Source organism: Microcaecilia unicolor, chromosome 1 (genome assembly GCF_901765095.1).
Source record: "Microcaecilia unicolor chromosome 1, aMicUni1.1, whole genome shotgun sequence".
Taxonomy (NCBI): domain Eukaryota; kingdom Metazoa; phylum Chordata; class Amphibia; order Gymnophiona; family Siphonopidae; genus Microcaecilia; species Microcaecilia unicolor.
The window spans coordinates 307661617-307886231 of NC_044031.1; the positions used below are offsets into that span (position 1 = coordinate 307661617).

Here is a 224615-nt window from a genome sequence, read left to right on the forward strand (position 1 = left end):
CGCTCATTAAACAGAAGGCATATTTACTTCTTGTCAGCTTTATCTTAACATCTACCCCATTGATCAGAAGCTTTTCTTGTAAAAACAAATCGCTGCATAAATGACCCAATAATTCTATCTTCTAGCTAGTAGCTGTAAGATAAGGCCTTTCATTGAAACCGGCATTATGATCACCAGGATCTGTCAACTCGTGGCTCCTGACTGAGTCTTTATAAAACAGATCACTCGCAAACTGCCTGTTTTCAGGGGTCTTCACCATAAAAGGTGTGAACAAAAATCCAAATAAATAAATAATTGAGAAGCAGTTCTATGAGGGATCTATAAGGGTAGCAATTGTTGCTCTGACTGATGAATGTCTCCAATCATGATGTCCAGCTGGCTGAAGAGAGAGGGAGGCTATTAGATCATTTATTAACACCATTTTGGCCGCTCCTGCGATGTCTGTTCCATTACAGGTCAGGTACGACAACGTATTCTTCAAGACCAAATAAACTTCCCCGTGACCAGCTATGAAAAAGTCAAGCAATGCAGTTTCCGATAAAGCTGATAAAGGTGGTATTTCCACATATATGGTTTTTCGTTACTGGTTTGTGTGGGTGACAATTGAAAGAGGTCCAAATCTGATTTAATGCATTCTTCCGCGCCATCTTGCACAAAAGTCATGTGTCAACTCTCTTCTTAGCCTAGCACTTCGGCTTCTGAGACACTACACCGTTGGTTTTCTTTCTTTTAAGGGGTTCGGAGGTTCTTAACCCATCTGCCTGCCTCTCTTTCAAGGGCTTTTTGCTAGTACCAATCTGGTCTGCTCTGCTCTGCCTTGCTATTCATGTTATTCCAAACAGCCGTGGTAATGTGACTCATCACATCTTTGGTTATGTTTTTGGCCACACATTTCACATGTGCTTTAATAGTCTCAATGCCCCTTCTCAGCAACAGTAGTGCTTTTCCAAAGAGATTACAAAACACACCGCTGACCCCCACTCCGTACATAACGGGTGATCTGTAAAAGCCCGGGACCGGCCTGGGCCACATAATAATCTCTGTATGCCGCTGGGCCACTGTTTTAATCATTACCATGTTAAAATACAATCACTTTCCAGGGTCGCAAGTGGAGCTTAAGGATACGTTCCCATAGCAAAATGAGATGTGTCTGTTCTGGTCCATCTTTATTTCAAAGGACATAGTATCAATTTGGTTCTTTTTCACAGGGATATAATGGGGTTTATTATGTGTAAAGGTGACAAACTCATTACTTTTCTCTTTAACTGGTATGCAGTGCAGCAGTGGTACATAATGATCTGCTACTAACTGATACTCCACAATGTCTATGTAGAGATACAAGGTGTTAAAACCACCTGTGAAGTCAGCGGGCAAGATCGCACTACTAGTAAAACTGTTGGATTCTAACCCCAAAATGATTGCTAATTCATTGTCTGCTCAGATGAGTGCTGGTAAGTCCATATTTTTCATTATAGTTCTATGTCTGATGGGGTCATGAGATTAGCAGGGGCTGTTTATCTTAATGATCGGCACTATCTTCATTCATACTCTCCATTAAAGCTTCCACGCTCAAAAAATAACCTCTCCATACTACAAATGTTTCATCTGGTAAGCCATAGACCATCAAGAGGTAAAATTAGTCTTTTGTAATGTTGTGCCACGTGCGTGGGTATTGTATTTCCACCAAATCCACTTCTCAAGGGCCTTGTAGATTCAGTGGTCTTGCTAAACATACTGTAAAATTAGAACTGGTGTTTTGCAGAAATATTTCCGCAGAGGCGTTGCTAGGTACTGTGATGTAGAACCCCTCATTGTTCATGCTGGTTCTAGTGTGCAGCCTTAGATGTCTTATACCTCGCTGGCCAGCACCCAACTGTTAAATTTCTCAGGTCAACCTCTCCATTTCACTAGACACTTTTTGCTCAAACCCCCTTCTTTTACTTCTTAAACTTTTTTGAATACGGTATACGCTGTCAGTGTAAGGATTGATTTTTAATAGTTCTTCAGGGTAAAAAGAACCTTCCATAGGCTTCTGTTTAACACATCTGTTATTATAAATATCTCATCAGTCTGTGTATGTTTATGCCCCTTTTGAAAAGCGTCTTTTCTTTTTGACAGTCTTACATGGTTGCCTTTTGCAAAATGTTTCACGGCCATTTCTAGTTTCACATTCCCTCTATAGATTGTTTTCCAGACCTGCAGAGAATTCAGAAGCGTCACGTTGATAGGTCTGCCCCATATGGCTCTGTGAAAACTCAGATTATAGCTATGTAGCATGGCCTGCAATACATCCAAATAGCAAAAAGTGTTGTGTGATGTGAAGAACCACCACACTTTAGATCTCTACCACAGCCACTTTGACATCATTGTTGGTCACAAATTGGCAGATTCCTTTTCTTTTCAGTAATGTCTGTACAGGTTTATTTAAAAACCCTTTACCCTTGTCTGTCTGTATTTTTTTAGGTGTTCAGCCTAAACTAAATACCTTTTTCAAAGGCTTCGGCCACTTCACAATAGGTTTTGGTTTTTAGACACACTGGCCCAAGCATATTTCAATAAGATCTTGATAATCGTCAGTATTTACAGCCATAGTTAAAAGAAAACAGAGCTGACAGATCCACCAAGTCTGCTTGCCACTGAGCATCCACCTCTGAAATGTTGGTTTTGTTTCTGTGAAAACAAATGCGAGCAAGTCAGTGTAAGGTGTAAGTGTCTTGCTCCCTGAGCCATTCTTCTACTTGTTTTCATTTGAGAGGCTTATATTTTCTAGGGGCATTAAACCAAGGCGTGATGCCTTCTAAACTCCAGACTGCCTCTGGACTAAAGCAAATTTTGCTTAGGTTTTTTTTGCATATGACTTCATAGGGTGGTACATGTTTCAACACTAGTGCAGTGTCATAAAAAGAGGGTATTTTATTTTAAAAAGCCCTCTGCACTGGAGATGGGTTGGGACTGTGGAAGGAAAGTGGGAAGGAGGCGCTTGGGATTTGCCAGCTTTTTTTTTTTTTTGAGTTGTCAGCATTTTTATTTTTGTTACATTTGTACCCCGCGCTTTCCCACTCACGGCAGGCTCAATGCAGCTTACATATTGTATACAGGTACTTATTTGTACCTGGGGCAATGGAGGGTTAAGTGACTTGCTCAGAGTCACAAGGAGCTGCCTGTGCCTGAAGTGGGAATTGAACTCAGTCCTCAGTTCCCCAGGACCAAAGTCCACCACCCTAACTACTAGTCCAGAAATGTCTGAGATGGGGTCATATCCTATGGCTACTGATTATGTCCACACACCTTGTGTACTGATAAATTTTGGCTTGTATTTTACATAATGCTTGTAGGTTAACACTGTTAGAGCAAAGCAATCCCTGTAAAAAGCATTGTTCTGTAACTGTTTTTGTTTTAAAAAAAAAAAGATTGGTTATCTGTAGTAGTTTACAAGTAGCCTGTTTTATAAAGACTCAGCCAGGAGACATGAGTTGACAGGCCCTGGCAGTCACAACACCAGTTTCAAAGAAAGGGCTCATTTTTCAGCACTAGCCAGAAGGTAGCATTATTGGGTCATTTACACAGTAATCTGTTTTTCCAAGAAAAGCTTAGGATCAACAGGGTAGATGTTAAGATAAAGCTGAGAAGAAGTAAAGCTGCCTTTTGTTTCATGAACGGTGAACACTACAAAGTACAGATCCTGTCCGCATCATTGTTCATAAAAGGGACCTTTTACAAAGGTGTGGTAGGCTCTACCCGCCAAAACAAGACTACCACTAGGTTAGCGCTGTAAACAGGCTGCTGAGGTACTTATATATCAGAGAACATTACCAGATAGCAATCCTCTGGACTCGTGTCTAGGGGGCGTACCTCTATAGCCCGTATGACAAGTTAGCTGTGCTGGAAAATGAACCATACCACAGATGGAATATATTATTATTTATTAGGTAAAGAAAAATATATATAAATAGTTCTGAAGCAAAGTGCCAAGCAAAATAAAAAAAAAAAATAACTTGCTATACAATTAGATTATCACCAAAACAGATTATCATCTGATTATCCTAATGTACTATCTAAAGAAGTGATTCTACCAATCACAACAATCCTGAAATCCTAATAATTCTTATAAGAACTTATTACACGTCTTATGCAAAATACAGTGATCAGCTGAATACACAGACCAGAAGTCCTGACGTAAACCTATCTGTCTCAGACAACTACGGACTAACTATCCCCATGACTATAGGTAATAAATCCTGCTATCTCACCTTGCCGTCTGGCACAGACTCCCAATGGTAGAGAAGCGAATTTCACTCAGAGTCTCTAGCTGACAACCTCAGCGAGCCTCCCAGTCCAGGAATAGGTCCAAGAGTTGAAATCTGGATGATAATGGTACAGTCTTAGATAAAGCAGCTGAGCAGGCCTTGTCAGTTGGTTACAAGGCACGCAGTTCACTGGTGTTAGGAAAACAGTCTCTGGATCTTCCGAGCATTCTGTTCACCTGCAAATCCTCCGGTGTTTCTCTCTGGTGTTCTCTTCTTCTTGTTCTCCTTCCAACTAACTTTCTTCAGTCCAAACCTTTGGTATCCAATCGTCAGATGATACCTGTGGACCAATCACATACGATGACATAATGTCCAGCCAGCTTCACGGTCAAGAAGCGATCCTTTGTTATAGATGGCATGCAAACCTCCCCGTCTGCTCAGATACTCTTGGAGCCCCGTGTTTCACTCCTACAATCTTCCCAGGAGATAGCAGCCAATTTGCAACACAGAATATGTCCTTGGATGAAGTAAACTTGCAATGCTCAGCAGTAATTCCTTTCTGTAACCAAGCTGGTTTCTGATAGTTACAGAAGTATTCATGTCACAGGTTGTAGAATCCATATTGTTATAAGAATGGTTCAGGCTTGTATAGGCCAAGACCAGCAAAGGTGAGATCTCAGGTAAATACCCCTGCAGTGCGCCTCCTGGCAGTAATTTCAGATTTGGCACATGCCATACTGCCGGGACAAATTATTTTTTTTATTTCCTACTGTGTGTGGTATTTCCGGCGTTAATCAGTACTTGGTGCACACTAACTGGTCACCACACATGTAGCATATGAGCCCTTACCACTAGATGCGGTAAAAACTGGTTTGGTGTGCACCAAAATCACGTACCCACACTACCAAGAGCCACTTTTTGCCACAGCTTAGTAAAAGGACCCCAAAGAGAGTAAAAGTGCCCAGATCCAAGCAGGCCATTTTCCTAGCTGCCTCCAGTCCAAGAGCTGTCATACGCAGCCAGAACTGTGTCACAGCAGGTCACACTTGCCGTGATCTGCCCTTACCCTGCCCCAGGACCAAACCCGGTCCCAAAATGAGTACTGAGACTGGTCATCAATGCACCTCTTGGGCCACAAACAGCCCAAGGAATCCTGCATCAAATAATTGTAAAATTATAGACTCTTGGGTTGCATGTGTATTTCGTTTACTGTCCAGTTTTCTTTAATTTTATATATGATTATTTCTTAAATATTTTGCTATGCACTATGCCCACACCCTTTAGATCGTGGACTTGGGTGAATGATTTTAAATTTAAATTACTTCTAATTTTTTTCCTTGTATTATGTTTCAATTATTTCACTTTCTGTACAAACAGTGTTGCTTGATGATTTCATTTGTAATTAATTTCAAAATTTTAAAAAAATAACACATTCAACTGACAACTGAATAATAAAGAATAATAAATAAGATAGAAAATTGAATTGGCCTTCAAATCCCCAAAGCAACAAAGATATAAGCTGTGCCAAAGCTGGTTTCCAGTATAACCTTGGGGTCATCTTTGACTCTCCTTCTCTGCTCATATTCAATTGCCAAAACCTGTCGTTTCTTTCTCTATAACATTAGCAAAATCCATCCATTCATCTCTGAGCTCTCTACCAGAACCCTTATCCTCACTCTTATCACCTCTTGTCTTGATTATTGTAACCTGCTTCTCACTGGCCTCCCTCTTAGCCATCTCTCTCCTCTTCAATCAGTCCAAAACTCTGCTGCGCGACTCATTTTCCACCAAAGTCGCTATGCTCTCCTTAATTCATTTCACTGGCTCCCTATCCGTTTCTGTATTCAGTTCAAGCTTCTCTTATTGACCTATAAGTGTATTCACTCTGCCGCTCCCTAGTACCTCTCCACTCTTGTCTCTCCCTATGCCCCCCCTCGGGTACTCCGTTCTGTAGATAAATCTCTCTTATCCGTCCCCTTCTCCTCTACTGCTAATTCTAGACTTCATTCTTCTTGTCTTGCTGCACCTCACGCCTGGAATAGACTTCCCGAGCCTCTGCATCTAGCCCCGTCTTTGGCCATTTTCAAGTCCAAACTTAAAGCCCACCTCTTTACCACTGCTTTTGACTCCTAACCACTACTCACTTGCCCTGTCCTTTATCCTCACCTATTTATTCACTTACCCTTAATTGTTCTGTCTGTTTGCCTGTCTTATCTAGATTGTAAGCTCTTTCAGCAGGGACTGTCTTTTTGTGTATGGTGTACAGTGCTGCGTATGCCTTGTAGCGCTATAGAAATGATAAATAGTAGTAGTAGTATTAATATATTTTTTTCCCCGAAAAAGAGCTTCATGCAATGGACTATCAAAATCATACAGAAAAATGCAAATCAGTAATCAAATTGGACGAAACTACTAAGCACAGAAGGAAAAAGTAAAGAATGTACCTTAAAAAAAATCAGTTTTGTTCAAAGTACTTGGTCAAGATACTTAAGTAAAAGTAAAAATAAATGCATTTTTTACTACTTAAGTAAAATTACAGTGAAGAGCACATTAAAAATGTAACTTAAGTGAAAGTAAAAAGTTATCACCTAATATACCGCCCTGTTTATTAAGTCAAGCTAGTGGCTGCCGTGTGCTAATGCCGGCACAGCCCAGTCACTTTGAATGGGCTGTGTAGGCATTGCCGTGCTGCTTAGTAAACAGAGGGGATAATATTTTGAGTAAAAAGTAACAGTATCATTACTACAATGAATGCAACTATCATTAACATTTGAATTCCAACAACTTTATTGCTCTACAATTCAATCCACTTTGCTTTTAGTAACACTAACCCCCTGTTTACAAAGCCACACGGCAATGCCGACACAGCCCATTCAAAGTGAATAGGTTGTCAGCATTACCGCACTGGCAGCCACAAGCACAGCTTTGTAAATGGGGGGGGGGGGGGGGGGGTAAATTTAGAAAATTACTCTCACTCATGTGAGTGCACTTGTGAGTCATTATTAAACCAGCACAGCTAAATTGGTGTGACGTAACTACTCTGGCAGGAAGTGGCTTAGTCTGATAAAAGAAAGTTCCTTCAAATCAGGCCAGACTGCAATATTACTGATGTCTTTTGACTGGGTCTACAACTATTGATCAAGGGAACCTCTGTCTGAAAACACTTGACTTCCATATAGTGAAGAATACTTTATCATCATCATTGTCATTATCATCTACAGTAGAAATAGTGCAGTCTAATTTCTCAATCGCATCTTCATCTTTATTATCAGTCATGCTGTACAATTAGAAAGAAGGCTTTGCTCTAACAATTTTTCATCTGATGAGAAACTCTGAACATCTTATATTGTAGAAAAGCATTAATATCATATCAATGTTATTTGAATGTTCTAATTGTGTGCTTATTAGATATTCCATCACTATTATGCTTACATCGTATTATATCTCTGTTATTTGAATATTTTTGGTCCTGTTTCAAGGTAGTCCTATTATTAGGTTTCAATTTGCTGTTTTCTTCTTTCATTGTATTTGTTTATGTTCATTTTACTATTGTTATGCTGTTAACATTGTAAGTTTGATGTTAAACTGTATCTACTGTACACCGCCTTGGGCGAATCTCTTCATAAAGACAGTTAATAAATCCCAATTAATAAGTAAATAAATAAGAACTGATGCAAGAATGTCAAATATCTGGGAACCCTTCAGTCATAAGGCCAGACAAGCAGACTCTCTCAATCCAATGTAAAATTTTGCATGTGATGACGAGCAGGCTGTTGTGATAGAGACATATGTCTGTTCATCAAGAATTGCATCCAGCTTCAGCTTAATCTCCACTTCCATATCATCAAGCTGATCAATCCATAGACTGGTGGGTTGTGTCCATCTACCAGCAGGTGGAGATAGAGAGCAAACTTTTGCCTCCCTATATGTGGTCATGTGCTGCCGGAAACTCCCCAGTATGTTCTCTATCTCAGCAGGTGGTGGTCACACACAGCAGCAGCTCTGGCTAGGCCTCCAAGCCTAATTTTTAGGTTTTGTTGAGTGCCTGGGGTTGAGGGCTCTTTTGAGCAAGTGCAAACCTGGTGGTGCCAGGTCCCTCCTTTTCTCCCCCCTCCCACTGGCTCCGTTAAAAAAAAAAAAAAAAATTTTAAACGTCCTTAAAGGCGTTTATTTCGACGTTTATTTAAACGTTCATTGCAGCTACTCACTGGGACACCAGTTCGTTACAGCTCGGAGCGGACAGCAGGTAATTTTTACCTTTTTATAGCGGGCAGGGGGTTCCCCGATTCTTCTCCTCGTGGCATATGGCGTCGGAGGGCGAGGGCGCAAAGGGTCGCTTCCCGGATCGCTTGAGCGCTTCTAGAGGGGATGCAGGGGTCTTACAGCCTGATTCGCCCCTGTTGGGTGACAGTTTCGTGACCGATGAATGTCCCGGTCCTTCCTCCGGCGTGGCGGTTTTTCCCGCCATAAACGCCCATCCCCCGCTCCTCGCCTCCGCCATCTTGGCCGGCCACGCGGCTCGGACGGCTTCTTCGTGGGCCGCCCTTGAGGTTGGAGACATTAATGCCATGAACGCCCTTAATTTGGGCGACGGCACAAAAGCGGCTAAAGTTAAGCGCCGTTCTTCCCGCGCGGCTCCTTTGCGGAGTGTCGCGCCGGACGCCATTTTGGATGCGCAGCATGTCTCTCCCCCGCTCTTGCGAGCGCCGGTTGAGGGTGCGTCTAGGGCTGTTGCCCAGGCTGCGGAAGTACACAGTCTGGGGGGTTTCTCCCCCGAGTTTGTTTTGCTGCTGCATCAGGCCTTCCTTATGCAAAACGCTGCCCCTGCTCCCTCGTCTGGTAAAGAGGTTGAGGTTCCCAGAGGTAAACGCCCTCGGGTTGATTCCCAGGCCTTGGAGGAATTTGTCTCCTCCGATGTAGATGAGGGCAGCGTGTCTGAGATCTCCCAACGGTCCTTTGCGGATTCCTTGGAGGAGACGGATCCCCGCTCGGATGGAGCGGATGACCCCTCTGCAGCGCGGCTTTTTAGCCCAGGGGATTTGCCCAACCTGTTGTTACAGGCCATGGACACTTTGAAGATTTCCTCTCCGGAGGACGTCTCTCCCTCAGCCCCTGTTGGCTCTGCCATTATGCTGGGGACGAAGCGCCCGCCTAGAACCTTCCACGTGCATGATGCCATGCACACCCTAATTTCGGCTCAATGGGATGTCCCAGAAGCGAGCCTTAAAGTGGCTAGGGCTATGTCCCGCCTCTATCCTTTGGCTGTGAGTGAGCGTGAGGCCTATCTGTGGCCTACCGTGGATTCTTTAATCACTGCGGTGACTAAGAAAACGGCGTTGCCGGTGGAAGGTGGCACGGCCCTAAAGGACGCCCAAGACAGAAGATTGGAGGCGGCCTTAAGGTCGTCCTTTGAGGCGGCTGCTTTAAGTTTGCAGGCCTCAGTTTGCAGCTCCTATGTGGCCAGGGTGTGCCTGACTATGGTGCAGCGGGCTTCCCCCTCGGATCATTCCTTGAGGGCTGATTGGCCGGCCCTGGAATCGGGCTTAGCCTATTTGGCAGACTTGCTGTATGATGTCTTGAGGGCCTCAGCGAAAGGCATGGCTCAGACAATCTCTGCGCGGCGGTGGCTTTGGCTGAAACATTGGTCTGCTGACCACGCCTCTAAATCCCGCCTGGCTAGGTTGCCTTTTAAAGGCAAGCTGCTCTTTGGGGTCGAGCTGGACAAAATCGTGACCGATCTCGGCACGTCTAAGGGCAAGAAATTACCAGAGGTCAGGGCTCGGGCTAGTTCTCGTCCCGGTACCTCCAGAGGACGGTTGCAGGAAGCCCGTCGGTACCGCCCGGGCAAGTCGGGTTCCTCTGCCCCCTCTTCCTTCAAGAGGAATTTCTCCCCCAAGCAGCATTCCTTTCGCAGAGACCGCCGTCCCGGAGGTGCTCCCTCCGGTCCTCCCCCAGGGTCTCGTACCCAATGACGGGGTCTTGGTCCACGCCCCAGTGCAGATTGGAGGACGGCTGTCCTCGTTTCTGGGCGAGTGGACCACAATAACTTCAGACGCGTGGGTGCTGGAAGTCATCAGAGACGGCTACAAACTAGAGTTCTGCCGACCCTTAAAAGACGGGTTTGTACTCTCTCCCTGCAAGTCTCCGGTCAAAGCTGTGGCAGTGCAGCAGACCTTGGACAATCTGATCCGCCTGGGCGCGGTCGTTCCGGTGCCAGAAAGTCAGCTTGGCAAGGGACGTTACTCCATTTACTTTGTGGTACCAAAGAAAGGAGGTTCTGTCCGGCCTATCCTCGACCTCAAAGGGGTCAATCGGGCCTTGAAAGTGCGGCACTTTCGCATGGAGACTCTCCGCTCTGTTATAGCGGCAGTGAAGGCAGGAGAGTTCCTGGCATCCTTGGACATCAAGGAAGCGTACCTGCATATTCCCATCTGGCCTCCTCATCAACGCTTTCTGCGTTTTGCAGTCCTGGGACGACACTTCCAGTTCAGAGCCCTCCCTTTCGGGTTGGCTACTGCTCCGCGGACCTTTTCCAAAGTAATGGTGGTCATCGCGGCCTTCCTACGAAAGGAAGGGGTACAAGTCCATCCTTATCTGGACGACTGGTTGATCCGAGCCCCCTCTTATGCAGAGTGCGGCAAAGCTGTGGACCGGGTAGTTGCTCTTTTGAGCTCCCTGGGATGGATCATCAACTGGGAGAAGAGCCAGCTGCGCCCGACTCAGTCCCTGGAGTACCTGGGAGTTCGATTCGACACCCAAGTGGGCAGAGTTTTCCTGCCAGACAATCGGATTGTCAAACTTCAGGCTCAGGTGGACCAGTTCCTAGTAGCCTCTCCCCTTCGGGCTTGGGACTATGTGCAGCTGTTGGGCTCTATGACGGCCACGATGGAAGTTGTGCCCTGGGCCAGGGCTCATATGAGACCACTTCAACACTCTTTGCTGCAGCGCTGGACTCCGATGTCGGAGGATTATGCTGTGCGCCTTCCCTTGGACCCAGCAGTGCGCAAGGCGCTGAGCTGGTGGATGCAGACAGACAAGTTGTCTGCGGGAATGCCTCTGGTGACCCCAGAGTGGATTGTCGTCACGACGGACGCCTCGTTGTCGGGCTGGGGAGCCCACTGCTTGGGAAGGACAGCGCAGGGGCTCTGGTCTCCTGCAGAGGCAAAGTGGTCTATCAACCTCCTGGAACTCAGAGCCATTCGGTTGGCGCTTTTGGAGTTCATCCCGGTACTGGTGTTGAAGCCTGTACGGGTCCTGTCGGACAATGCCACGGCTGTGGCCTATGTCAACCGCCAGGGAGGTACCAAGAGCGCCCCTCTAGCCAAGGAGGCTATGAATCTTTGCCAGTGGGCGGAAGCGAACCTGGAGCAGCTTTCAGCGGCCCACATTGCCGGAGTCATGAATGTCAAGGCGGACTTTCTCAGTCGCCATACCTTGGAGCCCGGAGAGTGGCAGCTATCTGCTCAGGCGTTCTTGGACATCACGAAGCGCTGGGGCCAGCCGAGCCTAGATCTGATGGCGTCATCGGCCAATTGCCAAGTGCCGCGCTTTTTCAGCAGAGGACGGGACCCTCGATCCCTGGGAGTAGATGCTCTTCTCCAACAGTGGCCGACACAAGAGCTTCTCTATGTGTTCCCGCCCTGGCCCATGTTGGGCAGGGTGCTAGACCGGGTGGCAAAGCATCCCGGCAGGGTAATCCTGGTGAGTCCGGATTGGCCCAGGCGTCCCTGGTATGCGGACTTGATCAGGCTCTCAGTCGACGATCCTCTGCGGCTGCCAGTGGAGCAGGGCCTGTTACATCAGGGTCCCGTGGTGATGGAGGATCCCTCCCCCTTTGGTCTTACGGCCTGGCTATTGAGCGGCAGCGTCTGAGGAAGAAGGGCTTCTCAGACAAGGTCATCGCCACTATGCTGAGAGCGAGGAAGCGCTCTACTTCTACTGCTTACGCCAGGGTTTGGCGTATCTTTGCAGCGTGGTGTGAAGCAGGCTCACTTTCTCCCTTCACTGCTCCAATTTCTTCAGTGTTGGCGTTCCTGCAAGAAGGTCTGGAGAAAGGCCTGTCGCTCAGTTCCCTTAAAGTCCAGGTAGCGGCTCTGGCTTGCTTCAGGGGCCGCCTGAAGGGTGCTTCCCTGGCTTCGCAGCCAGATGTGGTGCGCTTTCTCAAGGGAGTTAATCACCTGCGCCCTCCTCTGCACTCAGTGGTGCCTGCGTGGAATCTCAACCTGGTGCTAAGAGCATTGCAGAAGCCGCCTTTTGAACCCTTGTCGAGGGCATCTCTGAAAGACCTGACGTTGAAAGCAGTCTTTTTGGTGGCTATCACTTCAGAAGAGTTTCCGAGCTCCAGGCGCTCTCATGTCGAGAGCCTTTTCTGCAGTTCACTGAGGCAGGAGTGACTATTCGCACAGTGCCTTCCTTCCTGCCCAAGATTGTTTCTCGCTTCCATGTGAATCAGCAGCTCTGTCTCCCTTCCTTTCGTAGGGAGGACTACCCAGAGGAGTACTCTGCTCTTAAATATCTGGATGTGAGATGAGTCATCATCAGATACTTGGAAGTGACCAATGATTTCCGGAAATCGGATCAACTGTTTGTCCTGTTTGCAGGTCCTCGTAAGGGTCTGCAAGCTGCTAAGCCTACAGTGGCAAGATGGGTCAAGGAAGCCATTGCAGCGGCTTATGTGGCCGCGGGGAAGGTGCCGCCTATCCAGCTGAAGGCTCACTCCACGAGAGCTCAGGCGGCCTCGATGGCAGAGGCCGGATCCGTCTCCTTGGAAGAGATATGCAAGGCGGCAACTTGGGCTTCGGCTCATACATTCTCCAAGCATTACCGTTTGACTGTGGCTGCACGGGCGGAGGCCCGGTTTGGAGCTTCAGTGTTGAGGTCAGGGATTTCAATGTCCCGCCCTGGGTGAGTACTGCTTCGGTACATCCCACCAGTCTATGGATTGATCAGCTTGATGATATGGAAGGTAAAATTATGTATAATCATACCTGATAATTTTCTTTCCATTAATCATAGCTGATCAATCCATAGCCCCTCCCAGATATCTGTACTGTTTTTATTCTGGTTGCATTTCAGGTTCAAGTTTAGTCTTCAGTTACTTCAGAAAGACTTCGTGTTCAAGTTTTTTCACTTGGATTCTTCAAGAGTTAAGACGAGTTTGTGTTACAGTGAGCTGCTGCATTCCTCTCCCCTCCGTTTTACGGGGCTGGATTGAGACTTAAAATTCTGCCGGCACTCCCTCCCGCTTCGTGCGGCTGTAGGGCAGCTTTGTACCCCTCCCGCTGCGGCGGTGTTAGGGTCAGTCAGCTCCTCCCGCGGTTGCGGTTGCAGGATAAGCCAGATCCCCCCGCATCGGCGGGTGTGGTGTCCCTCCCCCGCTCCGCGGGGATGAGCTGGACGGATTCCCCTCCCCCACTTGTGTGGGGATGAGATGGGTTAATTCCCCTCCCCCGTTTCGGCGGTGGTGAGCTGGGCAGAGTGTCCCTTCGTGGGTGTAATTCTCTAAGTGCTGAGTCCTGCGGATGGAGCTTTGATATCGACATACTGAGGAGTTTCCGGCAGCACATGACCACATATAGGGAGGCAAAAGTTTGCTCTCTATCTCCACCTGCTGGTAGATGGACACAACCCACCAGTCTATGGATTGATCAGCTATGATTAATGGAAAGAAAATTATCAGGTATGATTATACATAATTTTACCTTCAAAGTGACCCAAATCATCACTGTTCAGTTTGGCTGGAGACCAGTAACCAGTTCAACAAACACAGGCAACTCCACTGTTCTCATAGACTATATTCACTGAACTGCAAAACTTAAGATGAGGTGATCCACTGTTTGCGTGATGAGGTTTGCAACAGCAAAATCCTTTTCCAGGTTTTGCTGTTTCATTTGGGGGTCCTTTTACTAAGGTGCGCTGAAAAATGGCTTGCAGTAGTGCAGGCGTGGGTTTTGGGCGCGTGCCGATCCATTTTTCAGTGCGCCTGTAAAAAAGACCTTTTTTACATTTTTGCTGAAAATAGACATGCGGCAAAATCAAAATTGCTGCACATCCATTTTGGGTCTGCGACCTTACCACCAGACATTGACCTAGCGGTAAGGACTCACACGGTAACCGTGCGGTAATGATCTGCATGCGTCCGATATGCATGTCCGATAATTATTTTCTGACGCGCGCCAAAAATGAAATTACCGCAAGAACCACACAGTAGCCGGGCGGTAACTCCATTTCGGCATGTTTTGGGTGCGCATAGACGATTACGCAGCTTAGTAAAAGGGCCCCTTGGTTTACTGAGGGATTCTCATTTATATTTCACTTCTGCTATTACTTTTTACTTTTAACTGCAAGCATCAGGTGTAACTGAGTAAAAGTAGTAAAAACTGGTGACATCACTACTTTTGTAAAAGTAACAAATGTTTCCTATACTTCTTTACAAGTAAAAGTGACAAAAACTTTTATTTAAGTACAATAACTAGTTACATTTACTTAGGTCCCTGTTTACTAAGCCGCGCCAGAGGTACATTAGCATTTTTAGCAAGCGCTAATCATTAGCGCATGCTAACTGTGTAGGCACCCACAATATTCTTACGGGTGCCAACACAATTAGTGCACGCTAATTTTGTGCACGCTTTAAAAACACAAGAACACCTTAGTAAACAGGGCCCTTAGTTACTATACAACATTGAAAAAAATCAAGAAGCACAGCTCATATAGCTTAGAAAGGAATAAACACATTAACAATGTCAACACTGCTGCTATCTTTGAAAGCTGACATTTACCCCCTCCCTCCCATTTCAGCTGATGGACAGCTGAATCAGACGTCACTCCAATAAATTAAAATAAACCATAAAACCAACTGTAAACCCTATTTTAAAAGGGTACATTTTATTTCAAAGAAAGGGGATACTGTAACCTAAAAGACTAAAAATAACTTTAAAAAAATAAAGAGATGGAAAATAAAAAAGTATAAAAAACAAAAGAGAAAAAGGAGGAAAAGGCCCATGTGTCGCGTCACTCGCGCTTGCCGCGCTCTCGAGGACCTTGGCATACCTTCAGGCTTCTTCCCCGGAAGCGCGGGGTTTGGAAGTCCTTTAGGCAAAATCACCTTCCAGGTAGAGAGGAGGTAAGACTGGACCGGAACTCCGGACTGGAGTTCTACACCGGAACACTCGGAACTGGAACGCACCGGACGGGTGCGCACTGGAGTGGGGCCCACTGGACTGGACACACTGGAGTGGCCCCACTGGACTGAAACATACAGGAGTGAAACCCGCTGGACTGGAACACACTGGAGCGGAACCCGCGGAACTGGAACACCCTGGACCTAGGCTTCACCTACACTTGACTGCCTTCCCCCTCGGGTTGAGCCCTCAGGTTCTGGCAGCCGGTAGGACTTACAGGAACAGCAGGAATGAAGGTCCAGGGGTGCCCCCTGGCCCCTAGGCGAAGGCAAGGCAGACAAGCAGGGTCTGTCCGGGTTCTGGCAGTCGGCAGGATTCAACACTGTCTCTGGAGGTGGCTAGCAGGACGGCTAGCTGAAGTCACTGTCTCCACAGGAGGGCTAGCAGGACGGCTAGCAGGAGATGCAACACTGTCTCTGGAGGTGGCTAGCAGGACGGCTAGCTGAAGTCACTGTCTCCGCAGGAGGGCTAGCAGGACGGCTAGCAGGAGATGCAACACTGTCTCTGGAGGTGGCTAGCAGGACGGCTAGCTGATGTCACTGTCTCCGCAGGAGGGCTAGCAGGACGGCTAGCAGGAGATGCAACACTGTCTCTGGAGGTGGCTAGCAGGACGGCTAGCAGGAGATACAACACTGTCTCTGGAGGTGGCTAGCAGGACGGCTAGCTGAAGTCACTGTCTCCGCAGGAGGGCTAGCAGGACGGCTAGCTGAACGGAACACAGTCTTGGGATAGTGGCTAGCAAGGGCGGCTAGTCTAACACTAGGAACAAACACAGTCTTGGGATAGTGGCTAGCAAGGGCGGCTAGTCTAACACTAGGAACAAACACAGTCGAGGGATAGTGACTAGCAAGGGCGGCCAGTCTAACACTAGGAACAAAGACAGTCGAGGGATAGTGACTAGCAAGGGCGGCTAGTCTAACACTAGGAACAAACACAGTCGAGGGATAGTGACTAGCAAGGGCGGCCAGTCTAACACTAAACAACCACAGTGAACTAGTAGAGCTATGCACAGGCTACAAGCCACACGGTGCCTAAGCTGGCTAGTCTATCACTGGAAACAAACACAGAGAACTAGCAGAGCTATGCACAGGCCACAAGCCAGACGGTGCCTAAGCTACTAGTCATGCACTGGAAACAAACACAGAGAACTAGTAGAGCTATGCACAGGCAACAAGCCAGACGGTGCCTAAGCTAACTAGTCATACACTGGAAACAAACACAGAGAACTAGAAGAGCTATGCACAGGCAACAAGCCAGACGGTGCCTAAGCTAACTAGTCTGAACAAACATAGAACACTAGCAAAGCTATACACAGGCTAAGCCACACGGTGCCTAAGCTAGCTAGTATACACAAACATAGAAACTCACTCAGAGCAAACACTGAAACTGTGTACAGAACTCTCTATACAGCAGGACCTTTAGATGAGATGAGATGAGATGAGATGCAAAGGCCAGGACTGTAGTCTCCAAGTGACTAATAAAGCCCATCAACACCAGGGCCACAGCTGCAGCAATCACCTTGCAACCAAACAGAGGCTTGACACTCAGAGCCGTCATCCCATAGGAAGGAACAGCGGGAGCCATCTTGGATACTGGCAGAGAGGAAGAGGCGGCAGCCATCTTGGGAGAGGCATAGCCCACACAGGTGAGGTTCAGTAAGGCAATCAGCACACAGAGCCAGAAAGAACCTAAGACAGACACAGACACAGAGACAAGCAGAAGCCAGCACAGACACTGACTCCCAGAAACAGGGTAAGTCTGAGGGTTGTCACGGCCCCGGACGGGACAGTATCCCCTCCTCAAGACCCCCCTCTCGGTCTCCCGGAGGCGATCCGGTATCCAGGGGAAACTATGGTGAAACTTCCTGATGGGTCTCAAAAGCCAGACATAGATCACTGGGCTGGAAGTCACAATGAAGTTCAAAACTGGCAGACAAAAGTAGAACTTGTGACCAGGAAGCTCCTTCGAGTCACCACGGGGCAACCTCAGGAACATGGATGCATCAAGAGGAACACAATTCAAAAGTAACCCTCCCCTGAGGGAACCCACAATGTCCTGAACCTCTTGGCAAATCCATGAAATGACAGGAACAGCGCTGGAGTCACTACCCCAGCTAACATCAGAAGCTGGGCTGAGGCTTGAAGTGGCATTCCCATCTTGACAGGAGCTAGAAGTCTGAACAGAAATGGATCTGGAACTAGCCCCTGGGTTGGCATCCAACACGGAGCTGGGATAGGAACCCGGACTGGCCTCAACCCCTTGACTGGAACTGGATTCAGGAGCCTGACTGGAACGGGAACTCAGCATAAGGTCCGCCTCCTGACGAACACTGGAACTTAGGGCGACCTCAACCTCTTGGTCGGACCTGGAACTGGACACGGACTCAGCCTCCTGGCTGGAACTCGGAACAGGCTCAGCATCTTGGTTAGAACTGGAACTTGGAAGAGATTCAGCTGCAGGGCTGGACGCACCCCTCTGGCCGGACTGGGACGTCTCTCTAACATTAGCTTCAGGCAGCGTCTGCCGAGCAGGGTTCAAGAGGAGACGGCCCTGGGATCCCCAGAGCATGCTAGCAGGCTGAAATACAGAAAATGGGTTTCTCCGGGCCCCAAGCCGTTGAACACATCTTCTCTCAGCTATTGCTTCGGAGGTCTTCTCCCAGGCTGAATCAAAACAAGGTCTATCACAGTCCTCTTGGAATGTCATCTCATCCTCAAGAGCAGACTCAATATCTTGGCTGACCTCTGCACTCGGTGCAGACTCAGCATCTTGACTGGACTTGCAACTCGGTCCAGACTCAGCGTCTTGACTGGACTTGCAACTCGATCCAGACTCAGCATCTTGACTGGACTTGCAACTCGCGACGCCCTCTGCCTCCTGGCAGGGACGGAACTTTAACTGAGGCTTGGCAGAACACACCCTTTGGACAGGGATCGGCGGCTCGATCTGAAGTGCCCCTCGAACTGGTCTTCGGAGCTTGATTGGAGGTGCCCTCAAGACTGGAAGCGGAGGTGCCACCTGAACCACCCTGTGGACTGGCACCGGAGGCTTGGTTAGAAGCCCCCCCTCGAACTGGACTCAGTGGCTTGACTGGACGGGTCACTTGAACAAGAACCGGAGACTTGACCCGAAGCGCCACTTGCACAGGAATCTGAGGCTCCATCGAAGGCTTCCCTCGGACTGGACTCGGAGACCTCAAAGGGCGTGCCATTTGAAGGAGGACTGGAGGCTCGACCCGCAGCGCCACTTGCACAGGAATCTGAGGCTCCATCGAAAGCTTCCCTCGGACTGGACTCGGAGACTTCAAGGGGCGTGCCACTTGCACGAGGACTGGAGGCTCGATCTGGAGCGCCACTTGCACAGGAATCCGAGGCTCCATCGAACGCCTCCCTCGGACTGGCCTCGGAGACTTAAGCTTCCTCGTTACTTGGACTGGAATTGGAGGTTCAGTATGAAGCATCCCCTGGACTGGACTCAGGCACTTAGGAGGCAGCGCTACTTGAACTGGGGTCAGGGGCTTGGTCCGACGCCTCCCTCGGCCCGACCTCAGCGGCTTGGCTGAAGGCTTCACTCGGAAAGGCTTCCAAGACTCCACCGGAAACCCTCCTCGACCTGGACTCAGCATCGGTGGACTGGGATCCCGATGAAGAGCTACCCCACCATGGGACGACCGGCTACTCGGCTGAGGTGGTCGAAAAGACCCGGGCGGAGAACGTTCCCGGCGTCTTCTTTCGATCTCAGCCTCCGGAGTATCCCACAGAGCTGGGTCTTCCCGAAGTCTGAGGCGGTACTCACGGAGCGTGATGGCCGAGTTCATGTCAGAAACTGGGTTATAGTGGTCAGAAACTGGGTTATAGTGGCCCAGACTCCGGTAGACACGCTTTCTCTCCGCTGCTGCTTCAGGAGTAGCCGTAAAGGCTGGATTCGACAGAAGTTCCTCTCGGTATTCCCACAGGCTTAAATAGGGATCCAAAATAGAAACTAGACTGTCCTTGGAATAAAAAAAAAAATAATCAGACTTTCCCCTCGGATTGTCCATAGGGCACGGACTTATGGGCATGAAGCCCACCTGGACTGAGGATCTCGCCGAACTCATGGCCTTTGCATCCTGTTGCGTCACTCGCGCTTGCCGCGCTCTCGAGGACCTTGGCATACCTTCAGGCTTCTTCCCCGGAAGCGCGGGGTTTGTGAGTCCTTTAGGCAAAATCACCTTCCAGGTAGAGAGGAGGTAAGACTGGACCGGAACTCCGGACTGGAGTTCTACACCGGAACACTCGGAACTGGAACGCACCGGACGGGTGCGCACTGGAGTGGGGCCCACTGGACTGGACACACTGGAGTGGCCCCACTGGACTGAAACATACAGGAGTGAAACCCGCTGGACTGGAACACACTGGAGCGGAACCCGCGGAACTGGAACACCCTGGACCTAGGCTTCACCTACACTTGACTGCCTTCCCCCTCGGGTTGAGCCCTCAGGTTCTGGCAGCCGGTAGGACTTACAGGAACAGCAGGAATGAAGGTCCAGGGGTGCCCCCTGGCCCCTAGGCGAAGGCAAGGCAGACAAGCAGGGTCTGTCCGGGTTCTGGCAGTCGGCAGGATTCAACACTGTCTCTGGAGGTGGCTAGCAGGACGGCTAGCTGAAGTCACTGTCTCCGCAGGAGGGCTAGCAGGACGGCTAGCAGGAGATGCAACACTGTCTCTGGAGGTGGCTAGCAGGACGGCTAGCTGAAGTCACTGTCTCCGCAGGAGGGCTAGCAGGACGGCTAGCAGGAGATGCAACACTGTCTCTGGAGGTGGCTAGCAGGATGGCTAGCTGACGTCACTGTCTCCGCAGGAGGGCTACCAGGACGGCTAGCAGGAGATGCAACACTGTCTCTGGAGGTGGCTAGCAGGACGGCTAGCAGGAGATACAACACTGTCTCTGGAGGTGGCTAGCAGGACGGCTAGCTGAAGTCACTGTCTCCGCAGGAGGGCTAGCTGAACGGAACACAGTCTTGGGATAGTGGCTAGCAAGGGCGGCTAGTCTAACACTAGGAACAAACACAGTCTTGGGATAGTGGCTAGCAAGGGCGGCTAGTCTAACACTAGGAACAAACACAGTCTTGGGATAGTGGCTAGCAAGGGCGGCTAGTCTAACACTAGGAACAAACACAGTCGAGGGATAGTGACTAGCAAGGGCGGCTAGTCTAACACTAGGAACAAACACAGTCGAGGGATAGTGACTAGCAAGGGCGGCCAGTCTAACACTAGGAACAAACACAGTCGAGGGATAGTGACTAGCAAGGGCGGCCAGTCTAACACTAGGAACAAACACAGTCGAGGGATAGTGACTAGCAAGGGCGGCTAGTCTAACACTAGGAACAAACACAGTCGAGGGATAGTGACTAGCAAGGGCGGCCAGTCTAACACTAAACAACCACAGTGAACTAGTAGAGCTATGCACAGGCTACAAGCCACACGGTGCCTAAGCTGGCTAGTCTATCACTGGAAACAAACACAGAGAACTAGCAGAGCTATGCACAGGCCACAAGCCAGACGGTGCCTAAGCTACTAGTCATGCACTGGAAACAAACACAGAGAACTAGTAGAGCTATGCACAGGCAACAAGCCAGACGGTGCCTAAGCTAACTAGTCATACACTGGAAACAAACACAGAGAACTAGAAGAGCTATGCACAGGCAACAAGCCAGACGGTGCCTAAGCTAACTAGTCTGAACAAACATAGAACACTAGCAAAGCTATACACAGGCTAAGCCACACGGTGCCTAAGCTAGCTAGTATACACAAACATAGAAACTCACTCAGAGCAAACACTGAAACTGTGTACAGAACTCTCTATACAGCAGGACCTTTAGATGAGATGAGATGCAAAGGCCAGGACTGTAGTCTCCAAGTGACTAATAAAGCCCATCAACACCAGGGCCACAGCTGCAGCAATCACCTTGCAACCAAACAGAGGCTTGACACTCAGAGCCGTCATCCCATAGGAAGGAACAGCGGGAGCCATCTTGGATACTGGCAGAGAGGAAGAGGCGGCAGCCATCTTGGGAGAGGCATATCCCACACAGGTGAGGTTCAGTAAGGCAATCAGCACACAGAGCCAGAAAGAACCTAAGACAGACACAGACACAGAGACAAGCAGAAGCCAGCACAGACACTGACTCCCAGAAACAGGGTAAGTCTGAGGGTTGTCACGGCCCCGGACGGGACACCATGCATATTTATATTCCATAAGACTTCAAATCAAAACCAACTCCAGACATATGAATTAGAATGGAATGAAGGGGGCCATCACAGTGTGAAGTTGGCCTAATCAGGAAAGAATAAAACATTCTCCTCTATAATACAAAAATTGTAAAAAAGAAAAAAAAAAGTAAAAATATGAAAATTGTATCCATAAGAAAACATTGACACATAGACATAACACAGAGAACAAATGAGTCCAACATATATAATAATTTAAAGATACATCAAAAGACATAAGATATATAAAAACAGCCTTACTATATAATTAAAAAAAAACTTGAGAGTGTATGCTCCTTCCCCCATGAAAACATTATAGAAAAACACTGAAATCAACCTCTTGGTTCAAACCACAGCGTTGCACCATCCCAAATATGAAAATCATTTCTTGTTCTCCTTTTGGTTCAAGTCCTTACCTCTCCATGTCTGCAAAATGCTGCTTTTTTACCCAATGTTCAACTAAAGGAGCTTCCAGATTACTATTCTTGATGAAATGTTTGTCACCTGAAATTTGTTAACTGTCTTTCCAATATACAAAAGATTGTAAGGGCAAACTATCACGTATATAGATTTCTTGGTATTGCAGTACAAAAAGTTGCATATGTCTTATTTGTGATTTGTCCCTGATATAATGAAAGTCCTAGTTTCAATCATTTTTGTGCAAAATGAGCAATTGACACACTTGTAATGCCTCAAGGGAGTTGGAACCACTTTGGCAAGAAGGAAGGCAAAGAGTTTATTTCTCTGACTACGTTCCCTGATATGCATAGTTCTATAACTGGGCACCTGCAGTTACCATGTCAAAATGCCAAAAAATTAGCACGTGTGTAATTGCACCACATACTATTCTATAAGGCATTTTAGATACGACGTCTAAATCCAATTTTGAATGCTTTGTGAAAAATGTCCAAAAATCCAGTAGTGAACATGGTAGCTATTTTCAAACCAGAGAAACGTCCAACTTTTGGATTTGAAAATGGCCATTTGCTATCTTTTAGGACCATTCTCAGAAAAAAAAGTCTAAGGGGAAAACACACAAAACCAAGTTATTGGGATGTATGGGGGGGGGGCAGCATTCTTAGCAGACTGGCCACACACAGACATCCCACCAGAGCACTGGGACACCCTAGGGGGCACTGGTACACATCTCACTGTTACCCACTTATATTGTATGGTGAACCCTCTTCAACCCAACAAAAACCTACTGTACCCAACTGTACACTACTACAATAGTCCTTATGGCTGCAGGTGTCACCTCTAAGTAGGTACAGTAGGTTTTTGGCGGGTTGTGGAGGGCTCACACTTTCCACAAGTTGAGTGGAATATGAGTTTAGGTCCCCTTCTCTACAGTCCATTGCACCGACCACTAGGCTACTCCAAAGATCTACTTGCTGTTCTAACAGTAATGGCTATGTACTGTTTCTTTCACAGCTTTAGGGGGGGAGGGGGTCAGTGACCACTGGGAGAGTAAGAGGGTTTATGCCTTAAGCCCTCCAGTGGTCATTTAGGGCACCTTTTAGCTACTTAGTCGTGATTGAAACAGGTCTAGCCAAAAAGTCTTAATTTTGGCCCTAGATGTTTTCATTTTGTTCCATTATTACAGATGCCACCAGGGTCACGTGATGCCACGCTGAATAGCAGACGTGGACGAGGAGAGCTCCCGGGCCCCAACCGAAAGAACAGCTCACGCTAGCTAAACAACTTAATACCAGAGAAATACCAATAGTGGAAATTAAAGTGGAGATATCGCATCGCAGAGGGTGTAGGACTCGGACGTTAATGGCCTCAAAAACGCTGCGAAAACAAAGTGAGAAGCCGAAAGCGGCTGAAATCCACAAAATGGCGGCAGCTGAAGAAGGAGGTCCGAACTCCATTTGCTCTGCATGGGTGTCCGAAATCGTAACGGAAGTCACGCAGGCCATAAATCAGTCTCTAGAACAGAAATTCCAACGAATGGCGGACAAGCTTGACACGATGGATGGAAAAATAGAATCACTCACAGGCGAGTTTGCGGCATCGTGTCAAAGAATCTCGGATCTAGAGGATCGAGTAGAGCAAGCACAGACAGGCCAACAAAAACTACAATTGAGAGTCACCGCGCTGGAAATTAAATTGGACGATCTTGAAAACCGATCTAGAAGGGCCAATCTTCGATTGGTGGGCTTGCCTGAAACCATCACAGATTTGGAACTGAGATCCTTTTTAGAGGAATGGCTCACCAGTACGCTAAAATTGCAATCGAAAGCAGGCCCACTTCGAATCGAACGAGCGCACCGATTGGGGCCAAAACGACAGGGAGATGCCAAACCGAGGATTGTTATATTAAAGTTATTGAACTATGTTCATAAACTGGAAATCCTCAAAGAAATTAGGGCGAAAGGCCAGTTAAAATATGACAACAAGCCGGTATTATGCTTTCAGGATTTCTCGACAAGAGTTTCACAGCTGAGGAAAGCATACTCACCAATATGTTCCACATTGCATCAGCGCCACGTGCAATTTGCATTGCTATACCCGGCACGCCTGAAAGTCTTCTCGGATGGCAAAGCGACCTTCTTTGATACCCCTGAAGCAGCGCGTGCGTTTTTTGACATACCAGATGCAGTGCAACGGGTGGCTGCTGAATGAACGCAGGGTAGAGGAGTCAGGGCGCACGGAATGGAGGAGCCGACTTGACAGGACAATTCACAGGATTATGTATGCTTGAGACAGAATGGATGAGAAGTACAGGTGCGGGTAAGGAAATACAATGAGAATCAACAAGAGGTTTTACAATGGAACTGCAAGGGTTTGTGACCAGCGGCAATAGAACGTGAGAGGGGATTCAGAAAGCACGAGGAGACTCGAACTTTAAAGGATTGTGAAAGTGGAGGAGAGCGCCCCGGGATTTGGGACTACAGACTCAAATCTCCTCATGCTGAGATAAGTAAACAAACTCATAACCCCTTGCCTTGGCATTATAAATGACACCTCGCGACTCCAAAGAGGATATTATATGGCCAGGAGATGATGAATAAGATGAATAAACATTAAAGATCCTCAGCTACTTATAAAAGGTTTTTGTTTTTGTTTTTTTCTTCTCTTTTCCTTTCTCTCTTCTTCTCCTGTCATTCAAATGCAAAGCGGCTGGAAGGGATAAAATGCTGGAGTTACGGAGGTGTGGGGGAGGGGGGAGGGACACTGAAATGGGTTGGAGAGAGGGGATAACAATGTTAATTTGAAGTACAAGTTCAATTTCGTTGCCAGTTGCTGAATTGTTTATGTTAAAAGGACATGTGAATAGTTATCTCTGCTTAGGGGGGACAGGCAGTACTCTGCTGGTTTGCAATGTAGTGGGAAAGATGTATACACCAAAAATTAAATGCATGAGTTAACCTTTTTGATAACCTCTATAAACTTAAAAATGTGCTGTATTCTTTAAATTCTAAATTCTTGGATTCCTAATTTCCTAAACTTGTGGACAGAAAGGCTGTTAATGATATTTCCTTTTATTTTTTATTTTTGCCTCTTGTATAAATGCCGATTGCATATTCATGTATTGTGATGATATATTGAAATATATGAGTGGGGAGGTGGGGGGGGGGGGGGAGAGGGAGGAGGAGGGGAAGAGAGAAATGTGCTGTATTCAAGGGGATAGATGTATAACCTATAAATAGAGGTTTGGCTGGAATATGACAAGAAGAGGGTTATAGGTGGATAAGCTGTTCTGGAGGGAGGGAGGGAGCATCTCTTTGAAAGTGACCTAATAGGCTCCGCCTGACACAGATATGCTGTGGGCGGGAAAACCTCACAGGAGGTTGTTTAGTGATGTAGGGGGGAATGGGGGGGGGGAATAAAAATAGGACAAGGATCTGGGGACGGGAGGGACAGGGTAGGGGGGGAGGGAGGATCGGCTCTGTGGGGACCAGGGGAGGAGGAATCTAGGAAATCTCAAGAGGGAGAGGGAGAAGCGGCTAACATGCTGGACCCTCCTAAATTTAAGGAGGAACGGGGAGGGTTAGAGGCTGGGCTGACCCTCCTTTTGATAAGAAAGATTGATCCAATGATTAAAGGGCTTTCAAAGGGAGAAGGATGAAGACGCTGAAGTTTGTGTCATGGAATGTGGGGGGGATTACGTCTCCAATTAAACGTCAAAAAGTTTTGCAGCTTTTGAATAGGCAGAAAGCAGATGTAGTATTCTTACAAGAGACCCACCTGTCCTCAATGGAACATGCTAAATTCAAAAAATGGTGGGTGGGTTCTCTGCTGAAAGCCTCGACACAGGCTCGTAAAGCTGGGGTGATGATATTGTTCAAAAAGACGCTTGATGTTCAGACACAGGGTTGCTGGCGGGACAAGGATGGTAGGTATGTGATTGCAAAAGTCAGGATCAACCAACAAACATTTTTGCTAGTGAACATCTATGCCCCCAATGTTCCTAATCATAAATTTTTCAGGTCGATGGTCCATATTATTGCCAAGCATGAGAGTATTCCGATAATTATGGGTGGGGATCTGAACACAGTACATGACCCTAGTTTGGACTCCTCAAGAGGTCAAAGGGCGGAAAGAGGGTCTCCAAAGGAAGGGATTCCATTACTTTGTACGGCCCTGGATCTGGTGGACGTGTGGCGACTGCTGTACCCAAGTGATAGAGACTATACGCATATTTCTAGAGCCCACTCCTCGCAATCTAGAATTGATTACTGGCTTTTGTCTAGGACCCTTTTCTCTGGTGTCCAGGACGCGGGTATCGGTCCATATGGGATATCGGATAATGCTTATGTCTGGTGGACCATGAGGGGCACGTCCGGGCAGAGTCAACAGTTTCACTGGCAATTCCCATGTTATCTGTTGCAGGATAATGAATTCCGGGAACACTTAACGAAGCAATGGATAGACTATCAGACACATAATGCCGCTCACCGAGAGGACCCGATACTATACTGGGAAACTGCTAAGGCGGTGCTGCGGGGGGTAATACTGGCTTATACGAGCTATAAAAAGAAGATGCGAGATAAAGCTATTATTCGTCTCAGCAATCAGGTGGGAGAGGCCAGGAGGCAGTGGGTGTCTAGGCCCACGACACAGAATAAATCGCATCTCTTAGCCGTACAGGCTACCCTTAATACTCTGCTGCACGCTAGGGCAGTTAAATCAATGCAATATTATAAATTCCAGTTATACCTCCATGGTAACAAACAAGGGAAACTATTAGCTGGAATGGTAAGGCGGAAAACTGGAAAACAGAAGGTACTACAAGTTTTAAGACCAGGAGGAGGGTTCGCAAGAACAGATACAGAAATAGCTGCGACTTTTCAGCAATATTACCAAGAGTTATATACCTGTCCGAACACAGACGACTTGGAAAGCAGGGCCTATTTGGAGGGGAAAGACCTACCAACCTTGCGGGACTCACAGCGGACTACACTGAATCACCAGATCACGGAAGATGAGGTGCTACTAGCGATACGACAGGGAGCTCTATTTAAAGCACCAGGCCCAGACGGTTTTCGGTATGAGTTTTACAAAGTTTTAAACCACCAGATTGTAACATCCCTGACAGCTTTATTTAATACATTTATGGAGACTGGTGATATGTCAGACTCTTTGAAGGAGGTCAGGATGGTGGTTTTGCTGAAACCAGGCCGGGATCCTGAGCGAGCATCCTCATATAGACCCATCTCGCTGCTCAACGTGGAAGCTAAAATATTTGCTAAGATCTTGGCTAACAGACTTGCGGTGATACTGCCATCACTGATAGAAGAGAGTCAGGTCGGGTTCGTGAGGGGAAGGACAATAGCAAAAAATATGAGGAAAATTTTGGCCTCTATGGAATGGGTGGAAAAACATGGGACGCCTTCTCTGTTGATCAGTTTTGACGCGGAGAAGGCGTTCGATAGAGTGCGATGGGACTTTTTATTCGCGACTTTAGAGATGTATGGCTTTGAGGGCAATTGGGTACGGGCAGTACGGGCACTATACCAAACACCACGGGCAGCGATATGGGTCAATGGGATCGTTTCAGAATTTATAGATATACAACGGGGGACCAGACAAGGTTGCCCGTTATCACCACTGCTGTTTGTCTTGAGTATAGACCCATTGATCAGAGAGATTGTGTCGCACCCAGAGATTGCAGGAGTAATGATGGGAAGGCAGGAATTTAAAATATCGGCCTTTGCCAACGATTTGTTAGTGCATCTGACTGATCCCAGGAAATCCCTGCCTGCACTGATGGAAAGTTTCGCTGAATTTGGAGATTTCTCTGGGTTTAAGCTGAATTTGGATAAGTCTTTGGCCTTGCCAACAAGTAGTTTAGTGAAGAGACAGTGGGAGGGACCCTTTCCTTTGAAATGGGCCACGCGCTATTTTAAATATCTGGGCATAAAACTCCCATATAAATCGTTTCTCATACACGACTTGAACGTCTCGCATTTAATGGAACAGACAGATCAGTCCTTGTCGCATTGGTTGATGTTACCCATCTCGGTTCATGGGCGCCTCCAGTTGTTTCACATGATCTTATTTCCCAAGTGGCTGTATATGCTTCAGGTCTTACCACTTAAACTCAGAAAAAAGGAAATTGGTGCACTGCACAAACTGGTATCTAAATTTTGCTGGCAGGGGAAGAAGCCTAGAACATCCTTTAAGTATTTGATCGGGTCATGGCGACAGGGGGGACTTGGAATGCCGGATTTGCAAAGCTACAACTGGGCAAGTTTGTTGCGTCATTTGGGGGACTGGGTAATGGATAGTCACCTGTATACACCTAGGATGCTGGAACAGGCCGCATATGGTAAGTGGAATTTTTTTCACTTAGTCCAGTGTCCTACAACCAGACTTCCCGAGGAGATGCGCTCCAGCTTACTTTTGAAGTCGATGAGGCTGACATGGAATTATCTGGTACCCCTGTTGGGAGGGAAAATACATCAATCCGATATGTTACCCTTGGTGGGCAATGCAGAGTTTACCCCGGGGAGCGATAATATTAGTTTTCGACGATGGGCCTCTAGGGGACTTCAGTGTGTGGGCGATCTTCTAGATACGGAAGGATTACTAATGACGTGGGAATCACTGGTGTTATCTGGGAAGGTGGAAAGAAACGATCTATTTGCGTATAGACAGGTCTGTCATTATATTAATAGTTTGGAATTGGCAGATGAGCGGTTTCCTTTGAGACAGAGACTAAACAATTTTTTTGAACCTATTCAAGATAGAGGTGTTTCGGTGTCCAATCTTAAAAAGGCACTAGAGGCCATTCAACGGCCACCAGAGAGGGGGAATTTGCAGCGAAAATGGAGTAAGGATTTGGATATACCAGTCGCAACAATAGACGTGAATCAATTGGTAGGGAAGATCCCATCAGGGTCGGTGAGTGCGGAACTCAGAGAATGCAATTTTCGTGTTTTGCACCGAGCTTATTTTACTCAGGAACGTCTCTTTAAAGCGGGAGGCATTGATTCACCGATTTGCAAGAAATGTAAGGCAGAAATTAATTCCTTTATACATGCTTTTTGGAAATGCGATCGGATTCAAGCTTTTTGGAAGAAACTTGTTCATTACATGGACAGCCTGGGGGTTGGGCCAGTTAGGTTATCACCTAGAGGATGGTTGTTAGACCAGTATGAGGATTTTGGGGTAAATAATAAAAATTATAAATTGCTAATTCGGAGGGCAGCAATGCTGGGTAAGAGAGTGATATTGGGAGCATGGACCAGCGATCAGACACCCTCATATTGGCATTGGAGGAATAGACTGCATAGTCTGATGCTGCTCGAGTTACAATATGCTCGAGTGACATTTAAGCGGAAACAGCAATTTTTGTCAGTTTGGAATAATTATATCCAATCCTTGTCTCACAGAGCCCGTAGTTTGGTACTGAACACGTTTTCATGAACATCACTCAGAGCATGTGGAATAGGGAATGGAGGGGGAAGGAGGATCCAGAGGAGATTGTGGATGATTGAGAAATACCCCCACTTGGAGAACATAGAGCCCGAAGGGAAGAGAGGTGGGGGGATGGGATGGGGTGGGATTTGGTACTAATAGGGGGACACCACAATATTGGGATACATTAGGAAATCACACTATATTCAGAGTAATGTGATCCCCAAAGGAGAGTTTTTTAATATAGGGGGGGCTGGAAAGATTAGAGGGGGTGGAAGGGTTGAAGAAGACTCCGCAATCAAAATGGACAGGGCTATGTTTGCAAAGAGATCCCATAGTTTTCTAAAAGGCTTGGAATGTTCTTGTCCATCTACTTATCCCTTCTACCGTTAGAGACATACTATAGGACCCTACCCTACGGGGCCCTTGGGGCCATAACAGCCCAGGCTCCAGGGGATACATAGGAGGGGGGGATGGTTTTAGGTGAAGACGAGAGATGAACGGTAATGAAGGGTCAAGCATAATGGGAGAATGAGTGGGAGTAGGACAGAGGATAACGGGAGGGGGGGTACTAGGGAATTGGGGAGAAAATATTGGAAACAGATTATTGGATATTGAGCTATGTTATTATTTGGTGTACAATACGAGATGTTATGAATATTATGAACGCCTTGTTGATGTAGCATTGTACAGTTGCACTTTCAATAAAAAATATTTAAACATATTACAGATGCCACCCATGTCCTACACAAAACACGCCCTGTTGAAATTTGGATGAACTGTGGAGCAAAATGTCTAAAACTGGGATGTTGAAAACTGCAACTTGGATGTTTTTGAGAGAAAAACATCCTTCTGCCACCTTCGGACGTTTTTCTCTTTTGAAAACAAGCCCCTTAGCGTTTAAATGCAAAGGGTACATACATATGGGCGGAGCATGGAAGGTACATGGTCGTGTCTCCTACTTACCTATGTAACTTATGGAATACTATAAGTTCTGCATGTTCCATGGCGCACTTAGCCACACCCATTTACACCTGCTATTGACCTAGTATAAATGGTTGCACTCAGTGGCGTAGCTACGTGGGGCCTGAGGGGGCCGGGGCCCCCGCAGATTCACCCCAGGACCCCCCTCCCGGCGAACCCACCCCCGCCGCCGCCTACCTTTACTTTTGCTGGCGGGGGATCCCATTCCCCGCCAGCCGACGTCTTCTCAGTCCTTCCTGCACTTCAATTTGTTTGCTGACGTCCTGCACGTAATTATACGTGCAGGACGTCAGACTCAGAGAACAGTTCTGTTCTCTGAGTCTGACGTCCTGCACGTACAACGTGCAGGACGTCAGCAAACAAATTGAAGAGCGGGAAGCGACTAAGAAGAAGACGTCGGCTGGCGGGGAGTGGGATCCCCCGCCAGTAAAGGTAGGCTGCAGCGGCGGCGGGTTCGCGGCGGGAGGGGGGGCGGCAATGTCGGCGGTGGGGGGGGCGGCGCCGGGGGGAGGGCTAAAATGTGCCCCCTCCCCCCGGGCTCGGACCCCTCTCCCACGGAAGGCTGGCTACGCCCCTGGTTGCACTTAGTGTAGGCACACCAATTTGGGTTTACAATGGTATTGTAGAATGGTATCTTGGCACACAGATGCTGTTATATAATTAGCACTCAGCACACGGCATTGGCATGCCTGAGAGCACCATGTTCTAGAATTGTCACCTGTTTATCAGTAAAACAGTCAACCTTTTGTACTGTCGGTCAATGTTTGTTTATGCTTTTTAAATATCACTAGCTAGATAAGAGAAGAGTGATGGACAGACTACCCTGGCGTTTATATCTCTAGGGATTTCCTTTAAAGATCAGATCTCTCCATTTGCTTAGCTCTAAAACAGGCCTTCATCACACATCTATTTTGATACCTTTTGTTTCTAAAAAACCTCTGAGTCATATTGTTTGCTTGTGATTCATATTCTTATTTAGAGCCTCAAAAAGTGGCTAATCGAAAGATTCTTTCACATTATGTAAATAATATCTCTGATAATGCAATAATTTATTCATGTCACTAGGCTTACAAAAGACAGTTGTTACAAACCCACCAGTTACCTTTTAAATCAAAATGCCCAAGCAAGAAATCTCCACTGTACTAGTGATTCCCAAACCTGTCCTGGGGGAACCCCACCCAGTCAGGTTTCCAGGATATCCACAATGAATATTCATGAGATTGATTTGCATACTCTGCTTTCTTGGTATGCAAATCTATCTCATGAATATTCATTGTGGATATCCTGGAAACCTGCCTTGGTGGGGTTCCCCCAGGACAGGTTTAGAAATCCCTAATCTAAGATAATCATCACAATGTTTTAACCAATTACAAAATCATCATCTATATAATGCTTCCATCATAAAACTTCATTCATAAAAGGATGATCTGATTAAAAAAAATACTCTCTCTAAAATCATATATAGATGTTTTAATGCTGTGGAAAGATAACCATCACCAGCTGAGCCAGTTTTCTTTAGGGAGAGGTATCATGGGTGTACTGAAGGTTTCTCTCTCTTTCCCATACCTGCTGCTTTTTCCCATCTCCTTGAAGACAGCTGTCAGAATTTGAGCAGACTACGTTTCTCCAGTGTTGTACTGCTTTTGCAGTCTGGATGTAAGGAGTGGAGCAGGCAGAGAGCTTTAAATCCCCTGCCCCCAAATATAAAAAGTCACATTCCGACTGATATTCAGCCTGCCTCAGCCAGCAGTTTTTAAGCCACCGACAGCCATGGGCTGTATTTAGACCAAATTAAATATACAGGACAGCACCAAAACCTGGAAGTTATCTGGGAACCTGCCGATATTCAGACCTGTGTTTGGGTAGCTTGGTGCACTGACTATCGCTGCTAACCAGTTAAGTACCAGTCCTGCCAAAGTTCCACCCATAGATATCCCCAGCACAACAGGGCTCTTCATTTCACTTTTTCAAACAAGCTTCCTCTTTTTGGTGTTCTGCAGTAAGTAAGTGCCACGTTGAGTACCGATTAGAAATATGAACAAATTGGAGTGCTTAGTCCTCCTGAAGAAGCTTATTTGAAAAAGTGAAACGGAGAGCCCCGTTGGGCACTAGAGAGCCAAGTGTCTCTTTGTTTAATCACTTTTTGGATGAGATTTAGTGTATATACACAAATGTATAACAAAATAATACCATATAATAATTATTAAAAAAAAGCTTTTGGAGGTTTCTGTGACCAGTGATAAGAACGGAGTCCAACAAGAGCTGACATTGAAGATGTTATACTTGCTGTCAAGCTGAAACTTTTGAGGCCTTTTCCTTCAAATTATTAACTATATGTGTAAGTTTGAAAAGCACTGGTGACAGTACTGATGATAGTTATATTAATGGAAAAGAGGCATTATTAATACACAAAAGATTTGGGGACAAAATGTTCAGCTTGTTGGTATGCTATGAACAGGAGCCTTTCCTGCCCAGTTAAACCCTTTTGAACATTGGGCCCACCATGCTTATGCAGGAAAAGTGTCATCAAAACACACAAGACCACTCAAACAAAAGAATAAAGTAGCACTATAGTAACAGATGGTGAGTCAGGGGAAAACAGAGGGGCAAGAGAAAAAAAAAGGGACCCAGCGAATGAGATTACCACCAACCTAAATTGAATCAAAAGGTGAAAGAGTGAGCTAGGTTTTGAAGGTGATCTTAAAGTGTTCAAGAGATGGTCCAGCTCAGATAAAGGCAGTGAGTTTCCCAAAAAAGAAGCAGCAACATTAAAAAGAATGTGGTATGGATGGACTAAGAGGGGAGAGAGAGACTGGTTGGGACCCATTAGGAGGGAAAGTGCCATTGTAAACAGGCTGTGTGAAAGGGGGAGGAGAAAGAGTATGGTGTGGACTGGTTGGAGGGAGTGAGGGTGAAGGAGAAACTGTCCCTAGCTTTTGATCTGACCAGACAAATCTTCTCCATATCCACATAACTTACCTAGCTCTTCACTTTTAGATGGGGGCTATATCAGTCACACTCACATCCAGCCATAATTTGTTTTCTTTTTTTCTTTCCTGTTGGGGAGTATAATTTGTGTCTTGTTCATAAGTTCAGTGCCCCCCCAATCATTTTCAAAAGTTGGCTCCTATAGTGGTTAGATAGGTTTTAGTAGATAAGCTATGCTACTGTAGCCAGGCCTGCTGACATCAGTACATCTCGTCCAACTATGGAAGTAAGTGGATCCTGGGTGTTATGGGATCTCAGTGTAATTTGATACCCTGTGTACTGGTATGAAAAAAAGCCCCGGGTCGATATTTTCCTGCAATCTATCCTTGTACATCACCAGCACCTTTATTTGAACACTAACCATTCAGCTTCCTAGTCTACTACTACTACTACTATTTAGCATTTCTATAGCGCTACAAGGCGTACGCAGCACTGCACAAACATAGAAGAAAGACATTCCCTGCTCAAAGAGCTTACAATCTAATAGTCGTCTTGGACCTTCTGGAAAGCATGGAAAATGTGTATTAATTTACTCAGTAAAATGATACTTGCATTTTGGCATTCTATTCTCAGAGTAGTGTGATTCTACCTGGTGCCTTTCAATTTCTTTCTTGAATGAAGAAACTGCACGAGATAGATTTGCATATAATCAGGACTTTTTTTGAGCCGCTATACTGGCTGCACTTTTTTTTACTGCAAGCAGGAATCCCCAATCACAAGCCCAGGGCCGGTCATAGGCAGGGGCAATAGGAGCGGTCACGCAGGGCCCCGTGCCTTCAGGGGCTCCACGGTGCTCCCTCCCACTCCCTGCCATTGCCGCGATCTGACTCCTTGCCTCCCCTCCCGGCCCCTAACCGAAGCCACCCTAGTGGTCTAGTGGAGTCTTTGGGGCAGGAAAGATCCCCAGTCTTTCCTGCCTGCATCACTCTTTAAAAATGGCTGTTGAGACTTCCAGCGGTGGCCTGTGAGACTTTCGCTGGAAGTCTCGGCAGCCATTTTAAAGAAGATGCAGCAGCTGAAGGGTCAGCGCTGGCAGCGGGGAACAAAGACTGGGGCTCTTTCCTGCCCTGAAGACTCCACTAGACCACTAGGATGGCTTCAGATAGGTGCCGGGAGGGCACCCTGCAGCTCGGGGGAGCAGGTCTGGAATAGGTGGGTGGGGAGGGGAGCATACTGTGAAAAAAAAAAAAATCAAGGTAATATCTGTGTCATTTGGAGGGGCTGGTTAAAGGGAAACCCTAGTACTATTATATTCGTGCAGAGATTTTTTTTTTCTCCTGGTAAAGGGCCACTAAGCAGACATCATGTTATAAGAATTAGGTGCTCAACATTCAGAGTTTCTATCTATTTATTTATTTATGGCATTTTATCCCACATTAAACATGAATTAGATTGAAACCTGGGAGCATTTAAAATCTTTTTTTTTTCCTGTGCCTACAGCAAAAGAAAAAAAGATGGCATGTGGGAACTTGCTCCTTTTGTTTTGTGGAATGCAGTGGTATATTATAAAAATGCACTTGCCTTTTTTTTATTACTACTATTTCACAGAGAAGGTATTGAAAAAAGAGGAAAGGGTTTCCTTCATGCAGAACTGTCCAGAGTAAGTCAAAATGTGCCAACATTGTCCAGTTCAGCACACTATTAGCAGCCAAGTTCATATAATGTTAATTATGTGTATATTAGCTAAATATGAATATGCTGCGGCTGAAAAACATTAACTCACTTGTTAAATACAATAAAATATGGACTTCTTTACTAGATCAACTACATAATAACCTCTCTTAGAGTTAAATTTATGTATGATCATGACTTGTTATAGCAATAATTCTTGTATAATCTTAGTCTGAACATGTATGCTGATGCTTTGTTATTGTTAATCTGTTATGCTGGTTATTTGCTTTTATTTTAGCCATTTGTTATTGACTACAAAACACAATAAAAATATTGGAACAAATTATGTTCAGTGGAAAATAAATCTGTTGACTCAGGCTGCTTGCTATGTGAATATTCAATCACTGTTTCATTATTGCTATCACGTATTACATATTAAGGGGATTTGCTTTAATTCATTATCCAGTCCTTACAGGCACATGATTTTGCTTTTTAAATCCAAAGGTTTCCTATGATAGCATTTTATATATTTAAATTAGTTTTTCTATACACGTTTTGCTTGATTTGTCTTTATTTGAAATAAAAAATGTTTATGTTTAAAACACATCTTGTCAGCAAGGGGTGGGGCTAGTGGGACGGGGGGGGGGCCCACCGAACTGGTCTGCACAGGGCCCGGCAATTGCTAAGACCAGCCCTGCACATGCCTGCCCCAGGTCAACCTTAAAAGTCCTGGTGGTCTAGCAGTCTCTTTGGGATAGGAGGGAACCCCGCTCACTCCTGCCTCTGCTGGTTCCAATCTCAAAATGGTCGCCACAAGTTGCCATGGGAACTTGCAGCAGCCATTTTGATTGCAAAATCAGCAAGGGCAAGGTTTCTCCTGCTCTAAAGAGGCCACTAGACCATCAGTGCTTTTAAGGTAGGCCCAGGGAGGGTTGGAGGTCGTGCTGTTCACATGGGAGGGGGCCAGAGGAGTACCAGCACCTTCTCTAGAAAAAAAAGCTTTGCATACAATGAGTTACTACAATATATGCAAATATATGTCATGCATATTCTTTGTGGCAATCTTGGAAACCTGACTGATTAGGTGTGCCTCCGAGAAAGGGCTGAGAAACACTGACATACAGGACTGCAAATGAGGAGGAGAAAGTTAGCAGGAAACAGAGAAGACCAGCTATACAAAGCAAGACCGCAGCTTCTGGAATCTACTGCCATACTGCCTTTAGCATCCCATGTGTCTAGATTGACTAATAGGTAGGAGATGGATGGTTTCTCTTCATTGTCTTAGTAGGTGATTTGATCATTGTTGCATACGAAACCTAGTGGCAGTTCTACTAAACTGTGGTGAAATCTAAGTAACACAAGAGCATTTGGCGTCTCCTAAATAGGAGGCATAAGTACTCCCGCATTATTATTTTGCAGGTGCCACATGCTAACGAGAACATTAGCACAAGGCCTGCAAAAACAAAAAAAAGCCCAACTGGGGAAGTCCTACATCAGAACACACTAAGCCCAGATTTAGGGCTCCTTTTACAAAGCAGCTCTACCGATTAGTATGCGCTGAATGCGAAGAAGCCCACGGGAATTGAATGGGCTTCTTCACATTCAGCATGCCGGTAATCAGTAGCGCTGCTTCGTAAAAGGAGCCCTTACTGCAGCAAAGTCAGACATTTTCTTTCTCTTCTTTTTTTTTGGGGGGGGGCAGGTCAAGTGCTAATGTTCCCATTAGTTTGTGGCACTTCCATAAAAATAATGTGGGAGCACATACTGCCCCCTATTTAGAAGGCACTAACTGCTCCTGCATTAAACCTATGTTATCCAGTTACTGTGCTTTAATGCAAACGCACTAGCTGCATTTGTCTTTGCTACTGCTACTAATCATTTCTATAGCACTACTACACGTACACAGCGCTGTACACATTATGCAAGTACTTTCTCTGTCCCTAGAGGGCTCACAATCTAAGTTTTTGTACCTGGGGCAATGGAGGGTTAAGTAACTTGCCCAAGGTCACAAGGAGCTACAGTGGGAATCGAACCCTGGTTGCCCGCCACACTAACCATTAGGCTACTTCTCCCTGCAGAATATGGGAATGCCCACTCTCTGCCCAGCACACCCTCCTCTCAAAAGATATTTTAAAAATATATTTAACGCCACTTCGTGTGCACAAACAAGCAAAAAAACAGAAAACAGGCCCCGTAGGGAACACACCTGAAACAACCCCCCAAAAAGAACTGATCAGGAGGAAGTGCATGCCAGTCTATCTCATGCATATTCATGGTGGATATCCAGAAAACTTGATGGGACTTGGTGTGCCCCGAAGACTGAGTTGAGAAGGCCTGCTGTATCCTGAAGGGACTAAGTCTTAAAACAGGGAACAACATATTGAATGTGTGAAGGATAGAAACATATTTATCCATAGCTTTTTTATTTCCCTCATTCTTGAAATGGTTCATCTCGATGAAGCTTAAAACCTTTATAAAATAATACAAAACCCTGCAAAGCTATACTCATCATCCAGCACTTCACCTACACAAAAGCATCCATTATTTAAACCAAAAATCTGAAATTGCAGACCACTCTATGGCTCCAAATTTATAGATAGAAATTCCCAGTAGCTTGGAGCTGTGGGGTAGATGTTTTGGTGCAATTTAATATTATTAGTGACTGCGGTGTTGTGAAGTGGAAAGGGAACCGCAGTAGGATTCGATGGCATGTCACATGCAGGCTCATTATTTAGAATTAACAGACTTTTCAGGGCTTTGTTGAAATACACTTGGAAGACATAAAAATTATGTGGATTCCCAGGACACCTGTCATGCAAGTAGAATTCTTAAATAACCTTGAAACAGAGCAGTACAGAATCAGCCAAGCAAGCATCTCAGTGGTGGAGGGTGGCTTGCATGGGATAGCATCTTCCAAAGGTGAGAGGAAAACAGAAACATTGTTATTACTCCTGTCCTGTGGTGCTTCAGTTGGGAAACGCGCATATACAGTCACAGGAACTTACCCAGTGGCACAGGGAGTTGGTCTAAAGCCCACTGCAAGAGTGGCTTGCATTCCCTGTCATAGCCCTCTGCCCATCATTGTTAGCCCCGCTGCACACAAGTACTGAACTGTGAATGACTTATGGGAGCCGCCCCAAGTGTGATGATTTCCATCGCAGGCCCTGTATGGGGTGGGATGGGTTGCCAGTGCTGACCCTGCTATAGGATTTAAACCCGGGCTTTCTGGTCCCTAGCCTGCTGCTATAACCATTAGGCTACTCCTATGCCCCTTCTGGCCATCAGCATACATTTATTTTGCAACAGAGGAAGGATCCCCATTGTACCATAGCCGTTCCAGTCCTTAACTAATTTTTCCTATGAATATGAAGGGATGGGGGAGGTAGATTTGGAACATTAAAAGTATCAGCCCACACATAAGCAGTAACAATCTTTGTATGGAAGTCCACTGTTAACCAACGCTATGCAATAAAATCCCCTTTAACAGATTCAGCAAAAAAAAAAAAAAAAGTGAAATAAATGTGGAGAAAATAAGACCAGTCAGGAAAAAAAAACCAAACACTCCATAAACAGATTCCCCAACAACAGCTAAATGGATCAACCATACAAAAAGTACTGCTATATCAAGAGACTTTTCAAAAACCAAAACTCTTCCAGGAACGGTGAACTGTTTATGTCCAGTAATGCTGTTATCATTTTTTAAATACAAAAGCTCAAGTCACTTATCTCAGCCAAAACTTCAATAGTTGCACCAAATCCTGAAGGGAAATGAAATTCATCTCTCTAAACAGCTACAATGAAACTGATAGGGTGACAAGCTCCACCTACTGGCTTCAGCCCACATTTATTTATGTATTTACTTACAAGCATTTGATATACCACCCACACCAGGAACTGGCCTCTACACAGTTTACATAATACTAATCATAACCATGCTGTGCCATGGGTGAGAAAACACACAAAGACAGGCACACAAACAAGGAGAGGGATATACCTGGGGGGGGGGGGGGGGGGGAGAGACGAATTTTAATTGCAGTTTTAAATTTGATAAAAGAAGATTCAGATCTAATATAGGCAGGAATAGAGTTCCAATGTTTTGGCTGATGCCGTCTCCTGTTATCAAACCTCCTTGTGCTCAAACGTGGCTGCAACATAGGTCACCAGGAGTCTGCAATCTGGATCCTCCTCCTGACACAGCTATAGGCGAAACAGAGCTTCTGTTAAGAGAAATTTCATGTCTCCGCCTCAGGATTTGGTGCATCTTTTGGGAGTTTTGGCTGAAATAAGTGATTTGAGCTTTTGCATTTAAAGAATGATAAGAACTGCATTACATGACAAACTGTTCACCGCTTCTGGGAGGATTTTGGTTTTTGAAAAGTCTCTTGCTATAGGAGTAGTCTTTGTATGGTTGATCCATTTAGCTATTGTTGGGGAATTTGTGGAGTTCTTTTTTTCTGACCAGTGATGTACGTGTTACACTTTGTTTTTTATGGTACTGAAAGTGTTTTGTCCTGAGGTCATTTTATTTCACAATCTTTGCTGGATATGTTTATGCAATAAATTCTCCTTTGTGTTAGTTGAGTGGACTCCCATACAAAGATTGCTACTGCTTATGTGTGGGCTGATAGCGTTGATGTTCTGAATTAATACTGCTCATCTCTAGTACATTATTGTTATCACAAGGAGGTATATTTGGTCCAGATTAGTAACAGCCACCTGAATGGCCAGAAGATAGGTTCAATGCATCAGCAGCACTGACTGCGAGAGGAGTACTATTAAAGATCATAATGAGATAGAAGAATTCATCAATTTTATAACCAGTATTAATTACAGCTTAAAAGTTCAAAAATGAGGCTATGAAGGTCCAACACCAAATAATGTCTTGTCGTAAGCAACTTGCTCACAATTTAATCCTGTAAATTTGATGTGTACGCCAATTCTGCTTATGTTTAAGTGTGGTAATGTTTGTCAAAACAAATCAGTTGTATTTGTTAAGGGCTTTAGTAATTTTTACAGAGATTGTTATATATAAATTTCACATTATTACCGCACAGGCTCCTCGCTTATGACAACAGTGTGAGTTACTAGAACAGTGAGACCATTTTTATGATCATTATGATGTTTGACCTTCAAATGCTGATTTTAGAACCGTTAAGCTATAATTAATTAATGGTTATAAAACTGATTAATGTCCTATATCACCTAATTCTTTTCTTAAGTGGGTACAAACAGAATAAATTCTATGTGCTTTTCCACCACCACAACAAGGTCCTAGTACCAGACTAGCAATCCAAAACAGCTTCAAGAGATTGGCTGTCAAGAGGCAGCAGCAAACTTTAAAAGCACAATTTTGGCACATAATTGCCCAGTGGTATGGGAGAACAGTAGAAGCTTTGCACAGGGGCTTCTGGTACTGCTTTCACGAACTATTAGTGTCAAAGAAATGAAGCAAAGAGTGGGACCTCAACAGAGGAAACTAATGGATCCTCTAAACCAGGGGTTCTCAAGCCAGTCCTTGGGACACACCCAGCCAATCAGGTTTTCAGGATACCCACAATAAATATGCATGAGACAGATTTGCATATAATGAAGGCAGTGCATGCAAATCTAGTTCATTCATTGGGGATATCCTGAAAACCAGACTGGCAAGATGTGTCCTGAGGACTGGGTTGAGAACCTTTGCTCTGAGTCTCAACCATTTCTCAACACTCTCCTGGAGACACACCTAATCAAGCAGGTTTTCAGGATTATCACAATGAATATGCAAACAGGAGCATAGACACTCAATTTTGGGTGTGCTTGAACCCGAACCCCAACACCAACCCCAACCCCAAGTGGGTGGGCACAGGAGCCCCATCTGGTATTCCCCCCTCAAGGCCGACATCTCTTAACTTCACTCCCTCAACCCCCTTGGTACCTCTTAAAGCTTTCAGTGCTGGCTGGCAGTAACTCATACCGGCTGCTCGCACCAGCCCCGAGACTTCCCTCTGACGCAACATCCTGGGGAATGAAGTTAAGAGATACCGAATCTCTAAGAGTCTTCATCTGACAAGGCTTGGGGAGCCTCACCAATCACAAATCAGCTGTGCCTCTGCTGGGTGGGCCTGTGCCCACCCAGGTCCACCCGTGACTACACCACTGTATGCAAAAGACAAATATGCATAGTTTGCAGAACTGCTATACGCAAATGTCTCTCAAGTATATTCATTGGGGTAACCCTGAAAATCTGACTGGCCTCCAGCAGAAGGTTGAGAACCACTGCTCTCATCTCTACAGCAGCGGTTCCCAAACTTGTCCTGGGGGAACTCCAGCCAATCAGGTTTTCAGGAAATCTACAAGCATGTAATGGAGGTAGTCCATGCAAATCTATATCATGAAAATTGATTCTGGATATTCTGAAAACCTGAGTGGCTGGGGTTCCCCCAGGACAGGTTTGGGAGCTGCTGCTCTACAGGCTCCTAAAGAAACCCTACAGCAGTTCTTCTCAACCCAGTCCTCGGGCACACACAGCCAGTCATGTTTTCAGGATATCCACAATCAATATCCATGAGATAGATTTGCATACCAAGGAGGTAGTGCATGCAAATTTATGTTACGCATGTTCATTGTGGATATCCTGAAAACCAGACTCTGGGTATGCCCAGAGGACTGGATTGAGAACCCCTGCCCTACAGTGATGACAGCCCCTGCCTCAGGATTTCCTGAGAAAAGACTGCTTCATATCCAGCCAAGTTCCCTAGTACATGCTTCGGTATTAGAGCCTGCAGTGTGGACTGTTTAACAACTGCTGAGACTTAATTAGGGATGCAGAGTTTCAACATATGCCAAGTTCAGCGAGGCAAGATATCAGAGAAAGTAATTGGAGGGGGGAGGGCAGCAGTAACCTGACTATAGCCACATCTTAGGCAGTAGAATGAGGTGGACCACTACTGTAAGGCGAGGGCCCAGTCAACTGTTTGCCCCATGTGTCAACTGAAAAGTTGATCTGCTGTTCCTGGTTATTTGGGCATGGAGTCAGAAAGAGGTAGCAGTCAGCTGTTGGTGTCTTTGGAGCTGCTTGTGAGAACTTATTTGTAGGTCCATTGTATGGAAAGGACCCAGTGAGCAGCACCCCACTCCGTCCAACTGGAAGTAAGGATGCATGCAGCTTTCAGCATGACGAGGATGAAGAAGTTAAAGAAGACCGCGGCTGGGCTGGCGGGGGGTTGGGGTCCCCCGCCAGCTGAAGCAATATTTTAAAAAGCCGGCAGGAGGAAGCGGACCTCGGGGGTAGGTGACGGCGGTAGGCGGGGGAGGGAGGGTTAACGGCGGTAGGGGGGAGGGTTGACAGCGGTAGGGGGGTGGCGATGGTGGCCGGGGGGGCTATAATGTGCCCCCTCACTAGCCCCTGCCCCCCCTACCGCCAAACCTCAGATACGCCCCTGGAACCACTATCAGTTTGGAATCCACAGCTGACATTGAAATGTATCCTAGATTATATTATGAATAAGACTAGCGAAAAAGGCCCGTTTCTGTTAGAAATGAAACGGGCGCTAGCAAGGTAATCTCATTTTGCCATGAATGTTTTCTTTTTTTTTTTTTTTTACAGGTGGTACATTCCCCCCTCCCCCCTCCCTCGAGTTCCAGGGTCCTCCCTCCCTCCCTCCCAGTTCCAGGCCCCCTCCCTCCGAATTTTAAAAGTCATCGACTTACCTCGGCGGGGTTACGGCGGACGGCAGCAGCGGTAAAAAGCGTGCAGGCTCGGCCCTTCTCTCTCAGCTCTGGTCCTGCCCTCATTTCCTGTTTCCACAAGGGCGGGACCAGAACTGAGAGAGAAGGGCCAAGCCTGCACGCTTTTTACCACTGCTGCCGGCCTCAGTAAACCCGCCGAGGTAAGTCAAGATGACTTTTAAAATTCGGAGGGAGGGGGCCTGGAACTGGAAGGGAGGGATGACGACCCTGGAACTGGGAGGGAGGGAGGGAGGGACGACGACCCTGGAACTCGGAGGGAGGGCACGAACGTCCAGTGGGTGAATATTGGTGGTTTCCCTGTCAACACGGTGACGTCACTGGAAGGCTTCAGACATTACGAACCGAGAGCTTCAGGACATTGGAGTGCAAATTATTATAGTAGTGTGTAATAGTATTAGGGAAAACATGCGTTTTATTGTTTAATAAAAAGATAGTTTTTGTATCTGCTATTTGTAGAATAAAGTTGTATGAATTAAGAGTATTATAGTTATGTAAAAAAATGCATATTTATACATGATAACTATATTGGAATTAAGTGAACCTTGATTGTGTATTAGTTAATTCATATTCATTGGGGATATCCTGAAAACCTGACTGGCTAGGGTTCCCCCAGGACAGGTTTGGGAACCCCCTGATAGGAGCTAATGAGATGCAAATTCAACACATGCAGAATTGGTATGCTAATCAGGGAAAGCCTGCAAGAAGTACACACACTAAGGCTCAGCAGTAAGGGTGCCTCCAGTGTGTGCAAATTCGAACAAAAATGAAAAAGCCAGCACAATTCTGTGTATAAACCGGAAGGTTCTATGCATAAGTATAAGCTTTACAAAAATTTCTTGAACATAAAATTTTTCATTAAAATCCCCTATTACTTCTGTTTGTTGTTGAGTAATTCCTAATGGTCTCCTTAGGATTCATTTTAAAATATACTGTGCATCCATGTGTACTGCACAAGTTCACTTGGCTTGTGATGCAGAAAAAGGCTCACCATGGCAGTTATGTGCACATAGATCACTCTAACAGTGGGATTCTGCATCGGCACCTCTGTGAGCATGAGTTTTCTTGTTTTCACATTCAGCTGGTTCAGTTCTTCCTAGGGTCAGTGCATAAACTCCAAAACTGAATGACAGTAAGCAGGGCAAACAATGTTAAGGGCCTCCCTGTGCTACCCCCCACAGTTTGACTGTCACTTACTGTATTTGCTCCCTCGGTCTGTCTTCCCTCTCCTGCCCCTGTGTGCCAGGACCAAGGTTACTGCTTTAATGTGTACTCTGATCTGCTGCCACAGGTCTTTCCTCCTGCCGCGTTCCCTCCCACCTATGCGGAAACAGGAAGCACTTAACATAGGAGGCGGTGAGACGAGGCAGGAAGAAGGTCCTGTGGCAGCAGAGTGCAGGGCCCAAGTCTGGCACACAGGAGCAGGAGAGCAATCCAGCCTTCTTCTGCCCATGTTACCCTGCCTTCCACCGGAAGCCTTGCTGGTGCCCCCTTGGAGGCAGGGCCTGAGGGAATCTTAACCCCCCCTCTCCGCGGCCCTGAGAGTAAGGATGCACACTGATTGATGGCTTGTAACTTATTCCTAAAGCATTTTACAATATCTGTCTTCTGTAATATTCCTTGCCAATCTTTTCTCTCAGTAAACCTAACTGTATTTTTGCATCTTCATTTCTACTCCTAGATATTTATAAACCCTTTCGTGCTCAAGCAATTTTGTATTATAATCTTCAGCAAAGGTATATGTAACAGGTAAAATAGGGTTGCACTTTTAAATCCAGTGTTTCCAAACCAAAAGGATTAGGTTTTGCACATACCATGACACAAATGAACACTCATAAGCCAGGGCTCATGTTAATATTCACATTGTGCCAAACAGAACCCCCCTCCCTTTCTTCCGAGTTTCCTAAAGTGAAATTTGTATTTGCTTCTTTGCAATCAGGCTGCTGACACCCAATACAGTCAAGACAATTCCTGTATCCTTTCGCATCTTCTTGGCCACTGACTGCATTTGTTGGCACTTGATCTTCTCTTTTCTCCACATATTGGACAGAATAATCTCTCATGCTGACCTTTTCTGTTTTGCCACAACCTTCTGGTTTTCTTGCTTCAGTCTTATTAGTGGCGATCATGTATAATTAACATGGTGTGCTTTTTAATGACCCTCTGAAAGCGACATTATATTTAAAAGCAGCAAGCTGCCCTGTAAAAATCAGATGCTTTGGTTACAAAACAAATAGATATAATTTTTTTTTTAACAGTTTGGCCAGTGGCACTTCTATTAAGACATTCATGGTGATACATCAGACTGGGGAAGAAAAGGGGGGGCCGCGGTGGCTTACTCAGACTCAAAACATGTAACCCATTTCCTTCTTTCCCCTCCCTCCCACAAGAACACTTGGGCAAGAACGCTGCTGGAGAGTTCAATACTTTTTATTTGCAATAGAAAAGGCAACACATATTCCCACAGGATTCAGAATCAAAACGGCCATTCAACTACAAAAGGGCTGGAGAAATCATTGCATGTAAATAATTAACTCAATTCAAGTAACCATGGTGCTACACCTGTCATCATTTCTTACACACAATCCATGATTATGATTACAAAAACGTTTTCCATCCACCTATAAAAACATGAAAACAAACCACACCAAGAGATATTTACTGAAACTCGAACAGCTACTGGCTGTATGATGTATGGCTTTCCAAACTTATCTTGGGATCAGATTTTCAGATATCTACAAGGAGTACGAATGAGATCAAATTTGCAGATGCTAGGTCTCTGATGTACGTAGAACTTTCTTCATGCGGATTCCACGCTGGATATCCTGAAAACCTGACTGGCTGTGGCAGGCCCGGACAAGTTTGGTCTAGGCCATTTTCTGCCTCCCTACTCCACCCCCCACCCTCTAGTATATGGAGTTACAGTCCACAGTAGAAATATGAGGCAATGTGCACACAGAAAAAAAAAAGGAAGATGTACTGAAATGATTCAGGGCATGTGCTTCCCAAAGGATTGAAGACTGTACCCGCTCTCACTGGAAACCAAATATGACCCTATTCCCTTCCCATATTACCTCAGGGGCTTTCAACTATCAAGGTTCAAGTCCTAGAAAGCTCCACACATGGCCAGAATATGCTGGAAACAGCTTAGATCACGCCTTACTTCATTCAACACACCTTAGTCTTGTCCTGTAGCACCCTCTGCTATTCTAAAACTAGGAACCACAAACAAAAAACAAAACAAAAAAAAAAAACCACACCAACACCACAAGTTTAACTGGCCACTGAATGTTTATGACCTAGAGTTATTTGGTGGCCACAGTTTGGTTACTACTGCAGTTCCAAGAAAAGCCAGTTTTGAAGGCCAGACTGAGCCAGTCTTCATTTTGGCCCACTGCATGGAAACGCTCACTGTTGTACTTTTCTTTTTAGTAACAGGGATCATAAAAAGAAGGTTGTATATGGCACAATTACCTCTCCCTAACCCTATGACATGCAGCTAGCTGCTTCATGATCTTAGCGAGTATTGCTGTGAGAATAATTTGAAAAGGAGATCAATTTAGAGAAGGTACACAGAGGGCAGAACCTCATGATTAGGGTCTGTATCGTCCTGGGAATCCACAGACCCACATCTGCTGCTGGGAATGCAGGCAGGCTGCTTCCCCTCGCATATAAGCTAAAAGGGGATTTCATTGTACCTCTGTGTGATCTGTTGTATAACCCTCTGCTTTAGGGAACAAAATAAAACTCAAAACAATTACCTAATATGACACAGGCTTTTCTTGTGGTTTTATAGCAGGGCCCAGTGTGGCTTATCTAGCCCAGAGGATATCATTTCACTTACAAGTCAGGCAAAGCCCTGTTCCAGTATTCTCAGCCCATAAAGGCAGCAGGGCACGTGCAACCTGCAGACAGCAGATAAGGATTTGAATTTCAGATTATTTAGACATAACTGCCCCAAGTTCTTTTTTAAATCTTATCTGATGCCTGAAATTAAGTTTCTTCATACAAGATGGATTTACATAGGACGAAGGATAGGTAGTTAGACCCTTGGCCCCTTAGCCCTAGGTTTAAAAATATAAACAGTCAAGGTCGAAGACTCGAGCAGAAAAACTCAGAACAGAAAACTTTTACAAGTAAATTTGTTTTTAGGAATCAGTAATCAGGCAAACGGAGAAACACAAAAACGCGAACGGTTGTTCTCCAGCTTTAGAAAGTTCTTCAGTCTGAGGAATCCCTTTTAAAGAAAAAGAAAAAAACAAAACTCTATTTTGTATGTATTGTACAAGACTAGAAGAAAGTTTCCAAAGTGCATGTGACAAGAAATCCCCCACTCTGTATGGATTCAAAATGTTATTTTTATGTTCCTTTAAAGTACTCCCCTGCATTTTTCACAGCACCGGTGTCACCCAATATCACCAATGGATCAACGTATATGATATCACAAGTCTGGATCAATCAATTGCAGTCAGAATGATGTGACTTTCTGGCTGCTACGTCTGAGTTTCACAGGAAACTGCTGTGGCTTATTTAAAGAAATCTGAGAATGACCCAGGAAGAAATTTGATTGTCCATCCAATGTGCTGCAGAAACAAGGCTAAAGCTTTATCTTAAGCTTGGTTGCATGTCAGTAAAAGGAGAATGGTTCTAGCACAGCTCTGTTTCAACCTGAAAATGTCTGCACTGCTCCTTTCCTTTTCTTTGTTCAAGTATAAGTTATCACCACAAATGTAGTGGGAGAGGTCAATGGGGAAGACAAGATTGAAGTAACAATGACCAGGTCCTGAACTCATACGGGGAAACAGGAAACGACAGTGGTTGGTACTGAGTATGCAAACATCACCATGAGGTATGGGGAGAATTATGTACCAGTTAGACAATCACATGGCTATACGCTTCTGTTGCAGGATACCTTTCTGGGGGAAACAAATGAGTGAAGTATTCCTTGTGCTCCCACTCCTCCCCATACAGCACTATCCCTGTCTACCTGTAACATTTCCCCAGCCTTTTGGAAGTTGCTGATGTGTGTAAAGTTAATTAACACAACTAGTCTGATCTTGTATCTCTGCAATAGCCTCCAATTAGCGCCAGCAGCTGGCACTGAGAGAGAAAGTCAGTGTCCACTACTGATGTACAGGATGCAGAATGCACTTTCCATGGGTAAAGCCTTAACCAGGCTGCAGCGGTGACATCCACAGATTAAGCTTTTGCGGCAGGTTCCAAGAGGTGGGCTAATGGTACCAAAGCAAGGAAAACGGAAAGATGCATTAGGGGAGCTGAAGGAAAGTACAGGCGACTCCTCTTATTAAAACCCTCCACAGTCTCTCTCATTCCTCTTCTCTCCAGCAATCACAAGTTAATGGACTCCTAGTAAGTCCTATGGATAAAAAAACGTACCTTCAATCCGCCCACTCTGCTTTGTGCAGAGCACAGAACCGGCACAGAGTGGGGGTTGCATTAGCTTGGGGCCTAGTCCAATAAGGCACTGTGGTGAATGTCTGACATAAGTCATCGCCCTCATTTTACCTCTTACCTGGGCAACTGCTGGCCAGTTTTCTTATTCTTATGTCACTTTTGTGCTTGGTTTACATTTCTCCCATAAACGAGCTGCTGGCTATAGGTAGTGTTGAGCAAAAGCAACTGGTCCAGCCCTAGTAGTGGAACAAACCTCACCATAAAGGAAGAAGGGTAGGGGAGGAGCTAACATCTAAGGCAGCAATCTGATTCCTGTAAACAGCTTAACCCTACACCACCGTAGGATTGACACTAGGCGAGGCTAGAGAACAGCGGGGAACAAAGGTGCAGCCTGTGTGTTAAGTGTCTGTAAATCGGATGGCTGCATGAGCAGACTTGAGTCCGCTTGCCCCCACTGTTTGCTTCCTCCCTCTCTGCAGCAGCATTTGAGGTAAAAGTCTAAAGAGCTTATAGCGCAAAGAGAGGGTCCTCCTCTTTTTCCCGTTTGCTGCGGCTGGCGTTTGGGGAAGGTCCAGGCTGTTCCGCTGGGGGGGAAGGGAGGTTTGGTAATCGGTCCGCTGCTTTCGCCCTTTCTTCCAAGAACTTGTCAAACTCTGAGAGGGATGAGAGAAAATTTAAACAAGGCAGGTTAGATCAGCAACACTCTTCCTCTAAGGCAATTAACTATTCACTTCCAAGCATTAGATTCTGAAGAGAAGGAAACTGACCTATTTATACAAATTTACATTTTGCTTGTTAAGATACCCAAAGTGATTTGTGATAGAGCATTTACAAAAATCATACAATGAAAAAAAAATACCCACACTAAAATCTCTCCCCACATCTCCCCCCCCAACAAAGCCCAACCCCCTAAAATGACTCATCATGCTCCCTACTTTAACAATATAACAGCCGCCATCAATCATCTTCCTCATACTGCTCCTCCCTCACTGATGCAAACCTAAACCCTCCCTAAAATCTCCACCTAGATACAAATGCTTGAAAATCCTGTGCTCATCATCCTCCAAAACTCTACATAATCAGAACAAACTGCAGGTCCTCTGAAAAAAACCTCCTCTAGTCCTAACCATGCCTCGGCCCTTCCCAGAATCACCAGTAAACCCTCGCCTCCTTACCAAAGTTGTACAAATATCTAAGTCCTAAGTGAGGCTTTAAAGACAAGAATAAATTATAAACTTAATCTGGGCAACCACTAGAAGTTGAAGGTGAGTCACATTCAAGTACAGTAATTTTTCAGTCCTTGGAGGGCTTACAATCTAAGTAGTTCTTTCCCGAGCAATTCGGCCATTTTTACCAGAGTCATAAAATGCTTTTCTTCTATTTTTTCCCCATTAATGGCCATGCAATAATGTTGCCATTAGTATGCAGCAAAAAAAGTGTATAGGGCCACAGAAGGAACCACGAGGTGAAGCCAGATATAAAGGCAGCAACTTTATTCAATGACCTGACATGGCTGTGTTTCAGTGAATGCTTGCGTCAAGGGTCAGATAATCACAGCAAAATGTATGTTCCCTACAAAATCTTCACTTCATAACAAATGAGGATACAAAAGCAGACACATTTTGCTGTAATTGTTATCTGACCCTTGATGCCTGCATTTGCCAAAATACGGGCCGTATCAAGTCACTGAATAAAGTTGCCACCTTTACATCTGGCTCCTCCTTGTGGTTTCATCTAAGGCCCTATAGAAATTTTTTGTTTTATGATTTATTGTGTTGTCGGATTCCCTCTGATTAGCTTGTCGTGCCATTAGCATGCAGCCATTTTTTTTTAAATTACCACTATAGCCCTTATCACCACCTATTGCAGGGCTGCCAACTCAGGAATAATATCAGGAAGTACTTTTTCACAGAGAGGGTGGTAGATGCCTGGAAGGCCTTCCCGCAGGAGGTGGTGGAGATGAAAACGGTAACGGAATTCAAAAATGTATGGACTAAACACAAAGGAATCCTGTATAGAAGGAGTGGAACCAAACAAACTTAGCAGTAATTAGATAAAACGTCAGTAATTGGGAAGCAAAGCCAGTGCTGGGCAGACCTACGGTCTGTGCCCTGATCATGGCTGGACAGATTCAGTTTCAGTAGCTGGAGAACAAGGCCAGTGGTGGGCAGATGTCTATGGTCTGTGCCCTGTTCGTAGCTGGACAGATAGGCCAGGGCTGGGCAGACTTCTACAGTCTGTGCCCCAATTGTGCCTGGACAGATTTGGAAGAGCTGGAGTGGGGCTTTGATGACAACTTCAGTAGATGGCGAACAAGGCCAGTGCCGAGCTGACTTCTACGGTCTGTGCCCTGAAAACGGTAAGGACAAGATCAAGCATACTTAGAGGCATATTTTCAAAGCATTTAGCCTTCCAAAGTTCCATAGGTTTCTATGGAACTTTGGAAGGCTAAGTGCTTTGAAAATATGCCTCATAATGTAGTAAGAGCTGGAGTGGGGCTTTGATGACAACTTCAGTAGATGGCGAACAAGGCCAGTGCCGAGCTGACTTCTACGGTCTGTGCCCTGAAAACGGTAAGGACAAGATCAAGCATACATAATGTAGTAACGCATCATACCTTATCTTGTTGGGCAGACTGGATAGATTGTATAGGTCTTTATCTGCTGTCATCTACTATGATTCAGCAGTATGAGATAAATGAACAAACAGTAGAAGTTGAGAGTGTCCCGCGTGATCGTTATTGAGATACTTTTCTTCCAGTTACTAAACTTCAAATGGGAGAATATATAAAAAGATTGGCCAAGGGCAACTGTCTATTTGACTCATGCACAACATGGTTATTAAAAGATCTGCCGGACTCTTTGGTTAGACTGTAATGATTGATTTATCATAACAGTTAACCAACAGGGACTTTTTCAGAACAGATGGAGAAAATTATTTTGGCTCCATTGCTAAAGAATTCTAACTTATGTAGACATGAGTGTAGTAACTACCACCCAGTTGCCAACGGTAACAAAAATGGTGGAAGCCAAACAACTTCAGGATTACCTGGACTGTCAAATATTAGACCCTATGCAATCAGGGTTTAGGTCACAATTTAGCACTGAAACTGTTTTGGCGGCTCTACTGACTGAAGCCAGGCTGATTGCGATTCTATTTTTAATTCAGCTGGATTTATTAGCAGCTTTTGATTTGCTACATCATGATTGTCTGTTGAATATGTTGAGTGAAATTGAAGTTTCAGGCAATGTATGAACACTGAGCCATCCAAGTAAATTGGCAGGGAAAACATTTAAGTGACTGGCACAGGGAGTACTTCAAGGCTCCCAGTTTCGTCAATTTTATTTAACATCTACTTCAGTGGTTTGGGGAAGGTATTTAAGTTGTCAAAAATACAATATTTCTCATATGCTGATGACGTGGAGAGGTATAATTTAAAGGGGTGCCCAAGTTGCGAGGTTTAGGCACTTAGGTTGGGTCGAATAGGTATGCCTTTTTGAACAGGTTGGTTTTTAGTGCTTTCCGGAAGTTCAGTAAAAGACCCCCTTAGGGCTTCTACAAAGCCGCGCTAGCGATTCCTGTGCGGCAAATGAAATTCTCTGTAAGCCTTTGCAATTTACAGATGAGCCAGATCTTTTCTCATTATTCAGTTGCATTCACACATATCAGCTCTGAATCCTTAGCGTTACAAAATCACAAATATCACCATATGTACACAATCTATGGCAGCACTTTCAATGACTCCTGCATCATGGGTGACTCTTTACTGTACTGCAGGTTTAAATATTTCACCCTCCTAAACATTTCAGAGGATCCCCCTCCCTCTACCAGTGAAAGATCTCCAGCCCAGTGCCGTAGCGAGGGTGCCTGACACCCGGGGCGGGTTGCCACTGCGCCCCCCCCCCCCCCCGGGTGCAGGGCACAGCGCCCCCCCCTCCGGAGCATACCCCCCCCCCAGAAACGCACCCTACCTTTCAGCGGGGGGCAGGCGGGAGGGCCGATCCGCCCCTAGTGCACGTCACTGGGAGCTGCGTCAGCTCTGCTGCTTCCCTGCTTTCTCTGCCCCGGAACAGGAAGTAACCTATTCCGGGGCAGAAAGAGCAGGGAACCAGCGAGCCGACACCCCCCCCAGCGCGTGCACCCGGGGTGGACCGCCCCACCGCCCCCCCCCCCCTTCCTACGCCACTGCTCCAGCCCTCTTGTCCGCTTCTCATCCCATGTTTTCCTGGACCTCCCCTCTTCTGATACAGGACCAAGTGAAAAAAGGGCCTGATGGGTCTTACCCAGAGCTGCTATAGCAGGGTGGTATCCCAGTGTCCACAGGGATCTGAGCAGGAGTAATGAATGACACAGGGCTTGTGAAGGTGGTACTCACACAGACTCTGCCCACACCTCCTGCACAAGCTAACATATTAGAAAAACTTGTGCAGTGGGCAGACTATCCAGGCAGGGATAGCCCAAGGGTATCTGTTGCCCTAGGTAAACCATCAGCCATTTGCTCCCACCTGTAGCCCAGCACCTCTCTCCTTTTCTTCCCCTCCCCCCATCAGTGCCCAGCACCCCCCCCCCCCCCCCCACCCCTTGCTGCTGCCACCAGAACCGAGTCTGCATAGAAGACAAAGGAAACTGTGGAGGCAGGCCTTTGAGAATCCACGTACATGATTTACATTGGTCTCAAATTTTTGTTGTTGCTGCTGCTGCTCTGGAATTCACTTTGTTCACTCTTCCAATCTACTAATGTTTTGGAAACTAATTAATGTCTCCATAAATTTCACCAACGTTCACCCTACATTCCCTCTGGATTCCCCAAATTCTACCAGATTTTTATCTTCACAGCCCTAACTAGTTCGGCAGTGCTTTTGACTTTTGAGCTGCAGCAGCATCACAGTATCTTCCAAGAATGAAGCTCTTTCCTCCAATGCACCCTTTCTCTTTTGAAACAAAGAACTGTGCTATGAAGGAAGCCATCTTCGTTTAAAATTTTTTTTTACCTTTCCTGGATTTTCTCATTAATATTTTCAGGGATAGAAGCTCCTTCAATGAGCACAGTATGGCAAGTTTCAGTTTGTTCCCTTGCCAGCAGCTATTTTTTGTACTGTTCCCATTTGGACCTTTTTATGCCGTGAAATACTTGAAATATCACTTGCATGTTGCTCGATTTAACATAGCAACAGTAAAGGAAAGCAGAAAGAGCAGCTGCCCATCCTGTGTGCCCAGCCACTCCTGCCCACACTGCTTAAGTACTGGTGTAGTCTGTCTGATTGTGGTGTAGGTGATGGCAGGGGAAGCAGCACAAGGAAAGGAAATCACAGTGGCAACAGGACTAATGCAGCACTAGCATCTGCAACATTTGTGGGGAGACCCACAGCCCCCCCCCCCCCCCCCCCAATGCCCACCCTAATCTATGCCTATGTGACATGTCAATTTATCTTTTAATACTTCCCTTTTGGGTATATAAGGACACAGGCTTTCCTAAGAACATAACAGTTGCCCTACTAGATCAGACCAAAAGTCTTTCTAGCCCAGTATCCTGTTTCCAACAGGGGCCAAAGTTCACAAGTACTTGGCAGAGTCTCAAGAAGTGGCAAGATTCCATGCTACTTAATTCCAAGGCCAAGCAGTGGCTTTCCCAAGGTCTACCTTAATAACTACCATTATGGATTTTTCCTCCAGGAACTTGTCCAAACCTTTATTAAAACCTATCTACATTAACTGCAGTTACCACATCCTCTGGCAAGGAGGTTCAGAGCTTAACTATTCATTGGGTGAAAAAAAATATTTTCTCCTATTCGTTTTAAAACTATTACTATGTAACTTCATGTAGTGTCCCCTAATCGTTGTACTTTTTTTGAAAGAATAAACAACCAGTGGTTAATGAAGCGGCCTGAGAACATGGGGAACCGGGTTGAATTCCCACTGCAGCTCCTTGTGACTCTGGACAAGTCACTTAACCCTTCATTGCCCCGGGTACAAAACAAGCACTTGTATGTAAGCTGCTTTGATAGTAACCACAGAAAGGCAGTATATCAAGTCCCATCCTCCCTTTTCCCTTTCTTTTTCACATTTCCCCTCCGCTGTCTCTTCTCCAAGCTGAAGAGCCATAACCTCTTTGGCCTTTCCTCATATGAGGGTCGTTCCATCTCTTTAATCATTTTGGTGGCCCTTCTTTTCCAGTTCCACTATATCTTTTTTGAGATGCAGCGACCAGAATTGCACACTGAGCTTGCATCTTGCACCCCCCCCCCCCCTTCCCACAGAATAACTAAAATACTCATCCCTAGTGCAGCTGTTGCAAACATCTGGCTTTCCAGATCCTCTGTGCAGTCAGACATACCCAGAGCTACACAAGTGCCCATGTGCCTACTGGCACTTGGACTTATTTAAATGTAATATACCACCATTATCATAGGGTCAGCCTGCCAGACAGATCCAGATTTACTACTGGCCTGGAGCACTGACTTAGGAGAAGCATTTGGAAGAGGCACAGCAATTCTGTCTGCAAAATTTACTAGTGTTTGGCTTGTTCTTCAGAGCACAAATCCCTCTATCTGGCAGCAAGTTCTCTCTGCTCCTGGATGTGCATTAATTAACTCCCAAACCATCAATCTGCCTTCCATCTCTTGCTTTCATTTAAAAAGCCTAATTCTTCGCCACAATACTTATGGGGGTTATTTTTGGATTTAAAGAAATGCACTCGTTACATTCATGATTCCCACTTTTCAAGGTCTTCTCCCCGGAGGCCAGGCTTGAGCTTTGGATGTTGTGTTTTTGTTCTGAATGTATCAGAGTGGTGTTAACACAGTTTTATGATGCCTTGATGTCTTCTACTATAGGTACTTATACTAAGACAACTCCAAATTTCTTTGTTTTGGTCATAGGCCACCTTTAATTGTCTGAATAAGTGAAACCGACTGGGTCAGTATTCCATGGGACTGATCCAAGTAGGAGCAGTTACGATTTGATACTTGTAGACCGCTAACTCCAAGTAAACTAGTTCAAAGTGGGTTACAAGCAATAAAAAAGAAAATACACTAGTTAAACATATGGATTTCTAAAAAAGATAGGTGAAAACCTTTACAAAAAGACAGATAAGTTGGCATTGTTCTAAGTTTAATAGGTAAAGAATACCAAAATCAAACAGCCCGATATACAAAAGTTGACTGCAAAGAGCTTTTTATGTTTAATTCCATAGAGCAAAGGAAAATAAAGAAGCCGAGAATTCCCTACCATAGAAATGGTAGGTGATACTGGAAAAGAAAATAGACCTGCTAGATAATCAGAGCAAGAGCCTTCAAAAATCTTGTAAACCCAACAAGCCAACTTAAAAGAAACTGGGGATTTTATAGTCCCGTGCCCTGGGGCCATACCCAAACTCTCATTGGCACTGTCAGGATAATGCTGCTGAAACTCCTTTGGACTGCCCATGAGTGGAGTTTCAGGTTATCTGGTTAGCAGTGATATTTAGTCTGTTTAACGACTATCTGGATAAAGTCAGGATAGCAGAAAGGCTGTTACTTATCCAGACACTGGTCCGAGTATCGCAAGTACCCAGTTAGGTTATACTGGATTCCAGCGCTTGAACATCTGAGTCTAAAAAAAAAACAAAAACCCATGCCAGCCAGCATTTAAATCAAATGCCGATGGGGACCGGGGGTGGGGGTGGGGAGAGGCTGGATATTTTTATACAGAACTGCTTTACTAGAAAATATCTTTTTTTGATTTCCTAGAATTACTGCTGTTCCAGTTAGATGTGGATCTGATCCAAACCACCGAGGCTGGGCGAGGAAGCACACAACCAAGATCCTAGAGGACCACTGCACCCAATCTCTAGATTTTAACTGCCTGGCTAAGCACCCCCCCTCCTTTCCTAGCTACACAGAAAGGCTCCGAGGACTAATCTGATGGGCTTTCTGGGAAGAGAAGGAGACGCTGACCCCCTACCCTTTCATGTTTTGCTCTGGCAGGTGAGACCCCACCCCAGCTTCAAAGGAGGAACTCCCTTAAGCCTGACTCCATGTAGCAATCCAGGAGGGTGGCATAAAGCTTGAAGAGGTACCAGCACCTATTGAAGTGCTAACCTCTCTGCATGGCAGGGACACAAGCTCTAGACTCTCTCATAACCCTACAAAAACAAACGCATACTATGAAGCAAACATATTACCTTCACTCGTGACACCTTCTGTGTCCTGCAGGTCATCCTGCTGCAATAGAAAAAACAAACAAACAAATGATAAACAACTGTCAAGAGTGAAAAGAACATGTACAGCGTTCCTCCATCTAACCCAACAGCACCGAACCAAGATGTTTCATTTGCACATGCGGTCTCGGTGACAAAATTCAGCTACCTACATACATTCATGTGTCTGGATTTGGATCCAAATTACTCATCTTTCCAAATCTGAGCACCAGCCAAGTAACAATTCAGGTACAGTATTTTTTCCCTTCTCTAGAGATTGCAACTGAGAGAATGGAAGGAAATGCTTCTTGTGACCTTGAGCAAGTCATATCAGCAGGAGAAGAGGGATGTGAGCCCTGGCTTCCCTGGTTCTCAACCCGCTGCTCTACCCTGTTCTTCCTGGTTTTGAAGCTGTATTTGTGTTGGCAGTTGCACAAACGCAGTGCCCTTCTGAGAGGCAACGATACCACAAGTACCCTCAACCTTAGACCATCTCCTGAGGAAGCACTGAGCAGCTTATTCAGACAGGCAATACGAGAGATGCCTGTAACGAGGCAGGCATGCTCAAATTACAGTTATCAGGTTAATATTTCACCTAGAACACGCTGAGCCACTCTTGCTTTTGCCTCCCTGAATGTGGGGAGACAGACTGCCCAGAAATGTACATATAAGTCTCTGTGATCAGGTTGTCCTATGTCACATGGAGTTTTTCCGGTCACTCCGGCTCAAGACTACCTGCCAAGAACAAAACTTACAACATCCGTGGAGAGCCACTTCTCAATATCATCCATAAGGCAAGCTTGTGTGACAGGAATCTGTTGTTAAGGAGAGAGAGACCCATATATCTAGTCTTAAAAAGCAAACAAATTCACACATCCTCAATGCCGAATCTCTGAATAGTCTTAATTTGCCCACTTTCCCACTGTACAAGAGACACATGCAACAGAGACAGAGGCAAGGGGGGGAGAGGAGGGAGAAAGGGGGAAGGAGTCCTCCACCACCTCGAGAAACTACTGCTAGCCTCCTCCATCTCAGCTTTTATTCCCTCACACTGGTGCCTTCTGTCTCCCCAGTCAAAAAAGGGATTTCCTCTTCACTGCAGCTCTCAAAGCCCCAAAACAGGTCTGGTATTCAGGAGATCAACAATGAATATTGCTGAGAAAATCATTTTCAGATACTTGGTCAAAGCAGCAGGTTAAATTTGCATATTTGAAAATGAAGCCTGTTTGGGGGGGGGGGGGGGGGGGGGGGGGGGGGGGAGGCAGAAAACCAGAGTTGAAGTTCTCCAGATTAAAAACAGCAGCACTGGAGCATGGATCCAGGCAAAAATAAATAAATAAAGCTCTCCCTTTGTCCTCTCTGCATGTCTGTTAGAAGAAAGCAACACCATCCTCTTCTAAACCCACTTATGCCACAAAGAAAAGCCACAAACCTTACCCACCACCACTTTCCCTGAGCAGACGAGCTAGTCTGACCCCTGTTAAAAAAACAAACAGGTTGTCTGACCACGCACTTCCCCTGGTGGGTGAGCCATGGTAAGTTATGCCTTTTTACCCAATGCATTCGTGGGGGGGGGGGGTATTAGCCAGGGAACAGGGGACAGAAACCATCAGCTCCAAAAAGCAACCTTTCCTCAACCCAGGGCTCAAGAGTGGACATTGGAAATGTGGCATACCAGGGGTGGGAGGGATTTCCCCTCAAGAGGTGGTGTAAGTGGTCATGCTTCAACTATTTAAAGACAACCACCACCAACAAAACCTCAGACACTTTTCTCCAGAACCAATAAGATTTCTTTCTAGTAACTCTTGAGCTCTGGTTTACACTGGTCAGAACATGGCATCAGCTGATAAAGTCTCACCCTCCTCCTCCCCAACCTGGTATGCCCTACTCCAGTCCCATCGTCAGTGGGCCCCACCCCAAAGGTTGTTCGGCAACTGTGCCATTCTCACCATTCCTTGTCTGGTCATCCAGTTATTCAATATCTCTGAGCTGCCAAGAGCCGTGTGAGGTTCCATCTGCTTAAGAAATATTCCAGACTGAGCTAAAGCAAGGAACAGGGGAACGAGGTGGGGAGGGGGCAGGAGGCAGAGGAAGATTTGGCAGCTGGGCAAAGAGAGACCTAATCCACAATCCCCCTACACTCTCCTCCTTAATGGGAACTGGAGTGTGTTTTTCAGGGCAGAAATATCCGCACTGGTTTTCCTTTCAGGGCTGAAATCCATGGAAAGCAAAAATGAAACAGAACAAAGACAGACCACAAAACAAACAAACAGAAGTTCAATTCCTAGTTCAGAGCCCTCTGGAGATTTTCAGCACATTTTCTCTCATACTCATTAAATCTGTTTTCTTGCTGAGATATAGAGAAATCTGAATGCCTAGTCATCATTTAGCAATCTCAGCACATTATGTATGTGGAATTCTACTTACAGCTCCGGTGTTCTGCTGTCTAGTGTCCAGGGCTCCGGCCAGTCCTGTGGCTGCTTGAGGATCCTCATATTTCACACTGTCAAGAGGAAAAGAAGGGACTGTTTTTCTATTCTTTACAAAGGATAACATGCCAGCTTGGTACATTGAGATCCTAAGTATTTAAAGCTCTTTGTTCAAAAAAAGGATACTGAAGTTATTGGATTTGCGATGGCTATAGAAAGTTTATGCTCCCCCTCCAAAATGTGCATCTTATTGCCTTATGCCCTATAAGACAACTGAATTAAACATGTTCTATATTTCCATACATCTTACCCCACAACAGCAGAAAACATTCCAGAAATCCTTAGAAATTGACACAGAAAAAAAAAGCATGGAATAGCTTTGTTAGATAAGTGCAAGCTTTGATGCAACCAATCACCTTCAAAAACACATACCAAGGGTATTGGCCTTACATGTATTAAACTGTACTCATTTCATATAACAAGATAAACTGAGCAAGTCCTGTTGGTTCTCTCTGCTGGGTAATGCATTTGAAGACAAAGACCCAATCATGAACGCCAAAGGGTTGGCAAAAGTTCCAGGACAGTGAAAAGAATTGAAAAGGTCTTGACTATCTCTTTGGAGCACAGTCAAGGATGATTATTCAAGAAGTAAAGGTGTATAGCACCACTGAGATCCTGCCTAGGCTAGATTATCCCTGCAAACTGGATAATTGAGCAAGCAGATTGATTAGGAAGACAATGTAGGCCAAATGGACTTGGGAACTTTGATAGAGTTGCAGGTTTCCATGGCCAAGACTGATCAACGTGTGCATGTGACAATATCCCGAGCATACCGCCAATCTGGCCTGGATGGTAGGGTGGCAAGAAGGAAACCATTACTCAAGAAAGCTTACCTTGATCCCATTTGAAGCACACAAAGGAATACTCAGAAGGTACTACAGCCTTGTAGCAAAAAGGGTTTTAGTTTGATGAAACTGAAATAGATTATTTTATCCTGAAAGAAAAGTGTTATGTTTGGTGCAATCCCAAACAGTACATCACACAAAACACCATCCCTGCAGTGAAGTAGAGTGGTAGTGGTGAATTTTATAGGGCTTTTTCATCAGCAAGGACTGGAAACTTGTCAGATTAAAAGGAAGAATGAATGGAGTACAGAAAATCCAGGGCCAGCTCAGGGGTGGGTGATGCCTTTGGTGAGAGGGAAGAAGACAACTTGACCGAGCCATGCCCCTTCCACAAACAACTGGTGCCGAAGCAATGATTATGCTGCCCACTCCTTGTTACATGATGTCCTGGGTTGCCACCCTAGATGGGTCTTTGAAGAATATCTGCTGTCCTTTGAAAGAAAGCCGAAACTGGGACATGAGTTCACCGTTCAGCATAACAACTCAAAGCAGAGAGTTAAAGCTACAGTGGCATGCCAAGGTACAATCAGGCAAATGTTTGAGTGGCCAAGTGAGAGCCAAAATCTCATAAGAACATAAGAATAGCCATACTGGGTCAAGCCAATGGTCCATCTAGCCCAATATCTTGCTTCCAACAGTGGCCAATCCTAAATAGTAGCAGTGGCGTAGCAGGGGGGGCGGGGGGGGGGGGTCCGCCCCCGGTACAGCACGATGACACCCCCCCCCTCGGTGCATCAACACCCCCAGACCCAGTGCCTACCCTCAGCTCCATCCAACCAGCTCCCGCACCCTACCTTTAAAGAAATCTCGGAAGCCGTGGCGAGGCAAGGCGCAGCGCCTCACGCCTGCATGTAAAAGAAGTGTGGATCGTCTCATCGGGACTTCCCTCACTCTGTCTGTCCCACCCTCTGCTGACGCAACTTCCTATTTCCGCAAGGGCGGGACAGACAGAGTGAAGGAAGGCCCGATGAGATGATCCACACTTCTTTTACATGCAGGCGCGAGGCGCTGCGCCTTGCCACGGCTTCTGAGATTTCTTTAAAGGTAGGGTGCGGGAGCTGGTTGGACAGAGTTGAGGAGGGTAGGCACTGGGTCTGGGGGGGGGGTGTTAATGTGCCGAAGGGGGGGGGGGGGGGATATCATTGTGCTGCACCCGGGGGGGCGGGTGCAACAGCTAACCGCCCCGGGTGGCAGCCTCCCTTGTTACGCCACTGAATAGTAGCAACATTCCATGCTACCAATTCCCGGGGCAAGCAGTGGCTTCCCCCACAGCAGACTATGGACTTTTCCTCCAGGAACCTGTACACACCATTTTTAAACCAGATACGCTAACCACTGTTACCACATCCTCTAGCAATAAGTCCCCTAGCCTTTGTACTTTTTGATAGAGTAAAAAAAAAAACAGTTAACTTTTACCCATTCTACACCACACAGGATTTTGTAGACCTCATTCATATCCACCCCCCCCCCCCCCCCCTCAGCCATCTCTTTTCCAAGCTGAAGAGCCCTAAGCTCTTTAGCCTTTCCTCATATGAAAGGAGTTCCATCCACTTTATCATTTTGGTCGCTCTTCTTTGAACCTATTCTAATCCCGACATATATTTGTTTTTAGATACAGCAACCATATTCAAGGTTAGTTTGCACTATAGAGTGATACAGAGGCATTATAATATTCTTTGTCTTATTTTCCACCTCTTTCCTAATAATTCCTAGCATCATGTTTGCTTCTTTAACTGGTGCCACATACTGGGCAGAAGATTTAAGCATATTGTCTACAATGACACCTAGATCTTTTTCTTGGGTGCTGACTCCTAAGTTTAGCACCAGGTAACCATAATTTGGATTATCCTTCCCAATGTGTATCCCTTTGACTCTGTCCGCAGTAAATTTCATCTGCCATTTGGATGCCCAGTCTTCCAATATCCTGCCAGACACTTCCAGCAATTCCAGCAATCTGGTATTAAGCATGGCTACTGCATTTTAATTATCTATAATCATCTTAATTTGAAAGTTTAAGATGAAGAAGGTTGCAATTGTCCACCATGCAGATCACAAGAGCATTTGTTGCAATACACAAAGAAGATATAGCTGAAAATAGTTTGTTGTCTACATAAAGCCTCAAAAATGCATTATTAATACTGCTCAAATCTGCAGTTCAAGTATGAGCCTATTATCCATTTAAACCCCCAAAGTTTTAACCGTAAGTGTGGGGGATACTAACACATTGCCAACCATTAACTTCAGAGATAACTCAAAATTTGTTTCTCCTCCGAGTACTAGAATCTCAGTTTTCTGCTTATTAAGAACCAACAAGCTATGGCAACACCAAGTCACCACTTGCTCCAGGCATTGATTTACTACTGGTAGCTCGTCCTCTGGTTCTGACCCCAAAGGAAACAATTTGAATGTCATTCACATTAAAAAACAAAACAAAAACCCCAACAACAACACCGCCACATAGCCCTAGGGTGAGATGCTGGATGTGGAAGGACAGCCATAGGATCAGTTGGGGTTATGACTTCTGAAGGCAAGGGGGATGGAATGGATATATATATATATATAAAGAGAGAGAGAGAGTAAAAAAAAAAGGGATTGTATCTTTTTGATGTCTGTTTATAAAATTTAATAAACTTTGAAAAAGCGCCTCAAGACCTTTCTATTTGGCAAAACGTATGCATCACTCCCGCCAGGCATCTCTACCTTCTGATCTGTCTTACCCCGGTGTCACATTACTCACCGCTGCTCTTTCTCTACCTCGCTTTGCCTTTTCCCCATTAAACTTCTAGGACATTAATTGTTTGACCCCTAACATGCTGTGTTTTTATGTAGTTTGTTGTAAGCCACATGGGTGGGGAATTGTGGGATATAAATGCTGTAAATAAATAAAGAATAAAAATATTTTAAAATTATATTCAGCCATAAGATGAAAGCAACAAACCTAGAGGATTATGACAGATGTTAAAAAGAAGAGAAGTGGAGTAAACACCAAGCCCTATGGCACTCCACAAACAAAATCTTCCTCCAGACACCCCATTTGTCTTGATCTGCTAAGTTCTATTCATGAGAAATTAGCTAAGCCAGGTCAGGACTCTACCTCCTAAATCCACCTTCTTACACTTCTTCAATACAAGTGAATAATCCACCAAATCAATGGCGGCTGTGAGATCCAAAGCAATTAACACCATCATCTCTTTCTTAAGCCAAATACCTGAAACTGAATCCATCATGGCCATCAACAAGCAAAATCTCTCATCTGTATATTCAATGTGGGTGTCTTTCCTGAAAATCAGTAGCAGGCAAATCAGAAGAAATAACACAAAATGTTGTCAGGTAGGAAGAATATAACAGGTCACAGATAGAAGTCGGAAGTGAAAGGAAGCAATGATTATTCAAAGACTAGAAACGGTCCATGTTTCAACAAGAGCAATACAAGACAACATTCAAAATGGAGGAAGTGAGGTCATCGCTGAGAGATGGACGCTTGAGAACTCTGCTCTGTCAGAGTCTGGAGGAAATATCACATAATCCTGTACCTCCAGAGGTTTTAATACTTTTCTCCTCGTGTGGTGTTGGATATGCCCACCTGAAAGAGGCTTGAAATTTTTAAATACAGCGCTGATTCCTGGGACCGCACTTCAGGGGCCGGTCAGAAGGAAGTGGTGATGAAGTGCAAAATGATGATGGAGGACCCTGAATCTGATACAGAGAACCATGTGTAGTCCATGATGAGCAATGGGGAATTAACAAACCGGGATGTTGCTCACTGGTTCAAAGTGCTGAAGGCTGAAATGTCGGCAATTCGGAAGGACATTCAGACAGCAGTATTGGAGCTTTGGGTGGAAGTGCACAACATTGGACATCGCTTGGAGCAGGCTAAGGAAGAGGCTGATGGGACTGATGGCGAGCTGCAAACATTGTGGGTGGCGCTTCAAACTGAACGGAAAGAGCAGGCAGATATCCAGGCAGCTCTGGAGGACTTGGAAAAACACTCCAGATGATGCAACTTGCGTTTCAATGGAATTCCTGAGTTGGATATGTATAAAAATTGTGTACATGTGGTTCGGTAACTTTGTGCATTTATTTGCATTCAGCCCATGGAGAGGTGAGAGAGTCTGCTGAGCCTGAGATAAAGTTGGAAAGGGCCCATAGAAGCTTTGGACCTCAGCGTTGAGACTGCTTCCTGTGATATTATACCCTGCTTTCATGATTTTGCTGTGAAGGAGGCAGGGTGGAGGAAAGCTAGGGCTCTGGGTGAGGTTCACTGGGAGAACTATAAAATCATGGTGTTCCAAGACCTGGATAAAGCTACCCTTCTGAGGCAGAGGGCTTTGCAGGAAGTTAACAAATATCTACAGCAGGCTGGGCTGCATTATTAATGGCTCTTATCCTTTTGGACTGTTGTTAACTGTGGCTGGTCAATAGCGCAGGGTGCAGACGACAGTGCAGGTGTGGAAGGCTTTGTCAGACCTGGGTTTTCCCTGGGCGGCCTGTTCCGGAGAAAACACCAAACGGAAGTCCTCCTGGCAGTCAGTCCGCTCTAATCGAGGGAATTCAGTAATGGAACCTGTGGCTTCCACGTCCACAGCTGCCTGAACTTTGGACTGTTATCCATTGCATTTTATTCTTATGCTGGTTTAGAGATTCAGAAAGGTGGGGGTGTATATGGTTGGTATTATGTTGGGAGGCATGAGTGAAGTTTGTTTGGGAGGGTGCACTGAAGTGTGGGGGAATTGTTGTGGATTTTATTGATCTGTTTGGGAGGGTTTTATGATTATTTCTAGAGAGTGTGTTCTATCCAAGGTTGATTCTCTTCCTCTGGGAGTTTGCTGGCTAGAAGGGGACTTGGGCCAACCAGAGGTTGGGAGCAGGAAGGAAGGGAGGGATGTCTAGATTAGGGTTTTGGGTGGGCTCTTGGAATGTTAATGGGTTAAATGATCCTGGGAAGTACAGTATTGTTTTTCGTGAGCTGAAGAGACTTAAGAAGGATATTCTTTTGCTTCAGGAGACCCGGATGCTCATTTACTTCACCACCGAGATTACAGTGAGTGTTTTGTGCATTCTGATCCCACTGATGGGAAGAAAGGGGGAGGGGTGATATATATAAGACGAGGGATTTCTTTTTTCAATGAGGATATTTATAGGGACAGGTTAGACAGGTGTTTGGATGTTTAGGGGCGAGTTTGGGACAGCAGCTCACATTAATTAATCTCTGTGTACCCAATAGTTTTACTGCTATGTCTATTGCTCATGTTTGATTTATTGTTATTGTACACTGACCCAAATGAATTCCTTCAAAAAGGCAGTAAATAAATCCTCATAAATAAATAAAAATATGGGTCAAGGGGACATCTTTAGAACAGTGCAAGACAGTTTATTTCAATTTGTGCAGAGGGTCATAGTGATGGGAGGCACTTTGAATCTTTCGCCATCAGATTTGGACCATTCCAAGGGTGGGAGCAGTTCGAGTTTGGCACATCATAAGAACATGTCGCAGTTGGTTAAAGATTTGGATGTGTAGGATGTTTGGCGGCAACAGTCTTTTTCCTTCTACTCTTATGCACAGAATACCTATAAACATATAGATATGCTGTGGTGTAGCTGTCAGATTTGGGATCGGGTGGTGCATTCCAATATAGAGAGTATATATGTTTCTGATCATGCCCCAGTTTGGACTGTGTTTCAGGGCCTGGAGGGAGAGAGACACCAAACCTTTTGGAGATTGAATGAAAGTATTTTAGGGGATAAGCGGGTTTGTGAGGAGGTATGGGAGATTATTCGTAGTTGCATGGATCTTGATACGGGGGAGTGTCAGATGGAACTTTATGGGATGCTCTTAAGGTAGTAGTAGTGCGTGAGCATTTTTATTAAATAGGGTGCCTAGAAGAAACGTGGCAGAGTATCAGGAATTGGAGCTTTGGTTGCAGTTAGTGCATCTGGAGAGCCTTCATCCGGTGAGGGGGTCTCTGGATGTACTGCAGCAATTGCGGCGTTGTAAATCTGAGCTGCATAGTCTGCAGGTGGAGCGAATGGATTTTCTTTGGCATTTGGTCCAGCAGAAATTTTTTGAGTTTGGAAATAAGTATGGTCGATTGTTGGCTCGTCATCTTTGGGGGCGACAGCTCTCGCAAATGATCACTAAAATAAAGGGGTGGGAGATTTGAGACCAGTTTAAGTTTTATTAGAACCTTTATAAAAGGGCAGAGGGGATTATTGATTCGGAGGTCCACGAGTATTTATCTCAGGTTTGCCTAGTCTTACCAGTTCAAAGCCAGAACAGTTAAAATACTCTTTTTGCTTTGGTCAAAATCTTTGGGGACATTAAAGGGGGAAAGGCCCCAGGAGTTGATGATTTCTCTGCAAAATTTTATAAAGGTCTTCAAGGGAGAGTTTGAACCACTCCTGGTGCATGTAGGGCAGTTCTTTGCCTGCTAGTATGAGTGAAGCAGGGATTTTTGTGTTCTTGAAGCCTGGCCGGGACCCAGCGGTATGTGGCTCTTACTATCAGATTTCTTTTGCCATAATCTTAGCCAAAATTTTTATATCTAAATTGAGCAGAGCGCTTGGGGAAGCTCCTTCCTAGATTATTCATATTGATCAGTCTGATTTCATTGCTTGGCAACAGGTAGCTGATAAAATTAAGCATATGCTGAATGTGTTGTGGGAGGTACAAAGATGGTGTGACTCAGTGTTATGGTTGTACCCATGTTTCGTGCTCTCCTTCTTCTCACCACCTGGTGGCCAGACCTGGTGGCTGCAATGGACTGTCTGGTTGCTGTCACCTGTTCCAGATTTCAGCGCAGTCCGGTCCGGATCTTCCAGACTGCCAGACTTGCTCTTTTTGTTTGAACCTGCACAGCTCCCGTAGTTGCCTGGTGATTGCTGCAGCTGAGCCTCAGCAGCTGCTGGGCTTATTAGCCATTTGGAAACCTTTCTGCTTTGTCTTTGCATCGCCTAAGGCCCTGAGGTTTGTTGGGGAGCTGTTTGCACTTCTGCTCAGTCTGGTTCCTTGCCTTGCTTCTTGTCTGTTTTAGTTAGTCAGTGGGTAGTTAGATTAGGTTGGTTGTTTGCTAGTCCTGTCTCTGGGTTAGTCTTGTGTTTAGACTTTGTTTGTTTGTGTCTTAGTGGCTGTTCTGCAGCTTTCAGTTCTGTGTCTTGTTATTCAGTGTTTTGTTCCCTGTTTTAGTGGCTGCTTGCAGCTTTCAGTCCTGTCCTTTAGCTTATCCTTTCCCTGCCTTGCTGTCCCTGTATTTTTCCCCTCTGACCCTCAGTCCTGGTTCAGCCTAGTGGGTATCCAGTCCTGCCTTGCCCAGTAAGTCCTGCCAGCCACCTGCAGCCGGGGGCTCAACTCCTTGTGAAAAGTGGCCAAGCGCAGGTGAAGTTTAAGTGTGCCTGCTCTGCTTATTCCTGCTTGATTGCCTCTGCTGCAACTCCAGTCCGGGGTTCCAGTCCTGTTCTGCCTACTCTCCAGTGTGGGGTGGTTTTGCCTGCTCATACCAGTGAGGTCACTTGTAGACTGTAAAAAGTGCCTTAGGAAAAGGTCTGTTCCTTAATGATAGCTCAACTGTGAACCCTTACACAATACATCCCAAACCCACACCCATTCTTAATCCTCCCCATGTGGCTCTGTCTTTATTTCAAATCTACTTCCCCCCTCTGCCTCTAATCTATTCCGTATATTCTGTTAAACAGTTCCCACATCCTATTACATTTTTGTATCTACTGTCTCCAGTGTGCTGTGAGGTGTTCCATGTTTCTAATATTCCAGAACTTTGCTAACCCTATGCTTTTTCCAGGTGATCTCCACCCTATCCAACAGGCAGCCACTACTAGTTTTGCAGCATTCAGGAAGTGCTTTGTCAGATGTTTCTGATCCCTATTACCTACCTATACCAGTGGTTCCCAAACCTGGTCCTGGAGGCACCCCAGCCAGTCAGGTTTTCAGGAAATCCACAATGAATATAAATTAGATAGATTTGCTTGCAGTGGAGGCAGTACATGCAAATCTCTCTCATGAATATTCAGTGTGGGTATCCTGAAAACCTGACTGGCTGGGGTGCCTCCAGGACTAGGTTTGAGAACCACTGACCTATACCAATGTTTTTATTCAGTAAATAGATTCGCCAGATTCCACGGTGCATCTCCTCCCACAATATACCTAACTTAAAAACACTGAACCATCCTCCAGAAGGCTCTACCATATATGCCTTCTCTCACCACATACCTTCTAGCATCTATCTACAGCTCATGGCCAGAGATATCACTGGCTAGGCTGAGTAACCTGTTCTGGGGCAAAGGGAGCATGAAAACGAAGAGCCGACAGGCGCGCGGCACCCCTCCAGCGGCGTGCACCCGGTGCGGACCGCCCCCCCCCTGCCACAGGCCCAAAAAATAAGTTAGAACTCTAAATCGGCGGTAAGAAGACTCCGGGCATATATTAGATAGAAGCAAATTCCAAAGAGCAGGTGCAAGGCAGACACACACAACTTAGTGCTCTCATAATGTATTTTGTGGAATACACAGACAACGGTCATTAAAGGAACATAAGGATCAAACAAACTGGAGAGCTACACAAGGGTGCTTGTATGCATCCTTATGTGGGAGGGTCATCACTTTGAACTGGATATGAGAGGCTACTAGAAGACCATGTTGTTTAACGAGGAGTGGAGTGATTCGATAAAACCTGGAAGCTCGTGCGAGAATATGAGCAGCAGTAATTTGGACTGTTTGGTGACAATGAATAACATACTGCAGAAGGCTTGAATAAATTACATTACAGTAATCCAAGCATGTCATTAGGTGTTAAGAAATGTCATTTGTAAACTGTCATCCAAGTAGGAATCAATGTGCTCTAAACTGACAGAGTAGAAACAAGTTCCGATAATGGATAATATCTGGTGTTCAAAAGAAAGCTGCTGGTCAAGAATGATACAGAGGTATGTGAAATGTTGAACAAACCTGATATCACCTGATTTCACAGGTGAAATAGTTGGTACAGCTGCATCATTGGTAATCCAACAGACAACAGATTTTTAAGGATTAAGAATTAATTGGTTCTGTGTCAAACCAAGTAGAAACCAGGTCTAAAGCAGCATTAAGCCTAGATACATCAGGAGATAAGGTGCCCATGTGGTGAATAAGTAAAATATCATCTGCATAATAAAACAAATTAATGCCATGATCCCAATTTAAAATTTTGTTGAATAAGATAAGATGCTAGGACTGAACCCTGGGGAACCCCACAAGGGCTCAGATAATTCATGGATAGTGAAGACAAATGAAGTACTGAAAAAGTGTGATCAAAAATGATGCAAGCCAAGAAAGAACTGTTCCAGAAATGCCAAATTCAGACAAACTAGAAAGCAAGCAATTGTGGCTAATGAGATCAAATGCCATCGAGAGACCTAATGACACTGATGGTAATATTATCCTTGTCAATAGTGGAATGAAGATCACTAAGAAGTGCTGTGATAATAGTTTCACAGCTATGGCCTGGCCTGAAGCCAGATCAATGTGGTTGAAGATTATTTTGTTCAACATAATTAAAAAGCTGATGGACAATCCGTTCTGCAATTTTAGAAATAAAAGGAAAATTAGAGATAGGGCAAAAGTTGCTACATCTAAAGAACGTTTTTTCAGCTTAGGTTGAACTATTGCTTACTTCCAACTGATTGTGAATTTACCCAAAGAGAGACTATTGGTAATCATTTGCCAAATCAGTGGAAGAAGGAAGTAGTATGGAATTTTGAGCTATGACGTAGAGATTGGATCTAGAAAACAAGCTGTAGAAAGCATGCAATTAATATCTGTAAGAAATATGAGACTAGGCAACATGAATGATTCCCATGAGGTAGATGCTACTAGGGTACTAGAACAAACAATCTCATCTGAAATGGAAGGGTCAGTAGGCAATCGGTTCAGATGTGAGTAAGAGGGGAGGGAGAGCAGTCAGGTATTGCAATGTGTTTATTAGATCAGTGGGAAGAAATAGAAGGGGGTTGCAATTATAGTTGAAGTGGGCATCTGGGTGTGTGGGAATGGATTTCAAGAGTAAGAGGGTACCTAAGACAGTAGGAGTATGGGGGATATGACTGCTGTAAGTGAGATGTCTAAGTGTGAGAACAAGAGCTTCTGTATGTTGGGAATGCACTAGGGGTGCGATGTGTGGGACTGTGTATATGATGCATCTCAGTGTGGGGCTGTGAAGCAGTGGGGGGAGGGGGGCAAAATGAGGAAGGAAGTATGTAAGATCAAGAAGAGGTATGGTGAGAAGAGTTTTGCCTGTGGCAGTGGTGCCCAAAATGATGTATCTGCAGGGAGAGTGTGGGGCGATGTCCGAGATCTGCAGGGAGTGTGTGTGTGAGGTTCAGTGGGGTGCAGCAGAGGGTTCTGAGAATACTTCCTGCCTCTTCTCCCTTCACATGGGGTATATAAAATGTATTTATGTTTAATACTGGACCTGAAAGGAGGCAAATGCAACACACACACTGCACTTATCTCCAGGTGTGCTACCATACTATCTCCTAATCCTGGTCTTCACTCTCCCCAATATGGCTGGCACAGTACTTGAGTGCTTCATCTCAGGGGTTGAAGTTTCAGTGTGAGCCGCGAGATCTTGCGGCTCTTACAACAAGACTTTGGCCCCGTGGCAGCAGGAAATGAGGCGCTTAAATAATATTTTGCTTGCTGCTGGACCATACGAAGGAGAATTCGATGATGAGATCCGGAGATAATGTGGCAGCACTTCGAGGTATGTTCAATGTGTGGGCTGCACTTAACTCTTTCCAGCACCGCCATCGTCTCTTCATTTTTTCTCACCTAAGGCTAGTCTACAATTAGGTGGCTCCTAGCTTATTCCCAGGCTTGCTCCTGATGTAAACGTAAATAAAATCAGTCCCAGAAGCACTCTTTTCATTAACTTTACTTTTCTCTTTCCACTCACTGCTATATATTTCCCATCACCCTTCTCCCTGTTGCCATCAGCATGAACATCTCAGCCTGCAACACTTCTCCACCCTCCTGCAGACAGCAGTACTATCTACACCAGTGCTTCACAATCTTTTTGTGGCCATGACCCCCAGCAATGATCACAGCCAAATAAACTCCCCCACACTCCTCAACTATGGAGAGCCCACCCAGGTCATGACTCCAAATGCAGCTTTTGTGACCCCATCTGGGATCATGACCTCCCAGTTTGGGAAGCTCTGACTTACATTCTGCCCAGGACCATACTGAGCTATAGCTGCACCTTCTTCAAATCATCCACTACTGCCCTTCCCCACTTGTGGGGAATTTTCCCCTGAAGCAGACAGAAACGGTGGAACAGGGAACCCCTGTCGGGATTGGTAAAGTTGAACTATAATGTATTACTTCAAGATTGAAGATTGAAGTCAGACAGTGTTCTCCAAGTTAAGTACTTTGCATACATTTGTGGGCAATATTTTTGGTATGCTTTTCTAAGCTTATTCTGTATCTTGAAAAAGGTCTGTTGTCATTTGGATATATTTGAAAATAGAAATGTGGATTTTTTTTATGACTAGCGATTATGAAGAGCCTCCTATATCCATGAAGGTTTTGCCTTGCAAGTAGGTGTGTCTTGTTTTCATACTGAAGTCTTTTTTCTTCACTTTTATTTATCATTAAAATGATGTGATATTCCTTGAGATACAGAATAATATTGTAGAAGTTTATTGTGATTTATGAGGTATTTTTCTGCCCCTCCACATATATGCCCTGTACGGTTGGATCACTAGTTGCACAGTACCTCAGTATAGTGCAGATCTGTTCTTTCTTCTAGGAAATACAGCAGCAAACCTGGGTCCAAACTGTAGCCTCTGGAAAACGCTGCAAGGAAGGTTCAAGAGCCATATGTAGCCAGCAGATTTCCTACAGGTTGGTGTGTTAAGTATAGTGCAAGCCAACCTAACCCACATATCTGAGAAAAGCAATTCCTAACACAAACAGCACACCACATGGTAATGCTATGAAGTTTCAACTGGCTCACCAGGGAAACAGCTGTAAATAGGTCAGTGGGATGGACAATCAACCCCTGTGCTTCAAAAGTGGTGCTGGTAGAGGGAGGGAGGGAGAGGGATGCAATCAATAGTGGCTGAGGTGCATTCTGGGAACAAGTCTTGATAAACCCAAGAAAAGCCGAGAATAAAATCTGAGAAGCGCTAGTTGCAACTCAGTCCAGTGCTGCTTCAGGGGAAAAGCCAAGCACAAGGGGGTAACTAATTACAGGCACTGGGTCAAGGAGAGAGAAGCTGGTTATTCATTCACCGAATTCAATGCACTGCAGTTGAAACAGTGATATCAAGATGTAGAAGTAAACAAGCTTAGACCTTTATGTGTTGTGTCTAGCAGAATCACATTTTTAAACTATTATTATTACAAAATAGCAGGTTTGCTGAGAGGCAATTTCTTCTAAGTAGCATGAATCTCTCTGCCCCACCCTTAGAGTAATGTCTGTGTTCTTCAGTGCAAGGCCTTGGGGTCAATAGTGGCTTCCGGAGCCCCCATTGTCTTTCTGGGTTTTTTTTTTCTGCTAATCTGCCTTTCTAACCAGGCTCGGGATAGAAAGGAGAAAGTTGAGTGGGGGGGGGGGGGGGGGGGGGGAGGGAGAGCCACATGCTTGAAGCACAAAGCATTTCTCAGTACACAAAAGGAATACATTTTGAAATGCTCACAACCTTGAGGATACCCTCCAATTAAGTTTGAAGGTGGGATGATGTCATTGACACACTGCTCAGCAATATCATAGCCTCAAAAAGGAAGATATTTGGTGGCTCTCCTTAAGCTCATTACAATCCAAAGTGACCCCAGTTTAAAATCTAAACACATACATATCACAAAGGTCTTGACCTGAATTCCTTTCAGGGGCCTGATGGAACAGGCTCAAAAATAAGGACAGGCAGGGGGTAAAAAAAAAAAAAAAAAAAGCTATAGAAAGAAAAGTATTCCCTCTCTCTCCTTTGGTTTATAACAGGGGTGGGCAACTTTTATACACAGAAGACCACAACAGTACTATCCCTAGCGGGCCACAATATTACACTATGTAAGAACTGGAAATGCATAGAGCTCTGCAGACCTTCTGTGATAATTTAACTAAATACAATGGAAATAAACTGCTAGAGTGGCTATTCTGAAAATATTTGTGACGGACAGTATTTAAAAATCACCAAATTCTTCTTAATGACGTTTTCTGTGTATACTTCCTACGATCTCACAGGCTGCATAAAATTCAATGATGGCCGCAGGTTGCCCAGCCCTGGTTTATAATATCCAAACTATGAGCTGTAAGCGAGACTAGCTTGGGAATGCTACTAACCAGTCAGAAAAAAGGAAGGGAGATTTGGAGAAAGAATTAAGTAGAGAGGTTTGGTAGCCTTGTTAGTCCACTCTTAAAGGTTATCAATAGAAATCAAACAAAATAAAACATGGAAAAGAAAATAAGATGATACCTTTTTTTATTGGACATAACTTAATACATTTCTTGATTAGCTTTCGAAGGTTGCCCTTCTTCGTCAGATCGGAAATAAGCAAATATGGTAGCAGATAGTATATATAAGCAGTGGTGTGCTGGTAAATTTTTAACAACAGGCTCTCTCCCCGGTCCACCTCGGCGTCCCCCCCCCCCCGTCCACCTCGGCGCACCCCCATCTACCGCTGCGCCTCCCCCCAAAACTGCAGAGCTGGCCATAGCCGGGAGGAGGGGGCAATGCATTACTCTCTCCAGGAAAAAAAATTAAATGTTTAATATGGGATAAAATGCCATAAATAAGTAAATAAATATAAACTTTTAACGTTCAGCACCTGATTCTCAAAGTGGACATATTCCAAACACTATAATGAAAATAAAATTATTTTTTTCTACCTTTGTTTGGTGACTTTGTTTCCCTGATCATGCTGGTCCAGTATCTGATTCTGCTGCTATCTGTTCCCTTGACTCCATTTCCAGGGCTTCCTTTCCATTTATTTCTTTTCTTTCCTCCTTTCTTCTTCATTTCTGGTCCTCTGCAGACTTGACTGTCCAGTGGATCTAGCTTCTTCCTATTTTCTCCATCCATGTGCAGTTTCTCTCCTCAATTCCTTTTCCCTCATCTAATCTCCTTCCTCTATCTTCCCTCCATGTCCAGCATTTCTTCTCTCTCCCTTCCCTCCCCTCCATCTATGTCCAGAATTTCTCTTGCTCTCCCCTCCATCCAAGTCCTGAAACTCTCCTCTCTCCCCTGCCCCCCTCTCCCCATCCATGCCCAGCAAGTCTCTCCCCTGCCCCCTCTCCCCATCCATGCCCAGCAGGTCTCTCCCCTGCCCCCTCTCCCCAACCATGCCCAGCAAGTCTCTCCCCTGCCCCCTCTCCCCATCCATGCCCAGCAAGTCTCTCCCATGCTCCCTCTCCCTATTCATGCCCAGCAAATCTCTCCCCTGCCCCCTCTCCCCATCCATGCCCAGCAAGTCTCTCCCCTGCCCCCTCTCCCCATCCATGCCCAGCAAATCTCTCCCCTGCCCCCCCTCCCCATCCATGCCCAGCAAATCTCTCCCCTGCCCCCTCTCCCCATCCATGCCCAGCAAGTCTCTCCCCTGCCCCCTCTCCCCATCCATGCCCAGCAAATCTCTCCCCTGCCCCCCTCTCCCCATCCATGCCCAGCAAGTCTCTCCCCTGCTCCCTCTCCCCATCCATGCCCAGCAAATCTCTCCCCTGCCCCCCTCTCCCCATCCATGCCCAGCAAGTGTCTCCCCTGCCCCCTCTCCCCATCCATGCCCAGCAAGTCTCTCCCCATCCATGCCCAGCAAGTCTCTCCCCTGCCCCCCCTCTCCCCATCCATGCCCAGCAAATCTCTCCCCTGCCCCCTCTCCCCATCCATGCCCAGCAAGTCTCTCCCCCTGCCCCCCTCTCCCCATCCATGCCCAGCAAGTCTCTCCCCTGCCCCCCCTCTCCCCATCCATGCCCAGCAAGTCTCTCCCCTGCCCCCCCCTCCCCATCCATGCCCAGCAAATCTCTCCACTGCCCCCCTCTCCCCATCCATGCCCAGAAAGTCTCTCCCCTGCCCCCCTCTCCCCACATCCATGCCCAGCAAGTCTCTCCCCATCCATGCCCAGCAAGTCTCTCCCCTGCCCCCCTCTCCCCATCCATGCCAGCAAGTCTCTCCCATGCTCCCTCTCCCCATCCATGCCCAGCAAGTCTCTCCCCTGCCCCCTCTCCCCATCCATGCCCAGCAAATCTCTCCCCTGCCCCTCTCTCCCCATCCATGCCCAGCAAGTCTCTCCCCTGCCCCCCCTCTCCCCATCCATGCCCAGCAAATCTCTCCCCTGCCCCCTCTCCCCATCCATGCCCAGCAAGTCTCTCCCCATCCATGCCCAGCAAGTCTCTCCCCTGCCCCCTCTCCCCATCCATGCCCAGCAAATCTCTCCCCTGCCCCCCTCTCCCCATCCATGCCCAGCAAGTCTCTCCCCTGTCCCCCTCTCCCCATCCATGCCCAGCAAGTCTCTCCCCTGTCCCCCTCTCCCCATCCATGCCCAGCAAGTCTCTCCCCTGCCCCCTCTCCCCATCCATGCCCAGCAAGTCTCTCCCCTGCCCCCCTCTCCCCATCCATGCCCAGCAAGTCTCTCCCCTGCCCCCCCTCCCCATCCATGCCCAGCAAGTCTCTCCCCTGCCCCCCTCTCCCCACATCCATGCCCAGCAAGTCTCTCCCCATCCATGCCCAGCAAGTCTCTCCCCTGCCCCCCTCTCCCCATCCATGCCCCAGCAAGTCTCTCCCCTGCCCCCCCTCTCCCCATCCATGCCCAGCAAGTCTCTCCCCTGCCCCCCTCTCCCCATCCATGCCCAGCAAGTCTCTCCCCTGCCCCTCTCTCCCCATCCATGCCCAGCAAGTCTCTCCCCATCCATGCCCAGCAAGTCTCTCCCCTGCCCCCTCTCCCCATCCATGCCCAGCAAATCTCTCCCCTGCCCCTCTCTCCCCATCCATGCCCAGCAAGTCTCTCCCCTGCCCCCCTCTCCCCATCCATGCCCAGCAAATCTCTCCCCTGCCCCCTCTCCCCATCCATGCCCAGCAAGTCTCTCCCCATCCATGCCCAGCAAGTCTCTCCCCTGCCCCCTCTCCCCATCCATGCCCAGCAAATCTCTCCCCTGCCCCCCCTCTCCCCATCCATGCCCAGCAAGTCTCTCCCCTGTCCCCCTCTCCCCATCCATGCCCAGCAAGTCTCTCCCCTGCCCCCTCTCCCCATCCATGCCCAGCAAATCTCTCCCCTGCCCCCCTCTCCCCATCCATGTCCAGCAAATCTCTCCCCTGCCCCCTCCCCCCATCCATGCCCAGCAAGTCTCTCCCCTGCCACCCTCTACCCATCTATACCCGGTGATTCTCCTCCCTCCCCTGCCCTTCCCTCCCGCTCCCAAACATGTCCAGCGAACGATGTCCTTCGCCCCCCACCCTCCCCTCCCATCTGTCTTTTTTAATTACCTCCGTCGAAGCCCGCGCTATTTAAAGCCCTGCTGCGTGCAGGCCGTCTCTCCAGGCTTCCCCTGCTTGCTTCGGTGATGTTCGTGCCATTAGTCCCGCCTTCGCGGAAAAAGGAAATGATGTCAGAAGGCGGGACTAAGGGCGCGAACGTCACCGAAGCAAGCGGGGGAAGCATGGAGAGACGACCTGCACGCAGCAGGGCTTTAAATAGCGGTTTCGACTGAGGTAATTTAAAAAGTCAGATGGGAGCGGGAGGGTGGGGGCGAAGGACATCGTTTACCATGTTTCGGAGCGGCAGGGGAGGTAAGCATGGCCTGTGATGGTGCCCTCCTGCCATGCTTACCTCCCCTAATGGAGCCGGCTTGCCCCCAACAACAACCGGCTCGCAAGAGCTGTCAAAATTTAACAAGCGGCTCTTGCGAGCCGGACAGAGCCAGCTCCAGCACACCACTGTATATAAGAGAAACATCAAAGCATTACTTTGACAGTCTGACAGAGTGGGAGGGTGGGAGTATGCATGGGGACAAAGCATTTCATTGATATTCTAACAGGATGGATATTGGTAGGTGAGAGGAGGGTAATAAACAGAGAAATAAACAGAGAAATACAGCTTTATGGTTTATAATGGGTTATAATGGGTTTTCTAACCAGGCTCAGGATAGAAAGGAGAAAGTTGAGTGGGGAGTGAAATGCTTTGATGTCCCCATGCATACCCCCACCCTCCCACTCTGTCAGACTGTCAAAGTAATGCTTTGATGTTTCTCTTATATATACTATCTGCTAACACATTTGCTTATTTCCGAGCTGACAAAGAAAGGCAACCTTCGAAAGCTAATCAAGAAATGTATTATGTCCAATAAAAAAGGTATCATCTTATTTTCTTTTCCATGTTTTATTTTGTTTGATTTCTATTGATAACGAGAAAGAATTAAAAATAAGGAGAGAAGAAAGAGAAAACGTTATGCATATGTGTGTACAGAGAGGGCACTAGTGATTTGGGAAAAGTTGGAAACACACAGAGATATGGAGAGAGAGAGAACCAAATACAGAAAGAACGAGCACAGGAGGAGGGGGCTGGCTGTTGGAAAAGAAACCTAAATTAGGTAACCATGAGATAGAGCAGTGCTCTAAGACATACAATCAAATGAAAAGGCAAGCAGGAATAAAACATTATAAAACACATCCTGTCATGCAATCAGACAAATCTGTAGCAGCTGTGTAAATACCCTATGATTAACATGCTGGCAACCTCAGTCCTGTAGTTAGGCAGAGAGCAGCTGAGCGAACCAGCTTACTGGTGTCTACCCTCCACCCCTGCCCCACTCCTTCAGGGGCCTTCCTTAGGCCAGGCTGGCAGGAAAGTCCCATGAATGCCAGGTGCACACTGTGATACATCATTTCTCTGGCACAACACAGTGCACTCTTCAGTGTTATGGAGCAGTCAGTCCTTGGACACAGTTACTGGCGCGGAAGCCTATCACACAAGTACTAGAACTCATTCACATTCAGCAGGAAGTCTATGTAAAAAATTAGACTTTTGGCAACACCACTCACCATATCAAACTACTGCTAAATAAAAAAACAAAACAAAACAAAAAACTAGCCATATATGAGACTGGGGATTGTGTTTGTATTTGTAGTGATGTGATTACAAGAGGATATGAAAAATATTCTATGTGAAAAACATCTCCATTTGTGGATTGTTGCTAGTGTGAGCTGTGCCCATGGGTTTGGCAGCATGTGGTCAGATATGTGCACAGGAATGGCCGTTCATGCACTGCATACCTAGATCTAGATGGAAAAGTAGCCATTCCTGTGCAGTTAGGGTATTAGAAAAAGAGAAGCAACCCATTACAAATCATAAGATCTTTCTCTCACATATATACACACATAGTATGGAAACCTAATCTAAAAAAAAAAAAGTTCACCTCAAACCAAGTTCTCAAATCTAGGCAAAATGCTGAGGATGGACTCCCATATGATGAATGTTAAGGAATCCCGCTCATGGTCAGCCTCTCAAGACTCTGAAAATAAGCCATGCTTACAATCGAAATTCCTTTGCCTTTATTCAAGAGGAATCTTGTTTCTTATTTTGTTACTGAATTTGCTTATAGAGCTCAAAGAGTAAAAGCATGAACCTGAATTTACAGCATGTGATGGAGTTTGAAAGATTTCCTGGATCTTCTCTCCTTATCTCCCCCCCCCCCCCCACCATATGTTATCCACAAAGGCGACCGAGGAAACCTCATCTGAATAGTATTATTCATAATAAAGGAGAAATATTTACATCCACATAGCCACTACCAGACCTCGGATTTTGTGGGATCAGGAGCCTAAAGTGGAGAACACAAAATTTTTCCCCCTCAAAAACCCCACATACATGAGCTGGCGGGGGTCTCCGAGCCATGCCAGCAGAAGCCCTCATCTATATGAAGCCTGACAGTTAGTGGCACTTTTCCTAGTCTGCTGATGCACTAGCCCAACACCTCCCCCACCACCACCACACATACACACAAATATGCTCAGTTTTTACAAAACTGAGCATGTGCGAGGGCAGTCTGCACCCCCCCCCCCCCCCCCCCCCCCCCCCGCACATTCACAAAAAACAAGCATGCACAGGGGACGGGCCTCTCTCACATATGCTCAATTTCACAAAAACTGAGCATGTGGGGGGGGGGAGGGAGTGGCCAGCAGCCCAAGAAATGCACCACTAACTGCCCAGCCTCCCTAGCTTTGCACACAGTAGGGCTTTCCACTGGCGGGGTTTGGGGACCCCCGCCATCCAAAGTGGCAAACAATTCCTCAATATCTGGGGGCCCCAAACTGGGGGGCAGGCCCCCCCCCATGGCTACACCACTGATTTACATCAGAACAACAACAACAACAAAACAGGGTAGAAAAAGTTTTAAAAACCACAAAACAGAACAAATACATAAAACATTTCAATGAAATCTGGGCAAAAGCCAAGGGGACTGTCATTCGGCCCTAAAAATTAGAAAACATTAGGATTCTGTACTGTACCAGGTCATAACACTGCAAACAGGCAGGGAGGTATTATGGAAATAATCCTGTTAACCTACTGTAATTACACTCAGGAGGCAGTGAAGCCATGTTTTTCTCTCAGGCCCTCTAATGTTTAGCTTTGCATTGTTTCAAATTACATACTTTGCTTTCAAAATCGCTCCCCGGAGCTGCAGATTGGAATGGAAAACATCTTTGCCTTTCCAATCCTGCAGAAAACACTAAAACAGGGTCTGGTACCTCTGAAGACTCACATTTTTTTCCTATTATAAACTCTAAATAATTTATACATGCACACACAAAGAAAAGCAAGCCACGAGTTCAGCTACGTGACGGATTGTTCCACTGCTTTAACAATGACCAACATTTATTCTCCAGGCATTCAGGTTCTATTGGACAGGAACCAAAGAACAAAGATAGGCGCACTAGAACGGAAAGGTAATTCAGGATTTCAAAAATACATGAGCGGTTCATGCAGGGCTGAAGTTTCAAGTTCAAGTTTTATTAAGACTTGATATACCGCCCATCAAGCACAGTCTTCTAGGTGGTTCACATTATTTAAAAAAAGGAAGCAGAAAATACAATAAACAAAAAGAGGAGAGGTAAAGACAAACTAAGGCACAACGGCTGCAGGACTGGGCATCCATGGTCCGTGCAAAGACATAGCCTTATCATGGACAGGCGGATTGAAACAGGAAAGTTTTTAAGCCAGACTTAAACCATAAAGATGATTCCCTAGGCTATAAGGCAGGAGGAAGGGAGTTCCAGAGAGTGGGGCATATCACGTTAAAAATACAAGAACGGAAGAAATGTTGGCACACCGTGTTTAGGAGGGTGAAATCACAAAGCACCTTCCATTCTCAAGATAAAATGCATGGGGGATGGGAGAATCTCTCCCCCCCCCCTACCCCCGTTATGATTGAATGGTTCCCTTTCAGGTTCAATTATTATGATTTTGTGGTATATCAAGAATAAAAATATCACTGCATATGTAGGATGCAAAGAAAACACACTAAAATCGCTGCAGGCCGTTCAAAGTACAAGATTGATATTCAAAAAGTCAAAATATGAAAGAGTAACCCCATAATTTCTAATGCTACACTGGCTCCCAATCAAGGCCAGATTATTTTTCAAAGCATGCACCATCATTTTCAAAATACTGTTTGGTATGTCTCCTGACTAAATGCTAGACCTGACTGAACTATCACCAAAGAATGCAAGTCCAGGAAACAGAGGTTACTTACTACTTCATTTACCCAACTGCAAAAACATAATGTACAAATCCATCTATATGGCAGGATTTAGCTATCTGAGCTTCAAGTGGTGGAATTCAATTTCCAAGGTCACAAGGAGTTATCATAAACTATCTTCAGTTCAGAAAAGAACTAAAAAACCTCTCTCCAAGAAATTCTATGGTTAAATGTGCATGCTACTGACGCTCCGTAATCAACTTGCAATAACAATGTTCCACACTACTTTGTAATTTAAATGCATCATAATAATCTCTACTAACTGTTAAATGAAAGCCACATTAAACCGAAACTCGTTTTTGGATAATTGTGAGATACAAGAATGAATAAATAAATACATTTATTGTGATTGATTAACTGCCTTTATGAAGAGATTCACGCAAGGTGGTGTACAGCAGGTACAGTTTAACATAAAATTTACAATTTTGTTAACATAATAGTAAAATAACCAAGAATAAACATAAATACAATAAATGAGGTAAACTTGAAAACAGTAAATTGAAACCTAATAATAGAACTACCGTGAAACAGTATCAAAAATATACACATTTAACAGCACTGGAATTCAAATACCAGAGATATAATACAATGTTACATAAGTACATAAGTGTTGCCATACAGAGGCAGACCGAAGGGCCATCAAGCCCAGTATCCCATTTCCAACAGTGGCCAATCTAGGTCAGAAGTACCTGGCAAGATTCCAAAACAGTACAATACATGTTATACTATTTATCCTAGCAATAAGCAGTGGATTTTTCCCAAGTCCATTTCAATAATGGCTTATGGACTTTTCTTTTAGGAAACTAGCCAAACCTTTTTTTAAACCCCCGCTAAGCTTAATGCTTTTACCACATTCTCTGACAATGAATTCCAGAGTTTAATTACACGTTGAGTGAAGAAATATTTTCTACAATTTGTTTTAAATGTACTACTTTGTAGCTTCATTGTGTGCCCCCTAGTCCTAGTATATTTGGAAACAGTAGACAAGTGATTCATGTCTACCCATTCCACTCCACTCATTATTTTATATACCTCTATCATATCTCCCCTTAGCCATCTTTTCTCCAAGCTGAAGAACGCTAGCTGTTTCAGCCTTTCCTCATAGGGAAGTGTGGAACATTACACGATGTGATACCCGCAAGCAAGCCTTCTCCGGAGTAGCCCCACACTCTGGAATGCACTGCCTGAAAGGCTATGCTTAACACACTATCTCTACTTCAGGAAGCAGGTGAAAGCTTGGCTCTTCAACCAGGCCTTTACTGGAAGAAGTAACTAACTCCTTAGTCTCACTCACACACACAAGGAGTGACATGAGCTGCATATACTGCAGCAGGACAAGTTTATCCACTCCTACTCTAGCTGAGATAACATTTAACCATTTCTCTGACCTCATGTGCAACTTTCTTTAAATCCATCACCTTACTTTCTACCGTGTTTCCCCGAAAATAAGACACTGTCTTATATTCATTTTTGCCCCCCAAAATGTGCTAGGTCTTATTTTCAGGGGCTGTCTTATTTTTCGGGGAAACATCAGGGTTGGATCGGGGTTGGCCCGCCCGCCCTCCGTTGCTCGCGGAACTAACCTTAAACGCCTCCTTTCACCTTCGCAGCAAGCAGCAGCAGGGCAGACCTTTCCTTCCTTCTGTGCCCCGCCCTCGCCTGACATAACATCCGCGAGGGCGGGGCACGAAAGGAGAGGTCTGCCCTGCTGCTGCTTGCTGCGAAGGTGAAAGGAGGCGTTTAAGGTTAGTTCCGGGTGGGTGGAGGGGGGCCCGGCGACCTCGGGTGGGGGGGCTGCCTTGTCTGGCTCTCATCGGCCCTGCTTTCAAACAAAAATTTGCTAGGTCTTACTTTCGGGGGAGGCCTTATATCTACCAATTCAGGAAAACCTCTACTAGGTCTTATTTTCGGGGGATGTCTTACTTTCGGGGAAACAGGGTAACTCTTCCTATTTTCTTACCCTTCTATATGTTACATCTTTGCTTTACCCTTCGCTATCACCTATAATGTTCTATTACGTATTGTGTTGACATTGTAAATAGTATACCATGCCATACTTTGTACTGTTTTTGACTATTTTTACTGCTGTAATTGTCTATTGCTCATGCTTGATCTATTTCTACTGTACATCGCCTTGAGTGAATTCCTTCAAAAAGGCGGTAAATAAAGCCTAATAATAATAACAAAAAAGTTGTCCCATCCCCTTTATCATTTCCGTCACCCTTCTCTGTACCTCTTCTAATTCCACTGTATCTTTTTTGAGATGCGGTGACCAGAACTGCACACAGTATTCAAGGTGCACCATGGAGCGATATAAAGGCATTGTAACATCCTTGTTTTTATTTTCCATTGCTTTCCTAATAATATTTAATATTCTATTTACTTTCTTTGCCGCCACAGCACACTGAGCAGAGGGTTTCAACGATGACTCCTAGATCCTTTTCCTGGTTGGTGACTCCTAACACGGAACCTTGCATCACGTAGCTATAGTTCAGGTTCCTCTTTCCCACATGCATCACTTTGCACTTGCTCACATTAAATGTCCTCTGCCATTTGGATGCCCAAGTCTCCCAGTCTCATAAGGTTGTCTTGTATTTTTCACAATCCTCTTGAGATTTAACAACTTTGAATAACTTTGTGTCGTCGGCAAATTTAATTACCTCACTATTTATTCCCATATCTAGATCATTTATAAATATGTTAAATAGCAGCGATTCCAACACAAACCCCTGGGGAACCCCACTAACTACCCTTCTCCATTGAGAATACTGACCATTTAACCCTACTCTCTGCTTTCTCTCTTTTAACCAGTTTTTAATCCACAATAGAACACTACCTCCTATCCCATGACTTTCCAATTTCCTCTGGAGCCTTTCATGAGGTACTTTGTCAAATGCCTTTTGAAAATCCAGATATACAATATCGACTGGCTCACCTTTATCCACGTTTGTTCACCCCTTCAAAGAAATGTAGTAGATTGGTCAGGCATGTTGGCTTTGTCTCATTAATCCATGCTTTTGAATATGCTCTGTAATTTTGTTCTTTATAATAGCCTCTACCATTTTGCCCAGCACTGATGTCAGGCACGGTATAGGTCACACCAAGGAGATTTAATGACAGGAGACAGCATAAACCTATCTGGTCCATTATCTGGGCTGAAGCCAGTGGGCGAAGCTTGCCACCACACTGATTTGTCCAACACAATAGCAAAAACTACTGAAAACAATAGCAAACTTGTGAAGTTTTATTAAACCACTTTGGTTTTAAATTTCTCTCCGTTAAGAGAGGATGAGGGGGGGGGGGGATGTAAGGGGAGTGGGTTATATTCAAAATGTTTTTGTCACTGCTCAACAGCTTGCTTGCTCTGTTATTTGTAATGCTATATTGTATTGTAGATTTCAGTAAAGCATGAGTAAACAAACATAACATGAACCATTAAAATGCAGTCACCACAATTCCAGAAATCATTTGCAGAAATATCTAAATGTGCTCATTTTGTATGCCTGCTGCCAAATCCGGGGTGTGATGGTGCTCATCAGAGGTAATTTCTATATAAACCAGTGTAGTAATTGGAAGCCTCTACTTCCCCCCACTCCATCTGTAATATATGCCTTTTTTAAATTGACTTTTTATTGGCGTTACCTTTTTTTTGTGTTAGCAATTTTGAAAGGCAGCTTGAATGCTGGGTTCCCTGGGCTGAGAAACTAGGTGGTGTGGAAAAACTGTGTCTTTACTGTTTGTCGCAGTGGCTAAGGTTCTGCGCCAGGGCTAAGCTGCAGTGCCACCTAACACCGCCTCCAGGGCAGGACAAGTTGCTGCCCGCTGGTCCTAGAGATGTGGAGCGAGCAGGCAGGGTTCAACATCACACGTGTGGTTGAGCTGGATGAAGGCAGAGGTACAGTGGCTGGGGAAGCATCGCCGCAGCTGGGGCTTGGTGGGAAGCAGCAGCAGCACAGGTGCACAAGCCTTGCCATACTGACAGTTCCTCTGTGTACATCCATATGCTGCACAAGCCGGCAATTTCTAACTATAACCGATATAAAATAACAATGAAGAACAACAATATGAATGCAGCAACTGATAGTTTGCTTTGAACAAACCAAGATGGCAGTTGCTGGGGGAACTGGCTTCAGCTTTTTGACATCATGCAGTCTCCTGTCATTCCTCCTTGGGTCACACAAATCAGGTCCTGGTGTATGAGTGCTCTGAAGGGCAGAAAGTGATGTCTGATGTCCGAAACGGGACTACTACAGCAGGGCAGCACAGGGCTCTGCTCCCTCCTCCCTGGACACATTACCTCCACAGCATACTGAACTGCTGTCACCTGCAGGAAAGAAGCTCCAGAATGAGTGTCCTGAAGCATACTGCTGCAGTCTAAACAACAAGGGCAGTCCCGGAAAGTGACATTTTACCACCAGAAACAAACCAAACCTATATATCTGGGTCCCTTTGGTTACTGTTCTAAGTGTGGGTGTACAGGTGTGTTAACCTATTTGCACCAACAATTTTGAATCTTCACCTTGTCTACCTGTAACCTCCAATATAAGTCTCAGTGCATATTTCGTGCTCCCTCACCTCCCCAGCAGAGGTGCAGAAGATGAGCCTGAGCCAGGCTTGTAGTTGAGCTGTGGAACTATGAACCACATGGTACTGGCAGCAGGTCCCACGAAATACCAGGGGTGCCACATGGTTCACAGCAATTCCAGTTGGAGTCTGAACCGCATGGGGCCCTGCAGATCTCACAGAACCTGCTGCCAGGCACCACATATTTCATGGAACAGTCACTGCAAACATCATCGTTACTCATTCGCTACTCCTGTGAAGGTTGGAGGTAAAGAATCTGGAGAGGGAGGGGGAGAAAATCTCTTCTAAATTCAGCTACATCCAGGAGAATAGGCCCTAGGAAAGAAAAGTGATGCAATCGTACGCTATAATGGCTGTTTGGAATAAGTATCTAGAAGGTCTGCATGGAAGCTGGAAAAAACAGTATTTTGTCCAATTATTAAAAGCGAAAATGTTTATACCCTAATGGTTTTCTGCAATAGCACACTGCTGATTCAAAGTGAAAAAATATCTTTGTGGGAGGAGAGGGTATAGAGAGACATAGTTTTCTTCAACTCATAGGTGGCATGCAGCCTTATGAGTTCCATTTGCATTTTACAGGAGGGGTGGCCTAGTGGTTAGAGCACTAGGTTTACATAGTAACATAGCAGATGACAGCAGAGAAAGACCTGTACGATCCATCAGAGGTGCCTGGTTCAAATTCCACTGCTGCTCCTTGTGATATTGGGCAAGTCACTAACCCTCCATTGCCTCAGGTACAAATTTAGAAATACCCAGTGTACCTGAATGTAACTTACCTTGAGCTACTACTGAAAACGTTGTGAGCAAAATCCAAATTTTTTAAAAAAATGATGTAGGACAATAAACCGATTCATTCTTGTTTACTATCCAAGCTTCTGTCCAAAAAACTAAACCCTGCTATATTTAGCCACAAAATGAGAAGTCTTTGTACCAGCCAATAAATTTCAGAGAACAAACAAAAACTAGAAGCAGGAGGCCCTTTCCAATCCATAGCATCTTCTGAACTCAAATCCCTTCATGAATGGGTGTACTGGATTTACTTCAAGCTCTGCTTCTGCTCCACAGACTTATGTGACTGCATTTTCTAATAGCTCCTCTAATCCCAACTTGTCTTAGCTTCAGGACAGGAACCAAATACCAACGGTGAAGAGGGGTGAGGAAGCAAAGACGGCCAGACCACCGCAAGCCACCTCCATACTACACACATTGAATAACAGCAAAACATTTTTATGTTTCAATAATTTTTATTGATGACACAGATCGATGAACCAATCAAATAAACATTGTACATACAGAACAAGATCCACAGTTATCAAGTTTTAAACAACTATCCCCTCCTCCCCCTAGTCCCAGGCTCATCTACTATCCTTCCCATAGGTCATAGTAATTGGACACTAAAAGCCCAACTCATCTCACAGTCTTTTTTGTAGGATGGGGGGGGGAAGTAATGGGAAATCACACAGGAAGAAAAACTGTGTTAAACATGATAGTTCACCCTCCCATGTTCAAAAGAAGAGCTGGCCCAATCCCCCCCCCCCCCCAACTTGTCCTCCCGAATCACCAGCCACTTTAACCCCTAGACTTCGCCCCCCCCCCCCCCCCCCCCTTCTACAGCAAAAAACATTTATACAGCAAGAAAAGGATGCTAACTCAGCGAGTGGAGGAGTGGCCTAGTGGTTAGGGTGGTGGACTTTGGTCCTGAGGAACTGAGTTTGATTCCCGGCACAGGCAGCTCCTTGTGACTCTGGGCAAGTCACTTAACCCTCCATTGCCCGCCGCATTGAGCCTGCCATGAGTGGGAAAGCGCGGGGTACAAATGTAACAAAAAAAAAAAATGCAAGTGCACTTGGTCAGGCTGATTTCGACATTAACATTCTCTGTTCTGTGCTTCAAAGGCAAAACACTGTATCTGCCAAAATTGCATAATGTGTTACAGCCAGTTTTGGCTTCTTTGCACCAAGCCACACCTAGGGGCCAATGTTTTCAGAAAGGATCACAGAAGAGATGCACACCGATGTCCAAGTTTGTGGCTTCTACTGCAAGTATAATACTGTGCCATGCAGACAGCTAAATATATGCAGATTTTATGCATGGAAAAAACTTGCACCTAATGGGAGAGGAAGCGTGCCAGTCACTTGTACACAAAGGTTTCATGGTAAGTGCAGCTTTCTTGTACAAAACCAAAAGCTCAAGTAGCGGTATCAGCGTCTGTTTTCGGTGTATAAATATGAGCTGGAAATGTTTGCAAGGCTCATATTTAGGCACAGAACAGGCACTGATGTGTGCTTTCACTTTTGTTTGAACACACACACTCATCTGTTACCTCCCACCTGCCTTTGAAAATCTGCAGGCACTTTCTTCTGGTTGCAAAAGACAACAAAACAACTGGCAGTTAAATATCAGAAACTGGCATGACATCCTCTCTGCTAACCTTTCTTTGTTCTCCTGGACCTGGCAAAATTTTTTTTTTGCATTACTATAGTAGTTGTATTATGGAATACTGTATTGTAATTGTTGCAATGTAATTTCTAAAGATTCCTTAGTCTCTTTAAATTGTAATCTACTTAGAGCTGCGAAAGTGTTAGCGGAATAAAACCCTAAGATAGAGACGTTTAAATACCTCAGTGGCATTAATATACAAGTGAGCCTTTTTCGAATGAAGGAAAACTCTGGAAACAAGCTTAGGAGAAATCTAAGAAAATACTCTTTTATGGAAAGAGTGGAGGATGTGTGGAATGGCCTCCCGGTGGAGGTCGTGGAGACAAAGACTGTGTCAGAATTTAAGAAAGCCTGGACAGGCATGTGGGATCTCTTAGGAAAAGGAGGAATTAGTGGTTACTGAGGATGGGCAGAATGTATGGGCCTTTTGGCCCTTATCTGATGTTATGCTTCTAAGTTTCTGTGTAATGTTAGAAGCCTCCATTTCCTCTTCTACATTGCAAAGAATACTTAAATGCACACATTAGCATACATTTTAATGGCGTGTGCAGCCATACCTTCTGCATGAGTTAACTCACATGCTCAACTCCATTCTGCATTCGCTGCCCAACTACATGCACATATACTCTGTGGAAACCATGCAGCTAAGCTTGAAGTAGCTTATTGCATTGGCCCTCTAGGGTGTAGTTACAACACTATGACCACCGTGCACAGACATCTGGGACTCATTCAACCAGATGAGAGGAAGTTCTTGGAAAAATCCTGAAAAGTCTACGGCCTACAACCTGCCCTCTTGACCCTGCCCAGCAATGACAGTACAACGAGCAAGCATAGGCCTCATTGAAGGGGCCACTAAAATTGCCAACTCCTCTCTTTTGGAAGGGCAGATGCCAACAACTCTAAAAAGAGCTGTGGTGTGCCCCCTACTGGGCCAGGACAAGCTCGAAAGCTACAGATCAGTCTCTAACATCTCTTTCCTGACAAAGCTTATAGTACAGATAGCCAGTCATTGAGTTGAGAGGTGAATGCAGACTAACTGAAAGTAATTGGCTAGACCCATGCCAATCTGGCTTCAGACCTGGCTATGGAACAGAAACAGCTCTTCTGCTCCTTCTTCATGATCTGCACAGAAACCATGATAGGGATCTGCCTAGATAATAGTGTTGCTGGATTTCTCAGCAGTCTTCAACACTGTGGATCATAATATCAGGGCCGGTCCTAGGGTCCCTGGCGCCCTCCTGCAGACTATGAGTTGGCACCCGCTCGCCCCCGCCCCCCCAGCATCTCCTTTCTTTCTTCTCCCACCCTGCCCCTGTCCAGCGATTCTCCTTCGCCCCCATCCCCCGCCGCCCTTGGTGCTTTAAATCTTTAATTTACCTCCGTTCCAGCAGCCGCGTCATTTGAAAGCCTTGCCCCGTCTCTAGCCTTCCCTCCCTTCGTGAGTTCGTTCTGCAGTCCCGCCCTCGAGGAAACGATGTCAGAAGGCGGGACTGCGGAACGAACTCACGAAGGGAGGGAAGGCTAGAGATGGGGCAGGGCTTTCAAATGATGCGGCTGCTAGAACGGAGGTAAATTAAAGATTTAAAGCACCAAGGGTGGCACGGTATAGCGGCACAGCGCTGCCCTTGAAGGCAGGCGCCCCCTGCGGCGCTTACTGGGTTTGACCGGCCCTGCATAATATCATGCTTACAAGGCTAGCCAGAAACAGAAATCAGTGGCACAGTATTTACAAGGTTCAAATCCTATTTGTCAGACACACAACAATCAGATCTGTTCAGCAACAGCACATCATTACCTTGGGCACTAAACTATGGAGTGCCACAGGAATCCATACCAACTCCTATTTTATTTAAGTATAAACGGTTTTTATTGATGGTCAAACGTCAATTCAAACATAGTAAATGCTTACAGTGTATAACTTATCAATATTTCTATAACAGCAACTTATCTGACAGCATGTCTATCCCATCACTTTTTTAACATTTACCCCTTCCCCTCCCCCCCCCCCCCAAAAGAAAATGAAACATTACACTCTGGATTAAAGCTTCATACATCCTATTGACACTCTTGTACAACCTTGTCCAAACTTTATTCACTTACACGAGGGGCTCATAACTTCATTGTATCGGTCCTAATCTATTAAGTATAGCACTTCTGGCTCTGTGGGATATATTTTGCAAATAATGAGTCCAAACATTAAGAAATTTCTTTCTTTTCCTCAAATTATCATATGCATCCCTTGCCTCCCACAACATTAGCTCATGTAGCTTATTCCTCCACAGCCAAACAGAGGGTGGGTCTGCCTGCATCCAATGTCTCAGTATGCATTTTTTGCCCACTGCATATGCTTTACATAAAAATCCCTCCAAGTTTTTATCCGATATCCCATATGCATTATTTTTGTTCAAGAGTACTCCTCTCCAAGAGGGGTGCACCCTTTGCCTCAATACTTGTTCTAGGTATTCCTGTATCGCTTTCCAAAATGTTTTAATTTTATCACACCTCCAAAATGCATGCAAAAATGTGCTCCTCTCTCTTTGACATTTAAGGCATTGGGGATCAGAGCTCCATCCCGCCCTTGCAGCCTGGGATTGTGTTATGTAGCCTCGATGAATAACCCTAAATTGACTCTCTTGTAATTCTGCTCCCCCCACTTGCCCCGGTATACCTTTGATTAGTTTTGCAAAATCTATTCCCTTCAACTCATATCCCAAGTCCTTGCTCCATGTGTCTTTAAGCTTCTCATATGTTCTGGGAGGACCTAGCGGGACCAGGGCCTTATGTAAGCTCGATATTGATACCTGTCCATGTGCATCCCCCTCCAGGAATTCACGTATCTTCTGACCCAATTTTGTGCCCAGGGCTGCCTGATCTAAACTATGCCAGTAATGATGCAATTGTCTGTATGTATAATAGTCCTTCTGGGCCAACACCTGTCTCTGCTGCAGGCTCTGAAAGCTATGCAGGTTTCCCTCTTCATTCATTAAGTGTTCAAATAAAGTGATGCCCATTTCCGACCATCTAGCCATTATCCCTTTCTCTAACCCGGGGGGGAAATCCCTATTCCCCTGTATTGGAAGTTGATCACTAACATTCGGGTCTTGTCTCCAGCTGTGCATTAGGAACTGCCAGACACGTCGCAGTGGTTGCAACAGTATACTTCTTCTACAAGTAGTTGGCAAATTCTTTGTTTTTGCCTGCAGAAGAAAGTTCAAATGCCAGGGGTCGAATAGCGCTCGCTCCCAGTTCGTCGGTGTGTGTTGATGTGTATTAAGTGTCCAATCCCTGATATGTCTCAAAAGGCACGCCTGATTATATCGCTTAATACAGGGGAAACCTAGCCCACCCTGAGCCCATCCATCATATAAATATTCAAATCGCATTTTAGACTTCTTCCCCCCCCACACAAATTGCCTAGACATCCTATTTAATTTCCGTAAATCTTTACCTAATATATGGATTGGCAACACCTGCATGATATAGAGCCATCTCGGAAATATGATCATTTTGTAGAGATTTATTCTGCCTATTAGTGATAAAGGCAAGTGGTTCCATCTCTCCAGAACCCTTTTGGTATCCTGTAACAGCTTGTCAACATTTATCCTATACAGAGTGGTAGTATCCATAGTTAATCGCACCCCTAAATATCGAAAGGATTCCTCTGCCCATCTCAATGGAAGCTGTCGGTGCCACTCTCCCACTTGGGCCTCCTTCCTGCATAAGGCTTCTGATTTTTCCAGGTTTAGCTTAAAGCCAGAGAAGTCCCCATACTCTGCCATACATTCTAATAGCGCCTTCAGTGATGTTTCAGGAGAAGTCACATGTGCCAACAAATCATCAGCGAAAGCCGCTATTTTAAAGTTTTTTGTACCCACCCTGATTCCCTGCACATCAGGGTTACATTGGATATCTCTAAGCAGTGGGTCTAGCGTTAACACAAACAATAAGGGTGACAGGGGGCAACCCTGCCTGGTCCCCCTATGGATAGGGAACGAAGGGGACAGAATTCCATTAACCCACACCTGAGCCTGTGGGAGGTAATATAATGCTCTAATTGCATCCTGGAATGGTCCTCTTATGCCATACGCGTCTAGCGTGCCAAATAAAAAATCCCAGACCACCCTGTCGAACGCCTTTTCGGCGTCAAAACTGACTAATATTGATGGTGTGGCCTTTGTAGATACCTCCTCCAGTGTTACCAATATCTTCCTTACATTTTTAGTGATGGTTCTGCCCTGTACAAATCCTACCTGCGAGTCCTCTATAACATCTGGTAGTATTCGGGACAGGCGGTTTGCCAGGACTTTTGCAAACAATTTTGCTTCAAAATTTAATAACGAAATAGGTCTGTATGATTCAGGTTTTTGTACATCTCTCCCTGGCTTTGGAAGAACTATAATCTGCGCCGTTCGTAATGACATGGGCATTCGTTGTTCTTGCACTATCGTGTTAAACATTGCAGTAAGGGGTTCTACTACTTCCTCCTTCATCAATTTATATAATTCTCCCCTATATCCATCAGGGCCTGGGGCCTTTCCTAGGGGTGCTTGCTGTATTGCCCATAATACCTCCTCAACAGACATGGGAGCATTCAGCATGGTTAGGCTCTGTGCGTCTATCTGCGGAAGATCCTGCCCTGCTAGATATATCTCACTGTCCATTGGGGGCGGGTCAGGTGAAGCATAAAGCTTCTGATAATATTTTTGCATGATACGATTTATACAATCATCCTTATTTTCTAATACCCCTCTCGAAGAGTATAACGCGTTTATTTTGTAATTTCCTTGTCTTGGGTTTGCCATCCTGGCCATCATCCTACCACTTTTATTTGCAAATTTGTATAAGTGATACCTATAATACATATGATTCTTTTGTGTTTTATCATGTATTCTCTCATTTAGTGTTTGCTGCATTTCTAGAAGCTTAGCTTTCAGCAGAATATTATGGTGGTGTCCATACTCGCGTCTCAGTCGGGTAATATCTTTTTCCAACCTTTGTATGTCCCTCTCCCATATCTTTTTCTGGTGGCTTGTGTATGCAATAATCTCACCTCTTAATACCGCCTTTGCTGTGTCCCAGTATAATATGGGAGTTGTCCTATGCTCCTGATTAGTGTCTTGGAACTGTCTATATTTGGCCAGTATAAATTCCCGAAATTTCCTATCTTTATATAGCCTTGTAGGGAACTTCCATTGGTATGAACTAGATTTACTCTCTGTGGGCTCCCACATGGCCATTACCATTGCGTGGTCTGATATTTTTATGGGTCCTATTTCCGCCTTGCGGATTTTCGCAAATAGTGGACGGGAGATAAAAATGTAGTCAATCCTTGACATGGTGGCATGCGCCCGGGACAGGTGAGTGTAATCTCGCTCCAACGGATGTAGTGTTCTCCACACATCCACCAGGTCAAGAACCCCACTCAACAGTCCAATTCCTCTAGATTCTGCTCCCGCTCCCCTCCTTTTGTCCCCCTGTGACCTGTCTAGTTTGGGGTCTCCCACTTCGTTGAAATCTCCTCCTAACAACAATGGAACTCCTTCCAGACCTGTTAGGTGATGCAGAAGCTTTTTATAAAATGCTTTGTTGTAAGTGTTTGGAGCATATACATTGCACAAAACCATTGGTTGACGCTCTATTGTCAGGTGTGCCAACACATATCTTCCTTCCTTATCTGCTATGATCTTATGTGTAGTAATATGAATCCCTTTCTTGATTAGTATTATTACCCCTGCTTTTTTCCCCAGTGCTGGTGAATCATAATATGATCCTACCCACCATCGACATAATTTCTCGTGTTCTTTAGCTGTTAAGTGTGTTTCCTGAAGCATTGCTATTGATACCTGTTGCTTATGGAGTGCGTGAAGGATCTTCTGCCGTTTAATCGGCGATGAGATGCCTCCCACGTTCCATGTTACAACTTTAAGGACCATCACATATCCTCAAGCGTTTTTTAAATACCTGGTGAATATCTCTCTTTGTGCAGGGGGGACATCCCAGCCAGTGTCCCCCCCACCTCTGATACTGTGATTTTTCACTAGAGTGCTCTCCTCGTGAAGCTCTTTGTGTGTTTCTTATGTTACCCTTTTCCCTTGTTGCCCTGAAGCTCTTATTCTCCTCTATACCCTCCCTCCCCTCCTCCCCCCCCTCCCCTCCCCCCCTCCCCCCGTCTCCTCCCCTTCCCCCAAACTGAACAGCACCAAATGTGCTGTCTGCCTCCGTGCTCCGATCAGGGACCCCATTCTTACTGTTTGCATATGTTGCATATTGCCTCCCCCCCCCTTAATGTTCACAACCCCCCTTAGATAACATCAAATAACAGTATCAAGTCCAACATTGGCAACCACACAATTATAGTTACAGATCTTCTGTCTCTCGCTGCTCCCTGTCGTTCAGCAGTGTCTCTCCCACTGGTGAGCCTCGGATTCCTTACTCATGTGTCTCTTGATGCTTCCGAGCTGTCTCTCTCTAACCGGTCCACCAATGCTTGAGCGGCCTCTACCGTGTCACAGATTCTCACTGTCCCATTATGCTGAATCCTGAGTTTAGCCGGATACAATAAACTGAATTTTATCCGCATTTTGTGTAGCCGCCCACAAATGGGCGAAAATTGCTTACGTTGGAGGGACACTTTAGTTGAGTAGTCTTGAAAGCATAGTATCTTTTGTCCCTCCACCTCCAACGTTCCTCCTTTCCGGAGAGTTGCTAGGATCTCCATCTTGTGTTGATAATTAAGCAGTCTCAGTATGACTACACGTGGGCGGGTATTTGCCTCCTTCCTCGGCCCCAAACGATGCGCCCGTTCTATCTTCAGTTGCCCCACCGTGCTCTGATTTGGCAATAGCTTATTGAGCCTGGGTTCCAGAAAATCTCTCAGATCTGCATCTGGTACTGATTCAGGTATACCTATCAGTCTGAGGTTGTTTCTACGTGAGCGGTTCTCCAAATCGTCCACTTTCTCTTCTAAGATTGTTACTGTTTTTTGGAGGTGTTCAATGGATTTGGAAGTTTCCTGTGAGGCATCTTCTACGTCTCCTAGTCGCTGTTGGACCTCCTGAAGTTCGTTAGCAAAAGTAGTAAACCTTTGGTCCATGCCATCAAGCTTATCAATTATTTGTTGTAACTTGTGGCTCATGGTTTCCTCCACCGCCATTCTTACCTCTGCTACTATTTCTGAGGCCCAAACCGAGCTCACTGGTGGCGATGGAGGCGGGTTTTTCTCCGTCATTTTTGGTCCTCCGCTCTTGGTTTTGTCCTTCTCCAGCTCTTTTTTTGTACTTCTGGTCGCCATACAAAATGCTTTTGGAGGGTAAGCACGACGTACTCTGTCTGCAGAGTGTAATGGCGTCTGTCCCTTTTCTTTGCCAGCTACTTTGGGGAGTCACGCGGCTTACTGCTGTAATAGTTTAAACATTGGCCCAAGCTCAGACTGCCAATTTTTTGTTTAGATTTACTGTTTTACTAGCTGAAACAGAGGCCCAAGTCCAGACTGCCGATTCTGCTGGCTATTGTGCCGGTTTGTAGAGCTGCCTGCGTCTCCTTTCATTTATATTTTTATATTCCCACCTACTTCGTGGCCGCCATTCGGGGGCTGCTCTCGATGTTTCCTCCGTGCCTTGCGGCTCGCCTTCCCTCTCCCCCTCCGTTCTGCCTTTGATATCGCCAAGCCCTTTTGCTTACTCTTATGCCTTGTAAAAAGAAGGCTTCTCAGCCTGCGGATTTCGGCGCTCTTTTCTCGGCGCGATTCCTCACGTGGGCGGGGATCCGCCGTCGATCTGTTCTCGCCGTTTTTCTCCCCCCCGAATCGGGGTTTACGGGTCTCAATCGCGCTGGTGCGCCTTCCGGAGGAGAGGGGAGGCTAAACCGCCGACTCTGGAAGCTATTTCATCGCGTTTTGGTGGGGTCCCCGATCGTTGCTAGCTGGAGCTCACTGTGCGGCGGCCATCTTGGCCGGCAGCTCCACCGGAAGTCAACTCCTATTTTATTTAATATCTACTTCAAGCCTTTAGCTGAGCTGCTTCGGCCGATGGACACAAAATTCTACATCTATGCTGATGATGTGCAACTACTCATGCCCAATGAAACAGATCTACCCACAGCTCTGAGTAAACTGTCTGCCTGCCTGCAATTCAGGAATGGGCAAAGAACAACAAACTCTGCCTGAACCCAAGCAAAACAGAGATTATTTGGGTACCTAACACAAGTGGACAAACACCTTACTTCAAAATACCTATTGGGAAGTATGAACTCCCCCCTAAAGTCACAGGTCAGGAATCTTGGGATACTGCTAGAATCACTCACTCACTCAAATCCTGCAAATTCAAACAACCTTTAAAAACGGTCTATAGCACCAGCGGCAGCAATAACCTCTCTCTCCATGTATTGAAAAGATGAGTCTAACCACAGTGATCCATGCAATGATAACATCACAACTGACTACTGTAATGCCCTGTACACTGGTCAAACCAAAAGAGAGTTTATATCAGCTCCAACTAACTCAGAATGCTGCAGCACGACCGATAGAAGGCTGCAAACAGCATGACCACATCACACCCTTCCTGCAAATGCTATACTGGCTACCAGTACCTTGCAGGGCTAAATTTAAAACTGTGTTTGATTTTCAAGGTCCTCAGACAAAATGGGCCAGAGTACTTGAAGAATAAGTTAGCCCTTTACACACTTTTGAGACCTCTAAGGTCCTCTCAAGGATCATCACTACCCTCATCAAAAGAAATTGTACAATGTTGATACCCGCCAGTGAGCCTTCTCAGGAGCAGCCCCCACGCTCTGGAATCTACTCCCCGGGGGGTTACGTCTACCTCGAGACTATCTCTACTTCAGGAAGCAGGTAAAAGCCTGGCTTTTCTCTCAAGCCTTTAATACAAAGGGTGACTGACTATACACCATTTTGTAACTTAGACCAGTTCCTTATATCTTGTTTAACTGTACAAAGAACTTGCCTCGAGTTTAGTCAACCATCTGTTTATCCCAACTGACTCTGTATCACCCATCTTGTCCCCATCTATGTATCTGCACTTGGCCCCTCGGCTATATGGCAAGTTGTATTGTAGAAAATCATTAGCATCATATCTATGTTATTTTAATGTTCTAATGTATGCTTATTAGATGTTTCACTAGTATTATGCTGGCAATGTATTATATCACTGTTTATTTTAAATTTAGTGCTGTTAAATGTGTATATTTTTGATACTGTTTCATGGTAGTCATATTAGGTTTCAATTTGCTGTTTTCAAATTTACCTCATTTACTGTATTTAGTCATTTTTACTATTGTTATGCTGTTAACAAAATTGTAAGTTTAAAGTTAAACTGTACCTGCTGTACACTGCCTTGTGTGAATCTCTTCATAAAGGTGGTTAATAAATCCCAATAAACACACACTGTATCTGAGGTAGATTCAAAGATATCAGTTGAAAACAATTCACTGTATCTATAAAAAGCTGCACTATACCAAGGGGAAACTGCATTCTGTGATTTACTGCCGATAACAGTGTTCTTGCTTAGCAGGGCAGTGTTGTCAACACGATTATGGAAACGCTGTTATACATTTAAACAGAATTGCAACCTACGCACTTAAAGTAAGACCACAGAAGAGCTGGGAGAAAGGTAGAGAAGAGAAAATTCCACACCTACCTCTTGCGCTGATCGGCCAGCGAGCTGCTTCTCGTTATCGCGAACATGTCAAAGTCATCCTGTGGTTTCACTGGGGCCTCCAGGGACTGCAGGGTTCCACTCATCGTGCCCGAGTTCACATCTTAAGAGAGAGGAAAGAAAAGGTTGAGCCTAGAGAAATATCAAGTCGTTCCTATGCAAGACTCTACCCAAACCCAAGTGTTGTGGTAATCGTTCCATGCGAGATAACATGTTGGGTTCAGAACCCAAGGGACCAGCTAGATAGAGACAAGTTGAAGGTTGGGGGGGGGGAGGGGGGAAGCTTGTGCTTGTCAAAGCCATTGCCTTATCAGGATGTTAACTGTGCAATCCCTTTCCAATATCAACCGTGAATTTTCCAGACTATATGACATGCTTAAAGATACTCCCTTAGAACAGTGTTTGGTTTGAAGAACTGACCTAAACAAAATTGTTTACTTTGAAGAATTTCACAGCTGGTTTCTTAAATAGGGAGGTTGATTCACATTCAGATCATTGCAAGTCTTGTTTAGTACCCTTTTCTTTAACATTAAAGTTCTTATTAATTTTTATGAATGTAACAATACAAACTTGTTTTATAAATCAAGTCCCAAACAGTTCCTGCTCTCCAGCACTGTCCAGAGAGTGGGGACTGACTCCTTTCCTCGTACCTGACAAAACCGCCCCAATACTTACGCATTCTCGCCAGCTCAGATGACAAACTAGAAGCTTCCGACTGGGCAACTGGAGTACCAGGAGCCAGGCTGAGCGAAGGGGCCGCAGCTTCTGTCTCACTCAGGACCTTGGAAACAAATGCCTCGGTATTAGCAAGATATGTGCCTTTCCCCAGGCTTTGCAGCTACCCTGGTTTTTCGCTACACTGTACAGTACTCTGCTGCCATGAGACCACTGGACACGTCCAGGTTTTACACCACTGCTGGCCTCTCTACCAGGCACAGCCCCTCCCCTCTCCCCCACAGCTCTCTCCTTCTTCCCAGCTGTGCTGTTACATGGCACCTGCCACTGCACTGACATATGGGGGGGGGGGGTGAATTTATCAACATGGGCTACTATTAAGACATGCTATTTTACTGTTAACCCCAGTTATTAGTAGCTAGGTCTCAATATGTTAAAATAGCATGAATTAGTGGTAAAGTAACACGTCTTAATGGAAGCCCACATTGATAATTATGCCCCTTAGTTTCTACAATTGGGTCAGTCCGATCAGAAACTGCTACAGTAAACCCTTTCAAATTATAAGTGAAGTGTGGTTCCAGTGTCTGGATGTGAATGGAAGCACAGGTTGCACTGGGATTTTGGGGATGGGAGAGGGCATTGCTCTTGCAGGTTTACAATATAAGAGGGCCATGTCTGACCCTCCTCTCCATTACTGTTCAGTACAGTCCAAGTTGAGCGCCTGGTGAAAAGGTGGCCGATAACTACAGTTGCTTATTATTTAACTAAAAACAGATTTACTCTGGTTTTTACTCCATGCCTCAATGGCTGAAAATCCCATATAACTGGCATATGGACACACGTTACTGTTACACTTTACTTATATTCCACATCAACTTATCAAATTCAGTGTGGATTACAAAATCAGAAGAAACTGAACATTAAGTTCAAGAATTACAGATCAAAACAACATTCTACAAATTAGGAAAGGTACTTCTTAAGCAGCCAGCTTTTAAGGTAGTTACGAAAAATCGTATAATCAGTAGTGGTACGAATATGAATTGACAGCGAATTCCAGTTCACCACCCCCTCCCAGTTGAATTATCATAAGGAAATTATCATCCCTCAAATGGGAATACTTGTAATATTCAGCTCACAGCAGCAATGGAGAGAAAAAAAAAAAGAGATACTTGGGGTAGATCCTTGAAAACCTGTGACCATAAAAATATAGCCAGTTATTAACACCTGGAGTTAGAGATTCAACCACACTTACCCAGATAAAGCATGGCTGAATAACTGGCTTAAACCTTGTTGGTCAAAATTTAAACTGGTTTATCCAGTTGGTACAGACTACAGTGCTAACCTGTTACATTCTCTACCACCCACCTGAGATCAAACTTTGACAACCTCCCTCTTTCCCATCCATCCAAAGACAAACTGGTGGGAAGAGAGGAGGCAACAGCAGCCCTCCGTGATATATTTCTTGTGCTTAGTCCGGACACCACAGGAAAGACAATAAGCTTAAGTGCTCCCATTTCAGTGACTGTAGTGTTTGTTTGGGGTAAGCAGAGGTTGGTAGAGAACTGCAGAGGGTGCTATCTCACCATTATGCCTCTGGGCAGTAGGAAGGAGAGGATTTTGGTGGAAGCTATCGCCCCCCACCCCATACAAAATTCTGGCTTGGTGGAGAAGGGAGGTTCTGGTAGTCCTGGTTAGGCAGCTAGTGCTGAAAATCACCACCAGCCTCTTGACATTTTCCCTCTGGTATAACCCTGCCACTGGGCCTGCCCAGAATCTGGCATGCTAGAGCAGCCACCTAGTAAAATTCAAGAACTTAAGTCCAGCAGGTTGGCCCAGTCAGCTTTCACAGGCTTGGATCTAGAGCTGGCTAAGTCCTCATGGATCCCACAACATCAAACACTGCTGTGAGTTGACTCTTTGGTGATCGTTAGGAAGATTTTTCTTGCAAGTGGCCACTGATTTAAGGTTGTGGGTGCACAATTATCTAACAATGGTGATGCAAACACTGAAGAATCACAGTGGAGACTAGGAGAAGTTACATTCCCTGGCACAACAGAGATTTCTAACCAACCACAAGAGAACAAGACAAAAGCTAGATCTGAGGAGAAGGCAATGCTATGTCTGGAAGGAAGGCAGCAGTGGCTGCATCCTCATCTTCACTGTGGAAGCGCCATACCTTAGGGGGAACAGCAGCTGGCATCGCGTTTCCTGAGCGGAACCTCTCAAACCTGGAATGAGAAGCAAGAACGGCTAGATCACTTTTAGTAGGAAAGAAAGCGGTCACAAGCTTCCGCCAGTAAAGAGGAGTTTTAGGGGGAGGAAGGGGTTATCACAGTACCTTTCGTGGCGGAGGAAGACATTGTTCAGGTTATCATTGACAATCAGTAGTTCCTCCGTCAGCTGCTCATTGGACACACGGGGGATGAGCTCCAGCAACCTCTGCTGCATCGCTCGGCATGTTTGATTCAGCTCCTGAAGAGGAGCAAAAATCAGTATCCAGCAAAAAAAAACTAGTGCAAGGCAGAGCCCTTGACTGAATTTAGTCAGCTGCAATTGAAAACACTTCTGCACCACAATTCTAGAAACAAAGATCTGATCACAGCAGTTTACAATTATGATTAGGACAAAGGGGGACAGATTGCAAATTAACACTATTATACAGGGGTGGTCTTTGGTAGTACTGTTGAATGTTGTGCATTTTGTCATGTTATCTTTTATGTTTGGTATTAATAAACATATTTAAACATAATACTATTATACATTGGATTGGAGGCAGCCACTGCTACTCAGGTAGAGTGTGTGGAATCGGATTTCACAAGGAAGAAAACTTTCTTTTTATCTAGCTGTTCTTTGCTTAATGTTTCTTTAAGTTCTCCCATTTTCAAGTGGTGGGTACTGCTAAAAGTTCAGGCTTTGGGATAAAAGATTTAAAAAACAAAACAAACTAGGTAAGACATTTGGGTCTGTGGATACGTCACTTCTGTTACACACTAGGCTTTTTTCTTCCCATTGCTTGTACAATTCTTCACTACCGTTTCCACTTTGACTTATAGCAGAGGTGCTGTAAATGCTAAGATACGCAAAAGGTGTTGTGACAGAACAGTGTGCTTTAAGCCTATAAAATTGCTTTTATTAATTCTCTAGTTTGGCCAGCAGGTGGTGCATGTTTATGTTAAAAGCTGTCATAGAAAAGTGAATGCCCTCTTTTAGTTTTACTTAGTGAAGAAGTGAATCTACAGTACTGTGAACAGTATACTTTAAAACAAATAAACAACTTGTTGACTGGGCTCTGATTGGCCTGGAGTTTAAAATTATCCAGCAGTTGTTGCTGGCTGTTGCTTCAGTCTTAGCCTGGGAGAAAAGAGATAGATCTCTTTGCCGAGGCTCAGTGAATTATAAGTCCTGATCTTCCCAGGTACTATTTAGACAGTATGCAAACGTTTAGTTAGTGTTATAATTGATCCATATTTCAGTTACCTGTTATTATTTGCTAACTGCACTTTGTTGTTCCACTGTTCAATTAAGACAAACAATATTTAGTTTATTGCCTCTCTGTCTGGACTGATAAAGAATCCTGGTGATTTGTGTGTTGGGTCTGTGAGAGCTTTCTGGGAACTATGAGACCACTGGGAGTGTGGCCCCAGTAACCTAGGAATCACTGGGGATAATTTGAGAGCAGGAGACTCGCCCAGAGGCGGTTGTGATCCAGTCGGTGGGAGGAGGGTGCTAGTGTAGAGCACAAGCGGCAGGTGCAGGTAGACCTGAGCTGTGCTGGGGATAGACCCTCTAAGTGGACGCGGGGTAACCCCAGATAGGTGGCTAGGCGTTTTGTGACAGATGTCTTCTGCAGAAAGCCCTGTCGACTATGCCCACATGAACACCAAGTTAAGTGAGACAGATGAACAGCACAGAATCTTTATATGGTCAGTTTTTCTGCAGATTGAAGGTGAACGTGTGGTCAGCAGGTATATCAACCACGTGTGGGTTTTTGTTTTTTCTTAACACACACAAAACACATGTGCTTAAAAAACTGAGTACTTTCAGCGAGGAAAGAACCTGAACTAGTAGCTATTGCTGCCTCGATTTTTCTACCAAACCTGGCTCCAAGCACACCACCCAAGGTTTCTTTGGATTAGAAGCCAACCGAATTTTAGTTTTGGTGCCAAACTAGCCCAAAATTTGTGTTCGGCCTCGTTTTGAATTCGGCTGAAAATGCTGGTGCATTTTCAGCTGGCTTCCCTAGCTCTCCCTGCCCCCACTCCTGGCACACAAAATGAGCCCCCCCTCCCAAGCCCACCTGTAGGCCCCACCTCACAAACCTACCTGTAGGCCTCCCTCGGACCTACTGTCCACCACTTGTTGATCTAGTGGGTAGTCAGGGCAGGAGTGACCCCCAATCACTCCTGCCCATGTCCTCTCCACCATCAAAATGACCGCCATGATTTCTAGTGGCAGTCTTGTGAAACCAAATGGCAAATTTCAACCACAGATTCAGTTCTGGCTAAAACTGGTTTCGGTCACCCTCTACTTTGAATCATGTTGGGGCTACAATAACAAACAAAAAAAACAACACCACGGGCCTTTAAAAATGGAACACAGTTCTTTAATGAATGAGCCTTGACAAAAAGACCCGACACGGACCGTGTTTCGGTGACTAGCACCTGCGTCAGGGGTCACAGTGATGACGTGGAAAACTTGGGGAATACAAAGCACCAAGGCACTTTCACTTTCTGTATCCATTTGGATACAGAAAGTGAAAGTGCCTTGGTGCTTTGTAGCTTTTACTATATGAGACGTGGGGTAAGGAATAATATATTGTAGAGGAATATATTCGAGTTATTCCCCAAGTTTTCCACGTCATCACTGTGACCCCTGACGCAGGTGCTAGTCACCGAAACACGGCCCGTGTCGGGTCTTTTTGTCAAGGCTCATTCATTAAAGAACTGTGTTCCATTTTTAAAGGCCCGTGGTGCTGTTTTTTTTGTTTGGACTTTAGGGGCTACAATAACAAGAATGAAGGTTCTTGGGCTGCATCAATCATATACCTTTTTTTAAATTTATCTTTTTAATTTCAATTTCAGTCTTTTCCAAGAATGCCATCCCGTAAGGCCAACATAGCAGAAGTTTTTGTAAACAGCACGAGATGGCTAAATAGACAGCAATATTTGGTGTTGCAGTCTTTAAACTCTGCTAGAATTCAGAATAATACTGCTCCTCACAATAAAGATGAGGTGCTGAAGAATGCTTCTAACAAAACATGCATTTTAAAAAAATTCTTATGTTATTTTGTCATTACATATGTTAACATTTTGTTGAAATGCTTAAATAGCCTATGGAAGTCTTTCCACCCCTTCTCTCTAAACCAGAGGTTCTCAACCCAGTCCTCAGGTTTTCAGGATACCCACAATAAATATGCATGAGATAAATTTGCATACCATGGAGATAGGGCATGCAAATCTTATCATGCATATTCATTGTGGGTATCCTGAAAACTTGACCGGCTAGAAGTGTCCCAAGGACTGGATTGCGAACCCCTGCTCTAAGATATAGTATCTGCTTCAATACAAGAGAAACATAGAAACATAGAAACACTTCTCAAACCAATGAAACGGACGGTAGCAAGGTTATCATCTAATGGTGATTATGCTTTTAAGGGAACTGTTAGGAAGAATTTGCTGTGATGATAAAGAATAATTGGGAAGGGTGTATAATGAGTAATATGGTCCAGGCGTATGACATGTGGATTGTTTTCTTTCTTTTTTAATCTTTGTGTTTTGTTTTCATTTTTATTTGTATTTCCAAAAAGCTAAAGAGTACACAGAAATTTAAAATTTTTTATTAGAAATAAAATGCTTGTTTACATTTGCAAGATTTCTTTATAAACAATATTTTTAGTGAAAACTTTGTTACATTGAGGGAAAAGCTTTCCTTGTTCTGGACCATCTATGACTTTTACAATTGCATCAGAAGAGTTTCGAACTCTTGAAAATGCTACATACAGTTGCCCATGTGTAAACACTGGTTCTGGGAGGAAAATGCCAACTTTTTCAAATGTTTGTCCTTGTGACTTAATTGTCATTGCAAAAGCCATTTTCACAAGAAATTGTTTTCGACATAATATAAATGGGAGGTCAGTGTTAGATGGTGTTAGTTCAATACGTGGGATAAAAACAGTACACCCTGCAGTTGACCCAGTGATTACTTGACTAATAATGAGGTTAGTTTTCAAGTCTTTCATTATTAAGTGAGCTCCGTTACTTAAACCTCGCTTGGTATTTAAATTCCTGAGTAGGATAATTATGGCTCCAATTTTTAAATTCAGTTTATGGCAAGGCATGCTAGTTGGAGTTTGTTCATGAAGGAATTCTACAGGATATAACTGATGTTCCTCATCATTGGAGTCATGAATGGAGTCCGAACTTCAATAAGTAATTGTCTCACCTTCTAAAATATTTAGAACAGCCTCATTTATCTTGTCAATATGTGCATTTTTGGGGCAAAAAATAGCCTTTTTAGCAAAGTTGTAAACGGTATCTGCAGTAATTTTTTCTCCAAAAACAGAATTAACTATATCGCCGTCACAAATGTGCTTCTGTGGGATTTCGATAATATCTTTTGAAACCGTCTGGACATGGAAGATTTCTGCTAAAGTAATAAGCCAGTTGTTGTAATCTGGGTCTACAGAGCGGACATTGTTGTTTAATTTTAGTATTTCAATTTTTTTCCATAGTTTATTTAACTTAATGCTGGCTTCAATAATGTGAGCTCGATCACCATGTGGTAACACTGGTAGAGTTTGTCAAAAATCTCCACCAAGGAGAAGAACTTTCCCGCCAAATGGTTTCTGATTGTTCATGATGTCTTTGAGGATTCTATCTACAGCACTAAGGGCCATACTGGGTGCCATAGTTGAATCATCCCAAATAAGGATTTTAGCATCTCTAATGACGAAAGCATCATTTGATGTTAATCTGATACTTGATGTTGATGTTTCCATTAGAGGAACAGGTAACAAACTGTGAATGATAAGTTCGTCCTCCTGGAAGGAGATTTGCAGCAATTCCTGTAGAAGCAACAGGTAGTGCAATTCTTCCAGCTCCTCGGATGGCGTTCAGGATAGTATTATACGTATACGTTTTTCCACTTCCAGCAGGACCGTCTAGAAAGAAGCCCATGTGGATTATATTTTTTGTATTGCAGGCACAAAGTATAGTATGAAATGCTTCCCTTTGCTCATTATTTAGTTTTTCTACCATTTTTTCAGCTTTCTGCTTTTCATCTCCAACATTGAAGGCAAGTTTAGGATCTTCTATTCTGTGGATGACTGTTGGTAAACTAAAGTGTTCAAGTTTTTTGCCATGTGTAGTCAGAACGGCTTGGATTTTCTGAAGGCACAATTGTTCACAAATCAAGCAATCACCTTTGCAACCATGGATTTGTTGAAAATCTTGTGTCATATTAAGTTTGTATTTTTGGAAAATTTGGAAAACATTTGATGGTACAGCAAAAACACAAATGTATTTGCTGTGGCATGCTGCATGTGAGTGCATTGTCTAAGGTGTTCTCCCACAGAGCTTCATCGTCAATGAGCCCCATTTTCTTGGCTGCATCTTGAAATGTATTATAAAGAACACATGCAACTGCTTTTAAGTCTTCAAAGGACTTAGCCTCTGGTTTGTGTAGTAGAATTAGCCTTAAACAGTAACTCTCAGGGTCCGCTGAAAAATGAACTGCATACATTCTCCCAATTGTTTTGACGCAAGGGCGGGGCAGTGAGGGGGAACGGAATGTTGGAGGCTGGCTGACATCATTTGATGTTACAAACCCAAGCAGCCAGACAGCGATGGAACGTTGGAGGTGCAAATTATTATATAGGATGATGGCAGATAAAGGCCATGTGGCCCATCCACTATCTCCTCCTCTCCCTAAGAGATCTCACATACTTGTCCCCAACTTCCTTGACTTCAGATACAGTCTTTGTCACTACTCCCTCCACCGGGAGGCTATTCCACATATCCACCACCCTTTCTGTAAAAAAAAAAAAAAAAAAAAAAAGTATTTCCTTAGATTAGAAGTAGCAACTCAGAGTAATGTTAAGCTAGGCTTTCCCCTCAGCGTCCTAAGCAGCTCTGTGAGCCGGGGATTGAACCCAAATTTTGTTATTCACTTATGACTTACCAGTAACTGAAAGAACTGAGGGGCTCTGGTTGCTGTCCTGCAGAACCACCCATAGGATTAAATTGTTTAGGTGAGCTATCAAGACAGGAGAAGAGAGGAGATGAACACTTTATGGTCAAGGTCCCTGGCTGTTGCTTTGATGCAAGAGAGTAGTAAAGGTGATAAGATCTGAGCCTTGCCTGAAAATTTTGGTAAGAAGATTAGCACTTCCAGTGCCTACATGGGACACCTTTACCTGAAGCAGCTCCAGATCGGAGGAGGTGGCCTGTCCTGGTACCAGCTCTGTCAGCATCTCCGACATCACTCGGATGTTGCCATTTACCACTTCCAGTTCACTCCGCAGCTTGGCCACCTGTCCAATATACACAGCACAAGTAAGCAAGGGCCCACAAAGGTAAAGACAAGAACAGAGTAACATAATACAATGGCAATAAAAAACAAAAACCCCACAGAGACCTAGCCAGACTGCACATTTCCATCATGTTGCACTAACAGACCCTAACCAGTCTCACTTTACACTGGCTTTCTTGAATTCTGCTCCTGTGTTGGCCTCTACTACCTCCACTGGGAAGCTGTCCTATGTGCTAATATTTTTACGTGTACAACTGGCCTGGCTTTCACACTCTTGGGCTGGCTGCTCCAACTATTGCACTAAGAATCCAGAGAACCAGAGGAAACGTGAACAAACTTTATTCAAAATAGAAACTGCACCTGACTGACCATGCGAGACTAATTTCCATACCTATACGTTAAGCAAGGTTAGCCAAAGTTCTGGAATTTTGGGAGGAGGTGACCCAGGGCAACATTGCCTTTGAACAACTATTGGAGCCCAAACTGCAGAAGGGAGTGACCTCCCAAATCTATAAGTGTCTCAATAGCCAGAGGAGATTGATATAGGGGTCTATGAGGGCCTGGAAGTCTGATCTGGGTAGACAGATGGAAGACACTGAATGGAAGTTAATTTGGCTCAGGGTTAGAACACTGGGCACGGCAATTACAATAGTAGAAAATGGCTATAAAGTGCTTATGCGGTGGCACTATAATTCAGTATAACTGGACAAAATGGTGGGGAGTAGTATGGAGAATTGTGGGAGGGAATGTGGAGGTAGGGTTACATATTTGCCCTAAGGAAAAAGAGGACACATGCCCCGCCCCCCCATCACACCCCGCCCCGTCACTTTGACCTCCCTCACAAAGAAAGCCAGATTCCCTCTCTCTCCCCCATGTATATCCCCTGCCAATTTTCCAGCCTCCCTCCGCCCATGACACCATTCACTACCCCCTCCTCTCCTGTAGGAGGCAGGAGACAGAGGGCTCTTTCCTGTCCCGAAGAGGTCACTAGACCACCAGGGCACCACATTAAGGTAAAGGAGGGGAGGGAAGGCTAAGGCACCCTGAGGCTCGCCTGCCAGTCCACCTGCCCGTTCATCTGTAAATCTGGACAAACGGGCAGGCTGGCAAAACCCGCCTGGATGCCTGGCCATGTCCTCAAAAAGAGGACATGTCCGGGTAAAACCGGACATATGGTAGCCCTATTTGGTGGGGGGGGGGGGGGGGGGTGGAAGGAGAGTTGGACGCTTTGCATCTCCTGGGAAAGGACATTTCTGGTTTTGTCACAAATAGTGTGTAAATGGGTGAATCCCTCTAAGGAAACTGTACTTCAATAAACCTGCGAGGGGTTTAGATGAAGGGGAAAATTAACTGAGCCAAATGGGGACTACGGGAGCACATCTGGTAATAACATCTCCATGGAAACAGCAAATTTACACCAGATTGTAAGTTGGTGGTGAACAAGATGGACAGATGATATGAGATGTATAAAATAACAGCCCTTAAATATCACCAACTGGGGCTATTTGAGTGGAGATGGAGAACATTTCAGTGCTGGCTGCAGAATAACCTGAGTGGAAACTATCCGGTATTCTAGCACAAAATGTGTGGAATGCTATTATTCGGGCAGGGGGATAGGGGGCAGTTCTGGAGGAGTTAAGACTTTTCTATTGTATGTAATCTTGAACCTGTTTTTCTCTGCTGCAATTTAATAAAAATGTCAGTTAAAAAAAAAAAAAGAAATTGCACCTGATATGGCTATGTTTTACCCAAATGGGCTGCATTAGGGCTTATTGACCATCAAAATGGATACTGTTTACTCAAATTACAGCAACAAAACTAAGATACAACTATATACAGTGATGCTCAGCTATTACCTAAATAGCTGGGCCAGAAGGGAGAGAGCAAGGCTTATAAAACAGGAGAAAAACCCTAGGGAGTTGTGAATGAAGTCTCAGTACCGTAGCCTTAGATGAGGTCCAATTAATCTGGCAGTTCAAAGGAGCAGGAGGAAACCAGACAATTTGTCTCTGCCCACCCCTAAAAAAAAATACATATACGGGATATTCAACTGGTGGCTGTTGGCGTTTTTTTTTTTTTTGGCTGCTGCCGGCATTATCCCCACATTTTCAATACCGACCATATTCAGGCACCACAATGAATATTTGGGTTTCTGTGGCCAGCCATCCCTTATCCAGCTATATATATATATATTTTTTTGGTTACATTTGTACCCCGCGCTTTCCCACTCATGGCAGGCTCAATGCGGCTTACATGGGGCAATGGAGGGTTAAGTGACTTGCCCAGAGTCACAAGGAGCTGCCTGTGCCTGAAGTGGGAATCGAACTCAGTTCCTCAGGACCAAAGTCTACCAACCCTAACCACTAGGCCACTCTCCACTCCATGACATCATTGCGATATCCAGCACCTAACTGCAAAGTGTCAATTTTGTTCCGGACCACCCACAAAATAGTCATCTACAGCGTTAGCTGTTAGTGCCAATATTCAGTCCCAGTGGGTGGTGAGTTGTTTTAAAAAACAGAAGAGGTTTATTTATTATAGTTTTGATATGCTTTTGTCTTTGTATATGTAGTGGTTTTAATGTTTACTATATATATGGATATTCTAAATCAGAAAAAAAATCAGAACCAACTCCTGCAGCTAGCAGCAGGAGACCAGCTACCATTTAGAAATGCATCCCCCATCAGCTATACATTCATTTCTATTATGGAACAAAGAGAACAAAAGGCCAGTTTTACCACATTCTCCTGCAATGGATGAGGTGATGCTTGTAGTTAGCTTAGTATGGTATTTTTGAACAGCATCAACACCTGATATAAATTCTGACCTTTGCAGTTGCTCCTCTAAGATTTTCTTTTTTTGACCATTCTCCTAATTTTATTTTAGTCTCCTTTTTGAAAGTTAAATACTAATGCATTGGATTTCCTCTGTGTGCTTACTCCAGAGACTATATCAAATCTGATCATGTTATGATCACTGTTACCAAGTTGCCCCAGCACCATCACCTCCTGCACCAGATCATACGCACCAATAACATCTAGGTCCAGAATTGTTCCCCCTCTTGTTGGTTCCTCAACCAGCTACATCATAAAGCAAACCTTGATTTCAACAAGCAATTTTACCTCCCTAGCACACCCTGTTACATTTACCCAGTCAATATCAGGGTAATTGAAGTCACCCATTATTATTGAGTTCCCCAATTTGTTAGCCTTCCTAATTTCCGATAACATTTCTACATCCGTCTGTTCATCCTGGCCAGGCGGACGGTAGTACACTCCTATCATTATCCTTTTCCCCTTTACACATGGAATTTCTATCCATAGGGATTCCAAGATGCATTTTGCGTCCTACAGAATTTTGAATCGATTTAATTCAAGGCACTCCTTAATGTATAATGCTACTTCTCCATCAATTCAATCAACTCTATCATTGTGATACAATTTGTACCTTGGTGTGACAGTGTCCCACAGGTTATCTTCCTTCCACCAGGTCTCAGGCCTATTATATCTATCCTTTAATTTAATGCAATATATTCTAACTCTCCCATCTTATTTCTTAAGCTTTTTGCATTTGCATACAGACTTTTCAAACAATGATTGTTGTTCCTACTTACAACTGGCTCAGAAGTAGACAGTAATAATTTGCAACCTTGAAAATTTGTCTGCTCTTTATTTAAACACATTTAGAGGTGTATTTTCAAAGCACTTAGACTTACAAAGTTACACAGCAACCCCACCCCCCCCAGCGGCGTGCACCCGGGGCGGACTGCCCCACCGCCCCCCCCTTCCTTCGCCACTGCTCTTGGGTCCTGAATGTGGAACAAAAAGCACTTCTGAAAATGCTACCCTGGAGGATCTGGACTTCACCTTCCTACCCAAGAGCCTAAATTTGGCTTCCAGAACCTCTCTCCCACATTTTCCTATGTCATTGGTACCCACGTGTACCAAGAGAGCAAGCTTCTCCCCAGCACCATCTAAAATCTCATCTAGGTGCCACGTGAGGTCCGCCACCTTCACATCAGGCAGGCAATCTCTGCAGTTTAGATTCTTATTTATGAAATTTCAAATAAAGACAATCAAGCAAAACTTGTACAGAAAAACAGATTCAAATAAGCACAATGCAATCATAGGAAAATAACTAGAAATTATTCGGTTCAAGTCTACTAGTTCCAATTCTCATAATTATAGAGGAGAATAAAGGAAAAATATGAATTAAGAAAAGATCCAGCTGAAACTCACCAAGAGTTATGTCACACAGGACAAATGACAAATAGAATGTAAGGTATTATTAGGAAAGGAACGGAAAACAAAAGTGAGGATGTTATAATGCCTTTGTATCGGTCCATGGTACGACCGCACCTCGAATATTGTGTTCAATTCTGGTTGCCGCATCTCAAAAAAGATATAGTGGAATTAGAAAAGGTACAGAGAAGGGCGACGAAAATGATAAAGGGGATGGGATGACTTCCCTATGAGGAAAGGCTGAAACGTCTACTGCACTTCAGCTTGGAGAAAAGACGGCTGAGGGGAGATATGATAGAAGTCTATAAAATGTAAGTGCATAAGTGCAGTACAGATAATTCTATAAGGGTGTGACTAACTGGGCAGGGCTGTCACTTATTTGCACAACTTGTCAGTTACACATGTTGCATGATGCACTTAGGCATCCCATTAATCTGGGATACAGGGGCATACCTACATTTAAGCACACACATGCAGGGTTACACTAATATTCTACAGCAGAATCCATCTGCCCAGATACTGTCATAGAAGAGACTTTCCCTGTGCAGCATCAGGACACCCAGTTATAGATGTCTACCGTTTATGCGTTTCTTTGCTGGTGAATATCTACTCTCAGGTTTTTTTTTCTATACAATTACTCCTTTAAACATTTTTGCCTGGTCTTTTTGCCTTATAAGTTTTTCGTAACGCAGAAACATCATCTTTTTTTCTCTTCTTTTATGTAGGACGCAGCTCAATGTGTCCAAAATTATGCTGTTGAACAGCGAGGAGAAAGAACTGGTGATATCACAACATCCAGTATTTGATGCTTATTTGAAGTCCTTTGGCGATAGTAATATTGCTTCTAGAAACATAGAAACATGACGGCAGATAAGGGCCAAAAGACCCATCCAGTCTGCTCATCCTCAGTAACCACTAACTCTTCCTTTCCTAAGGGATCTCATATGCCTGTCCCACGCATTCTTAAATTCTGACACAGTCCTCGTCTCCACAACCTCAACCGGGAGGCCATTCCATGTATCTACCACCCTTTTGGTGAAAGAGTATTTTCTTAGATTCATCCTAAGTCTATTTCCTTTTAACTTCATCATATGCCTCCTCATTCCAGAGTTTTCCTTCATTTGAAAAAGGTTCACCTCCTGTATATTAATGCCACTGAGGTATTTAAATATCTCTATCATATCCCCATTCTCCTGCCTCTCTTCCAGCATATACATGTTGACTGCACCAAAAAGCTTGATGAGATAACGGCTTTGTAACAAAACAAGTGTTTTTTTAAGCCTGAAAAACAGTATTATTTCTTGAAGTGTATTTCTCTAGCTTGGCCAGCAGGTGGTGCATGTTTATGCTTAAAGCTGTGGCAAAAAGTGACTGTCCTTTCTTTAGTTAGCACACAAAGGAAGTAACCTGCAGTGATGTGGCCAGCTACTTTTAAAATTTGCTGTTCTGGGCTCTGATTGGCCCAGGAGCTGAAATTCAACCAGGATGTACTGGCTTTTTTCCCAGTCTCAGATTGGGAGGGAAGAGAGAAAGATCTCTTCACTGAGACCCTGTGAGCAGTTATATTCTATAACCTGTAAGCAGATATATTTCCTATACTTTCTAGGCACTATTAAGGTAGTGAACAAATGTTTAGGTAGTTTTATAATTGATCCATATTCATTTACCTGTTATTATGTGCTGTTTTTGTTCCATCTGTTTTCATGGTTCACTGTTCAATATTTTTATGAAAAATAAACCTTTTTTTAGATTATTGCCTCTGTTTGTCTGGACTAACAATCCTGGTGGTTTGTGTGTTGGGTCTGTCAGTGCTTTCTAGGAACTGTGGGACCACTAGGAGTTTTGGCCCAGTAATTTATAAATCACCAGGGAACACCTTGAGTGGGAGACACGCCCAGAGGCGGTTGGGACCCAGTCGGTGGGAGGAGGGTGCTAGTGTAGAGCACAAGCAGCAGGTGCATGCAGACCTGAGCTGTGCTGTGGCTGCAGGGTTAGCCCCAGGTGGGTGATGGCATTTCGAGACAGGCCTTTTAACAATCAGCACCAGTGACAGTGTAATTGTTATCAGAAGATTGTTTTGACCCCTGAAGCAGGCGATTTTACCGCTGAAACACGGTCCTGTGTTGGGTCCTGTAGTGGTGCTTGTTCATTAAAGATTGGTTTCAACATCAAATTTACCCACTGGAAGTCATTGTGTCATCACCTACTTCTTTCCTTGGCTCCTTTGACATGTCATAAGGTTTCTTTTCCTGCGTGTGATTATGCAACTTTCATCACTTGTTTTTTCTACTCACGTTACCATCCACACTTTATCATCGTGGGGCTACATCCTTCTTGTGTTTGTCTACACTCCAATACTATGCCATCATTTTGGTAGTATGGGGGGTATAAGAGCAACTATTTTGTGCCATGTAAAACACTGTCCGGTTCTGTATCATCCTTAGGAATGAAGCACACCAAGTTTTCCAAAGCATATCCCACCCATCAAAGTAATGTCTAGGTGGCTTACATTTTAGGAGCAATCAGAAAGGGTTCAGAGAACAGAGCAACAGACTATGAGAGAAGGAGGGGATGAAATACAATGTTAGATAGGAAAGCTGGGTGGAAAGCAGAAAAGGTGAGAGAGCATACAGCACGAAGATCTCCTTACCTGTTCAGGGGTGGGGGTAATGGGGCTATCATTGGGCAGGCCTGGTGCATCTGTAGAGGTTGGTGCTGTCTGTGATGGCAGGCCTGCTTGCACAGGCAAGTCACCTGATACAGAGCTCTGCCTTGTTCCAGAGTCCGGGCTATACACACTCTGAAAGAAAGAGGGGAGAAAGAAGGGTTCAACAGGAAAAGGTTAAAGGAGCTCAGAGGTCTCCAAAAACATTCAGCCTCCCTCAACTTATTCTCTCTTTCTTAGCCTGTATATTTCTATGGTCCCCCGCCGAATCTTGTTTTCCTGAGGAATTCTGTACAACTGTGCAATAACACATTTTTGCCCCATCCTCTGTCCCCCCAGCAGACAATGTATCTCTTCCTGTGCAAAACTCATGAAGAGCCAGTTCACATGAGAAGGCAACGTAAACAGCCAGCTCAAGTAAGAAAAGCAATTGCATTGTTTTCCTGCACCACACGGTTCTGACTGAGAGCCAGGCAGGGCCCCAACTCTGCTGCTGTTCTTCAGTACAGGAATTCAGGCACCACGTGGCTCGCAGAGAGATGTGTACAGTGCAAAAACATGACAGTTGTGCTAGAGGCACCTACTGTGCAGGAGGGAAGGGAACAGAGGAATGGCTAGTGGAGATGAACAGCTAGGAGACGACGGTGGGCGCATCAGAAACTGGGAAAGGAAGGAAAAAGAGATCCACTGCTTTATAGATAGGGCCTCTAGCTTTCAGGGATTTTCATTTGGCACTCAGTGGAGACCAATACAGCAGTAGGAAGTAGGAAGCTGATGCTGCCAACAGCTCAGAACTCTCTGGAGCGTTCTGGTTTGCCAAATTAAAAACCCTAAAAACCAGAAGCTTACAAGTACTCCAGGAGGTTAGCTCAAAATGTATAAATTCTTCATGTTTGATAAATGTGTATAGGATTTGAACATATTATACACAGAATTTAAACTTTATTTTGTAAAGAACCCTCCCAAGAATAATTTTTTTCTCCTCAGCTTTCTGCTTCTCTCCCTTCACCACCCCCTGCCCCCCTTTACCTCCTTCCTGTTTTCAAGCACCTCCTTCTCCTAAAGATAATTGGTTTCACTTTATTTAGTCCATGGGTATGCTGTTTTCCATCAACTGCATTCATTAAAAGCAGACAAAACACAATCAAACTGGTCGCCCCCTCAAGACAGGTTCAGTGTAAAAAACCTCCCTGGAAATGGAGATTACTACCTCCTTCCCTACCACACATATACATACGTTTCTTTGTTCAAACCACACTTCTCCCCCCCATCCTCCTTAATTGTAGACAGCATCAATAAATGAGATGATCCCGCGGGGTCATTCTCTGTATCCAGCAGAAATCTTCCCTCCCTGTCCCAGAGTTTGCCCATTGCCTCTGTGGCATGCCCATACCCATCTGGTCCCAGTGAAACAAAGACTCCAACTAGAACGCACTGTGCCACAATGCACACTTAAGCCAGAGTCATGGGGCTCTCCCCCAACTGGAAGCACTTTTTGGGGTGATGGTAGATCTCAGGGTCATACCCTCTGAGGTGTGTGGATGGGAGACAACGTGTCCAGGTCAGTCATGGGGAACTCCAGGCCTTTCCTCCTCAGGTCCTCATACACAGTGACCACACCAGTGAGGTCAGGGGAGCTGCGGAAGGCATCAGCCCAAGCCTGCAGAAACAGAACAAGGCAAGCTGAGATTAATTTCAGAAGACACCTATGTTTCAATAAGACTAAGACTCAGACTCTGGAAAAAAAGAAAATATAAAAGATAGCTATACAACAGTGTAAGGACCTCCTTGCTAAATAATTCTGAAGTTCTTCTAAGCTAAGCAACTCTGCCCTTCTGTCTGGCTGGGAAAGAATTTGTGCGGACCACCCCTTGGGAGAACAGCTGAGGAGTGCTCATGATACCACCTAGTGGCTGACAAAATGACTGCATCCTCTCTTCTCTGTTATTTACATCCTGCTAAAGGGCTGGAGTGAAAGTCTTATGGTAAGGCTGGGCTCCCATGTAATATCGAGCAAATGAGTGACAGGAACTACTACTACTTTTAGTGAGAGTCAAAGGAACTGTGCAGTGACACTGTACTCTCTCTCGCCAAGTCAAGGTTTAGGCCTTTTTCCTCAGCTCTTTGAGCAGGGACTGTCTTTTTTGTGTATGGTGTACAGCGCTGCATATGCCTTGTAGCTTTATAGAAATGATAAATAGTAGTAGTAGTAGTAGTAGTAGTAGAACCAAACAGAAGGCTCCTTATAAATGATATGGAGCCATGGAGTGGAAAACCAATAACTGTTCCCCTTAAATAACGCAGCAGTAAAACGTGCTGACCGCAGAGCTCCTACTGAAAAATTATCTAAAACAGACTGTCCTCCCACAGAGATAGTCTCTGGCAGATCAAACTTAGCAGACTTGTCATTCTCTGTCCATGTCAGAAATCAGAACCCTTAAGGCTTCATAAAATTTATAAGAATAACTCAGCAGAGTGCTGGAGACAGTGTGGTGAGCAGGGTACATATTTACATATGTAGGTGTCAGAAGTTACGGTGTCATGTAGGTCCAGTCGGTTCAAAACTCTGCTGCCCGTCTCGTCTTCCGCCAGGGTCGCTTTACTCATACTACCCCTCTCCTCAAGACCCTTCACTGGCTCCCTATCCGTTTTCGCATCCTGTTCAAACTTCTTCTACTAACCTATAAATGTACTCACTCTGCTGCTCCCCAGTATCTCTCCACACTCGTCCTTCCCTACACCCCTTCCCGTGCACTCCGCTCCATGGATAAATCCTTCTTATCTGTTCCCTTCTCCACTACTGCCAACTCCAGACTTCGCGCCTTCTGTCTCGCTGCACCCTACGCTTGGAATAAACTTCCTGAGCCCATACGTCTTGCCCCATCCTTGGCCACCTTTAAATCTAGAATGAAAGCCCACCTCTTTAACATTGCTTTTGACTCGTAACCACTTGTAACCACTCGCCTCCACCTACCCTCTTCTCTTCCTTCCCGTTCACATTAATTGATTTGATTTGCTTACTTTATTTATTTTTTTTGTCTATTAGATTGTAAGCTCTTTGAGCAGGGACTGTCTTTCTTCTATATTTGTGCAGCGCTGCGTACGCCTTGTAGCGCTATAGATATGCTAAATAGTAGTAGTAGTAGGATTCTGGGATCAATGTATAATGGCAATGGAGCAGATTCTGGGTCTTAGGTTAGACCAGTGGTTCCCAAACATGGTTCTGGAGGCACCCCAGCCAGTCAGGTTTTCATGATATCCACAATGAATATTCATGAGAAAGATTTGCATATACTGCCTTCACTGCATGTAAATTGCTCTCATGAATATTTATTGTGGATATCCTGAAAACCTGACTGGCTGGGGTGCCTCAAGGACCAGGTTTGGGAACCACTGGGTTAGACCAAAGTCCAAAGATCTGTTTGCTCCAAAGTAGACCCCAAGGTATTGGGCATACCTGCTGTACACTGCCTTGGGTGAATCTCTTCATAAAGGTGGTTAATAAATCCCAATAAATAAACAGTGACTGGAAACTTTGAAAATATCTTCCATTTATTTATTTGGATTTATTTACCACCTTTTTGAAGGAATTCACTCAAGGCGGTGTACAGTAAGAATAGGTCAAACATGAGTAATAGGCAATTACAGCAGTAAAAATATTCAAGAAACAATACAAAGTATGGCATGGTACAGTACTTGCAATGACTACACAATACGTAATAGAACATTATAATTGGTAGTGAAGGGTAAGGTAAAGTTGTAACATATAGATGAGTAAGAAAGTAGGAAGAATTAGAAAGTAAGGCAACTGATTTTAAGAAAGCTGCACATGAGATCAGAGAGATGATTAAATATCATCTCAGCTAGGTAGGAGTGGATAAACATGTCCCGCTGCAGTATGTGCAGCCTGAGTCACTCCTTGTGTGTGTGTGAGTGAGACTAACGAGTTAGTTATTTCTTCCATTCAAGGCCTGGTTGAAAAGCCAAGCTTTCACCTGCTTCAAAGTACAGATAGTCTTGTGTTAAGCGGAGGCTTTCAGGCAATGCATTCCATAGTGTGGGGGCTACTCCGGAGAAGGCTCGCTTGCGGGTATCACATTGTGTATAATGTCTTTTGGAGAGGGTGTACTTAGTGAAAGTCCTTGGGAGGACCTTAGCCGCAAGGGGTGGGAAACTGCACAGTGCTGGAAAGGGAATTCACAACCTATAGTATTACTAGACGTACGCAGCGCTGTACACATTATCCCCCGGGTTCTATATAGCACATCTAGAGATCGGATAACAGTGCTTAACAAGCAATTATAAGCACTAATTGGCACTGATTAGAATTTAGGCGCACCTCTCACTAAAGGTATTCTGTAATGATGTGCGTCAAACTTCTAAGATGCATAGGTAAATATGGGCGTGGTTATGGGCGGGAAAATGGCCGTTTCGTGGGGGGGGGGGGGGGGTTCTGAAATTTACATGCCTATAGAATATGGTGCAATGCACCTAAATCTACGAACTGAGATTTATGCCACATTTTTGCTGATGTAAATGAATGCGCATAGATTTAGGCACTGAAATATCAACTAACCGTATTCTATAATCGAATACACTTAGTTGAAATTGATTTCACCGCCAATTTTTTAGGCACCTTATATAGCATCTCTCCCTATATGCAAGTACTTTCTCTGCCACTAGAGGGCTTACAATCCAGATTTTTGTACCTAGGGAAATGGAGTGTTAAGTGACTTGCACAGGGTCATAAGAATGAGTAATTCTTTTCATTTACTCAGTCAGTTTTCAGCTATGTCTCAAAGGAGAGTGAAAGAGATGGAATATCATTGGTCTAAATATTGGCAAAAAGCCCAGAAGGGATAGGCATTTTTGAATTTTTGTGGGCGACGTCCATTTTATACATATTTCTTTTTACATTTTATTTGCATATTTAGGCCTTATCTTGTTGCCCAGCCCTTATTAAGGGAACAGTAATGTACCTGTCGCCCTTACAACTGATAGCATGTTATTTCTATTTTATATCTCCTGGATTAGCGCTTTGGTCTTGGGGGAGGGGGGGAGAGGGAGGGAGGTTTGGGAATCTGTGGATTTACTACACTACATTTGATCTTAAGCCAAATTATTGTGAATGTGTTCCACTGGCTTGCTACTGCTGGGAGTTTTATTCCATTAGTGTGTTACCCGTTATTGTACAGTATTGGGGTTATAATACTAATAAAAAGTTATTGGTGGGGGAAGTAATCAGAATCCAAAAAGAACCAACCCTGGAAATGTCAGTGTTTCAATCACTAATCTATTTTATATTATCTGAGTATTCAATATACAGCCCAAGTTAGACATTGTGGTGGTTTAAAAGATCCAGAATATTCAAAAAGACCAAAAAAAAGTTATCCCACATGAATGTATCAGTGTTTTGGGTGTGGGGGGGGGGGGGGGGGGTGCTAGCAGTTTTCTCCTGCTGTTTTCAGAAGCACCACAAGCCTTCATTCACAACTATCTGGGAATTTTTGCCCTTGTTTTATATCCCCCTCAACACCATACTTTGTGTTGTCACTGCAGTGACAGTTCTCAGCAAGGGAGGGCCTTATACCAGAGTTCCCTCTGGGACTCTGCAATTACAGGACCCAAATTCAGCCACTAGGGAGGTAAAAATTTACAGCTATGTGGCTGCCATTCCACTGAACAGATAATGACCTATGTAAACACATATCTGGATAGATGTCGCTGAAAATCCACATATAGTTCTAAGATGAGTAAATTCTCTGCTCAGAAGTTATACCTGCTATTTTGCCCACTTGCTTTTAGACAGAAACTATATGAAAAGAGGCTTAATTTCACTGCTAAACCAGTCATTCAGTTTTCAGCCTGTTCCTGACACACCCCAAGCTTTTTCAGACAGACATATTTGGCTTTCCACAAAGAGACCAAATTCATCTGCAGAACTGCCCTAAATTTGGAATTGGCGCCATCATTGTGGCCAAAGAAAAGTGAACTGTTCCACAAAATATGTGAAACTAAAAATAAAAAATCGTGGAACCCTTACACATCTAAATAATTCAATCTAGTGACAACAAAAATAGTTCTGCAAACATGCAACACTTTTTTTCAAAGACTTTCTTTTGTATGCATTTGAACATTTTTTTTGTTAGTTTAAAAGGGAAGAAAAAAAGACTCCGCAGTCAAAGATCTTTGCCAATGGTGGGTATAATCCACTTGTGTTTTCAAAAGCCAAGGCACCTTTTGACTCAGACTAATCACTGGCTAAAAAAACTACCCCCCCCCCCCCCCCCAACATTTTCAATTGTGTTTTACTTTTCTAATGTAAATTTAATCTACTTAAATATTCAACCCTTTCAAGGCTGTAAAATCCAATATTCAGTTCAGTCACTATTAGCCAACTTTTCTTTAACTTGCCAAATATAATCACACAGCATATACGAAAGGAGCACTTTACTCAGGCTTCCAATTGTGAACTTGACATTCGGACCATCCGGCCCTGGAGACTGAGGCATATTTTCAAAGCACTTAGCCTTCCAAAGTTCCATAGAAACCTAAGTGCTTTGAAAATATGCCTCTAAATTAGCCAACTAAGGGGTCCTTTTACTAAGGTGCACTGAAAAATGGGCTGCACGCTAATGTAGGCGCGTTTTGGGTGCACGCAGATCCATTTTTTCAGTGTGCCTGTAAAAAAAGGCCTTTTAAAAAGTTTCACTGAAAATGGATGTGCAGCAAAATATAAATTGGCGAGCGTCTATTTTGGGTCCGAGACCTTATCGCCACCTATTGACTTAGCGGTAAGGTCTCACGCGTTAACCTTGCAGTAATCATCTACACACCTAGAATGACAATTACTGCCCAGTTTCTGCCAAGCGTAAAAAACAAAATTACTGCCTGGGCCACATGGTAGCCAGGCGATAACTCTGAATTGACACATGTTGGGCGTGTGTAGGCGCCTACGTGTCTTAGTAAAAGAGCCCCTTAAGCCCTTTGATGACAGCCTCAGCCTGCACCTCAGTTCCAGAAAAGGGAGCATTGAGCAACTGCAATTGATCTTCTGACAGGCCCAGGAGATTCAAAGGCTGGAAAAAGGACGTGCACACCTGGTCAAACTGTCCAATATCATACAAAGACTCGTAGAAGCAACCAAACACCTGTGGGATGTCCTCCTGTTTGGTGAGGAGCATACCGACATGCTTCGTATCCAACTAATATAACTTCTAGCCAAACGCTACTTCACCAAAGAGGCCAAGAGCTTGCCAGATGTGTTGCCCCAATGGAGAGGAATGCTGAAAGCTGGGGGAAAGTACCTGTGAGAGTACATATTGGGGGAGGGGGGGAATGCTGCATATAACTACCTTCACCCCCTGGAGTTCCCCAGCAACCAACACACAACTGCACTCCGGAGTCCTAAGTGTATGGAGGGTGAAAGTGGCCATTTATATAACAAAATTGTTGTTCCCTGCCGTCCATGACTCAGTAGGACAAAGGAATCCTCAACCCTCAAATCAGAAACAAAAAAACACACACACATACCTCCACATCCAGCTGCCAATAGGCACTCTACAATCATACCATACCCATATTCTTCACCACCCAAAACCTAAAGAATGCCATTGCCCCTTTTCTCCTCCCCCATGTAATCCCACAATAACCTGTAAACACAATAGTAACCACATAACCTTGCTGCAACAGAGATAAAAAGTCCAATGCAGTCCCAGGGAAGATGAACGAGACCATGCAAAGGTGCCCGTAATAGTCCAGAGGCCGCAGGGGCACAGGCATAAGCAATCCGATGAAGAAGCACCAAGAACTCATGAACGATGCAATCCTAGGGGTTAACAGCCACTCTCTCTACCTGCCGTGGAATCCCAAAGGCCATCGGTATGGCGCAAATGGGAACCAGCGGGGGATCACCAACAGGAAGAGAAGGAACGGTCCCACACTAAGCATGAGCCATTCAGTAACATGGTGCTGTGCCCCTAACAGTCACAAGTCAAGATGAAACATTGTCCTGTGCTCCAAGCGGGCACATGCACAAGCAACAGCCTAGGCGGAATCCTGGTCCAGGAATTCCCTCATCGCTGCGGATGTTTCTAATGTGAGGGACTTATGGGTGACCCTTACTTTGATGGGATATTGCAGGACAAAGCGAATACCACGCTGAAACAGCTGTGTGTAGTAAGGGGACAACAGTCTCTGTAACTAGCCGAAAAGTCCCGAAATTTCATCAACTTAGTTCCCTTGTAAGGCACAACCAGTTTGGTTTTGTAATGGGCCATCAGCAAAGACTTCTCGCCAAAATTAAAAATCTGAATGATGAAAGGCCGGTCTTCTCCCAGTCCGCCTTGAAAATGTCAATGCAGTGGACTCATTCTGCCTTGGGGCACGGCCCATCCAGTTCCAAGCCCAGCTCCTGAGAGAGCCAAAGCTCAACTAAGTCCCACAATTCTTTGTCCTTTACTGTCTGTGGAATCCCTATGAGTTGGAAATTATTGCGGTGTCCCCTATTTTCTTGATCCTCCACTTGATCTCCAAGGGCTTTACAATGCCGTTCCAGCACCAAAATCCAGCCAGATATTTCCTGCACATAGTCCTCCTGGCAGGAAATCTGGTCCTCATCTTGCTGTACGCAGCCTGTCTGGGCATCCATGTGGCCCTTAATGTCCTCTATCATAGTATGCAACTTAAGCTGATCATTCAAAATACCCAACATGTCAGGTGATCTCTTTGATGACCGCTCTTGTGGCTCCACAACTGGGATAGGCCCAGGTACGGGAGATGTTATGGGTTCAGCCGCCATCTTGCTTGCTGTAGTTTTAGCGTGGTGCTTCTGAAGCTGCGGCACCTTGACTGGCATTCCAGCGTCCTGCACCGATGAGCCTCCAAATAATCCCAAATTAAGGGTTCCAGCACATTTAAAAGAATCACAAATAACTCAGGTTTTTATGGACTGAGGGCGCTGATGGAAAAGGAGAAAAAATTACTAGGATTGTTGAGGTGGGGGGGGGGGGGGGGGGGAAGTACTGGACTCATGATCAATTTGTGGCAGCAGAGAAGAGGAAACAGAAAAAAAAGGAGCTCTGTGCTGGCCCTGTGATACACCTCCCAGGTGGTCGCAACACACTAGTGTGGCACAATGTACCGGTTGAGAACCATTGGCTTACATCATTGAATTCTAGCTTCTGTTGTACCTAACCATTGCCATTTAAGAACATAAGAATAGCCATACTGGGTCAGACCAATGGTCCATCTAGCCCAGTATCTTGTAACCTAGATTGGTCACTGTTGGAAGCAAGTACCTGGCAGAAACCCAATTAGTAGCAACATTCCATGCTACCAATCCCAGGGCAAGCAATGGCTTCCCCCATGTCCATCTCAATAACAGACTATGGACTTTTCCTCCAGGAACTTATCCAAACCTTCTTTTAACCTAGATATGCTAACCACTATTAGCACATCCTCCCGCTATTAGCGCATCCTCCGGCAGTGAGTTCCACAGCTTAACTATTCTTTGAGTGAAAAAATATTTCCTCCTGTTTTTAAAGTATTTCCATGTAATTTCATTGAGTGTCCCCTGGTCTTTGTACTCTTTGAAAGAGTAAAAAAAAAAATCAATTCACTTCTACCAGTTCAAAACCACTCAGGAATTTATAGACCTCAATCATATCCCCCTTCAGCTATCTTTAACCTCTTTAGTCTTTCCTCATATGGGAGGAGTTCCATCCCTTTTATCATTTTGGTCGCTCATTTACACTTCAATCCTCTACATTCTCTTTTCTCCTGCAAAAGGTTTTCAGTATACCACGGTGTTACTTCCCTTCTTGCTTTTTTCATCTGTTTAACAGGTGCTCTCTCATTTAATGATTTTATACCACCTCAGTCCACCTTGTAAATAATACAGCTTCAGTTTCATCCCCTATCTCAACCAACTGATCTGAAACCCTCTTCCACATACATTCAGCATTAATTTTGTCCCTTGATAGCACTATAGGTCTTTCCTGCTTTACCATTATACCCTTATCCTTACCCATAAATTTAAGTGTAAATTCAAGAGACTATACTTTGACCAAAGCAGCTGAGTTGACGTACACATAGGGTTACCATATGTCCGGATTTACCCGGACATGTCCTCTTTTTGAGGACATGTCCGGGCGTCCGGATGGGTTTTGCTAGTCTGTCCGTTTTCCCGGATTTCTGGACAAATGGGCAAGCGGGCAGCGGGCCTATCCTAGCCTCCCCTTCCCTTACTTACTATCTACTGCCCTGATGGTCTAGTGACCTCTTCGAGGCAGGAAAGAGCCCCCTCTTTCCTGCCCGGAGCGCTGCTGCCCTTGCCCTGCATCCTGTTGCTGTGACGGTCTCGGGATTCAAAATTGCCGCCGAGAGTTAAAGCGGCCTTGCGAGACTTCAACTCTCAGCAGTCATTTTGAATCCTGAGACCGTCACAGCAACAGGATGCAGGGCAAGGACAGAGCTCCGGGCAGGAAAGAGGGGGCTCTTCACATATGGAATTTCTATCCACAATGATTCCACACGGTTTCATAAGAATGTTTATTTTGTTTGACTCAATTCTCTCTTTAACCCCCCACCCTCCAATTTAATCCCCTCTATCACTGTGATATAATTTGTACCCAGATAACACTGTGTCCCATTGATTGTCCTCCTTCCACCAAGTCTCTGAAATACCTATTATATCCACCTCATAATTTAGTGCTGTATACTCTTAACTCTCCCATCTTATTTTTTAGGCTTCTAGCATTTGTATACAGGCACTTCAAATTGTGTTTTTTCTTTGCTTCTATAAGTTGCTTAGAAGTTGATGGGGATAATTTGCATCCTTTACTCTGTTCTCCCATTAGACACTCCTTGCTTTATTTCATCATTATTGAAACCTCTCTATTAGTATTCCCTAAAGATCCTATTTCAATAGCATCCTTCAAGGATAATCCACATCAAACCACAAGCTCCTGGGCGACAGTTGGCTTCCCCCCTGCCCCCCCTCCCCCCCATTTTAGATTAAAAGCTGCTCTATCTCCTTTTTAGATGTTAAAACCAGCAACCTGGTTCCATTCCGGTTAAGGTGGAGTCCATCTTTTTGGTACAGGCTCCCCCTTTCCCAAAATGCTGCCCAGGTCCTAACAACTTTAAATCCCTCATCCTGCACCATCGCCTCACCCACACATTGAGACTTCGGAGCTCTGCCTGCTTCTTGGGTCCTGCGAATGGAACAGGGAACATTTCTGAAAATGCTACCTTGGAGGATCTGGACTTCAGCTTTCTACCTAAGGGCTTAAATTAGAACCTCCCTCCCATATTTTCCTATATCATTGGTACCCACATGTACCAAAACAGCCGGCTCCTCGCCAGCACTATCAAAACTCCTATCTAGGTGACGTGCAAGGTCCGCCACCTTCGCACCAGGCAGGCAAGTGACCAGGAGATCCTCTCGTCCACCAGCCACCCAGCTACCTACATGCCTAATGATCGAATCACCAACTACAACAGCTGTCCTAACCATTCCTGCCTGGGCAGAAGTTCCATTTCTCTTGCTCTCCATACCAGCCATCTACCTCTCTTTCTGTTCAACAAACCATCTCCCTCTCCTTGCCTTCCAATCTAACATCTTTGTATCTCATCACCTTCCCACAGTCCTCAATTATCCCTGTAAATCTCACTCCATAGCAACATGGGCACAATAACAGCAGTTCTAATAGGCTATCCCAACCACCCTCATTCCAGCTGCACAATAAAAAAAATAAATAAAAAAAAAGCATAAGCCACCGGGGAAACAAGGGCAAACAGTGGCCACAGACAACCCTGATTTTGCAATGTAAAATTCCAGAAGCGAGATGGTTGAGCAGAGCCAGTGTAAAAGTGGTGGGTGCCCTAGGTGAACATTCAGCAGCATCCCCCTCCCCCCTACCAAATGTTGATAATTAAATCTCAATAATAGCAGACAACATGATCATCACACAATAAAAATGGATGGTTCTTTGAAGGTGTGTCTTGGGGCAATCACCTATTCTCACCTGATGGTTGTGCCAGCCCAGGAGAGAGAGAGAGAGAGAGAAAGAGAGAGAGAGAGAGAGAGAGAGAGAGAGATCATAGTAAATGGAGCACCCTTCTGTAAACATCACTGGCAGCACTTTTGTTTTGTTTTTTTTAACGGAGAACACCTTTCAAAGCCATTTACACTGGATTGGGGGGGAGGGAGGCCCTCCCTAATCTGAAAATCTACTACCAAGCTGCGGTTATGCAGGCACTTATGGACTATCATGATTGTCCTGTGCATAATTACTGCGTATCCATTGAAAAGGGCCCAGGAGGGGAAGCAGATGTTTTGGATGGCTACACCGCTACTGGAGAATGCTTTGGGCATTCCACAGTCATGGGAGGGTGTAGAGCCCATGATGGAGAGGAGGGCATTTCTGGGGGAAGGTACCTCTTTGTACACCCCTTGCAACAGGGTTGGCCAACCTGTAAACAGGATCTGGGACTTACAGGAGTTTTTCATCTGTATAGTAGGCCAACAGACTACAGTCCCTTCTTTACACTGTATTTTAGTTCTTTGTTCATAAATTGGAATCCATAGGGTTTACCCACTGTGTGAATTTGTTTGTACAGGGAGTATTACTTTCTCATCAGCAACTCCAGGAGCTAATAGCCTATAGAATTCCTTTCTTTCAGTATTTTCAGCTGAGAGAACTGTTACAGGGTGCCCTCATTAAAAGGGGGGGGGGGGAAGGAAATTGCTTTTTAGGATTTACACCATACTGCTTGCGTTACGATGTTCTGCCAGCTTGGCTTATATCATTGCATGGGAGAGCTGGTTTGGGGACGTCAAGGTGGCAGAGCAGACATCTATGCCAAGATGGTGTTGGCCTGTAATTGGAGGGCAGCTGAGGTTTCCTTCAGTGGAGAACTGGTTTTCTGTGTAGGGAGCTGTGGAGACATGATAAGATTATGTCCTCTCTACGAGGGAAGAAACATTGTGAGCAGCTATGGGCGCCAGTGCCAATGGTCCTGCGAGACAATAGTTTACTTGTTGTGCATTCTTACTTTTTTCCTCTGATCACTGGACTACCTTTCTGTGCTTGTTTATGATACTTATACTGGGTTGTGTGTTGCGGGATTGGCGGGGTGGAGGGAGACGTTTGGGAATTTGGGTGTTAGATGTATTTGTGTAAAGTGTTTGGTTGACTGGATTGTACTTCTATTGGTTTCAATTTGAATAAAAATGACAGTTATTTATTTATTTGTAGCATTTGTACCCCACATTTTCCCACCAATTTGCAGGCTCAATGTGGCTTACATTTGCCGTAATGGTGATTGCCATTTCCGGGTAACAGAGTTACAAATGGTATAGCGTTAAGGTGCATACATACATGATGACATTCATGGAACAGATCATGGTATGTTTATATACCATGTGCATACATACATGGTGAAGAGGAATACATTATAGTATTGCATAAAGGTTCCTGAGTAATAGGTGGTATAACGTTAAGGTGCATGCATACATACATGGTAACATACATGGAACAGGCCATGGTATATTTGTATACCATGTGCACACATACATGGTAAAGAAGAATACATTATGGTATTGCATAAAGGTTCCTGAGCAATAAATTGGATTGTGACATACATTAGGTCATCTACTATAGAGAGATCCTACTCGACATAAGGTTTAAAGTGGTAGTGTTCAAATATAGGTCACATGCAAACGAGATGTACGGAAATTATGCAAGAGACTCAGTAGGGAAAGCACCTAGCACATCACAGAACAGTCTCTCTTGGTAAGCGTCGATGTTCTATGTACACCCAGGGCAAAAAAAATGCAACCACATCGTAGGTGTGCATCAGTGATGTCACATCGAGTTTCTAGTTTATGTTCTATGATACACAAATGGCACATTTCATACACATGTGCAGGTACTATTAAAAAATGTTCCATGTCAACTTTTCAACACTACTATGTGTGGGACACAGGCACATATAATACACATGCATAGCACATTCACACACACGTGCAGATACTATTAAAAAATGCAAGCACACTGCTCCACCGAGAAGTCGCCCTCATGCAACAGTTAACTCCAGACCTGCTGGAAAATTCTGAACGTTAAAGGTAGGCGCTCCTTTCTGTGTGCTGCATGGAAACGTCTATGCATCGCACAGAATGCTCCTTTTAATACTAATGAGCTTGTTGTAATACATTTGCATAGGATTACCGGGCAGTAAAAGCGACGCAGAACTCCTTTGTGCATTACACGTTCAATAAGTGTGCACTAGACTGGCTACAATCAGTAAGCACGATAATTTGAGCATCCGGGCCTGAGTGTTCCTGTGTGTGACCATATGCTTCGGTGTACAGCCCATGATGGAACACTGACACACACACTGTCACTCTGTTTTTTCTTCACTCTGTCTCTGCCCTCCAAGACAGACTGTATGGAAAACATTTCAACAAAATTTCTCTCTTTTATACCCCTTTTCTATAGAGAACACTAAATCAAGGGAACCCTGCTGCTAAATCCAGTCTGCCTCCACAGAACTGCCCACAGCTGTTTCACTCAAAAGTACATGCTTAACCTTTGCTTGGTATATGCAAATGCCAATCAACATTACTCCCCACCATTAGCTAATCTGGTAATATATACTCTTTTTATTAACTAGGACAATGGGCTTGAGCTGTTCATCAGCAGTCAGGAAAAGACAAAGCATACAGCATGAAACAGGCACCATGCAGTACTCCCTTTCAGGGCAGGGAGGCTCCGTCCAAAAGGACACTGTTGCAGTATTTGCTGAAGGACCACCACATAACCCCAGAGAAGCATCTGTACAAAAAAGAGGGACTGAAAGCCAGAATGAACAGGTACCCAGGGCAGTTGAACTGTGTCGTCCCCCCTCCCACTACCACCTTAATATTTTGCTTCCTTGCAAGTGGGTTTTCTTTCGAGACACCTTCATTCCTCTTCACTCTCACCTGCCTCAACTGTTCTTCTAGAAAAAGCATGCCAGCAATGCTCTGTGGCTAGCAGTTTGGGTGTGTACTCCCAGTCCCAGTGGTTCTCCATTTCTTCTAGTGCCAGCTTCTGGATTGCAAGTGAAGTCCACACAGGAGGCAGAAGCAAAGTGGCAGAATGCCACAGGGTCTCAGAGCATGCACAGATGCTCAGTCTCAGTGGTTCAAAGTGCTGCTAGGGGAGCAGAAGCAGGCATGGGGGATTGTGACAGATGGGCGTGGCGGAAAGATTCCCAATGGAAGGAGGCAGAGTGGAGAAAATGAAATGTGGAGAAGGGGCCTAAGAGCCAGCTTAACCATTAGGCAGACAGGTGCTGCGACGTCAGACTCCGAACTGGATTCATTCAACAGCTATACAGCACGGGCCGGCCACGGAGGACGAAGAACTTTACAGACCTCGGGTCGGCTGGCGGGAGTTGGGGTCCCCCGCCAGCTGAAGAAATATTTTTAAAGGCAGCGACACTGGCAGGTGGAAGCGGACCTCAGCTGGTGGGGGTTGGGGTCCCGCGCCAGCAAAGGTAAGCAACGGCAGCGGGGGAGGGTTGTTGGTGGCGGGGGGGGGGGGGGGGGGTTCTGGCAGCGGCAGCAGCAGGGGGGTCTGGCAATGGCGGGAAGGGGGGCTAAAATGTGCCCCCTCCCTCTGGCACCCCCTACCTCCGGAGTCCAGATACGCCTACTCCCGCCTACTCTAACGCAACTTCCTCTTTTCCGCAGAGGTAGGAGTGAGACGCGCCTGAAGAGAAAGCCCCGACGCTGGCAGAAGGCTGACTGTGATTGGATCGCCGGTGCCGCGGCAGAACTCTTCAGGGCAGTAAAAATGACGACGGAGAGGGCGGGCAGCAGAAGAAACATAAGGAGATGGTCACAATTAGGCTGGGGAGGCTTAGCCTCCCCAAGCCTCTTATACGGGGCGCCTATGCCTGACAAGATTTCATGCTGCTCGCCCTCAGGGATAAGCAGTGGATTTCCCCAGGACCAATGCTGTATACTAACTAAGTAAACGTAATTAGTTACTGTACTTAAGTAAAAGTGACAACTTTTACTTAAGTACAGGAAACATTTGTTATTTTTACTTTTAACAAAGTAATAATTTCACCATTTTTTTAAACTACTTTTAGTTATATCTGATGCTTGCAGTTACAAGTATTACTTAGTAAAAAATAAGAAAGGAACTACAGGCCAGTAAGTTTGACTTCCGTAGTAGGAAAATTAATGAAAACACTTTTAGAACAGAGAATAGTAAAGTTTTTGGAATCCAATGAATTACAGGACCCAAGGCAACATGGTTTCACTAGAGGCAGGTCTGATCAGACAAATCTGATTAATTTCTTTGACTGGGTGACCAAAGAGTTGGATCGAGCAAACGTACTAGACTTGGTGTATTTATATTTTAACACAGCCTTTGACACAGTTCTGCATAGGCAACTAATAAACTGAGTGCCCTCGGTATGGGCCCTAAAGTGACCGACTGGGTTAGGACCTGATTGAGTGGAAGGCAACAGAGGGTAGTGGCAAATGAAGAGGGCTGTCTGATAAAGTTTGCCTCTTTGCGGATGATACCAAAATCTGCAATAGGGTAGACACCCCTGAGGGTGTGTATAAAATAAGGACGGACATAGCAAAGCTAGAGGAATGGTCTGGAATTTGGCAGCTTAGTTTTAATGTTAAGAAAATACAGGGTCAAGCATTTGGGCTGCAAAAAACCCGAGGGGGTGAAGAACGTCTGTGCACAAAAGAGGAGTGGGACAGGGGTGTGATTGTATGTGATGACCTTAAGGTGGCCAAACAGGTAGAAAAAGTGACAACAAAAGCTAGAAGGATGCTTGGGTGCATAGGGAGAGGAATAGCCAGTAAAGAAAAAAAAAAAAGAGGTGATGATGCCCCTGTATAAGACTCTGGTGAGACCTCATTTAGAATATTGTGTACAATTCTGGAGACCAGACCTTCATAAAGATATAAACAGGATGAAGTCAGTCGGTCCAAAGGGTATCTACTAAAATGGTCAGTGGTCTTTTTCAGACAGCATATGGAGACAGACTTAAAGATCTCAATATGTATACTTTGGAAAAAAGGCAGAAGAGAGGAGATATGATAAAGATATTTAAATATTTACGTGGCATAAATGCACAGGAGGAGAGTCTCTTTCAATTGAAAGGAATCTCTGGAACGAGGGGGCATAGGATGAAGGTGAAAGAGGACAGACTCAGAAGTAACCCGAGAAAATACTTCTTCATGGAAAGGGTGGTGAATTCGTGAATGGACTCCTGCTGGAAGTGATGGAAACGAAAACAGTATCTGAATTCGAGAGAGCTTGTGACAAGTACACAAAGTATCTGAATTCAAGAGAGCTTGGGACAAGTACATAGGATCTCTAAGGGAGTAATAGAGAGAATAGATGGCATGGATGGGCAGACTGGATATGCCATATGGTCTGCCTACCTACATTTTTTTGTTTTCTATGGAAGCAAGACATAAATGACAATTCCTTGGTAAACTAAATGAAACAGCAAAACCTGGAACAGGAGTTTGCTATTGCAAACCTTGTCACATCAATAGTGGATCATCTCAGCTTTTGCTGTTCAGTTAATATAGCATATGAGGACCTGTGAAATTGCCTGTGTTTGTTATTGGTTACTAGTATAAAAGGCCCGTTTCGGTAGGCAATGAAACGGGCGCTAGCAAGGTAATCCCCCCCCCCCCCCGCAGCGTCGTTCCTGTCTCCCCTGCCCCCCCTGCAGCCACCCATCTGGTCTCAGGACCCCCTTCCCACCAACCCTCCTCTGCCTCTGCAGCCACGCATGTGCAGCGGCCCTCCTCTCTCCCCTGCTCCCCCTGCAGCCACCCATGTCCAGCGACCCTCCTCTCCCCTGCAGCTACCCATGTCCAACGACCCTCCTCTCCTTTCCCCTTGCCCCCTCTGTAGCCACCCATGTCCAGCGACCCACCTCTCTCCCCTGCTCCCCCTGTAGCCACCCATGTCCAGTGACCCTCCTCTCCCCTGCAGCTACCCATGTCCAACGACCCTCCTCTCCTTTCCCCTTGCCCCCTCTGTAGCCACCCATGTCCAGCGACCCACCTCTCTCCCCTGCTCTCCCCTGCAGCCACCCATCTGGTCTCAGGACCCCCTCCCCACCTCCCTTTTCCCTGCCCCCCCTGCAGCCATCCATGTCCAGCGACCCTCCTCTCCCCCTGCAGCCACCCATGTCCAGCGACCCTCCCCTCCCCCTGCCCCCCTCCAGCCACCCATGTCCAGCGACCCTCCCCTCCCCCCTCGGCGCATCACCCAAACCCCTACCCCCCCCAGCGCATCACCCAAGCCCCTACCCCCCCCCCAGGCACATCAATCCCCTTGCCACCCGCAGCCGCCAATACTAACGCTGTCCGGCCGCTGCTGCGTCTCCTGTTGAGCGGCAGCGGCCGGTACAAAAAGAAAAAAGCCAAAAAAAGATTTTAAACCTGAAACATGGCTCCATAGACAGCCATCTGGTATTGGCTGTCATCTTTGCAGCCGCTCCTCCTCTCCCCTCTGACGTCGCTGCGCTCCTCCGGGGTCTTCCTGCAGGGGCAGTGACATGGAGGGGAGAGGAGGAGCAGCTGCAGTGATGACAGCCAATGCCAGATGGCTGTCTACGGAGCAGCGTTTCAGGTTAAAAATCTTTTTTTGGCTTTTTTCTTTTTGTACCGGCCGCTGCTGCTTCACAGGAGAAGCAGCAGCAGCCGGACAGCGTTAGTATTGGCGGCTGTGGGTGGCAAGGGAATTGATGTGCCCAAGAGGGGGGGGGGGGTTGGGGCTTTGGTGATGCGCCGGGGGAGGGTCTTGGGTGTTGCGCCGGGGGGGGGGGGGGTAGGGGCTTGGGTGCTGTGCTGAGGGGGGGCACTGAGAGCTGATTGGTAGGCAGGGGGAGGAGTAGGGAAACACGTGGAGCGTGTTTCCCTACTCCTCCCCCTGCCTGGCTCGCGCCAAGGGGGGGGGGCACTGACAGCTGTTTCCCAGGCAGGGGGAGGAGTAGGGAAACTACTCCTCCCCTTGCCTTGGAATCAGCTGTCAGTGACATCACTGACGTCAGTGCATTCTAAACTGCCTAGCAGACCATCTCCGAGGGAGCCACGGTACCAGGCACATTAGAACGTTGGAGGTGAGAATTATTATATAGGAAGGACTAGTCTCGAGCTAAACCGAACAGTGATGAGTTGGGTCACTTTAAAAGCAAAGAGAAAGTAGAAGCTGGTTACAATTATTGGTGAACAGACATCACAACAGACTGCTGGTCATCCCATAGAAAATTTTACATTGGGGTGACTGTCCTCTGGATTGACAGTCTTTAGAGAGGAAGTCTGCCTGTCTGGCCTTAAGGCTGAAGGGTTCCCACACATTTAACTAGAGGACATGAATTGAGGTTGAAGGGAGGCAGGAATGATGTCAGGAAGTATTTTTTTCACCAAGAGGGTTGTGGATACTTGGAATGTCCTACCGTGGCAGGTGGTGGTGATGAAAACTAACAGAATTAAAAAATGGGTGGGGTAAACAGTAGGAATCCTGTTTAGAAGGACTCAATCCAAAGAAGCTTAGTGGAGACTAGGTGGCAACACTGGTAATTGGGAAGCAAAGCCAGTACGCAGTGGACTTCTACGGTCTGTGTCTTGATTGTCGCTGGATATATTTGGATGGGCTGGAATGGAGATTATCAAAATCTTCTATAACAACTTCAAAAGCTTTTGAACAAGGACAGTGCCAGGCAGACTTCTACTGTCTTTGCCCCGAAAATAATATGGCCAAATCAAGTTCAGGCAAACATATGTTGGATCACCTCATACCTTATGTAATGAGTCTCTCTTTTCAGGCAGACTGGATGAACCGTACAGCTCTTTATCTGCTGTCATCTACTACGTTACTATGTTAATGTTCTTGAATCAGTTCTTGAAGATATTCAAACAGACTTTGCCATCAGGAAAAAAAAACTACTAGAACAACAGACAATGATTCCAACTTTGCGAAAGTCTTCTCTGAATCTTTACTAATTCCACTGTATCTCGTTTGAGATACAGCAACCAAGAAGCGATAGAGACATTATGATATTCTTTGTTTTATTTTCTATTCCTTTCCTAATAATCCCTAACATTCTGTTTACTTTTTTTGGCTGCCGTGGCACACCAAGCACAAAATTTCAGTTGTCCAAGATGGCACCTAAATCCTTTTCCTTGGTGATGACTCCTAATGAAGAGCTCAGTATCATGTAGCTACAATTTGGGTTACTCTTCCTAATGTGCAACTTTGCATTTGTCCACACTAAATTTCATCTGTCATTTGGATGTCCAGGCTCGCACCACTTCAGCACAACGGCTCCTGTCCCTGAGAGATTAGACAATATGCCCTATCGGCTGGATATAGTCATCCCATGTTCCCAGCAATTTGAAATGTACTTTTATCTGAACGTTTTTATTGTAAATCAAGCAAAATGGGAATCTTCCACTTCTCCTGAATTTCCAGCATTTGGAAACCATTCAAGGCTTATCACAAGAAAAACCGAGCCCAACTGCTGATGCACAATGCCTCCAACTTCTCCTCTAAAACAGAAGCGCCAACCTCCCACCCCACTCTCACAGCCTTCATCTCCAAAGCCTCCCTACGTTTCCACAGGAAGAGGAAGGAGAAAAGATGGAGGTGGAGCTAATAGGAAGGTCTCTCGTAACAACTTTCACCATCCTTTTTTCTAGCCCAAAAAATATAAAAAACCTTCTGTTCTAGCGGGTCAATAAATTGTATCTAAAATTTGGAATTTGTTTTCCAGGTAAATGGCTAAGATGGATTGAGAGTGACACTTAAACACGCCGTGGTGGGACACACTAAAGTCCAACATCCTTTCTGACTCAAGCAGTCCAGGTTACTTGGAAGTGCCTTTCAGATCTCAAGTAGTAAAGCCCACTGTATGTTGATCTCATTCCTGAAGTAAAAGACAGACATATCTAGGGCTATCCAGCTAATTGTTAACAGACTGTTCAAACTTCTTTTTAAAGCACAACTATATTAAATCTTTGCCACATACACCACCAACAAAGTGCACACTTTAAATGTAAATGACTAAAACATACAAGAAAAAAAAACAAACACGCTTTTTGTTTTAAACCTGTTATTAACTTGTTTCCACACCTCTTATAATTTTATAAACCTGGGGTTATACGTTCTCTTAAGCTTCCGCGGCTAGCATCATGATTGTTGCAGTTATCTGGGTCTTGCTGCATCTGGTGGCTGAAATGTCAGTTCCACTTTTTTAGACACGGCAAAACCAGACAACTGCAACAATCGTTTATAAACCTCTACCATATCCCCTCCAAGCTCGAGAGTCCTAATCTATTCAGACAGAGCTGCCAATTCGTACCTGGATTAGATTCAGTACTTTGTCATGCACAATGGTTGGAGGGTTGTTTTTCGGAAGGATGGTCTTCACCAGAACATTGTCCACGAACTCCTGGTTGGCTACTAAGACATGGAAGCGGTGGCCACAGTTCTTCACACAAGCTTCTAGAACCTTTACAAGAAATAAAAGCAAGTAAAAAAAAGTGAACATCCTCTATTAATTGCTGGATGTGTCCATGAGCATATAATGTCTGTAAATTTTTCATATATTCAATAAAAAGTTAACGTAAAAAAAAAAAAGAACAGCCATACTCGGTCAGACCAATGGTCCATCCAGCCCAGTATCCCGCTTCCAACAGTGGCCAATCCAGGTCATAAGTACCTGGCAGAAACACAATTAGTGGCACCATTCCACTCTGCCAATCCCAGGGCAAGCAGCGGCTTCCCCCATGTCTATCTCAATAGCAGGTTATAGACTTTTCCTCCAGGAACTTATCCAAAGCTTTTTAAAACCCAGATACACTAAACACCGTTACCACATCCTCCAGCAACAAGTTCCAAGGCTTAACTATTTTTGTTTTAAAAGTATTTCCAAGCATTTTCACTGAGTGTTCTCTGGTCTTTGTACTTTTTGAATGACAGAAAAAACAATTCACCTCCACCCAGGATTTTGTAACCTCAATAATATCCCCCCTCCCCTCAGCCATCTTTTTTCCAAGCTGAAGAGCCCTAACCTCTTTAGCCTTTCCTCATACAGGAGCAGTTCTATCCCCTCTATCATTTTGGTTGATCTTCTTTGAACCTGTTCTAATTCTGCTATATCTTTTTTGAGATACGCCGACCAGAATTGTAAATACTCAGGATGAGGTTGCAACATGGATCGATGCAGAGGCATTCATCAGCACTTTGGGATGGCTAGATACACTTTTGCAATATTCTACATAGTGCATAGTGTCTTGTGTGAAAGGCAGAGAGTAGAGGGGAATGTTAGCTAGTCGAGTAATTCTCCTCCTGCTAATGTAAGATGTGCCACGTTGGGTCAATTCAAAGTTCCATCCAGCCCAACCATTCTATCTGACAGTGGCTACTCTAGGAAAGGCCCAGCAAATCCTAAATGGGATGAAACCTTTGCCCTCGGTCTTTACCGTCAGTGCCAGCATGACCTCATGGAAGTTCCTGTTTCCCATAATCCTTTTTTTCAAAGCTCGGGTGGCATCTTTGGGGCTGCAAGAGAGGACAGAGAAAGACAAGTTAGGATGGGAAGAATGCTTTCTGTCATATAGCACGTGAAGCCAAAGAAGCCACAGGCAATACTAATACAGTAAATGACGACAGAAAAAGAATTGCATGGTCCATCCAGTCTGCTCACCAAGGCTGTCAGAGCCAGTAAGAGTGGTTTTATACTGCAATACTTTTGGTTGCAGTATAATTACTTGATTAAACCAACAATCCAAGAATGTTGCTGACAACATTTACTCGCTATCAACCTCAACATGTCTTCCCTCTATACCCTCCCTCCTCCTGAGATATATATCATATGCAATGAATGTTAATGTGTTAAACATGTTAAACATGCATACTTGATCTTGATCTGTCTTTCTGCAATATTTGGGACACAGACCATAGACGTTTGCCTGGGAGTTGCTGTCTAAGCACTACTAAGTTCTGTTTTTATTCCATCCGCTTTCCGTATAGGGATTCTTTGTTTTCTTTCCACACATTTTTCAAATACCAGTTTTGTCTCCACTACTTCCACCGGGAGAGTATTCCAGGTATCAACCGCCCTCTCCGTGAAAATGTATTTCCTGACATACTCCTAAGTTGGCCTTCCTGCAACCTCAATTGCTTCCCCAGTTCAAATATTTAAACGTCTGTATCTTATCTATTCTTTCCCTCCTTTCCTCTAGGGTACATACATTCAGGTAATAGAAATATATTATGCAGTCTTCAACAAAAATAGTTATTGAATGGAAAGGAAAAGCCTCAGCCCCTGGTCCGGAACCAGTAATGTTCCCAGAAACCATGAAAAGGGTTCCTCACAGACATAACAACCTTTCCACTTATTTAAATCACACCCTTGAACAATTTGTCATATACGGTCCATTTTGTACTTTTTCTTTCATTTAAATTTAATTTTATAACTCTGTTTATTAATTTTATAATATAGCAAATAGAAAAGTTATCAGGAGTGTTTACAAGCAGTAAAAGAGACGTACCCACCAACATTTTGCTATAGAAAGCTGCTTCAGGGTTTAAGGGACCAGTGTTCCAGCAAATACATAAATGCAAACTTGCTGTACTTCAAATAATATTTACTGCTTGTAAGCATTCCTAATAATTTTGATACTAGATAACCTGGTTGGGGAAGATTTAAATAGAATTTAAATGAAAGAAAAAAAGTCCTCTGGATGTTGAGAAAAAAAAATCAATTCACTTCTACTCATTCTATACCACTCAGGATTTTGTAGACCTCAATCATATCCCCCCCTCAGTCGTCTCTTTTCCAAGCTGAAGAGACACAGCCTCTTTAGCCTTTCCTCATATGGGAGGAGTTTCATCCCCTTTATCATTTTGTTCGCTCTTCTTTGAACCTTTTCTAATTCTGCTATATCTTTTTTGAGATACGGCGATCTGAACTGAATGCAATACAGATGCATTACAGTATTTTGTCTTATTTATCATCCCTTTCCTAATAATTCCTAGTGTCCTGTTTACGTTTCTGGCCACCGTCTCACAAAGCTAAAAAAATGCCCACCCAACCCCCCCCCCCCCCAACATTCCATCAAGGAAATACAATGTGACGGTTTACAAAACAGCAAATATGATGGCCTGAGGTCTTGACTCTTATGACCCCTAAACCATCCCAACATAAAATTTCCAACTCAGTACACCCAATTACTGCACCCCCCCCCCCCCCCCCCCCCCACATCCCAGAGCCCAAGATAATTCTAAATTACTAGACTAACCGTATCCTGAAACCTACTCAGCACTTGACTGCTTGACTACTTGCTTTGAGAGAAATTGATTGGAGGTACAGCTCCAAAAACAATAAAAATCTTTTCTGTCTTTTCGGGTGGAAAGTGCCATATAACTCCCAAAGCACTACGGCATGGAACTTGTTTTCCTATTTGCAAACACAATAATAATCTCTTTTGAAAATCATTAATGCAAAATGTTTTGATATTGATTTCAGAGAAATATGATTGGTTGTCAAATGTATATGAGCAAGGTCGCTTTGTGAAATCCACTTAGGCACCTTCTTGGATTTCAATCAAGATGACCTAATACAGAAATACTCCCTATTTTAAGACCAATTTATTAAAAAAAAAAAAAAAAAAAAGGCAACACAGGCACTGAGGTGTGTTTACAAAATGGGCTCCCAGATCCAGCCCCAACAGCATGCAGATTCTGATGCACACATTCACACCTGTATAAATATGTGTACTCCATACATGTATCTTGCATTATTTTATACAACTGGTGTGTATATCACAACTCTGGCTCCACTCTACCCAAACTGCCCTCAGGACATCTACACATGATCTTGTAGGCATGTGTAGTTAAACAGCCAAAGGCGTTTACCACATATAAAACCAGTTTTACACACAGGACACTTCCTTAGAAAATATTGGTCTAACTCCTTTAAAGGCTGGAAGGAGGAATGCTGTATCTAACAGCTCTAGACACCCCTAAGCATTTTCATAAAACCAAGGACCAGATGTTTCTCACAACATACTCTGATTGAGAAGTCCCTGCTGCTGACTCGTGCCATATTTATTTTTACAAGGACTTTTTTTTATTTAACTGTTTATGCTTCTCAACTTTTGACTTAAAAAAACAAAAACAAAAAGCAATCCCCTATGCAGGCATTCTTACCCAAACACAACCATTTAGGGGCTTTGGATTTTGTTTCGTTATATATGATTTTTTAGTGTTTTAAGTATCAAGAAAATGTTTAAGTTGAAGTTGCTTTTGTAGGGCCAGCCCAGTGGCTCAATAGCTGTGCAGGTCTTCCACCACTCTGGTCTGCTAGGACTCGGGAAGCTGTGGAGAGAGCATTAATGCTCTCTAGGGGATGGGAGTCTTTCTAGATTTGGGGCTCGTGACAGCAAGGTTCTAGAAGGAATCCTGCGATACAACTCCTCCCTACCCAGGGCTGTCGCTACAGTCAATGTGATGGCCAACATGGGGGGGGGGGGGGGGGGGGGGGGGTTGGCAAGTAGGGACAAAATCCCCAGGTAGCTCTGCAACTGAAGTACATAGGACAATTCTATAACAGTGCACCTATGTGGCATCTAATCTATAATAAGAAAGTAAGCATCTTATGTTCCTTTCTAGGACACTAGCATGTATCTATGCGGTTACATATGACCGCTTACAACAGCCACGGAGCTGATATAAGTGCTTCTGCCTCAATGCCAGATACATGCATATCTTACAGCAGTCTATAAATTATGATCACACTGCAACTAAACTCCACCTATGCATCCACCCACCTGTAATACACATGCCATGTAAGATAGGTGGGTTTTTGGTATTTATATGCATATATGCACATATACGTGTGTACATGCTGCTATTCTAATCATTTATGAATGTATCTGACTTGTAAATGTTAGCACCTACTTTAGAATTACCCCCTAGTGTAAGATCTCAGTTCCGATGGAGCTGGTGGATCAAAGTTGCTGGAGGAAGCTACCAGGTCAAAAGACAAAAAGCATATCTTAAACACAGACTGTATCAGTACTTGTGTTTATGGTTTTGATCTTCTGATTTCCATTCCATATGTTGTTTCCCCAATCACACTCCTGAGCCAAACAAGGATCCACTTTTTTTTTTCATGTCAGAAAGATTCTGCTTCTCCTTGAGGGATTTTATTTTACGATGCCCTATCTCATTCTAGTCTTCCTCAGTAGCAAGGTTCTGCTGTGTGGCCAGTCAGATGGCAGCTCTTTCTGGATGTGAAGGGGTATACAGAACACTGCCCCTCACCCTTAAGAATAGTCCTTCAGGTAGTTCAAATCAACCTCGAGTCCCGCCAAGAGAGGAAGTGAGACAGGAGGGGTGGGCCAAAGGGACAGGAACCATGAACTATAAAAGGCAGGGCCAGAATGGGATTAAGGAGGCCCAGAGATTGAAGAAGCAAACTCCAGCATTCGCCTTTACTATCTATGTCTAGCTACTATGACCTGGCTGAGGAAAGCCAAACTTTTCGGTTTGTGAATCCGGTTGAGGCCTGGCTGGCCCAGAGAGATTCAGAAAGAAAACTTTACAGACTGTTTGGGGCATGGCAGTCACAGGCCATGGACTAAAGTTTGGGCCTTGTCAGCCACCAGCCCTTGTCAAGACATTTTCCTCTGAATTAAAGAGGACTTTAACTTTTTGTTCCTGAACCTGTGAAACAGGAGGCCCCAGGCTTGATATACAGCTCTGGTTCCACAGTGGCTACTGCACAGCCATTTACCTTATTTCCTCAACCTCAGCTGGCTGTTATTTGGAGGCCTACCCTCAACCCTCATTCACAGTATCACACTGGAATTCTAAATATTCCAGAAATGTGACTTGTGACTCTGTGCCAGAATCTCTGTAGAAGGCCTCTCTCTTATACAGAAGGGAAAACAGGTTCCTCTGCCTTCTCTACACTAGATGTGTCTTCAAAACAGAGATACCAAAATACTAGTAATACTTGGACAAAAGGCTGACAGAGCTAATCCAGTCTTTACTTTGGCAGCTCAAGGCATATTACATTCAGGTGCAATAGGTATTTCCATGACTTAGGGCCTAGTCTGTGGGGCCAATATTTGGTGGCAGTAAGCAAATTGATTTAAACATCAACATTTAAATTAATACATATAATTAAACAATGCTAAATATAGTGTAGTGACAGCCACCACCACCATCTGTTAATTGAACTTTAAACAAAAAATATATAGCTTATTGACAGCAACCACTACGGTAGATAAAAATTCTTGGCTCCTCCCTCGCTCTGCCCCTTCATTAAAAAAAGGAATGGTTCTGGGCCAGTAAGAGGGGCTTTCAGCCCAGCACTATAAAGGCAAATCTATAACTGCATACATATCGTTACACGTGTCATACACATGTAAATGTCAAAATTATAGAATACAACAGCAGATAAAGATCCACATGGTCCATGCAGTCTGCCCAACAAGGTGGCCACTCCATGCAGGTTACACTCTCATGATCAAATACTGACACCACAAAGAGTAATCGACAATCTGCGACAATACCAACCAGTTATATTTGACACAATCATAGAAGAGTGGTTTTATAATTTTGGTTGCAGCATAGTCACATGCATCATCAGTATTTGATTAATCCAACAATGTTGCAAACTGAGAGAACATTTTTACTCACTATCAACCTTAAGACATCTCTGCTCCCCCTTCGAGACATAGAATATTAAACGAATGCAATATAAAAATACGCCTACTTATTCTTGATCTGTCCTTGCTATTCTCAGGTCACAGACTGTAGAAGTCCGCCTGGTACTGGTCTTACATCCCAATAGCTTGAGATAATTGGCTATTTTATAAAATAGGCACATTGGCGCATAATTGCAAGGAGGCATTTGCTGGAGCACAGAAAGGCATAGGCTTTTGTCCAAGTTATGTGCATAACTTATGGAATATTAATTGCACAAATAAGAGAACATTTATGCCTGCCATTGGACCTGCTGTAACTGTTTATGCCTGGTTTCAGGTGCATCAATGCCAACACCACACAAGACCCCTCAGTTCCTCTAACTACACATGAGTGCATGAACTGGTTATGTGCTCCCTTAGATAATGCCCTGTGGTAGATGAGACACACACTGACCTGCAAGTGTCAATTTGCTTCAACACGTAAAGAGTCATAAATAGGGCCTTATGGGTTACACTTAACACCAATGAAAACCATTTTGAACTGGTAATGCATGCCATTATTAGTCAGCTTGATTACTGGTATTTAACTTGCAAGGCGTTAAAAATAACTTTGGTGGCAGTATTCTCTCACTGAGGCGGCCACTTTCCCCACAGACTAACCACCATCAGCTTTCAGATGAGCAGTCAGGTTTAAATTAAATAGTAGTATTGATTTTTAAAAGGCTTTGAAGGGTGATGAGCCATTCTATCACCATACTTGAGTTACGATGGTAAACTCCCAGTCCCATTAGGACCTTGAGATCTAGTCAGGAAACTTTACTCTACATTCCAGCTATGGGGGAGATACAAGCAGATAAACCAGGGGTGGGCAACCTGCAGCCCATGGACCAAATGTGACCTGCTATTGTTTTATACAGCCCACAAGACCATAGAAAGTATACACAAAACGTCATTAACCAGAGATTTGCCACTTTTTTTATACTGTATTTCACCACCCCTAGAGATCAAAAACCACCTGCTGGCATGTAGTTAACTATGCGCCTTTTGGCCCAGGAGTGGGGATCCTAATGTGCCCCCCTTGCCGGGTCTGGGAAGGGCTCCCCCCCCCTCCCCAAGCATCAAGGGAGAGAACCACTTACTGCAGGCAACTGGAGCTCAGAGCAGAGACCCATCAGGTTCCCCTGGGCTCAGGGCAGGGAAACTGACCACCCTCCAAGCCCCAATGGGGCTGAGATTGTTCCTCCTGTTCAGAAAGTGCAGCAGAATATAAGATGGCTGCCATTCTTGCCAAAGGCAGGAAAGCCTCAGATGACAAGACCACCACCGCCCCTCATTTCTGAAGTTGTAAATGGCCTATCACATTGAGGGCATGGGAAACACAGGGAACTGGCAGCACTACACTGGCCTGTTGATATGCCTGTTCACATGATTGGTGTGCATGGCCTTGGCAGTGCACCCACAGTCAACCACTGGGCTTCTGCTACCCACTGGCTTGGCTCTCAGGTGTGTATTTGGGTTTTTTTTAACTAGCTTTAGTGCATTGATAACTGGAGAATAATGCTAGACCAGGCATTCCAAACAGACTAAAATTAAAGATTACATATGGGATGTCTGCAGCAGCAGGGATCCCAGGGGGGCACCCCCAAATGAGGTACAGATGAGTGGGGGTGGGGACAGAGCTGAAGGCCTCATCAAGTTATTACTTGTAGGCAATGACGGGGGGCTGCAGAGTTGAGCTCCACCCTTTACCAGGTCTTGTCCATCAACTAGAAACCTGGGAGTAAGGCCATTAGATAATGATGCCAATATAACCAGAGAACAAGTGCAACATGGGATAGGAGGCAATGTTCTGTTGTGGATTAGGAACTGGTTTAAATGGACGGAAAACAAAGAGTAGCTGAGTGCTGTAGGGACCTGTACTGTGAGCAGTGCTATTTAACATTCGTAAATAGTCTGGAAATCAGAATGACAAATGAGGTGATTAAATTTACAGATGATACAAAATTACTCAAAATTGTAAATACCATGCGGACTGTGCAAAATTGGAGGAAGGAAATTGGAAGGTTGGGCATCAAAAATGGCAGATGAAATTTAATGTGGACAAACGCAAAGTGATGCACATTGGGAAAAATAATCCAAATCATAGTTACTTGATGATAGCGTCCACCTTAGGGGTCAGCACCAAAGAAAAAAAAATCTAGGTGTCATTGTGACAATATGCTGAAATCGTCAGCCTAGTGTGCGGCAGTGGCCAAAAATGTAATAAGGTGCTAAGAATAATTAGGAAAGAGAAGGAAAATAAGACCAAGAATATTATAATGCTTCCATGGTATGACCTCACCTTGAATATTGGCATGCTATTCTGGTGCCTTCTGGCAGTGCTATTTTTTTTTTTATTGGCAATTGATAGTAACACTTTGAGACACTGTAGCAGCTTCCTATATCCTGCATATGCGTTGGTATATCAGTGACACCTTCTTGAAATAATGTGGCCCCTGACACAGCCATCTGTAGCTGAAACACAGCTGTGTTGGGTCTTGCATATACTTTTAAGGCTGTTTGGAAAAAAACTGCATTGGTTCTCAAATAGTGTTGTCCACTGTTTTTGTTGTTTTGAATTCCACTTTCATGAGGACCTCATCCTTTTTTTGTTTAACAATGTTATTCTGGTCACCATATCACAAACAAGATACAGCATAATTAGAAAAAGTTTAAAGAAGGGCAACCATAGCCTCACCCTATGCCTGGAACAATCTTCCTTTACCCATACGCCATGCCCCCTCCCTACCCATCTTCAAATCTCTGCTTAAAACTCACCTCTTCAATGCTGCCTTCGGCGCCTAACCGCTTGAGAAATATAGAATGCCCCAATCTATCCACCCTATCAGATTAACTGTTCACTCGTCCTCTAGATTGTACACTTGTCTTTTAGATTGTAAGCTCTTTGAGCAGGGACTGTCCTTCTATGTTTAAATTGTACAGCGCTGCGTAACCCTAGTAGCGCTTTAGAAATGTTAGTAGTTGTAGTAGTAAAAGGGGATTGAACGCCTCTCATATGAGGAAAGGCTAAAGAAGTTAGGGGTCTTCAGCTTGGAAGAAAGACAAAGAGGGATATGAAAGAGGTCTACAAAATTCTGAGTGGTGTAAAATGGGTAAAAGTTAATCGATTTTTTTAACCTTTTTTATTTTTTTTTTTCAAAAACTACAAAGGACTAGGGCTAGATGGACCATTGGTCTAACCCAATATGGCTGTTCTTATGTTCAACCTACCATCTGCTGGAGGTAGAGAAAATTCTGGAGTTCTCCAATACAAGGTAAGCTACAATAAATCCACTTGAGCCTTGGTCTTGATTTCTGAAACCCATTGGGACACAGCTACCCTTAACACAATGATAAGAAATCAGGACATGGGATGAGTGGAACTGGTAACTGGCCAGGCATGGAGACACACATCCTCTCCCCTTCAACCTGTCATTCTTCCTCACAGGCTGAAGGTAGCAGTGCCTCAAGTCATCCTCTGTCATCAAAGCCTGGGATGGGGTGAGAGGTTAAGGTCACCTTTCCTTGTGTTTATAGGTCCTAAAGAGGACAATTTTAAAATGCACTCCCACAGGGAAAGCCATTTTATGTACAGAACTAAGCTTTTGTAGAACTGCTATCCCAATACATTTGCACATACAGCCTGAATATGTGTAAGTTTAGCCAGATTGAATGGAGACATTCCTCTGGAGCGTAATAAGCATTTCATTTTTTTTGAATGCACACAAATTAACACAGAAAACATGTGTGAGTGAAAGTACAGGTTTAAGTGCATAAATTCTTCGGGATCATTTTCAAAAGTGGAAACATGGGCATGCTTGTTTTGAGAATGTGAAATGAACAAAAGAATAAATGTCTCTGCAAACCATCACAACAGAATAATACAGCTGTGACAACCAGAGAGAGAACATACCACAGATGTTCCAGAGAGAACGGCTTTATTAAATTCCAGATGTTCTCAGTTTAAAAAACTTCAATACCTTCAAAATACAGCGATCAGACTCCATGCCCAACGTTATCATCGTGTTTCCCCTCTACTTCGTAGCTGCCATTGGCTTCCACTTGAGCAGTGAATAATGCTTAAACTTCTTATGCTCATCTTCAAGACATTTAGGATAGGGCTACCGTCGTATTTATTGTCCCTTACGATGCCATGCTCCCTGGTCCGCTTAGTTCGTTCTAGAAATGATCATCGTCTAGTGCTACCTGGTCCGAAGCAGGTTCTTTTCGAAACCACCAGAAGCTGTGCTTTATTTTTCGCTGCTCCCTCTTTATGGGAGCTCACAGCCACCCTCCACCCCCGAAATGTGAGCTGAATCCTAGTTAGAGAAATTTAAAACAGCCTTGGCTCTTTCACTGTGCATTTGATCCCACCTAATCTGATTGCTGTGCCTCTGTCTGTGGCTTGACCACTTACATCTCTGCTTTTTTGACATACTCTTTCTTCTTTCTACTTCTTTTCTATTACCTACTTATTTTTGTGTATGATAGTTGTCTCCTACCACTGTTTGTCGTTCCTTTTCCCACCACTTTTATTTTGTTCTGGGGTTTTTTTAAGAACTGTAAACCGCTTTGATCTGCAAGTTAGCAAAAGGTAGTATAGCAAATGTTGATAAAGTAAATTAAAAAGTATTACTCTGGTGAATTCTCACAACAGAAGGACCTATCACTACACAGAGTTCCTGTACAGTGAAAAGTATGCATGTATTATTCATGGGGGTAATTTTATATGTCGCCTATATGAGAGGCTCAGAAAGATGCCACGTGCCTTTAAAATACAGGCTCCCAGAAATAGTCTCAACAACAAATTTCCACCTGCTCCAAAATAAGATGTATGCACGTGCACTTTATAAAACTCTGCAATTACATCATATCCCCACTTCCACTCAAATTACACCCCAGGATCACTTATGCACAGATAGAATAAAAAGTAGATGCACTCTTTCTGTGCCCCCGATTTTCACACATGGATGCAGCCACAGAGTTTTACAAAAGCTCTTCTTCACATGTAAAACCAGCTTTACTTGCAGACAAAGCTTCATAAAAAAAAAACCAAAAAAAAACACCACTGTAGCTTAAGGTAAATCTCACAGATTCAAAGCCACTTGAAATAGTCATGCTTTTGTTATATTTCTAAATGGAAGGATAGAGCCAAGGTTCCATTAACTGTAGCATTATCTGCCTCTTGACTAAACAATGGTCAAAGTGAAGCTATTCTATTACCTAACTCCTTAAGAGCACTAATTGCCATTGTGATATGGGAAGGGAAATGGGACTTGATATACCGCATTTCTGAGGTTTTTGCAACTACATTCAAAGCGGTTTACATATATTCAGGTACTTATTTTGTACCGGGGCAATGGAGGGTTAAGTGACTTGCCCAGAGTCACAAGGAGCTGCAGTGGGAATTGAACTCAGTTCCCCAGGATCAAAGTCCACTGCACTAACCACTAGGCTACTCCTCCACATAAGGTTAAGAAAGCCTCCCTCTTACTTATTTATTATTTATTACATTTGTACCCCACGCTTTCCCACACAATGCAGGTTCAATGCGGCTTACATAGTAATTTGCTATACAAAGTTATAGAATAGACATTTCAAAAAAACAGTAGTGAAACAATGTAAAGTTGGGCTTGGTAGTGTATGATAAGTTGAGCTTGATAATATATGACTAGGAAAAGAGAGGTTAGACAAGATAGGATAGTATGATTTGGGAGAAAAGGGGTAAGGAGGGATAAAAGTAAGGAGAGATGGAGAAGAGAAGGATGGGAGGTCGGTATCCAAGTCAGAACAGAATTGGAAGTGGAGGTTGGTAAGATTATGTTGGGGCATTAGGGTAGGCTTGCTTAAAGAGATGAGCTTTCAGCATTTTTCTTATAGCGCGCTGGATATCGTTTCTAACAAGGACCTACAGCAGTGGTTCCCAAACCTGGTCCTGAAGGAACCCCAGCCAGTCAGTTTTTCAGGATATCCACAAAGAATCAGTGGATTTCCTAGGGGGGGCGGTGCGTGCGGTCCGCCCCGGGTGCACGCCGCTGGGGGGGTGCCGCGCGCGCCTGTGCTCCGTTGTTCCATGCTTCTTCTCTGCCCCGGAACAGGTTACTTCCTGTTCCGGGGCAGAGAAGAATCATGGAACAATGGAGGACAGGCGTGCGCGGCACCCCCTCCCCCCCCCGGCGGTTCCTTCGCGGGGGTGTCCTTTCGCCGGGGGGGGGGGTCTGCGCCGCATCGGGGGGGGGCACAGCACCCGGGGGGAGGGGCGCATCGGCGATCCGCCCCGGGTGCCAGCGCCCCTAGGAACGCCACTGCAAAGAATATCCATGAGATATATTTGCATGCGCTGCCTCCACTGAAACCAGCTCCAGAATTCACTTTTTTTTTGCATTTGGAGGTGGTTTGGAACACAGAAGTAAGTTAACCTGGGAGTTGTACATAACTTGGAGCAAGTGTAAATGTATGTGTGTATTATCTCCCATACCGTGCTCAAAAAATGCCCCTTTACACCTGCACATGCCACAGCATATGTATAAGGAGCAGCTGTTCTAAAAATCACTGCTTAAGTGTATGCTGATTTATTTGTCACATTTGTATCCCACATTTTCCCACCTATTTGCAGGCTCAATGTGGCTTACATAGTACCGGAGGGGCGTTTGCGGACTCCGGAGTGAACAAATACAAAGTGATATTGTGGTAATAAGAAGTTCATGTGGAACATATGAAAATCATGTTTCTTCTACACATCCTGTAATTAAAAAATATTACAAAAATAGGGCAATGGGGGGGGGGGGGGGGGGGGGAAGTGTCATAGCACCAGAAGATCAAATAGCTGCAGATAACGGCTCAGTTTCCCCAGGGTTTCCAAAAAGGCAAACCCCCTTTGGGGCAACTCGTCCTGGTGGCAGCTTTCAGTTCAAATTAGAGAGTTGCACGGGCATAAAAATTTCACCCATTCCATGCCCGTCCCCTGTGATAAAATAACACAACTTGTGGTAAAATAACTCAACTTAAAAGTAGCCCGTGTTGATAACTTCTCCTCTTAGTGCTTATGGGGATTTCAATGCTATCAATCATATCCATTCATTTTTTAGTGCTATTATTATTGCCGCGGCACAAGGAAAGGACAGGTAGGCTGGCCTGGCACTACACTTCTGCGGGAACCCCGCAGGATCTTGCATCCATCCCCATGAGAGTCCCATGGACCTGGAGGGGATCCCCACAGGATTCCTACTAACCCCATTCAGCTCTCTAGTTCAAACAAGGGAGAAGGAGAAATAATACCAAATGGTTATATCCCACCTTACGATGTTGCTATCAGCTGCAGGTCCTCTGGAGCCCAGTACAGAAGTATGTTAGACAGAAGTTAAGGTAGCTCACAGACCACCTCTCTGGCTAGAATTGTTGCTTTATCATTTCTCACCTTTGTATTTTTTCATATTAATAAAAATAAAATATTGGGGAAAATGGCTGCTAGTGCAAAGCAACTTCATTATTGTTTAATAATTTTCAAAAAAATGTGAAGAGCCAGCTCTACTTTAGGTAGCTGGTATCCAGGTTCTCCTGTTTAGCTCTCTTCCCCTGAGAAATCATGAGAAATAGAGAACAGGTGGGAAGATAATTTTTAGTATTTCCCAGGTTGCTCTGTCTTTTCCCCCATAATGTGCAGAACCAGCTGCAGAAAACCACCAGACATTGAAGCACAGAGCCAAGACAGCTGTGATACTGAGACACCAGCATACCAAAACAAGTTATTCATGATACAGCCAACGCAGCATCTGCCTGCCACTGCAGGACTGTGCCACAATTAAGCTTGACAGAAAACACATACACACAAAATGTAATGCATTTATACATTTGGCAAGGTGGAATCAGAACTTTGCTCTGGAGTGTTGATTTGCATTGGGCTAGCAGAGTGTGTGTGTGTGTGTGGGGGGGGGGGGGGGGGTCTCAATACTGGAACTAGTACTGCAGGTCAAGATTAAGATGTACTAGCAGAGCTTTGGAGGGGGGGGGGGGGTCTCAGTACTGGAATAGCAGGAGGTGCTACACATTGGCCAAACATCTGTGGGAAACTCATCCAGCATCTCACTATCATATAGATGACCACTGCCACTACTTTCTTGTTAGATTTCTCCACCTATATGGCCTCATGGTTCCCTGCCGATCCCGTACACAACCATTTATGAAATGTGTGTTTTATGTCTCAGCCTTACTCCCTCTCTTCAGGACCATGCAAGGGCTGCTGGGGGCAATGTTCAGAGCTCCCACTGGAAAAGAGAGTGGGGGACGGATGGTGTCATTTGCTGATCACGACACCACCTAGTGGCCAGGTTCTCGCACAAGAGGCTCCAAAGGAAGTTGTTGTCTGTGGCTTCTGGCTGAGGGCCATTGCTGTAGTGGTTCTACAGTGGAGGGGTGTTTGGGATTTATATCCTTCTGGACTTTGCGATATTTGCGTTACTTGTTAAAAGGACTAAATACTAGAAAGATATTAATCTGTATATTTTAAGATGTGCCAGTACAAGCAATATTCCACTTTTGGGCTACAAGCAGTAAATCTAAGAACGCAAATAGGATATGAACTGACCTCAATCTAATCTTTTAAATAGAAAAACAGAAAATAGCAGTAAATAAAGACCATAAATCCTATCCAGTGTGCCAGTCAATACTGTGTATCTCAATTTTCAAAAGGCGCTTGACAAAGTACCTCATGAAAGACTCCAGAAGAAATTGGAGAGTCATGGGATAGGAGGTAGTGTTCTATTGTGGGTTAAAAACTGGTTAAAAGATAGAAAACAGAGAGTAGGGTTAAATGGTCAGTATTCTCAATGGAGAAGGGTTGATAATGGAGTTCCCCAGAGGTCTGTGCTGGGACCGTTGATTTTAAATGTATTTATAAATGATCTAGAGATGGGAGTAACTAGTGAGGTAATTAAGTTTGCTGATGACACAAAGTTATTCAAAGTTGTTAAATCACAAGAGGATTGTGAAAAATTACAAGAGGACCTTATGAGACTGAGAGACTGGGCATCCAAATGGCAGATGACATTTAATGTGAGCAAGTGCAACGTGATGCATGTGGGAAAAAGGAACCCGAACTATAGCTACATAATGCAAGGTTCCACATTAGGAGTCACCGACCAGGAAAAAGATCTAGGTGTCATCGTTGATACGTTGAAACCCTCTGCTCAGTGTGCGGTGGCAGCTATGAAAACGAATAGAATGTTAGGTATTATTAGGAAAGGAATGGAAAGCACAATTAAGACATTATAATGCCTTTATAATCACTCCATGGTGCGACCACACCTTGAATATTGTGTGCAGTTCTGGTTACCGCATCTCAAAAAAGATATGGTGGAATTAGAAAAGGTACAGAGAAGGGCGATGAAAATGAGGAGGATGGAATGACTTCCCTATGAGGAAAGGCTAAAGCGGCTAAGGCTGTTCAGCTGGGAGAAGAGATGGCTGAGGGGAGATATGATAAAGGTCTATAAAATAATGAGTGGAGTGGAACAGGTAGAAGTGAATCGATTGTTTACTCTTTCCAAAAATACTAGGACTAGGGGGGCACGCAATGAAGCTACAAAGTAGTAAATTTAAAATAAATTGGAGAAAATATTTCTGCGCTCAATGTGTAATTGAACTCTGGAATTTATTGCCAGAGAATGTAATAAAAGCAGCTTAGCAGGATTAAAAAAAAAAGGTTTGGATAGCTTCCTAAAAGAAAAGTCCATAGACCATTATTAAAATGGACTTGGGGAAAATCCACTGATTATTTCTAGGATAAGCAGCATAAACTGTATTGTACTGTTCTGGAATCTTGCCAGGTACTTGTGACCTGGATTGGCCACAGTTGGAGACAGGATGCTGGGCTTGATGGACCTTCAGTCCAGTTTGGCAATACTTATGTACTTAATTACTAATCTCTACTATCCCTTCCTCTCCCTTGGAGATCCCTCCATCCTTGACCCATGTTTCCTAGAATTCAAACACCATCCTCATCTCCACTTCCAAATCCCTGATTATTCTTCCAGTCTTTTCAGATCTGATTGTTTTTCACCTCTCCTATATATCTATCTTGTTATGGATCCATCTAATCTACTACCATACATATCTTCCCAGCTTCCTCCTGTGGTATTGTAATTGCTCTGTCACCCGAGGTACATCACTGTTACCTTCATCACAATGAACTCCCCTAATGATCATTCTACCCTTACATCTACACAGACGATGTCACAATCTACATCCCGTTCAAACATGATCTAACAATGTCTCATCCTCTCATCACAATATAACACGAACAAACCCACCACTATAAACATCCCAGACTACACCCTTCCTGTTTCAGATAGCCTGAAAATTCTTGGAGTTACAATTGACCGAAATCTCACACTAGAAAACCATGCAAAAAATACAACAAAGAAAATGTTCCACTCAACGTGGAAGCTCAAAAGATTAAAACCTTTCTTCCCAAGGGAAATATTCCGTAGCCTGGTGCAATCAATGGTACTAAGCCACCTGGATTACTGCAATGCAATCTATGCTGGATGCAAAGAACAAATCATTAAGAAACTCCAAACTGCCCAAAACACAGCAGCCAGACTCATAATTGGAAAAACGAAATACGAAAGTGCCAAACCCCTAAGAGAAAAACTACACTGGCTCCCACTTAAAGAACGTATAGCGTTCAGAATTTGTACCCTGGTTCATAAAATCATTCACGGTGAGGCTCCAGTCTACATGTCAGACCTCATAGACCTACCACCCAGGAACACAAAAAGGTCAGCATGCACATTTCTGAATCTCCACTACCCCAGCTGCAAAGGACTAAAATATAAATCAACATATGCATCCAGCTTCTCCTACATAAGCACCCAACTATGGAATGCACTACCAAACGTCATAAAAACAATGCACGACCTAACAAACTTCCGAAAATCACTAAAAACCAACCTGTTCAAAAAGGCATACCACAATGATCCATCCTAAATACCAGACAACTAAACTTATTCCAGAACTGGACAAAACCAAACTCTCTATACTTGACTACCTCAATCACTTTGTCACCAATGAACTTTAACGCAATACCACTTTGTATTTCTCATTCCGGAAATTGTAAGCCACACTGAGCCTGCAAATAGGTGGGAAAATGTGGGATACAAACACAACAAATAAATAAGCATAATCAGTTCTTCAACCAGTCAGAAACCCTGTCCTACTCCCATACAAATTTAACATGTTTACCAGACAATCCACAGAAAGAGGAGACATGAACAGAAGGCACTCAACCTTCGCTCACTGTCTTCCTCTTTAGAAGGCTATGACAGACAAGCTGTATTAATAATACAAAAAAAAAGAAAAGAAAATGGAATGTCTCTCGTTTCAGTCAGCTCTCACCATCTTTCATTCAAAGAACAAATAGAAGTAGACTGGCAAAGGGAAGAAATTAGAGACACAAAGGAGTGAAATGGGTCAACTTTGGAGGAGGTAGAAAGAGAAGCAGAATTAAGACACAGATAAAAGACATTCTTGCCACCACCACCCAAGATTTTCTTATCCGTCTCCATAGTAAATTTAAAGCAACACAATTTCTTAACAAACATGGTTCTGTCTGGTTCAGTGGCAGGTCATCTGGAGCATGCGGCAGATACAGAATTAGCACCTCCAGAGAGGAAGGAGGGGTGTCACCACTACACAGTGACAATACCTGATGATCAATTTTAGAGGCCAGGACTGAGGTGTTCCAGAGGGAGCCCAGAGCATAGCCCCCCCCCCCCCCCCCCACTCTGGAGTCAGACTCATCTAATCAGCAGCAGTGACCTAAGCCATTAAAACAACTGAAGGCTGTATCAGCATCCATACTGCCTAATAATGCCCACCCATGTTAGCCTTAGGCCCTACAAAAAAAAAAAATCCCCAAAGCATCAGTCCTGGCTACATCACCGTTGCAACCAAAAAGATCTTTGCTGTAGTTACCAGTCTAAAGTGCAGTGTGGGGAGTGGAAGGGAGGTGAAAAGGAAAAAAAAAAAAGTCCCTAGGTAGTTGTAATGGTTAATGGCACTAGGATCCCAGCTTTGGTTCCAAATGAGCTGCAAGGCCAGGGGAGCAGTAGGAAACTTCTGGGTTAACAAGTGGAAAAAATATGCAGAACATGACTTATGAATTCTTGGCAATTGCTCTGCATGTGTGTGTGGGGCGGGGGTTGTGGGGTGTGCGGCGAAGAAAATTCTAGGGCCTTTAAGAAGTGGTCCCTGCATTTGTGCTGCTGTATGGTTAAGTGATACCCCGGTCTACCATTCACTGTGGGCTAAAACCTGAGGAAGCCTGTAAGAAGGCGAAATGATATGGGCCCCGTTGTTTATCCAATTAGAGGGGTTATTGCGTTACTTCAGTGAAAGCTAAGTGTTGTTTTGAAGTTTTCACTGTTTTGTATTCAGATTATAATATTCAGCAAAAAAGAATGAATGTTTTTGATAATGGGTATAAATTAAGCCCTATGAATGAGATAGGACCGCAGACACTACAATCTCATGCAGATACTGGAGTCTGGCAGGTCAGACCTTGGTTAATCCTCGGTCTCTGAGGGCTATACCCATAGTCTTTAGAACTGTTAACTATTTTACCCTTTGGGTTCATATTTTGCTGTTCACTAGTATTGTGGTATTAGATTACGAAAGCAAGGGGAACAGCTCATACTGTTCTGGCACATTTACGAGAATGAAAACCTCCTTGGGTGGACCAGCTTCAACTTTGTGATGTCATGCTATCTCCTGTTCATCAAACCTCCTTGAGTCATACAAACATCCTTATTAGTTTGGAAACAATAAAAGGAAACCAAATGTGATAATATATTAGATGCCTTTGGATTTCATATATTAGATGGCGTTGTTGGATTTCAAAGGATAGATTTTACAGTTTAACCACAAGGTGGTGTTGCCCCAAATAATAGCTATTAGTTGACAAAACTAATAACAACCATTAAGCTATAGGTTCAGCCATTAGGTTTCATAGTGAAATTTGCAACAAAGAACAAAAATATAAATTAGAATCACTAAGAGGCAGCCCAAGTTTGAAAGCATCAATTTTATCTGCTATATGTGTCCGTTTGGATCTGCACTGGGTCATTGTTTGGGGGACTTATTTATCTGAAAACACAGTAAATGAATATAAAATTCAACAGTATAACATAGAATTCTAACACTTTCAGCCAGAAGGCATATATTAAAAACAGAAAAATACTCATACTGTAGAGCCAGCTATTACAGAATAGTCATTGGGGGGGGGGGGGGGGGGTGATTATGGCCAAACTCTATAGGGTCAATATTCAAAGCTAGTTATCCGGGCAGCAACACCTGTTACCCAGATAACTAGCACTCACTAGGCCCAGTGAGATTCAGCAGCATTATCAAGATAATACCACTTAATATCATGTTTCACCGCCTTGGCACTATCTGGGTGGTGCTGTGGTACTCCAAGGGTGGAGCCAAAGATATCTGGGTACCGTTGATATTCAGTTCTGGTACCAGGGTGAGGACAGCAAATTATCTGGATACTGGCTTTGAGTATCAATGGTACCCCTATATCCAGGTATCTAAACAAACAAAAATAAAACTAAAAAAAAGCGCTGAATGATGCAAGTTCAACATTACTCTATGTATCTTTTTGCTGCCTTACACTCTCACCAAACTTGGTCTTATTCCACTAAAATTTTCTAGAGTGTCCCCCCCCCCCCCCCCCCCTCCTAAACAGACATTCTTAACTCATTAGGTATAATTTCCAACATCCATAGAGTTGGACAGAATAAAAAGTACAAACAACAAAAAAACCAAGAAGCTGTTATAAATTTCCCTATATTTTTAGTCTCTCCTCTTCTTGATCCATGATGTCCTTGCAAATTCCTGCCTATTCTTTGTATTTTCTCTGTCATCTTTCTCCAACTTATTTTTTTCAACATGATCTCTCCCCCTCCCCCCCTTTGACTCCACTCAGCTCATTCTTCATGTCACAGACCATCACCCACTCCTCTCACTGATTTCACAGATCCAGGTCTGATTTAAAAAGCTGAACACCCCATAGGCATCAATGTGCCCCTCCCTTCCCCCAGAAAAAATTTTGAAGAAGGGTTGGGGGGGTCAGTTTCCTCAGAAATCATTAATGAGAAAAAGTGCACCTCCCCCAGAAATGGCTTTGATACTTGTGCCTAAATCCCCCCTCCTTCCTCGCCTTTGGGCCAGACAGTGCTCCTGCCACTTTAATATTTTTTTGTTACATTTGTACCCCACGCTTTCCCACTCATGGCAGGCTCAATGCGGCTTACATGGGGCAATGGAGGGTTAAGTGACTTGCCCAGAGTCACAAGGAGCTGCCTGTGCCTGAAGTGAGAATTAAACTCAGTTCCTCAGGACCAAAGTCCACCACCCTAACCACTATGCCACTCCTCCACTCCACTACTGACACAGTGGCAGCTGTATAAATCTTAGAAGCAACTTTGTGCAGTCCTTTGGAATCAGAATACAGTTCTGAGCCTTGCCTCTCCACAAGGAATTCCTATCACTTTGGAAATCCATGCAAGGGCATAGTACTCCAGGGCAGTGGCGTCGCAAGGGCAGCTGACACCCGGGGCGGGTCGCCGCTGCGCACACCCCCCCCCCCCCGGGTGCAGCGCGACGCACCCTCCCTCCTCCGTAGCGCAACACCCCCCCCCCCCCCCCGCGAAAACATACCTGGAAGGCGGTGAGGGGCGGGTGGGCGGGCCCATCCGCCGAGAGCACGCCACTGGGGGGGTGTCAGCGCCTCGCTGGTTCCTTGCTCGCTCTGCCCCGGAACAGGAAGTAACCTGTTCTGGAGCAGAGAGAGCAAGGAACCAGCGAGGCGCTGACGCCCCCCCCCCCTTCCTACGCCACTGCTCCAGGGTCTAATATTATGCACAGAGCTTCCTCTGTTTTTACTACTGTTGCTGCTGACTCAGCAGCTGAAGACTATAGAGGCAGGGCATGGCTGTGGCAGCAGCCTTCTGGCGCCTATCAAATTCTGGCACTAGAGGCAGTGTCTACATTGACCTAGGCCTGCACAGGTCATCTGATCCAGGCCTCAGATAGTTCCCAAGCCTCCACCCTCCTTACCCTTCTTCTGTTTCATTGATGATGTCACAGATCTCCATGTTCAGCGCCCAGTCCTCAGATTGCAAAGACCCATCAGTAGCTTTTTCTGGGAAAACAAATCAAGAAACATGCTAAACCATGCAGAATGATATGTCCAATACACAAATTATAAAATTGGAAAGAACCAACAAAGTTCCTGTGAGTTTCGTAGCCTACACACCATAGTTAACCAAGTTCAGGAGCCAAAGGATAGGCGCCAATTTGACACATAACTTCCAAGCTACAATGCCAGTAAAACAGGGGTGAAAATGTCAGCTATGTGCGTAACTGCACTTAGGTGCAATTCTGTAATTTAGCGTCTAAGTGTTCTAGTGCTCAACTGCAAGAGGGATGTTCATGTGGGAGGGACATGGATGTATCATTAAGCAACATGCACAACTTATTAAAAAAAAACAAAATACTGTTGGCTATGCGCACAGGACACCATATGTAAGTGCACACACTTACACCTGCTATTGACATGGCGTAAGTGGGTGTGCCTAAATGTTGGTGTCTCTGCCAACTTACGCTAGCGTTCAGTAACAGATTTGACATATCACCCTAGTGCCCGTACCCTGGTCTAGACAGCCGCTCTGGGCTTGAGAAGAGTCCAACTCTGGTGCAGCTGAAACTTTAAGGAGGTTCTGGTGGCTATCTGTGATTCACTCGCTACAGCCTGTGCCTCCAACTGCAGCCTAATGTAGCCCTGATACCTCCTCAAAATAAACCCCTGAGGGAACCCCATCCAGTCACGTTTTCAGGATATCCACGATGAATATGCGTGAGATTGCATACCAAGGAGGCAGTGTATGCAAATCAATCTCATGCATATTCATTGTGGATATCCTGAAAACCTGGATGGGGTCCCCCCCCCCCCCCCCCCAGGACAGGTTTGAGAACTCCTGCATTACCCTACAGTATTTAACATAAAGTTTTCTCTTTGTTAAGGCTCTGACAAAGTCATAAGAAACATAACCCTGCCCCTTTCATTCAAGGGGACAAATACAAACCAAAGATCAAAAGATAATAACATACTGCAATAGCACTTATCTATTCCTAGGGTTTTCCTATTCCCTCAGAGTTTGCACCAGTCACTGCTGGGCTCTAAACTTTCCCCCACACAAAAAAAAGTCCCTGCTGTTTTCATCCAGTTAATAAGAAACCATACATCTTAAGACATTTCTATGTCAGTCCAGTTGTGTTGTACATGCTTGCATCTGCCCCTGCAACCTAATGTACATACGAAAAACCAAAAGAACACTCAATAAGAGAATTATAGAACACTAGTAAAAAAGGCCCGTTTCTGTCACAAATGAAACGGGCGCTAGCAAGGTTTTCCTCGGAGTGTGTATGTTTGGGAGAGTGTATGTGAGAGTGACTGTTTGAGAGTCAGAGTGAAAGTGTGAGTGTGTGAGAGAGAGAGTGAGTCTGGGTGTGAGTGTGTTTGTGAGAGAGTGTGTGTGTGAGAATGAGAGCATGTGCAAGTGTGTATGTGAGACAGTGTGAGAGAGAGTGTGTGTGTGTGGGCGAGAGAGAGAGTGTGTGTGAGACACAGATTCTCTGTGAGAGTGAGTGTATGAGATCAAGCGAGTGTGTGAGTGACTGTGTGGCACATAGAGAGTGAATGTGATACAGTGTGAGACAGAGTGTGTGAGAGTGAGAGTCAGAAAGACATTGTATATGAGAGAGAGAGTGTGAGCCCTGCCCTCCCAATCCATGCCCATCCATGCTCCTCTGTCACCTGTCCCCTCCATTCATCCCTATCCAGCAATTCCCCTCTCTCCCTGAGGCCTGCCCTGCAATCCATATCCATCCATGCCCATCTGGCCCCTCCATTCATCCCTATCCAGCAATTCCCCTCTCTCCCTGAGTCCTGCCCTCCCAATCCATGCCCATCCATGTTCCTCTGTCCCCTGCCCCCTCCATTCATCCCTTTCCAGCAATTCCCCTCTCTCCCTGAGCCCTGCCCTCCCAATCCATGCTCCTCTGTCCCCTGCCGCCTCCATTCATCCTTTTCCGGCAAGTCCCCTCTCTCCTTTCCATGACCCCCCCTCGCATCCATGCTCCTCTCTCTCCCATGTCCCAGCCTGGCCCGCCCTCTTCTCCCCCCCCCCCCCCTTCGCATCCATGCTCCCCCCCTTCGCATCCATGCTGTCGTTTCTCCTCTGCCCTCCCGCTCCCATTGTTCTACTTTACTGGCCACCCTCTTCTCTCCCCCCCAACATCCCTTTTTGTTTTTTTTCTTCTTTTTAAATTTACCTCCGTGGCGGTTCCGGCAGCGAAGCGTCAGGGAAGGAGGCGGTGCTCCCGACGTCTAGCTTTCCCTTCGCTGTGTTCCGCCTTCTTTTGACGTCATCCTTGACGTCAGAAGAAGGTGGAACACAGCGAAGGGAAGGCTAGACGTCGGGAGCGCCGCCTCCTTCCCTGACGCTTCGCTGCCGGATTTGTTTGGGTTTTTTTTTTCCGCCCTCGACGTCATGACGTTTGACGTGAGGGCGGGGCAGAGACGGCTGGCTGGCTTGAAGGCTTCACACCACGAATCCACGAACCCTTCAGCCTGGGAGTGACGTCAGATGGCTTCAGAACGTTGTCCTCAGAACGTTGAGGGTGCGTTTTATTATATTAGATAAGAGTGCCATCAAGAGTCTCAGAAAAACCTCTGGTGGAACACTCCTTAGCACATGATCACAGATTTGAGTACAAGATTTTTGTTATCTCCATCAAGGCGAGGTGGAAATGTAGACAAAAGCCTTGTGAAAACAGAACAAAAGTTTATTTTTGACTTTAACACAGTACACTCATATGGTTTGAATAAGGATTTGGACCTTTTAGCCTGTATTTGACAACTTAGAACTAAAACACTCTGAATGGAGTGGCCTAGTGGTTAGGGTGGTGGACTTAACCCTCCATTGCCCCATGTAAGCTGCATTGCGCCTGCCATGAGTGGGAAAGTGCGGGGTACAAATGTAACAAAAAAATATATATATTAGATTTCCACTTGCCATTCTGTATACCTGTTTGGTTTATGTTTACGTACATTCATTTATTTATGTATTTATTACTATTTAAAGGTATATATTATGGTTTGTATAAGAAGTTGATCTGACGAAGAAGGGCTACCTTCGAAAGCTAATCAAAAATGTATTAAGTTATGTCCAATAAAATAAGGTATCATCATCTTATTTTCTTTTCCATGTTTTATTTCTATTGATTACCTTTAAAAGTGGACTAACACGGCTACCACATCTCTCTACTATAAGAAGCTGGAAATCTTGTTTTAGTTATACATTTTTTAGGAAAATCTTGTTTCTGAACATAAGATTTCTATGTGCCATTTTATTTGTTTATGTATTAAAAATAAATTTAAAGGAAAACATCATTTATACATACTCCTTTAGTTTACACATACAACAGTTTGCCATTTTGTATATATATTTTTTTATGTATGTGTACTTATTTTTAAAGAAACATATTTTTCATATACATCCTTTTAGTTTACATGTACATCTCAATTACAGTTTTGATCATCTGTTAAGAAGGATTTGAGTTTTATATATATATATATATATATATATACAGTGGGGGAAATAAGTATTTGATCCCTTGCTGATTTTGTAAGTTTGCCCACTGACAAAGACATGAGCAGCCCATAATTGAAGGGTAGGTTATTGGTAACAGTGAGAGATAGCACATCACAAATTAAATCCGGAAAATCACATTGTGGAAAGTATATGAATTTATTTGCATTCTGCAGAGGGAAATAAGTATTTAATCCCTCTGGCAAACAAGACCTAATACTTGGTGGCAAAACCCTTGTTGGCAAGCACAGCGGTCAGATGTCTTCTGTAGTTGATGATGAGGTTTGCACACATGTCAGGAGGAATTTTGGTCCACTCCTCTTTGCAGATCATCTCTAAATCATTAAGAGTTCTGGGCTGTCGCTTGGCAACTCGCAGCTTCAGCTCCCTCCATAAGTTTTCAATGGGATTAAGGTCTGGTGACTGGCTAGGCCACTCCATGACCCTAATGTGCTTCTTCCTGAGCCACTCCTTTGTTGCCTTGGCTGTATGTTTTGGGTCATTGTTGTGCTGGAAGACCCAGCCACGACCCATTTTTAAGGCCCTGGCGGAGGGAAGGAGGTTGTCACTCAGAATTGTACGGTACATGGCCCCATCCATTCTCCCATTGATGCGGTGAAGTAGTCCTGTGCCCTTAGCAGAGAAACACCCCCAAAACATAACATTTCCACCTCCATGCTTGACAGTGGGGACGGTGTTCTTTGGGTCATAGGCAGCATTTCTCTTCCTCCAAACACGGCGAGTTGAGTTCATGCCAAAGAGCTCAATTTTTGTCTCATCTGACCACAGCACCTTCTCCCAATCACTCTCGGCATCATCCAGGTGTTCACTGGCAAACTTCAGACGGGCCGTCACATGTGCCTTCCGGAGCAGGGGGACCTTGCGGGCACTGCAGGATTGCAATCCGTTATGTCGTAATGTGTTACCAATGGTTTTCGTGGTGACAGTGGTCCCAGCTGCCTTGAGATCATTGACAAGTTCCCCCCTTGTAGTTGTAGGCTGATTTCTAACCTTCCTCATGATCAAGGATACCCCACGAGGTGAGATTTTGCGTGGAGCCCCAGATCTTTGTCGATTGACAGTCATTTTGTACTTCTTCCATTTTCTTACTATGGCACCAACAGTTGTCTCCTTCTCGCCCAGCGTCTTACTGATGGTTTTGTAGCCCATTCCAGCCTTGTGCAGGTGTATGATCTTGTCCCTGACATCCTTAGACAGCTCCTTGCTCTTGGCCATTTTGTAGAGGTTAGAGTCTGACTGATTCACTGAGTCTGTGGACAGGTGTCTTTCATACAGGTGACCATTGCCGACAGCTGTCTGTCATGCAGGTAACGAGTTGATTTGGAGCATCTACCTGGTCTGTAGGGGCCAGATCTCTTACTGGTTGGTGGGGGATCAAATACTTATTTCCCTCTGCAGAATGCAAATAAATTCATATACTTTCCACAATGTGATTTTCCGGATTTAATTTGTGATGTGCTATCTCTCACTGTTACCAATAACCTACCCTTCAATTATGGGCTGCTCATGTCTTTGTCAGTGGGCAAACTTACAAAATCAGCAAGGGATCAAATACTTATTTCCCCCACTGTATATATATATATATATATATATATATATATATATATATATATATATATATATATTTCTGGTAAGTTTTTACGATTTTAACAGTCTTCCCACTCTAAAGTTCATGTGTTTTTTTAACCATTTCAGCTCCAGTGACGCCTGATGACATCACTGGAAGGCATACATTTTTAGCATTTTTTACTGTTTTTAAGTGGCAATTTTCAGTAAAAATTACATTTTTTAAGAAGAGCATCACTCAGGGAAATAGATTCTGCGCTTTGGTTTTAATTTCCTTTTTCCACCCAAAACGCTAATTTTTAACGTTTTTGAACTTCAGCTTTTAAAATAATGGAGCCTTTTTCTAAACATCTTATTTCACTTTTCATAAGATTTTTATATGGGTAAAGATTACAATTTAAGTAGTTTAATTTTAAGAAGAAGGATTCTCAGCACTATAAATAATGGGCTGGTTCCAAGATGGCGAATCCCACAAAGAGTCAAATTAAGCTGCTGCTCCACTTTCTGTAAGTAAACTACTGCTGAAGTAAGTTTTATTCCTTGCCTATTTTTATTTTATGTATTTTATATATTTGCTCATTCCAGCACTACTTTTCAGACCCTCCACCTTTTACACCTTTGGTTTAAGTTTTAGTTTTCAGTTTGCTACTCCAGCACTGCTCTTGCACCACTTAGGAGTTTTACTGCTACTTACATTTGGCCCAGTTTTTAACTGTTGTTCCACCTGTGTTCCAGTTTACCACTTTAGCCTTATTTCAGATAATATTAGATATTTTTATCCTTCACCTTAATAAGGTGCCTTTCATATTTACTATTATGCCTTCATGCTACTCCTTCAGGTCATCTTGGATGGTCAGTTTTGCTACCTGGGCTAAGCCTTCTTTGTCGCCTAATTGGCGAAACATGATCACGTCGGATCTGTACAAATAAAGAATCTGTTTGGACTGCCAGTGTCTGCTCTCTTTTTTCTTTCTGCTGTTGCAAGACACTCAGCGCCTCTTTTTTGACCTGGTCTAAAATACAAGTTGCCTTCTTCTCAATATTTCAACTGATTATAGCTTACCCAGATGATTACAAGAAGCTCAATAGAAATAGATACATTGCATGACAACCCTCTATGCATGCGCTTAGTACAAAGCTGGAGACTGAAGGGAAAAGTATCTACAAACTGATAAATCATTCTATATTCAGTTTAATTGATTTCCCATTGGACTACAGAACTGAATTTAACAACACATTCAATACCATGGGAACACTTTTGGACCAGAATTTCCAGACCAACACAATCAGCCAGCTTGCTCCAATCTATGTATTTCTTAGATCATAGAGCTTTATGGACTCCAGAATGGAAATAAAATGTAAAGCTGCATGTTAATCTTTGCTGGCATTGCAACTCTTCAGTTGGAACTTTACAACATATGTTCTAGGAATGTCTCATCATATATGGCTTTTGGTGCTCAATTTGGAAACCTATACAAAAGATTCTTAATACTGAAGTACCAATCTAATTTTTTTGTAATAATTCTTCAATCACTGAACCCTGATCTTAACTTAAAAGATGATCGCAATACAGCGAATGCTACATACCTGTAGAAGGTATTCTCCGAGGACAGCAGGCTGATTGTTCTCACTGATGGGTGACGTCCACGGCAGCCCCTCCAATCGGAACACTTCACTAGCAAAGGCCTTTGCTAGTCCTCGCGCGCCGATGCGCACCGCGCATACGCGGCCGTCTTCCCACCCGAACCGGCTCGTGTTCATCAGTCCCGTATGTAGCAAGACAAAGACAAGGGAAGACACAACTCCAAAGGGGAGGCGGGCGGGTTTGTGAGAACAATCAGCCTGCTGTCCTTGGAGAATACCTTCTACAGGTATGTAGCATTCGCTTTCTCCGAGGACAAGCAGGCTGCTTGTTCTCACTGATGGGGTATCCCTAGCCCCCAGGCTCACTCAAAACAACAAACATGGTCAATTGGGCCTCGCAACGGCGAGGACATAACTGAGATTGACCTAACAATTTTTCCAACTAACTGAGAGTGTAGCCTGGAACAGAATAAAACATGGGCCTAGGGGGTGGAGTTGGATCCTAAACCCCAAACAGATTCTGAAGCACTGACTGCCCGAACCGACTGTCGCGTTGGGTATCCTGCTGCAGGCAGTAATGAGATGTGAATGTGTGGACAGATGACCACGTCGCAGCTTTGCAAATCTCTTCAATAGTGGCTGACTTCAAGTGGGCCACCGACGCTGCCATGGCTCTAACATTATGAGCCGTGACATGACCCTCCAGAGCCAGCCCAGCCTGGGCGTAAATGAAGGAAATGCAATCTGCTAGCCAATTGGAAATGGTGCGTTTCCCCACAGCCACTCCCCTCCTGTTGGGATCAAAAGAAACAAACAATTGGGCGGACTGTCTGTTGGGCTGTGTCCGCTCCAGATAGAAGGCCAATGCTCTTTTGCAGTCCAATGTCTGCAGCTGACGTTCAGCAGGGCAGGAATGAGGACGGGGAAAGAATGTTGGCAAGACAACTGACTGGTTCAGATGGAACTCCGACACTACCTTCGGCAAGAACTTAGGGTGAGTGCGGAGAACTACTCTGTTATGATGAAATTTGGTGTAAGGGGCCTGGGCTACCAGGGCCTGAAGCTCACTGACTCTACGAGCTGAAGTAACTGCCACCAAGAAAATGACCTTCCAGGTCAAGTACTTCAGATGGCAGGAGTTCAGTGGCTCAAAAGGAGGTTTCATCAGCTGGGTGAGAACGACATTGAGATCCCATGACACTGTAGGAGGTTTGACGGGGGGCTTTGACAAAAGCAAACCTCTCATGAAGCGAACAAGTAAAGGCTGTCCTGAGATCGGCTTACCTTCCACACGGTAATGGTATGCACTGATTGCGCTAAGGTGAACCCTTACAGAGTTGGTCTTGAGACCAGACTCAGACAAGTGCAGAAGGTATTCAAGCAGGGTCTGTGTAGGACAAGAGCGAGGATCTAGGGCCTTGCTGTCACACCAGACGGCAAACCTCCTCCATAGAAAGAAGTAACTCCTCTTAGTGGAATCTTTCCTGGAAGCAAGCAAGATGCGGGAGACACCCTCTGACAGGCCCAAAGAGGCAAAGTCTACACTTTCAACATCCAGGCCGTGAGAGCCAGAGACTGGAGGTTGGGATGCAGAAGCGCCCCTTCGTGCTGTGTGATGAGGGTCGGAAAACACTCCAATCTCCACGGTTCTTCGGAGGACAACTCCAGAAGAAGAGGGAACCAGATCTGACGCGGCCAAAAGGGAGCAATCAGAATCATGGTGCCTCGGTCTTGCATGAGTTTCAACAAAGTCTTCCCCACCAGAGGTATGGGAGGATAAGCATACAGCAGACCTTCCCCCAAATCCAGAAGGAAGGCATCCGATGCCAGTCTGCCAGGGGCCTGAAGTCTGGAACAGAACTGAGGGACCTTGTGGTTGGCTCGAGATGCAAAGAGATCTACCAAGGGGGTGCCCCACACCTGGAAGATCCGGCGCACTACTTTGGAGTTGAGCGACCACTCGTGAGGTTGCATAATCCTGCTAGACCTGTCGGCCAGACTGTTGTTTACGCCTGCCAGATATGTGGCTTGGAGCACCATGCCGTGATGGCGAGCCCAGAGCCACATGCTGACGGCTTCCTGACACAGGGGGCGAGATCCGGTGCCCCCCTGCTTGTTGATGTGATACATGGCAACCTGGTTGTCTGTCTGAATTTGGATAATTTGGTGGGACAGCCGATCTCTGAAAGCCTTCAGAGCGTTCCAGACCGCTCGTAACTCCAGAAGATTGATCTGCAGATCGCGTTCCTGGAGGGACCAGCTTCCCTGGGTGTGAAGCCCATCGACATGAGCTCCCCAACCCAGGAGAGACGCATCCGTAGTCAGCACTTTTTGTGGCTGAGGAATTTGGAAAGGACGTCCCAGGGTCAAATTGGACCAAATCGTCCACCAATACAGGGATTTGAGAAAACTCGTGGACAGGTGGATCACGTCTTCTAGATCCCCAGCAGCCTGAAACCACTGGGAAGCTAGGGTCCATTGAGCAGATCGCATGTGAAGGCGGGCCATGGGAGTCACATGAACTGTGGAGGCCATGTGGCCCAGCAATCTCAACATCTGCCGAGCTGTGATCTGCTGGGACGCTCGCACCCGCGAGACGAGGGACAACAAGTTGTTGGCTCTCGTCTCTGGGAGATAGGCACGAGCCGTCCGAGAATCCAGCAGAGCTCCTATGAATTCGAGTCTCTGTACTGGGAGAAGATGGGACTTTGGATAATTTATCACAAACCCCAGTAGCTCCAGGAGGCGAATAGTCATCTGCATGGACTGTAGAGCTCCTGCCTCGGATGTGTTCTCCACCAGCCAATCATCGAGATAGGGGAACACGTGTACTCCCAGCCTGCGAAGCGCTGCTGCTACTACAGCCAAGCACTTCGTGAACACTCTGGGTGCAGAGGCGAGCCCAAAGGGTAGCACACAGTACTGGAAGTGACGTGTGCCCAGCTGAAATCGCAGATACTGTCTGTGAGCTGGCAGTATCGGGATTTGCGTGTAGGCATCCTTCAAGTCCAGAGAGCATAGCCAATCGTTTTCCTGAATCATGGGGAGAAGGGTGCCCAGGGAAAGCATCCTGAACTTCTCCTTGACCAGATATTTGTTCAGGGCCCTTAGGTCTAGGATGGGACGCATCCCCCCTGTTTTCTTTTCCACAAGGAAGTACCTGGAATAGAATCCCAGCCCTTCTTGCCCGGATGGCACGGGCTCGACCGCATTGGCGCTGAGAAGGGCGGAGAGTTCCTCTGCAAGTACCTGCTTGTGCTGGAAGCTGTAAGACTGAGCTCCCGGTGGGCAATTTGAGGTTTGGAGGCCAAATTGAGGGTGTATCCTTGCCAGACTATTTGAAGAACCCAACGGTCGGAGGTTATAAGAGGCCACCTTTGGTGAAAAACTTTCAACCTCCCTCCGACCGGCAGGTCGCCCGGCACTGACACGTTGATGTCGGCTATGCTCTGCTGGAGCCAGTCAAAAGCTCGCCCCCTGCTTTTGCTGGGGAGCCGTGGGGCCGTGCTGAGGCGCACGCTGCTGATGAGAGCGAGTGCGCTGGGCTTAGCCTGGGCCGCAGGCTGTCGAGGAGGAGGATTGTACCTACGCTTACCAGAAGAGTAGGGAACAGTCTTCCTTCCCCCATAAAAACGTCTACCTGTGGAGGTAGAAGCTGAAGGCTGCCGGCGGGAGAACTTGTCGAAAGCGGTATCCCGCTGGTGGAGCTGCTCTACCACCTGTTCGACTTTCTCTCCAAAAATATTGTCCGCTCGGCAAGGCGAGTCCGCAATCTGCTGCTGGATCCTATTCTCCAGGTCGGAGGCACGCAGCCATGAGAGTCTGCGCATCACCACACCTTGAGCCGCGGCCCTGGACGCAACATCAAAGGTATCATATACCCCTCTGGCCAGGAATTTTCTGCACGCCTTCAGCTGCCTGACCACCTCCTGAAATGGCTTGGCTTGCTCAGGAGGGAGCTTGTCCACCAAGCCCGCCAACTGCCGCACATTGTTCCGCATGTGTATGCTCATGTAGAGCTGGTAAGACTGGATTTTGGCCACGAGCATAGAAGAATGGTAGGCCTTCCTCCCAAAGGAGTCTAAGGTTCTAGAGTCTTTGCCCGGGGGCGCCGAAGCATGCTCCCTAGAACTCTTAGCCTTCTTTAGGGCCAAATCCACAACTCCAGAGTCGTGAGGCAACTGAGTGCGCATCAGCTCTGGGTCCCCATGGATCCGGTACTGGGACTCGATCTTCTTGGGAATGTGGGGATTACTTAGAGGCTTGGTCCAGTTCGCCAGCAATGTCTTTTTTAGGACATGATGCATGAGTACTGTGGACGCTTCCTTAGGTGGAGGAGGATAGTCCAGGAGCTCAAACATTTCAGCCCTGGGCTCGTCCTCCACAACCACCGGGAAGGGGATGGCCGTAGACATCTCCCGGACAAAGGCCGCAAAAGACAGACTCTCGGGAGGAGAAAGCTGCCTTTCAGGGGAGGGAGTGAGATCAGAAGGAAGGCCATCAGACTCCTCGTCAGAGAAATATCTGATGTCCTCCTCCTCCTCCCACGAGGCCTCACCATCGGTATCAGACACAAATTCATGAACCTGTGTCTGAAGCCGTGCCCGGCTCGACTCCGTGGAAACACGGCCACGGTGTGAGCGTCGAGAGGTAGACTCCCTCGCCAGCACCGGTGAAGCTCCCTCCGCCGACGTCGTCGGGGAGCCTTCCTGGGAGGCGGCCGCAGTCGGTACCGCAAGCGGCACCAATGACGAAGACCTTACCCTGGGCAAGGGGCCAGCCGGCGCCTCACTCGACAGTAACGGTGGCGCAAGCACCCCCGGTACCGGAGGGGAAGGGCGCAACAGCTCTCCCAGGATCTCTGGAAGAACGGCCCGGAGACTCTCGTGCAGGGCGGCTGTGGAGAAAGACATAGAAGCCGATGCAGGCGTCGAGGTCAGAGTCTGTTCCGGGCGTGGAGGCTGTTCCGGGCTGTCCAAGGTGGAATGCATCGACACCTCCTGAACAGAGGGTGAGCGGTCCTCCCGGTGCCGATGCCTACTGGGTGCCGACTCCCTCGGCGACCCAGAGCTCTCGGTACCAATGCGGGAAGGAGACCGGTGTCGATGCTTCTTTGACTTTTTCAAACGAAGCATGTCACCGGAACTTCCCGGTACCGACGAGGAGGACGTAGAATCCAACCGTCGCTTCCTCGGGGCCAAGGCCGAAGAAGGTCGGTCTCGGGGGGGCTGTACCGCAGGAGCCCTGAGGGTAGGGGGAGACCCACCCGAAGGCTCACCGCCACCAGCAGGGGAATGGACAGCCCTCACCTGCACTCCGGTCGAAGCACCACCGTCCGACGACATCAGCACTAGTGGAGGTCCCGGTACCACCGACGCCGACACAGCCTTCCGATGTCTCGGTACCGACGATGCAGAGGGTTGATGCCTCGATGCAGTCGATGCCGAGGTCGAAGGTCTTGACGCTGTCGACGTCGATGCACTCTTTACCCCCGGTGCTGTTGCCGACGAAGAGCCCGAGAACAACACGTTCCACTGGGCCAATCTCGCAACCTGAGTCCTTTTCTGTAAAAGGGCGCAAAGACTGCAGGCCTGCGGGCGGTGCCCAGCCCCCAGACACTGAAGACACGACGCGTGCCTATCAGTGAGCGAGATTACCCGGGCGCACTGGGTGCACTTCTTGAAGCCGCTGGGAGACTTCGATGACATGGGCGGAAAAATCACGCCGGCGAAATCAAAACTTGTAATGGCGGTAAAGGCACCAAAAATAGGGAGAGAAAACTCGAACCGAGGCCTCAAAAGGGCCTACCCCGAAAACGAAAGGAAACTTAGCGGGGCAAAAACTGGAAACACGGGAAGGGGAAAAAGACCGAAAAGGTCTTCCTCCAATATCCCCTTTTTTTTTTTTTTTAAGCAAAAAGCTCAAGACGCGCGAGGGTCAACTTAAGGGGCGCGAACGGCGCAAACACGACCGTCCCGAGCGCAGACAAAAGAAGACTGACGAACACGAGCCGGTTCGGGCGGGAAGATGGCCACGCATGCGCGGTGCGCGAGGACTAGCAAAGGCCTTTGCTAGTGAAGTGTTCCGATTGGAGGGGCTGCCGTGGACGTCACCCATCAGTGAGAACAAGCAGCCTGCTTGTCCTCGGAGAATTTACTGAATTTATTTCTTTCAATTGCTCTTCATATGATTTTCGGATCATGGAAAAAATACAACCACTTTAAATGAAGGTGATGTCAGCAATTGCTATCTGTATCTGTAAACTAGCATCTAGGCGCTCGAATGCCTTTGCAGGTCGTGCTCCTAGTGTGCTCCTTGGGGCACCTCTAGGGGCATTACAGTTATGTTTTGATTCCCTCTAATGGTTCTTTGTGCTCGACTTCGTTTTTAATTTCCTTTTATCTACTTACTTTGACTCTCTCAATGTCCTGACACCTACTACACCTTCATGTGACATTTTTCCTGGGTGTCCTATTCCAATTCTTATTCGCCTTGGTCATATTCGCCCTTTTTGACTCCTTCCAACCCAACACTGTTTGGTTCCCGTTCTGTTCTCTGACTCTTCTAGTTCACTGATATCTCCTATCTCCTTTTCTCCAAATATCCAGATTTGTTTATTGAATGCTCGCTCCCTTCATCACAAAAGTATCTCTGACTTAATATTGAAGCATTGCCTCGATATTCTTTGTATTACGGAAACGTGGCTTAGACCCGGTGACGCTTTCTTTGCATCAATCCTGTCCTCCCGGCTTTCAGTGCATATTCCCTGTTCTTCTCATCAGGGTGGAGATGTTGCCTGTTTCTTTAGGGCTTCATTAGTAGTATTTCATTGTAATTCTCCCTCTTGCTGACTCTGATCATATTGTATTGAGTCTTCTCTGCCTTCTCTCCCCTCTCCAGTCGGTTCAAAGCTCTGCTGCCCGTCTCATCTTCCGCCAGGGTCGCTTTACTCATACTACCCCTCTCCTCAAGACCCTTCACTGGCTCCCTATCCGTTTTCGCATCCTGTTCAAACTTCTTCTACTAACCTATAAATGTACTCACTCTGCTGCTCCCCAGTATCTCTCCACACTCGTCCTTCCCTACACCCCTTCCCGTGCACTCCGCTCCATGGATAAATCCTTCTTATCTGTTCCCTTCTCCACTACTGCCAACTCCAGACTTCGCGCCTTCTGTCTCGCTGCACCCTACGCCTGGAATAAACTTCCTGAGCCCCTACGTCTTGCCCCATCCTTGGCCACCTTTAAATCTAGACTGAAAGCCCACCTCTTTAACATTGCTTTTGACTCGTAACCACTCGCCTCCACCTACCCTCCTCTCTTCCTTCCCGTTCACATTAATTGATTTGATTACTTTATTTATTTTTTGTCTATTAGATTTAAGTGTAAGCTCTTTGAGCAGGGACTGTATTTCTTCTATGTTTGTGCAGCGCTGCGTACGCCTTGTAGCGCTATAGAAATGCTAAATAGTAGTAGTAGTAGTATCTTTTTAGTCCTTCTCTATCGCCCCCCCCCCCCCCCCCTCTTGTTCATATCAGGCTATTGAAGAACTTCAGCATTCACTGCAGAATCCGTGGCTTTGTTTTCCCCTTTGCTTTTCCTTGGAAATTTTGATGTACCACCCTCCCCCACATTAGATTCGTTCTCTGCTCTCGCCTCTAGTTTAGGCTTGAATCAACTTGTCTCCTTTCCAACTCGCTCTGCCGGTAATACTCTGGACTTTGTTTATTCTTCACAATCTTATGCTCCATGCCGTTCATGTTCATCTGCTACTTCTCACTCGTCTCCTTGGTTTTGCAATTGTCTTCCATTGCTTCATTCTCAGCCTCGTCATGCCGAATGTCTCTTGCGCAGATCACGTACTCTTCCTCTTCTTACACTGTATCATACACGCCTTAGGGAATTTTGAGTTGCTATTAAACCTGCCAAGCCTAAGTATTTTGATAGACACATAGCCCATTTGGCTAATTGCCCACAAGCCTTATTTCATATCTTTAAATCAACTATCACCCACTGATACCTTTCCATCGGCTTATGATGCAAATGTCCTCCATCTTTCTACTTTACCAGTTAACTGGCAAAAAGTAAAATAACATTTCACTTTCATGCTCGTTGGTTCCAGTTCTTCATTCCTCTCTTTCCTACTCTCTGGTATCAAATTCCAGCTTACCCTCTATCTGGTCTGCTTTTAAATTTGCCTCCTGCTACTGTTGTCCTTAAGGTTATTCAATCACTCAATCCAACATCATCTCCTGCTGACCCTTGGCCAGCCCATTTGATTAAGCATCTTGCCTGTCCTCTTCTTCATTTTCTTTTACCTCTCCTTCACTGGTAGCGATGATTGAGAGTGATCAACTCCCCTCCCCCCCCCCCACTTGTACTGACGCAATGACCAATCAAAGAGTCTCCATGCAAAAGTTGGAGATGCAGAAGCAATGGTTTAGGCCTTCGAGATCCAAAAATCGTCTGCACCATGCCTTCCTTCTTTGGGACCAGCACGATAGATTGAAGCTCCAACGAGGAGGCAATTGTTCCCAAAACCTGAGCTGCTTTGGCTCCTCCTCGACACAGGGACTGTAAGAAGAGAGGAGTGACTGGGCAGGAGAATTCCAGCTTGTACCCATCCCTTAGTACCCACTGATCTGAAGTAATAGCGACCCACTCTGCCTGGAATGACTGAAGGCGCCTCCTACCTGGAAGGGAAGAGAGGACCGGCCTGGCATCATTGCGACTGTGTGGCACCAGGTACCCTTGCAGGCAGAGGCAGGCTTCCTGACCCCCAAAAGAAAGACTGACGGGCCTGAAAACAGGACCTCCGACCATATGTCTACTGGACTGGACTATATTTCCTGTTGTTTTGAAACCGCACCTACATCAGCCCTACAGAGCGAGCCGAAGGCTTTGGTTTATCCTCGGGCAACCGCTGAGGCTTAAGACTCTCCCAGCTCTTTCACCAAATTACTAAAGTCCTCCCCAAATGGCCACTTGCCCCTGATGGGCAACTTCACCAGGCAGGCTTTAGAATCTGCATCTCCTGCCCAGTTCTTCAACCAAAGCTAATACCAACAACATGCTCTTAACGAATGCATACATGCCAACTTCCACCTGAGTGGCCTGGGCAGCCTCCAGCAAGACAGCCTGTTGGTGCCACTGCAGACAGGCTCTTGTCACAAAAAAAAAAAAAAAAAGGAGTAAACCACCACCTGAAGCCCCAGGGTCACCGTCTCAACCCCTGATTCAAGACATGCTCCAGCTTCCTGTTGTGCAGATATTCAAGGGCAATGCCCCCTTTGACCGGCAAGGCAGTTTTCTTTCTGACTACCGTCACCAAGGAGTCCCACCTTGGGCAAGCTCAGCCCCTCTCTCTCTCTTCGGGCACCAGGGAGTAAAGGTGCAGCATGGCCCTCCCCTTCACGAGGCTAGTTGTCCAGAGTGACTCATTCCGCTGTTATCCAGTCCTGAATGTCCGGATGCAGAGGGAATGCCTTGGACAGCCCTCTAAGCCCCTGCATAATGGCCAAGGACTGGCCACCAATGGGTGCCAGTGGGGGCTCCTCAAATTGAGAGGGCCCCCACAGCCTCAGAAATAAGATAGCTCAATTCCTCCTTATAAAATAAGCGAAGAACTCACAGCTCATCCCTTTCCTTACATAAGAACAAAAGAGTAGCCATACTGGGTCAGACCAAAGTACTTGGCAGAAACCCAAATCATAGCAACACTCCATGCTACAAATTCCAGGGCAAGCAGTTGTTTCCCATGTCTGTCTCAATAGCAGACTACGGACTTTTCCTCCAGGAATTGGTCCAAACCTTTTTTAAACCCAGATACGCTAACCGCTGTTACCACCTCTTCTGGCAAAGAGTTCCAGAGCTTAACTATTCGTTGAGTGAAAAAATATTGTCTCTTATTGGTTTTAAAAGTATAAGTATTTCCATGTAACTTCCTCGAGTGTCCCCTAGTCTTTGTGCGACACTGCCAAAAGTAAGAAGACTGCAGTACTGGGGGGAGAAGGGAAATATATCGGACTGCAAAGAGAAAGAATAGGGATACTGGACTGGTGAGGAGTTTGGGAGAGAGATACTGGGCCATGCCAGAGGCAGGGGAATGCTGGACAGTCACATACAAAAAGCCTATGCAACAGACTGGTGGGGCTTAAGCCCCCTGAGGCTCCCCCATAGCTATGCCTTTGATTTAGAGTGTGAATGCTCTTTGTGTAGATGTCTTTGTTCTATTTTTAAATTGGAGTTCCTTTTAGTTGTTAGTTTTAATGTGTTTTTATTCACTGTAAACCACTGTGATCTGGCATAGCCTAGCAGTATAGTAAATTTATATTTCAACATTTTTATTGATGACAATTCAAAAGAAACACATTCAACAATATGAATACAGATAGTCAGTTATACAAAAATGTACTCAGTAAATACAGGGTAATACTATCCGTCATCAAACTTTTCACATTTTATCCCCCCCCCCCCTCCCCCCCCCCCCCTTACTATTAGTGTTTCGCTATTATTGGCAACAAAGGAGTCCTGGGAAACATACAGCTGGTGATTTGACATCTTTGTTAACATCCTTCCATGAGTTAATATTGTACTATGTATTCAACTGTGATTAGCGATGACCGGGCCTGACTGTCCCCCCACACACCCTTCTGGCAATAGTCAAAATACAACCACCGAGCACATCTAGCGTGTCTTATAAGTACTTGATGTCATTAAATGATTATGCCCAGCATTTTACAGAATGTAACAGAGTTCCATCAAATATCTCTTATACCAAAATAAATAATAATTCAGATGTCTAGTACATACAAAAATGAACCTTTCCAATTACATAACCGTTTCCACCTTCCTAAATCCCCCCTACCCAGCCTCCCGACCTCTCCCTCCCCCCAACCTAATCCCTCCCCCCTCCCCCCCTTCTCCCGAGACCTGAAGGATCTTAACCTGTTCCTCATGGAAGAACTCAACCTGCATTAAGAAGTAGGCTCCGACCTCTAGGGCTTAAGATGTGTAAGTAGGGACCCCAGAGAGCCAGAAACGTCACTCTCTTTCTCTGCGAGAGTCTAATCTCCTTAGCCTCCCAAGAAACCAGCTGATGCAACTGATTTCTCCAGTGCCAGTATGCGGGAGGGTCTTTAACCGTCCAATACTGTAGAATACATTTCCTAGCTATTAAACACATCTTACGAAGCATCAGAGTTGTAAAGCGGTTTTGACCTCTAAAGGACCCCGGAAGATCCAAGATTAATTGCTCAACAGTCCCCAGGATCTTAATCCCCAGACGTCCTTCCCAGAAGCCTCGAATCTGAGTCCAAAATCTTTGCAATGCAGGACAACTCCAGAACATATGCAGCAGCGTACCCGGGCTCACTACACACTTAAGACAGTTTGGGCTACGGTCCTCTCCCATATGCGCTAGTTGGGTCGCTGTCACATATCCCCTATGGATACATCGGTATGCACATTCTCTCAATCGGGCATCCGATACCAACAGGGGTATGCGCGCCACTGTCCTTGGTATATTCCAAGACTCCAGTGTCATTTCCAGCTCCCTCTCCCATGCACACCTCACTGATCTATATTCTCTGGGGGGTTGCCATCTAGTTAATGTTTTACAAAGCAGAGAGACAGTGACCTCTCCCTCGCCCTCTGAATTGAAAAAAATCTTGAATTTTGCCTCCCAATTGACCTGACAAGGAAGTCCCCGGTAGTGAAGCCATATAATGTTGTATTTGTCTTATGGCGAATCTATTGCCCCAGGAATCCCCCACCTTATTTAACAAGTCTGCAGTTGAGAGGGGCTGCCCATCTTCGCCCACCAGATGTGCCAAACATGTTATCCCCCGACTCACCCAATCAGCAAAATGTCTGCTCGACATCCCAGGCAAAAACTCACTATTCCCACAAATGGTGAGTTGATCCGTCACCGTCGGATCACCTCCAAGCCTACGTACAAGCCTTCTCCACACCTCTCGAAGTGGTCTTAACATCACACTCTTACGTAGTTTCTCTGGGATATTACCGGTTTTATGATGTAGCAATGAAAAAAGCCAGTAGGGTTCAAAATACGCCTTCTCCAGCGCAATTGGAGTATAACGTTGTGTACCCAGGAACCAATCTCCTAAGTGTCGTAGCTGACATGCCTGATTATAGAGCGCTAGATCAGGCATTCCCATCCCGCCCCGGCTCCAACTGCCAATCAGGTGGGAGAATCGAATCCGTGGTTTCCTACCTTTCCAACAGAAGTTCGACGCTAAAGCATAGAATCTCTGAAGGTCTTTCCGATATAACCAAATTGGTATTGTCTGCAGTACATAGAGCCACCTCAGAAACAGCACCATCTTTATGAGATTTATTCTACCCAGCAGTGACAGTGGCAAATCCATCCAACCCTGTAACACCTTCCTGGTCTCCTCCAGCAACCACTTAATATTTAGTTCGTGTAGACGAGAAGTGTCCATGGGTAACAAAATTCCTAAATATTTAAAAGAGGTTTGCGCCCTTTTTAGAGGAAATTCTCCTCTCCAACATCTCCAGACCTCCTCTGACGAAGCCAAAGCCTCTGACTTGTCAAGATTTAACCGGAGCCCCGCATAATCTCCATATTCCGAGATTATCTCCAGTAATGCACTTAAAGATTCTTGCGGGTTCGTCAGATGAACCAAAATGTCATCGGCAAAAGCTGCCACCTTAAATGCCTCTTTTCCTATCTCCATCCCTGTTACTGCAGGCTGTCTCATTATGTCCCTTAATAAAGGGTCCAACGTTAGCACAAACAGTAAGGGCGATAGAGGGCATCCTTGTCGCGTTCCTCTGCCTATTGCAAAGTCTGATGTTACTAACCCATTGACTAGTATGCGGGCCCTCGGTGTCGAATATAATGCTTTGATCCCTGACAAAAATCTCCCTGAGAATCCGTACTTTCGAAGGACCGCGTATAGAAATTCCCAATGGACCCGATCGAACGCTTTTTCTGCATCAAAGCTTATTAATACAGACTGTTTGTTCCCTCTTTTGCTAGCTTCCAAAGAGGTCAACACTCTACGGACATTTTTGGCGATTGTCCTTCCCTTTAAGAACCCTACTTGGGCATCGTGTATTAATTCCGGCAAAGTTTTCGCTAATCTGTTTGCCATGATCTTAGCCATTAGTTTGACCTCAAAATTCAGGAGTGAAATAGGCCTATAAGATGCTGCTAATTCTGGGTCTCTTCCTTTCTTAGGGATTACAACAATACAGGCAGTATTTAGTTCTGGAGGCACCTGTTCTTGATCTATTAAAGTGTTGAACATTGCAGTTAAAGGGTCTATTATCTCTTCCCCCATTATTTTGTAAAATTCCGCCCTATAACCATCCACCCCCGGCGTTTTATACAGCTGGCTTTGGTTAATGGCCAGCAGCACCTCCTCTGTTGTGATGGGATTGTTGAGCTTCTGCTCCTCTTGTGGAGTGAGACCTGGCAGCCGCAACTGCTCTAGGTACAGGTCCCCCGACAAACCTTCATCTGTTGGGATTCCATATAGCTCTTTATAATAGTTATAGAAGGATGGTCACGTGATGCAGTGAGCGGCAGAAGACGTGCTCTACTCTAGCTGCTCAAAGCCTCGTTCAAAAAGCAACTTAACTGGCGATCCCCGCCCTTGAAAATCTCCCCAACTGCGCAAAACAGCTTTCTTAATATATGGACAAGTATATTACGAGATCTCTGATGGCTCAAACGGCGAAAAGTGGAAAGAAAAAGGAAGACAAAACAAAAGCTGTCGAATCCAACATGGCGCCGGTTTCGCCGGCACATTTTCCTTCCAGCCAGAATGGTGAGACGCTCATACCGGAGCTTACGGAGGCAGTTGTGCGGGCATTAGCCCCACAATTTGATCAGTTATCGACACAAATAGCAGGCATAACGGCGGTGACCTCGGAACTCTCGCGGCGCACGGGCGAGCTGGAAGCCCGGGTGGCAGAGGTGGAGGAGGGGCACCAGGAAAGTTCGGGTGAACTAGAACGATTGTCCCGCCTGATACAAGATTATACAGAGAGAATCGAGGACTTGGAGAATAGATCAAGACGAGACAACCTCCGCTTTGTGGGCTTTGCGGAATCCTTATCAGAAGCCAATTTGAAAACTACTCTTGAAACTTGGTTGCAAGCGAACTTTCCCGAAGCAGGAGAGGGGAGGCAAATACGTCTTGAGCGGGCCCACCGCGTGGGACCTAGACCAGCAAGAGAACAGCGCCCGAGGGTGATCATAGCAAAGTTTCACGACTATTCACAAAAAGCAGCCGTTTTGCGGGCATATAAAGGATGCAGAGACTCCACTAAGTATGATGGCGCAGTCATCCGTGTTTTCCAGGATTACTCCGCGGCCTTGTCAATGCAGCGGCGGGCGTTTTCGACAGTTTGCACGAGTCTGGTGGAGAAGAAACACAGATTTATGTTACAATACCCAGCGACTTTAAAAATCATGGATAATGGAGTCTGGAAAGCCTTTAATAAACCAGAAGTAGCCGTGGAATGGCTGAATAAGCAGGTAGCAGGGCCAGCAGACTGATTAAAACAGCTTTACTGAGAGATCATCATGAAAGGCTGGAGGTGATTAAAACACCTGTTGGATTACAATTATCGAGATTGCCAGGTTGGCTGTTTGGAATTTTGTTGATCACTTGGTTTGTGGGTTCGAGTGGCCCAGTTGTGCAGAAGAATGGACGCAAGATGTAAAACTGGCGGCACCCAGATGCTGGAGAGCCAATTCTAAGACTGGAACGATGATAAGTGAACTAGAGTCATTTGGCTCGCAAGTGCTCTAAGCTTTATGAGAGATGTATAACCCGGTTGTTTGGGGGTTTGGAGAGGGTGGAGGGAAGTTCAGAAATTTGTTGATATTTAAAAATGACGGAGAACGAGGCTTTGTTGGCACCTATTGACCCCTCACCGGACGCGGCTAATTTGGGTTGCGTCTGGTGACGTAGGCCCAGGTGCGACTAAATGGGGAATAGAGTAGGGAAGAGGGTAGGTCTAAGGGGGGAGGGTAGGGATGTCATGGGAGAGCAGGGTAGAATTGAGATTAGATTTGCATGGTGGGGGGGGGAGGGGGGAAGGGAGAAGCACAAAACTAGACACTGTTTATGTTGGATTATGGAGTCCTGTCGATTGGAGCAAATGTTATCTTTACAGCAAGGACCTGGAAAAGTGCAAAGCTTGGGTGAAACCTGCTGCAATGCTGAGGCGGATAGGAATGGGAAGTTACTGGGAAAGGACTGTAGGCCACCTCTGTTACACAAACTAGGCTGCTGGGTGGGGGCTGGGCACCCGGGAGCTCTAAGAATATGGAAGTTGTCTAATTTATGTTACCAAGTTATTTAAAGGATGGCTAGGCCACCAACCCCCCGATTGATTTCATGGAATGTATCGGGTATCTCCTCCCCAATAAAACGCACAAAGATTTTGACAGCGTTGCAGCGCCACAAAGCTGGAATAGCATGCCTTCAGGAAACTAAATTAACGGACGTTGAGCACCAAAAGCTTAGACAACGTTGGGTGGGAGAATGTTATTTTGCATCTTCGGGCAGCAAAAAAGGAGGGGTGGCAATTTTAATTCATAAAAATATGCAATGCACATCAAAGTTAATTTGTAAAGATAGGGAGGGCAGATATATACTTTTACAGCTAAACATAATGGGACAAGAAGTTTTCCTACTTAATGTTTATGGCCCAAATGTATATGACCATTCCTTTTTCCAACACCTGGTTCGGCTAGGAATCCAATATGGTCATAGCCCATGGATAGTGGCAGGAGACTTTAATCAAGTCATGGATGGGCTCCAAGACCGCTCTGGACCGCAAACAAGCCCAATGTTTGGGAGGGGTAAAGGATTGGGGTATTTGAGTACCGCTTTAGATCTTATAGACCCATGGAGGTTAACCCACCCTACATCTAAAGACTATACGCATTTATCCAGAGCACATAGCTCATGGTCGAGAATAGACTATATATTAATATCCTCAGTCTTGTTTCCTCAAGTACCACGCGCAGAGATAGGAGTAATGGAAATCTCAGATCATGCAATGATTTGGATTGAACTGGAAGTGGGAGCAACTAGTTTACGTCACCAAGTTTGGAGGTTTCCTGGATATCTGGCAGAGGACGCAGACTTCCAGGATTACTTGAAACAAAGATGGTCTTATTTCCTTGACACGAATGGGGGCCATGCGGGGGAAGCTAGATTGTTCTGGGAGACCTCCAAAGCAGTGATTCGTGGGGATATAATCGCTTATATGTGTGCTCGTTCAAAGAGATTGGCAAAGGGAGTGAAACAATTGGAAGTAGCGTATCAAGCAGCGAAACGGGCACACATAGCACGCCCCTCGAAAGAGTCCAGGGAGGTTATGCTGGCCTCTCTGGCAGCCCTTAATACAATGATCCATGAGAGAACAAAGAAACAATTTTTTTATAGATCTTTCTCTTTCCACAAACATGGTAATAAATCTGGGAAATTGTTGGCCCGCCTGAATAAGACCTGGGGGGGAAATAGGTTTATACCAACACTTCGAGATGCAGAGGGTAGACAAATAAACAACTCAGAGGAAGTAGTCAGATTATTGGAACAATATTATGCAAACCTATACAAAGCCCCGGAGGCGCCACTCGGTCCGTCCATAACAGATTACTTGGCAGACTCTGGAATGCCACGTCTGAACCCTGAAGTGCTAGAACAATTAAATATGCCTATCAGGGCCAAGGAGCTGCAAAGAGTAGTGAAATCATTAAAACGTGGGTCAGCTCCGGGTCCGGATGGATTTGGTGCTGAGTACTATCAATTGCTTTTTCCACAAGTGGGTGGCCCGCTTCTTGATTTTTTTGAGGAATCCATTGAATGTGGGGGATTTAGGCGAGAGTCTAATGAAGCCTTGATAACCCTAATTCCAAAAGAGGGCAAACCACCAGAAAATCCAGGTTCATATAGACCTATATCTCTTATAAATGTTGATTTAAAGATCTTAGCGAAGATCATCTCGGAACGCTTATCCCCTCTAATACCAAAATTAGTGGGAGAGGGTCAAGTGGGGTTTGTGCGGGGTAGACACCCTTGTCACAATGTCAGGAAGGCCTGTTTAGCCATTGCACAGAGCCTTACCAAGAACGAACCGTTGCTGCTAGTTAGCTTAGATGCCGAAAAGGCTTTTGACAAGGTGAGATGGGATTACCTTTTTTCTGTCCTTGATTATATTGGCATCCGAGGGTGGATATTTAATGCTATTGTAACGCTATACACTAATCCAAAAGCGTCATTATTGATTAATGGTATGAAATCAAACCCCTTTACAATAGCATGTGGCACGAGACAGGGTTGCCCCCTCTCACCACTCTTATTTTTGTTATACCTTGAACCATTGTTATGCACTATCCAAAGGGACCCAGATGTGCGGGGGATTAAATTACACTCGCGGGAGCTCAAAACTTTAGCTTTTGCAGATGATATATTAGTAACTATAACAAAACCCCAATCCTCTCTCCTGTATTTATTTGGAATTCTGGAGGAGTTTGGCTTCTACTCGGGCCTTGCCCTGAATAGGAGTAAGTCTATGGCTCTGCCAGTCCAGACACGGATACGTTCGACCTGGGAGGGGGCATTTCCATTAACATGGGCAGAGGATAAATTGAAATATCTTGGCATATGGCTGACAGCCGATCTGACCACCCTTTATAGCCAAAACATAGAACCCCTTAAACTGAAAACTAGACAGACTTTGCAAACATGGACGACTTTACCCCTATCCTTGATGGGGCGGATAGCCCTCTATAACATGATTCTGGTCCCAAAATGGGTTTATGTATTGCAAGTGCTTCCTTTGTTCCTTAAACATAAGGATGATCAGACGTTGACGAGGGTAATGACCAAATATTTATGGCAGGGGAAGAGACCAAGGTTACCAGTTGCTAAATTATATCTCTCTAGAGCTAAGGGGGGATTGGGACTCTTAAATCTAAAGTTATTCTCTGTGGCAAGTAATATGCGCCACCTCTCTGATTGGTTTCGTGGCACTAGTTTCTTTTCGTGTACTAGTATAGAGACCATGGTGTTCTCCCCCCGACATTTTAGTGCATGGCTACATGCTACGCCAGGGGCAGTAAACACACCCCGGTATTTCACATCAGTGGTGTCTCCATTAAGACAAACCTGGCGTTGGCTGGGCCGTAAATTTGTTTTTTCTACAACTTGCACTCCACTATTGCCGATAAGAGGCAACAACCACTTCCCCCCGGGGAGCTCGGCTAAACTTTTCCTAGAGTGGGAAACACGGGGGATTAGCTATATACATCACTTATACTCAGAAGAGGGTATTTTAAAAACTACTGAAGAATTAGACAGAGAATTTGGTGTACTTAGAAAAGATTTTTTTGCCTCCTTCCAACTAAGACATTATTTACGATCTATTCCACCTGCACATTTGAGTCCCCAAATATGGAGCCGACTGATGTCTCTTTTAGCTTTGGATGCTCAAGGGTCAGTCCCTTTAAAATATTACCATTCGGAACTACGTGAGCAATTAGGTGAGATTGATTACGAACAATTGGCAATGCAATGGAATAAAGAACTACCAGTGAACGTTAAATCTGATCACTTGAAGGCATGCTTTCTGGATTTACCCAAAATCTCTGAAAGCGTGGCGCTGCAAGAAACGGCCTATAAATTCCTGTCTCGAATGTTTTTTTCTCCACATAGAGCATGGAGGGCGCATGTAGGTCAGGAAGATAGATGTAAGAAGTGTGGTCACTCTCCAGCGGGGCTGGGTCACATGTTCTGGGCTTGTCCCCGAATAGCCAGATTTTGGACGCAAGTGTGTTGTCATGTGTCGGAAATGTGGAGGGTTACATGGCGGAAAAAGCCTCAGCTACTATTCCATAAATTTCACTTGGTACAAAGACCACCTATAGGGTTGCGCCCGTTTCTTAAAAAAACGGTTTTACTGGGTAAGAAGGTTATCTTGCAATTATGGATAACGCCAGACTCACCAACCCTGTCTCAATGGCGAGCGAGAATGATTTTTTTGTGCTCTTTGGAACGAAGAGCGGTGGGCGACCTGGCCTCACCCAGAGGAGAGTCTTTCTGCCAAACATGGGCCCCTTTTTGGGACTCATTAACAGAGGTGGCTAGAAGTAGGATTTTGAATTCTTAAAGGTTGAATGGAGGTGTTTTCCATGGCGTGGTAACAGAGGGAAATGATGTAAGAGAAAAAGTACAAATTAATGAGGTGCTTGTCTAGAATCCTCGAAGCCCTAGAGATTAAGAATTTTAAAAGGAAATGACCTCTGGAAGCTAACCGACATGGCCTGATTTGGCAGCACTGGCAGGTTTTGTAAATCAAACATAAGTTTTGTGTGTGATAGCTCCATAAGAGGCTAAGCTAGATAGTGACTCTTTGCCTCCGTATCCATAATTGCTCTTTAGAGACGGGAGGGACGGGAGGGAGGGGGGGAGGGAAGATGGGGGGAAAAGGGGAGATTCAAAGTAAAGAGAAAACTGGCGAAACTGTTGGAGGCTATTAATTGTATGTTTTGTAGTTAATATTCTTAAAATGTATTTTGACTATAGCCCTACAAACTGTACTATTTTGTCTTTTAATAAACACATTTAAACATAATAGTTATAGAAGATCTCACTGATTTCTTGATCTGTGGAGACTCTTGTCCCCTGTCCTCCCTTCATAGTGAGAACCCTAGCTTTCCCTTGTTTAACCGCTATCAGCCGTGCCAACAGTCTCCCCCCTTTGTTGCCATGCCTATAAAGCTGATATTTGTAATAATTCTGCGATTTCACAGCTTTTTGATGGAGGGCTACATTTAATGCCGTTTGCAGGGATAGTAAATGTTGTTTATTCTCTAGGGAGGGTTGGCGACCATAGTATCTCCGAGCTTTGCACACTAGCTGACTAAGTCTTAATATTTCTTTAAGTCGGGCTTTACGTTTATGTGCCATATAGCTGATAATTTCTCCACGGAGTACTGCCTTAGCTGACTCCCAGTAGAGAACTGGGTCATTAGCATGTATTTCATTATGTAATTTATAATCCCGCCAACTTTGAAGTATGGACGCCTTAAAGTTTGAATCCCTATAGAGTTCTATTGGAAACGCCCATCTACCATATCCTCTTTGCTCCCCCCCCGGGTGACCAGCACATTTCCACCCAGGCGTGATCCGAGATTACAGTGGCGCCTATTACCGAGCTCATCACTGAGCCAAAGAGCTGCTCTGAGACCAGCAAATAATCAATTCGGGCTTGCGTTCCATGTACTCGGGATAGATGCGTATAATCCCTTCCTTGTGGGTTAAGTGTCCGCCAAACGTCTACCAGCCCTATCTGTCGACAAAGATTGGGCAGCCCCCTATTCTCCTGAACAAGATTCTGTCTCCGGGCCCCCGTACTGTCCATCAAAGGATCCATCACTGTGTTGAAATCTCCGCCCAGTATCACAGGCAAAGTGTTGTGTCGTAACAATCTTAAGGTAAGCATCCTATAAAACTTCCTGTCATATTGATTCGGGGCATATACATTCCCAAACAACACCTTTTGGCGGTTTATGATAACCTCGCATATCAAAAATCTCCCTCCCGGGTCAGTGAATCGTACTTCCAATTTGTCAACTATCCCCTTTCTGAACAAGATGGCAACCCCACCTTTTTTCCCCTGAGCTTCTGCGGCGACACATTCCCCCACCCACCAGGTACGTAATTTGGCATGCTCCACTGCTGCTAGGTGGGTCTCCTGCAACAAAGCTATGTCTACTTTGTTTCTCTGCAAGTGTTGTAATATTTTAGTACGCTTAATGGGAGACGTGATCCCTCCTACATTCCACGTCACAACTCTCAGGGTTCCCAGTTCTCGTGAGATACCAGTCCTTGAGTTCTATATCTCTCTTGTCTAGAAGAGGGGTGTCCCAGCCACCACCCCCCTCCCATTCCTAACATGTTCCATCTTCTTCCTTTCCAAAACCTTATCAAACAAAACCTCCAGGTCCCTGCGTTCCCCCAGTCTCTAACCCCCCCTCCCTCACCCCTATATCTCCCCTCCCCCCCCTCTAATCCCAACCCCTCATTTAAACGTCCCCCGTCCCCAAACGGGACCATCACATATAACGCCTCTTACCCCTTCACCCTCTTGAAAGCCATTACCACCTCAACCACCCAATCTTAATTCCCTTACAGTTATAACAGAAATATATGAAGATAAAAGGGGTGCTCACATAACCTATATATTAATAACTTGCATGGCACAAAATCTCTGTCTCTGATTCCTCAGCAGATCTCCATTGATTTGCGGGGTAGCAACCACTTCTGTCGAGTATCTTGAAAGTCCTGCGTCCCCACCAGCACTCTCATTTCCTCGGAATCCATATTCTTAAACCAAGGTCGTCTCGTCTGCTTCCACAGTACGGAAGATTATTCTCTCTGGTGAGGCCCAGTTGCCAACTCCTCATGCCTCTCAGTTCTATGTTAACTCCTCCCAGGGGTGCTCATGTGCTAGGTTTATTTTAGTCAGTGGTGCGTTGCACTCTTTCTCTTAATGTATAAGCATTTGCTGAGTCTGCCTATTGGGATCAACAGATAACCTGCAGTATTCTACTGCTGTAACAGTCATTAATAATCCAACTTCTAACAGTAACCATTTGTAATCCTTGCCCTGGAAGGCAGTTCGGTCTTCAGCACTCCTTCATGGGCCATTTATAGGCCCCCTGATATCTTATATTCAGCGTTCCTCTAGCGAACTCAGAAAGGCCTGCGCTTGTTCCACGGCAGTGAAGGTTTTTATCTCCGCCTGATAGGTTACCCGCAGTTTCGCCGGGTACTGTAAGGCAAATCTAATCTTCTTTTCAAACAGCTTCGTGCAAATCGGGGAAAACTTCCTTCGTTGCATCGCCACTGCCGTGGAGTAGTCCTGAAAACAAAGCACTTTCTTATTTCCATAGCGTAACTCCCGATCCTTCCTCAAGGCCTGCACTATAGCCTCTTTGTGTACAAAATTCAGCAAACGGCAGATCACCACTCGCGGCCTCGCAGTGTCTGAATGCCTGGGTCCCACCCGGTGCGCTCTTTCCACCTGGATGGCGCCGAGATCCTCCGGAAGCTGCAGCTGTTCTGCTAGCCAGTTTCCTATAAAGGCTCTTAAGTTAGTAGTTTCTATAGCCTCAGGCAGCCCCACAAATCTTAGATTGTTTCTACGAGACCTATTCTCAAGGTCCTCCAGCTTCTCTTCATATGCCTCCACTTGGGTTCTGAGTTTTTTATTGTCTTCCTCTATTTTTTGTACTTTATCCTCCAAGGCCCCGTGTCTCTGCTGAAATTCCGTCAGCTCCTTGTTTAACTGTCCCAAGTTTTCCTGAACCTGTGATAGTTTGTTGTCAATGGGCCCCAGGCGCTTATCTAGCAGCAGCTCCATAGCGTTCGTCACCTCCGCTACCACCTCCGCCACCCACACCGAACTTACAGTGTGTGCGGGCGGGCTCGGCGGGGCCGCCATTTTCTCTTCGCCGCCTCGTGTCTTTTCTTTGTCTCTTCGAAGAGTCTTTGCCGCCATAGGGTTTCGCTGCGTTTTGGTCAGCTGGAACTCTTCACCGTAAGTTCCTGTGTTGTAGATGTAAATTTGGTGGTTCGTTGCAAGTTAATTCCCCAGCTTTTGAGGGTTTAGCGGGTAATCCGGCAGGAGCGGGTTTTTCAGCAGCCGCTCCTGTTCATGGCGTCACGTGATCCTGTGTATAGTAAATTTAATAAACTGTAAACTGGTTGGGCTAATAGGATAGTCACCACCTCAATCCTGTACACATCACTGCTAGGGAAACCAAAACCAGATCCTTGCATACCCCTCCCACATAGAGCAATGCAGTATGAGCCTTAGAGACAGCCATTAGAGAATCTGAATTTGTCTAGTACGTGTTTTCTTATAGCCCAGATTTCACCTTAAGTTTTGTGGTTGTCAATTGGGATACACAGGAAGGGAAGGGAATGTCAGATTCTGGGCCACACTCACTCTATATTCTTTTCCTACATAAGATTGCAACTTCCCTTTTTCCTCACTGTTGGCTGTACCAGGGGCGTAACCAGACCTTACGGTGGGAGGGGGCCAGAGCCCGAGGTTGGAGGCACATTTTGAGTGACGCCTTGCCTCCTTGCTGCCTCGTTGCTCCCCCCGGCAAAACAAATACCTTTGCTGTCGGGGGTCCCCAACCCCCACCAGCCGAAGCCTTCTTCAGCGCCGATCTCCTGTGCAGCCGCGTTCACTGCCCTGCTCGTCTTTCTTCTTGCTCGTCCTATGCACGCTGATGCTCCTTTATGTGAAACTGAGAAGGAGCGTTAGCATGCACAGGAGGAGCAAGAAGAAAGAAGAGCAGGGCAGTGAATGTGGCTGCGCCGGAGACCGGTGCTGAAGAAGGCTTCAGCTGGCGGGGGTTGGGGACCTCCACCAGCCAAACCAGGGGCCTGGATGAAATTTGCGGGGGCCCAGGCCCCCGTAGCTACACCCCTGGGCTATCTATTTTAGAATTATTGTAAAACATACAGATGTTCTTCCCAATGTGCGGGGTAACAAATGATAAATAAACCTGAAACTTAAGACCATCAAACATGGCCATAGGAAGGTGCACACCTTTTACGCCAATAACAAAGATAGATAAAAGAACGAAATATATTTGGACAGCAAATAAAGGAGACCTAGGAATAAGATGAAATGGGGGGGGGGGGGAGTGGGGAAGAGACATTGTAATGTTTATGAATACACAAAATAGCATGAGTATATTCTGATACAAAGATAGGATACTATATAGTAACATGTGAAGATTGAGTGGATATATTACATTTTTGATAATAAAGGTGTAGTTCTTGTATATCATTTAGCAATTTTTGTTCCAGTAGGGAGATAAGAGATGGAAGGCTGAGAGGGGGGAGAAAGGTTAAAGGCAGTGAAGAGAAGAGAATGAGACACTGAAAAGTTGGATAGGCAGAAGGAAAAAACAAAACAAGGGCAAGAGCCACAAAACAGGGAGGCTTGAATGACAAATAAAAACCAGGAAAAGTTGTTAGAGTGGATGAAAACAAGCGGGCCAAAACACTTTCTCCCAACCAATGGGAGGTGTACTAGTGTAAATTAGATGTTTTTGTACTGTTTTCTCACCAGTCCCTATTCTTCTTAGCCCATAAAGAGGAACATAATCGAATGGGGTGCCCACATTTTCCTCAGGGCATCCTCGCAGGACGTCCCCGCGAAGGGGCGGGGAAACCCGTATTATCGAAACAAAATGGGCGGCCATCTTTCGTTTCGATAATACGGTCGGGGACGCCCGAATCTCAACATTTAGGTCAACCTTAGAGATGGTTGTCCCTAGAGATGGTAGTCCCCGATTTTGGGAAATAATGGAAACCGAGGACGCCCATCTCAGAAACAACCAAATCCAAGCCATTTGGTTGTGGGAGGAGCCAGCATTCATAGTGCACTGGTCCCCCTGACATGCCAGGACACCAACCGGGCACCCTAGGGGGCACTGCAGTGGACTTCAGAAAAAGCTCCCAGGTGAATAGCTCCCTTACCTTGTGTGCTGAGCCCCTCAAAACCCATTACCCACAACTGTACACCACTACCATAGCCCTTAAGGATGAAGGGGGTCACCTACATGTGGGTACAGTGGGTTTGTGGTAGGTTTTGGAGGGCTCACATTTACCACCACAAGTTTAACGGGTAGGGGGGGGGATGGGCCTGGGTCCGCCTGCCTGAAGTGCACTGCAGTACTCACTAAAACTGCTCCAGGGTCCTGCATACTGCTGCCGAGCTGGGTATGATATTTGAGGCTGGCATAGAGGCTGGAAAAATATTTAAAGTTTTTTTTAGGGTGGGAGGGGGTTAGTGACCACTGGGGGAGTAGGGGGAGGTCATCCCCGATTCCCTCCGGTGGTCCCTCTCTTTGAGCAGGGACTGTCTCTCTTTGTTAAATTGTACAGCGCTGCGTAACCATAGTAGCGCTCTAGAAATGTTAAGTAGTAGTAGTAGTAGTAGTCATCTGGTCATTTAGGGCACATTTTTGTGGCTTGGTCATAAAAAAAGGACCAAGTAAAGTCGGCCAAGTGTTCATCAGGGACGCCCTTCTTTTTTCCATTATCTGCGGAGGATGCCCATGTGTTAAGCACGCTCCAGTCCCGCCTTCGCTATGCTTCCGACACGCCCCCATGAATTTTGGTCATCCCCGCAACGGAAAGCAGTTGAGGATGCCCAAAATTGGCTTTCGATTATGCTGATTTGGGCGATCCTGGGAGAAGGATGCCCAGCTCCTGATTTCTGTCGAAAAATGGGCGCCCTTCTCTTTCGAAAATAAGCCTGAAAGTCTTTTAGGCACCAGTTGAAGTAACCTAATTAACCACAAACGGTAATGATCATTGTTGGTCTTACACATGGTACACTCTCAAATGCTGCTATTCTGTCCCAATATGAAGTTTTAGGGATCTGGAATGGGACCACACAAGTGCCATCTGCAAACTGCACGAGTAAATTATACAAAAATCTAATCTGGTGATCCATGGGTTTCAGAGCCCCTTCACTAAAGAAGATTCACACCTTTTTACAATATATGTTGATAGATTTTAATAGCTGGTGGAATACTTTATTACAAATAAAAGTTGCAGCTCATGACAAAATTCTTCAGAGGGTGAGATCTACCTATATTTGACAATCCCTTGACCATTATCTTTAAGTCAATGGAACCATATTTCAATAATTACTGTATACATCGTGGCACTTGTTATTTGGTTATTATACTATGTTCTACTGCTATCTGTAATTTAATTTTCAATAAAGAGTGAAAAAAAAAAAGAATCAAGAAAAAGAATGGTGTAGAGCACCTCGACCCCTCCTCCAACCACATTCACGTGGGACGCAAGCAAAAGTACACTCTAGCACAGAGCTCTTGTACAACATGAGTCTTCAGCAATGCAGCATTTCTTGAAAACGTAAATTTCAAAAGAAATCCCATTTAGAAAACATAGAAAAATGTCCACCAATACTGTATAAATACCCAACATGCAAAAGTGGAATTTTAAACACCCTTCAGACAGACACTTACAAAGTTCCACTTTAGCATGGTAGGTCATATTTAGCAATTCTTGAAAAAAAACGACACATTATGATAGATTTTGAACAATTCATCTTCTGAATTGTGTGTGTGATCAATAATTGGCTCTGGCCTCTCATCTGCAGCACTCCAAAGCAGCCTCACAAAGGCAATCAGACAGGCATGCTAACCAGGATTAGGACACCAGCTGTAATGACAGCAGGGCACATTCCAAACTGGTTCCTCTAGTTCAGAGGAAGTTTGGCTGCCACGCCCTGCCCTAGAAAATGACCATCAGGTGCATCTGTCTGCCTGCCAAAGATTCTGAGGATTGTTTACTCCTCAAGCCAAAGACTGAAAAATAGAGACAGGGCAATGCCCTGAGTTAAAACCACATATAAAGAAAGCACATTGACTCATAAGAATCCCTTGTGCCAGGCACAGAAAACATCCCCACCCCTCCCCCAACCACAGCCACCCTCACATGAAACGCAAGCTAAAGTACACTCTAGTACGGAGCTCTTGCACAACATGAGTCTTCGGCAATGCAGCACTTTTTGAAAATGTAAATTTCAAAAGAAATCAAATTTAGAAAGAAATAAGCAGCACAGGGTTTACTATGACATGCCGCTGTGCCACTGCTAAATCTGGGTTTCTGGAGCCCTGGTTCTATGTAGAAATTGTATTTTACGTTTGAACAGTTTTTATTGATGACAAGTCAAGTAAACACATCCAACAATTTAGGTATATAGAAAGTCAAATATCAAACAATACTCCATAAAGATAGAGTGATAAAGGCTGTTAAACTTGTAACAAATCTCTCCCACCCCTACCCATAGCCTACCCCAACCCTTAAGTCAAACATGTTATTAACCACCTTAAAGATACAATGAACAGCAAAAATTAAAAAAAATGACGTTTGTCATATTTGCCCCTCCTCCACTACTGAAGCTTTCCAGTTCTACCCCTCGCCTGCATACCAAAGTAGACCCCCCCCCCCTCCAATGAAGGATTGTTTTCCTTAACTCCCCACAAAGAGGGTTACAAAGAAAAATCACAAGGACTACACCTCCACTTCCCTACCCCCCTTATACAGAGAAGGAAAAAAAAGCAAAGAAAAACAAAGAAAAGAAAAACACCCTCCTTCCAAATCCTCCCCCCAATCCAAAATTCAAGAAAAAGTATGGAATACCTGAGTAAGGGTGAAAAAACTCCTGCATAGGTCACCAATAATTATCCAATGAAACTTGACAAGGCACCCAAATGATTCAGTATGTGACTACAGACCCGGGGTGCCAAAGACTGAATATACAACCCCCAACAGATTAAAAATGATGATGTGTATCTCGAAGTTCCAGAAGTAGCAGGTCATTCAATCTATTTCTCCAAAATCAATAGGCCAGGGATTCCGAGGTAGCCCAGGACTTCAAAATGCATTTTTCCCCTCAAGATGCAAGCCTTCTGAACCCACATTTTCTGATATTTATCTCTAACCCCTAAACTTGAAGATTACACCCTCAGGAAAAAATAAAACTGTATGACAAAGGATCTGTTCTAGGTATCTCACCACTGACCTCCAAAAAGACTGAATGGACAGGCACACCCAAAAAGAATGAAAAAAAAAAACAACACAACAGTATTAGGGAGCAATCCACATTTTATACAAAGAGATGTATCAACATACTCCATCATATGCAACCTCAACTGCGCACATAAGCCCAAAGAAGCACACGCGCCTGATGCTCCCTAAGCTCTGCACTATGCACTTAACAGGGAATACCGCTAATACAGTGCAATATATCCTGAGATCGATTCTGAGAGTGCAAATCTCCTGTCTAGTTGCTATTAAACTGAGATCTCTTGAGGGTCAGAAACCCAACAACAATTTGTGAGATGAAAATAGGATCCCCCAAGGGCACATTGAAAAATTCCTGAAATTTGGAATCCAAGTCAATACGCAATGAAGCTGAATTTAGCGAGGCAATATAGTGGGAAAGTTGTTGAAAAGCATACCTATCAGCATAACTCAAGGTTTCAGAGAAAAACACTGGTGGGATCTCTCAAAGTACCATCTGGTAAAAGAAAATTACACAAAGTAGTAGAGCCCCTCTTCACCCAGCTCAACATCCAAGGATTATTTGTGCCCGGAGAAAAAGCCAAATTCCCGCAAATGAGCAACAGACCACTACAACTGGGATCAAAAGCCTATAGCCAAGCCAAATCCCGCCACAATGCTCATACTAAAGTGCTCCCGCATACCTGAGCTGGCAACACATACAAAAGAAGCGCAGGAGAGCACAACGCTTGTTCCATGCAACTAGGTGTATACCCCTCCCCTTGATAAAGCCAGTCACATAGATGACATAACATACAAGCCCTATTATGCAGTTTAACATCAGGAAGACCTAGGCCTCCTCACGACTAGTTACCCACTAAATTCTGGAATTTTATTTTCAGCTTCTTGATTTAGTGCATAGACATTACAAATATCATGGGCTTGTGATTCAAATTAACACAAGGTACGATATAGCGTCTTAAAGGATCCACTATATGATGGGTTTCTTTTTCTCCAAGAGCAGGCCCTTGCAAAACAAAATAAGAACCCCAGCTTTCCTGTTGTGTGTAGGTCCCTCCAAATAACCCCACACCCACACCCATCAAGGACTTATGTGCCATAGAATTCAAATGTGTTTCCTGCAGTGTTGCCACTGGAGCTTTGTGTCTGTTTAAAACCTGTAGGATTTTGCTGCGTTTGACAGGTGATGTGACACCACTTTAACCATATCATTCAAAGGCATCCAAGTTGTCGCCCTCCCCCACAGCTGTAGCCCCATCAAGTTCCACGAGAACCAAAAGAATAGAAGAGGAGGGTCACAAGAATGCAGGACAAGAACTATCAAGACAATAGCCAATATAACCAACCCCCAAATTCACCCACACGTTCTCACAGCAACATACTCTCACGCCACCCTAAGTCATCGTTCCTTGTAGATTCCCTCCCCATCCCCATTCCTCATCCCCATCCCAACCAAAAGATACCTCCCCGTCCTCTCCCCTACCCACCTTCCATCTGAGTTCACTAGTCAAACTCGTGTCTCAGTACCGAATTCCTCCCTAATTGCAAAGTTCCATAATTCAAATAAAGCTCCCCCAACCAATGCAGTGAAGAAATGTAAACCAAATCCCCTGTTCAAGGAATAACACTTTTCAGAAAAATGTCAAAAACAGTTGAACTACAGTAGGTAAAAATCAAGCACCATAATTTTTTTTTTATTAAAAAAAAAAAAAAAGTCTTTCATTGCAGAGAGAAAAATCATGAAGGTTTTCCTGGAAAGCATGAAAGAAAATCAACAGTGGGCCCCCAAATGGATTCTAAAGTTGCACTGAAAGACAATCTATGGATCCAAATAGAGTCCAGAAGCCAAGCATTAATTCAGGAACCAAAACATCACCCTTTGGGGCTTATAGATACAGACTTGAGTCTTTAGCCAGTCCAGTGTCCTCAAAGAATTTTTCTGCTCCCTCATAAGACACTCTCAGCTTTACGGGATACTGTAGAGAGAACTTAATTTTCTTATCATGCAAGGCTGCACAAATGGGCGTGAATGCCATCTGGGCTGTGGCTACACATGCAGAATTAATCCTAGAATCAAAATTTGTTGTCCTTCATAAGTAAATGAAAGACCCGAACATACAGCTCTCAAAATAGCCTGTTTGCGATGATACTTCAAGAGAAAGGGAGAGGGAATGGGACTTGATATATTGCCTTTCTGTAGTTTTTGCAACTATGTTCAAAGTGGTTTACATAGTATATACAGGTACTTATTTGTACCTGGGCCAATGGAGTGTTAAGTAACTTTCCCAGAGTCACACGGAGCTGCAGTAGGAATTGAACTAAGTTCCCCAGGATCAAAGTCCGCTGCATTAACCACTAGGCTACTCCTCCACTCCACTTCAAAACCCGCAGTATTACCACACGGGGTCTAGAACTGTTCTGCCACAGGGGACCCACTCTGTGCACCCATTACACCCTCAGCAGGCCTAGTTGAGTACTGAGCTGTAGCGACTGTGGCAACCAGTGTTCAAAAAAACCTACTAGTTCCGAGTCCTTGAGAGACTCTAATAACCCGATGAGCCTCAAATTATGGCAGGCACAATTTTCTAAGTCATCTACCTTGGTCTCAAGTTCAGCCAACCATTTGTGCAGTGCCTCCAATGGCCCCATGACTGCAATCATGCTGTCTTCTACAAGTCAAAAAATCCGGACTGTTCAGGGATTGGGTAAGTCCAGATTTTTTTGATTTTCTGAATTCTCAGGCAGTACTTTCAAAAATTCAAATTTAAGGAAGAGAAGAGGCCATCTCTGTGGGTAAGTGACATTATTTTATTCTGATCTTGGTAACTTAAAGATTAGGTTTTAAGAGAGGAATTGTAGGATATTGATAAACACAGAATTTTACAATACAATAAAAAAGCAAGCAAACTTTATTAGCTAGTCTCCATACCCTTTTCCTCATAGTTTTAAAACTTGAAGTTACTGCCACAGCTTAAAGATTAGGGTTTAAAAGAGGAATTGTAGGTTATTGATAAACACAGTTAGAATTAAAAAAAAAAAAAAGCAAACTTTATTAGCTAGTCTCCATACCCTTTTCCCCATAGTTTCTGCCACAGCATTAACAGATAGTCTCTAGAAGGAACAGAAGGGCCCAGTTCAGTCCTCATTCCCACCCACCCCAGCTCAACTCTTCATTTATAGTCAATTATTCTAATTAAGACAACAAGAGGGGAATTTTCAATTTTTATTAGAGTCCGAATTACATTTAATTAGCTTCTAAGAAGCAAACCCTAAATAAATTGCAAATTACAACAGTCAAAAGGATCATTATATTAATCTGATATCCCTAGCACCTTAAGAAGTCTTAATTAAACAACTCTAAAAGATGCAGACAGTAGTCCAGCAGCGAGAGGAGTGCTATCCAGTCTTTTGCATTGAGTGCACATGTATGATTATCTCTCATTTGGTGAGATGTCATGTGTGTGTGCTCGATGCAAATAACTCCTAGCTCTCAGATAACAACTCAGTAGCAGACTTGGAGAAGCTGAGGGAGACAGAGAGGTACATACAGGAGGCCTATAGGGACGTTGTAGAAAAAGTCCCACCTCCAATCTGGCAGCCCCTGTGCTGCTTTGGAGGAGGAAGGCCTTCTAAATGGCGAGCATCACCCTGGTGAGGATGGAAGTAATCCTGTAGACAGGACCAGCACAACAGGGAATGCAATATCCTCTCACATTAAGGATGTGTATCCAGGAGCTAGTGCCCAGGTAGGAAGGGTTAGGATGGCTGTTGTGGTTGGTGATTCAATTATTAGGCATGTAGATAGCTGGGTGGCTGGTGGACGTGAGGATCGCCTGGTCACTTGCATGCCTGGTGCAAAGGTGGCAGACCTCACGTCACCTAGATAGGATTTTAGATACTGCTGGGGAGGAGCCGGCTGTCTTGGTACATGTGAGTACCAATGACATAGGAAAATGTGAGAGGGAGGTTCTGGAAGCCAAATTTAGGAACTTAGGTGGAAAGATCAAATCCAGAACCTCTAGGGTAGCATTTTCTGAAGTGCTACTCGTTCCACGCACAGGGCCCAAGGGACAGGCAGAGCTCCGGAGTCTCAATGACTGGATGAGACGATGGTGCAGTGAGGAGAGTTTTAGATTTGTTAGGAACTGGGCAACATTCTGGGGATGGGGGAGCCTATTCCGAAAGGATGGGCTCCACCTTAACCAGGGTGGGACCAGGCTGCTTGCAAATTAATACTGTCAAGTACTGAGCATGATGTAAATAGGAACAAAGTTTGAAATGTCTACATGCGAATGCCAGAAGCCTAAGAAATAAGATGGGAGAGTTAGAATATATTGCACTAAATTAAAAATTAGATATAATAGGCATCTCTGAGACCTGGTGGAAGAAGGATAACCAGTGGGACACTGTCATACTGGGGTACAAATTATATCATAGTGATAGGGTGGATGGAATTGGTAGAGGGATAGCACTGTATATTAAGGAGGGCCTTGAATCAAATAGATTGATAATTATGCAGGAAACAAAACACATCTTGGAATCCTTATGGACTGAAATTCAATGTGTAAAGGGGAAAAGGATAGTGATAGGAGTGTACTACCGTCCACCTGGCCAAGATGAACAAACTGGGCAACATAATAATGGGTGATTTCAATTACCCTGATATTGACTGGGTATGTATGTAACGTCAGGGCATGCTAGGGAGGTAAACTTCCTTGACGAAATCATGGACTGCTTTATGGAGCAGCTAGTACAGGAGCCGACAAGAGAAAGAAAAATTCTAGACAGTCCTTAGTGGAGCGCATGATCTGGTGCGGGAGACAATGGTGATGGGGCCGCTTGATAACGGTGATCCTAATATGATCAGATTTGATATTAGCTTTGGAGTACGTATAAACAGGAAATCCAATATGTTAGTGTTTAACTTTCAAAAAGGAAACTATGATAAAATAAGAAGAACGGTGGAAAAAACGTAGAGTAGCAGCTGTGAGGGTCAAAAACAAGCTGCTCCCTTATATGAGAAATGTGGGAATTACAGTCCTGCTCAAGAAAGGGAAAGACAATGTGCTATGTGCGTATTACAGGCCTGTATTGTTATTAAATCTGGCTAGCAAAACTCTTGGCAGTTAAGTTGCTGAGGGAGATCCCAGAACTGTTCGTATTAACCAGTTGGGGTTTATTCCTGGGAGACAAATGGGGGATAACTTAAAAAGAACTTTGCAGGCAATGTGTGTAGTCCAGAGTGGGAGGGAGCCAATGGTCATGGAAAGGCATTTGATAGGGTGAACAGGGATTTTCTTATGAGGTTAGTGCAGAATTTTAGTAAGTTCCTTGATCACCCCCTGTACCTCCAACCTTACTTGTGCCTCAGGTGATATCACAGGAACATTCAAATCTCAGCGATACTGGTATCCTCTATCGATACTTGACCCTCTTTAGCAAGCATATAGCTTTATAAAAATTGGAGAAGTTGTTCCCTTATTCCCTCATCATAATAAATCATTCCATTCCTCCTCCCCTTTTATCTTCTCTACAATAGTCACTGCGGTCCTTTGAGTTGTCATGTTATTGCTAACAATCAACCTGGTTTATTCTCCCATTCATAAACCTTTGTTTCAGCCTCACCAGCTGAGCATTTAAATCGTCCACTTGTGGCTTCTTGATTCTTTCTCTCACCTCTTCCAATTCTAATCAACTCTGCTCTAATTGTCTAGCTTTGTTTTTCTTCTCTAGTTGTACTAACTTTTCCAAACACTCAAACGTACCCTTAATCTTTTCTTCCTTACCAGTCCCATTACATAAAACACCCCCTAACTACCACTTTTAAAGGTATCCTATAATGTACAATAAAACATTTTAATAGACAGCATAGGGAGTAAGTGGAAGCAGAACATGTAGACAAACAGGAGTTAGACAGAAAATAAGGAGAATAACATAATATAAGAACATAAGCGTTGCTATACTAGGACACACTGGAGGTCCATCAAGCCCAGTATCCTGTTTCCAACAGTGATCAATCCAGGGCACAAGTACTTGGCAAGATACCAAAAGAGTAAAACAGATTTTATGCTGCTTATCCCAGTGGTATAACCAAATGGCAGATTTAGAGTGGACCTGAGCCCAAGGAGGATGGACCCAAGATTCATCTTTTCCTCATCCCCACTGTCCAAAAGAAATACCCGAGTTGGCAGGGATCCACAAGCTCCACCAGCCAAAAACTTCCACCTGGCAGAAAGAGCACTTACACCCTGTGCCACTGGTAGCAGTATTCCCGAGCCGATAACACAGCTAGCCTCTGAGCATGCATGAGGGGTGGGGCAGCAGTATCTCAGGAACAGCTGACTGCACAGGGCAAGTGCTCTTTCTGCCAGAAAGAGGTCTTCAGTGGGTGGGGCTTGCAGATCCCCGCCAGCCATGCTAACTGAGCACCGCTTTTGAGTAGACCCACCCATGGCTATGCCACTGGCTTATCCTAGAAGTAAGCAGTGGATTTTCCCAAGTCCATCTTAATAACGGCTTATGGATTTTTCTTTGAAGAAATTATCCAAACCTTTTTTTTTAAACCCAGCTAAGATAACTGCTTTTACCACATTCTATGGCAACAAATTCCAGAGTTTAAATTACACGAGTGAAGCAATTTTTTCTCCAGCTTGTTTTAAATTTACTACTTAAGAGCTTCATTGCGTGTCCCCTAGTCCTAGTACTTTTGGAAAAAGTAAAATAAGTGATTCACATCTAGCTGTTCCACTCCACTCAGTATTTTATAAACCTCTTATCTTATCTCCCCTCGGCGGTCTCTTCTCCAAGCTGAAGAAACCTAGCCGCTTTAGCCTTTCCTCATAGGGAAGTCATCCCATCCCATTTATCATTTTTGTCGCCCTTCTCTGTACTTTTTCTAATTCTGCTAAACTGTTTTTGAGATGGGGTGACCAGAATTGCACATAGTATTTGAAGTGCGGTTGTACCACAGAGTGAAACAAAGGCAGTAAAACAGTCTAATTTTTTGTTTTCTATTCCTTTCCTAATAATTCCTAACATTCTATTTGCTTGCTTAGCTGCTTATTCACTCCTACTATCAGCTAGAGTAGGAGTAAATAAGCAAGTCCTGCTACAGAGCATGCAGCTGGTGTTAGGCCTTGTGTATATGATTAGCTAGTTAGTTGCTTCCTAAAGACTTGGAAAAAGTTTTTTTTTAAAAAGACAGCCAAGCTTTCACCTGTTTACAATTCCTCTCTAAATATTCTCCAGTAGATTTCTTCTTTTTGCACTACTACTTCATCTCCCAGTAGAAATGTGTTCCACAATTCCAGGAATAATATGTATAGAATGTTTGTACGTTTGGGAAGCTCGCCAGGTGCCCTTGGCCTGGATTGGCCGCTGTCGTGGACAGGATGCTGGGCTCGATGGACCCTTGGTCTTTTCCAAGTGTGGCATTACTTATGTACTTTCTCTACCCCAAATTCCTATAACTTCACCCATATGAGTGAATGGTCTGAGACCCATATATTTCCTATTTCTGAGGCCTTATTTAGGGAAACATATCCCCACTAATTGTGGAGTGAAGTAGCCTAGTGGTTAGCAAACTGCACTGACGAGGGAAGCCCAGTTCAAACCTCACTGTTGTTCCTTATGATTCTGGATTAAGTTACTTACCATTCCATTGACTCAATTACAAGTTTGTGAGCCCTCTGGGACAGGAAATGTAACTCACCTTGAGCTATACTGAAAAACAGATGCGAGCTGAGCCCAAATTGATGTATAATCAGTTCTAGTATTCACCTTGTGAACCCCAGAGAAGAGCGAGTAATTTCAGTGGCCCACACTGGAAACTGCACAAACATCTACCTTTTTTCATGAGATGCTTCCAACTCTTCCTATATTTAGAGCTCAGTTTCTACCTGTGAAAGGATCTAAGGTACCAATATTGTCAAATTAAAATTGCCCCCTCCCCCCCATGATCAGGTCACCCTGGACAAAGACCAACAACTGCCACTCTACCCATTTATAGTAGAGTGGTGTGGTAGCCATGCTAGTCCACTTTTCAAAAGTAATAAATAGAAATGAAACAAAGAAAAGGAAATTATACCTTTTTATTGGACTAACAATACATTTTTGATTAGTTTTCAAAGGGAAGCATTGTGTTTGAGCAGAGTCCATCACCACCACTGTGAGGCTGCAACTTTAGGTACATGGTCCGTTTTAATATATCAGCCCTTTGGCTATCAGAGAGCTAGAGGAATTCCATGCTAGTGCAAGCATTAGAAGCGAGACATTTCAGCACCTCATCAAAATTTTCTTTTTAAAGGAACGACTGATTTTGAAATAACAGTCTCCTATTCCAGCAGTTGCCAGTTCTCATATACAATATATAATCATGGGTGAAAGGTCAACGTGCAGTTATTTCAGTCAGTTTATGATGGCGGAGGAAGTGGAAGCTACCAGGCCAGAATAAGATGTCAGGGGGGAGAGAGATAAGGAATATAGGTGTGACATAACAGGGTTCCAGATATCATGAAAATTCTCCTCAGGACTATCTATTCCTGTCTCACTGTCCTGTTCTTGTACCCCCGCCATATTCCACATTCCATTCCATATTTATACTCTGCTCTTCTCAAACCAGAGCTGTTTACTACAAAGTGTAGCATAAAAACAATTTAAGATTACAATTCAGGGAAAACAAACAACAACAAAAAAAACATACCACCACTACTAGAATCACTGTGCAAACTGTCATCCCCCCACCAATGAAAGGCAGGAATAACAATGCTCCCACTACAGCCATTAAACAAAACAAAAAAATCTAAATCCCACACAATCCCAACAAAACAGAACATCACTCCCACACAAACACTCTTGACAGAGCTCCACACTTTCCCAAAGCTGAATCGGCTCTACATTCCATCCTGAAGCTGGAAACAACCCAGTGCTCTACCCGTATATTTAAACTAATCACTTAGCATGCCAGACCCACACCTTAGTGCCATCTGTACTCAAAAACAAGCATAGGTATATAGAGTAGTTGCCTAGTGGTTAGAGCAGCCGGCTGAAGATCAGGGAAGCCATTGCTGCTCCTTGTGATCTTAGGCAACTTACTCCATTGCCTCAGATAAAAACTTAAAATTGCAATTTCTTCAGGGACTTTATCTGAATGTAATTAACTTTGAACTAGGCTGAAAAGGTAGGAGCAAAAATCTCCAAAGCATAGCCTGCAAGTTTTCATTATTTTAAGAACATAAGTATTGCCATCAAGTCCAGCATCCTGTTTCCAACAGTGGCCAATCCAGGTCACAAGAACCTGGCAAGATCCCAAAACACTGCAATACATTTTATGCTGCTTATCCTAGATCCTAGGAATAAGCAGCGGATTTTCCCCAAGTTCATTTTAATAATGGCTTATGGATTTCTTTTAGGAAGCTATCCAAACCTTTTTTAAACCCCGCTAACTGCTTTTACTACATTCTGTGACAACAAATTCCAGAGTTTAATTACACGTTGAGTGAAGAAATATTTTCTCCGACTCGTTTTAAATGTACTACTTTGTAACTTCATTGCGTGCCCCCTAGTCCTAGTATTTTTGGAAAGAGTAAACAAGTGATTCACTTCTATCCACTCTACTCATTTTATAGACCTCTATCGTATCTCCCCTCAGGCGTCTTTTCTCCAAGCTGAAGAGTCCTAGCTGCTTTAGCCTTTCCTCATAGGGAAGTCGTTCCATCCCCTTTATCATTTTCGTCACCCTTCTCTGTACCTTTTCTAATTCCACTATATCTTTATTGAGATGCAGTGACCAAATTGCACACAATATTCAAGGTGTGGTCGCACCATGGAGTGATACAAAGGCATTATAACATCCTCATTTTTGTTTTCCATTCCTTTCCTAATAATACCTAACATTCTGTTTGCTTTCTTAGCCATCGCCGCACACTGAGCAGATGGTTTCAATGTATCATCAACGATGAAACCTAGATCACTTTCCTGGTCAGCGACTTCTAGTGTGGAACCTTGCATTATGTAGCTATAGTTCTGGTTCCTCTTTCCCACATGCATCCCTGTGCACTTGCTCACATTAAACATCATCTGTTATTTGGATGCCAAGTCTCCCAGTCTCATAAAGTCCTTTTGTAATTTTTCACAATCCTCTTGCGATTTAACAACTTTGAATAACTTTGTGTTGTCAGCAAATTTAATTACCTCACTAGTTACTCCCATCTCTAGAGCATTTATAAATATGTTAAAAAGTAGAGGTCCCAGCACAGACCCCTGGAGAACCTCACTATCTACATTGAGAATACTGACCATTTAACCCTACTCCCTGTTTTCTATCTTTTAACCAGTTTTTAATCCATAACAGAACACTATCTCCTATCCCTTGACTCTCCAATTTCCTCTGGAGCCTCTCATGAGGTACTTTGTCAAATGTCTCTTGAAAATCCAGATACACAATATCAACTGGCTCACCTTTAGCCATATGTTTGTTCACCCCTTCAAAGAAATGTACTAGATTGGCGAAGCAAGATTTCCTTTCACTAAATCCATGTTGGGGTATGTGATAGGGGGAGGGGAAAATATGACAGGGGGTGGAGTGAGGGTGTGACGGGGGTGGAGCAAGGGTGTGAAAGCGGGCATGGTGTGTGGTGGGGCAGGGCATGTGTCCTCCTTTTGGGGGGACAAAATACAGTAACCCTACTATGGGTGGGCCTGGATGCGCCCAGGCCCACCCAATATCAGCTTAGGCCCACCCAGTTTTCCCTGCTCCTCCAATCAGTGCACAGCCAACCTTTGAGTTCTGCCATAGCCATGTGCTTTTAGGCAGCCGACAGGAAAGAGCAGCTCTCCAGAATGCATCCATCTTTCTCTCCTTCCAGCATCGAGGCACCAGGTATCCCCCCCCCCCTCGAGTCTTCCAATCCCCCAATCGTCTCAGCGAGAAAGCAGTACACACGCTGCTTTAGACCTGCCCCCAGAAGCCTCTTTCTCCTTAAACATCCTGTTCCCATGTAGGCGGGAAGTTGTAGGAGAGAGAAGGGCTTCCAGGGACAGGTCTAAAGAAGTATTTGTACTGCTTTCTTGATGAAGCTGCTGGCGACTAGAGGGATTGGAAGACTAGGGGGAGGGGACAGAGGGAGCAGAAGATGGATGAGACTAGAACGTGTGGGTGGAGGGAGGGAGAAGGATGTGGCTAGGGGTGTGGGGGGAAGGGGAACAGAGCAGAAAATGAGTGGGACTTGGTGACTGAATGGGAAAGGAAGATGACAAGAGGAAAGAGAAGAAATTGAAAAGAATTTAGAAGACTGACACATGGAAAGTGGAAGAGAGTGGGACCAGCCCAATCAGAAAAATAAAGTGCTCAGATAACAAAGGTAGAAAAGAAAAAAATTATTTTTATTTAATATTTTTTTTAACATTGAGATGCTTTGATTTGCTTTGCGAAATGTACATTTTGTAAAAAAAAATTTTTAGTTTTGTACTTTGCAGAGTACAGGAGAAAAAAAACCCCATTTCTGTTATTGACCTGCTTTTAGAGACTGGCTTTCTTGGGTGGCGAGAAGGGGGATCTCCATTTCAGTTTTTGTCTGGTGTATTTTTTTTGTAGGTTTGTGAGTGTAATGTTGGTGGTGGGCTCTTCACTGCCTAGGAGAAAAAAAAAAGGTATATTTCATCTTTTTTCCCTAGGCAGTGAAGAGCCCACCCCCACCAATAATGTTGGGTTTTGGAGTGGGGATGGTCTCTGCAGTGCCCAGGTTTAAAAAAACAAACAAACAAAAAAACATGTATATTTAATGTAGACAGGTTCCCCAGTGGAGGTGGCCTCTGCAGTGCCCAGGACATTAAAAAAAAAAAGTTTGATATTTAATGCTGGTGTGCTTCAGGGTGGCGGGGGGGGGGGGGGGGGGGGGGGGGGTTGATGCCAGACTATGGGGAGGGGTGGATAATGGGGAAGGGAAAGGCTGATACTGGGCTATGGGTTGGGGGGGTAGAGAAGAGAAGGGCTGATGCCAGGCTACAGGGTTGGATGGAGGGGTAGGGAAGCAAAGTTTGAAGGATATAATTTCTGAAATTATACTGTAGGATCCTGTCATGTGTGTTGAGATGTCTGCCATTACGCCTGGTCAAGTTTAAGATGTGGGATAGTGTAACTATATTTTAAAATATTGGTTTTTTTCCGTATGTTGATGCTGGGCATACTACTTAGAACTGCATCATCAAGTGCATTCTAATGCATTATTTTGTAGCAAGAAACACTACTCATACCTATATACACACTGCCCACCCAAAATGTTAGGTCTGGCTACGCCACTGCAGCTGCAGGACACGTATGAGGATTATTAAGCATGTGTATTAGCCCAGATATCTATTACTGCTTATGATCACCTGGAAAGCAATATGAATTACAAATGACCGTGAGAACACCAGTGTAGTGGAAACCATCAGTTAAGAGGTTAATAAATGCTGCAGTTCTTTTAATCCTGTGAGTGTCGTGTGGCTCCTGCGTTGACGGGACCAGAGTGAGTAAGTGATAAAAACACGCAGTGTCCTCTAACCCGGTATAGCACTAGCCTAAGCCACAAAACCACGTGACACCATGTAGGCGCCCGGCGCGCCATAGGGCTCAGACACACCACGACTAAAGTTACAGTAGAGCACAGAGCTCCGCCCCCTTTAAAAGCCTGAAACTTTCTGACACCCCGGTCAAGACCACTTCATCATCCCATTGGCTGTAAGCCACTCATTACACACCGCCTTCCCTCCACTATTGGACGGAGAGGCAACCCGTGCCCTGTTGGATGACACTCGATAACAGTCACGGAGAGAAAGGAACCACCGAAAAAAAAAAAAAAAAAAGCAAAGTGTGAGAACGAAGGAGTGGGGTGCACTACAGCCCGGCCTACGAGGATCGGAGCCCAGGATCGCTTACCTATGCGCTGTCCAACTGGAGAAGAAAACGGGTTCCCGAGAAGGAACTCCATGGTGGCTGCCACCACCCAAGCGCGATCAGCTGACTCACCTAGCTGCAACTAAGAGCACCACGCCCCCTTCACGTGACTGAGGTGGAGCTTCAGCGCCCTTCTCACGTGATACACGTTCCAGTTCATAAATGGAGCTCAGCTTTATTAACGATATCTCTAGGAAAGACCTATTTGCTATAATGCGGGGGGGGGGGGGGGGGGGGGGAGGAGAGGGGAGGAGGTCAGATTTTTTGTAAATAAACTTTATTACATTTTCAGTAGTAGCTCAATTTAGGTACGCTACATGTTTCCCTGTTCATGGAGAGCTCACAATCAAATTTTGTACCAGAGGAAATGGACGGTTAGAGGCCAAAAGTGGCCCATCCCAATCCTGGAGATTTACCACCTTAATGCTGGGGATGAAATCAAAGGACTGTGATTTTTCGCGTGCCCCTGCCTTGTCTAAAACTAGTTCTGGCAGTTGTGCACTCCAAAAATTCACATAATCCAATCATCGAATAGAAAATACATTTTTTTTTTCTACATTACGTTGGTCCCTATGTTATGTTTCTTCTTTCCTCTCCGAACTCAGAGTCTCCTTGTCCATTTGGCACTTCACCATCCATTTTCTCTCTGAATCCCTATCTGACCCAGCATCACCCCTGTCTTCCTGCCATGTTGAGTATCTCCCATTTGTGTGTCCCTATCCCCCCCCCCCCCCCCCCCCAGGCCAGCATCTGTCTTTTTTCCTTCGCTCCTGTTTCCTGGCCAGCATCTCTCTTTTTCATTTATTTATTTATTTATTACATTTGTACCCCGCGCTTTCCCACACACAGCAGGTTCAATGCGGCTTACATAGTAAATAAAATTACAGAGATATCCCCCACTGCTAACTCCCGGCTCCGTTCCTTCTATCTCACTGCTCCTTATGTCTGGAATAGACTCCCTGAGCCAGTACGTCAGGCTCAGTCTCTGGCTGTCTTCAAGTCTAGGCTTAAAGCCCACCTCTTTGCTACTGCTTTCGACTCCTAACCATGACTCTCTTACTCAACACCAGGGGCGTATCTGCATGGGGCCACAGGGGCCTGAGCCCCCACAGATTTCACCCTGGCCCCCCCTACCGCCGTTAACCCTCCACCACCTACCGCCATCAACCCTTTCCCCACCTACCGCCATCACCTACCCCCGAGGTCCGCTTCCTCCTGCCGGATTTTTAAAATATTGCTTCAGCTGGCGGGGGACCACCAACCCCCGCCAGCCCAGCCGAGGTCTTCTTTAACTTCTTTATCCTCGTGCTGTGAAAAAGCTGCATCCTTCCAGTTGGACGGAGTCTGACATCGCAGCATGTTGACGTCCTGCACGTACAACGTGCTGCGACATCAGACTCCGTCCAACTGGAAGGATGCAACTTTCACAGCACGAGGATGAAGAACTTAAACAAGACCTCGGCTGGGCTGGCGGGGGTTGGGGTCCCCCGCCAGCTGAAGCAATATTTTAAAAAACCGGCAGGAGGAAGTGGACCTCGGGGGTAGGTGACGGCGGTAGGCGGGGGAGGGTTAACGGCGGTAGGGGGGGAGGGTTGACGGCGGTAGGGGGGGGCGGCGACTGGGGGGGGGCTATAATGTGCCCCCTCACTCTAGCCCCTGCCCCCCCTACCGCCGAACCTCAGATACACCCCTGCTCAACACCCTCACTTATCACCCCTACCACTGCAATTTCTCCACCCCTAGCTGTCTGTTCGTCTGTCCAATTTAGATTGTAAGCTCTGTTGAGCAGGGACTGTCTTTTCATGTTAATTTGTACAGCGCTGCCCTAGATAGAAATTTAATAGTAGTAGTAGAGTCTTGTAAGGAGAATATTACGTAATAAACATAATAATAGTAAGGTTTTATGAAATTATTAATTGGATATGGGAAGGTAAACAAAGATAGGATAGGCAAAAGGAAAGGAGATTAGGAGGAGTATGGTATTGCTTGTATCAGGGTATTTCATGCTTTCTCTCAGATTGCTCCTGATCTATTTCTCTTTGTTCCTGTAAATTGATTTGATCCAGAAACCTACCATAATTGTGGGTCCTTGCCTTGTCCCTTTTTCGAGTCTGCTTGCCAGGACTCTTTTCTGGTACTTTAACTCTTATGTGTGGATGCTTTTTTCAAAGATTTCCTTTGAAAATTATGTTGTAGTGGCACCATCCACATCTGTCAACGAGGCTGTTTCTTCTTACAACAATACTCTATCCTCTGCCTTAGACACTCTTGCACCTTTGATGACCCGCCCTGTAAGGCGAACAAAACCCCAACCTTGGCTGACTTCTAATATCCGCTACCTACGTTCCTGTACCCGCTCCGCCGAACGCCTCTGGTGGAAATCTCGGGCCCTTGCTGATTTCTTACACTTTAAGTTCATGCTGACCTCCTTCCAATCTGCTCTTTTACGTGCCAAACAGGATTATTATATCCAACTGACCAACTCTCTTGGCTCTAATCCTCAAATTCTCTTCACCACATTGAACTCTCTCCTCAAGGTGCCCCCTCCCCCAACTCCCCTTTCATTATCTCCTCAGACCCTTGCTGAATTCTTTCACAACAAGGTTGAAAAGATAAACCTTGCTTTCTCTACCTCACCACCTCTCTCTCCTTCCCCTCATTCCCTTTCCTCCTTTCCTGAAGTTACTATTGAGGAAACTACACTTCTCCTTTCTTCCTCAAAATGTACCACCTGTTCCTCTGATCCCATTCCCACCCACCTTCTTAATGCCATCTCTCCTGCTCTTATTCCTTTTATCTGTCACATTCTCAACCTCTCACTTTCCACTGCGACTGTCCCTGCTGCCTTTAAACATGCTGTGGTCACACCTCTCCTTAAGAAGCCTTCACTCGACCCTACTTGTCCCTCTAATTACCGACCCATCTCCCTCCTTCCTTTTCTCTCCAAATTACTTGAGCGTGCTGTTCACCGCCGCTGCCTTGATTTTCTCTCCTCACATGCTATTCTTGACCCACTACAATCTGGTTTTCGCCCTCTCCACTCAACCGAAACTGCGCTTACTAAAGTCTCCAATGACCTATTACTGGCTAAATCCAGAGGTCAATATTCCATCCTCATTCTTCTTGATCTTTCCGCTGCTTTTGACACTGTCGATCACAGCATACTTCTCGATACCCTGTCCTCACTTGGATTCCAGGGCTCTGTCCTTTCCTGGTTCTCTTCCTACCTCTCCCTCCGCACCTTTAGTGTTCACTCTGGTGGATCCTCTTCTACTTCTATCCCTCTGCCTGTCGGCGTACCTCAGGGTTCTGTTCTTGGTCCCCTCCTCTTTTCTATCTACACTTCTTCCCTTGGTTCATTAATCTCATCCCATGGCTTTTCCTACCATCTCTATGCTGATGACTCCCAAATCTACCTTTCTACCCCTGATATCTCACCTTGCATCCAAACCAAAGTTTCAGCGTGCTTGTCTGACATTGCTGTCTGGATGTCTCAACGCCACCTGAAATTAAATATGACCAAAACCGAGCTTCTCATTTCCCCCCCCCAAACCCACCTCCCCGCTCCCCCCATTTTCTATTTCTGTTGATGGCTCTCTCATTCACCCTGTCTCCTCAGCTCGAAACCTTGGGGTCATCTTTGACTCTTCTCTCTCCTTCTCTGCTCATATCCAGCAGATTGCCAAGACCTGTAATTTCTTTCTTTACAACATCCGTAAAATCCGCCCCTTTCTTTCCGAGCACTCTACCAAAACCCTCATCCACACCCTTTTCACCTCTCGTTTAGACTACTGCAATCTGCTTTTTGCTGGCCTCCCACTTAGTCACCTCTCCCCTCTCCAGTCGGTTCAAAACTCTGCTGCCCGTCTCATCTTCCGCCAGGGTCGCTTTACTCATACTACCCCTCTCCTCAAGACCCTTCACTGGCTCCCTATCTGTTTTCGCATCCTGTTCAAGCTTCTTCTACTAACCTATATAATGTACTCACTCTGCTGCTCCCCAGTATCTCTCCACACTCGTCCTTCCCTACACCCCTTCCCATGCACTCCGCTCCATGGATAAATCCTTCTTATCTGTTCCCTTCTCCACTACTGCCAACTCCAGACTTCGCGCCTTCTGTCTCGCTGCACCCTACGCCTGGAATAAACTTCCTGAGCCCCTACGTCTTGCCCCATCCTTGGCCACCTTTAAATCTAGACTGAAAGCCCACCTCTTTAACATTGCTTTTGACTCATAACCACTTGTAACCACTCGCCTCCACCTACCCTCCTCTCTTCCTTCCCGTTCACATTAATTGATTTGATTTGCTTACTTTATTTATTTTTTGTCTATTAGATTGTAAGCTCTTTGAGCAGGGACTGTCTTTCTTCTATGTTTGTGCAGCGCTGCGTATGCCTTGTAGCGCTATAGAAATGCTAAATAGTAGTAGTTATGGCAACCTACCCAACCAGTTTGAAAATTGCACCCTTTGGGGTATAGTTAGTCTCTTAAAAGGCAATTCAATGACTAGGTACCTCATGAAAGGCTACAGCGGAAATTGGAGGGTCATGGGATAGGAGGAAATGTCCTATTGTGGACTAAAACTGGTTGAAGGATAGGAAACAGAGAGTGGGCTTAAATGGGCAGTATTCACAATGGAGAAGGGTAGTTAGTAGGGGTCTGTGCTAGGACCGCTGCTTTTTAATATATTTATAAATGATTTAGAGATGGGAGTAACTAGCAAGGTAATTAAATTTGCTGATGACACAAAGTTATTCAAAGTCGTTAACTCACAACAGGATTGTGAAAAATTACAAGAGGACCTTACGAGACTGGGAGACTGGCCGGCTAAATGGCAGATGACGTTTAATGTGAGCAAGTTTAGTAAAAGAGGACCTAAGGGTTTCTTTTACAAAGTAGCACTACCAATCAGTGGCGTAGCTACGTGGGGCCTGGGTCCCCGTAGATTTGGCCCTGGACCCCCTGCCAATGACCCTCTCGACCCCCCCTCCCGTCACCAACCCTCCCCCGCCGCCGGCGATGACGGCGGCGGGGGAGGGTTGGCGGTGGGAGGGGGGTCGAGAGGGTCATCGGCAGGGGTCATCCAAGTTGGTGGCGGCAGCGCCAGGGGAGGGGCTAAAATGTGCCCCCTAACCTCGGGCTCTGGACCCCCCCCTCCCACCGAAATCTGGCTACGCTCCTGCTACCAATTAGAGTGCACTGAATGCAAAGAAGCCCATGGGAATTGAATGGGCTTCTTTGTATTCAGCATGCTGCTAATCAGTAACTCCACTTTGTAAAAGGAGCCCTAAGATAGTAATGGGCATTGCATTGTCTTCAAGATTCTGTTTCAAATAAAACCGAGATTTTTGTTCAAAGTAAAAAATTTATCAAACCAAAATAATCTATTGATGTTGTGTAACATTTTTGAGTATGACTACCTAATATTGCAAATGGAATAATAAAGTTTGCATTGATTTACCCCTGTTTACAAAGCCTCAATAGCGGCTGCCGGTATGGTAATGCCAACACAATCCATTCATTTTGAATGGGCTGTGTCTGCATTGCTGTGTAGTTTTGTAAACAGGAGTGTTAGAAATTATAATGCAATGTCAAATAAATTTTGCACTTAGAAATTATAATGGATAATTTTTAATACAACAATTCTATATTTCCTCAAACCTTTTGATGTTATCCTATATAATAATTTGCACCTCCAACGTTCCATCACTATCTGGGTGCCTGGGTTCATAACATCTCATGACATCAGCCAACCTCCAGCGTCACATTCCCCCTCACTGCCCCGCCCTCGCGTCAAAACGTAATGATGTCAGACGGCGGAACAGTGAGAGGGAAGGGAACGCTGGAGGCAAGCTGATGTCAGGATGTTACCAACGGAAGGGAAGCCAGCCAGAAAATGATGAGGTACAAAGGAAGAGAGAATCGCGGCACATTGGGGGGAGGGCAGGGCAGAGCAGAATCGATGGACATGGATGGGATGGGAGGAGAGGACAGGAGAGAAGAGAATCGCGGGAATCGCTGGACATGGAGGGGAGGGGAGAGAGACAAAAAAATTGCTTACAAGAGAGCCTTTCTAGTGCCCGTTTTGTTGTGCTTGTATATTTTAATGTTCTCTATTTTTACGTTGTAAACTGCTTTGCAGCTTTTCTGGGAAAAGGTCTACAAAATTGGGTAATAAATAATATAAAGTGTGCACCTTTTTTGTTTGTTTTTGCAGGTAAGAGTTTTTCCTGAGATATGAAGAGAGAAATGTAGGCTCAATCGCACATTATGCTCTGTGCAAGGTTTAGAATTCTTTATTACATCAATATTTCAGAATGGCAATAGAGGAAGAAGAAATGCAACATTGAGTCACGGTGCTAGTGTTCACTCTCTAACTTATTTATATTATTTTTAGAGCGTTCTGTTACAAAGAGTGAATGCCTCATGGGTAGATTGTGTCCATCTGTCTCTTAGTGACCTTGTTTCAACATATAAATAAGCAAGCAGATTGCCTTGAAAACTGAGTTGGGAACCGTTGAGGCTCCTTAGTTGCATTTCATAGGATTCAAAGTTTGACTGGTGTGCCATTCCTGTTCACAGGCTTCCATTTTGTTTCAGGATCAGGATCCCATGGCCAGAATTACCACACACTACCTGCTTGCTAGGAGCTGTTAACTACAATAATGCATGTTACACTTTTTAAGCATATGAGCTACAGGAGAAACAATTACCCATAATTCTCAGCTGAAGAAGTCTAGATGCCAATTATGCTGTATGTTTCCTGTGTAAATAAATGTCATTATTTGTTTATTCTTTCCAACCCAATGGAAGTTGGAAAGAATTGAACAAAAGGGGCTGAGAAATGTCTATACAGGGCCAAAACAGTTTTCTGAAATTGTATGGATGGAATGGGATGAAACTTGACATACGTGAAAAAAAAATGGTAAAAAAGATACATTGAGGCATATTTTCAAAGCACTTTGGGAGGCTAAGTTCCATAGGTTTCTATGGAACTTTGGGAGGCTAAGTGCTTTGAAAATGAGCCTCATTGTGTTTGAAAATGGTCAAGTTGGACCAGGTGCTCAAAAAAAAAAAAATTCCTCCCCCCTCCCAAAAAACATCCCAATGCATTTCTCTAGGAGTTCCAGCTTGTGTAGCTTAGAAGCTTATATACAGTGAAACACAACATTTAAGGGAATTCCTCTTTTCAAACCTCATCTGTGCGCTCTCTATTTTCCTAAGCCCCATCTCCCCAAAATCTATCCTATCCCTTTCAGAATACCTCTTCCCAAAATTACCCCCTTCCCACAACTGGCCCATCACCCTTCAAACTGCTCCAGAATCCACAAACTGTACCCCATAACTGTCTCATCACCCTACAAATTTCCCCAACTCCAAAAATTCCCCTCCACAAATTCCCCATCATCCTACAAACTGTCCCAAGCCAAAAACTGTCTTCTAGAACTGCCACACCTGAAAAACTACCCCACTGCCCTGCAACCTGCCCACCCAGGAAAAACACCCTCCGCCACTGCCCCAACACACCCATACACATGCAAAGTAGTTGTAAAGAATTCCATGAATCATGCTCTGCAAGCTTTCCTCTTGTCGTTATTCTTTATTCTTGTTAGTTTTGGAAGGAGGTCATGTGCAAGGGAGATGAAGGTTGAACATGTGCATGTGAGGGAGACTTTCTGTATGCTGCTCAGCCAGTACCCCCATTGTAGTTACCATTGCTGGCCTCCTCCATCCCTTCAACTCTGTGGCCCAGCCCCTGGGACCTTTGCCTGTACCACTGCTCCCCCTCAAACAACTGATTGGACTTTGAACCTCACTCCCCATAGCACCGCTCCTGTTTATACAGCCTTCTCTATGGCCTAACACTTCTCCACCAAGATTCCCTATGTCATTACTAGTGCCAGCCTCTTAAATGCCTTCAGTGCTGCATGATGTGGGCAGAAACCAGGAAGGTTTATTTTACAGTTGGGGCAGGGTTGTGGGGTAGGGGGCCCATTAGAATACCAGGAATGTTTTCTTGATTGTTGATGTTGGGGGCAGGGGCAAGGGATCAGGGGGGCCACTAGACCACAAGCTTTTCCTTTTATTTTTTTTGTTTTTAACTGTTGGGGAAAGGGAGGCTGCTGGACTCAGGCCAGGGTGGTCAGTTTGGCTTCAGAGAGGGGATACCATTAGACACCCACCCCTCTTTACCAACCCTTCTAAGCTGCAAAGTTGTGCATGGGAAAACCTTTTTTGTTTTTTTTTCCTGCATGGCCAAGGTTTAGGTAATGACCATATTAATATGCATTTAAATAGGGTTTGCGGTAAGGGTTTGGCATGAATTAACTCCCATGCTGAAACCCTTTCTACATTGCTATCCCACAAGAAATCTGTGCTAAACCTGCAGTAAGTGGCAGGAGGTTTTCTGCATGGGCCCCCTAGTTCTCAGCCTACTGCTGTAGGCCATAATGTTCAGACCTTGTGCTTGTACAGTCTTCATGCTCACTCACAACCTACTGCTACTATCCTGCACTTTTTCCTAAGCTACTTCTAGAGAGCTTAAGTGTGGAGGAAAGCCATGAACAAAAAGGGGAGAGGGGGGATGGGAATAGTATATGAGACGCTATTGGGGGAGTGGAGTTAGAAGTAAATGGGGGGGGGGGGGGTCCATGGTAGGGCCCAACAAATGTATGTTTGCTTAGGGCTCAATATAGTATTAATGTGGCCTTGGCTGTGGGACAGTGGCAATCACGTCTGTATTCTGATCTGCTCAGCATACTAACTGGATATATGTCTAATACTCAAACTGAGGAATCAGAGGTTTAGATGAACCTCAACCACTGCTGCAGAATGTCTCAAATCTGGTCACCCAGCAGACACTTGAGACATAGAAAGGGGTTATCCACTACCATCCTTCAATTCCTTTGAAGAACAGCAACTTAGGATCATAGGATTCCTTTTGTCTATCCTACAATTGGTTTCAGCTCATTCCCATGCCAGAACAGCACTTTAATCTTAATTAGTGGTGGAGAACAGATGGAGCAATGGCATTTGGTGGAAGTAGATACACACACATATGCACCTTCCTCCCACAAAAGATATTGTTTATATACATATATTTATTAGAAATAAACAGGATATTTAAATCCAGACTGCCCCAATTTGACCGCCCCTATCGGACTGTCCGTTCACTTGTCTCTTAGATTGTAAGCTCCTTGAGCAGGGACCGTCCCTCTATGTTAAATTGTACAGTGCTGCATAACCCTAGTAGCGCTTTAGAAATGTTAAGTAGTAGTATTAGAAATAAACATGATATTTGACTCCAAGCTCATCACAGTAATGAGGTCTTGTGAAAAACACTAAAAATGGAGATTGAGGTGGCATGGAAACTCTTAAGGGAGGTAGCTGAAGGGGTACTCACAGAACGCACAGGTTTCCTGAAAAGGTGACAGTGCCTTCAGCCCAAGCAAAATGGAAAGCGGGATAATAAGAGGAGGTATTTAAGGTTTATAATTGTGCCAGTATCCCTTGTCCATACACTTTTGTATATTTTTAGAGAGAGTTTTAGCCTAAGCCCTGGGTGATTAGAGGGAAGGGGTGGGGGAAGAGAAAAGATTGTTTCATATTGTGTTACTGATGTGCAGAAGGAAAAATTGTACACTGGTATACTGATCTTTATTATGCTTTTGAATGTAAAATAAAGCAAAAACAGAACATACATTTTTTTTTTGTACAAAAAGGTTCTTTTTATACAGGTAACACCAGCCAAATATCAAATAGTGATTGTGTTTAAATGCAAAATGTTAAAAACATCAAGTACATTTCTTTCAGAACTCATTACTAGTAACAAACAAGGCACAGGATAGAAATACCATACAAAGCTTACACTGACCTATGACTAAGACATTTAAACATCTGGGATGCATACTGAAATCTCTTCTGTACACATTTTGAAGAATAGGAAGCACATCACAGAAGAAAATACCGACAGATGCAAAGAGTAAAAGACAAAAATCCCCAATGTCAAGTATATCTTCAACTGTTCAACTCTACAGAACCTTAAAGACAGCTGGCAGAATATAATGATTTTTTTGTATCCTTAAAGGAATATCATTCTTCCAGTTTAGGTCCTCAAATATCTGGCCAACGACTGACATTATTGCAGGGATAAAGGGTAATAATTGAGATTGAAAGGATTTGGGGGTCTATATAGGAGCATGCTGGTCCTGGAAACAAAGTTATAAAATATCTCTCTGTGATTAATCATTTTATAAAGAGGAGGCCTCAGGGTTCCCTATGGACAATTGCATAATGAGTGGTTTAATACACAGTCATACTGGCACTGCAGGCTGATATTACACCACAGATACGTGAAGCATGGTTTCTTTCCTTTTCTAAAGAAACTGTTAATGGTGAACTGGCTGTCACTGGGTGAAATTCACTGGAGGATGGTCTGGCCCCCTCCTTCATTGGGCCATGTTGCCCAGGACTGTAGAACTTTGCAAGGAGCATCATTATGGATGCTCTTTACAGAGTGGACTGTAGGGAATACCCTTCCCTGCAACTGTGCGGTGAAACAGTTTGCGATTCAACAGCCACTTACAAGATGTGTGCGTGTGTGTCCATCTTGACTTCTACTGTCCATACCAGCCATTTCCAACGCACTCCTCCCACACCTAGTCCCATTGGGTTCTCAGGATATCTATAATGAATATATACTGTCTCAATTGCATGCAGATCTAACATATAAATATTCATTATGGATATTCTAAAAACCCTATGGGACTAAGTGTGCCCCAAGGACTAGGTTGGGAATGGCTGGTTTACTGACAATCTGCGCACATAATAAATACATCCAACCCTCCTAAATTATTGCCAATGTAGATTTGCATCCTCACTCTTCTTTTCAAGCTTTCTTCCTGTTTGTCTCTCTCCCCAACATGGCAGAGACATGTAGGCACTGCTGAAGAGAACTAGGCATAGCATTAGACCATCAGCATGCATTCAGAGCCCCAAAGCCACTCTATTCCATCCTTCTTCCCATTACTGCAGAGTGGAAACAGAACATACTTGTCTGGTATGAGATGACAGGATGGGAAATGTATACTCTGAAGGAAAGGGGAAACAGGGGTGATATGATACAGACGTTCAAATATTTGAAAGGTATTAATCTGTAAACGAACCTTTTCCGGAGATGCGAAGGCGGTAGAACGAGAGGACATGAAATGAGATTGAAGGGGGGCAGACTCAAGAAAAATGTCAGGAAGTATTTTTTCACGGAGAGAGTAGTGGATGCTTGGAATGCCCTCCCACGGGGGGTGGTGGAAATGAAAACGGTAACGGAATTCAAACATGCATGGGATAAGCATAAAGGAATCCTGTGCAGAAGGAATGGATCCTCAGGAGCTTAGTTGAGATCGGGTGGCAGAGCCGGTGGTGGGAGGCGGGGCTGGTGTTTGGGAGGCAGGGATAGTGCTGGGCAGACTTATACGGTCTGTGCCAGAGCCGGTGGCGGGGCTGGTGGTTGGCAGGCAGGGATAGTGCTGGGCAGACTTATACGATCTGTGCCAGAGCCGGTGGTTGGGAGGCAGGGCTGGTGGTTGGGAGGCGGGAATAGTGCTGGGCAGACTTATACGGTCTGTGCCCTGAAGAGCACAGGTACAAATCAAAGTAGGGTATACACAAAAAGTAGCACATATGAGTTATCTAGTTGGGCAGACTAGATAAACCATGCAGGTCTTTTTCTGCCATCATCTATTATGTTACTATGAAATATTAAATGCGCATTTGTTTGACTATTAATCCCTTATGCCAGCCTTAGTCAAGGTTATAGATGTTTAGTGGAGCTGCTCTTTTCTTGCAGAATTAAAAAAAAAACAAACTTTATCGAGAAAGGTAAGTTTGGAGCACTGGAAGCCAGTTCTTTTGTCAATGGACAGTTACAGTACAAGTGTCAGCAGACAGTTCTGTCACTGTGACTCAACCTGGCTCTCAGGCACACCTAGTGGTTCAGTAGTAGATCTGTATGCTGCCATGTGAGAGATCTGGCATTGATTCCTTGGCAATCCAAAAAAACAAAGGAAGAAGGTCCAAGGCCTCACGGATGTGCAACACTAAACCAAAAAAAGTGAGGCAACAAAGAAATGAGGAGTCTAGGAATGTGATTTAATGGCTAGACAACTGGAATTGTTGACAGAACTAAAGGCATTAAGTCACACTCCTGGAATCCTCATTTCTTTGTTGTCTCACTTTTTTTTTTTTTGGTTTATTGATTTCTGGGAGCCATGTCTTGCTCCTAAATTCAATGAAGGCTGAACAGAACTGAAAGTGTCATAGTGTGGTGGTGGTGGTGGGGGGGGGGGGGCTATTTTATAAAAAAAACTTTGTATGCAGGTAAAGCCTGTAACTGTGCAACAGCATATATATGTAAAAAAATGTACAGATGGAAAACATGCACCTGCTTTTACATGGTTTGTGTGAAGGCTGCCCAGTGGAGTAGTTTTGGCAGAGCAAAGATAGATTTGTGCTATACACAAAAGGCTGTGGTTGCATAGGGCAGCTTCACTATAGAAGTGGTGGAAACTAGGACAATATCTGACTTCAAAAACAGATGGGACAAGCCCAGATGATCACTAAGGGAAAGGACTGCAGAGCTTAGTAATTGATGTGGACGGGCAGACTTGACAGAAAATGATGGCCTATGAAACTGTCGAGCTAGAGGTTAGTCTCTCTTCTCTGAGCTATCTCAGGCATCTAGCCTTCTGCTCATACCTTTTACCAATTATGCAGTCAAAAGTACAGCGTAGGGAACAGAGACATTCGAAAAGGTTTTACATTTGTTTTGCAAGTGCTGAAGCATCTTTCTAGTGAAAAACAAATTTATAGTAGAAAAATGAGATCCTTGTTTTGCTTGCACATGGCTTGCTCTGTAATTTCCAATTTAATCTTGCTCAGTTTAGTGTTTGAAAAAATATTCCCCAAATTAAAAAAAAATTACTCCTCCAAATCCTCTTTTCTTTATTACAGAATCTAGGTTTAAATCTACAATACTCATATTGTCACAGTAACTAGCCACTGCCACACTCTCTTAACCTAGCATTTTCCATCACTCTACAGCTCCAGCCCTATCATCTCCCTTCATTCCCCAGAAGCTTGTCCTCAACTTTCTATTCCAACCACTTTCATTCTATTCTCTTACCATCAGTTCCAATGATTGCTAGCAGAAACAACAGTGCTGCACATGCATTAAGGGAAGAATGGAGACCCATCCACTGCTAAACTCTTATGCACACAAGGCATTACCAGCAAGGAAAAGGCACAAAAGAAGGCAAGAGGAGCAAAGGGTTGGGCTGTGTTTGTGTAGCTGCTTCCCTGCCAAGGGCAAGCTGTCTGCCTCACCACTCTTCCTTCCTCACCTGCCAGGCCACTGACTTCCCCTGTCCCAAAATACCATCTATTGTGATCGAGAATATCTGCTAGTAATACTGCCTCTCTCTTCCCGTCACTGTTTCTTTCACTGATGGACTGTACAGAGCGCTATGTGCAGGCCATATACGCAGTATGGACAATAGCAAAACAGACAAAAACCACAACCCAAACAAACACACTACCTTTTATATACAGGACATTTAACTCGGGCATTACTGTACTGCTCTTTATCATAGCTCCCTGCACAGAAAGCAGGAATAGAGCCTGGAGAACAGCAGTGAGGAGACTCAGGGAAGGACTGTTTATCAGGAAACCAAGCTATGAAAGCAGATGTACAACTTCAATTTGAAAAAGTCTGAAAATACACAGTGAAGGATCTATTATACGTAAGACCATAGGAAAAAAAGAATATTAAGCAACACAACAAAGGGCAAAAAATGTGGAGACAGATAAAGAAAAAAAAGAGGGCTAACTGGATTAAAGGTGTACATAAATAAATTTACTTCTTTGCATATAATGGAATACACAGTGTAGGGCTTCTTTTTTAAACTGATGGAATCAGCCAACAGGACATCAAGTAACTGAGTTTTGATATTATTATTATGACATTCATATCCCACATTAGCCTGAGTAGAACTCAGGTTCAATGTGGCTTACATAACAATTAGAAAAGCATGAACATGTTCCAAATATATTAACAGAAAGTAAAATACATCATATGTTAGACCAGTAAAACTTGAGGAACAGATGTAATTAAATACTTAGTGATTTAAGCTAGATAATTGAAATATGGAGAAAAAAGGTAAAGGGCTAGGATTAACTGGGCCAGACAGGAATAGTGGGAGGTGGGATGAGGTAAAAATGAATGCTATGAGTTTATTTGAGAAGAGTGCTTATTTCCTTAAAGGCCAGACTGAAGAAGTGCATTTTCAATAGACTTTGTAATAGCAAATAATCAACTGATGGTGCGTTTGATGGTTTTAGGTAAGGAGTTCCAAATTTTAGTGCCTTGATATGAAAAATTAGCAGTATGGATTGTTTTGTAGGCTACTTTCTTACAATTTGGGAAATGCAGAATAAGATATTCTCTAGATTCAAAAATACCATCCTGGAAGCCCAGGCCAGTAATATTCCATGTATTAAAAAAGAATGAAGGAAGGCCAAATGACAGCCAGCATGATTAAAACGTGAGGTTAAGGAAGCTATTAGAGCTAAAAGAAAATCCTTCAGACAATGGAAGAAGGATCTGACTGAAAATAAGAAACAGCATAAGGAATCGCAACTCAAATGCAAAGCGCTGATAAGGAAGGCAAAGAGGGACTTTGAAAAAAAGACCGCGTTAAAGGCAAAAACACGTGACTTTAGACGGTAAACTGCGAAAGCATAAGCTGAAGGAGCAGAGCATTCTTCCTTAGCAATAGATCAGTCCAGAACTTGTGGCTCCTGCCCAGTTAAACCCCACTGAGCAACCTGGCACCTGATATCCAGTGGCACTAATCGGTTAGTACTGCTGCATATTGCCGCTAGCTGATCATCTCCTAACTGGTTAAGTTAGGGTCAGGCTGGGGACAGAGCGCCGCCTACTTAGCTACATTTTTCAGTCCACTAACCAGCTAAATAACTGCATAAACTTAGAACAGCAGAAAGGCTGCCCTAACTTTATGCGCTACAGTTATCTGCGCACTGGTCTGAATATTGGTCGGTGTCCTGTTAACTTCTAGGTGACCACTGATAACCTGAATATTCAATGCCAGTAGCCACACGTACCCCAGCACTCAATATCCAGGATCAGTTCAACCCACGGCTGTAAGCGACTCAGATGCCACATACCGCCGCTGGTTGAATATTGGGCAGAGAGAACATAGAACTGAGCTCTGCCATAAGAAGCAGTGTGCGCCTGTTCCAATGCAGTATTTCTCTGATTCTAGCAGATGGAAGATGGTTCCTTGTGTAACTCCTTGACTCTTCTGGTGATGGGGAACAAGCTATAACTTGTTGGCAGTATACCTGGTGATTCTGGGCCCCCTCCCCCATCCCATCCTTCTTCTTTGGTTGGCTCTTTCCTCCTAAAACAGGAGCAGTAGTAATTTCAGTTAGTCTTGTCTGTATGGTGTCTTTCTATCCAGAGAAGCCTTCAGTAAGCCTGATGGGAGGGGGGGGGGGGGGGGGGGGCAAGAGGTATCTCAAAGCTAATGAGCCAATTTTAACTCACTCTGTCTTTAAACAGTCAGCTCTCTCACTCTCCATCCCACTATTATGGCAGCATTGACTGTGCCTGTAAAGCACTGTGGAGCTTGGTGAGCAGCACTGGGGCAGTGTTCAGCACATCTACTCTCTCCTTGCCAGCAGCAAGAATCAGCTGCCGGTGCCAAGGATGCTCTCAGCACAATACTGGTAGGCAGGGGAAATTTCGGCAGGGCTTCAGGACATGGTTCAAACTATCACACAAAGGGCGAGAATGGTAGTCATGTAGATTCTCACATACCTGATCCAACCTCAAGCCTCTTAGGCTCTTTCGCCTCCCTGATTCCTTCTCCCCAACTGTGTCTTATTGCTTCACCAGGCCTATATACTTAAAAGGGCTCAGTATTCTCACACACATTCTTCCACACAAATTCAACAGGAGTTTTCATCTAAAATAAGAAGATTGGACCACTCTCTTATTTGGGAAACAGAGTCCTTATTTTAAGAAGAACACACTGAGAAAGCCTAATCTCTCCTTTCAGCTCCCTCTGGGCTCAAGGATACTTTCGAGGAGGGTAAGCTTCCAGGGGATGAAGGTGATGATCCTACAGTGGCCAGTCTTTTTCATAAAGAGGGGCTTGCTACCTTAATTACAAAAGCTTTGGAAATTCTCAGCATTTCTTCTCCAGCAAGTCAAGTGTCCACTTCTACGTTGGATCCTATTATGTCAGGGAGTAAAATGCCCCCCCAGGTCATGAGGCTATGAAAGAATTAATATCTGCCACCCTGACGGTAGCTGGAAATACTTTTAAAACAAATAGGAGGAAATATTTTTTTCACTCAAAGAAAAGTTAAGCTCTGAACTTGCTGCCGGAGGATGTGGTGTTAGCGAATGTGGATTTTAAAAAGGTTTAGACAAGTTCCTGGAGGAAAAGCTCATAGTCTGTTATTCAGATGGACATGGGGGAAGCCACTGCTTGCCCTAGGATTGGTAGCATGGAATGTTGCTATTATTTGGGTTTCTGCCAGGTACTTGTGACCTGGATTGGCCACTGCAATGCAAGATACTGGGCTAGATGGACCACTGGTCTGATCCAGTATGGCTATTCTAATGTTCTTATATTTTCAGAAGCCATTGCCAAACCTCTGTACTACCAAAACGTAGTGACATTGGATGTAATGGGGTAGATTCTAGATAATCAAGCCTAAAAAATTGGCGTTAAAAAAACATACTCCTAGGTGTATTCTATAAACCATGCCTAAATCTAGGCGCGGTTTATAGAATGTGCCTAAGTTTAGGCGTAATTTATTGAATACACTCAACACCCATTTTCTGCGACTATATTTATTCGCGACCATTTATGTCAATGAAAACCTGGTGTAAATGCTGACGCCTAAATTACATGCAGAACGGGCATATTCTATAATAGTATGCATAAATTCTAGGAACACCCACGACCTGCCCATGGCCATGCCCCCTTTTCAGATTCACATCTTAGAATTTACATGCATCACTTTATAGAATACGCTCAGGCCTTTGTGCGTGTAAATTCTAATTAATGCCCATTAGTGTCAATAATTGCTTGTTAAGTTAAATTATCAGTGCCGATTGGCTTGTTAATCTAATCAAGATGTGCGCACAAATACAGAATATGATTGGATTGGCACACACAACCCAAGTCGCACTATATAGAATCCTGGGGAATATGCCCAATGTCCCTTCTCTCCAGGCCCCAGATGCTATGAAACTAGGTTAAGCCTCATTTCACAGAGTATCCCAAAAAACATACTTGTGAAGTTGAGACAGATACATTACAGAAGCATCTAACCCTTCTGGAAAGTTCCTGCTATTCATGGCACATTAAAGCAGCAGGCGGGACACCACAAAAGCAGAGGACCGTGTAACACTACATCAGTGGAAACCAGAACAATGAGACATATAATGAACAAAACCTCCATTCCTCAAGACCCGACAGCACTGTGTTTCGGAATAAATCCTACAGCAGTGGTCTAAAAATAATGGACATGCATAAAAAGCATAAAAACATAAATATGAATGTAACATATAAAGGGAGTAAAATATCAATAATACATATAAAAATATATATGATCATGTGATAAATACAACTATCAAATAATAATATGTAATGTCACAGATGGACAAAACAAGCATATATAACGTTACATATGATAATCTATAAAGTTGTGGTACATAAAAGAACTGACAAACATAATTCCAACAAAAAGATGGTTAATAGTCATAAAATGCATATATATAAAGCATTCAGGAAATGATAAGAGAACATTCCTTAAAACTATGTCAATATAAGAAAAGTGCTAAAAAACATCTAGAGCACAGACCTTTACACAGAATCGCTGATGACTATTGGGAGTCAGGATAACAGCCTGTGGATAAAATGCAAATTGGTATGTGGAATAGAGAGGAAAAAAATAAAATGAAAAAGATCAAAGGTGCGACCATGTATGTGAATGAATGAGCACAGGTAAAAGAGTGCAGGAGTGATGATAAATGCAAAAAAGTAAAGCAATAAGGAGAAAAGATATATATATATATATATATATATATATATATATATATATATATCAGTAGTTGTAACTACAGAAGGATACTGTGTAGAATGGAGAGCAAAATGCTGACTATAGGGAAGGTAAAGAAGGTAAAGGGTGCAGGTCTGGTAAATGAGTACAAGAGAGGAGAGATAAGCAATGGAATGTATCTATTGGAAGAAAAATATATTTATATAAAATTATATGGTTGTAATATCAGAAGAATACTGTGTTGTTATGCAAAATTAACAGGCAAGGGGGAGCCGGAGTGCAAATGATAGAAAAAAGTAGAAATAGCCTTAGACAAAAAGAAACAACTGGGGTTGGAGAACAGAGTGAGCAGTGCCTAATGCTAATGAAAATAGAGGATGCAGAAGTAAAAAGACATTGTGGAAGAAAATAAATATTTAAGGAGAAAGCAAAAAAACACTGAGGGGAAACCAACAAACAAACAAACAAAAAACCAAACCTGGACAAGATACACAACGGAAAAACCAGGGGTGAAAAACATCAGCTGAGAGCAACAGGAATAAGCAGCAGGAAAAACACTAGACAAAACTCACTGAGCAAGCGGGGAGGAAAAAATGTATTCTAAAAAGGGTGACAATAAGGAAAAGAGTAAAACAAGAGAAACAGTGAGCTGCTGAAGACCCAGGAAGTAAACCATCATGAGGTGAAACCAGACAGGGACAGACAGAGAGAGAAACCACCCTTCTTTACCTCCCCTATATTCAGCGTTTTGCTCTCCATAGCCACACAGTATCCTTCTGTAGTTACTACTATTGATATATATATATATATATACATACACATACCTTTTCTCCTTATTGCTTTACATTTTTGCATTTATCCTCACTCCTGCAGTCTTTCACCTCTGCTTGTTCATTCACATACATGGTCGCACCTTTGATCTTTTTCCATTTTATTTTTTCCTCTCTATTCAACATACCAATTTGCATTTTATCCACAGACTGTTATCCTGACACCCAATACTCATCAGTGTTTTTGTGTGCAGGTCTGTGCTCTAGATGGTTTTTGGCACTTTTCTTATATTTACATATTTTTTTTGTAATATTTTTATTGAGAGTTTTTGAAGTAAACAGATCCAACAATGCATCTTATACAGCTATAAATGGAACATTGTAACTCTCAACCATCCACCCATTTCTCCCCCCCAAAACCTTCCCCCCCCCCCCCCCCCCCGTAATGCGAGAGATGATATGCATATGTCCTCTGCTAGACCATTTCCAGATCTCATTCAAGTGAGATTCAAGAATCAGAGTCACTGTCTATACCACTGGGACTATTAGCCGAGGGGCATCCAAGTCAATCCCCGATAGAGATCTCCACTCTCTAAACTTGCCCCAAAGTTTATAAAATTGAGTCACCTGTCCAGATCAAATAGGAGTAAGTTTCGACATCTGATATTAATAATCCATTTTGTGGGTCACCTTTATCACTGGTGGTGGATGCGGGTTTCTCAATGATGAAACCAGTATTATCTTGCCCGCCAACAGAAAAGTCAAGGCCAAGCGATGTAAAGCTGGTGGGATCCCTCGGGGACGAAAATGCAGTAGACAGTGTTCTGCAGTGGCCGGATAATCTTTTCCCAACATCTGGCCAATATTTACATAATTTTTAATGAATATTCTCTTATTATTATTTCCTGAATACTTTATTTATATGCATTTTTTTAATTATTATTTTATTTATACCATTTTCAATTTACAAATCCAAAGACAAGCTTTGTAAAGAAATTTACAGTGATATCAAAGAAATGAACTTAATATGGAAAATCCCATAACATATTTATGTATAATTAATAGTAGTCCTCATGTTGGAGACTGATATTTTAAACCTTACAAGAGGATAAGGATATTTTTAAAACATCTAAAAAAAAAAAAATGGCTTTGGGTAGGTTACATCTTTAAATAAGAGAAGTCCTTCTGAAGATACTCATGGTGGGTTAGGAACTCTTGCATTTAGAAATGAGCGAAGTTGTAAAGGATCAAAAAAATTGGAAGTCTTATTCTCATAATATAATACACATTTACAAGGAAATCGTAATTGGAATTTGGCTCCCAGTTGCAATGACTCTTGTCTCATATTTAGGAATTTCTTCCTCCTTTCTTGAGCAATCCTTGAAACATCCGGAAATATTTGAATATTTTCCTCCATAAAAATAACAGAGGAAATTTGTCTTAAGTATGATCTTAATAAAGCTTCTTTGTCCATAAGGAAAACAAATGATTCCACTAAAGTAGATCTATATACTATTTCTTCCTGGGATCGTTCAAGTAAGGCTGAAACATCCAAACTTTCAGAAGTTACTGGTGGTTTATCCTTTAGTTTTGTAATTCGATTAGGCAAAAGATAAAGTTTTTGTAATGGGGGAAAATTTCCTTCTGGATAGTTAAAGACTTCTCTCAAAATCTTATGAAACAAGTCTCTTAATGGGGTATATTTAAGACAGGGAAAATTCAAAATCCTCAAATTTAAATTCCTGACCCCATTTTCCAAGTTTCTCTGCATTTTGTAATATCATTCCTCAATCTCCACTACCCTAACTGCAAAGGGCTGAAATATAAATCCATATACGCAACCAGTTTCTCCTACATCTGCACACAACTATGGAACGCACTACCGAAGGCAATAAAAACAACGCAAGACCTAACTACCTTCCGAAGACTACTGAAAACTGATTTGTTCAAGAAGGCATACCAATAACATCCATCCTCAATACTAAATAATAATGACTGCAAATAAATTAGAAAAAACGAACTTCGATCAATTGACTGATCAACCTCTTTACTATCAATGATCAAGCTCTAATATTTTAATCATTATGTCGAA

At 44.7% G+C, this 224615-nt stretch overlaps 1 protein-coding gene across 5 annotated transcripts; it reads right to left on the reverse strand.

The window, feature by feature from the left end:
• Positions 1 to 45267: 45267 nt before the first annotated feature.
• TOM1 (target of myb1 membrane trafficking protein) lies at positions 45268 to 203704 on the reverse strand. 5 transcript variants are annotated; one of them, XM_030208048.1, is made up of 16 exons: positions 203583 to 203704; positions 156236 to 156320; positions 135839 to 135917; positions 134716 to 134865; positions 114836 to 114970; positions 113296 to 113445; positions 106289 to 106405; positions 100214 to 100347; positions 100052 to 100103; positions 97876 to 97981; positions 97183 to 97303; positions 58872 to 58947; positions 58394 to 58459; positions 57200 to 57259; positions 56430 to 56469; positions 45268 to 48921 (listed from the first exon to the last, which is right to left on the reverse strand). In XM_030208048.1, exons 1-16 carry the CDS (start codon positions 203632 to 203634, stop codon positions 48776 to 48778), a joined length of 1569 nt encoding a protein of 522 aa, XP_030063908.1. In that variant the 5' UTR covers positions 203635 to 203704; the 3' UTR covers positions 45268 to 48775. The 5 variants fall into 5 exon arrangements, with proteins under 5 accessions (XP_030063908.1, XP_030063899.1, XP_030063917.1 ...); XM_030208039.1 differs by having other exon boundaries at positions 58394 to 58462; XM_030208057.1 differs by lacking the exon at positions 58394 to 58459 and having other exon boundaries at positions 203583 to 203703.
• Positions 203705 to 224615: the final 20911 nt, after the last annotated feature.

Bases quoted from the DNA above. Each gene is read 5' to 3' on its own strand.
- TOM1 (XM_030208039.1), bottom strand. From the start codon at position 203,634: ATGGAGTTCCTTCTCGGGAACCCGTTTTCTTCTCCAGTTGGACAGCGC. The intron at 135,918-156,235 runs GTAAGGAGGGTG...CCTCTCTTGCAG, and splicing joins ATCAATGAAACAGAAGAAGG to CCCCAAAGATGCCACCCGAG. The intron at 97,304-97,875 runs GTAAGTATTGGG...CTCTCTCTTAAG, and splicing joins ATCTGAGCTGGCGAGAATGC to ATGTGAACTCGGGCACGATG.